This window comes from Amborella trichopoda, chromosome 7 (genome assembly GCF_054954075.1).
Source record: "Amborella trichopoda isolate Santa Cruz 75 chromosome 7, AtrichopodaSantaCruz75HAP2 v2.0, whole genome shotgun sequence".
In the NCBI taxonomy this organism is placed as follows: domain Eukaryota; kingdom Viridiplantae; phylum Streptophyta; class Magnoliopsida; order Amborellales; family Amborellaceae; genus Amborella; species Amborella trichopoda.
Window position 1 is genome coordinate 42,968,494 of NC_142342.1, and position 288,358 is coordinate 43,256,851.

At 34.4% G+C, this 288,358-nt stretch overlaps 15 protein-coding genes, 4 long non-coding RNA genes and 2 pseudogenes across 66 annotated transcripts; 8 read left to right on the forward strand and 13 right to left on the reverse strand.

The window, feature by feature from the left end:
- The first annotated feature begins 14,697 nt into the window (after positions 1–14,697).
- LOC18423081 (uncharacterized) lies at positions 14,698–26,926 on the forward strand. Of its 19 annotated transcripts, none has more exons than XM_088871517.1 (14): positions 14,698–14,933; positions 16,013–16,154; positions 16,429–16,457; positions 17,142–17,649; positions 17,903–17,986; positions 18,118–18,171; positions 22,845–22,922; positions 23,115–23,168; positions 23,344–23,403; positions 23,524–23,619; positions 25,222–25,323; positions 25,464–25,544; positions 26,069–26,185; positions 26,267–26,926. In XM_088871517.1, the coding sequence occupies exons 4-14, from the start codon at positions 17,611–17,613 to the stop codon at positions 26,420–26,422; spliced, it is 921 nt and encodes a 306-aa protein (XP_088727643.1). In that variant the 5' UTR covers positions 14,698–14,933; positions 16,013–16,154; positions 16,429–16,457; positions 17,142–17,610; the 3' UTR covers positions 26,423–26,926. The 19 variants fall into 19 exon arrangements, with proteins under 19 accessions (XP_088727643.1, XP_088727642.1, XP_088727637.1 ...); XM_088871516.1 differs by having other exon boundaries at positions 16,047–16,154; XM_088871511.1 differs by having other exon boundaries at positions 26,069–26,926.
- Positions 26,927–28,237: 1,311 nt separating this feature from the next.
- On the reverse strand, positions 28,238–30,416 carry LOC110007565 (uncharacterized). Its single transcript, XR_002281514.2, has 2 exons — positions 29,503–30,416; positions 28,238–28,707 (listed from the first exon to the last, which is right to left on the reverse strand). It is a non-coding gene; the product is annotated as an uncharacterized LOC110007565 (long non-coding RNA).
- A 7,179-nt stretch (positions 30,417–37,595) lies between these two features.
- Positions 37,596–45,706, forward strand: LOC18423082 (uncharacterized). 4 transcript variants are annotated; one of them, XM_020671962.2, is made up of 8 exons: positions 37,790–38,113; positions 39,036–39,195; positions 41,136–41,452; positions 41,641–41,734; positions 41,894–42,015; positions 43,002–43,154; positions 43,530–43,622; positions 45,462–45,706. In XM_020671962.2, the coding sequence occupies exons 3-8, from the start codon at positions 41,138–41,140 to the stop codon at positions 45,516–45,518; spliced, it is 834 nt and encodes a 277-aa protein (XP_020527621.1). In that variant the 5' UTR covers positions 37,790–38,113; positions 39,036–39,195; positions 41,136–41,137; the 3' UTR covers positions 45,519–45,706. The 4 variants fall into 4 exon arrangements, with proteins under 4 accessions (XP_006827735.1, XP_020527621.1, XP_020527635.1 ...); XM_020671976.2 differs by having other exon boundaries at positions 37,813–38,113; positions 39,133–39,195; XM_020671969.2 differs by lacking the exon at positions 39,036–39,195 and adding an exon at positions 40,999–41,045 and having other exon boundaries at positions 37,828–38,113.
- Positions 45,707–46,911: 1,205 nt separating this feature from the next.
- LOC18423083 (membrane steroid-binding protein 1) lies at positions 46,912–52,845 on the reverse strand. The gene is made up of 2 exons (XM_006827673.4): positions 52,450–52,845; positions 46,912–47,616 (listed from the first exon to the last, which is right to left on the reverse strand). Exons 1-2 carry the CDS (start codon positions 52,755–52,757, stop codon positions 47,277–47,279), a joined length of 648 nt encoding a protein of 215 aa, XP_006827736.1. The 5' UTR covers positions 52,758–52,845; the 3' UTR covers positions 46,912–47,276.
- Positions 51,883–51,983, reverse strand: LOC148781447 (U2 spliceosomal RNA; annotated as a pseudogene).
- A 4,725-nt stretch (positions 52,846–57,570) lies between the features above and the next one.
- On the reverse strand, positions 57,571–60,587 carry LOC18422921 (putative receptor-like serine/threonine-protein kinase At5g57670; annotated as a pseudogene). Its single transcript, XR_016058752.1, has 7 exons — positions 60,426–60,587; positions 60,012–60,291; positions 59,582–59,742; positions 59,394–59,469; positions 59,155–59,290; positions 58,758–58,903; positions 57,571–57,588 (listed from the first exon to the last, which is right to left on the reverse strand). The product of XR_016058752.1 is annotated as a putative receptor-like serine/threonine-protein kinase At5g57670 (transcript).
- A 1,402-nt stretch (positions 60,588–61,989) lies between these two features.
- LOC18422922 (pentatricopeptide repeat-containing protein At3g62470, mitochondrial) lies at positions 61,990–66,721 on the reverse strand. 4 transcript variants are annotated; one of them, XM_011627068.3, is made up of 3 exons: positions 66,254–66,696; positions 64,673–64,737; positions 61,990–63,977 (listed from the first exon to the last, which is right to left on the reverse strand). In XM_011627068.3, the coding sequence occupies exons 2-3, from the start codon at positions 64,686–64,688 to the stop codon at positions 62,077–62,079; spliced, it is 1,917 nt and encodes a 638-aa protein (XP_011625370.1). In that variant the 5' UTR covers positions 64,689–64,737; positions 66,254–66,696; the 3' UTR covers positions 61,990–62,076. The 4 variants fall into 4 exon arrangements, with proteins under 4 accessions (XP_011625370.1, XP_011625366.1, XP_088727654.1 ...); XM_011627064.3 differs by having other exon boundaries at positions 64,673–64,758; positions 66,254–66,666; XM_088871528.1 differs by having other exon boundaries at positions 64,673–64,927; positions 66,254–66,421.
- A 1,226-nt stretch (positions 66,722–67,947) lies between these two features.
- LOC18422923 (DEA(D/H)-box RNA helicase family protein) lies at positions 67,948–81,262 on the reverse strand. 6 transcript variants are annotated; one of them, XM_006827676.4, is made up of 10 exons: positions 79,684–81,262; positions 78,736–78,842; positions 77,404–77,459; positions 76,967–77,191; positions 75,858–76,064; positions 75,510–75,596; positions 73,443–73,538; positions 73,094–73,309; positions 72,161–72,343; positions 67,948–69,785 (listed from the first exon to the last, which is right to left on the reverse strand). In XM_006827676.4, exons 1-10 carry the CDS (start codon positions 80,850–80,852, stop codon positions 69,555–69,557), a joined length of 2,577 nt encoding a protein of 858 aa, XP_006827739.1. In that variant the 5' UTR covers positions 80,853–81,262; the 3' UTR covers positions 67,948–69,554. The 6 variants fall into 6 exon arrangements, with proteins under 6 accessions (XP_006827739.1, XP_088727648.1, XP_088727650.1 ...); XM_088871522.1 differs by having other exon boundaries at positions 77,404–77,462; XM_088871526.1 differs by having other exon boundaries at positions 68,197–69,797; positions 72,173–72,343.
- A 2,669-nt stretch (positions 81,263–83,931) lies between these two features.
- Positions 83,932–94,462, forward strand: LOC18423084 (NAD(P)-binding Rossmann-fold superfamily protein). 4 transcript variants are annotated; one of them, XM_088871531.1, is made up of 6 exons: positions 83,932–84,238; positions 88,307–88,466; positions 89,093–89,280; positions 91,162–91,291; positions 92,590–92,711; positions 94,220–94,462. In XM_088871531.1, exons 1-6 carry the CDS (start codon positions 84,017–84,019, stop codon positions 94,340–94,342), a joined length of 945 nt encoding a protein of 314 aa, XP_088727657.1. In that variant the 5' UTR covers positions 83,932–84,016; the 3' UTR covers positions 94,343–94,462. The 4 variants fall into 4 exon arrangements, with proteins under 4 accessions (XP_088727657.1, XP_088727656.1, XP_006827740.1 ...); XM_088871530.1 differs by having other exon boundaries at positions 91,162–91,285; positions 92,581–92,720; XM_006827677.4 differs by having other exon boundaries at positions 91,162–91,285; positions 92,581–92,711.
- Positions 92,279–94,719, reverse strand: LOC148781448 (uncharacterized). The gene is made up of 2 exons (XR_016059004.1): positions 93,842–94,719; positions 92,279–93,390 (listed from the first exon to the last, which is right to left on the reverse strand). It is a non-coding gene; the product is annotated as an uncharacterized LOC148781448 (long non-coding RNA).
- Positions 94,720–101,827: 7,108 nt separating this feature from the next.
- Positions 101,828–115,137, forward strand: NAD-ME2 (NAD-dependent malic enzyme 2). 3 transcript variants are annotated; one of them, XM_011627079.3, is made up of 20 exons: positions 101,828–102,014; positions 102,283–102,418; positions 102,992–103,088; positions 104,132–104,250; positions 104,373–104,540; positions 105,173–105,301; positions 105,588–105,648; positions 107,910–108,013; positions 108,199–108,282; positions 108,441–108,547; positions 108,703–108,814; positions 109,575–109,688; positions 109,983–110,048; positions 111,138–111,210; positions 111,331–111,417; positions 111,536–111,590; positions 112,767–112,838; positions 114,042–114,104; positions 114,475–114,589; positions 114,876–115,137. In XM_011627079.3, the coding sequence occupies exons 2-20, from the start codon at positions 102,290–102,292 to the stop codon at positions 114,945–114,947; spliced, it is 1,827 nt and encodes a 608-aa protein (XP_011625381.1). In that variant the 5' UTR covers positions 101,828–102,014; positions 102,283–102,289; the 3' UTR covers positions 114,948–115,137. The 3 variants fall into 3 exon arrangements, with proteins under 3 accessions (XP_011625381.1, XP_088727658.1, XP_006827741.1); XM_088871532.1 differs by having other exon boundaries at positions 101,828–101,910; positions 108,703–108,834; positions 109,541–109,688; XM_006827678.4 differs by having other exon boundaries at positions 101,828–101,910.
- Positions 115,138–117,927: 2,790 nt separating this feature from the next.
- On the reverse strand, positions 117,928–127,430 carry LOC18422924 (uncharacterized). The gene is made up of 11 exons (XM_006827679.4): positions 127,363–127,430; positions 125,658–125,732; positions 125,115–125,176; positions 124,898–124,972; positions 123,299–123,385; positions 123,030–123,086; positions 120,388–120,480; positions 119,712–119,784; positions 119,068–119,143; positions 118,841–118,931; positions 117,928–118,368 (listed from the first exon to the last, which is right to left on the reverse strand). The coding sequence occupies exons 3-11, from the start codon at positions 125,163–125,165 to the stop codon at positions 118,249–118,251; spliced, it is 723 nt and encodes a 240-aa protein (XP_006827742.1). The 5' UTR covers positions 125,166–125,176; positions 125,658–125,732; positions 127,363–127,430; the 3' UTR covers positions 117,928–118,248.
- A 6,374-nt stretch (positions 127,431–133,804) lies between these two features.
- LOC18423086 (single-stranded DNA endonuclease family protein) lies at positions 133,805–167,570 on the forward strand. 4 transcript variants are annotated; one of them, XR_016059005.1, is made up of 14 exons: positions 133,805–133,929; positions 134,034–134,191; positions 134,523–134,584; positions 134,784–134,911; positions 135,766–135,817; positions 135,905–135,977; positions 136,147–136,220; positions 136,887–136,946; positions 137,915–138,086; positions 140,406–140,505; positions 140,616–140,698; positions 140,832–140,932; positions 141,033–141,243; positions 167,497–167,570. XR_016059005.1 is itself a non-coding variant. In XM_088871535.1 (14 exons), exons 1-14 carry the CDS (start codon positions 133,862–133,864, stop codon positions 141,918–141,920), a joined length of 1,677 nt encoding a protein of 558 aa, XP_088727661.1. In that variant the 5' UTR covers positions 133,805–133,861; the 3' UTR covers positions 141,921–142,095. The 4 variants fall into 4 exon arrangements, 3 of the variants coding, with proteins under 3 accessions (XP_088727661.1, XP_088727663.1, XP_088727662.1); XM_088871535.1 differs by lacking the exon at positions 167,497–167,570 and adding an exon at positions 141,506–142,095 and having other exon boundaries at positions 141,033–141,163; XM_088871537.1 differs by lacking the exon at positions 167,497–167,570 and adding an exon at positions 141,517–142,095 and having other exon boundaries at positions 141,033–141,163.
- On the forward strand, positions 144,571–160,228 carry LOC18422926 (polygalacturonase). 2 transcript variants are annotated; one of them, XM_088871538.1, is made up of 6 exons: positions 144,571–144,688; positions 146,197–146,296; positions 153,882–154,255; positions 157,127–157,416; positions 158,604–158,829; positions 159,844–160,228. In XM_088871538.1, exons 2-6 carry the CDS (start codon positions 146,293–146,295, stop codon positions 160,051–160,053), a joined length of 1,104 nt encoding a protein of 367 aa, XP_088727664.1. In that variant the 5' UTR covers positions 144,571–144,688; positions 146,197–146,292; the 3' UTR covers positions 160,054–160,228. The 2 variants fall into 2 exon arrangements, with proteins under 2 accessions (XP_088727664.1, XP_006827744.2); XM_006827681.4 differs by lacking the exons at positions 144,571–144,688; positions 146,197–146,296 and having other exon boundaries at positions 153,617–154,255.
- A 7,895-nt stretch (positions 167,571–175,465) lies between the features above and the next one.
- PMM (phosphomannomutase) lies at positions 175,466–184,043 on the reverse strand. 7 transcript variants are annotated; one of them, XM_088871540.1, is made up of 15 exons: positions 183,612–183,702; positions 183,186–183,344; positions 182,894–183,018; positions 181,502–181,583; positions 180,530–180,574; positions 180,354–180,420; positions 179,987–180,027; positions 179,753–179,829; positions 179,035–179,070; positions 178,880–178,935; positions 178,641–178,740; positions 177,613–177,708; positions 176,859–176,948; positions 176,180–176,231; positions 175,466–175,685 (listed from the first exon to the last, which is right to left on the reverse strand). In XM_088871540.1, exons 7-15 carry the CDS (start codon positions 180,021–180,023, stop codon positions 175,603–175,605), a joined length of 627 nt encoding a protein of 208 aa, XP_088727666.1. In that variant the 5' UTR covers positions 180,024–180,027; positions 180,354–180,420; positions 180,530–180,574; positions 181,502–181,583; positions 182,894–183,018; positions 183,186–183,344; positions 183,612–183,702; the 3' UTR covers positions 175,466–175,602. The 7 variants fall into 7 exon arrangements, with proteins under 7 accessions (XP_088727666.1, XP_088727665.1, XP_020526273.1 ...); XM_088871539.1 differs by lacking the exons at positions 179,987–180,027; positions 183,186–183,344 and adding an exon at positions 183,943–184,043 and having other exon boundaries at positions 183,612–183,701; XM_020670614.2 differs by lacking the exons at positions 179,987–180,027; positions 183,186–183,344 and adding an exon at positions 183,791–183,858 and having other exon boundaries at positions 183,612–183,701.
- A 1,973-nt stretch (positions 184,044–186,016) lies between these two features.
- On the reverse strand, positions 186,017–190,943 carry LOC18422927 (splicing factor-like protein 1). The gene is made up of 2 exons (XM_088871534.1): positions 190,668–190,943; positions 186,017–189,221 (listed from the first exon to the last, which is right to left on the reverse strand). The coding sequence occupies exon 2, from the start codon at positions 189,139–189,141 to the stop codon at positions 187,243–187,245; it is 1,899 nt and encodes a 632-aa protein (XP_088727660.1). The 5' UTR covers positions 189,142–189,221; positions 190,668–190,943; the 3' UTR covers positions 186,017–187,242.
- Positions 190,944–217,589: 26,646 nt separating this feature from the next.
- Positions 217,590–218,237, reverse strand: LOC148781449 (uncharacterized). Its single transcript, XR_016059006.1, has 2 exons — positions 217,887–218,237; positions 217,590–217,751 (listed from the first exon to the last, which is right to left on the reverse strand). It is a non-coding gene; the product is annotated as an uncharacterized LOC148781449 (long non-coding RNA).
- A 533-nt stretch (positions 218,238–218,770) lies between these two features.
- On the reverse strand, positions 218,771–227,954 carry EMB2731 (ER membrane protein complex subunit 8/9 homolog). Its single transcript, XM_006827684.4, has 5 exons — positions 227,546–227,954; positions 226,384–226,530; positions 225,173–225,232; positions 219,151–219,317; positions 218,771–219,049 (listed from the first exon to the last, which is right to left on the reverse strand). Exons 1-5 carry the CDS (start codon positions 227,756–227,758, stop codon positions 219,019–219,021), a joined length of 618 nt encoding a protein of 205 aa, XP_006827747.1. The 5' UTR covers positions 227,759–227,954; the 3' UTR covers positions 218,771–219,018.
- A 2,082-nt stretch (positions 227,955–230,036) lies between these two features.
- Positions 230,037–245,303, forward strand: LOC18423087 (N-terminal nucleophile aminohydrolases (Ntn hydrolases) superfamily protein). Of its 3 annotated transcripts, XM_006827685.4 has the most exons (11): positions 230,037–230,739; positions 232,581–232,631; positions 233,721–233,841; positions 234,165–234,249; positions 236,916–236,997; positions 237,160–237,298; positions 238,476–238,639; positions 239,369–239,532; positions 242,475–242,598; positions 242,996–243,100; positions 245,046–245,303. In XM_006827685.4, the coding sequence occupies exons 1-11, from the start codon at positions 230,611–230,613 to the stop codon at positions 245,130–245,132; spliced, it is 1,251 nt and encodes a 416-aa protein (XP_006827748.4). In that variant the 5' UTR covers positions 230,037–230,610; the 3' UTR covers positions 245,133–245,303. The 3 variants fall into 3 exon arrangements, 2 of the variants coding, with proteins under 2 accessions (XP_006827748.4, XP_020526606.2); XR_002281963.2 differs by lacking the exon at positions 242,475–242,598; XM_020670947.2 differs by lacking the exons at positions 239,369–239,532; positions 242,475–242,598.
- Positions 245,304–256,752: 11,449 nt separating this feature from the next.
- Positions 256,753–260,303, forward strand: LOC105421240 (uncharacterized). Its single transcript, XM_088871079.1, has 3 exons — positions 256,753–257,103; positions 257,932–258,137; positions 260,261–260,303. Exons 1-3 carry the CDS (start codon positions 256,954–256,956, stop codon positions 260,301–260,303), a joined length of 399 nt encoding a protein of 132 aa, XP_088727205.1. The 5' UTR covers positions 256,753–256,953.
- A 9,461-nt stretch (positions 260,304–269,764) lies between these two features.
- Positions 269,765–270,523, reverse strand: LOC105421078 (uncharacterized). The gene is made up of 3 exons (XR_966858.3): positions 270,304–270,523; positions 270,038–270,088; positions 269,765–269,961 (listed from the first exon to the last, which is right to left on the reverse strand). It is a non-coding gene; the product is annotated as an uncharacterized LOC105421078 (long non-coding RNA).
- Between the last annotated feature and the right edge of the window lie 17,835 nt (positions 270,524–288,358).

Genomic DNA, 288,358 nt, shown 5'->3' on the forward strand with positions numbered 1-288,358 from the left:
TCCCACGATACATTATTCTTTTGTGTAGAAGGGCTTTATTTGGGTGAGACTATGGTGTATTCCACTTCATGTGTGGAATGTGGCAGTGTTTAAAAAAATTGTCAACTCCTTCAGGGCATTTTGCGATATTGATAATAAGCTACTAGGAGGTCCCAATGCTTCTTTTTTAAGGGTGAGAATCAAAAGATTTTTGAGAGTTCCATGCCGAACACAAATCAGATTACAGGTCGGCCACGACCTGGTTTTGGTTGATGTGCACTTGGAATCGGAGGTTGCTTCGGTGAATCCTCGACATCAGGTGGTGACAATTTTTGATGGGATTGTTGATGAAGGGTGGACTATAGTGAGAAGAAGAAGAGCGAAGCAGACTCCGGCTGGGATTCAACAAGTCGGTGTAAAGGAGAGGCTAAATTAAAATTGTTCTGGTGTGCGACATCTCGTAATCAGCGCCTAAGGAGAAAAATGTCATAGACGAAATGCAAAGAATTTGAAAATCTGAAAAGTGTGGATTCCGGTTGGCCGTTTCCTGGAGGATAAGGAGGTATCTATAGGTGATGAAATGGATAAAGGGACAGTGATGAAAGATGGTAACTTTTCTTCTAGGGTGGATCACACGGGACCATCATCGTCTACTCTTAACATGATGATACCCAAAAGGCGGCTGGAGTGGACATTGTAGCTGGGAGATATCTTGAAGAGATATGGAAGGTGGACCGACTTGAATGCTACCTTTTTGAGAAGGAGGTTGACTCTGTGGATTGGGCCCCGAAGTCAGTGGAGTGCCTTCATCCTATACAAGTTGAAGTTTATCTTGGCAACCTCAAAGCATATCTCTAGATTGTTACTATGTCTGTTCTTGTTGGTTGATAATATGGAGTTCGTGCCGTATAGGAGAGTTGCGAATAAGAGGACGATCCCTAGTGAGAGGCTATTGTTTGATCCGTTCTTGGTTGACTCGATGGATATTATTCCAGTGTCGAAATCAGAAGAAGATGATGGGGAGTTGGTTGTGGAGGTTGGGGCCTTTGTTTCAGAGGTGGGGAGTGAAGGAGGTCAGAAGCTTGACCCTGATTTCTTCGTACCCATGTTGGCTATGGTGGTGGTTGAGATCGTACCTCCTATCCTTGTTGTTCCTCACCTAAAAGGCTTGTCGCTTATGGTGGTGGGTGCTGTAATTCCACCAGACAATGTTAAAGTGGGTGAGAAGGAGGATCGTCAGAACCGTGTGATGCTTGACAATATGGGACTAGACTATAGTGTTCCGATAGCTATGGTGTTACAGGATATCAGGAGCACGAAGACATCAGAGAGAATGACAAAAAAGGAGGATGAGAAGGCTGTAGAGAAGGTAACTAAGATGGAGCATGCTGGGTTAGCTCTTAAAGCCAAATCCTCTTGCCCCATGGGCTCTCCTAGCTAGGAGAAGAGTGTGGTTCAGCAGTCATCCAGAGCCAAAGAAAAGAAGTCGGCTGCACCTTCAAGGTTTTCAGCCAGATTGATAGTTAGAGGCCCTCAGTTGTTGATTAGAGAGCATCGTTCGAATGAAGATGATTCGATAGCAGTTAGTTCAGATGAAAGCTCAAACTCTTTACAAGTGGCACACGTGCTGGGGCGTCAATTCGTTGAGCTTGATGTTGAAGGTCCAGGTTCTTCATCTAACCATTGTTTATGTTAATTTTAAATTGGAACGTAAGGGGTTTAAGGGATGTGGGTAGGAAAAGGGATGTTTGCTTTCTAGTTTAGAAGTATAAGCCAGATGTGTTATATTTGCAAGAAACCAAGCTTCCCAGTCCTACTCTATTTGAGGTTCGAGAAGTTTGGAGTTTTGGATTAGTTTGTTTTGAAAGTATCGACTCGATAGGGGTTTCGGGTAATTTGTGGGTTCTGTGGAATCCCCAGATTCTACAAAGTTTTGAGGTTCTAAAGGTGATAGATGGTTAGCTGTGCTCTTTAATGGTCTTGCGCCCAACTTTTCATGGGGCCTTTTGAATGTATATGGACCAAATAGTATGGCTCTCAAAGAATAGTTTCTTAATGAATTGTCGGGGAATTTATATGCATTTAATTTGTCGTTTTGTGTTGGGGGAGACTTCAATTTGATAAGATGGCCTGGGGAGTCTTCCTTAGGAGGCCGTATTAATTCCTCTATGAGACTGTTCAATTATTTTATTGAAAATCATAGACTATTTGATATGCCTTTGTTGGGTGCATCATATACGTGGACGAATAATAGTCTTATAAATTTTATCATGACCAAGTTTGATAGGTTCTTAGTCTCTAATGAGTTTTTGAAATTTTTTCATTTGGCTACTTGAAAGCTTTGCCTCGATTGTCTTCTTACTATATGCCATTATTACTGAGTTCAAGTAACTCTTTGGGTGGTCCAAAGCCGTTTAGATTGGAGATAGGATAGTTGGATGAAGTAGGGGTTGGGGATTTCATTAGAGCAACCTGGGAAAATACTATCACCTATGGTTCCTTAGACTTTCTGTTGTACAAAAAATTGCTTAATGTTAAGCACAAGCTGATTTGTTGGAAGAAGGAAAATAGGCACCACTTAGGAGCCAAAATAGATAGTGTGTTGGAAGATGTTCTATCTAGGATTGAAAATGTTAATTCCTTGAATGAACTCCGTAGGCTTGAGGAAGTTTACTGGAGACAGAGGTCGCGAGTAAAAGGCTCAAGAAATGTGACTTGAACACTAAGTATTTTCATGCTATTGTTAGTGCTCGTAGGAGGCATAATGACATCTCTGGTTTATCGATCCAGGGGGTTGAGCAAGATGATCATGATGGCCGTGATTGGGCTGTGATTGAACATTTATGTAACACCTTCACCTTGGAAGTGCGCTTTACCCCGATAATGGATCGTATTCCATTTAAAGTCCTCTATGTGGACTTGGCACCTCAGCTAGAGGTGGATGTGTCAATGGAGGAGTTGAATGTGGAAGTTTTTTCTTTAGCAGAGGATAAGGCATCAGGGCCAGATGGCTTCCCTATGTGCTTTTTTCATAGGTTTTGGTCAATGCTTTGTGGGGATCTTTTGGGGATGGTGCACAATTTTTGTTAAGGGGGGAGTTGTTTAAGGGGGTAAACTCGCCTTTTATTGCTCTAATCCCAAAAAAATATGTCAGTGTGGAATTATCAAATATTAGGCCTATTAGTTTGTTGACTAGCTTGTACAAAATTATTGTTAAGATTTTGATGATAAGGCTTAAGAAGGTGTTGAATTTTGTGATTTCAGAACCTCAAACAACATTTATCCAAAACAGGTTGATAACTGATAGTATGCTTGTGGCTCAAGAATGTATCCATTCAAGAGTTGAAAGTAAAGAACTAGGTATGGTGATCAAATTGGATATGACAAAAGTCTATGACATAGTTAAGTGGAGCATTCTTTTAGAAGTTTTGAATAGGATGGGTTTCGGGGTGAAATGATTTATGGTTGCTTATCCGCTGCGCACTTCTCGGTGCTTATTAATGGTTAGCGAAAAGGATTTTTCAAAACCTCTAGAGGCCTCCGTCAGGGAGACCCTTTATCACCCTTTCTTTTCATCAATCTATGCATAGTGTTTTAGTATTATGATTAATAATGTGGTGAATAGGGGTAACTTTTCTAGCTTTCGTATTGGTCAGGATGGACCTATTATTTCTCATCTACAGTATGCAGATAACATATTGATATTTACTGAGGCAAAGAAGGAGCATATTGAGAATATTGACAGCCTTTTAAAGTGTTGTGAATTGGCTGTGGGGCTAAAAGTTAATTTTACAAAAATATATTTGGTTGGGATCAATTGTAGTGCAGATATAGTTGAGGAGTTGGCTCTGACTCTTGGATGTAAGGTCGATACATTCCCCATTACTTACTTGGGGATGCCAATTTATGATGCAACATTTCCTTTGTCAGTTTGGGATAAAGTGATTCAGTGTGCTCAAGTGAAACTGGATTTATGGAAACCAAAGTACCTGTCTCTTGGGAGAAGAGTAACCTTGTTGATGTCTTGCATGACAAGCACACTAATTTATCAAATGTCCCTTTTGAAAATACCATCGAGTGTGATCAAGAAAATCGAAAGGATGATGCGTAACTTTTTATCGGGTTCTTTTGGGGAGGACAAAAAATACCACTTGTTGAAATGAGTATAGGGTATGTATCCCTAAATGTGAAGGGGGACCTAGGCATTAGAAGAATTTCTCTGATGAATGAGGCTTTATTAACTAAATAGTGGTAGCACAGTTCATTCTTCAAAAATTAGCTTTGGTGTAAGGTTCTTATAGCAAAATATGATATAGATGGCTTTGGAGTTTGGATTGGAGGGAGTAGAAGAAGTTCATCTCGGTCGATTTATTCGAGAGATATCTTTGTATATAAAGCTTATCTTCATAGAGATATCTGGTGGTGTGGGGGGAATGGATCTCAAGTTTCTTTTTAGCATCAAAAGTAGATAGGTAACTGCCCATTGAAGATATCTTTTCCTGATTTATTTGCTAAAGTTTCTAATCTTAATGCCTTGATAATTGACACTTACAAATTAGTAAGGGAGCAGGTGATACGGAATATTCAATTTCCATATAACAGAGTGCCAGAGAATATGCTGATGCAATTTACATCACTGTTATCGTAGCTGCAGGAAGTAATTATTTCTTGCACTATTGCTGATGAGATGATATGGGAGCATATACATGATGCACTGTTCTCGGTGAAACCGATGTATTCCCTACTATTCCATGATCACCACATATAGTCTTTGCTATAGAGCGTTGAAGTATGGAAGTGGCCGATACCCTATAAAGCACAATGCTTTATTTGGTTGACTGAGCAAAATAAGATATTGACCTTAGACAATCTTATCAAGAGAGGTAAGGTTTTGTCCAACGTTTGCTTGTTCTGCAAAGAACGGGGAATCTGTTTCACAACTTTTTGTACATTGTCGTTTTGCTTCAAAAATTTGGGAATTCTTTCTAAATTTGTTAGGTTTTAGGGTGGCTTTACCTCATGATATGCTGGGTATTATTTCACAACTGGTCTTTCAAGCTATCTTGTGGCAAATAATTAAAAAGGCAATGTGTTGGGAGATATGGAAAGAGCGTAATCGATACACCTTTGAAGGGGCTGTCAATTCCTTTGATCGTATCCTTTAGTGTATGTTCCATACCACTGAGAACTGGCTATCTATCACTAAAGAAGATAGGGGTATCACTGAGACTGATGTAAGGTTAAACTTAGTGAACCTTACTTTCTCTAATATAGTAAGGACAATGCCTGTAGGTAGGTGGTTACCTCCTATTCAAGGGTACTTAAAGTTAAACTTTGATAGTAGTTCCCTTGATAATCCGGGTGAAACAGGTATTGGAGGATTAGTACGAGATTGGACTGAAACAATTATCCTCGCTTATGCAGGACCTATCGGTTATACAACTGCCAAGTTTGCGGAATTCACAGCTTTGCTAAGAGGACTATTGTTCATTAAATCTATGAATTTGGGGAATTTTATGAAAGAAAGACCTATGTGATCTTTTACCGAGGAATACTTTTTTTTTTTTTTTTCTTCACCCATTTCTTTTGGCAAAAGATAACTTATAAGTGATCTTTATTACAATAAGATAAATTTCAAAATAAAATCAACATAACAATAAAACTAATACTTTAACAACTTGATGTCATTGAAACAACTATGCATTATGCTGGAGAATAAAAGATAAGATTTGCAAAAAACAAAAGGAAGAGTGTTGGAGATTACCTCAACCAGGCTTATTACACCCCACACCGGGTCACCACCATCCGATGGCGAGGGATCAATGATCAACTTTCAATCTCAATCGGGAAAGCAAGTTTAAGCCAAGCCACACCAATAGAACATGAATCCCTTTGATCACAAAATCAAACCCTAGGTGAATTCTCTTAGCAACCTAGTTTGAGACAGATGGATTATCTTTTTGCTAAACTTAAAACCCTAAGCCATAAATCCATAGTTGAGAGATAAGAGAGAGAATAACTCCATAACGTAAACCCTTATGTTCTTTCACAATGTGGGAGAGAGAGATCAAAGATAAGAGAGTGGTGCATGCCCCCTTTGGCTTTCATGAGAGAGAGAATTTTTTTTTTAAGAGAGAGAGAGAGAAATTCTAAGTGGGGTATGCCTCTTTGTGGGATATGAGAGAAAAAGATAACAATTTGATACAAAAGATAAGGTGCAGAGATTTTTGGGTAGAGACAATATCTTTTTATAGGTTTTAAATAAGATTAGGGTTTTTTAAGGTTTTCCTTGGCTTGCCTCTTTTTGTGAGATTGAATATGAACCATTGATCTTGGATGACTTGTGGGGTGAAAGATTTGAGCCATAAATTCCTTAGATGGGTCATCAATATTATGGAAAGTGCATGAATCATTATCCCCCTTTCCTAAACCATTTTCCCATCAATTGAAATTAAATAAATTAAATCTAATCAAAATATTGTGCATACCATAAAATAGCACAAGTCTACTCAATCTTTCCATAAAATATTTCAAATATATATCAAGTCAATATTTAGTCAATATCTTCCAACCATATGGCCACATGCCATATCACAAAAAAATAGGAAAGAGAATAAGGGTGGGGTATGCCACCCAAGGGAGGCACTCATGGCCACCTTCTAAAAATATGGTGGGCCCATGTACTCAACAGGCCCCCATGATATTTTTATATATTTAAAATTAATAAAAATATTTTAGAATATTATTCGAATATTTAAACCATTGTAAAATCAATATCTTTAATTTTATAAATCTAAAAATTATAAATATAAATTCAAATAAAAATTCTAAAATAATTTTCATTATAAAACAAACCAAATTAAATTAATTTGATGGGAAAATGATCCATATGATTTATGAATCAACAATCATGGGCCACTCCACCTTCAATTGTGGGCTACAAACCACACTTGCTTTATCAGACCGACCCAGTGTTTTCCATGACCCATAGTCCAAGCAGGGGCTCATTAACGGGTCACCAAAGTTTGGCCGATGAGCCAAGGGGTCGTAATCCTAGTCTGTGGATTTTAGATCATCCCCTAGAGACGAGTCAAGGTCACAAAGACCTGATGCGACCACAACTCCTATGGTGCATAGGGGTATCTCTCGCGCATGCATACGCTTCACCATAAAAGGTGAATTTTTGGCTTTCCTGAAAGATTTATCGATATACATGAAGCGTGATGGCACATGGATGAAGCTTTGGCCCCCGTCTCTGTAAGCCGCCCTCACATACAAGGGTCACACAGTCCCTCGGCTTACTCATCCAGGCATATTCTCTAACCTCATCAAGGGCTAGCCCATTAGAACCCTTCTTAGTTTGTCCTTTATGCCTAGGTAACATGGTTTTTCCCAACTGACTGGCCTAGATCGTCAAGCACAGTTTGGTATCAGCAAACATTGTTTGCTTAGTATGGTCCACGAGAGACCATACTCCCACTGAGTTCATGTTCCACTATATCATTTCATTTTTACAAGCACTCATAAGACCTTTAAAAGCCACATAAACCCAACATTTTATTATGGTGGAAGGGAATTCTTTAAACGTGATAAGGTGGTGGAACGAGGAGCAAAGAGTTCCATGGACGCTTCGGTCAATTTGGGGACAAGTGTTAGATTTGGCGGAGATGTTGTCGATATCTTTCCATTATGTGTATAGGGAAGCCAATGGTATTGCCAATGGTGTAGCCATAAGAGGTGTTTCGCTCGAGTCTATTTCTATCTTGAATGATGTAATTCTGGTCTAATTTTTAGCAATAAAATTTGATAACTTTGGTAAAAACAATTAAAGTTATATAAATGTATGGTTTGTATAAGTTGTCAACCTTAAACAACCAAATTAAGGTGAACCTTTAAATCTTGTTAAAAGATATAGTTCCAGTGCTACGAAAATGCTGATCTATTTTTAAGTAATGTTTATACTTGAAATTGTGGGCATGGGACTTCACCCCCACGCCGGTTTCGGGTGCAAACAAATCGATGAGTTGATAGAGTATGAGTTTTGTCAAATTACGCTCCGAGGGAGAATTGGTCCTAAGACCTTATCCTTCTCAAATCGTAAACAAAGACGGCTTCACTCCTATCTTAACTTTAGAACTCAACTAGAAAGCTTTTCAAAAAGAGGTTTGGGGTAAAAAAGGATTTTAAGAAAATAAGTTTAGAAAGAGAAATATACAAATAAACATGAGTAAATAATCTAACTACAAGATGCAAGAAGAATAAGAAATTAAAAAACATGAAGATAAGAGAATAAATCTAATCTAAACATGTATAACATAATAATAAAAGAGAGGGAGAGAATGATTTAGATACGAACATGATTAAGAAGAAGAAAAGAGATGAAGTCCTCATCAATGAGGCAAAGAGATAAGTATAAGATGCGAATAGAGATAATAGTACAACATGGAGGAAAAAAAAATGAGAGAAGGAAATAAGAAAACTAATGCTAATAAATAAGATGTAATGAGAGCAATAAAACTAGGTACAAGAGAGAGATAGAGGGAAGATTGTTAAGAAGAGTACTAAGATAAGTGAGATAGGGAGAAATAGAGAGTGACACATGGAAAGAGGAAGAGAGAAATAGAGAGTGATACATTGAAAGAGGAAGAGGGAAATAGAGAGTGACTCATTGAAAGAGGAAGAGAGAAATAGATGAACACAAGTTGTTAATAAAAAATAATAAAAAGAAAGAAAAATAGACACAACAAGAAGGGAATAAGGATGACTAATTTACTTAACAAAATGTAACGGAAAAAGATAGAATAAATGTAAGAGAGAGTATCGAATGAGAGGGATGGAAGAGATGAAATTTAAACTATACAATGAAGAGAAAAAAAATGGATTAAAGCAAACATCCCTAACTAAACTAAAAAAGTATAATAAAGGAAAACAAACAAGTACTAAATAAAGTAGGTAAGAGATCGGGGAGAGCTATATTATTAAATGAGTAAGAGGAGAAAAAGAGAAACACACAACCAAATTGAAATAAATAAATGCAACTAGAAAAGAGAAAACAACAAAACAATAAAAGAGATAAAAGATTGGAGTGAGAAGAAAGAAAATCCATACTATCAAATGGGAGAAACAAAGAAGGGACATATATATAATAATAAACCAAGAAAAATATTCGCTACAAAGGGAAAAACTACTATTTAATAAAGAGAAGAGAGAGAGAGAGAGAGAGAAAGAGAGAGAGAGAGAGAGAGAGAGAGAGAGAAAGAGAGAGAGAGAGAGAGAGAAAGAGAGAGAGAGAGAGAGAGAGAGAGATCTACATCATGAAAGAACAAGATAAAAAAAATGGATGGACACAATGAATATAGCAATAAATAAATACTACTAAGAGAAGAATGATTACTTAATGAAGAATACAAGAGATATAGGGAGCGAAGAAGATCTACATTACTAATTGAAAAAAGTAACGAAGAGAAATAAACACCACCAACAAAAAGAAATAAATGCAAAACAACAAAAAAATAGAATGATCATGCAATAAAAGAAGATTTTTTTTTTTTAAATATAACTAACTATGCATATTAAAGTCTAGATTAAATGAGAAGGCAATAAGACATAAATCCATCGCAAATAGGGAAAAATAGATGTAGTTAAGAGGAAGTAAATGCAAGAGATAATAAAAGGAAAGAGAGATTTATATCAAGAAATGAGGAAGATCATAAATATAATTAAAAAATAAAAATAAATGCTAGAACATTAAAGGAAGAAAGAAAGAAAACAATATTTAGGCTGGGCCCCCAAGCCTGACACCCAGAGTCGGCGCAGATTCAAATCATATGACTGCACAGTCAATCTCGAACTTTTTCGGTTTTTAACGGGGCAAGTAGAAATGAGAAGATGAGGGCCTAAAATGTTTGATTATCCGGACCGCCTTTGGTTTGAAAGTGTGGCTTAAAGGAATTTGTAGTTTTGGTGTTGGATTGAAAAATTTGGTAGAATAGAGGTTGCTCAAGTGGGCTCACCTTGGGGCTTTTCTCTCAAGCTTATACTTGGGATCAATACTAGGGAATATGAGCATAATCTAGGCACAAGAATAAGCAAATTCGGACCGTAAGCCTGAGGTAAAATGAGCTATTTATAGGCAAAATGGACACAGGACAACCTGAAGATTGGTTTTGTGCAATTTTCGGACTATCAAAAACTTGGCGACACTTGAAATGGCGCCATGTCATTAATGTCGTAATAATGATTGTCAGCAAACATTAATTGCTCATTAATGCAACCTAATACGGACCTGTCAGTGTTTGATGCCATTGGTAATGGTACTGGACATTCTTACTGCTTTCAAACACTGTTCTAGACACGTGTCGTGTTCTGGTAACTCTAGTCTGGTTTGGATAGACCAACCACAACTTGAAGCTATTCTGACTGGCACCGTCGCATTTGGAATGGCGCTAGATACCACTTGGCACGTCGCCTTGGTTGTACCTTCGTCTGATCATCAACCAATAGAAACTCGACAGCCTTGAGCCATATTGGTGTATGACATATCAGTACAGGCCTGCCATGTCGACAGGTATGAACTGACATGTTAGCTCGCCACTTTAGTCACATGGGTCGGGATGTTTCCCACCTGGTGGAGGTCTCGGGACCTGACGCTAGTTGGAATGGAGCTGGTGCCATCAGTACTGCCGTCGGTCTTTTGGGCATTCTGGAGCTCACCAGGGGCCTGGGTCTAGGCGCTGTTGGGAATGGCACCGAGTGTCTGCCTGCCTTGGTCGCGCGTTTTGCGACTGATGTGCCTTTGGTATCTTGCCATCGAAATTTTGGTAGGGCTTCGATGCCAGTTGAGGTAACATCAGAGCATTTTCTTCTGAAATGCTTCATGGTCAACGTGTTCTAATTATGTCTTGCTTTGTCTCGCTTCTTAGTACCTTCAGTCACACTGGGGCAATATGGATTTGGTGGATGCTAGGTTTACTAAAAAAGGGTTTCAATGGGGTGAATGGTTTAAAATATCTTGATAGTCTGCCTGGGATATTTCAACCTATCCATAACTTCTCCAGTCGAGATCGAGGTGTCTACAGGTATATCAAGCATATCTAAACTTTTTTTAAAATTGAAAATAGATAGTTTAGATAATTTAAGGTTGACACTTTATATAAACTTTTTTTATCATATAATTCACATCCTATTTAGTTATGTGGCAATTTAATGCTCCCGTGTGATGAATTTTCCCATATTCCAAGTAGTTGATTTCAAGATAGTGTACTTGATGAATTAATGTGCATAAATGTAGTTCCATGATCTCATATTAGATTTCCATTTGCCAAATCTATGTCATGTAGACATGATAAGTATGTCCGTATCAGTGTGAAGATATGGGGGTAAAAAATACCAACATATTGCACCATTTAAAAGAAGGAGATGCAATTTTAAGTGATATTTAATTATTTTATAATAATATTTAAAAAATAAATGTTAAAATTGAGCACACAGGTTTCTTAAGTGTCAGAGTGTCGTATCTTCGGTGTACAAACACACATAAAAACTACAACGAATACGGGTGTCGTATATTTTGTGCATAAATATTTACAGAAAATTACAAATATGCAATGCCCACGTTACATAGAATCAAATTGATCTATGATTATATACTAATAGTTTCTTAATTTATGAACTTTTCTCTAACACAAGATTATCTTTGAAACCTCATTTCTTTAGACCTATCGGGAGGAAAAGGCAACTTCTAAAATTTAAATATTTTAGTGATATTGAATTCATAATATATACGAAAATTGGTTGTAATTCGGGGATAGCAACAGGTCGGATAAGGTCCGGTTGGATTGGGACCTAGACCCGGACCTAATTGCACTCAGACTTGGACCTGGACCCTATCCAAAAATAAAATATATATATTTAAATATATTTAAATGTTATGTTAAATAAATATATGTGTTATTTAAATATTATAATTAAATTATATAGTTATATTCATTTAAATATTATTAAAATATTAAATATGATTTATAGAATAACACTATTTGGTTTGGGTCCACATGGACTCGGATCAGACCCACCGGGTCCAATTCTTGGACCTATGTCGGGTCCAGGCATCGGTCCGGGTCCATTCCCCTAGCTTGAAATGTTTTATAGAAAAAGCATAGATTATTTCCTTCAAATATAATATAAGGAAAAAGTTTATATGAGGATGCAACCTTATAATGTAGAACTACAGATGCACCTCAAAAATCCGTAGGAAGAGGTAGTTTTAATGTTGAAAAACCCTTTGATTGATCATCTTGACATCGATATGTATGACCATGAAAAATAAAAGGATTTTAAGTCTCAGAAATAGAGCATTTTACAAGATATTATCTACACCGTCTATTTTCAAGACTTTCATATGTTTATAAATGTACTTGATTTTAATCATTTTTAAATTTTAAAATTTTATAATTAGATATAAAAATAAATTTTAAAATAATCCTAAAAATATTTTACATCAAATTTATATACCATGATAAAATTTAAAGGTGCACCTTACCTCTGCAGCTATGGATGCATGCAAACTTCATCTATAATATATGCACGTGGCCTCTGCAGCTATGGATGCATGCAAACTTCACCTATAATATATGCACGTGGAGAGAGAGAAAGAAAAGAAAATTATTTTTTATAAAAGCTTCCTTGTTGTCTTTTGCCTATTTCGAATCGAAACGAAGGACATTACATTATGCTGTTGTAAATAAGAATAAAAATGGCATTTTTCATAGCATACTCCGTGGGAGCAAACTATGCATTTACCCTATCAGGCAAAAGGCTTATTGAAGAGTGTTTTTTCAAGTCCGTATTAAAATTACAAAAAGAATTTATTAGAACATGTAACTAGCTTATCAATTGTTTAATATTTTACCCAGTTTCAAGATCATGTGTATTTTAGTTACCAAATAAAAAAATGAGTAAAATGTTAAATAGTTACTATCTTAGATCCATTTTGATAAATTTCCTTGAAACATAGATTTTAAATTTCTAATTACTGAGATTTGGCTATCCAAATATCGGATTGACATTCTCTGCTCAATCCTAACATGTTATCGTTCGCAAGCAAAAGTAGAGTGCTTATTAGTTTTTTCATATTTTTTACTTTTTAAAATTTTTGTTGGTCTGCATAACAAAATCTGGGTCCTAAAATTACATAGTTCTTTTACTAGAGGGAGTAAATACGAGACATGCTCCCGTGGGAGCATATAATCTTTTAGTTTCATCACATCTAATCACTCTAATGTGCATCAGTCCATGCACTTGTATATATGTCCCCTTTCAAAACTCATTTTAGATTTGGACTTTGGACTCAAAATTTTACGGGTTCCTGATCTATCCTAAAGATAGATATTGGATCCAAAATTTCATGGGTCAATATCTAGACCAAGATCATGAATTTGGAAAAATAAGGAAATTTTTAAATTTAAAAATGGTAGTGATTTTTCAAATTTCAAATTTCCAAAATTTATGGGTCAATATCTAAACCAAGATCTCACTAAAATATATTTATAGTGAGTGGAGATGTTTTTACATCCTAAATCTATGAAATACTACGGTGAACTCGCAAGTTCTTGGACACACAATATGCTATTCCATCTGATAAATATACCATGGAGTCATCCTTTACACATCTAATAATAGTAAAGGATTTTACATTATGAGACAATTTATTTTTGGTACACAATTATTTTTAGCCATTGAACATGAAATACAATAGATGAAAGTGTCGAGGACTTTGTGCAAATCCTCAACCACCCATTTACAAATCCTATGGCCAATGATAATTGTGACCTCGTATCAATAAATAAATAATCTCATTGCATACATTTCCTTATAACAACAACTGCAACTAAAAGGGCACTGAGGTTCAAAAGTGCATTGCACAATTGGGGTGGCAATCGGGCCAAGTTGACTCAACAAGAGTTCGGGTCCAGACCCAAAAATTGAACCCAACAGGTAGGATCTGGATGGTTTGGCAGGGGCTCGACTTAGGCTAGGTTTGAATCCAAGGACCTTATCGAGTTAGTTCAGGTCCATTAGACCCAAACCAACTCAATACGACTTGACCGGTCAAATTTGGGTCCAAGGACCTAAACCCCCAAATCTAGGTGCAACTAAGTTCCAATCAGGTTGGGTCAAACCTATATTGGGGCCACATGTTTGCACCTCATGCACTAGATGTGTTAGGAGTGACAATGGACCAGACCTGATGGTTAGACCCGACTTGAATATGGGTCCAAAAGTTGGACTCGTCGGATCGGGGCTGGGTCCAAATCTTAGACCCGAACACTATTCAGGTCTGGGTCTCACATTTCCCAATATGTGAAAATATATTAAAATATATAGATATTTTAATTTTTCGGTTGGGTCCAATTGGGTTTGGTTGGGTCTGGGTGTGAATCCAGGTCTCACATTATATTTTCGGGTTTAGGTCTAGGTCGGGTCTGGTTTCTATAAAACCTGGACCCTCCCCGCCCCGTCCCGCCCCGCCCCGCCCCGTTGCCAGCCCTTTATTGTCGTGTATTAGTGCGCCCTCTCTTTCCGAGATCCGAAATTTCGCCGGCCGGAGTTTCGGCTCCGTCTCGCAACAAACGAAATTGGTCCAAAATTTCGAACCTCATAATTAAAAAAAAAATTTATTTCGTCAAAAGTATAAATAGTTGCATTTAAACGCAGCCTACCAGTGAGTGTACCCTTTAATCTTCTCTTTTTTCTCTTTATTTCTTCAATTTTTTCCTCGTAAAATCGCCCAAAAATTTGTCAATCTCTGACCTGAAAGCCCTAATTTTTGGCTGATTTCGAGTTTCCGTGCATAATGTGGCGCTCTGGGTTGTCTATATTTTGATTTATTTGAGAAAAAATATGTTTTTTCTCATGTGAAAATGGCGCTCTGGTTCGGACGAAATCCTTCTGTTGAGGTGAGATTTAGTCCCATTTTTCTGAACTCTCTCATTTTACTCTGAATTTGATGAAATATGATTGGACATGTGGCATCTCTCTCTCTCTCCCTCTCTCTCTACCGGTTTTTTACTGGAATCGACTAATATTTGATCCATATGAACAATTTTTTATTTTTTAATGGGTTTTTGTCCTAAATTTAAATAGTACATTAGATTTGATTTTTTGCTTTGTTTATTTATCCCCCCCCCCCAATTTTGCATCAATTTGGTGGCATTCTTTGCGTGTTATATACTCTAACACCATATTTAATGTTTAAATATTTGGAATTATGAAGCTCTAGTTATCTTTAGATGTCAACAAGTCAATCGTTTTTTTTCTTCTAAATTCGTTGTGACTCTAAACTGTAGCACCAAAAATTTAGCATATTACTACGTCATATATTTGGAAATTAATTTACTTTCTTCTTTCCTTATTTGCTTTATTCCAATAAGCTTTGGATCCCATTAATGGTCCATGGACAGAAATAAATAGAAAATGGACTGGATCTTTCCTCTAAAATCTAATCGAGTGATACAATGTGCAGGATCAAAACTGGAATATGCATTCTAATCCGTCGGAATTATCTTGATTAGTTGTGTCATTTGGTATTAGCTGCTTAGCTGACGAGTGTGCTATAATTTCAGAGCTTGATAACTAAATTGCTTAATAGATGCTTCAAATTTGTGCAATTTTGAGAAGAAGTGAACTTTGAGGCTCCACCCCACTTCCTTTGTCGATGTCCTATGTGCATTTGATGGCCACTTTTTATATATTTATTCATCTACTTATTTGTTTATTTATGTCACAAGCAGTGGATTTGCACTTACTCGATGGCTGTATCCCAGTTATATACTGTGAAGTAAATGTTCATGAATTATATGAGAAGATTTTACATTTGTGCTATAAATGCCTTAGATTATAAATTGCATGCCCTTGTTTGTTTATTTATTTTGATGAATTGTTACGTGATTCATTGCAATTTACGTGCTCCTGTTCATTTATTTATTTTAATGAATTATTACATGATTCACTGCGTTTTATGATCATTTGTTTATAGAAACTTCATATGTTCGTATCTTTTTGAGATATAGAAGTAAAGGAGGAATTAAAGGAGCGGGTATTATACCAAGGAACTGGTTCTAAGATGGATTATTGTGACCCAGAGTCCATTGATCAAATGATCTCCTTTACAGAAAAGCGTATGCTTTCTTCTCTTGCTTTATCACGCTAAGGTTCAAATATATAAGTTCTTCAAACAATTGCATACATTTCCATTGAATGTTGTTTTAGTGTGTTTGTACACATTTCCCCTTTGCTAATTTGATTGGATGAGGCAATCAAACATCCTTTTTGTAATAGTATTCTCTAGTATGATCATGATAGACTTAGGATTGTTGGTTATATTTGTTTTCTTTAACTTCTTTAGTTTGGAGCTTATTTGACACAAGTGTTTTGTTTCGGTAACTGATGCAGTTGATGAGCGTTTGAAGAAGTGTTTTGAGGTAATTGTGCTTATTATAGGCTAACTCTTTTCCTTCTTCCTTTTTTCTTTTGCTTGACTCTTTTTTGTCCACCTTTGATATGAAATAAGTTGTTGAGTATCTATGTTAGCTTTTGACCCCACCACACCACTGTGGAAAGATGAATCATTGAAGAATTGGTGTATCAATGCCATGCATTAAGTACATTGTTCATCTAACTTTGTAGGGTTTGTTTGTGAAGTTTTATTGATGTTTTAATCCTTATGTTTGATGACAATAATTTTTATCTTGGGATATTTAGTTTCAGCAAAAAAGCATTGTGTCATAGGCTGAATATTAGTTTCCCAATGGCGAACATGCAAGCAAGCCCAGTCTTTTGCCAAATAAACAGGAAAATATCATTCAACTATTTGAATTGTGACCTTTTGTTTTGAGTAATGTTCCAACCTTGAGATGGTTATTCAAATCATAATTACCGGAATCTGAAATGTTCCAACCTTATGATGGTAATGCAAAATTGCAAATCCATCTAATGTGTTTTTTCTTTTTGTGGGAACCGTCCGTCTAATATGTTATGGGCATAAAAACAGTCATGTACTGGATCCTGGAAACAAGTGCAAGAGATGCCATTGCTACACTTTGGTTTCTAACCGAATCTCTTCTACAATTCTACTCATGGGGGTTCCTTGCCAATATGTTTTGTAGGGTGATTTGTTGTTGCTAGATGAGACTCGACACATGGGTTCAAATTCTTAGATACAAGCATCCACAATTATTTGGCATGCTCAAATTTTGGACACACACAGGATTTTCCCAGATGTGCACAAACATTGGAAACTCATGTCAATGTCACACAATGTTGCTTGTGTCCAGCACAATAAGTCCAAAAATGGATGGCGGTAATTCCAAGAAGTGTCAACAAATGCGTCTAATATCTAATGCGTCACTCAACATTGGAAGTAGTGAGAAGAGATATGATGGCTTATGGTTTGACTGAGGGTATGGTCCTTGATAGAGCAGAATGATGGAACATGATTCGCATAGCCAACCTCAAATAGTTGGGATAAGGTTCGGATGATGATGATGATGATCTATATGTCGCAAGTGTCTTTGTCACATTGTGTTGTTCCCGATTTGACCTTTAGGTATGTGGTGACATGAGGAGCAAAGTGATATGCTTAGGATGGAAAGTAACATTTTGACGACTTCCCAGGTATCTTGGGTTGATTGGTTGCACAGTTTCCCTGTTATACTTAAGGTTGCTATTCTCCGTAGGTATTCTAAGCTGTTTTTGTTGGACAATCAAGCATTGTTAGGCATGACTCACCAATTTTATTGTTATCTTAAAACAATATTCAGTGGGATAGTTTTGAAGTAAATTTGTTTTTTGTCCCTTAATGGAAATGATACTGCACTGTGGCATAAAACATGTGCTTCGTTGAATATATAACCCTTGTAATTTGCAGATATTGCATCAAGGATATCCCAAGGAAACTTTGGAGCGCTTCCTCAAAGCACGAGATGGGAATGTTTGCAAAGCAAACAAAATGGTAACTAGTTTCCAACCCCTCAATGTCTTGAAATGATTCTGTATTGCTAGCTTCAAAGTAATTAAACCCTGTGTTTTCTCGATGTTTGAAATTTCAAAGATGTAAATGGATTTTTGTGTTTTTTTTTTCAGTTGCTTGACACACTCAATTGGAGGGTTGAAAATGACATTGATAACATCTTGGCGGTGAGTTATGCAGTTACACTATAAAAATGTTTGACTTTTTACTCACTAAAAATTCTTCAATATATTTTTGTGGTAGATCTCTAACTCTAGCATTTCCTTATGAGATGTATCAATTGATCCCACTCCATAGCAACTATATAATCTCTTACTTGTTATCTTAATTATTGGTGTAATCTCATGTTTGGTATCTTGATATATTGGATTTGGTCATTGGCATGATTCGTTGTGATATTGACAAATTGCAACACCACTTCTCAGGTTCAAAGCCCGCTACTGATGTACCCCAATAAATAATTTATGACTCATAGAGTTTCTATTTTTTTAGAAAAGTATATGGCCTATAGACATTGCATTTATAATATAGAATGTTTTGAATATATAGATGCCTTGCTCAGCCGACCCAAAATAATTAGGATAAGGCTTAGATGATAATGATGAGATGCCTTGCTCACACGTATGATTCATTTTCAGTAACAAACAGGGATGGCATATTCAAGAAACAAATTTCAAGTGGTTTTCATCATAGAATGAGCATCTTCATTTGCTTCTTTGTAGGAAAATATTGGCGAAATCAACTTTTTGGGAAGACAGTAAGAAACTGTAAAGTTGACTTGGTATTCAGCTATGGTGCATTGTGCTTACCTATTTTCAGATTTGCCTTACTTTGTATTGAGTTGTAACAAGGTTCTGATGATACTACCCCATTGGGTACAATCAAGATGGTCGATCATGTTTCTTCAACTTAGGTTTGCACCCCTTATGGAAAATCATGATAAATGATTTTGTGTTGATTGGCCCATGAGCTAAAGCAATTAAAGACGCAGACCAAGCTTAAAGAGAGTAACTGACTAGGCTAAGCTTGAAGAGATAAAAGCTAAGCTGAACTAATAGGAAAAAATGGAGAGTAAACCTCTGAATTAGAGTGAGGAGAGAGAGGAGGTGCTAGAAGAGAGGGTGTTAGTTGGGGGTATTTTACGAATGGGCCAAGAGCCACTTTATAAAGCTCAGAAGTGAAGATCAAAGAGGCATATGGTCATGAGTTTTAAGAAAGAAGATAGGTGGTGTCTAGTACATTTAAGAGAACTTACGTAACTTATGCCACATCTGTAATGGTATCCAATGGATGTGTATGGTAGCATGGAAAATGCCATAACTGATTGGTTATGGTGGCTCTTGCTCATGTACATGCGTAACAATGCGATGGCGTATGGTGAATGGTGTATGGCAATGGTAGCAAAAAGAAATGCTTAAAGTCTAGCTTTTACATGAGCACTGGGCTCCTGTTCACACCCGTTGCCTTCTCTCTTACCTTTGTCCACGCCAAGCATGCACACTTGCAGATGTCTGGCAAAGAAATTGAAAGCACCCCAATTTAGTGCACCCTTGGTGAAAGCCACATCATGTCTAGTGCAACTCCTGGCATACATCAAGCAACATAACTTTGTCATTGAATTGCTTTTATTAGGTCTGAATTTAATATTAGAATCCAGTAGTGCAGATTTGGGCACATGTAGAAGTTGTACCCTGGGCAATTTTTTTGTTGCCATAACACTGTTTGGCATACTACACTGTTATGCATGCGCACGAGTCGACTTACTCATCCGGTTGTGGCATGTGCATGGCTGCGGTCCTCACCTACTTGCAATTGTTATGCATGCGATATAGGTTACATAAGCCATCACCTTACTTTCTTGAAAACCTAAGCCATTAGCCACCTTGATTATTAAAACTCATGACTATTGACCACTTTTCAATCTCCACTTTGAAGGAATTATTATAAGGGGCTCCTCACTACCTTCTCTCTCTCTCTCTCTCTCTCTCTCTCGCTCTCTCTCTCGCTCTCCCCAACAAATGGCATACTTTGTTCTTGATTATATGAAGGTTTTTCTACCGCTAAGTGCAACCCAGTTGTTCATTCTTAGTTCAGCCTAGTTTTTCTCTCTCAAACGTTTAGCCTAGTTAGTTTCTCATTGCTAAAGATTTTGTCTAGGTCGTTTATGTTTATCTTGTTGGCTAATCAATAAATTGATCGTGTTGAGTAATTATTTGACTGTGCAAACCAGTGTAAGAAAAACTGGCTTGGCCATGGGACTCGACACCTTGGTGGCCCGAGTAACTCGGGCGAGTTTGGGTTGACTAGCCTAAGTCTGAACCCCACCACCTGAAAGCCCCAAAAGCCTGAATAATTGGGAAAAATGCCGCAAAAATCGCTAAAATATATGAATAAGTAAAAATAAAAAAACTATAAAATAAAAAATATATACATGGAATATGAAAAAAAATTGATGTTATTGGCTTAAAAAGGTAGAAAAAATAAAAAAAATGAAAATCAGAAAAAATAGAAAAGCTTGTAGAAAAACATAAAAGACATAGAGAAGTATATACATAATTAGCTATAAATCAATTATATTTAGCTAAAATAAGTAAGTTTTATGAATTTAAATTGAAAAGACTGAAACTAAAAAATTTAGAGGCAATCCTGAAATCTTGACGCTTGATGCAAATCGATGCCTCCAATCCTTGTCAAAGCTTTCTTCAGACAATCCCAATCAAAACTTCCAAAACAGATTTGGGTTTGAGTTCGTATCTAAGAGATCCGAACTCTTGGCAAAGTCGAATCAATAGTTCACCCAAATTCGAAATCTCATTAATCTGATTTTGTTTTGTCTTTTTGTAAGAGACGGGTCTATGGTTGGATGACGAACCCAAAAATAGGCTCACGTCACAAATTTTCATCAAAGATTGACCAACTGTTGCAAAGAAATCATCATTATCATCCAAGCCTTATCCCAAGTATTTGGGGTCGGCTAATAAAAAGTCACAATGTTTTTGCTCATATCACTAATTCCTAAAATCGTGGAAACCTAGATTGCTAACTTTGATATCTCAAATGTCTCAAATCTGATCTATATAGGGGCTAGATCATGCCAAAAAGTAGTTTGTCATTGAAATTTTAGCTCAAATAGGTGCCTCTAAGGTTGTCTAGAGTCAGAAATGAGAAAAGGGACACAGATTCATGTAGGTACTCAGGCAAGTGCCGTAGCTTCCTGCTAGTTTCTTAATTGGGGAGAGTCATCCGGAGTTTTTAAAGTACTTGGGTGGGTCTCTACAGTACTTGCTCGAGTACTCTATATATATTACATACCCCCCTTGTTGGGGCGTGTTATGGGCCTAGCAGCTTGCCAAGCTTGAGTGACTTGCATGTGTCTGAGATGACTCTGGCGAGCTTTCTTATAGTGGTTGAAACCAAAGGGAAAGAAAGCAGTTCACTGGCTTGATTGTATCCTAGCGGTGGTACCATTAGAACCTTCTTGCAATTTGATTTAAACGATTGGGGTTGTAATGTATCTTCAAGAGCAGTCAGACACCAAGTATATTTTATATTTTTCAGTTTTTCTTCTTAAAACATTTAATTTTTGCCTCTATTTCCCTCTATTCCTTTCTGTCAGGCAAACGTGGTAGGTGATTGACACTAAAGCACTAGTGTCTACAAATAAGCCCACTCTAATAGGGCCTACTTGATGGTGCTCAAGAAGTCTAATAAAAGATCTCAAGTAGGGAAAGAGAGAACAGCAGGATTTTTATTGGTAAGCCTCTTGCTTCAACATTGATAGACTTGCAAGGATCCATTGGCCTAGAAAAGGTCTTAGTTACCAACCCTTCTCTCTCTTTGAGTCCAGACGAACGAATCCAGATATCTAACGGGGCTAACCTTCAACAGAAAGCTTCATGAAACGTTGTTGGTGGCTTGGTCCTTGGACTTCAGACCTAGATCTAGGAAGTCTCACGATCATCCTTTCTTGAGCTGAGTCATCTAATTTGAACCCATGTCACTTTTTGATAAATAGGTACCCATGAAATCGTCGCCCTTGAGTTCTTGAAAATCTTGTTTTTCATATATCTTATCATAAAGGTTACAGACTTGTGTTCTCTCTGGCCGAACATCCGTGGACAAAAAATTGAGTTGGAATCTGACTGTAGAAGATAATTTAGTTGGTTGATTATTGATTGATTTCTTAAATTGGACAAATTTTACTTTGTGGTTTCAAGAAGGCAATCATTTAGGTTATATTTTAAATATGCAGGAAGGAATCCTTCTAGTTAGAATCGATTTTACACATTTTAGTTGTCCAAAAAAGAGAAAAGAAAAGATAGATACTACAATGTGTATTCTCTCTTCTTGTTCCTTTTTCTTTCACCTTTTTGCATTGGCAAGTTTATCCTACTGTGAGTGTTGGAGAAATTTCTTTGCTAATAAAACCTGAATGCTATGTTGCCCCAATATGAAATGGGACATGGGGAAGGCATCAATATTGGATCATTCTCTGTGTGCTTTTGAAGTATCAAACCCGTATTGGACAACCATTTGCAAGTTTTTGTTGCATCATAGCCTAAATGGGATATGTTGGGGCATGATGCTTGCATGTCTGTGATCCATCTTTGGATTCTATGCCATGCCTTGAAGCTTTTAAAGGATCTTTGGGTTCTACGCCCTGAAACTTTGAAAGGATCTTTGGATGCCATGCCTTGAAAGTTTAAAATATTTTTCACTATTTTCTTTTCTAACGCAAGGTGGCTGATTATGTTGAGCATACTAATGATCTTTATATGTGCATGTAAATCATTTATCAGCCCTTTTGAATAATTAATAATATGCTTATTTCTTCACGCAGAGACCAATTGAACCCATTGAAGTTTACACCTCAGTTCGAGACTCACAACTTATTGGATTATCAGGCTACTGTAAACAGGTGAAATCACACTATGTGCTGTCTCTCTCTCTCTCTCTCTCTCTCTCTATATATATATATATATATATATATATATATATATATCTATCTCTTTTGTGTGTGTGTGTGTCTATCATTTTGAAAATTTTATGATCTAATTTCTTTTTAAATCTTTATGACAAATTGCATTTTTTTTGTTTTTAACTGGGGCAGGGACGTCCTGTTTTTGCCCTTGGAGTGGGCTTAAGTGCATATGATAAAGCTTCTGTAAGTATATATGACCTGATCCCCTTAAACCATATATTTTGTTTTGAACTTAATGACTTGTTTTTTAAAATAAAAACTCTACAAATTGCAAACTTTTGATGATCCTGAAGGCAAGGATATTAATAACTCTCAGAAGAAAGAGACCATCCCATAAAGGTTAATTGTTCTTCTGCAGGCTGATGAATATGTACAATCACACATACAGATGAACGAGTACCGAGATCGAGTTCTACTGGTTAGTCATTTGAGTAGTTTTTTTTTTGAACCTAAGTAGTTCTGGTTTCATACTTCTTTGTTTTGAAATCATTATGATTTTAGGATTTTTTTGGTTTCCATTCCCTGCTGCTTCTTTCAGCCAATGATGAGTCAGAAGTTTGGGACATATATTGGACCTTGTTTGAAAGTTTTGGACATGACTGGATTGAAACTTTCAGCATTGAGCAGGATAAAGGTATGGAAAACTATCATGTGCATGATTTGACTGTCTATACACGTTAGTGAAAATTCCTTAAGACTGAATAAATTCCTTTCTATAATGAACTGCATATTTGCTTTGAACTGTATCGATTTACAAAGTTACATATGCCTGTCCTAAATGACTATGAACAGTTAAATGCTTATTTCTTCATGGTATTATTTTCTTGTGTGTGATGACTGAAATCAGTTATTACCAAAAATGGAAATTTATCAGAAATTATCGAAGAGATAAACTATTCAACATCTCATCCATTTCTTGTGATTTAATTTCAAAAGCCCATCAAAGGACACATAAGTTAGAATAGTTGGTATTTTAGGTGTGTTTTGAATGACGATTGTAATGTTTAACTGGTTGATATTTTAGGCGTGGTTTAATAAATTTCCCTGGAAAAATTGATATATGTCTGGATGATAGTAAATTTTGCTTTATTTTATTTTAGAGCTTGAGATAGGTGTCACACTAATTGTCTGATTCAATTTTTTACATAATAAATTTGTTCTCATAAACCCAAAAAAAAAGAAAGCCTGCTCACGACTATTGATCTGATTTGACAGTAAACATCCATAGAAACACACTCCTTTTCTTATCTGGAATTTCGCTTAAAATGTTATGGGAATTATGAGTAGTCAATGTCATGTTTTCCCTGATAAGTTACTGTTCTCATATTAAAAGTAATTTATTATGGTAAAATGGTGCACGACAGGGCATCCATTGTTTGATACCACTGACGGACAGTGGAGATTAGCCATAACTGGGTAAATTTCCATCATCAAGAACTATGGCTATTCTTTCTGCCCCTGTTCAGGAACAGATGCCTCCATGGGTTAATGTGTACCACACACCAGAGGTGTTCAAGTAAGAGACACAAAGATGAAATCATAAAATAATAGCAATGCCAAAACTTTCTTTTCAAGATTGTAGCATTTCTACCCACAAAGTGTCATAGATTCATTATATGTCATTGGAACATGTCAAAATAGATTCAGCTACAGTGTGATAAAATTGAAATTTGTGACATATTTAAGGTCATATACCCTTACCACATTTGTCATGGTTGTCCCATATCACCACTTTCTCATAGCTGTGTAAATGGCTCTGGCCAACAAGGGACTTGCCAAGTTATCCCAGATCAGGAGCAAGATGATTCCATTCCAAAAAAAAATCTGGTGTTGCCTGAGTCTACCCAATTTTAGTATTTTTTAAATTTATTTATCCAAACTTCTATGGTTGGACTTAGACTTGACCTAGTTGGACGGCTGACTTGCTAGCAAGTCCCTACCTGAGTTGCCTTTTTAATCACTTTCTCACACTATATAAATGACTTAGGCCAGGTTGTACATCTAGTTTCATTTCTTTGTGCTTTACTTGATGCATGTAGCTTTCTCTTTCTTGATGTTGTGATATTCTTCTATGTTTCACTTAACTGAATTATTTGCGAGATTCTTCTATGTTTCACTTACTGAATTGTTAAATCTAATGGTCTAGAATGTACATTATTTTCTCTTTATTTTGCAAAAAGGTTTGCCTCTCTCTCTCTCTCTCTCTTGCTAAGCCTTCTATCGTGGTTGACTGCAGATACTGACTATGATATCTACAGTCGATGACCTCAATTATCCTGAGAAGACCGAGATTTATTACATTGTCAATGCTCCACATATTTTTTCAGCTTGCTGGAAGGTTATTTTGTCGCACCCAGTTCTTGCGTTGCTCGTCTTTGGATTCTTTGCTTTCTTTCAAAACACAGAGCAGTTATCTGTATTTTCTCAGTAGTAAATGGTTTTCCGTTCTTGGTTTGGATAAATTTATTTGGCCTTCAGGTGGTTAAGCCATTGCTCCAAGAAAGAACCAGGAGAAAGATACAAGTCTTGCAAGGCTCTGGAAGAGATGAACTGCTGAAGGTGACCATGATTTTGGTCTCTTGCCCTCTCACATACACAAACACGCACACATGCACGCCTCTCTCTCTCTCCTATGTTGATTTGTTAGCGTAGTTTTCTTCAGGTGAACTTTATTATAGACCTACACTGAATGTTTGGTCACATAACATAGGGCAAAGAATCGGGTTGTTTTAATCATCTACCAGGGGCAGGTACCAGAAGATTCCTTTGGATGGGGGAGTTCTCGGTTGTTTGACCCCCCATTTTGTGCTCCATCAGACCTGGAGAGAGAGAGAGAGAGAGAGAGAGAGAGAGAGAGAGAGCAAAAACATCCTAGGTCAGCTTGTTTGGGCCTTTTGAGGCTTCAAGTTCAACCCTTCACTAGATCTACCACAGAGCCAAAGCTTAAGGACAATATTTGAAACCTCCATTTCTTTTCTTTCAAAAACCAAAAATCACGCTCAAAATAAAATCCATTAACTACTATAGTCAATCTCTCATTTCTCTCACTGAATAAAATTTTAGGATTTCTGGTGTCATTACAGGTGATGAGCTATGATTCTCTTCCCCACTTTGTAAAGCAACAAGGATCCAGTTCCTCTAGGCGCAATGAGGGCAAGATCTCAAGCTGTTTCTCCTTTGACCACTCATTTCACCAAGAGGTCTATGCTTACATGAAAAACCAGGCAGATACGGGAAAACCAAATGGTTTTATTTCCAAATTAAACTCATTTCATGTACAGGTTCCTGATGAAACCCATGAAGAAAATCTGGAGGGGAGCAATGTTATTGTTCGGACCATCAAGAACACTTTGAAAGGGATGGGGGATGAGGAGACGGCCTTAGAAAATGGGGTGGCCGAATTGCACGTTAGCAATGACCAGTTGAATCAATCCTAACGCAGTTGAGGGTAACAGCACAAACCCCCACCCCCTCCCTCTCTCTCTCTGTAGCTAGGTGGGTAAGCTGAGTTTTGAGCTCAAGCTTGCGTTTGCTGCCCCCCACACCATAACCACTATGCCAAGAGGTCAATCCCCATGAACTATTTATCAATTCTCTCTCTCACATGCATGCACACAATGTGTGTGCACGTTTAGAGATGGATATTTAAGTCTTAATATGTTTCTTACATTTTCTGTTTTTCTTTTCTCTTTGTATGGATAGAAATTTTGGGCTTAACAAAAAAAAAATGAAGAACGAAAGAAAGATAGTAAGAGGGCTTTAAGCTCAGGAGGAAGGGATTGACACCTCTATAGGGTGGGTAACCTGTATAATCACTATATGCAAGGCATTGTTGGTTTTGTTCAGCCCTACTGCATGATATTTATAGGAGGGCGAACTGTTGTATTTGTAACTTCACCCATTCTGAATTGAGGAAACAGTAATATCAATGATTCTCTCTCTCTCTCTCTCTCTCTCTCTCTCTCTCTCTCTCTCTCTCTCTGATATAGCAAGATTCTTGTATGGCAGGAACTGTCCATATTGGCAAGAATATTTCTTTGATAAATTTCAAGGAAACGTATAGCATCCACATCATGTGGTTGCTTGGTGCACTAGCATGGAGCACCTTTCTAACAGTTTAGATTGAATCCGGATCGATCTGATTGATTTTGTTTTTCATACCGCCTATTCTAGTTACTCTTTGCTAATGAGTTCAGGAAATGGAGCATGCATAACCTTTCCTCCCCAAAATCATTGGTTTGGAAAATGTTCAAAGTTGAAAATTTGTTTTGAGATTTCTAGCTCCTTGAACAAATAGGCTTCCATTCCTATTTTTAAAATTTTTATTTTTGCACTTTTTTCTTAGGTGGGTACAATGGGAAGGGAGACTTCAGTGTTTCTTCATTCTTATGCCCATTCATTTTGCCCAATCTACATAGCACTATATGTTTTAATATCATCAAAGCTTAAAATTCAAGAGTCCTTCAGTTGAGCATAGGAGTCACCTCATGGTGAGTCTTGATGGTTAGAATTTACTTTGGTGGGGTTTGGGTTTGTTTGGACTTTCAATGCACGAACCACCATAAAAATCGTCGATTTTTATTTTTAGTGTACAAATAATAACAGTTTCCTCTTATTAGGGTTGGACTTGTGATGGTTTGTTAGTTCAAGAAGGATAGAAACAATTAATCCTCAAACTAATGAGTATGGGTTTAGTTAGTGGTCTGATTCTTAGTTTACATTGTATACATTAGGGGCTTTGGCTTTAGGATGAAGCACAAAACCCTAATAAGCATCTCTATCATTAAGTCCAAAACAGGGTATTGGGCTTTGGAAACACGGTTGTCATCAGGATCTGTTGGACATAGATAAATCTCAACCATTCCCCAAAGAAATGCTTCTTCATTCAATAAACTTTACAACGAGGTAATAAAGGAGTTTAACCAGTATATAGATGCTGTTCTTCACTCAGAAAAATTCAACTCCCTACCCAATTAGTCCACAGAGAGAAAATCATGGTTAGAACTAAGAAACTGTGAAATTTTTTGAAATAAGATCTCATATGACTATGTGAAGGTATTCGAACCTTGGTGTAATTTGAAGTTTCTTTAACCCGAATCTTAAGAATGTAACGAGAGTATCTGAAAATCAGGTTGGTAAGCATCGGAGTGAATAATGAGCTCCTTCAATTCATCTGGATTTCATTGCCTATGAAGCAATGATCAACACTTAAGCAAGAGACGACAGAGAAAGACTTTAAAATTTCTCGAGAGTGCATCAAAAGTGAGCCACAATTATTTTTACAATAAATACGTGTTTGACAGCCACAATTATTTTCACAATAAGTACATGTTTGACAGAGAGGGTCGACTGTAAGTCCCCTTAAAACAGAAATATGAGAGTCAGGAACAGAGAAGGTTCTCACCATCTTCTCTCGTCAAATCCCTTCCCCGTTGCCATGTCAATAGATTACTCAGTCTATTGGAAGGTCTTCAATGACATTATCACCCTCGACGACAAGCCCTCGTGAATTGCAGACACCAGGAGGCTCCCTGTTTAACTGAGGGCATGGCATTCTATTATGAACACATGCTGGGCAATACAAGAGGCATTTGCTGCATATACTGCTCAGCTGCCGGAGAAATTGTAGTGACAATCTTTTTAGCCTCTGTAAAGATAACGACAATGAGGATCCATCCTTGTTGTCAATCCCTTCCAACTCATCATCTTGTTCAATCACCTCCTGCACTATGTCACATCTCAAAACTCGTCACCTCTAAGTGGAGTTGTTGAGCAGTTGCGCCATGCACTACCTTCAATCGACTGCACCCACGATAAGCATATCCTCCTTAAGTTACCAAATTTATGTGGCGGCAGGAGACTGATGCGTATCGTGCGTAGCAGAGTTCAAGGACATGAGCACCAAAGATCTCAAACTTTGAAAGGAGTCAGCAGTCGATGGATAATGAGGATAGCTTCACTACTCATCTAGAGCGGTCAAGGCATCAGCATTTCTAACTGTGCAATTGGAACTTTTGCACCCCATGAGAATTCAGGGAGAGCCTCTAATTCATTTAAGATATGTGAAATTCTCTCTGCTTCTTCCCACTCAGCTGGCAGCTCCCTCAATTAAACATGGGCTTGCACAGAGAACTTAGGGTTCTCTTTTGACTCAAGATAAGTGACCATTGGGCTAGCTCGCGCATCCTTACCTCGCCTTTTTTTTCCCTCTTTCTAGCATGCACGCAGTTTTGAGCCTTCAAATTACCTAACCTATTGATTAATCTTTCTCCGATGCAATGAATTGCTAATCGTTATTGGTTTATTGAATGATCTTCAAGGTAGGTATAAAGGAAGGACAAAATATGAAAAAAAAAACACTCATGCATACTATCATAACTAAATTTTAGAGAGTCAATTAATTTTTGCTTTAAACCAGGTTTGTAGCTGATTGATTCAGATTCAGATTTCTTATGTCCTACCATTTGCCATAGCATTTGAAACATTGACAAGAGAAGGAAAAGGGGCAAGTCCTCACACTTAATCGGATACCCCATGCCGTCCACTCCGGTTGCCCCATAGGATTGGTCTTGTATGCGATCGGAGGCCTTTCTGGGCATGTCTCGCCTCAGCAACGGAACTCGCCAATAGAAAGGGTTGGGCGCAAATTGTTGGTCACGTTACAGACTCTTGAGCTGTGGGTGGAGAGCCTTTCATCAGCCCATAGCTTAGCTCAATCTGTAGCGCGACCGACAATTTGTACACAAGACTTTCATGCCTGTCATTCTTTTGTCTATGCTCCTCTTCTATCGCATCATATCATCAACAGCCTTTAGCCAACAACTGACTCTGCTAATGGGGATCTTCCCTCCCTCTCTGCTCTATCTAATGTACTCTTTTCATCATCTCTCCGCCCCTTTAGCCTACCAGTTGAGATTGTCTATGTATTGAGTAGGTAATCTGGGGGATTAGGGGATCAATCACATAATTGGTAACAGAGGCAAATAGTAAGCTTATGAAATCCAGAAGAGAGAGAGCGAGATATGAAATCTCAGAAGGAGAAACGAAGTAAAAGGATAGGGGCTTATGAAATCCAGAAGAGGAAGAGAGGGAGAGAGAGAGATCAAAGTTCAGAAGGAGAGACAAAGTAAAATGATGTTTTGGGAAATTAAAGGTGGTGGTCTGAGAGATGAGAAGGCAAGTGGGATCGGAAGACTAGAAAATGAGAATGCAGGAAATTGAAGGCCGTAGTGCCGAGGGTAAAGAGTTAAAGAGATGCAAAGGCAAGCGTCTGTTTGGAAGGTTAGAGACTGAAAAGCTCAGTGAGAGGGTTGCGATGGTGGAGAGAGAGAGATGAAAAGATGGTGGTGCTAAAGATTGAACAGGAGATAGATGCAGAGAGAGATGGCCTGCTCTGTCTTTCCTTTCTCTTCTCCTTTTCCGATTTAAACAAAGCAAAATTGTTCCATGCCTGAGGCATAAAGTTAAATGGTAGTTTCGCAGAAAGATAAAAAAAAAAAATTTTAGTTGAAATATTTTTTATAAAATTATTAATTATAATTTTAAAATTCATTTATATTCATCTTACATATAGATACAAATTAGTGGTTCTCTTAAAGCAAATCTTATGAGTGAGGAAGTAATGCGCAATATGCTCCTGCAAGACCATGGTATACGCACTTCAATTTTATTGAGGTATGACATGTGCTATGACTTTTGGAGCTGCATTTGTCAATAAAAGTTGGCACGATGAGATGTTTGGATTCGGTGGCTCATGTTGCATATGAAAAGTTGCTACAGTGAGAGAGAGATGAGATATTTAATGGGCTAAGTAAGCGAGGGGTAAGGTCGTTTAATTTTTTAAATAATAATTTTTTATTAGGGATAAAAGCAAGAAAAAAATATTTCATATTAAAAATATTGAGAGTAGAATGTGTACAAAATTTATTTTGAGGTATTCATAATTTACCCTAAAAGAAAACACGGTTTTTTTTTTTTTTAGTATTTTAAAAGGTTAGTAGTGAGAAAAGATGTTAAGAAATTTGAATCTAGAGGGATTTTAGAAAAGGGTGTAGTTGGATACGGATGGATCCGTAGCTGTAGAGGTAAGGTGCAGTTTCAAATTTTATCAAGATATATATTTTTGATGTAAAATGTTCTTACAATTACATCAAAACTTATTTTTATATCTTATAAAATTAAAAATTAAAAAATAGTTCAAATCAAGTAGATCTATAAACATATGAAAATCTTGAAAATGGACAGTATAGATAATATGTTGTAAAATACACTATTTTTTATGCTTAAAATCTTTTTATTTTTCATGGTCATACATCTCGATGTCGAGATGATCAATCAAAAGGTTTTTCAACATTAAAACTACCTTTTCTGATGGATTTTGAGGTACATCCGTAGTTCTACATTATAAGGATGCATCTTTATATAAATTTTTTTCTTTAAAAAATTTCTCTAAAAAAAAAAAAAACTTATTTGTTTTTGTATAGTCCTCTTCAGTCTCTCCCTAAGAATTCTCTCTCTAAATTGAGCCATTCTCTAAACCTTTCAAAATAGTTTTTTATTCTCTTTCACGGAGACTTTCTATAGAAGAAGTATAATACAAACCCACCCAAAACTCCATGAGAAAAGGACACCTCTGATTTGGAGGTAGTGCCTTTCTAAAAAATAAAAGGATACTTATTCTTTTTCTTCAAGCCCCTCCTTTCCCTCTTCCTTTAGACACCAGCTATAATTATTCTATAATCATTCTCATAACTATTACAGATTTCTTTCTTGCTAGTGAATAAAAATTTTGTCTTCTGTATTATTCATGTTCTCCAATAAATTCCCTTTGTCGCCAGTAGATCATAATCGCCTAAAGCCATTGATTTAACTATCACCAAATCTAAATATCACTACGAGAGAAGGGAAGATAACACTTGAGCTCTTGGAATCAAGAGAGAGAACATGAATTTTTATGGGGACAAAGTTAATCTTTCTCCAAAAGAGACATGAATCAGCCCCTGCAACTCCAAAGACAACTAAAATTTCATAAAAAAATTTGAAATTTCATAAAAAAATTTGAAATTTCATAAAAAAATTTGCACATAAAGGTTTGTGCGCAAATTGCTGGTCGTGCTATAGACTCTTGCGCAAGGTGCTTCGCGACCCTCTTGATCAATTTATAGCGCGACCAACAGTTTATACACAAGACTTTCAGGCATGTCATTCGCAGAGCCTAGAACTGAGCTCATGAAATCCAGAAGAGAGAGAGAGAGCTCATGAAATCCAGAAGAGAGAGAGAGAGAGCTGAGATGGTCTCTCCACAGGTGTTCAAATAAGTTTGTAATTTCATGCGAGGCAGCCGTCTTTCTTTTTCTTTTCTTTTTTCAATTCAATTCAATGGGGAATCATGCTTTAAATAAAGAAAATTTGGTGTATGCCCGAGCTTAAAAAAAAAAGCATCCGATTCGAACAGTGGTCCCTCTCAACAAAAGTTAAAATCAGTAGTTGAAATATTTTTTTATAAAATTATTATTTATATTTTAAAATTTATTTATATTATCTTGGGTACGGATAACGGTTGTATCATAATATAATGCAATTATACTTCTAAAAAAACCATGTTTCTAATTTTTATGTTACTCAAAATTTTGCACACATGCTCTCTTCATTTCAATAATCAATCTAAAATAATAATAATTTGCTCATTATATACGGTTAAAATGAGTCACCTCCAACAATAAATCTAGACCGTCCACTGATGAAAGGGTGTAGTTCGTATAGAGCTTAAACTCTAAACAATCAAATTAGAGCCTACCTTCAAATAGTATCGAGAAATGCGATTTCAATATTGGAAATTTGTGATTAGCCTTAAAAATATATTTTCATCTTTATTTATAAAATTTAAAGCTTAAAAAATAGTGTAGATCAGCAGAACTGTAACAGCATGAAAACCTTGAAAATTGACAGTTCAAAAATGCGTTACAAAATACACTATTTCCAAATTTTAAATCCATTTTTTTCCCATGTCCATGCATGTTAATCTTGAGATGATCAATTCGAACATATTTGAGCATCAAAACAACCTCTTCCAGTGAAATTTTTGAGGTAGGTTCCAATTTGATTGTTTAGAGCTTAGGCTCTACATAAACTTTTTCCTTGATGAAATAAAAAAGATCATTCTAATGATAAATCTAATCATCTCACCAAAATGAATGCCCTATGTTAATGGGGTTAAAAAAATACTTCCTAAATTGCGTTTTAAACTTTTTCTTTTTTGTGATTGTTCATTAGAATGAAAAGACTATATATTTTAAAATTTGGATCAAACAAATGGTCTTAATATGATTTTTGAAGTTTGTTGCATTATATTACTATACAACCGTTGCATGAAATCATTACCCTAGAGATAAATACAAATGGTGCTTCCTCTAAAAAAAAGTTACAATTAATCATCCAAATGTTTTCTTTATAAGAGCATTATATATAATATTTAAAATTTATTTATTTATACGTATTTACGATCTTCAGCACAGACACTATATGTTATTTAAAAATTAGACCTGATCTAGATACCATATGTTATTTAAAAATTAGATCCAAAAGTTATTTTCAAAAAAAAATATGAGGGAACTCATTTCTGCATAGTGTCCATGTGCATTAGAAGTGGTATCCTATGAGGTGACTTTATATACGAATGGTGTGGACTTTATATTATAAAATGGAATAAGTAACATGCCACTTGGTATGGACACCTACAATGTTGTCTTGATTCCTTCTTCTTTTTTTTCTTGTTTTTTTGTTCTTTTTTACTATTACTCAAAGATATTACAAATTAACAAAATTATCAAATAGAAAAATCAAAGAAAAAGTTCTTCAGCAACAAATAAATCATATCCAACTGAGCCTTTTTTTTTTTGCTAAATCATTCGCTATTGCATTAACTTCTCGATACACATGTTGAAAAGAAACTACCAGTTGGCCAGTAATATCAATGATTTCGATCCATTAACTTCTTAAGCTTTATGGCAATCGATTTTTTTTCGTGTACCAATTGATGACATTCATAGAATCCCCTTCAACAATACAATACCAGATCCTAAATCTCATCCCCTTCAACAATACAAGACCAGTTCCTAAATGGTTCATGAATGTCTTGATTCCTCTTCATGTGTATAAAAAGACTTAGCATAATAAACCTAAAATGATAATAATAATAATAAAAATAATAATAATAATAATAATAATATTATTATTATTATTATTATTATTATTATTGAAAATGTTTTGGAAGGCTGGTTTATGGATATGAAATGGTCACAATTTATATGCCAAAGATTCTATATTTCCACGCGAGTATATTGTTAATTTACTCCCTCACATAAAACTGAAAATAAAAGTAATTTTCGATGTAACCTCTTCAACCTATAGACTAACTTCATAAAAAGAGAAATCCGAATTTAAATATATGTGTAATTGAAAAATAATAATATCTCGAGATTAAATAAAGACCATCCAAGTTTTTGAAGGGCAAGATCTAAGTGTTAAAAAACTTAAATTTGATTATTTTTCAAAAATAATCATACTCATGCGTGGTTCCCAAAAATTTTGGGTTGAAAAAGTTCTCTCGAATACGTCTTATGAGTGAGGGAGTAATTCACAATAGGCTCCTGCGGAAGCATACTATACGTGCTTCAATTTTATAGACAGCGTATAACACGTGTTATGCGTATAGCGGCTACATATGTGAATAAAACTTAGCAGGATGAGTATTTGGACTCGTGGCATGTTCGGCTTGCTCATGTCGCTGCATGAAATGGTTGCCCTTATTTGTTTTCTCTTTCTCACTTCTTCATCATTATCCCAAAAAAAAAAATCCAATTTGGATAGGGGTGGCAATGGAACGGGCCCGACACGGGACCCGACCCAGGTCCAAGAATGAGTCTAAATATTAAATCCAGCGGGTCGGTCAAGGTTCATGTCCTACACATATTTGTGGGTCTTAATTTACGAAAAATAGTTAAATATATTTAAATACACATATATTTTAAATTTCATGTCAATTTCGATAGGGTCATGTCGGGTCGAAGTCTCGTATTATATTTTTAGTCCATGTCCGGGTCTAGGTCCAGGTCTTGTGACTTCGAGTCCGGATCCAGGTCCGGAACCGTTGCCACCCCTAGTTTTGGAGATAGTGCTTCTCTCAAAAAAAACGAGATACTTCTCTCTCTTTGAGGCCCCACCTTTCCCTCTTGCTTTAGATGCCAACTATGATCATTCTCATAACTATTACATTTATAATCCCTTTATATAGAGATCATTCGGATTTCTTTGTTGTTATCCAATAAATTCTGTCTTTTGTATTGCGGTACCTTGATTTATGGAAAAATTACAAAAACAGTAAGGCGTTTCAGGGTGGCGATCCGGCAATTATTTTTGCTGAAATAAGCAGTCCGGCAATTATTTTTTTTTGCTGGAATAGGCAGTTCGGTGTTTTGAAGTTGCGGTTTTGAAGGGGCAATCCAGGGTTTTGATATGGTGGTTCGGCATTTTGAAGCAGCGATTTGCATTTTAAAATGAGCACTCCGATATTGTACAAGTGCGGTCCAGTGTTTACTTTTATTGGGATCCAAACATGATTTGTTATATGATGGAATTTTTATCAAAATAAAATTAACGTTTTGTACTGGGATATTCGCTAGTAAACATGATTTCTTTTTTTGAAAAGTTGAGTGGGTAAAAGTACATAAAAAAATCCATTTAAGAGGTTTTTGCAATTTTCCCTTGATTTATTTTTTTTCTCCAATAAGTTGGCCACCAAAAAACCGATAAGCCATTGATTTCAACTATCACCATCAGTACATGTATTATTTCAATATCATAACTACAACACTTCTTTTATAAATATAACACTATTTGTGGACCCAGACCCGACCCACTAAGTCCAAATTTTTAACACATATTCAGGTCTGGTCCAAGTCCATTGCCACCCCTATTACCAAATGTAAGTATCAGTACGAGAGGGGAAGTTTTTGGCTCTTGAAACTCAAGAGAGAACGATTTTTTTTTTATGGGGACAAAGTTGATCTTGCTCCAAAAGAGACATCAATCAGCCCATGCAACTCCAAAAGACTTAACAAAAATTTCATGGATCATATAAAAAAGGGGAGTGATTTTATGTATTGTACATACACCATAATAGAATGTATCTAAATTTTCGATCGTTCATTCTAATGATCAACAAATCTTAAAATTGGTTACTTAGTAGAGCGTGTGAATGATTTTTAAGTTTATTTTTTTGACCTTTATGGCCCGTCTCTCTTCCCCGGTTGAAACCTGCTCACATGTCTCTCTCTATCTTGCTCTCCTCTAATTTGCGTGTTGCTCACAATCCTCGGCACTCCAAAGCAATATAGGAAACATTGAACTAGAATGGTTAACCGGATATGGCCCTGAAGCGTTTCAATCGGTCTAATCGGTAAACTGACCTGTTCAACCGTTCGAATCGAGCAAGTCTTAGGTAGTAAAAAAATGTTAAAAAAATATAAAAAATATATTTAAAGAGTGACTAAATAAATCTCGAACTAAAAAGTTTTTTTTTTTTTTTCTTGAAAATAATCATTTGATTATACACACATTGATTCCAAAATTTCGAATCATACAAGTCCTCGTAAGTTTCTACGTGATTTACGGTTTACTCCTGCGGGCTTGCTCTATATTTTTAATAAAGGAAATCTAACCTTTTACTATCGAGGTAAGGTGCACCTCATAAATCCAATAGAAAAGAGTGATCTAAAGTTGGAAAATATTATAATTGATCACCTTCAACCTCGATGTGTATGGATATAATGTAACATAATAATTCAAAGTTTTTAAAATAGTACATCTTATAACAAGTTATTTAGATATTAAATGAAGTGAAAAGTTTCTATACTTTCCCTACAGCATAGAAGATCTATGCTTCATCTACCATCCAGCCGTCCAATTTTGATCAAGAGAGCTACTCACCGTTTGATCTTAGATCTGACGTCTCAGAGTATTTTAATTTTTTTAATATAAATTAGATGAATATGAAATTCAGTATGTGCTTTCTTCTCATTGGGGCGCACCTATAAAAAAATATTTAAAATAATTTTTCGATAAAATATAATGATCAAAATACCTTTTAAACTTTTAAAGGTATTTTGGTCATTTTATTTTATTGGAAATATTTTTTTTATATTTTGAGCTAGTGTGAGTTTAATAGAGGATTGGACATACAAAATTTGGTGTCACAATAGTTTATAAAAATAAAAATAAAAATAAAATAGTATAGAGACGACATTGTGATTTGGGCAATCTTAGCCCTCCATTCAGATCGGAAGTTTCAATAAGGAGAAGTATATAAGTTTTATGTACTAGGGGAAACATAGAAAGCTTGTTTTTAATGCAGTTTTTATAAAACCTAAGCTTTATGAAAATAAATAAAGCCTCACATGGAATCCTAATATGGAAAGTACTTTGGGCATTCGAAATCTCCATGATGGTTAAAAAAACAGTTTTTGTCACTAATAATGAATTTTAAAGTTCAAAAAGTTAGTACAAACCTTGCCTATTCATGATATAGCAAGATCAATAGTTGAGATAATGTGTTGTAATATATATTATTTTTAGAGCTTGAAATCTTAATTTTTGTTTTACAAATATAATGATTGAGGCTGAGATTTATTTATTTTGATCGGGCTGCAGCCGCATCCAAATAATTTTTTTTATTGAGAAGGAAGGTCCTGAAGGATATTTCTATCAGTATCAAGGGTATATCCGTCACTTTGTTTTCCTTTCCGTCTGACCAGTGACTTGTAAGCGACTTGCAGTTGGACACTTCGATTGTCACCTTCCACCATCACAGATTTCACGAACTCTTAAACCCTAATTCCTGTCCATTTTAACCTCAAAATCCCAAAGTCTATTTCTCTATTGTCATTTTACCTTTTTGATACAATTCAGGAGCCATAATTTATGCATCCTTAATTTCAATCCAGAAACCCTCTTCCAAACCCCAATGCTCTTAACATTTTTTTCTTCAAAAACCCTAATTCCATGATCATCATTTGGTAAGAGCTGTGGATGTTGTTTCTCACTAGCCCTTGGTAGCTCCACACGATTCCCAGGTACCCAAGTTTTCTTTTAGTTGTTTTCTTCATTTTCTTTTTTTATGAATTCCTTGCCAAAATTTCAAAGTTCAAACCTTTTTATATTTTGAGATTCGTTAATGTTAATTTCCAAGATTTAATTCCTGTGTACTTGATTATCTTGTTGTCTTTTAATCTGATAACGATTTTGTTGAGAATTTGGTTTATTGGCCGATGATTAAAAAACAAAATGGTTTATTGGTAAGTGCAGAAAGATGATTTTCTTTCTTTTGGGGTTAAAATCCAGCAATGTCAGTGTCTGTGATGAAATTATGGTGCTTCTGTTTGTTGTTATTAATTTCTGAATTTTACTAATAATTCATTCTTGTCGCTTGGATGCTGATTAAGTCCATGAAGTTAGTGGATGAGAACCAATTTACTAGAATAAATGCATGTTTGATTGCTTTATTTTGTGGGTTACTACAGTTTTTTTATCTTATTCTGGTTACTCTTTTCTGAAGTGTTCAGTAAAGGAAGCATGTACATAACCTTGAGAGTGCTCTTCAAAATCATTTGGTTTGGGAAATTTTCAAATTTTAAAAATTTTGATCAGAGATTCTATATCCTTGAACAAATGGACACTTTCTTTTTAAAATTATTTTTTGATTTGTTTGGTATATCGCGAAAGGAACCCAAGACTTTAGTGTTTCCGCATTCATGTGCCATTCATTAAGCCCGACCAATATAGCATTATGTTTGACTATCATCGAAGTTTTAAATTTAAGGATCTGTCAGTTGAGCATAGGAGTTACCTCATGATGACTATCAATTTTCGTAATCTACTTTGGTGGGGTTTGGGTTGCTTATTGACAGTTTGGACTTGGGGGCATAAAAGCATCGTAAAAATCATTTTCTTTAATTTCTAGTGTCTAATAATAATAATGGGGTTTATACTTCATAGTGATGGTTTGTTAGTTCAAGAAGGATGGACACATAAATTCTCAAAACAATGAGAAGTTTTTAGTTTGCCGTGGCCATGTGAGTTTCTTGGTGCTCAGGGATTTTCAATGTTCAAAAACTCGGCCTAGTTGACTCAAACTCAGCCTCAACACCCTTTCAAGGCAAGTATAATGTACAGATTTGGGATATATAAAAAATATGGTGCCAACCTTACTAATAGAGGTAAGGTTGCAATGTTCTCCACTATCCATTTTAGTTGGACGATGCAGATATGACAGGTCTTTTAAGACATGGTCAAAAAGTGGCATGTCTTTTAAGATAGTAACAAATCAACACATCCAAATAAAATAGAAGTTGTAGATTACTATAACCTTACTTCGGTTGCAACTTTATACAATTTATATAAACTTTTTCAATAAAAGAATATAAATAATTATATTTTGTTATAAAAATTAACTGATGCATAATTATGCAATGTTTCAAAAAAATTCTAGGTGGCCCCTAGACAGTCAGCCTGGCACCCAGAACCTCAAGTGCCCTAACATGAAATTTTTTGAAATTTGCATATATATGTGTGTGTGTGTGGTTATGTGTATATATATGCAGATATTTGTGCTAATTTTGTATTTTTTTGCATATATATATATATATATATATATATATATATATATATATATATATATATATATATATATATATATATATATTTATGCAAAAAGTTTATATAAGGATGCAACCTTATAATGTAGAATGCAAAAAGTTTATATAAGGATGCAACCTTATAATGTAGAACTACGGATGCACTTGAAAATCCATCGGAAAAGGTAGTTTTAATGTTGAAAAACCCTTTGATTGATCATCTCGGCATCGAGATGTATGACCATGAAAAATAAAAAGATTTTAAGTATAAAAAATAGTGCATTTTACAACATATTATCTACACTGTCATTTTCAAGATTTTCATATGTTTATAGATCTACTTGATTTGAACCGTTTTTTAAATTTTAAATTTTATAATTAGATATAAAAATAGATTTGAGGTAATCCTAAGAGCATTTTACATCAAAATTATATAACATGATAAAATTTGAAGGTGCACCTTGCCTCTACAGCTACGGATGCATCCGTATGCCAACTGCACCCTATACATATATATGGTAAGTAACTTTTTCCATGCAAATTGATACACATAAATGTTGAAACACATTCAAAACCTTAAATCATTGAAATTTTATTGAAAAAACATAAACAGGTCCATGGTGTATTAGTCTCCACTCACCAAATCCATAGTCCATAGTGACACACGATCATGATACACAAAAAAAGTGAAGATGAAAGACAAAAGAAAAATATAAAATCAATTACCCAAATGTCCAATACATTTTAAAAGCAATTGATTTGGGCTGTTTGTAGAGTTTTTTTTTTCCCCCCCCTCTTTTCACTTTAGGGGTTTAGAATACTCCCTATACTCTTTTAAGACAACTTCGTGGTTCAAAATGACCCAAAATGCCTTAAGGGCCATTTTTATTACACAAAAAATGTGCCCAGGCACTGGGTGGTATGCACCTACATAGGCACCTGCATGGGACGCCTGGGCAGGCACCCAAGTACTGGAGTCCAAGGAGGGCTGCCCAGGCCTAGGCGTGTGCCCTAGGGTCCCTTGGGCACCTAGGTGGTGGGCGGCCTGTCTTTTTTAACTATGTACTTATGTTTCCATATAGTTGTTAATTTTTTATGATGATTTGTGAATTTTTCTTTTTTTCTGTTTTTCAAGTTATAAATCAATTTCATATTCCATCTTGTATATAAGTTTTTCAAGTTATAAATCAATTTCATATTCCATCTTGTATATAAGTTTTTCCATCCTTTCTAGACTTTTAATTCTATTTATAAATTATTTTGCTTTTTACTGTTTTTTAGCAAATATTATTTATTTTATTTTGCGATTTTTTAACCCTTTTTAGGTCGTAATGACTCAGCGAGTCTCAACTTGCCCGAGTTACCCTGCTCAGTTAAGTGTCGAGTTCAGTGCCCGAGCCTAGTTCTTTAATATTGGTTTATTTTCCTTTTGAGATGTTAGTTTTTATTTTTGAGCTTGCAGAGATGTTGACAACTGCAATTGGACTGAGGGAATGTGATGAATCAAACCAAGTATTATTAGAAGATCTGGCCTCTGAATTGGAAGATGAGGAAGCTGATATTTCTGGGAAGATACTCTATATGGCCTCTTTTGAGGAACTTGAGGGAAGCCATGTGATATATGACACAGTTGTCTGGGTCCTTATCTCTCTACTTCTTGTTCTAGCTTGGGGTGTGGGAATATTGATGCTCTTATATCTACCCTTCAAAAGATACATTTTAAGGAAGGATATCCATTCCCGTAAACTCTATGTTACATGCAACGAAATAGTTTACAAGGTCCTCTCTCTCTCTCTCTCTCTCTCTCTCTCTCTCTCTCTCTCTCTCTCATGTTTGTATCTGTGTTTTCCTCCTTCCTTTTGTTTTTTATTAGTTCATAGTTAGACATTCACAATTTTTTGTCCCTGGGGAATGTGTCATACAAAGGTGATTTTTGCTAATTATGTGAATGGTATGATTTTCTAAAGGCGAAGCGACCTTCGTTCTTACCCTTTTGGGGCTTCACAACAATTGAGAAACACATACCTCTTCCTCTCGTTATTGATGTCATCATAGAACAAGGTATGCAATCCAAATTCAAGTACTTTAGTTTACTCGGCATTCAATGAGTACCACATGCCTAATCTTCTTACTCAAATTCTTCAGCTACTCTCTCTCTCTCCCCCCACCCCCCCCCCTCCCCCTCAATGCGCATCAATGTGAATGTGCCTCATGTTACAGGTTGCTTGCAGACTTTATACGGAATACACACATTCAGAGTGGAAAGTGTAGCACATGGGAAAGCTGCACATGTGGATGAACTACAGATTCAAGGGGTCTGGGATCCAGGCCTCCTTAGGAAGGTAACCTAGAATCTTATGTGTTTTTATAAATAGGGTAGCATCGGTTGCATATCAATTTTTAGCCCAAGTTTAGCAACTTCCTTCCATTAATTTTTAGCTTTTTGCACCTTAGGCTGACAAAAATCTATTGAGAATTGCATATATTTACACTTCTTATTAAATGTGCATTGTAAAACTCTGATACTAAAATTGTACCTATCTTATTTTTTCATAATTAGTAATAGTAAATTTTCATAAAAACATGGTCAACTTCTAGTGCCCTAAATAGACTAGAGCTAACCATAAAATTAAAAATTTTACACTTATTTTGCATCTAATTTTGTGAATACCATTGGAACATAGAAGAGATAAATATATAGTTTAAATTTGCTTGAACTTGAAAAAGAAGAAGAAGTATTGCATTTTTGGGAAGGCTATAACCATTCCCTGAGATAAAATTTCATGTCTGTCCGTTTTTTTGCCCACACGAGCTTGCATGCACACTCATGTGAGTAACAGGTATATCCGTTAGAAATGCTTACTACATTATGATTGTGTAGTTGCAATGTAGTATTATTGTTGAAAATATCACCATTCTATCTTGTTGCATAATTTGCAAACTGATCCATTTTCTCCTAGCTTGTTATGATAGATGAAAATATCACTGTGATTCTAAGAACCATTCCACAGCAGATCTTACAAGGACTCAGATTCTGTCAATTATGCATTATCTAAAGATATAGGAGGTGCTGGTACTAAGAAAAAGTGGTCTAGTGGTTAGTTTTTTATGGTTATTATGCACATTAGTGCCCAGAATCTGATTAAACACACACAGAGAGAGAGAGAGAGAGAGAGGAGTTAGTTTGGACTTTGTTTCAGGTTTAAGAAATTTAGTTTTATTTCCTATGATATGCAGAAATTATGTATTTTCAAAATCAGATAAAGTGGTTCACTCCTTGAGAAAAGAGTGACAAATTCCATGATTGTTCTTTGTTACATTTGTGCAGGTGATTGTTACTGAAGCTGCTAATTGTATGCAAGAAATTGGGGCGAGCAAGAAGCCTATGATGAGTACCAGCGATGGAGAACCTCTATTAACTCCCACTGGATCAATCATTGAAACCCAAGCAATTGGCAAACCACAACCACCTAATTGGAAGGTAAATCAAAATAATAACTTTTCTGCAATTGCACCAATGGCCGGTTCACTGTTTTAATGCCATACTGCTTATTGATAACTTTCTGGACATTTTTCCATCTCTCACCTTATAGATTGAATAGCTTGCAAGATATTCTGAGCTAGTTTCTGGCACTTAATAGCCATAAGACTTCACACTTACTGAAGCATCCCCATGGTTGCCTTTAGCTTTAAGGCATTCATTCTAGCCAATTTTTTTCAAGTTTATCCTAAATGATAGAAATGTCACGGTTGTGTTTATATATTATTTAATCGACTTTTATCAACTAAAAAAAGGAAAGAACAGCTTTCCATGTTTCAATTGTTTAAAAAGAAGCTACCAACCTCATTTGTGTAGGCCACACCATCTCCAAGGCGTGGTTTTCGCGAAGGATTTGTTCATACTGATGTGCTGCTACATAAGCTTGAAGAAGTTGAACAGTCGGTGAAGGTATGCAATGTGATTTTTATCTAATTTTTATTTTTTCTGTTTTGATGTTTCTGGCCACCTGATTGCAGTTCGAACCAATTCTATTAGAACCGGCCCAGATCACTAAATTGATCAGGGGTCCAATCCAGTCAAAGCTGGACTAAACGCTAGCAAGAGCAATAGCAAGCGCTAGCTTGAGGTAGTAGTGGCCAAGACTTAGCCAGTCTCGCACTAGACCGTACGGAGTCACTTACCAGCACTAGTTCGTACCTTAGCTAGCTAGCAAGGCACCGTTGATCAAACCGATTGAACTAGATTTTAAGAAAACAAAAAAATAGGAAGAAGAGCTTAACATTTGAAATCATCATCATCATCATCATCATCATCATCATCAGGATTCATGAAAAAATATTGCAAAAGTTTTATGTTGGAACCCTCCTCTGTCTGGGATTGGAACCGACATTGACCGACATGGGACCGGCCATGGTAAAGTTATCGTAACTTATGAAATATATTACAAAAACGAAAGAAAAATGGAAACGAGGCTCTAGACAAGGTGATCAGGGCATGCAGACCTACGACATGACATCAATTATTCCAATCCTACCTACCCAAGTTAATACAAAAATAATAATAAAAATAAGAGCAATGAGTTCATGCAACCGTTGTATAGTAATATGATGCAACAACCTTAAAAAACCATCTTATGGTCAGTTGTTTGATCCAAATTTTGAAATATACACTCTTTTCATTCTAATGAACAGTTACAAAAAAAAAATTGAAAATAAATCTAGAAAGTATTTTTTTAGCCCAATTAACATAGGCCGTTCATTTTGGTGAGATGTTTAGATCTAGGCTTTAGAATGATTTTTTCATTTCCAATTTTTTTGGATGGCTTTATTATCATTAGGTGTACAAAGTTAAAAAATTAAAAAATGATTTTTAGTTTATAAAGGCTAAGATCTTGAAATTCATAAAATGAATGCTCTATATTCGTTTTTGGAGGGGACTCATTTTGACCATAGGGGTTCAAATTGAACTTTTGGTTTTTTTGGTGGATTGATTATTGAGATGAAGAGTGTGTACAAAATTTGAGATCATACAAATGCCACAAACATGGTTTTCTAGAAGTAGCGTTGCATTATACTATGATACAACCGTTATATTGGATCATTATTTTAAAAATAATGGTGCTCCCGCTTGTTTTGTTGGTCCAATTGGTCAAAATTGACGAGTTTGATCTATCCAACCTTGTACCAAAATCGGTTTTTTCTTCGACCTACGAAGGCTCGGTGCGGTCTAATCAGTTGGTGCCATCCACTCTTAATGATACTGATTTGGACTTTGAATTTTTTTTGTAGAGAGAGAGAGAGAGGGAGGTTCATTTGGTGATTCAATATGAGAGAGTTCTCTACAGCTGTGATCACACAGGTTTTTGACAATAAAATCAGGTGACAAGTAGGATGGTGACCGATTGAATGAACCTTACCTATTATAGCACGTGACTGTCTCAAATTGTGCTGAAAACTGAGTAGAGAGAGAGAGAGAGTGCGATATTGATGATTTAATCTCTGAGAGCCTTCCTAGAAGAGTGACGAACATATCCGATCTGCTACCTATTACAGCATGTTGGTCAAACAGAAGAAAAATGTGGCTGAAAACTGTGTTAAAACTGGATGTGCTCATTTCTCTCATAGTAAATGCTCTCTGCTGATCTTTATATATTGAATTTACGACTTGGAGCTTGCTAATGCAATCCACAAATATGTTATTAGTTCTTTGCTTAATTTATCGGTTCCTTTTCACACATATGTTATTCGTTCTTTGCTTAATTTATTGGTTCCTTTTGTTTCTCAACAGAAAATTGAATCGATCGTGGAGAGATCGCAATCAAAGAAACCACAGGATGGCAGTTGATTCTATCTATGCATGACACGAAAAGGACTATAGTCGCTGTATTTTTTTTATATTGATTTTTTTCTTTTTTTTTTGTGAAATTGAATGTCTTGTATATGAAATATTGTTTTCGTGCAGTGGCAATATGTTTCTGTGGATTAGATCTCTTCTAAATGAAAAGTCAGAAGTGATGATGGATGAGATAGAAAGAGAGCATTTCAGTCCTAAATGGGAAATGAGAGAGCATGTCAGTCCTAAATGCAAAATTGAGAAGGCATGTCCTTTACCAAATTTTATGTTTTGAGAGAGAGATATTGCATTTTCCTTGAGATAAAAAAGAAAATTATGCACTCCTCGCTTTTTTTTTTCTATTACGCTTGTGGTACTCATTTGATTTTACTTTGACATAAAACATTGCAAACAGTTGGTCTTCATTATTGCTTTTATTATTGCATTGCCGTACTATGTTCAATTCACAAACTTATATTTATGAATGTAATTTCTTAATGTTGGCCTTTATGGCCTTCTTTTTCTTTTTTTTACAATGTTTTCAAGTGAGAAAATTAATCTTATTATGGGTAAACGCATGTTTGTGGAAGTGCTTGAATTGGGATGGGATATCAATGCGACTGGATTCCATCCATTTTGATTTTAAATTTTGTTTTAATGTTTCATGGACCTATTTTTTCAAATAATTTAGGAATTAGTTTTTTTTTTTTTTGAATGTATCAGTAGGGTGGTGTTTTTTTTTAAGGTATTAGTAGGGTGTTGTCAAATGTGATGACTGACTATGGTATGGGAATAGCTACCACTACGACCCAGCCCCATTCCCAATGTAGAGAGAGAGAGATGCAAAACATGCAACAGTACCCCCATAACAACAGCCAAACAAGAAGAGAATTTCCAAGAAATCCGATAACAAACTGGCAAAAAGTAACCATGCATGATGCATCAACTATTCCAAGTTACACGTTTGCTCTGTGACTACATACAACGCATCAAGGTTCTCGGTAGCAAAATTTAGAAGACATGACAAACAAAGATTATCAAGATTCTAGAGTAAGAAACTCAAAAGTTTCCTAGAAACTACTAACAAACTCGAAGCGAAGATGATCAAAATTCTAGAGTGAGAAACTCAAAAGTTCCAGAGAAACCAATAACAAACTCGATGCGAGTAGCTTTCATGCATCAACTATTCCAAGTTATATGTTTGGTATATGACTTGCATTCAACTCATCAAGGTTCTCAGTAGCAGAACTAAGCATTCATGACAAATGAAGATAATCAAGATTCTGGAATAAGAAACTCAAAAAGATTCTGGAAAAAGAAACCCACTCAAAGCCAACAATATATATTCACCGACTATTTCAAGTCAAGTTTGCTCTATGATTTCTTTCAATGCATCAAGCCAGTATTTTATAACATAAACTAAAGCCTCTTTATACCATAACAAGAGTTTATTGACTACATGAACAAAGATAACTTTTCTTCAAAGTCTATGATTGAGTAAAATACATAACTCGAAAAAACCGTTCCCTTCATGAAAATTCTAGAGTGAGACACTTGAATAACTTATTCACCAAACCATCTCTGGTTACACAGTTCTGACACTGTTCAACCACAAGAAGTGCGTATATCGTAAAATCCAGTGAGGTCTACATCCACTACTGAAGATTTCATATTCTATAGCAAGTTTCTTTGAACTAAACAAACATAACATTACATAAATAAAATGAGAAACCCACTATAATTATGACACAGGAAAACAATGCAAAGAGCTCACTCTTTAGCCCCTTCCTTCACTTCCTCGGAGTGAGAATTCTCGACTGGCGCTTCTTTTGGAGCATCTTCTACAACTTTTTCAGTGTTGTCAGTTGTTTCGGGGGCTTCACCGGTAGACCCATCAGTCACGGGTACTGTTTCCTTCTTAATCTGCCCCACTTTGACATATTTGCTCATGAATTTATACTCCCAATCTTGGAGAGCATCGAGCTCGAAAGGCCCTAGGCCTTCGATGTCACCTGTCAAATCCTCCTTCTCAAAAGACATCTTGGCAAGGGCTCTACTTGCATCTTTGCCAGCAAAGAGTGCATATGGTCCCCCAGGCCCATAAAACATTCTGTCCAAATATATAAAGCAAAAGAATAAACCAAGCTTCAGACATTAAGAATTTTGTTTTTGTAAGAGTCAACAATTTCCTTTTCACAAGTGGTGACCTTTTTATTTGATAAGGAGGATTTTGTTGACAGCAACTTATCTCATAACATAATGATAGCGGCGACATATTACTAACAGCATGAAAATAACATAAGATCTAGAAAAACAATCAGCAGGTGCCTATAACAATATAAAAACCTCAAACCGCAACAAAAAATGAGAGAATATTAATTATTGGAATTAGAAATTAAAACTGTAATTAGAAACTTAAAGTTTTGTATCAATAATCCAACTTCATGAAATTAGCCCCAAGAATCACCAAAAGAAGTTAGCCTAAAGGAACCCCGATGCACATGCCAAACCACTTGGAAAAACCTAAAAATAAACTACTTTTTCATTTTTCAAACCCCAACCCTCTACACAACAAGAACAAAAGCAGCACCAGCAGCAGCACTAACAATATTTGCTATCAATTTTAATACCACTGTACAATTTGGCAATGGAAAGCACAACTCAAAACATGGAATGAAAGATATGTCACCCTCTACCATCATATTAGCACAATTAGTAAGAAACTCTGTCCATGGTTCAGAATAGAAACTAAGAGACAGATAGACAACTCTTGGAGTAGAAAAAACCATTACGAACTGTCATATTAGCAGAATCAATGACAAACACTGTCCATAGCCAAGAATGGAAAATAACATACAGAAAGACAAACATTTTAATGTCATCGTAACAAATCTAATACATCTTCTTTTGAAATTTTTACAATGACATTAAGAATAAAGATAAACATCAACAGTGAGGTCAATAAATACTTATAGCTATGATAATATTTCATTAGCAAAAGCTATTTATATGGAAAAGGAAAACAGAAATAAAAAATAATACACAATCAACCAGTTAACTAAATCGCTTTCTCATAACTAAAGCAGCTTGGGCACATAAGATCTTAGCCAGAGTTCGAGACTGAAGAAAGTCTTAGGAAATGTGGTATGAACATCAATATCAAGATCAATAATTACTTGTGCTATTTCATTGACAAAAGCTATATATTTGGAAAAGAAAACAGCAATAGAGTGATGCATCAACCAGTTAACTAACATCACATTATGATTATTAGAATCAGATTGGCCACTTAACATCTTGGCCAAAGTCCTCTCCATGAGACTGAAGAAGGTCCTAGGAAATGTTGTATTGATGTGCAATGGTTGCACAAAGAAGCAGGACTTGTACAGGAAGAAGCATGGGTGGAGAAAATAATTGAAGGAACTAGGAATTCCTAAATAACCTCATTGAAATTATGGATTTCACAAATAGGTGGGGTATTTGTACCAATGGATGTTTTCCTTGGCCTATTTATCAGTCTCAGTTTACAGGAGTTTGATATGATTTTTTGCTGGCCTATTTATCAATCTCGGTCTACAGGAGTCTGATATGATTTTTCATCATATTTCTATCGATCCTCATCACCAAAGAGCTTTCCCACAACATCATTAAGGAGACTCATGTGTTATTAAGATCTTTACAAACAAAAAAAAGAACTGTCGTGGTTCATGTTTGACATTGAGGGTTTTAAAATTGAGGGTTACCATTTTCCTTAAAAATAAAAAATAAATAAATAGGGGACCTATGGTTATCCATCTCAGAATGTTAACAACACACTCATCGCCACTTGGATCTCTACCTTTGTGCCAAAAATCTTAAGAAAGCTTGTGGTATCCAGTTTAGAATGCAATGAAGGTAGACCGATTAGCAGAAGAACCTATACATGTCATTGTGAGGATGGATTATGCTTATTGAACCCACTCAGACAAATGACTTGTAACACCTGTGGTCCTTATATTAGATGTTACAAGACATTTGTGGAAGTGGGTTCAATAAACATGATCCATCCACACAATGACATATACCACAAGGACATACCTTCAAGGAAAAACAAAAATTTGATACAAGGATATGAACTTAATGGTAGGTCATGTCCCTGTATCAGATGTTGAGACATGTGGCTAAGAAGTTGGAGAGAACCTTTCCCCCTTTTCTTGTATTGGACAGAATTTAGTGAGCGTTGCTTTGGAAAGGTGGCAGCAAGGCTTTCAAATTTCATTGTATGCAACAATAAGAAGTATTATTAGGAGAGAAAATGGAGAGAACTTTTCCTCCTTTTCTTATAACAAAGTGAAGAGAATTTAGTGAGAGTGACTACGCAAAAGTGGTAGCAAGGGTTTCAAATTCATTGTGTGCAACAATAACAAACATATAGAGGAAAAAGATAAGGTAGAGGGGAGTTAGAAGATTCAAATAAGCAGTAAGGTGGGTGATGATAGTAGAATTAAATTTTGAGATAACCTTTCACAGGGGAAGAAGCCACTTCTCCTTTCTGCTACACTTGAGTTTGCCTGGTGGGCATGTGCTATTCCACAGTGTCAAAGACTAAAAACCTTTTGCGTATAGGACTAATGGTATCATCCTACTTTCCTTTTTCCCTATGTTACATGGATTCTTCGACAAGCGTCCTGTACCCATCTTCGATACTTACGAACACGTGTAAGGGTATGGATTCTTCAAGTTCAATAATACTGGAAAGAACTTGTTGCTTTTACTATTAATCACATAAATAGAATTAGAATTTATTTAATTCTAACCATGCATTCATTAACAAGCACTAAACTCTTTCTTTTTTCTGTGAATTAAGAAAAGATCTTGCTATTTCTTCTTCATACTTTGCATTCAATGTCAAATATATATATACATATGACATTGAATCCTACGTTACTTATTAGGGCTCGAAGAATCGGACACCCTATGTCCGTGTCCTACACTGACACTTATCCATATCCATGCAACATAGCTTTTTTCTGCCTATGTTCTATTATTTTTCAGAAAAGTTACTAGAGGGAAATTCACTGAATATCATTAGGTGGGTGCAATGTGATGACCCAATACCTAGAGTATTATAGTTAATTTGGAAAATCTATAACAATGAAGGCATTGTGTTTTTTATTGTTATTATGTCTATCACCCATATCTTAAGGAAGTTAACTTAATTTGGAAAATCTATAACATTGTAGGCGTAATTAAACATCTGATGAACTTTTAGGCAGTGTTCCAGGATTCGAGCAAGTAACTCAGATTCGTCCTATGGGCGAGGCTGAACCCACCCTCATAAAAGTCGGAAACAATATAAATGAAAAAAAAAAAACAGTAGAAAACTTGGGAAACACCATTATATTTGTTAGAAATGAAATTTTAGATGATTTTGGTAGTTTTTATGATGATTTGAGAACTTATATATGTTTTCCCTTTTATTTACTTTTATGGAAATATTTAATACCTAAATAAATAATTTCAATAACCAATGGGTTTATGGAAATTTTTCATCTTCTTAGTCTTCTAATTCTCTCTATTACCTCTTTTATTTTTTATTTTCTTAACTATTTTATTTTATTTACGATTTCTTTTGACCTCTTTTTGGTTGTAAATGACTCGGCCAAGTGCGAGTCACTCACCTTGGCCACGACAAGTTTCCGAACCCAGCTTTTAGGAAATCCCTGCATCGCCTAAATAATGCCACAGTCCATAATTATTCTTTCATATTATGTTAGATGTGAAAGAAGAAATAACAAAAAGAAAATGGTTTTGTGATAGAATAAAAGTAAAATAAAAATGCGGCTTATTTCATGAAAAGTTGCTCTTTGATACTCATTGACTGGGGAGGATATGATGTAATAAAATAGCTTTGTGATACCCATTATATGATGATAGAATGATGGTGATAATAGTGTTAGGGACCAGTGATCCAAAACTTGCCCATCCAAAATCCAAATCAGGAACCCCACCCCACGTCAGATCACATTGGGAGGGTGAAGTTTTCCAATTTCCGATTTCCTTGTACAAATTCCCAGTCCGACTTAGGAATCATCCGAGCCGCACCAGGGGGCCTCAGCCTAAGACCCCTGATACTTTGGAGTTCGAGTCTGACTTTTTAAGCAACACCATTAGGGATACAACTACCACCACCACAATAATACTACTTCAAAAATACCACTTAAAGGCATTAGTCCTCCAACCACAATATATGAACCAGTAAAACTGGATAAAATAAAATAAAAAGTAAAGGAATTTTTCTGAGTGATAAAAAGAAAAAAAAAAACAGTATTTGACAATTTATGGTCGAATCTAATTAGAGAATAATCACAAACCCCTAAATCACAGCAAAATCCAAGAATCATACGAACCGCAAATACAATAACTAAAGTTAAGAAACATTAAACTGACAAGAACAGATACTACGATTGCTCTTAGCTAAAAGGCCAAGAAAGGTATGATAAAACTAAGAAATATTGCAATAATTTATTTTGACACAATAGAAAATATAGCTTAAATATGAAATCTAGAAATCCGTGGGAAAAAGAATAAAAGATTTTCACACAAATCAAAATAAATTATGTGGAGAACCCAAATATCAAACACACGAATTAATGGAAAAAAATCCACATAAATTAAAGGCATAAGTTAGCAGGGAATCCAACTACGAAACTCAGAAATTCATGGCAAAATAACCAAGAATTTTCACAAAAAAATCACGGAGAAAAATATTAAGAGAGCCTGGATTCAGAGAGAGAATATTCATAATAGAAAACAGGATTCAGAGAGAGAGAAAGCGATTCACAGAGAGACCTAGATGTGTGTGAGAGAACGCTTATAGAGAAACACCCGGATTGAGAGAGAAAGTATCCATAGAGAGACGGATTGAGAGAGAGAGAGTATCCATAGAGAAATAGAGAGAGACCTGGATTGAGAGATATCATAGATCTGTCCTTTGATGGCCATTAATAGGGGTTTCTTAGGATCTGATCCATCGTAAGCGCTGAGCTCTTCCTCGGTGATCTCGCCGAGCTGAACAGGAGGAGGCAATGGCTCCACCTCTTCCAAAGCCTCTCTCGGAGAGGCTCGAACGCTTGGGGTCGAAAAAAAACCGGAGACCAAATGGTAAAGGGTCAAAGCTATGGCCACGACAGTGAAGAAAGTTGCAGGCGACAGACCTGTGTACGCAGTAATGGCCTCTTTAAAGGTCTCCCAGAGTTGCAGAGGAGCCATTTTAGAGAGAGAAAGGAGCTACTTTTGAGAGTATCGAAACGATTTTACTGTCTTAGAGAGAGAAAATTGGGAGGAGAAATATCGCCTTGACTAGACGAGAAAGAGGAGCTGCTTTTGAGGGGCATCGAAAGTTCGAAATGATTTTAATATTGTAGAGAGAGAAAATTGAGAAAAGAATCGACATTTTAGAGAGAGAAAATTGGGAGAGGATGGCAAGAAAAAGGGTAGAAAGAGAGTGCAAAAAGAGGCTAGAAAACAGATCAACTCCTTACGGTGTCGGGAAGGAATTAGAGCTAAATTTAGAGAGAGAAAGAGACTTTGTGGTTTAATTTTAGAGAGAGAAATGGAGGAGAGAGAAGATGCCAAGTACCTAAGGGCCTGTTTGGCTTACTGAAAATAGGACCCTTGGAGTCTCATTTCCATAGAAACAACCCGAGCTGCTGTTTGGTTACTTATAAATATGGAATTGATAGTTCCGCCGGAAGTCTTGTATCTTCATTTTAAGCTACGTTTGAGGAAATGCCAATTCCACTTATTTGGGTGGAATTGACATTTCTTGAAATTTAAAGTTAAACACAGAGGCCCTAATGCCTATTAATATTAGGATGAGGTTTCTATTAGGTTGAGGCTTTACGAAAACAAAATAAAGCCTTATCTCAAATCCTTGTCTGAAAAATACATTTGGTCACGGAAATCTCTACGATGGCTCTAAAATTAATTTCTAACACCAATAATAAAATTTGAAACTCAAAAAATGATAAAGATCTTATGGATATATGAATACTTATTTTTAGGGCGCAATAAATGGTCTAAATAATTTGTTACAATAATCATATTTTTAAAGCTTGAAATCTTTATTTTTTATTACAACCATAATGGTCAAGCCAAGATCATCGATATAAAGAAAAATAGTTTGATAGAGCTGCAACTTTATCAAAGTAAGTAAAACCTCACTTTATAACTCATAAAAAATTGTAATTCAAGCATTAGAAAACTTTTACATCAATCATCTTGAGTTGAGCATTATGGTTGTGAAAAAAAAAAAAATTGATTTCATACAATTAGGGTGCAGTTTGTATAGGACCGAGGCTCTAAACAATCAAAATAAAACGCACCTTTAAATAATGTAAAAAAATGTGGTTTCAAATACTAGAAATATTTGTGATTGTCTTAAAGTATATTTTCATCTGTAATTATAAAATTTAAAGCTTAAAAATAGTGTATAGTATTATATAATTATTATAATTAACAAACCCTAATAAATTGGGATATGATTTAGATAATGATGACAATAATTATTATAAATATGATATTATACTATTAAATTATAATATTATTATAATATAATAATATTGTTATAATATTATTATAATATAATAGTAATATCATATTAATCCCAATAAAGTAATATTTTATATTATAAAAATTCTAATAATATTATTATATTTATTATAATAATAACACAATGATAATATAATATTATTATTATATTATACTCATTATCATAATAATATTATAACATCATATTAATATTAATAAAATAATATTATAATATTATTTAATTATTATAGTTATGATGTTAATGTTTGAATGCACGTCTCGTAAAATAAAGTGGGATGTCGTGATTATTGTACTTAAAAAAATAACAATACAATGAAATTTTTTGAATATCTTAAAAATATATCTTTCAGGCAATCCAAATAATAAAGATCACGCCTTGCGAGTCATTGTCAAATGCTATCCAACAGTATATATCTATTTTTCAGGAAATACCAATCCCAAGAGATAGACATTTCCGTTGTCCCATTTACAGGGAACCAAACGGGGAGAGGAAGGACTTAAATTTAGCTACATCGTCTATGGAAACGCATTTCCAATCCGAACGGTGAATTAATGAGAGAGGAACAACTTTGGACTGTTTTTAGAAAGAGAAGATAGGGATAGAAGACCAATTTTGGACTACTGGAGGAGAGAAAAAAAATTTATAAGGAGAGAAACGGACAAGATTCTCTCTCTTGCGGAGGGATTACAATGACTAAAATATCTTTTATTTTGAAAAATTATCACAAATATATTTTTAAAAAAACACCTCTACTTTTCATAAACCTCATCCGTACTTATTTTCTTCCATTGTCATTTTTTTAAAACGGCAAAAACTAAAACGCTATACGGCATTTTAAATACCGTAAAACCTAAACCTAACCATGTTATACCGAATTCAAAATCCCGTAAACTATTTTCTACTGTTTATATTTATCTCTTTTATATCTTTAATTTTTTTTATGTTTCTCTTCTTTCTCTTTTTAATTTTTTTTAATATTTATCTCTTTTATATGATTTTAATTATTTTTAATATTTATCTTTTTTTTCTCTCTCTAATTCTTTTGCCTTTGCCGATCTATTCCTTCATTCGAAACTAATTAAATACATGAGCATGTATACCATGCTCCCATGGGAACATATAATGTGCATCTACTCCTTTATTGGAAACACCCACTTGGGCGATTTTTTTGTTTTGCAGTTTGAAATTTTAGGAACCACATAAAAATTAATAGATTATTTTTAAAAGCAAAAAAAATTAATTTTGAGTTTTCTAACACGAAGATTTTGTCTTTAAAAAGATTGGACTGTTTTCAATCTTGAGAGATTATTATATAGATAGTTCATGAAGGTACTCTATGGGTTGTAGAGGGTACACCGCCAAAAAGGTCCTAAAAGCAGTTCTAAATTGGACTTTACCCCGAGGAAGTATATGGTCAGTATAATCCCCAAAGGGGTCCTAAAAGCACTTCTGAATTGGGCTTTACCTGAGGAAGTATATGGCCAGTATAATCCCCAAAAAGGGTCCTAAAAGCACTTCTGAATTGGGCTTTACCCGAGGAAGCGTATGGCCAGTATAGTCCTACAGGAGTATAAAATCTTACCGCAATATTATAAAGGATGGGGTTTCTCTGGATCAGCCAACTCATACGTGCTCTTGCCTCCCCCCGCTAAAATCCATCTTCAAGATGGATTTTGATCCAATTTATTAGGAAATCATGATATAATACAAGGTGATCATGAATACGAGAAAAAATAATATTTAATTGGAAATATGTTTTTTTTTAGGGAGTTTTTTTTGCACCGTCTCATGTTATTTTGGTCTGGTGCACTTTTCATAACAGATGGAAGCTTGCGGATTAGTGAGCTATTGCGTTCACTGACTCACAAAAAAACACTTTTCCTATCATAAATACTCGTGTGTAACGGTTTAAAAAACAGTTTTTCATTTGCAAACAGTTTTCTGTGCAATAGGTTTCCAATCCTGTATTTTTCATGTTTGCTTCACATTGGATAACCAGTTTCTGGAATTACTGTGTAACTAATATCTTATGTTTGATAATCCATAGGTAAACTATTACCTAGATTTTTGGATTAATACCTATTTTTAACTGTTCAATTGCAAATATAATCGATTTGATACCGACATACATCCCATTAAGATGATTTTTTTAAAACATTCAATTTGTATTATGTTTAAAAAAAATAGATGATTTAGATCCTAAGTTTAGTTCACTTTATTAAAAATAATATGTAATTTTAAGAACCACATTAAAAGTCCGTGGTTTTTTTCTTTGTCTTTTTTTAATCTATATGTTGTAAGATTAATGAAAAAATATTTGCAGTACAAATTTTAAGGATACTTTTTCCATTCCAATGTATGCAGACATCTTTAATGCATGATGTCCATATCCAATCTCGAAATACATAACAGAAGTACAAATACAATAAAAAAAGAAAAGAATGTAATATCATCACAACTATTGCATCCTAAACCCTATATCGATATTGCTCCCATATTGCATTAGCAATTTCTTCACAATTATGTAGCAACGTCATCCTTGTCCTCATTAGGAGCTATGGCTGGTCACACCATTTGATCAGCATGTTCCAATACCGCATTTTCAAACCTTGACTCCTCATCAGTGAGGACAACTCTTGTCATCCTGATACAGTTGTGTAATATGCATGTTGCAATGACGATACTGACTTAGAGTTTCAAATGGTTCACATATTGAGGTGGGAGGTCAAGGGTTGTATCCTTAAAGTTTGACCCCAAAAAGCAAACCAACCCACATTTTTTTTTAAACATCAAAGGAAAGGGCTGAAATGTAGCACATCCATGCAAGAAATAGATAATAACCCTTTAGAAGGATTTCATGCGCACTATCTTCTAATAAACATCATGGAAAAGAGAATGACACAGGGAGAAATGTAAAAGATACCCTAGCACACGCACTGGCAAACCCAAAAGCAATCAATAAATAAGATATGTTGCACAACAATCAATCTCAAACTACAACCATAGATCACAATCACCATATATCATAACCAACCTTGTTCATAGAAAGATAACAAGATGCACAAGCTGATTGAGGTGATGGAATCACATTCATACATACATGTTGAAAGTAGTCTTAGTGCCAAAAAAAAAAAAAGAAGCACAAGTTGATTGAGGTGATGGAATCACATTATTCTATGTACAGATACACGGTATAATAATCTTTTGGGACTAAAATTTTAGAAAATCTTCGGTTTAACGTTTTAAGGTGTACCAATGTAGGGGAGATCCAAACAGTCCCATGGCAAATGACAAAAAACAATGGGAAAGCAAGGGGAATCGAAAGAGACGGGACTATTTTATACACAGGTGAGATCTTGATAATAAGGTAAAATTTCTCTCAGCTACTGGTAAGAGTGCGAGGTGGAGTCAAGAAGGGACTGTCACATTCGAGATCATCAAATCCCCAAAAAGTGGTCCTCTTGCTCTGGCTCAGTCATAGTCCAATACCTGTAATGAGAGATGATTTAAGTGATCTATTAATTCCTTAGAAGCCATCCAAACTCTCTCTCTCTCTCTCTCTCTCTCTCTCTCTCACGCACACACAAAAGCAGGAGAACATATATATATGCATGCAAACTTATTCCCCCATTAATACAAAGATACATGTGTGTGTGTGTGTATATACAGGTAAGTTATATAAATTTATATTTAATCTATGCTTTATAGATTCTACATTTTTGTAGAAATTATATTTAAATAAGAGAAAACTGTTGCATCATTTCCTCTGTTTTTTATTTCTCTTTTCCTTGCTGATGGTGGTTCAACTACAGCACATACAAGTCAACTACCATGCCTTGTATCCATTTGGAATTCATTTGTGCTATATCAGTCAGCAGAAGGTTCTTGATTTTCCCAAAATTTGCTGTGAAACTACGCCACTATGGTGCTCTGAATATAATGATGCCCCAAATTCTATGAGACAGAAATCATACAAACCAAAATGACCAAGATAAAATAAAGGAGTTGTCCCAAAATGGACAGTCATATTGACTTTGAGACAACAAAATTAGGAGAGTTCCTCAGTCAACATATTAAAAAAAAAAAAAAATTGGAGAGTTCCCTCAAAAAAAACGGTCATCAAAGGAACAATATGATTTGAACATTAATAATGAGAAGAACAATCGGCAAAACTTTTGTGAACCATACATCTAGGGTCACCCTTATGAAGAAAATGCCACCTCTCAAGTCAAAAACTTGGGAAGTCATGAGAAACCTTTCGAATCATTCTTTTATTATTTTGATTTTCTTTCTTTTGTTTGGTAGTGTAGTTGCGATTCGAGTTATATGGGCCAACTTAATCACCAACCCAAGAGCCAGAAACCCTTTTTCATTTGTCAAATTTTCTTTTTTCCTCATTAGCCTTATAAAATATCAGACTAGATCAGTTGTGTTCTACAATCAAATGTATAACACTCATGCTGCATAAAATAATTGCATTAGAAAAACTATAGTCAGACTTGATACAAAACAAAGTAATACCTGCTTAGTGAATATGAAAATGATTTATACTTTGATTAGCCAAAGTTTGTATTTTTTTAATTTTAACAATATAATGAGAAACCCCAATTTCATATCTATAGCATGACCAAAGGAGAGGAAGAAAAGGAGATCATTACCTCACTCATGGATGGCCTCCACATGGCAGAAGGCCTAATGCACAAGGATGCATGGTTTTAATATCCAATTGCTGAACATCATATTGACCTTGAAGCCTTGGATCTGCCAAACTATGAATATCCCCAGCTTCCAAATAAAGCTGGGCCTGTAAGAAAATATTTCAAAAGCTCAGAAAAAACCCAAAAAATGGAAAATGACCTTCCACAGAGAAGTGCAAAAAGTATAAAATGTATCCAGTTTCAGAACAAGGTTGTACCTGTAATGTAAATACTCAAAGCTCAAGAATTGGAGTACCCAAAAAATGCATCCTTTTTTTCTGTCTTTTTTTTTTGGCTGAGGACCCCAAAATTGTATAGAGAGAAATCCAGCAAACGAGAAAAAGTTACAGAAATTTACCCAGTTAAATAAATTAAGCTGAGACCCGTTGACAGGTTTTCGACCAGAGATGGCTTCTAGTAGAAACACACCGAATGCAAAGGCATCGGTCTTTTCATCCACAATCCCTTGCATGAAATACTCGGGTGCTAAGTATCTGCACATTGTTCATGAGGGCCTCGGCCTTCAACCCCATAATGTTTTTAGCTTTAAAAACCAAAAATTGCAGAGAGTCAGAGGAATTGAGACTACAAACTCACCCAAAAGTGTCTTCTATGGGAGTTACAGAATGATGGGTCCACTGAGAAGCCATTTCACTAATCCGAAGTCTGAAATCTAATATAAACAAAACAATTCATAGGAAATATGAGAAAGCTGGAGTTACGCTGGACTTAATCAATGCTTTCATTAATGAAAAAGGAAAGAAAAAAAGAACATGAACAATTGCTTGTGGCTCAAAATCGGCAGTGAGAAGAACATTCGAAGCATTCAAAGCCTTGATATCCCTGTGTATTATTCTTCTCTGACAACCTTTGTGCAGGTAATGGAGGCCTCTCATTGTTCCTATAACCAACTTATACCTTATCCTCCATTCATCACAAGTAAATTCTCATCTAAAATCCAAAATATACCCATTTTAACTCTCTATCAACTAGACAGTCTACTTAACCAGAGAAAGGACAAAAAAAAAAAATTCTAGTAATTAGGACATTTCCATACAAAGGAAAAAAACTCAACTAGAACATTTAAATGCCAAGAATTTGATATTCAAAAGAGAAAGAAAAGAACCCAAAAATATTTATTAATCAGGAGTTTAGGACATTTAAATGAAAAGAAAATGGGAATGAGAAGAAAAATTTTGGGTTTAATTTATTTACCATGGAGAAGAGTAGAGACACAACCATGAGCTGAGAATTCAAAGATCAAATGGAGGCCATTGTCGATGCAGCAACCGATAAGAGAGGAAACGTTGGGGTGGCAAATGTGGCCGATTGTTCCAAGCTCTGTTAAGAACTCTTTTTCTTTTTGTTCATCACTCGAAGCTTGGGTCAATCTTTTCAAAGAAATCTCTTGGCCATCTTTTAGAACTCCTTTGTAGACCTCTGCATACCCCACCTTCCCCACCAAGTTATCTGATAGTCCATAACCCACATTGAGCTGGAATCAACAATTAGAGAGAGACCATTCAATCTCCATTAAAGCATGAATCAAAACTCCATTGCCATAGGAAAGAAAAAAACCAGCAAAAAATAAAAGAACACCAGCAAAAATAAATAAAAACAAAACGTTACCTTATTGAAGAAGATGAAAGCTTGCAAGTTGTGGGAGAAGCAAGACGCAGAGAGTTGTGAGAGAGGGGCAAGGGTTTGTCGCAGGGGCTGTGACAAAGGGGCGAGGGTTCCGTGAGAAGAGGGCTTTGAGAGGGGCGAGTGCGAGGGTTTGACGCAGGTTTTTTGCGTCCGTCATTTTTTTTGGCCCAAATTTTTTTTGCGTCCGCCTGAGAAACGGGTCCCCAGTGACTTACTCCCCACCTTGTGGGTTGGGGATTACATTTCACGTGAACCAAACATTTGTAACTGGACGATCCCTAATTGTATACACTTTCTTAACTAAAAACCTTCTATTTCTCGTAAATATGGAAAGCATTGTACATTTCAATGCAGTATCTACTCGTAACTGTATTGGTGTTCAGGAGTTGTCCAAGTTCTAATGATGTAATTTCCTTCATGTAAATCTTCCATTAACATTTTTTCAAAAAAAAAGAGTTGCCCAAGTTGGATCGGCACATGAGCAATCCGAATCAGACCATATTGGATCTACAGTTATGGAGGCTCACAAATAGGTTGTTGCAACCAGTCAGGTCGGTTCGAGATTTTCAATCTAGTAAACCAGGAAATTTTTCAAATCGTGGCTGGCGAGGTTCAAAAACTCAGCCCAGGCTCGAGACCGGTCCTGCTTGAGCCAAGTAGAATGGAGGTCCTGCTTGAGCCAAGTAGAATGGACTTGTCCAAGTAGTTTACAACCGAAAAAAGGTTTAAAGATAAAACTTTCAAGAATTTTGTTCAGAACAAAGGAAAATGGTAAAAAATCAACTAAAATATCAATAATATTAAAAGTTCAAAAAAGAGAGAAACATACGAAAGGGGGAATTTAGAAAAAATTGTCCATAACGGCAAACAATTCAAAAAACTTAAAAATCCATTTTTGTCCCTGGTATTGGAACTTAAAGCTGAAATAACAGTCAAGATTAAGTATATCTATAAACACTGAAAGATTTTTTAAAATGGATGGTTCAAATGCTTTGTTATATAGTTTGCTTATTTTAAAATTTAAATTTTTTTTTTTTCATATCCATATATCTTGAGATTGGCAAGGATTTTAAACATTATAGCAGAGCATGCTGTTAGGTTTTTGAGGTGATTACTTTTGTATTAAAAAGTTGGTCGTGAACTTTTTCCTTACATGTATTAAGTATTCACATATATTAAGTTACAATTAAAGGTAGGTGTTTCTGTCTGTGGGATTGTATATTATAAGATCATTATCAGGGAACAAGAAAGTTGCAGTCACCCTTATCTGTTAAAAATAAAATTGGGTGGCAAGGGTGTGTCATTTCTCTAGACAGTTCGAGACAAATATTCTCAGACTTTAACAGGATCAATGGCAAAATATCAATCATCCAGCTTCACACTAACTAAGGGTGATCATGATCTTATTGAACCACAAGTAAATAGTTTTTATTGTATACTTGTATACTTACTCTTCCTCTATGTTTAAAGCACCACATCATGTTAAAAACTAGCCAGAAAAGTCCCAAAATACAGGGAGTACTAAAGTAATGGACAACAATATATCTTTCTTTTTTTTTGAGTGTTGGACAATAGTATATCAACACAAGGCTATGAATAATATTAGCCATACTTCCAAACAAGAGGAGGAAACTCAGAACATCCTATGCTGTCTAGTTTGATCAGAATCTCTCCTTTTGACCCTTCTCTTCATTCTATCCGCAAAACGCAAAAAGATATTTGAAACATCAAACTTCCCCGAAAATTTCATCTTTTGTGCAAGTTCTTCTAGTATATTAGGCTTCCCAGCTCTAGAGAAATCAGCTGCAAACTTATTGTAATCAAATTGAGGTAGTTTCATCCCTTTGTTTATCATATCCTCAATGTACTTACAAGCCTCGTCAGATTTCCCTTCTCTTATGAGCCCTCCAATATAAACAGTGTAGGAATTATCATCAGGGCAGATTCCTTTCTTAGCCATTTCTTTCCATACAGCTCTCCCACTCTCATAATCTTTCACTAAAAAATACGACTTCATGAGCATGTTATACGTATGAAAGGTGGGTTCAAGGCCATCCGCAATCATCTTCTTATAAACCCTAGCTGCATCACCAGGCATATTACGATTAGTCATCAACTTAATCAGTGCATTGTAAGTTCGACCATCTGGTGGGCACCCTTTCTCTCTCATCTCTCTTAACAAACCATAAACACAGTCCATCTTCCTTGCATTACCAAACCCAACAATTAGACAAGTGTAAACTGCAGGATCGGGCAGACAACCCTTAGCTAGCATTTCATTGAAGAAATCCATGGCTTCCTCCATCTTTTTACCTTTGCAAAGGTGTCTTATCACAATTGTGTAGCTCCTCACATTAGGAGAAGGGCCCTTAGCTTTCATGAGCTTAAAGAGCTTGATCGCCTCAGAACGCCTATTACCCAAGAAAAGCCCCTCAAGCATTGTGTTATAAGCTACAATATCAGGCCTGAAACCCTTATCAATCATGTCGTTCCATATCTTTCCTGCCTCGGATAAATTCTTCACTTTGCTCCAACCAAAGAGAAGGATTGAATATGTTCTAAGATCTGGGTTAAACTGATCCTTCATCTTCTCAAACAAAATTTGTGCCTCCTTTCCAAGCTTAGCTCTAGCAAGAGAATCGATCAACTTGTTGAATGTCATGATCCCCGCTTCAAACCCATGCCTACCCATCAATTCAAACATGGCTACTGCCTTCTTCATCTCTCTAGCACGAGCAAAAGCTCTGATCGCAATCTCAAATGTCTCGATGGAGAGGCAATGCACCTTCCCCATCTCTTCAAGCATCTCCACCATGCTTTCGAACCGTCGAGTCCTCCCCAAAACTCCCATCATCGCATTGTAAGTCTCTGAATTGTGAGAGAAACCCGACTTACCAGATGCCCACCTAAAGAATCGAAATGAGGGTTTCCAAGCATGGCGCAACCTGTTCAATACGCTCACCACCACAGGAGTGGACACACTGATACTGCTCCGATCCAAAACTGCTTCCATGTTTCCATCTGAACCTAATAGATCCTCGATTACTTTGCAAATTCTCTCCACTTCATTTGAATCAATGCCATTAAATGATTCGACCCTATCATTTCCATCACCTTTTTCTTCATCATTATCTTCCTCTTCTTCTTCACTGGTTGTCTCCATATCAGTATCCGAAAGAGCCCTAGAAGAGTGAATCCAGTTGGTTTTGAGTTTCATGATCAGTGGCCACCACATTGTTTTTTCAGGAAGGCTTTGGAGAGAGAGTGGAGAGGGGTGTGACAAAAAATGTGGAACTTGACCACGAGGATGATGGAGGTGACAATGAGGAGGACGATAAGGATGGTTAGGCAGGGGCACAGGGCTACCATTAAGAAGGCCCGCCCGCCATCTGCAAACTCCTCCTTTTCGTTGTCGTTGTTGCTGTGGGCCATCTCCAGAGAGTGTGATGTCCGGCGTGGGTCCCTGGCAGCCATTGGCAGTGCAGATCTTTAAGAGAGTAAGATGAGAACTCAGCAGTTCCTTTCTTCGTCCAACTGTAGACATCAATCATCAGCCATGTATATTAGAGAGAAAAACGAGTGAAATCGGTGTGGGGATAGACTAACAACATGGAATGGAAAGAGAAAGAACTCAGTGAACTAGTGTTTAATGAGGTTGGGAGGTGGAGGGAGATACTGGGGTATGGAAATCGATGAATGTAATAGAAATTGCAATACAAGGAGATAGATTAACTCAGTAAACAAAAAAGGGATTGAGAAAGATTGCTTGGCGTGTCTCGGATGACCCAGAAGTTAGGTTTGCTGCAGTAAAGAGCAAGAGAGTAGATGGACAAAGATATATTTCCTAAGAACCACGATTACTGAAAATAGGGACAGGGAACCTAATTTACTAGAGAATATTAGGCATTGTGATTCTTAGGAAATATATTTTGGTTTGTCTCCTCTCATGCTACTTACATGCGCAAATCTATTTCCGAGTCATCGGACATGCCACCAAGCAGTGTCCCTTGATTCATTTTTCTTTACTGAGTTAATCCATCGCCTGAATCACAATTCGAGTACACTCATCAATTTCTATACCCCGATATATCTCTATGTCTCCCTCCCTCCCTCTCCGCCCCACTCCTTTTACAAAACCCAGTAAAGACACTAGTTGAGTAATGTCTCTTTCCATTTCCCAGTTGTTAATATTATATAGTTTAGATCTGGGGATAATATTAGAATAGTACATTGGAACATCTGCATAGATCTTGGAGGTGGTCCAGAATCTTGAAACACCAAACAGTACTTGGGCCTGGAAAATTACATATTCTTGCTGACAAGAGTCACGAGAGATCAAAAAATTTAAAAGAATGACTCCCTCACATAGTAAGACTTATCCAAGCAAAACAGACATTCACCTGATTGATTTTATTGAATATTGATGCTTCATGTGTTTCTGTATGTTTACACACAACAATCCTCGGGATTGGATTACTTCGACTCTATTTTGAAAGAAGAAAAACTCAAGTTTTACATGTTCCAGGTATGCATGTATAATGTTTTATGTAAGCAAAGGAAACCAGCGCATTTCCCTTTTTACATTGGTAGTGAGTCAATCCTACGTATGAATTGCATAAATTCCACATCATCCAACTGAGTATAACTTGATAAAGTATGACACCCAAAAAACACATAGCTAGACCTCTTTGTCCAAGTCCATATACTAATAATGAGAAAACATGACCCCCATACCATAACATTATAAATTTTCTGATAAATTTTTCATAATAGAAGAAAAATGAAAGTCAAAAGAATATGATCTTTAGAACAGCTGTACAGCACTCCATATCAGTGCACTAACAGGTATATAACCATGCAAGAAACCCCATTCAAAACTACAAACCCTTTGTGATCTAACTTTTTAAACCAACAAGTTCTCCCCATATAATAATAATAGCCATGTCAATATATCATAGTCTAGGGCCCAGAAGCATACATCATGGCTAATCTAATGACTGAAGAAACAGTAATCGAATGCACTAACATTCTATTAATGATGCAGCAATAAGAATCAAGCAATTCAACCAAAACTAACAATAAAGAGTTGCAGAGGCAGCATAATAAACCATTAAAAATTTCTCACTCAAAATTGAAGCAATTCCACAAAAGACTTTCAAATAAGAACTTGTGGAGACAGCATTTGAACCAGTGGTTGCCTTAAATGCCTAAAACTATACTAGTTCTCTTACAGCACTTATTACTCATATACCCTGAACCCTCATCCATCGCTTTCGAAATATTTTTTTTTTTCAGAAACAACCGTTAACAACTCACTACAAACTTTAAATTCCAAACAAAAACAAACAAGAAATTTAATATCTACTAAATCAAAATTTGAATTAAAAGGCCAACAAAAGAATGAGGAATCTTGCCCATGGCAGAGCACAAGAAGCAAGAGATTCTACAAAATTATGAACCATGAATCAAAAATAAAAATAAAAAATAAATCAATCTTTTCCAAGGAAATCTATAAACATGAATTCATGGTAGGGAGACCAGAGCCAGACCTTAACTACTGAAATTCTAAGTAAAAAAAGAAAAAAATGAACTAATTAAACGAAAACAAATGCCCTAGTTAAAAAAAGCACCAGATCCAGCTGCTAACTAAACAAATTATGCAGTAATAAAAACAACTAATATGCATTTTGTACATACAGAACTTGTAAAAAATTCATATCCAAAAAATGCATTAATTAAAGATAAAAGGAAAAAGAAAAAATGCATCATTGCCACAAAAACAAGTATCAAGAGATCTAGGAGAACCTCACCTTGAGATCGAGCTACCAGGTTGCTTCCTTAACCAGATGAAGATGAGTTAGAGAGGGTTCAGGAGTTGACGAGTTTGACGGAACAGTAATGGCGGAGTTGCGAGTGAGAGAATCAGAGACAGAGAGAGGTCCAAAAGAGCTTTCGCGCATACGGGGTCAAATTTGGGAAATAAAATTTCCCTCCACAAGGCTCCTTCTTCACTTAGCCGAAACGGACGGCGGCAACGGTTCAGGTCTGGTCCTGCCAAACCTGACCCTGACCTGAAAACGTATTATGGGACCCAGACACAGACCCGAAAGTTACTATGTCACCGGAACCCAGTCCCGGAGAGAGGGAGAGGCGCCCGTTACAAGTGCTTGGGCAAGTGGTCTTTGGGGAGGGGAAATGAGTATTAATTTTTTTTTTTTTTATTGGGTGAATAGAAGCTTTGGATTCCTTTAAATAATTGTGTCTAGTTTATGTGAGACAGACTATAAGTTTTTTTTTTTTTGGTTTAAACAATTAACTCCACCTTTAAGGAGAGAGAGGGAAGGAAAGGACAGAGAAAAAGTTGCAGCCGAAAAGGGTGCGTGGTGAAATATTTATTGCTTTTGAATATTAAGAGAAAATTATTTTGGGTGAAACTTCAAATAATATTATTAAAATATTATTTAAATCTTTATATTATTCAGGTCGGATCTTGATCCTAATCTAAACCCAAATAGTATTTAGGTCCAAATTTTTGACATAAACTTGACCTATCTAAAATTTGAACCCATACCCGAACCTGAGGTCGTATCTACCTGTCAGGTCCCTGGTCTGGTCAGGTCCAACCACCCCTATTCGAGATAAAGGCAGGGTTTGAGACAAGGCACAACGGGGTGGGTGAGCCCCACACCTTAGCCCAACCCTGACTTCCTCGAGGGTATAATTATAAGTCTGCATTTAAAATATTATTTTTCAAACAATCTTTAATTTTTTAAATCCATCAAAAACTCTAAGTTTTTCAAAAGATCTTCAAAATATCAAGTTTTTTTAATGAAACCAATATAAATATATATTTTATCTTTTCTCAAAAAATATTTAAAAAAAACTTAATGATTATTATTCAATAACTTTAATGTGTCTCTATAATAATTGCAAGTCATAATCATATAATGAGTCATCTTTACACATCTAATTTTTTCACTCCTTTTTTAGCCAAAATCCAAAATATTCACGATTCTATATCTCACCTTTTTTTTTTTTTTCGATCCATAGTTTGACCCAATTTTTTCCTCTTGACTTTTAAAATGAAACCAATTTATTACTAACATTTTTCTTTATGATTTCCATCTCCTCCTTTTTCTCTAATTCTCAACCATTTCCGTCCATTATTTTAGAAAAAAACTTTAACTATGCGAACGAAAGCCACTCTAATCGTTGAAAAACTTCGCACTCACTCTCAAAGCCTAAAATCATGTCGTCGAAGAATATTTTTTTGAACGATTTTCTAAAACCAATTATGAAACTTAGCTAACAAAATATATAAATCTATACATCCACGAACACTTTGGAGAAATGACAATCTAGATAATATGTTACAATATACCTCTACTTTAGAGCTTGAAATACCAATTTCTTTCACAACCACAATGATCAAGGTCAACTTGAAGATTTTCCGACACCGAAAAATGTGAGTTTTGTGGTGAGGCTTTCCATAAAGCTTTGGCCATATTTGAACCTTTTCCTTCTTTATATCAAAGACGCACAACAATTAATGGAGAAAACAAGGTGGAGAAATTCGGCTTTAAGAACTCTCCGAAATCAAAATACACTAAAGAAAAAAACAAAAGGCATATCAGGCCTTAGGAGCCCTCTGAAATCAATATCCTGATAAAAAACACTAAAACAAAATATGTAAGAAAAAAAGGATGAAAGCCAAAGCAAGCGATTAAGCTTGAGGAGCTTTCTGAAATTGTAATGCAGGTAAATATTGCCACAAGATTAAGAGATAATCAGTCTAATATGAAGCTCCGAATAAGGCCCGAAAGCTTCCAGCCCGCCCCGGCCAGAAAACCGCCCAAATTAGCAAAAGCCCACCCAAACACCCCAAAAACCAGCAGAAACCAGTAGCAACACCCCAAAACAGCAGCGAGGGAGTAGAAGAAGAATGGTAGAGAGAAGCTCCTTATAACAAATCTCTTAAAACCCTTGGAAAGAGAGTAAAGTGGGAACCTAGTGAAACCAGATAGAGTAAATCTAGTAAGACAAACCAAAGAAAAACTAGAGAGCGAAACGAGGGAAAGATAACTAACCCTAAAACCAAACCCTCTTCTAAGAGAGAGAGAGAGAAAGATTGGGACGGCAGAGAGAGAGAGAGAAAGGGAGAGGGAGATTGGTATAGCAAATATAAGGGAAGAGAGTGGGGAACATTAGATTTAAGAAGCCTGTGTTCGGGCTTTCGGCCCGCCCTGGCCCAAAATCAAACTGGCCTGTAATTGCTGGCCTAGAAGCATGAAAACGACCCGGCCTAGACCGTTGGCACCCCTTGCTCCAATGCTATGTATCTTATGTAAAAAGAAACAAACAAATACAGAGGAAATCAGAGAAAATTGGAGTAAGATGTCATATTCTCAGCTTCTCATCCATCGGTTTCACCAAACTTTTCGAGAGAGGAAATTAAGGTTTGGGTCCAAGTCACCCAGAGCGGAATTCGGGTTCTATTCTTCTTCGTCGTTGCTGGCTTTCATTGGGGTCTCCTTTTTGTTTCTTCGACTTCTCTGATTTCTTCTGTTACTTTCATTTCTTGGTCATGGAGGGTAACTGAGAGATAGAGCCCTTCTTGGCCATGGAGGATGAGAGAGAGAGAGAGAGAGAGAGAGAGAGAGAGAGAGAGAAAGACCAGTTCTCAGACAACTCTGTACACGCATTCTTTCACAAGTTAAGGAAAGCTCTCCGTTTCTCCACAATTTAGGGAAAGCTCCTGTTGATGATAGTAAAAATACAATAATCTTACAAGTGAAAATGAAAACTAGTCATCTCTCTCATTTAAGACTCAACGAAACCCCCATCTCCTAACCAAGAAACTTCTGCAAACCCAAAATCGAAAAGGCCAGCGCTATTTCCATTGCCATGTAGGGCTCCTCCTCCTTTCCTATTTATTCTCTCACTAGGATTTCGTGAGAAAACAACCAAAACCATGCATGATAAAATGTTGGGTTTCTACACCATCATTGAAACAAAATTCTCTCTCTACAGCCACCCTTTTGAGCGTCAACAGCAGCATCATCTTCAGCTTTCTCTCACTATTTTTTTTTTTTTTAATATAGCTTTCTCTCACTACTTTCTTATTCGAATCCCAGGAATGTCTCTTAAACCCATTTTAAGGGCTGTTTTCCTGAACATTGAAGGTGGATTCTGCAAACCTATAGATAGAGAGAAGCGATGTGCAAGCACAACGAGCTCTGTTTTGTTGCGACCAATCTGTCGAATCGAATTGTAATAACCAAGCCAGGCATGATAAGCAGCTTCTTTCAAGCTCGAGTCGATCCTCGCCAGAGAATTTTCCACCTATTTATACAGCTAAAAATTTCATAAAAACAAAAAGAGAGAAAGAAAAACAACATGGAAATTTTCATCATTCCATCAGACAAGGATAATTTTGAAACTCTTCAAAATTGGGAATCTTTGTTGTCATGGGTACTTTCAGAATTTCTGAAGATTAAATTCACATGGTTATACCATAGATAGCAGTTCTGTCCTTTTTGATTACCTGCCTTTATATGTAAAATCTGCCATACTTATAAATAGTGTTTTAAAACCCAGATTGGCCAGGTGAACCGCCCCCATCCAGAAATCCAGTCCAGAATGCCGAATTGCCAAGGATCAGTGAATCGAACCAATTCTCCAGTCAAAAATTTGTAAGAATTTAAAAATATAAAAATAAAAAAAAAATGAATTGTATGGGAACTAGGAATCAAGCTGGTCTGGATCACCTGGTTTCCTAACATAATCACTCAGGTGCACGATGAAACAGGTCGATTCCAAGGGAACCAGACCGATTGCCAGTTATGACAAGGAACTCAGTCTATCTATACTAGTTTCCGATTTGAACCAGCAATCCCAATCCAGATCGCCAGTTTTTTAAACATTACTACAATGCTATATGGTATTGGTACACCAAGGACATCCACCATCTGATCCCCATAATGGACAGTGAAGATTTATAGTGACCAGTTATGGTACACTAAGGACATCCACCATTCGGTCCCAATAATCAGCAAAGATTTGTAGTAATAGGTGAGTGTTCTTGTGGACCCCAGTGTTTTGAAATGCAACCGCATCGCTGCATATGCTGCCCAGCGCATCGAACTTGCCCACATGCGTTTTGAAAAGATGCGCCGCATCTCTCTGCATCAGAGCCGCATCCCACATCTTACAGCATCAGGACACATAATCAATCACGGGTAATAAGGTCATTTTGACCTTTGAAAATGGAAGGAAGGGGTTTGGGGGGGTATTAAACTACCCCAAACAACAATTTTCAGCCAAATCCATGGCTTTTATTAGATTGATTGAATCCAAAAAAAAATTTTGGGCGGAAATTTTATTTGTTGAAGACTCTCAAGATGACTTCTCTAATTAGTATGAAATTTAGAAACTCACTCTCAAGACTTAAGAAATGATGATGATCGTATTGTCTCTTTTTGAGCTTGACTTTAAAACTCCTTAATCTTCATGGACTTTTAGTTTGTAGTATTTTGCAACTTTAAAGTTTGTAGTTGCAAATTTGCGTTTATGATTGTTGATTGTTGAATGTTTTATGAAGCTAGTTTCAAATTTCTAGTTTTTATCAAGGAATAGTGGATACAGAATCACCGATAGTTAATACTTTTGGAGTTCAGGAATAAACTAAATACCTACTATCACATATATCACATCCATATTTTTTTCAATGCATTAACCTATTCTTTTAGAATGTTTTTATATTTATTGACCGCATCGCCGCGATGTACCCACATTGGGACCGCATGGAGCAGCATCGGCCCCCCCAATGCTTTCAGACACATCCCGCATTTTAAAACACTGGTGGAACCCCTACAATTAATCTCCTGCATCTGTGAGCAGAAGCGATGGTGGATATGATAGCACGAAGGGATGGTGGATATGACGGGAAATGAAGGTGAAAATCTCTCTAGTGTACCATATAACATATATTACCGATTCTCTGATTTTTTTTTTTGGTGGGGGAGGGACATGTTAACAGGATAGGAATGGAACCTTTGACATCACACTGTTACTCTGCCCCTCTGATCACCCAAGCCAAGGGCCCATTCTTATCAGTGTATTAAGTGAGATTTAAAATTCGGTATTGGGTCCTCCTAAATCACAAGAGATCAGGCCAAAGATTCACATGGTCCAACTTTCCCAAGGCAAATCAGGTAACAAAGTTACCAAATAAAATAAAAAGCAAGAGACTAGGGACAATTCTAGGGTGCCTCGAATCGGAATCGCCAACCTCCCAATCCCAATCCCATTCAGGCGATTCTAAGTCAGAACAGAGATTGTATAAATCACCAGTGTACCACAAAATATTGTATTATATAATGAAGATCGAGGGTTGGATGGACAGTCCATACACCCAGAAAAGCACAGCCTTCAAATATAGGTCATCAATCCAGGTCAAAAGAAAGTAGACCATGATCTATATGATCTTAAAAAATTTCCGGTCAAAAGTGTCATGATTGTCCAATCAATAGATGAATGGTGCTTGAGAGTCAGACCCACCAGAATATAATATGGTAGGTCCCACTCTCTCAGCATCCCTATCCACCAATTTAATGGACAGTGTTGACACCTATGACCATAATTCTCTATGTTCATGGATCATAGTATACTTTTCCCATAGCAAAACATGCATGCGAACAAATGTATAGAGTGACAACCTTAGCTTTTACTTCTGAATCCAATTGTGGTGAGGTAGACCTATGAATGGGAAGATCTCTAATCTCATCTAAAAAGTAATCTTCCCAAGGGGCAAGCAACAACACACCCTTCCCTTCTTTGCCTTGGCGCCCTGTCCTCCCAAGTCGATGTATATACTGCTCCCGATCAGAAGGAATTCCCACCTATAAATGTACATTTCGTTTCCCAATAAAATCACATAAAATATTCATATTTCATGCACATGAATAAATACATGCATGCATTGATACATCAATGATGCCATAGACTTCAAAAAGGCCGTCATATCTGTGTGCCTACGTAAAACAACCAGAAACTTGATGTTCTAGCCATGTCCAGTCATATTTATTCATCACAGACACACGTGTGCACATGCATGTGTGCATCCAAACATACATATATCTGGTAATATACATAGAAACAGTCATATATCTAGTTATTGTGATTTTCTTCCCCCATCCTACCAACTCAATCCTCGGACATGATGGAAAGCATGAAGATTATGCTACCACGACATCAACAAGGATCGGTGGTATTATATATCTAGTTATCTAAACTTACATATATCCAAACAGTCATATCTGTGAATCACACACACGCGTGCGAGCATCCAAACTTACACAAATCTAGTTACATACCTAGAAACACACACATGTACAATTGCATCCTTGCGTATATATGTGTTCACGTGTTTTATGCCTACTCCATTAACTTCTCAAAATGAACAAAGAGTGATTAGAATCACATAAAATCCATTTCAATAAGTTTAAAATTTGAAATGAATTACTTTTAGAGACCACCACAAAATGGTCTAAAAAAGTAAAAATAAAAGGAAACAATGGAACAAATCAAAAAAGAACAAATAAGTATAGACATATGTTGACAATAAAATCATTGAAGTTGACCACGCTTACCTGAACCACCAGGGTAACATCAGGATAATCCATTCCTCGGGCTGAAACATCGGATGTGATGAGAATTAACCGCTTTGACTCCCTGAATTCATCAGACATGCGAGTCCGATAAATTTGAGGCTTTCTTGAATGCAATTCCCTCACATTCATTTTCAACTCCCGAAGAATCGAATACAAAAGCGATGTGACCATCCCAGTCGTGCAGAAAACAATGACCTGGAAAAATGTATGAAATTGCGTATGTCAAAACCATACCATTTCCAAAATAAAGTTATTAAACACGGTTCACATTCATTCATGCATGTACACGTCTGTGCATGCAAGCATCCATGCGTCTCAGTATGCTCACCTTATAGTCTGGCTCTTGCATAATATGCTCCTTGAGAATTAGATAGGTGATGTGGAAATGTGAGTCATGAGAGGCAATAAGATAGGATTGTAATACCTGCAATAGACAAGAGAAGCCATGTATAATTTAATAATCCTGCACCCCTCAAGCAGAGTCAAAAATCAACAATCTTTTGGTTTTGTCTCTGTTTAGCCATGAGCATTTGAGTAAACCGAAGACTAGTACCACTCCAAATCATAGTTGTAAGGCATCGATAAAGGTACTGGTGTTGGTATGGTTCTTCCCCCTTTCTTTTAGCAGCTGCAATCGTCTTATAAGTTTTTGGTATGGTTTCCTAGATACAGTTTCTGAAAAGGTATAGTACAAGTTCTTATGCAGTGGTAAATATTTTTTAGAATGATATCAGAAATGATCATCATTATCATCATAGCCTTTTCCCAATTATTGGGATCGGCTACACAAATCCTGATCTGTCATTATACTTTAATAAAAAGCGATATCCTCAATGAGGCCATAAGTCCCCATATCTTTCCAAACTACTTCCAACCACGTCCTTTGGGCCTACCCCTTGCTCTTTTAAGTCTTTCCACTTGAACTAACTTGCACCTACTAACAGGTGTTGTACTTAGTAGGCGCCACACATAGCCAGCCCACCTAAATCTACTCTCTCTCATCTTATCACCTATTGGTGCAACACCTAAATTCTCTCGAATGGTTCATTTTGAATTATATCCCTTTTTGTCTTGCCACTCATCCATCTCAACATCCTCATCTCCATTACACTCATTCTATAGGTATAGTGTTTTTTGTCCGCCTAACATTCAGCCCCATAGAGCAAAATTAGTCGCATAGTTGTCCTATAGAACTTGCCCTTCAGCTTCATTGGTATGGGGCGATCACATAAAAATCTAGTTGCACATCTCCACTTCGCCCACCCAGCTTTAATTTTGTGTGCAACATTTTCCTCAATCTCTCTATTTCCCTAGATTATCGACCTAAAATATCGAAAGTGCGGTATTTTTTGTACTTCCTGACCATCAAGCTTAACTACTTCGTCATCTCTACTCCTATTATTACTAAACTTGCATTCCATATACTTCGTGATTAATTGTTGCCTATTTCTCAGTATATTGGCCAGACTTTTCTCGCAATTTAACTACCAAATAATTGTAAAGTCAAATTTCATCATAAGCTCTTTTCTAAGTTCATACAGAAGTAGAAACAAGGGTTCCTTGCTTACAAGTTCATAAAACAGTATGCGACAATAGAAGCCAAATTTCATCATACTGAGATAGTGTAACTGTATAAGTCGGCCCACTTAGTATATTCGAATCACATTTCTCATTTCATTGGACCATGGTTATGTAATATAGATAGGGTAGACTTCTAGTATCTTTGGGGCTTACTTTTATGAGTTACTCCTAGCCATAAGGAGCTCTATGGCTCAACCAATTGCCATGAGTTCAATTCAAACTATAGTTGTTGGAAGTAGGAGCAGATAGGGGAACGAGGGATCGTAACATGCTAGAAGCTCCCTAGGTCAGGAGCGTATTCTGTACAATTATTCAATTAAGCTGCTTTATTTACAATTTACAACCTCTAAACAATTAGAGAATAAGATCCAAATAAATCATCTTCTTGGCCTCTTGCTGCCCATTTGAGCAGCTAGGAGCAATCCCTAAAAAGTGGGGATAGAGATCCCAAAATTTAATAATCACAATCACACGGAGATCCCCATTTTGGAGCGCCAGAGCGGGATCGACACCTAAGTGGGACTCTCTCTCTCTCTTACAGAAACACACACACACACCCCTTAAACCTGGACCACATGTCATGGGAATGATAAAGCTAATTACAAAGCATGCATTGAAGATTTATATCCATGATGAAGAAAAGAGAGTTTTTGATGTTCAAGGGTAAATGAGAGTGTTAAGCCTATTATAAACCTGAACAAACTAAGACTTTAACATATTATGGAGCCAATAGGGCCTAAATCTATGAATCGAAAAAATATATATAATTTTTTTGACAAAATTTTTGGGGGAAAAAAGAACCAAATTCCCATACCTTGGCATGTGTATCCTGACCCCCCAGCCCAACTGTATCAATGTAAACATGATCTTTTTTCAATACAAGCTGAGATATTCTGCGCACCTACCAAGTCAGAGTCCAGATATATGTCATATGCATGTCAAATAGTTCCATCCCAGTAATAATAGCTATTCATGACTAGAGCATGAATTACACAGAAAGAAAAGTAACAGTTATTGAATGGGCTTTTGATTATCTGTTCTTTTTCTGGTAACTGATAAGGAAAAGAAAGAGAAAAAAGAAAATATGGTAACATATACAAGTTAAATATACCTCTTTAAGAGAGTGAGAGAGAAAAAGTCCCTAAAATACAAAATGGTATACCTCTTTAGGGATTGTAGCAGAGAACAACAGTGATTGCCTCTGACGAGGTAAACAATCGACAATTCTTTCCATATCTTTGCGAAACCCCAAATCCAATAACAAATCGGCTTCGTCAACGATAAGAACTTTCAAACCCATCAATCGGACAGAAAATCCCGACTTATTCTCAATATGATCCAATAATCTACCTGGGGTTGCCACTATAATCTGAAAAAGAAGCAGCAATAACATATTAAGCACACACAAACAAACAAAGAGAACTCAGTTGGACTTACAGAAAACATGAAATACAAGCCCTTGAACTTAAAATACCATTTTATAGAACTTCTAATGCAGTATATCATGTAATTCACAATAAAACATGAGATTTTATTAAGAACATGAAGTAGATGTATAAAAATCCTTAGATACAGGTAGTAGGTTTTAAGTTCCATTACTACACTGAACAACCTTTGAAGAACCAATAAAACGTTCAAACCTAAGCAGAAGCCTGATGAGGAAGAATTACACCTAGAAAGTGAGGCATAGATGAATGTGCCAGCTTCAATTGAGTAATGATCATAGACGGCTATATTTAAATAGCTGGAAGAAGATAAAAGGGGAAAAAGATGCATGTGTTCCTCACAAACACCTCAAGCCCACACCTTATGAACACTAAAGCTTCCACAATTCATCCATTTCATTATGGATAGATAATTTTCCTTAGGAACTTTTTATTTTTGTTCTTGGATCTACTGATTTCTTATGCAGTTTATATCCAAGATAACAAATTCTTTAAGGCCAGGCACATGTGATAGAGGACAGACTGCTGGGTGCAGGGTGAATGAAGAAGGAATGAGTTCTGGGAATTTCTTCTGCTACAAGTATGTCTGAATAGCCATAATCCTTTCTGTAATGAATGAAGACAGATTAAGATTGATACATAATACTACCAGTTTTTTAGGAGATCACCAAAAACCTAGTTATATCATATTTACGACAACAAAAACAGAAAGAATTTTCATCTTCAGAGTTAGGCAAACAACAAATTACAAAGTAACAATCCTCCAACCAAATAATAGGATTCAAAAACTCTAAAGAGCTACGTGTTTTGTGTCTAGAAGACTGGCCTGGCAAGGACCACCATCAAGGAGTTTCTGATCCTCTTTGAATCTTGTTCCTCCGACAAGTGTTTGGGTGCCAAGGCCATCATGGTACTTAAGCAACACATTTGCCTCTGCAGCAATCTGGCTGGCTAGCTCTCGGGTGGGACAAAGAACAAGGGCAAGAAAAGGTATGAACCGTTGATTTGTGTTGCTTGTACAAGCCTTCAAAACTGCTTCAATTGCAGGAATCTATTGCCACAAATGTAATACAATTAAACAAAGACAAAATGCTTCAAAATTTAAAAAATCCAAAAGATCCAGACCCAAAAGAGCATAGCAATCAGCATGATCACAATCTCAGGAATTTATTTCCACAACTATAGCAATTGAGAGAAAGCAATACTATAAAATTTTAGAAACCCCAAAAGAAAGAGCAAAAGAGGGAAAAGCAACGACGATACCATAAAAGCCGCAGTCTTTCCGGTTCCAGTTTTCGCCTTGACTAGAGCATCCTTACCTGCTCCGGTGTGGATAGATTATCATCATCCAAAGATATCCAAAGAAATCTTTGACATGTACTACCATATTCTAACGAAATCCAGGAAATATATTTTACAAAAAAAAAAAAAAAAAAGGTAACGTAATCCAAATAAAAAAGAAAGAATAAACATTGTGAATAATTATGTATGTGCCCACTTATCGATCCCCAAAAAAATGCACATGCCCACCTACACATGAGGCAATACACAATAATATCCTTAACTGAATAAAATCTAGAATTTAGAAGAATGCATGATTTGAGGCAGTAAACAAAATCATCAATTTCAAGGAATTGCCTTGCAAATATAAAAGCTTTGCCAATGGAGTATCAAATTATATATTTCTTTCCTTTTTTAAGGAAAGGGAATCTTAACAAAAAAAATCAGTACGTAATCAAAGCTACCAAATTTTGCAATGGTGTTCCATAGATAAAAGTTCAAAAATAAAACTATCATTTAGTTATTGATCAAAATTCCATTCTTCTTATCAATTATCAAACAATATCAGCAATGTTTCATAGCCCATAATCAAATGTTGGATTGCCCCTCCAAAGTACTAAACCAGATCAATGATTCTGATCCGGAACAGTTGATTCTCGGGGTCAACAAGAACATTAAAATATTGAAAATAATATCAAATATAAAAATTTAAGGAAATCACCCATATACCCGTTCCAAGTCGACGATTCCTGATTCGAATCGCAATGTTTTGTGACAGAACCGGGCAGTTCTATTCAAATTGCGCCAACGACTTCTAATTCTGTAGGGGAATAGACCCAAGGACCTGGCAATTTTGATTCGGATCGGAAATTTTTTAAATCATGTTGTAAACAAATAAATTTATGCATTTCAGTGGTTGTATGCCTAGATTTCACCTTGAATAGCATAACTTGATGGATAGTAAGATAAGTGCGAACTTAATCATGTGACCCTTTAGATAGATGGGTATAAATATAAATGTATATGAGGAATACTTGCATACACCCGAACTTCTACACCCACAGTTCGCCACCCCTTAGAAATCTTCTTAGGGAGAAGCATGACCTTATGGGATTTGAGGAGTGAACATATTATACACATATAGAGAGAAAGAGAGAGGGGGGGGTGTCATTATACAGGGAGATAGTGTAGTCATTTCTATAGGAAGAGAATTGGAGTCTCTTCTAAGAAAATATAGTTATGGGTGCCAAACCACCAAAGAGAAGCTAATATTTGGCAAAATTAGGAGTAAATTCAAGTATCAACAATCCAAACCTTCAAGACAAGTAGAAATGGCAGCCTCCTGCACCACTGTCATTTGCAGATAACCGGCAGACGAAAGTGCTTTGATTGTTAATGGTGAAATATTGCACTCATCAAACCTGTGGAGAGGCGAAAGGTAGAAAGGAAAGGTGAGGCCATCTATTCCATAGAGAGATGAAATGAAGTTCATAACGCCTGTCGATTAATAAAAATAAGCATACTGACATGTCTGTATATGAGCATGCATGCATGCATGGTATGATAAGTGTGTATGCACTAAGTGATTATGCATGAATTACTAATTTACTATTACCATCACTTTGACTGAAGCACTTGATGCATTTTAAAGGAAACCAAATGTCAGCATTACCCTAAGTCCACTTCTGGCGTATTAGCAAGACCACAAAGAAACTCACACCATCAAGGCTGGCAAAAATGTGATTATCATAAAAGAATGCCTTTTTCCATTGGCCTTAAAATAAGTACAAAATGATACCCATCACGCGTATAGCTGCAAAAAACAATGAACTGGAAAATAAAATTGTAAATGCAACTGAATTTGGCCCATGTGAACATCCAAATGTTTAATACTAATATACAAATAAATAGATTTTGCAATGAGAGCTAGGAATGAGATGTCATGAAATAATGAATAGATAAACATTGAGAGATCTAGGGGACCAAATCTCGAGTATAGAGATTCATTTAAAAAAAAAACAAAAAGACAGAAGGCCTTCAACAATAGATGACCAAGTCCTTGATAAGAATACAATGAGAACAAAATTTATTTCATATGCGTGCCTATACATGGAGGAATGCAAATTCCAAACAATCAAATTCCAAGACCAATACGATAATGAAATACACGAAACAAAAAGTAAAACAATATGTGTGACCCATGAGTTATGAGAGAGCACTTATAAAAAAAAATTATGCAAGTGGCAACATTTGATAGTGCACCTCTTTTGACTAAGAAGTGACTCTTCTTTCTCAAGATAACGTCTCTCTAAGCTTGTGAAAGTATCTCGCTCTCTTATCGCATATATCTCTTGACGAAGATCCATAACACGCCTCTCTTGACTCAGCCCTTCCTCTCCTTCCTCTAGTGTAGGAGGCCTCCTTGGAGGTTTAGTATCATAATTTCTCAAAGCTGCTCCACTAAAAACATTCTTTGCATCTCTTTTTCCCCTAGCACCCCTCATTTCTGATTCTTCTCTCTCCTTGTCGTCAGTGTCAATCCTTGAAAATCTTGAGTTTCTCCCACCCCTAAAACCCATTGACTTCTCATCTCCAGATCGGACCTTACGATCTTCAAAGGCAAAACTTTTGTTGTCTTCACTCGACGAAGTTTTATGAGCACCAAATCTAAATCTAGAGTAACTTCTACTTGCTACAGAATAATTCCGACAAAATGGGACATTACCATAGTTTTGAATCAAACCATTAGTAAACACAATATTAGTCATATCCCAAAAATAAATTTTTGAATCAGCACTATAATGCGATAAGAATTTATTACTCTTGCTCAAATTCTTCCTGAACACATTGTCACCAGTGGTATCCACCAATTTACTCACACCCCCCAAAAGTTTTCTTGAATCCACACTACAATTCGATAAGAATTTGTTGCTATTGCACATATGTACAGTTGAATAGCTCCTACAAAATGCAATACTCCCATATTTCCTAATAAAATTCTTGGGCATTCCGTTGAAACTGATGTTGTTGGCTAAATTATGTGAACCCGATGATAACTTCCTTGAATCAATAGGCTCTCGGTTGATTAATCTTGGGTTTTTGGATCTTAAAGGAGGATCTCCAATTGGCCCATCATCTTCATTCCATAAATCCTCAGCCCCTTTTACCATGAAACGATCAGCTAAAGCTTTTATATGGTCTTTAGCACTCATGGGTCCATAATTATGGGAATTTTGAACATTTTTAGAAGAGGAATCAGTAATGGCATTACCAGAGAGCTGGTTCCTGATGGTGTTCCGTATCCGAGCTTCGTATAGTTGTTTCTCTTGTTGCAAAAGCTTTTTCTCTTTCTCTCTCGCCATCTTTTCATGGAGTCTTTTGTATTGCCATTTGTTTAGGCCTCCTGGAAATGTTCGAGGACCACCACCCATGAAGTTAATGAATAGAAGGGATTCCTGAAAAAATGGGTTTTCGGTTTATGGGGTGTTTGCGAACGGTAGAGATGAGGACATTAGGGGAGAGAGAGAGGTGGGAAGCGGAGCTGGAAGGAGTTACAGAGGAGAGAGAGGAGTGGTAGAGAGAGAAAGCTAGGGTGAGCAGGAGGATTTTACATTTAGGAACAGAATCGATGATTTGGAAGAGGAATTGGAAACCGATGCAGATAGAGGAGGGAGGCGGGAGAAGGGGTTAACAAGGGTTTTGAGAAGGGTTCTATAAGGTTGCAACCTTAAAGCAACCAATTAAGGCGCATCTCCAAAATTTATCATAATATGTAATTTTGATGTAAAAAATTATTAACATTATTTGAAGGGTGTGGTTTCTATAGGGTTGCAACTTCAAACAATCCAATTAAGCATAACATGTAATTTAGGTATAAAACTTTGTGATGCTTATCTTAAATGAAAGCCTTCTCTGTTCTCCCTGCATAGGAGTTCTGTCCTCCCCTTACCCTTCATTTTTTAGTGGAGGGTTAAGAAATGCGATCCCCGCCACATGAAACAATTTTCTTTAAATTTGATGCTCACAAAATATAGAGATCTTGCATATAGGTGGACACTTATTTTTAGGGCAAAATATTCAGGTTTGAAATCTTGATTTTTTTTCACAACCATAACAGTCAATGCTCAGATGATTAATTTCAAAGGCTTTCGACTCGAGAACTACAGTTTTTTAAAAGAACTGAAGATTTCTAAAAGTTAGTGAGGTGAGGCTTTACTTATTTTGATAGAATTGAAACCCTATCAAAATATATTTCCTATTGTTATCCCTATTATAATCTCAAAGAGAGAATATTAGCGGCACCGCAACACCAAACGATGTATTTGCTCCATTAGGTAAAAATTTAAACTTCAAATATTTTATGTACCCTAAAGTTTTGGGGATGTTTCCTATAATCTAACAACTAAGCTCAATGGAAAAAAAAATCAAATCTTGAGATTGAATAGGAGGGTAAGATTGAGGCGTTCACTAACTCAAAATCTTATTTGTTTTCCAAAATAAGTATCTGGTGATATTAAGACAATCGCAACGTTTTATATTAAAAAAAAGGTTATGTTATTATACTCATATTATGAAGTAATTTATCATTGTACTCGACAAATTTTAGACACTTTTACACTGTTGTTTTATATATAGAGTATTTTTTTAATAAAGGTATTTTTGGTCATTACGTTACAAAAATGCCCTTACTAAAAAAAACTTAATTTACAAAACAAAGATATACAAGTGTCTAAATTTTGTTGACTATTGTGTAAGAACCCTAGCATAATAAGGCTGCCAAATTGCCTGCCTCACACTAGGTGAGGCTTCGCTAGGACCCTACTCGACAGATAAGGATAATCATGTGTCTAGAATCTTAGATCAATTACAAATGGGCCTAGCCCTAGCTCAGCCTTTGGGCTATCATAAAGCTCGAGCAATTCTAGTCCAGTTGGCAACTCTACTTTGTCCTAACAATAGGGGAAAAGTTTACATAACGTTGCAACTTTAAAATGTATAATTAAGGTTTTAAGGTGCATCTCAAAAATTAATTTAAAAAAAACCTTTTTAATATTAAAGAGCCTTTTTTTATCATCTTAACATCGAAACGTATGAATATAAAAAAAACAAAAAAAACAGTTCTTGAATATCGAAAATAATGCATCTTGCAGTAAATAATCCGGATCATCTATTTTTAAGATTTTCATATATTTATAAACTTACTTGATTTGAACTATTTTTATAGTTTAAAATTCTATAATTAGAGATAAAAATAATTAAAACTATCCTAATAATGTTTTGCACTAAAAAATTTGTCTTATGATAAAATTTAGAGATGTGCTTTAAAGGTTCAACGTTATGCAAACCACACTCTAACAACAGACCTACCCAATCCTGGCCTAACCATACATCTACCCAATCTTAGCTTGGCAAACCAAAGCCCTAGCTCAACCTTAGAACCTCAATGGCCAGGCCAGGCATGAACCGCTCAGCACAGGCCAAATAAATACCAAAGTTGAGCACACTTCAGGCCAAGTCTTGGGCTTACCTGAGTTAGATGTTGCTTGACTATTTACTATGCTAGCCTAAACCATATGTGGCTACCCAACTAGTTGTGTTCAAGTGTATGCGTAATCAATGCCATGTTTGTAAAGTCTCTTTCAGTTCAGGTCTTGAATCATTTTGTAAAATTTGGGAGGGAGGAAAAAAAACTACAGGACGTGTTAGTTGCGAAGAAAACATAGTGCGTAGAGATATAGACAAGCAAAAAAACAGATGCATGTTAACGTCGCGCTAAGCTTGATGAGTTACTTTACCTTCAAGCCCTACCTACAGTTAGGGTTGCCAATAAAGCTAAACGAGGGGGTGGATATCTCAACATAATGTCCCAACATTAACACATAAAAAATGAATAAGCAAAATAAATTGAGGCTACCATAGTCGTAAAGTTTGGCTCAAGTTAGTCTAATTAGCCTTTAGGTAGCCTCAAGCTTGATCTGGTTTAAGCCTTTTGGGATCGGGTCCAAAACACAAGTTTAGTTGCACTAGAGCCTGATATGGTCCAAACAAGACCAGACATATTGATAAATCTCTCTGGGCTCGGGCCAAGCCTGGTCCAACTGGGCTTAGGCAGCCCTACTACGGCCATGAGCCCAGCTCAACAATCTTAATGCTTCATCAAAAGGGTCAAATTACTGAAATAGTCACACGTTTTCAAAATTATAGAGTTAATATTGTCAAAATAAAATTAAAAACTAAACGTTCAAAAGCGTGTTCGTGCATATCTTTTACCTATAAATCTGTGTCAGATCTTTGGAGCTAGGACTCATATTATCCCATAACTAATTTGGGCCGACAAATTCAGATTAAAATCATCGATTCGGATCGGACTACTCAACGTATATAAAATTTTAAAATTTGCGCCAAAGTGAATTGGACTCATTGGACACTAAAGACTTTTTAAGGCTTTTAACCTCTAGGGCAAATATTTTATGAGTTTCATAAGTCACAATCTTACTTGTTTTCCCAATTGTTTACAGTGTTGCAGCTTATGCAAGGCTCTCTCTCTTCTTCTGCTCTTTCCCTCTCTCTCTGTCTCTGCATATTCCAAGAATAAATGGGCAGGCCTGTGGTTTTGGTAGTAGGTGGGAGCGGCTATCTTGGCCAACATCTGTTGCAGGAAATGATAGAAATGCAAGGAAATAATCCCTTTAATGTGGGTTTCACGTATAACTCGAACCCCCAATGTTTCGATTCTATGAAACCCATGTTCCAATCCTTTCGCGTTGATTTACAAACTGGACAAGGCCTGGATTCGATCTCCACCACATTGGGTGAGGTAATCTGTAATCTAGTTAGAGAGAGAGAGAGATGGGTTATTGTGTGTTTGGTGGAGTTACAATTTCAGCTGCTTAATGGGATACAGGGATATGGGTTTTCTTAATTATTTAATTCTTAATAAAGTGAATATGGGGAGATATGAAATTTTGGTAAATGTTTTTTTTTTTTTTATAAAAAATAAATATATGAGAATTTTGATTTCATTTTTGGTAGTTAAAATGCTGGCAGAGATAATTGGGTAAATTACTTATTCTTTTTCTTTTTTTTCACTAGCATTCTACTTTTGTTTACTGGCTTATAAAATGGAAATAAGAAACCATAATAATGTAAAATTTGTATCATGTCGTTTGATGGTACAATAATGTACTGTGTAGTTGGTTAGTAATAGGAGAGGTTTTGTTTCTCTCTTCCCATTCTCTGGTGAACTTACTGTTATTATACAATTGGGTTTGTGTGTTTTTAGATTTTAAGAACTACTTGTGCTGATTTATTATGACTATATTTTGCAGTCACTTTTAGCGAAGAAGAATTTCTGAAACATTCTTAGAATGACTGTTAGAACAGGATTTTCCCAATGGAGCCTTTCTGCCATGTTTCATTAGATCTATGATTTATTGCTTATTATTTGAAGTGTTGTGCTTTGACATAAGGAGGACAGATCACATCATGATCATTCGAGCCTTATCCCAACTATTTAACATAGGTTTGTCAGAGCTCTTCGCATGTGGAACTAGGAATCTCAAATACCCTGATCCCATCCATAATAGTGCACATAGTTAGCTAAATGCAAAATAGATAAATACAACCATAAGTAGAGGGTAAGAAATAAAGCAAAGAGAAAATCACACCACGTCGCATGATTTACGTGGTTCACCCCATAGGGTTACATCTATGGCTTCGGTGAATTGAAATCCATTATATTAATGAATATTACAATTTTGGGTTACAAGAGATATACCTCTCTAGATATCAGCAAACACCTCACTAATCTTCCCTTCTATATCTGCACTCACAACCGAGCAACCCTATTGATTGAACTCATCTTTTCTACCGCTACACTGCTACCGAAAATAGCATATTGAGAGCAACAGAGAGACTTAATCTCTTTATCTCTGTAGAAGTGGAAACCGTCTCTCTCTAGGAGGCCATGTCTCTCTCTTGGAGAACCATCTCCTTCTTGGAGATCCCTCCCCATGACCCCTAAAGGGGTGACCCTCAAAAGTCAAAAGGATGGTTATCATGTCTTTTTTTTTTTTTGAATACGAGTTATTATATTTTTCTTGACCCTTTTTTATAGAGATCGCTAGGCTTCTTTTTTGTTCCCTAAAAAGACCTGTTTTTCTTTTTACCATAATACCTTCAATCTTTCGAAGAAAGTATAGATGTGGTGATTTGGACCATCATTAAATTTAACAATTTCTATCTTGATAGAAAAATCACCGTCTTGGCCTTTCCCACCTTCATTAAATAGATTTCTTGATTTCTTCTCTCTTACCTCCATTATGGAATTTTCACAAACACTTTGCCTCCATATTCTCCACCTCAAAGTACGTATCCAGATAGCTTCACCATTCATATATCTCTTCACCAAAAAATACAAGCCTTAATCACATATGTACCTTGTGCTCTAATACCAATTGTAGGGTCCTTGAGAGCCCTTTGCTTGCGGAACTAGGGTTCTCAAATACCGGGATTCCATTAAAGATTGTGCATATAGTTGGCTAAATATGAAATAAATGAATATGACTATAAGTGGACTGTAAGAAATAAAGCAAGAAGGAAATCACACCACAACAACACGTGATTTACTTTCTCCAAAAATGACATACGATTTAATATGGTTCACCTCATAGGGCTACATCCACAACCTTGGTGAATTGAAATCCATTATCTCAATAAAGATTACAAATTTAGGTTATAAGAGATATACCTCTCTAGATATCAACAAACAACTTATTGATCTTCGCTTCTAAATCTACTCTCCCGATCGAGTAATACCGTCAATCAACCTCATCTTTCCTATTACTATACCGTTATCGAAGAGAGCACCTCGAGAGCAATTGAGAGATTTTATCTCTGTAGAAGTGGAAATTAGACAACCTAAAATGCCATGGAAATACCACCCCTCTCTAGGATGCCATATCTCTCACTCTTGAAGACCCATCTACTTCTTGGATATCCCTTCCCATGGCCCCCAAAGGGGCGATCTTTAAAAGATGGTATTATGTCTTTCTTGATCCCTTTTAATAAAGATCATTAGGCTTCTTTCTTGCTTCCAAGAAACCTCTTTTTCTTTTTAGCATAATACCCTAGATCTTTTGAAGAAAGCATAGGTGTGGTAATTTTGACTATCACTAAACCTAACATCTGGGGTCAGCTATGTAAATCTTGTTCCACCATTCCGTTCTATCAAGAGTTATATACCCTCAGTCCGACTATAGGTCACCATATATCTCCTCACTACTTCCATCCACATCTTTTTGGGCCTTTCCCTTGCCTTTTTAGAGCTTTTCACTCAAACTAAATCTCTCCTTCTAATTGGTGCTATTATAGGTCGACACTGCACATGGCCAGACCACCTAAGTCTGTTATCCCTTATTGCATATTGGAGCCACCCTTAAGTTCCTTAAGATATATTCATTCTGAATTCTATCATTTATTGTCTTGTCGCTCATCCATCTCAACATCCTCATCTTTGTTATTCTCATTATGTGAATATGTTATTGCCGCCCAACATTCTGACCCATAAAGCATGGATAGTCTTATAGTCATCCTATAGAACTCTTTTAGTTTCATTAGTATGTGACAATCACATAAGATTCTGGAAGCACATTTCCACTTCGTCCACCTAGCTCTAATTCTTTGTGCGACACCTTCCTCAATCTCTTAATTCTCATGGATTAATGAAGGAATTCCGTAGTTCCTTGAATTATAGTGATAACTTCTCTCTAATTTATTCAAGTTATTGATCTGTATTTTGTGTGCAAATAATGGGACCTTATAAATTTTCCATGCATGTTTCAAAACAGTTATTCTGGGTCGAAAATCTTCGATCTAGATCGAAATCATTTGGAACCAGGTTGGTTCCTGACAAGCATGGGGAATTGGCCATATCCCATTCCAAACCCCTTTTTTTAAAAAAATTCCACCTTATTTCATTGTTAATCAACCCTAAAATTCATTTTTAGGTCTATTGAAGCTTTCTTCCTAGATTTTTCTGTTTTCTTTTTTTTTATGGCCTGGTTGTTGATCCAGATCGGGATAGGTGGGTGGACGATCCAATTCCACATATCCGTGTTTTGAAACACTACTTCCGTATATTTAGTTGTCTGTCCTTTGCCTCCACTGTTTGTGTCATAGCTTGATGCTCCTACAAATTTGTCATAGATGGTGGAAATCATAGTTTTTGTGGGCTCTTTCCCCTTCATTCATCACATCAATGACCCCTTCATATGTGGCTCTCTCTGTCCCTTGTGAGAGGGCTTGAATCCTTAATTGATCTTTAAAAAGACCAAAAAATGATAGAAACACATCATGGATAAGCAATTATTCCAACTGCTGCAGCAATCTACTTTGATCCCCTCCATATTGACTGTTCCTTTGCTTAAAATTTAAGTCCTCACATCAAATCAAGAAGCAACACATTCTTGCCTATAATGAATACCCAATCTCCGAATCTCCTCACTATTAGAGATAGAGACACCTAACCTATGTTGCAAGGAGTTTGGCATTTGTGTCTATATGAGACATGAACACACTATGTCCGAGTGGCTGCTCAAAGTGGTGTATCAGATATGACCATGGTCAGTGAAATGGATATGTCTACCATATTTACACATAAAATTACTTTCTGACTTTGCAATAATAAATTAACTTAAAAAATGAAACTTGCACATGGAAATCATAGACGCAAATGTCATATGTCCAATACTGCGAGTGTGTATACGGTTTTTTCGCAGTTGACAAAGGAATTTTGATCCTAGTTGTGTTATATATTGTAAACACACCGCTATATGGGCAAGGATTATGCACTTACCATTTTTATTTGAAATTTGCTTCCCTTCAGCCTGATGTGGTCATAAATTGTGCTGCAATCTCAGTACCTCGTGCTTGTGAAACCAACCCTACAGCTGCTTTGGCTATTAATGTACCTTCCCGTCTTGTGAAGTGGTTATCAAGCTTCGATAAAGCCAGCCCTCTCCTAATTCATCTATCAACTGACCAAGGTAAGTATGCAACAGCCATTTTCTCTTGTTTTTCAAAGATATCTTTGTGATATTCAAAGTTCTCTATTCATTTAATCCTCTTGCCATGTATGAGAACATACTTTTCCAAGCACTCACAATCATAAAATAAATTTAATATCTGATAATCCGTCCAGGATTTGTTGCCATTGGATTCTCTTTATAACATTATAAATGGTTTTAAACTGTTAAATACATGGAAATCAAGGTTTAGGTGTCTTAGTAGGGCAAGCATAATGAATGTAACCTCTGTTGGACTTTAGGTAGGATAAGTAGGAAGATGCATGCGTATGTTGAGGTGGTAGATTGAGTCAGGCCCTTGCCCTGCTTTTGTTTTCACCCACTGTGAACATACTGTTAGTTACTACTCTATTCCTTTATGGGGCTCAGGGGTGTCCTTGTAAGGTGCTGCGGTGGATTTTATTGCTGGCTTTGCCATGATTTCTTGTCAGTATGCATGACGCATTGATTATGCTTACTCTGTTTTTGCTTTTATTTTGGAAGTGGAATCATACTTTTCTAGATCGAAAAGGAAATATGATACCTCTGCTGATCTGTAGTGTGGGAATCTGACTACGGATTTTTGTGGTGCTCCAATAAATGTCCAGTCTATGAAGGGGTGAAATCATTCTACAAAGAAGAGGATGAAACGGTTCCAGTAAACATGTATGGAAAATTAAAGGTGAAAGCAGAGCAATTTATTTCTTCAAATTGCTCAAACTTTGCAATTTTGAGGAGTAGTATCATCTATGGGCCGGAGACAATGTCCCCTATACCCAAATCTCTTCCAATCCAGGTGTGCATATGATGAGCTTTGCAATTATTATTATTATTTTCCCTTTTTCATCTTCTTGGACTTGAGATTTAGTTATTTCAGTTGAGAATTTATTTTCTTGTAGCGACCCAATTGTTCCAACCAAACCTCTCGCTTTCCCCTTGCAAACCAATTTTTACTACAAACAAAGTAGTTTTATTTTTACTCCAAAATGGTGATTTTCAAAACTAGAAAAGTGTGGGGTTTCGAGAAGCAAATTTTCCCTAACCTTTCGGGCATCATGAAATAAATATAGTATATTGATGAAGTAAGTCAGAAACATCACTGCTCTGTGTGTGTGTGTGTTTTTCTTGTAAATGAGATGCACTAGGAGAGTAGTTTTAGACTCCATTCCTTTTCGCTGCTGTTCACCTCTCTTCTCCTTAGTCTCAATGGACTGAAACAATTTACCAAGTGGATCACACCCCATCAAAGGAGACCCACCACTTTTTAGCAAAGTTTTTCATTTTCTCAGCTGACTAGGCTTCTGCTTGAATCAACGTAGCTACACATATCTTGAATCTCTAGTAATCCAAATTGCATGCATAAAAAATTTCTAATTCGCTGAATTCTTCACTGAATTCTTAATTCACAGTAAGGCACACACTTCAGAAAACTGTTTTGTGGTGTATTTTGCACAACTGGGAAATGACAGTCAATCCATTGGGAGCTGTGGTTGGTATCCACCATCTGCCATTGAAAATGGACAGTGAATGCCCTAATTATGTACACACATACCGCAGATAAGTCTGTCTATAGTATCCTTTTCCTTCATGGTAATTTGAATGATACTCCTCTTGCGACAATGGGATGTGGCAAAACCTGAGGCTTAGTTCAAGGACTGCATAAATTCCAATATTCAAATAATCTTATTGGAAGTATTTTTTTTCCGTTTATGTATGTGTGTGCATGCACCTTGTGCGTGCTCACGTGTTTGCGTGTGTGTGACAGAATGTGGGGCCTTATTGTTCATGATATAAAGGCACTGCATTTTGTTTAGAGGGCCTTTCATCAAAACAAGGCAGCAAAATTTGCATTAAATGGACTTGGTTGATCTCAAATCCTCATTGTTGGGTGTGGATTAGCAAAATTTATCAACTTTCATCTCTTCTTGTCAATGACATTTCTATGGGAAGATTAATGAGAGGCTTAGCCTCAACTCCTAACCATAAAGATATACTTTTCCTTCATATTGTTAAATTCTATATGTAGCAACGATTAAAAGTTTGTCTTCCATAACGGAGTCCTTCAAGATGTTGCCTTCTTTTTTGCATTCCACAGCTTTACACTATTTTTATTAGAGTACAAAATTTTGAAGTTATTATAAAAACACCATTGCTTTCTAAACCACTTCATAGATTGTATAAATTGCACTGTAGTTACAACTGTTTTTCTATCTCATTCAAGATCTTCTTCTTTCTCCTAAATCATTCAGGACCAAACTATCTTTCTCCCTTCAAGGCGAACACCAGGCTAGCCTTGTTGTCGTCCAACCCTAGGAATTCTGGCTATGCAGTTCATCTACTACTTGTTTCCATGGCCTATTTTTTAGTGGCTAGATGCCTGAGTTCTGTGTATTTCTGTACATACATACAACACTTGTAAGACCATAATGTATTTTCTTATTTAATACAAATTAAAGCCAACTTAATCCAAAAAAAAGAAAAAAAAACTCTCCTTCGATGCTGTCATCCACTCTGAGCAAGAAAGAGGGAGAGGATGGTTAGCACTTGTTGGCCACCAAAAGATTCTTTTGGAGAGAGAGAGAGAGACCAAAATCTGCTGCCCACATAGAATTTATGCTTGTTTAGCTTGACATTTCGAAAAGATTTTTCTGTAAAAATCTAATGCCCTTTTTTGTAGTGGATTGACAGTGTTCTTTCTCAAGGCCGAGAAGTTGAATTCTTTCATGATGAATATCGATGTCCGGTGTACATCAAGGATGTTGTGAGGACTATACTTGCTTTAACTAATATGTGGCTTACTGGTATGAGTTTGATCTTTATTAGAAGGAAAATTGTTTCATGCGGGCTGGACTGCATTTCTACACATGCGGTCCAGAAAGTGTAAAGCATCCATCTTTACATTCATCTTAAAGATGGATGCAAGTAGGTGTTCCATGTAAAACAATGGAAACTAATGGTCCAAATGTTTTCTTACTAAAATTATTATTTCTAATTTTTCTAATTTATTTATTTCTTCATATTCATGATCTCCATGTTAGAGATTACATGTCCTTAAAAATTAAGTCTTAAAATCCATCTCAAAATAAATTTATTAAGAGGCCCGTATTTCTACATATGCGGGCTTGGCCGCATAGAAACCGGGTCCTTATTAGAAATATTCATGTATTCTCATTTGTTTAAGTGGGAGTATACCATGCATATATAATGGTATTCCAAGGCTACATTCACCCTCTGTTCCCTCATATGAATGGTTGGATATTAACTGGAGTTGAACCTATAATGATATTCACCTGGTCACAGTTAATCCGGACCATCCATCATTGGGATTGGACGGTGGATGCGGCTTGGGAATTCAATACAATGTGTATTACAAGCTCTTAGATGATGCAAGAGTATCTTTTCAAGGGCAAGCTTTCTATGCTTTCCTTACTGCATAAAACTTATATACTTTCTCCTATCGAACCCTTTATTCTGAATGGACGGTTGAGATGACCCCAATTACAACGTCACATCTCTACACTATTTTATTTTTATTTTATATTTTACAAAATATTTTGACACCAAATTTTGGGCATCCACTCCTCTCTTAAACTCGCACCTGTAAAAAATATAAAATTTTTTCTCAATAAATAAAATGACTAAAATATCCCTGAAATTTTCAAGGGGTATTTTGGCCATTATATTTTATCAAAAAATTCTTTTTTATAATTTTTTTTAGGTACGCTCCTTTGAGATGATGGTATGTACCGAATTTTATATTCATATAATTTATAGAAAAAACTAAAACTAAAATAGTTTAAAGCATCGGATCTAGATCAAAAGGTTTGTGGCTCACTTGATCTAAATTGGACGGCTGGATGGGAAGGAAGCATATATCTTCTATGCAGTAGGGAAAGTACAGAAACCTTTCCTTTTTTTCAATGAGATTTTTTAGGTTTTTGGACAATTATTTGATACTTACATCACTCCACAGTTATTACAAGACGCAACGAGAAATTGTCCTTGAAATTTATTGAAGTCGTGATGTACTGCCCTTTGATAATTGTACATAATTAGTGGCTTCTCTTTTGATGTCTATATTATATGCTTCTCTTAGATGAGAGAGAAATGCAGTTGGTTTTAAATGTTGGGGGCCCGGATAGGCTTTCACGCTTGGAAATGGCAGAGGTGGTGGCAAAAATACGTTGTTACGATTCCTCAAAAATTAAGTCTATCTCTGCATCATTGGTATGCCTGGTCCCATTATCATTATTTGCTGTGCTTTATTTGTTTAAGTACTATTACTCGTTACTATTAATATTATTGCCCTTGCTACTATAGTTGTTATTCTGTTCAATCCTTTTTTAGTGAAGGGCCCATCTAATATGATCCATATGATCATCATAACGCCATGACCATGAGGTTATCACTGGCCTATCAATGGGGTTGGATGGTGATGGAAGGGTGGGTTCCGCCACGATTCAATTAATAAATTGCACATTCCTACTTTCTCTCCATCGCTGTCCAACCGATCGATGGGACGGAGATAAACCGCATGGTTATGGTTGAAAGACCATATGGATTATAGTTTTTACGTTTCCATTTAATGAGATGTATGTTATGTGTTTAGTGTGTGGGAAAGGCGCAAATTGGAATCTGTCTATACTCTTTTAACTCTAAAATGGTTTCTTCTATTGAAGGATTAATTGTGGACTCTAAGTCTCTCTCTCTACTCTTGAACTGCTTTTTGTACCCAAAGATCTTTTCTGCCTAAAGAAGATTTTACTTTCTATATCCAAGGCCATCTCTCTCCTCATTGATTTCACTCTGGAAGACTCTCTTTCTTCTCTCTTTGACCACTGCTTTTGTATATGAAAAGATGTATCATTGAAATACTTCAAAAGAGATTTGTAAAAAGGAAAGGCTTCTATGCTTCTCCTACAGCGTAGAAGTTTTGTCCTCCCCTTACCACCCAGCCGTCCAATTTTGATCAAGAGAGCCATTCACCGTTTGATCTTAGATCCGACGTCTCAAAGTATTTTATTTTTAATTTTTTTTATACAAATTGTATAAATATGAAATTTGGTACGTGCCATCTTCTCATTGGGGTGCACTTATAAAAATATTAAAAATAATTTTTCGATAAAATATAATGATCCCCCTTGAAAATTTTAAGGGTATTTTGATCATTTTATTTATTGAATTTTTTTATTTATATATATTTTTCGCTAGTGAGAGTTTAATAGAGGATTGGATGTCCAAAATTTGGTGTCAAAACAGTTTATAAAAATAAAATAGTGTAGAGATGTGACATTGTGATTGGGGCAATCTTAGCCTTCCATTCAGAATGGACGGTTGGATAAGGAGGATGATAGAACTTCTATGCTGTAGGAGAAGCTTAGAAAGCTTGCCCTTGTAAAAAAAATTAAGAAAAGAACAAGCGCAGTCTGGCCCCAAAAAGCTAAGGTCTGGGCTACTAAATGTGGCCGAGGACCAGGCTAGGGATGGGCAACTACAACTGGAGGGTAGGGCCGGGCCTGGGTGAGGGCCTTTTGGCCCAATCAAGGTGGGGCCAGGACTGGCCCAATGGCTACTAGGACTGGGCTAGGGCCAGGAGTGGCTAGCCCCAGGCCCCCTGTATCCCCCTTAGAGAAGAACATCATTTAAAGAAAGTAAGCAGTTGCAGGGAGAGAGAGAGAGTGAAGATGATTTACACACAATTGTATTCATTTTTCTTTTCTATGAATAATATACAGATGAATCGTGGTGTGATCTCCCCTGCTGATATATCTATGGACATTAGCAAGTTAAATCGAGTTCTCGGCATTTCGCCAACACCATTTGAAGATGGCGTAACATTGACTCTTGGTGCCAACTAAATTTTTTATCTTAATAATTTCATTCCTTTTTTCTTTTATTTATTTCCATTTTCTTTGATGTGTTCCTTGGATATATGTATTATTTTCCAAAAAAATTATACTGACTCCTAATTTTGCTTCTTCTTGTTGTGGATTTCTCTTTTATAGACAGGTTATCTCGTGCTCTTTAGGGCCCCACAGTTTCTTATACTAGGATGGTTTCTAGGAGGGAAAAGTTTATAAAGGGTGAGGCCCTAAAATCAAATTAAGGCGTACTCAAAAACTCATTAGAAGAGGTTGTTTCGGTGTTGAAAAGTCTTTAATTCGATCGTTTTGACTTCAAGTCTTTAATTCGATCATGTCAACCTCAATATATATGGTCATAAGAAAAAATAAAATTTAAGTACTGAAAAGAGTGCAGCATCTTGTAATGTATCATTTACAACTTCAATTTTCAAGATTTTCAAACTGTTTATAGATATAGAGATGAATCACAAAGATTTCTGATATTGAAACATCTTTCGACACTATTTAAAATTACATTTTACCTGGGTTGGTAAAGGCCGCGGCCTTTTGCAGACTACACTCTTTTAGGGGTGGGAAAAGATAGGAATCATGTTCTTCGTGTTAAATATAGTAGATATATCTCAGTCTACTGGGCACAATTTTAAAGAGAGAGAGAGCTTAATTTGCTAGTCACAATTTCTCAGAATATGCGTCTATGCTTTTAATTAGTGGAAATCAGTATGATATTCTCTTGGTACGAAAGATGAGTAAGAGAATAGTTAGATTACTTTTCAGAGCTAGAGAGAGAGAGAGAGCATATATCGAGCTAGAGAGAGAGAGAGATGTAGTGACATTCATCAGAGGAACTGGACTTGAGAGAGAGAGAGAGAGAGAGAGGGGGAGAGGTAGGTGAGTGATGCTCAAATTCACTAATAATTTCTAAAGGAAAAATATTTGGTGAGTGGGTTGACTCACCTATTCTTATGCCGTCTCCCTCTAAAATATATCTCAAATATGTATTTTTTTATCTAAAAGTTTAGGTCTTGATAATCTCAACCACAACAATGATCTAAGTTTGAATTTTTTACGTTTTTTAAGAAGTACAAATATTGTTTTTTAATTCATTTTTCCATTGTACATTTTAACTTTCAGTAGATGTAACATTTTTTGACATCCATCTTAGAGATGGACGTTTGATAGACCAAAGACCATATGATAATTAGTGTGTCTCTTTCTATCTAAAATGAGTGTTCCCCACTTGTAGGGGTCGATAATGGGTCTTGTCAAACTCTGGGACCCACCCTAGGAATTGTGGATTGGTTCGGGTTCATTTGACCTAGATCTCACTTGGTCTAAGTTTGGGTCTAACTGGAACCTAACTGGTTCGGGTCGATGTAGAGCGAATGGGTGTGCTAGTATTCATTAAAAAACTGTACTCTTGATTATTTAAGGGGCTGTTTGTATAAGGTTTCAACCTTATACTATTGAAATAAAGTCCACCTCGAAACTATGTTCAAAGTAAAGCCTTGCATTGATATGAAAATCTATTGTTACCCCCAATTATGAAATTTGAAGTTTATGGAATAATGACGATCAAACAGATCTATAAATATTTGAAAATCTTGAAAATGGACGGTCTTGATAATGAGCCAGAAGAAAACTATTTTTAGGATTAGAGATCTCTTTTTTTTTTTTTTTCATATCTATGAATGTCGAGCTCGATGATCGATTTGAGGGTTTTCCGACCTAAAACAACCTTTACTAGTAGGTTTTTTGAGGTGCACCTTACCCATACATTATAAGGTTAAGACCTTATATAAACCTTTTCTTTATTTAAATGGCTGCCCCTTTGGGTTTCAACTGATTGGACCCAAGTTGCGAATATTAGGTGGACTCAGGGTCCGCTTGACTTGGCCTCACCAATTTTTTGTTCAACTTGGACCGAACTTGGTTAGGTTGGGTTTGGATCCACCCAACTTGGTATTTCATGTTACTTTGTCATTATATTATAATGAAACCCTATTTTTTTGAAATTTATATTTGTGGCAATTATATAATCTTAAATTTTGCATAGGCACTCTCTTCATTCCAACAATCAAAATAAGTCCCACTCTAACAATGAATCTAGATTATGCATTTTATGAATTTCAAGATCCACGCATTTAAGAACTCAAAATCATTTTTCTCTTCTTTTAACATTGTTCATCTAATGATAACAAAATAATCTAAAAATTTTGGAAAAGAAAAAAAATATCATTCTAAGGTTTAGATTGAAGTATCTCACATAACAGACAACCTACATTAAATGGGTAAAAAAACTACTTTTTTAGGTTAGCTTTTACAAATTTTACTTGTTTTGTGATTATTCATCAAAATGAAAATAATGTATGTTTACAAATTGGGGTCAAACAAATAGCACTAGCTTGATTTTTGAAGATTGTTTCGTTATGTTACTATATATCAAGCTAAAAAAAAATTGCACTATATATATGCTTGAAAAAAAATTATAAGTTCCAATTGAAATTTAAGTTTTGAAAACTCCGAATTAAAATTTGTACTTTTAAGTAATCGCCTAGTGTTTCATAGATGGACACCAAAATATCATACAAATAAGAGAAAATTACGTACATATCCATTATAATTTCTATTATTACATAATTACAAAAAAGTTTTTCTTAATACATCAATACCTGTTTTTCCCCTTCATAACAATATTTTTAAACAATAATAGAACTGCCTTTTTCGGTTCTTCAATAACCGAATTATTCAAATTTTAAGAAATCCAAGAACCGAAAGCTTAATTTTTCAAATTTTGAAAAATCAAAATTCAACAGTTATCGGTATTTGAAGATCCAAAATTATGTTATCTATTATTCAAAGACTGAAAATCATTTTGTGATTTTCAGATAGCTACTGGAAAATGTACCCTTTATTTCAGAGAGCTCTTTTACTCGGCGGAATAAATCTACAATATGCACTAAGATGAAAAAAAAATTAAAGACGAAAGGGCACAGATCGAAGACAACGATTTTTATTTATTTTTTAAATAATTTAGTGCGGAAGACCCGCTCTTAGCCGTTTTTTCAATTGATTTAGGATGAATTTGTTTTTTAAAAGTATTATTTATTGAGAATAAAAACGACAACTAAAGCGTTGGGTCACAAAGTAGAAATGGATAAAATGGTGGATTATTTCCAAATGTATAAAAGCCCATATATATATATATATATATAAACCAACCAAAATGCCTTTTTTGTTTTTGAATTGCAGAGCCACTCTCTTTCTTTCAACGTGTTGACTCTCTCTGTGAACTCTCACAGTTCTTTATTTGCTTCACCAATGGGCAAACTCGATTCGCCACAAAAATCCGAAATTTCGGTGAAAATTTCGGTCATCCAAACGCAAAGAGAATTTTACCAAAAATTCTCCTTCAGTTTGATTCTTCTCTCCCTAATTTAGTGGATTTATGTGATCTCTAGATAAAAAAAGGATCGGGTTTCTATACGGCCTGGGTTTTATGAAAACAAAATAAAGCCTCACCTCAAATTCTTGTTTGGAAACTAATTTTGGTGACGGAAATCTCTATAATGACTCTAAAATCAATTTTCAACACCGACAATATAATTTAAAACTCAAAAAATGATACAAATTTGCAGATTTGTGAACACTTATTCTTAAGCTAAGATGGACAATTTAGATAATTTGTTATAATATATATTATTTTTAAAACTTAATATATATATATATATATATATATTTGCAACCATAATGCTCAAGCCAAGATGATTGATATCAAGGTTTCCAATGCTCGACTTGCAATCAAGGTTTCCAATGCTCGACTTGCAGATTTACTTATTTTGATAGGGCTGCAAAATCTCTTATATTTTGTCCCAATTACCATTAAAAAAAAAACTCTTATACTTTCATTCGTTTTAGCGCAATTTGAAACTACAACCTCGTTTTCATTGGATTTCGGTCATTTGAAAAGAAAAAAAAAATCTGCGATCAAATTATATTTATCAGGATAATATCGCCATTGGATTTATCGGATAATTGATGCCTCTTTGAGGTATTCAGTTAATATTTGGTATAATTTTTTCTTATAAATACGAATTTAATTATACATAATTAGGTAGTAATTAGCTACATATATACATTATGTATATTCTAAAAATCAAGATCAAGCTTTGACTCATAAAGCTACAATTATCCACAAAAAACCAAAAAAACCTGAAAACATGGAGATTCATATAGTTATGAGGTTTTGAAAGTTGATTATGAGGTTTATGAAAGTATAATTGCAGATCAGTACGGGGTTTCTAAAGGGCGTTTGGATACCTGTAAATCGATTACACAATAGATTATAAGGAAATATGGCATTTCCAATATTTACTATACTTAATAGTAAGGAAATGGAAATAGATTAGGCGATATTTTTAAAAGAAATCAAGAAATCCATTACGCATGATGATAGATGAAAAACTCTATTAAGGGATGACAGGTAATTTTGGAAAATCATTTAAAAAATCTATTAAGGGATGACAGGTAATTTTGGAAAATCATTTATGTATCCCTCATTAAAAAATCTTCTCTGTTAATAGCATAACTAATCATCCCTTTTTAAGCTCGTCCCATCCTCTAAAGAAATCGGCTACTATATAAAAATAAAAATAATAAAAATAAAAATTATTAATCAAAGATAAATTACACAACACAATCATAATAAAAAATTTCACATAACATAATCCTCATAAGATATTACTAAAATCTCAATTGAAATAACGTACATCTTTAATCTCCTCCAATACCTCAAAATTATATAGAGAGACATTTGAAAGACTTCTATAAAAAATAAACAAAAATAAGACTTATTATAATAAAATTATGTTATTCCAATTATATTGTTCCAATGACTTATCATGTTGAAACCAATGTCATGTTAGAAAACATGTGATCCGATGTAAGTGCAAAAGACATATAAAATAAGTAGGAAATGGTATTATGATGATGGTAAAATGATACAAGTTATTATTATAAAATAATTTTGGAATGGTGATGATGTTATTATTAGAAATCTTTTTGAAATAGTATGATGATGATTTTAATTCCGTATTTTAGTGGAATTTTGTGACAAAAAAGAAAGAAATGATAATTCTGCATTTTAGTAGAATTTTGTGACAAAAAAAAAAGAAATGATAGTTTATAGGCAAGTGCTGGTAAAATGTTGGTAAAGCATTTCCTATATTTCTTTTAGATATAGCTAAACAATAAAAATGTATTTCCCAGGTTGCATCTAAACACTACCCAAATAGTAACAATCCGTTTAGAGGTAATGTATTACGCATGTAATATACTTCCCTGACATTATACTTCCAAGTATGCAAATGGCCCTTAAAAGTATAATTGGTGGCCTCCTCGTTCTGATCCAACTGGGATGATTATGAGTTGGATCAGTGATTTTTTAATTAATTTGCATATGTAGGTTGTGGAAGATAAAGTTAGCCATAATTTCTAATATATGTTAAAAGATAAATGCTACTATATGACTATCCCTCACCCATGTGGGTAGGGCCCTAAAGGATCACCATTTAATTTGGCACGGATCTATAAAAAAGTCAAGTCCCACACTCATGTGATAACTTTTCTAAAAAATCCGTGCCAAATTTAATAATGATCCTTTGGGGTCCTACACACATAGGTGGGGAGGGTCCTATAGGATCATTACTCATGTTAAAATTAGAATATAAGAATTCATTGTTTCTCTTAATAAAAAAGTTAATATGAGATTACAACTTTATTGGGATAAATAAGGTTGCAGTAATCTACACTATCAATTTGATTTGGTCGATATAGATTGAACATTGTCTTAAAATACATGCTATGTATTGACACTGTCTTAAAAGATGTGTCGAAACTACACCATCAAAATAAAATAGAATCTGTTGAATATGCAACATTGGCTGTACTTTGTACAAATAAGGTTGCACCCTTATACAAACCGCACCCCTTCACTTAATTGCTTTAACTCAATTGTCTACATAGTTAGCAAGTTGGAGAATAATAATATGTTAGCGAATCAAAACATTGGTAATAAATCGATTTTATTTCAAATAGTCGGAGGAAAAAATTAGGTAAAAAATATAGATTGCTAAAAAAAGGAAAGTTATAGAATCGCGAATAATTCAGATATGGCTCAAAAATGGAGTGAAAAATGGGATATCTAATGATGACATACTATAGGATTATGATTTGTAGTTATTGTATAGATCCATTAAAGCCATTGAACAATAATTTTATGGCCTTACCTAGTGTTATTAGAGTAATACTTAACCATTTATTATCTAAACTCCTAATAGATCCAACAACAATGTTTATTATGTTGTATTTATTGGTAGCGTAAAATGAAAGAATAATAATCATATTAAATGCAAGAACTACATTAGTAAATAATAATAACGGTTAAGTAAGGTATAGGATTATTGTTTAAAAAGAAAGCAAAAAAGACCCCCAGTATAGGATTGTAGCTAACCAAAATAAAACACAAAGATGCAATGATCCATCTAAAATGCTATGTTGTATATGCCGATGAAATAAAAAATTAAAAATTAAAATATAAAAATAATTAAATTTCTATAAAAAAAGCTAAAAATGCTTAAACAAATTCAAATCTCACATTGAATTTCCAACTACCTAAATTAGTAACATTAAATATCTATATTGCTTTTAAATAAAGAAAAAGTTTATATCGAACCAAGGCTCTAAACAATCAAATTCAAGCCTACCTCAAAACTTTAACTAGAAAAGGTTGTTTTAATGCCCAAATATCCTCAAATCGACCATCTTGTCATCAAGATACATGGACATGAGAAAAAAATGGATTTCAAGTTTTAAAAATAGCATATTTTGTAATGCATTTTTTGACCATCAATTTAAAAGATTTTCAAGTTTTTATAGATATCTCGATCTAAACTATTTTTTGAAGCTTTATATTTTATAAATAAATATGAAAATATATTTTAAGGCTATCAAAAAGATTTTCAGGAATGAAACCACATTTCTCGACACTATTTGAAGGTAGGATCTAATTGGATTGTTTAGAGCTTAGGCTCTATACAAACCGCACCGTCACTGAAGGTTTAAAAGAAAAAAAAAGATATTTACTTACATTCCTCACATTCTAACCCTACCTATTATTTTGAGAAATACAATTGCTTTGATATCTTATTTTTTCATTCAAATTTTTTTTAAAGGAACTTATTGTTGAAATTACGACTATTAGCTTATAAGGATTAAAGCTTGCTGCGGTAAAGCAAAAGGTAAAATGAATTTATCGTAGTCAATAGAAAACCATTAGAAAATGAATTTATCATATATAACAGAAACGAATAGCTATAGTGAAAGTTTGTACGGTTTCGGTGAATTTCGGCGAAATTTTAAATTTTCAGTTTACAGTAAGTCGCATTCGCTATTTAAACTGCAATCGCTCGCTGCATAAATTCGCGGCTTGACCAAATTAACAGTGTTCATTTCCATTTTTTTCGCCATTTTTCTCTATCTAAGAAGGGAGATTCTGAGCTCTAACAGTGAGTTCAAACTGATTCAGCTCAGTTGTTGTCGTTGTTGTTTTTTTTTTTTTTTTTTGGGGACTTTTTGGCCTTTCTTGGCCAGTTTTCCTCTCTCTAGAAAGGTAGATTTTTAGTTTTAAGAGAGTCCAATTATTTATTCTATTTTTACCGAATTTTGGCGATTTTTTAGTCTTTTTCGTGGCGTATGAGGTGCTAATTTCTCTACCTTTTCACAGAAATATGTCCAGTTTTTAGTGCTATAGTTTGATTTTGGTACACAATTATTCTGCTAAATCGTGTTTATTTTCCTGTGAAATTTTTAGGATTAAATTTTTCTTCATTTTCTGTGAATTTTGGGGCTAAATTCTTCATTTTTTCTGTGATATATAGGAGCTAAATGTGGAGGCTTGCTAGAGCTTTGGCTCCTGATCTAAGGCAGAAGAGGCTTCTATCATGTGCTATTCCAGGTCCCTGCATTGTACACAAGCGCGGAACTGATATACTTCATGATCCATGGTTCAATAAGGTCCCTCTTACTTCCAATTCAATTTATCAATTTATTTTACTTCTATTTTTTACATTTCAGTGAGTTCATATTCTCATCTTGATCTCATGTTCTTTCTCTTTTTTCCCTAATTGTTTAGCATTTCTTCTTCTTCCTCATTTTTCTTTTAATTTTTATATTTTTGGCCCATAATTCTGGAAGATACAATATGGAGCATTATGTTGTCATGATGTTTGATTCAGCTCTAAAACAAAATTATATTATGCAGAGAAATTAGAGATTTTCCATGAGTGTTAAGAGGAGTGTAATTGTTTTTTATACCAATATTTTGCAGAAATTTAGGCAATACATCATGAAAAACTCATTTCTATATAATTTCTCCCACAGAAATTTAAGCAATATCCCATGAGAATGTATGGCTTTATACAGGTTTCTAGTTTCCAGAAGCTACCTTTGATGTGTAATTTTCTGTGATTGTTTTGAATGGTAGTTTTTTGTGATTTTGAGAAATTCTATGGTGGTTATGGAGATATGGATCACTGAAATTGCTCTTGAAAATGGCTCTATTGGTTTTCTGCAACTTGTGAAGAACAGGACACAGCCTTTCCCCTTACAGAGCGAGACAGGCTTGGATTGCGGGGTCTTCTTCCCCCTCGTGTAATATCATTTGAGCAGCAGCACGATCGATTCAGTGAGTTTGTTTTGTATATTTTGATATTATATTTCTCTAATGTTGTTGCAGAAACAAAATCACTGATATGTTATTGTTCTTTGTGTTCTACCCATTTAGTGATATGATTAATGCAGTGGTTTAAAGCAAGGAATCAAGTTGGGACTTGGGTCCTGAACCTGAGTCAGGAAAGTCAGAACCCGCCGAGTCTAAAATGATAAATGACAAAATATTGGGAATCAACAAGACTCGTTTGGTTCCCATGGACTTGTTCTGGATTGGCAGTGCCAAGTCCGAATAATTGGAGCAAGTCCTAATACATCTTGCCAAGATTTGATTTACTTATTTACTGGATTAATATGTTTGATATCAAATATGACACAGTTATGTTCCCTGTGATTAGCTTTTTTGTAGCTTTCTTAATATTTTGTGGTATTTTCTTGTTCTTGTATAGGTTATTTCGTTTGCCTTAACTTAGAAAGATATATTTCATTTGTTGTTTAAGCATGGATTTTCAAAGGTGTGACACATGGAACTGTGGTTCTGATGTATAATGAGTTCGTATGATTTCTACCATGGTTCGTAAAATATAAGTCCCCAAAATCTAGACTCTTTAGGGACTCGTGGAAAACACGAGTCCCCCAAAATATAATTAATTTCCTGAGCATCAGTCGCACTATTTACTGAAAGCCTGCACACTCCATGCCTAAATCAAAACTGTTTCTCTTCCCCATTCCAAAAGAAAGGAGGCCATATTAAAACTTTGGTTTTTCCCCCCCCCCTCCCAAATCCTGTTTAGCAGTTCACTATAACTAAATTAAGACTCCTTTCATAATTGTACATTAAGCACATGCTTTGCAACACGGGGAGCTACTCTTTTTTCCTTGCCTATGGAAAGCGAGATGCAGTTATCTTGCTATATTTGGCTTGTTTATGATTCTTCTAGTGATTTATTTTTAATTAACTTATGTGATTACTTATTTTGCCTCCAAATAACATATACTTCTTTTGCCTCCAAATAAGGTATGCTTTTATGATATTCTTTATTTTCTTTGGCATTCTAGTGGTTTCATTTCGATCCCTTGAGAATAATACTCGAGGTGAACGCGCTGATATAACTGCTTTGGCAAAGTGGAGAATACTTAACAGATTACATGACAGGAATGAGACCTTGTACTATAGGGTAAGCTTGACACTCTGATCTCCATGGGACACTGCATTTATTTCAAGGCTTTCAAAAAATATGTCGACAATTATACAATAAACTGTAAACTTATGAGATTAAGTTTTGTCATTGGTTTCCAGGTTCTTATTGATAACATAGAAGACTTTGCTCCAATAATATACACACCAACAGTAGGGTTGGTATGCCAAAATTATGCTGGTTTGTTTAGACGCCCACGTGGAATGTATTTCAGTGCCAAGGATAAAGGGGAGATGATGTCCATGATCTATAACTGGCCTGCTAACGAGGTAATTTTTCCTTACTGTGTACATTAAAACCAGCTATATTTATTGGATTCACGTAAAGTTGGATAGATGGCATATATTTGTTAGCTGCTTTTGAAATGAAAGAAGGTATGCTGTAAGATGTAACTCCTTCTATTAGATCATGGAGTTTACACTTGGTATAGATTCTTGAATGAAACTCCGCCATGCCGGTCCCATGCCCAAAGAAAGGGGATGGTTGTGTTAGGTTGGTAGCCAGCATAAAACTTCTGCCACATCTTTTTCATGAATCCTCGATCCAATGATAGATTCGTGAATGTGAAACTTTCATTCCATGTGTCTGTGTTGGTTTATTGGCAAGGAGATCAAGTTATTTTAGAATCTATTTTGGTCTAGCTCATGTCAGGCTATATAGTGTCCATAGAAGTTTAAGGTGGAAATATATGGAAAAACAACATATATAGCTTTATTTTTAAGATGTGCCATAAATCATAATTGTGTCGATTATGCATCTAAGAGAAGAAAGATAAAGGAATAGCATATGACCAGTACAAGATCTAAGGAGACATATCAGTGTATCCCTGCAGTTTAGTGAAGACAATTTAGTGTAAATACTATGCATTTTAATTTATGATATTTTCCCTTGAAAATCACAGGTGGACATGATTGTGCTGACTGATGGGAGCCGTATTTTGGGCCTTGGTGACCTTGGAGTCCAGGGAATTGGTATACCTATTGGGAAACTTGACATGTATGTTGCTGCAGCAGGATTCAATCCTCAGAGAGTATGAAGTCGATTTCTCTTTGACCCATAAACCACTCACACATGCACATAGTCTCCCAAGTATTCATAGAGATCAGCATATACATACTTTAAGAAATAATTCATTGTCCTAATTTCGATCTACAATTCTTAGATACTAAAATTTATAAATAATATATCATATGTATGTTATTGAATTAATATAGTATTCCTACTGGAACATAGTATTCTCTAGTATTCCTACTGGAGCATTTTTTTCATATTCACATATTCCTTCATTTGATCAATGTCAAAATCACATTGGGCAGGTTCTTCCAGTTATGCTTGATGTGGGCACAAACAATCAAAAGCTTCTCGAAAACAATCTTTGTAAGTGTGCTTGATAGTATTTGATGTCATAATTCCCAACATCAACATTTAAAAATAAAAAAAAAAAGAAAGAAAAAAAAGAGAGGATTTCATAATGCTTTTTATGTCATAGTTCTTTTAATATTTTGCATGACTCTTTGGGTCACGTCTCTTCTGCTCTTGCTTGATGGAATCATCTCTTTATGTGAACTTCTAGCACATTCTTAAAGATGTTTGAATTTTGAATCTAGATAATTCCTGCAATGCATTTCCTTCTCCTTTTTATGATAATTCCTGGTGAGGCATCTTCTTATCACATTTATTGGGGTTTTAGGCTTTTCCTATGCCAAGAGGTCGTGTAAGTTTTCCAGGTGGTTGGGGGCTGGTGGTGTGTGTCTGTGTTATTATTACTTCTACTACTTGTGTAGTGATAGTTGAAAGGGACTTTTTAATTTTTTTCTTTATATTTTGTTATTCATAATTGTGTTTGCAGATCATGTACTATTGTGCTTAACTTAAGCAGTTCAAATGATATTTTTTGGTATAGTTTCCTTCTTTTAAGAAATGAAGGTGGGAGTACACGTGCTCAACGTTATTCGATATGCCAGTTTTTAGCCTTGTACCACGCTGACCGGTGGATGTACTGTTAGAGTTTTTTATATCAGCAGTATCTTGCGATATTTTTCCAACAATGGCATGGAGAAGCCCATGAGGATTTGGATGTGTTGGCTCTGAATCATATCTCCTGTCTGGCTTCGAGTGTTTGGGATGCATTCCCATTATTATAATACCAATTGTGCATCTCAAACAATGCCATGAAAAATATTAGTACTTATCCAAAAAATATTAGTACTGCAACTGGATTTTTATGTGATCGCCGCATACCAAATAGGTTGAAAGGCAAGTTCTATAGGATAGCTATGAGATCAGATTTGCTCTATGGGGTTGAATGTGGGGCGGACAAAAAACAATATACCCATAGAATGAGTGTAGTAAAGATGAGGATGTTGAGATGGATGATTGGCAAGACAAAAAGGGATAGAATTCGAAATGAATCCATTTGGGAGAATTTAGGTGTGGCACCAATAGGCGATAAGATGAGGAGAGTCGACTTAAGTGGGCTGGGCACGTGTGGCGTCGACCAAGTACAACACCTATTAGGAAGTGCAAGGTAGTTTAAGTGGAAGGACTTAAAAGGGCAAGGGGTAGGCCCAAAAGGATGCGGTAGGAAGTAGTTCGAAAAGATATGAGACTTATGACCTCACCGAGGATATGGCCTTTAATAGAGCAGAATGACGGACCAGGATTCATAAAGCTGACCCCAATTAATTGAAAAAAGGCTATGATGATGATGATGATGATGATCCAATAACATAATTCTCACAAACCTTATCCTGTTTTTTGGTAATAAAAATAAACCAGCTGTCTATTCTTCTATGTGCATGCATATGTGTGTACAAGTGCATGCATGTATATCAATATATGTATATCTACTCTCACATGAGGTCATTTTACTTGTATTCATTCTTATTACAGATGTTTGGTTATTTATCATCACATATTTGTTTGTGATCTTTGCCATGCGATGATCATCATTATTCACAATCTCGCAATTTTCTTGGAACGGCTAAGCAAACTTGTGAGTTTCAATTTTCAAATTTTGTATGGATTGCATCAAAAAGGTAGATATCACAAAATAAAATTGCACAACTTATAAGGATCACTCGTTAGAAGGTTTAGGTCTGTGGAGATTAAGAGGTAACAATATGAGCATCAATAATGAGGCAGAAGAAGCATGGAAACCTACAATAGAGTAAGGTATGTAATATCACTTTTTGATCCTGCTATGTATACCTGAATGACTTACCATTTCATCTCTCTCTTGCTCTTACAAGGCTCTAATCTGAAGAGGGATCTACTGACATAACAGTGTGAAAATCTATTTTCTGATTTCCTAGCATAACCTCTTGTCGTGGGTTGCTCATAGAAGTTTAGAGATAAATTCATATTGGATCAGATTTAAGGCTGCCTGCATCCAGACATTAGTCAAGATTAAGATGTATACCTGTTTACCTTTTTTAATCTTGGGCTTTGAGCTTTCAACATTAATTGGTATGATTTTCTTTATTGGTAAAGTTGTCATTAATTTTGCTTAATATATAATCCATTTACATGTTTATTTGGCATAAGAGTGACGATTTTATTGTTTGTCTGCATGTTGTCATTGTATGTATTATTATTAACATGCTATGCCTCTAAGTTTCATTGCACGATCATAACAGATCTGGGATTACGGCAACCTCGATTGGAGGGTGATGAATATCTGGACATTGTTGGTGAGTTTATGGAAGCGGTATTCAAGAGATGGCCAAAGACTATTGTCCAGGTTACTATTTTTAAAAAGATTGTCTTCAAAATTGATAGGTTTTCCATTTTTACTTGTTAAGCACAAGATTGAACACACAAGCTATGGTATGAGGGTAAGAGCTCCCAACCACCAGGCTATGCAGGTTCACCGCATGATTCACAACATTAAATGGTAAATCTGAATGTTTATGGTAAACCTGACAGTTTGAAGATTTCCAAATGAAGTGGGCCTTTGAAACTTTGCAACGATACCGCAGAAAATTTTGCATGTTCAATGATGATATACAGGTGATTAGGTTGTCATCCTAGTTTTGTTGTTCCTTATTTTTATCAATGTTTGATATGGTGGTTAATTTTTTGATTCATGGTCAGAAAGGTTGGCTTTGTCAAATCAAATCTTCTGAGATTTCTTTTTTTTTTTTTGGGTAAATATTTTTTTGTCATAGGGAACTGCAGGTGTTGCACTTGCTGGACTATTGGGGGCTGTGAGAGCCCAGGGTCGACCTTTGTCTGATTTTGTAAAGCAAAAGATTGTTGTAGTAGGAGCTGGGAGGTACTTCAAATTTTCTATCTGATTCATATATTTGTAAAGAAATTTTCTCATAGATGTTCTAAGCTTTTGGTAGTTTCTGAATGCTTTCACTTCCATTGGTTGATTGACTGCAAATCTAGTCATGTCCATTGTAAATCATTGAAGTAAACATTCAGTGCAGGGATTGGGGTGCTTAACATGGCCAAACAGGCAGTTTCGAGAATGATGGGCAACCCAGACATGGAAGAATTTGCAGCAAAAAACCCATTTTGGCTACTTGATAAATTTGTGCGTTTATCTCTTTCCCTGTTTCTATCAAATAGGTCATCCCTTTCTTAGATCATGCAATCTCATGTTTCTACTCTAACATCTATTTCCATTTTGTAATGCCCTTATGGTATGGACTAAATAAAGTACGGTCATTCTCAATGACCAAGATGTGTGACACTTTGTTTCCATAAATATTGTGGAATTCCTTCATTTTACATTGATGATGGATATTAGTACCTACTAGGTCTTGTGAACTATGTTTTGTATAACTGATTAGATGATTATAAACATGCTATACTTTTGCAATGTCCCACTGTAAGAATTCTGTTGGCCTTGATATTATTAAGAATCCCTGTTTTTTCTTTCTTTTTGTTGTTCTTTAGGAGGCGCACTTTGAAATATTTAGTTTGTGCTATTATTTACAATTGAGACACTAGTAATGCAGTTGCTTGAGTGGTATAACTATTTATTACCAACACGCTTAAGTGCTACTAATTCCCCTGTCCAGCAATAAAATCCTGTTGGCTTGAACTTTTTTCATTCATCCCAGTCACAAAGGATATCCGTTGTTTTTCTTTGCTGTGCACATACCATTTCTATCCTTCACATGCCTCTATCAGATTCACAATTTCACTATAGGAAAATGCATCACACAATCCCTCCTTTTAAACCTCCCATACCTAAGTTGTCATTGAACTACATGTTTAAAATGGCTCATTGATTATACTGTAAATTAGAGTGAAGATTTTTTTCCTTACACCAACTTTGGTGGATGCAGGGCCTTGTCACGAAGGCCAGAAAGGATCTTGATCCAGCAGCTACTCCTTTCGCAAGGGGCTTTGGTCCCTGTGAGATAGAAGGATTAGGGGAAGGTGCTAGTCTCATTGAAGTGGTAAATTCTTCAAGTACAGGATCCAGCTGTCCTTCTTTGTTTTCTTTTTCCTTTTGTTCCTTTTGATAATTTTCCACTATGCAGATTTTACCGTTATTTTGTGATTCTTATGTGACTGAATATGGATGTGCAGGACACATACATAAAAACTTAATGATGTGTTTATGCATAACATAAGCACAGACATAACCATAAAGGCAACTGTGTGTGTGTGAGGAGAGAGAGAGAGAGAGAGAGAGAGAGAGAGGAGTTTCAAAATAACTGAGTTCTCATTTACTTTCAATCGACTACCAGGTAAAAAAGGTGAAACCTCATGTGCTTTTAGGGTTATCCGGAGTTGGTGGAATCTTCAATGAGGAGGTTAGTGCCTGTTGCATATCTTTCTGAGCGGCAAATAATAGTGACCATGTGTTCAAGCTTATCAATTATGAAAAACATATTAATGACAAAACACCATATTTCCATATCAATGGAGCTGGAATATTGAATTGAGTGTATAAATCGTTACATTTGTTGCATATCATTACGTAGAAGCTGATTCTTTTCTACATTTTTGAAAGTGCTTGTTTATTCACTTCTTGAGATGGAGCATTCAGTAGCAAATACATCACCTTAAGGTAGCTAGGAATCTTATGTCCTGGCGGCTCTATGGCTGCACGTTTGTACAATAACATAGAAATTTAAAATAAGTGCAATACGTGTAATAGAATTAAAATTGTTTAATATAGACATGTAAGCAGTGTTGTCAAATGCGTTTTGCTTCAGCCAAAGAGGCCAAAGCCTTTGGATTTTAGACCTAGACCGAAGTGAGGCCTAGTGTGCCACTTCGATCAAATTCGGGCCGCTTCGATCAGATTCGGGCCGCTTCGGTTAGATTCAGGTTTGCTTTGGGTAGATTCGGCTGAAGCTTCGGCCTCTTCGGCCCAAGCAAAGAAATATCTATATAAAAGTTTTTTTTTTTTTTTTTTTTTCATTATTTTTATATATTGGTGCTACCACTTTGGTCAGATTTGGGTATGCTTCGAGTAGATTCGACCGAAGCTTCATCCTCTTCGGCCCAAGCAAAGAAATATCTTATATAGTATTCTTTATTTTTTTAAAATTTTTATTTTTAATTTTTCATTATATTTATATATTTTTATATATAAATGTCTTGTTTATTTATATTAAATTAAAAATTAAAAATCCGAAGTCTTCTCCCGAATCGGCCAAAGCACCGATTTGTTTCATTTTTCTCACCAAATCGAAGAAGACTCCCAAGCGAATTTGACAACAATGCATGTAAGTGCAATACGCAACAGAAATATAATTAATTTTGACACTATAAAATAGAATACTTTTTTGGCTAAGTATGAAGCTTGTACTTTACCAGGTAATCCATATGTATAAAAATTAAAAAGATTCTTATGGATTGGCATGTTTTTCGACACTCTTTTTCTTGTTTCACAGGTCCTGAGGGCTATGAGAGAGTCAGATTCACCAAGACCTGCCATCTTCGCTATGTCAAATCCAACCATGAATGGTTCTCTCCTCCTACCCCGTCCATACATTTTCTGTAGTAGCTCATCTTCGTGAAGGAGATGATCATGGAAGTGCTCTTTTATCCATCATTCTTGTGTTGCTTGTTTACTATGTAGAACAGCCGAATGCACAGCCATCGATGCGTTCAAGTATGCTGGAGAAAACATAATTTTTGCTAGTGGAAGCCCTTTCGAAAATGTTGAACTTGGTTTGTGTTCTTATCATCCATTTATGAAGTGATTGTGAAGTGATTTAGCTTCTCTAATTCGCTGTTTCTGCCTTTTGCTTGTAAAAGTTGGTCTTAGCAACTGGCTGTTGGAATGCAGGAAATGGGAAAGTAGGCCATGTGAATCAAGCAAATAATATGTATTTGTTTCCCGGGTATGTATGAACTTGTGTATGATGTGTTCTATATGCTCTATATTTCCTGGCGACTGATTTTGGCATCCTTGCAAAAGTGTGTTGTAATCAATGTTCAAAAGGGTCTGGGCCGCCTAGGCACCAAGGCGGGCGCTCGGACAGCGCTCGGACACAAAGGCAGCTCTAAGGGAAGGGGTTGGGGCTGGGGCCATATATTTTTTTGTGTGTATGTGTTTTGTGAGTATGTGTGTGTGTTTAGTTTGTGTGTTTGCATGCGCACGTATGTTTGTGCATGAGGCCTCGAATGAAATACTTAAATCTTTTTTGTTTTTTTTTATTCTTTTGGATCTGTATTTGTGAGAGAGAGGTCTCAAACACTTGGAGGATATGATATGTCGAGAGAGAGAGAGATGGAGATAGAAAGAGAGTCTGTGAGAAAGGGGTACCTCTCATTGAATACGTGGAGGCCATCTTCTTTTTCTTCTTCTTACATGGAAAGAGGGAGCATATGGGTCCATATGTATCTTTGTGCGTGCGTGTATGTGTGTGTGTGTGTGTATGAGAGAGAGAGAGAGAGAGAGAGAGAGAGAGAGAGCGAGAGAGGCCATGCATCAAACACTTGGAGTCCATCTTTTTCTTCTTGTTTTTCTCATATGTAGAGAGAGCACATGGACTTGAAAGAGAGAGATAGAGAGAGAGAGAAGGGCAATACCAGGCCTTATTTTTGTTTGGGTGGATTTGAATTATCTTTTTTTTTTTTTGAATTTATTTAGGGGATGGCTCTAGGTGGGTGCTCAGACTGCCTAGGCACCTGCCTTGAGCATGCCGGCCCAGACCCCACCGCCTAGGCATTTGTTGGCCAGGCCGCGTAGGTGGCTAGGGGACTGGATTTTTCTTCACTGGTTGTAATTAAATGGAATATGAAAAAAAATCAATGTATATTGGTCTAGGACCATCCATTGAAACATTGAATGGTGATGGAGAGAGAGTTGGACCCGCCAAGAGGATACAATCCCAATAGTGGATCAACCCTCTCTCCATTACTATATATCATTTGAGTGGAGAGTAATGAGGCGGTGGACTACAATTTTTCAAAATTTTAACTACAAAGGAAAGTATGGGTTTCCATTTTTTCGCGTCTTCTTTTCTATCACCAAAAAATATGCTTAATGTGACAATATTTTATATATGATGTAGGATTGGTCTGGGGACTCTTCTGTCCGGTGCACACTTTATTACAGATGGCATGCTACAAGCTGCAGCTGAGCGGTAATGTTCCTGTCATCTTTTACTTTTTCATCATTATTCAAGCCTTATCCCAACTATTTGGGGTGGCTACAAGAATGTTGTTTTGCCATTCTTCTCTATTAAAGGCGTTACCTTCAGTCAGGCCATAAGTCACCATATCTTTTCTCAGTACTTTTGGCTTTTTTCCTTTGTCTTTTTAGACTTTTCCACTTGAACCAAATTGCCCCTCCTAACTGGTGCTATATTAGGTCGATATTGCACATGGACCTACTTAAGTCTGCTTTCTCTCATCCTATCGTCTATTGAAGCCACTATTAAGTTCTCTTGGATATATTCATTCTGAATTCTATCATTTTTGTCTTGCCACTCATCAATCTCAACATTCTCATCTTAGCTACACTCATCTTATGGATATATTGTTTCTTGACCACCTAATATTCCATCCAATAAAGCATGACTGTCTTACAGCCACCCTATAGAACTTCTTCAATTACATTGGTATGCGGCAATCATATAAAATTCCGGATGTACATCTCTACTTCGCCCACCCAACTCTACTTTTATGGGTGAGATCTTCTTCAATCTCTCCATTCTCCTGGATTATTGATCCAAGATATTTGAAATAATCCCTTTTAGGTATTTCTTGGCTACTATTTCAAAAGTAGATTAAGTGTTTTCCTTTTTACAAATAATTATTTTTTAATGATTATATTTTGTGCGTATATATTAGAATCTTTTTGGTGACTACTCTCCAATGGCAGGAGCAATCTAACCTATAATCAATTGGAACATAGGTTTTTGACATGTGTCTAAATTTGCTCCTTCGAGGAAGAGTATTTAGCTTTTAAAGTTAAACACCTGTAATGGGATTTATTAGTTTCTCAAATGTGTTAGTTTTATGAGCTATGAAATGAAAACATAATTACTTGGCCGTGAATAAACCAGCCCTTTTTAATTTAGAGCAATAATGATGTCAAGCTTATCTTTTGAATTCCCCCGTCCCTCTCTTCTCTCCTTTTCCCTCTCTTCTCATTTTATTAATTTACTTTCCTCAATTCCCAAAGAAATTAGTTGATTTCCCATATTGCTTTTTGTTCCCAGATTGGAAGTGCAAGTGCAAAATTGTTTGCTTCAATGGATACTTGTTTATTTCTGAAATTTGTGAAACCTTACAATGATCGGTAAACTGAAATTCTGATGCTAATGTGTATTACATTTGAACAGTCTTGCATCATATATAACAGATGAGGAAATCCAAAAGGGGATTCTGTTCCCTTCCATTTCGAGGTATTACTCTTCCCTGCACCACATATTGAAGTATCTTCACCTCATTTAGCCAAGAAGATATAAAATGCAGCTTTGTGAATTAGCCTACACATGCGCACTTTTGTGTGTGCGTGTGTGTGTGTGTGTGAGAGAGAGAGAGAGAGAGAGAGAGAGAGAGAGAGAGAGAGAGTTATTTGTAATATAAATCTTCTGTGTGTTTATGTACGTGTGAGTGAGAGAGACAGAGCATTGTTAGTTTGTGACAGCTATCTTTTGTGTGCTTGTACTTATGGGAGAGAGAGAGAGAGCCAGCCATGTAAGTTTTCCGCAGCAAGCTTTTGTGTGTACATAATAGAAGTCTTACAATAGCAAATGTGGTTTTTTTTCTCAGTATACGACATATCACAACAGAAGTTGGAGCAGCTGTAATTCAGGCAGCTGTGGCTGAGGGTCTGGCCGAAGGGTACCATGATGTCAGAGCTCGAGAGCTTGAACTTATGTCAAAGGTACAAAAAAATATTAAATATTATTCTTTTTTTCACAGTGCTTTCATAAAATCATATATGCATAATTCAGTTTCTAGGGAACATTGCCAAGATGCCACTTATGTTAGCATCATTGTCATGCATCAAAAGTCCGAGCCAAAAATTTAACAGTCACCTCTGCCTATGGTGATTGTTGATTTTGTTATTTCCTTTAAAAGTTTCATTTTGTTATTTTCTTTGTATTTTTTTATTAATTTTAGCTTATCTTGATTACTCTATTTGACTGATATGTTAGTGTTTGGTTCAGGAGGAGATTGTGAATTATGTTGCAAGAAACATGTGGTACCCTGTTTACAGTCCCCTTGTTCATGAGAAATAATTCTCATGGTTTTCCCCTTAATAGCTAATTAAGAGTTATCTCTACGCCATTATACTTGTTTAATGTTTAGAGCTGAATTAATGCTATTTTAACTATTTCTTTTTGACCTTTTGCTTTGATTAATATGTTCCATATAATTTTAACTGGTACAGATTTACATGTTAAGGAATTGGTGCTTGTAAGATCTCAACATGTTCGGGTTCAGCCTCTTCCTACGGCATTTTCTTTTTTTGACATTTTAACCATGGGAATGGAGGGTGGGGTGTATGTTGACGGATCAACGCCCTAACCACTGATGCCCCAACCCCTTCCCCCAAGTAGGGCCTGTATGGTTGAGCCTGGCTGGGCCTGATTTTAGAGCCCTGTGGCTTAACTAGCAGACCATTGGGTCCCCCTACCCCTTACCTAAACCCCTTTAAGTTTGGGTGTGGTTTGTATAAAGCCAAGGCACTAAATAATCAAAGCAAAACACACCTTCAAATAATATCGAGAAATGTGGTTTCAATGCTGGAAATCTTTGCTATAGCCTTAATATATATTTTCATCTAATAAAATTTGAAGCTTTAAAAATAGTGTAGATTGGACATGTATCATTACAAGATGAGCTATTTGTAAAACTTGAAATCCATTTTTTCTCTCCTGTCCATGCATTTTAGGTCGAGATGATCAATTTGAGGATGTTGTGGCATCAAAAATAATCACTTCTAGTGAAATTTTTGAGCTGTGCCCTAATTTGATTGTTTAGAACCTCGCACTTATATAAACTTCTTCCTTTTCAAGTTTTAGAAGGCAGGGGCAAGGTATGAACTTGGGAAGAGACATTTCTTGGAGATGGTCATAAAAAAGGAAAAAGAAAGAAAGAATGGCGACTCTAATAAACAGAAGTGAATTAGATTTCATGCTCTTATTTGAGCATATTGTCCATTTGCTCCCTCGGGAAAAACCCAATGGACGTTTTTTAGATCCGAAATTTGCCTCTAGAATGCAGTGACCAATCTCAAAGACAAATTTTTTCGCTTCCTCCAGAGGCCTGAAAAATAGCATTCCACTATTGAATGAGATCCATCCAATTTTTGAGGGAAAGATCCATGTGTTAAAGAATTTAAAATCCAAATTAGTTCTTTGAAATAATAATTTAGTAATACTTGGATCTGAATTTTTGAGATAAAAAATCCTCCTGGGTATCTATTTCGCCCAAGAGTTTATGGTACACTATAGTATGCTCCAACGGGAGCATGCTATACACACCCTATATAATTGTGGAAGGTTACCCTTTTATTGCCGTCTCCATACTCCTGAGGTCAAGCACCAGTGTTGATGGGCAGCGGTTCACTTACTCTTGGACTTCGATTGTAATCTGTTTAAATGACTATTTGAGGTTCTCCCGTTGTATATCACTTAGAATGGAAAGCAAGTTAACATTTAGAAGAAAAAGAAATTTATGAAAAAGGAAGGTATACAATGAGATCATTTACTTTTGATACAAGGATGTTTCGATGTAAAATTTGATAGTTTGGATGTATCATAAAGTTCGAAAAAATTTCTTTTGAACTTTGAACTTGGTCAATAAAATAAATGCAGCTATTCAATTTCACATCCAATGGTCAAGATTACTTATGACTACGTTGTACAAAAGGTAAATGGTTTCGTTATATTCTTTCGAAAAAACTTATTTAATTATTGGAATTTCAATAAAGGTGTGGCTTCTATAAGGTTGCAACATTAAACAATCCAATTAAGGCGCACTTCCAAATTTTATCATAACATGTAAGTTTGGTAAAAAAAATTATTTGAATTATCTCAAAATCCATTTCATATCTAATTATAAAATTTTAAACTTCAAAAATAGTTAAAATCAAGTAGATATATAAACATATGAAAATCTTAAAAATGAACGGTCTAGATAATGTATTGCAAGATGCACTATTTTTTAGACTCAAAATCTGTTTTTTTTTTTTTTCCATATTTAAGTTGAGATGATCAATTAGAGGTTTTTTCAATATTAAAACAACCTTTTCCGATGGATTTTTTAGGTGCATTTGTAATTCTATATTTTAAGATTGCAACCTTATATAACCTTTTTCCTTTAATAATCCTAGGTAACTCTGTCATGGCAAGTCCCAAGCCTGGATATAGGTCAAGATGGCAATGAACCTAGACCCAAGGACCAAACCTAACCTGGGTACAAGTATGGGTCCAAAATTGGACCTGGTGGGTCGGGTAATCAATCCAAGTCCATGCAAACCCAATCCGGACTTGAATCGATTAGTGTTAATGTTTAAACAAATGACCATTTTTAATTATAATATTTAAATAATACACATACACACATAATATATATATATATATATATATATATATATATTTATTTATTTATTTATTTACTGGTTTATTTTTGGATCAAGCCCGATTGATTGGATTTGACCCGACCTGTCGCCACCCCTAAATATATGAAGAGAGTTGCATTATGTAGGCAACCAATACAAAACTTTGTTGAATCTTAAACTTATGATTACATAAAAGAATTTGTGTAACAACTTTAAATAGTTAAGATAAATATACAATGACAATGATGAAATAATTCCATTATACAACTTTTACATTTTACACGGGTACATTTTTAATTTTTTGTTCAATAGATTCAACTGGATTAAGCTCAAATTTTGGAAATACATATTTCTCACTATTAGACACCTATAAAGAATACAAAAAATATATATTTGGAAAAAACAAAAAATGATAAAAAATTGAGCTCAATCAAATGTATATAAAAACATATAAAATTAAAATACAAACCACGCTTTTGAAAGTGAGATGGTATAAGACGCAACTTTTCAATAAGCGTCAACATTAGGTTCGACTAAAAACTTCTCCATATCATATCCCTGTATGTAATATGTAACATGAACAATACTCAAATGGGATTGAGGACGGATCAATGTGATAACAAAGCACAGAAAATTGACTATGTAAGTAGAGATTTGGGCCCAAAAAATGAGAACTTTTAGATACATGTAAGCAGAAATTTGACAAGAATTCGATTCAAATTCATCTCAGATCAGATGAAGCTTGGCTCAGTTTTATAGGACTGAGTACTGTGTACTGAAGGGAAATTCCTTGAAATCAAACCCTTTCTATGAAGTAGAAAGAAACCCTTCTGAGCTTCTCTTTTTCCATATAGAAACTGAAAACCTAGCATCTCTTAGCTAAAATATCAGCACAAAATTCATTGTTATAAGCCACAACTCCTAGGGTGTTGATCAAACCCTAAAAAGCACCATCTCGGAGTCTCAGGCATGGCTCACTGAACTCTCTGTAGAAGCTTCTCTACAAGGATCCTTTGCTGGGCTCCACTCAAAAACTCTGCACTCATTATTGCATTTGCTACCAAAATTACTGTGGATGGTGAAGATGCATTCACCTACAAAATGATGTGACACGTTCTTACTTCTATGAGGAAGACAGAAAAACGAGGCTTTATTTTGATAAAACATTTCTATTGTCCACTTCAAAAATGCATGACAAGATAAAACGTTCAACAGAACAGTGGGTGTCTTAATTTCAAGAGCTATAATGTTATACACAAAATACTGCATGACCCAAAAGACAAATCACCCTCACAGACGTGTCTAGATGCATACACAGACACAGAATCAAAAGAAGGCAATAGGATACCTCGATGCTTGTTTGTCTGTCCACCTACTCACTCAAAAAGTACACACACTTACAAACTCTCTCTCTCTCTCTCTCTCTCTCTCTCTCTCTCTCTCTCCACAAACGCGTGAGCAGCACTCACGTGTGAGTGCACGCACACACAAACACACATAAATGCTGAATGTATAATAAGAATGGGTGACTTTGTTCTTAATTGAGGAAAAGGACCAGGATCGTACCCAAACACGGCCATTTAACCCAACAGCTATCTCAAATGATAGCTTCTTCCCAAGAGCATCAAGAACTGGGCATGTTGGCCGGCTCAGTAGCCTGTAGAGTAAGAAAAGTCAATAACACGATGTATCTTTCATACTTTTTGAAGTCTAATTATCTTTTTCTATTTTGCCTTGTCTTCATCGCTTTCTGTTTAGCTTTTCCAAATGGAATGACCAAAAGGGATACTCACAAGCGTGCTAGACCAGTAGAAGATTCAAACATGTAACCATCTTTTATGGGTCCAAATTCTGAGGCTTTTCCAGTGGCTGGCAATAAAATGACAAGAAAGCAATGGTAAGCTCTAGATATCGGTAACAAGAAGTGGAGAGGAATTTAATAACCAAAGAAATTATACATGTTGTATTTTCTGCCATAAAAAAGGCCAGGTCCAACAGTTTTCACAAATATATTGAAAGAAAAAGATATTTTTCTTTCTTTTCACTTTATTCTTTTATCAGTTGAATAACAAACTCTATTGTCAGCTCTGGTAGCACTTCCTATGACTAAAGCGAAAGAAAAAAACAAAAAACTTCAGACAAATCAATGGCATAGACCATTCAGGGTCCAGGCCCGTTAACAACCTTGTGTCACATATAATATATCAGGAAGAGGCCATATGTTTTATAACTTTATAAAGTGCAAATTTTGTAAAAAGGTTTCCATCAAAGATATATATCAAACCATCCAACTATTTTTAGTCACCAAAATAACAAGACTAAACTGAGAATGTGAAGCATGAAACTAGATGTAAGCAATCCAGGTTTAGATATGAAGTAAATTATCTGAAAATAACACAGAGAGCATGTGAAGACAAACTACAATGTTGTGGAGTACCATCAGTGCAGGAGAGCTCAGGGTTCATGCCGGTATTTGCTTTAACCACCCGGAGATAAAGTACGGTACCAATCTGTGGCATTGAAAGTTAAAAGTTAGTATGTAAAAGCCCAAAACATGGTCCCCAAGCACTTAACCTTATTAAGTATAACCTTCTCAAAAAGCTTGCAAGCATAATTATATCTGTAGATAACTTTCTGTAATTTACTAGTATGCTAATAAATATAATTGAAACATGCAAGCTCACAATGAATTTATACCCAACATGGGACCTTCCATTGCATTGCAGAATGAGCTTGCATCTAACTACAGACAGAATTAAAGACATATCATAGCCTTATTGGCACTAGCACTTGAAAATCTCACTAACCATTTCCCCTTTCAATACATTATCATATTTTTTAAGTTGTTAACTTTTGTAGTAAGAGAGTTTCAATAACTTTTTTATCCAATAAATTACCATATTAAAAAAAAGAAGAAAAGTCATTAAAGACATACGGCAAAGTGTCGTTTTTATTATTTCATTACCTTATGGCACCCTCCAATGTTTTAGATTTTAAAGCCAATAATCACGCAACAATGGCGATGCAATGTTCATCCACCTCAAAACTTTCCATTCTTCATAGGAAGGCAACTTTGAAAGTTTGACTGTAGATTGTTATAGAACATGCTTTACCTCAAATTTTGGTACATTTCTCCTAGTTCCACCTTCAAATGCCAGTACAGGTAGAAATCCCAAGGTTGGTCCTTTTATGTCTACCAAGAAGTTCTGGAAAAATAATAGAATATTAATACTAACGTATCTAAAGGTTGCATGTCAAGGCATGAAACATGAAATGAAACAACGGAAATGATACACACAGAAAAAACACAGAAACATCAGGCACTTTGGACGCTAAATTCCATTAGATGTCACCCATAAAAAAAGTAAGAAGGGCAACTAAGAAGAATCTTGGGAGAAAGCATAAGAGAACTTAAGCAGTGTTATCACTTAGAAGCTATAAGTCAGGAATCTTGGAAAGTAATAGAAAATGCCCTAAAATAAACATTAAGACATTAATTTATTCAGATGGGACATAAGCATCAAACAACAGCAGTACAGATTGGAAGATCCAAAAACCCCAGTACAATGGCTCAGAAAATATATCATGATGATTACCACGATGATGACGACAAAGAGTACACAGTAAAATTACAAGAATATGTAACATTCTAGGACACACATACAAGGAATGTGAAGCATAATCCAAATTAAAACATTCATGACTCATGAGATCATGCCAGTCTACCCAAAACCCTTTATATTTCATAAAGATCGTCACATCAAAAAAGTTTCAAAAGATGATAAATATCAGTGAACGAGAAGCTCCAAATAAGAAAAACTTGTTTTTCAAAATTTCATTTGAATGACAAGAAAAAAGTGTATAGTTCAGAACCAGGTGTGGATAGCATCTCGCAAATAAGAATATCAAACAAGACATGGATCTAAATCAATTGCACCCATATTAACCAATAAATCTGCAGTCTGATTAGCTTCCACATGTCCTTAGTGACCAGCCACTGATTACAAGTTTTATTGATTGATAACTAATATAGGGTAGGGAGGACAACCTAAACTTAGGAGTTGGAGCCACTAGAACTTCCTACAGGGTGGGAGCAGCTATGCCTTGTAGTGAAGGCTGCCAACAGGCTGGGCCAAGGCCGCAGGCTTTGGCTCAGGCCTGGTGCTCGGGTTGCATTCAGGCACGAATTTGACATCCACAGGGCAGCCCCGAGCAAGGCAGTAGGCGCATTTATTTTTCCAGCCCAAGCCCAGCGCAAAATATTGTAGTCTCTATATAAACTATATAACATATAGTATATAAAATTTAAATTTCCTATACCATAAACTTATAATTTTTATAAAAGTATATTATAATTATATATTCCATAGTCTATAGACCTTCAAATCTTATAGTTTATGGTTGATGGATTATATTTATATATTCTATAGGATCCCAAAAAAAAAAAAAATTTAGAGTTAAAACCCCAAAACCCAATTGGATTATTGGACTTTTGAATTTTGAAGTGAGAAAGAAACCCTAGCCACCTGAGCCTATCTCTCGACGAAAATGAAAAACCCTGCGGAGAAACCTAGCCGAGCCTCTCTCTCTCTCTAAAACCTTCCCTCCCTCCCTCAAACTGTGAACATGTGGATCATCCTCTTTCTCAAGTCTCAGCCGGAGCTCTCACCCAGGCCTCAAGCCCCCAACCTCAATCTCTCATCTAGGTAATTTTTTATTTTTTTAGTTTTTTTGGAAGCTTTTTTCGGTGTTTCATGGTGTTGAGCTGTGTCTCAGGTCTCAAAACATTTTCCCCCTCTGGAACATCAACTATCTTGAAGAAAACCCAAGATTCCTTCAAGCTGTCATAGAAAGTTTCTTTCTAAAGCCCTGGTTATCTCTATAATTTCCCCTTTCAATTTATTATTTATTTATTTAGTGCGCGAACCCCAAATAGTTGGGATAAGGCTCTAATGATGATGATGATGGTGATCTATTTATTTAGTGCAGTTTCTTTAATGGAAATTTACCTAAAAACATAAAAACAGTGTCAATTTTTCTTATGCTGACCCGTTAAGCTATTTTTAGTTTTCAATGATGTCAAAAAATGGCAAAGAGGGCCAGAAAAAGGCAAAAAAGGGCAAGAACATAAAAATAGTACAAAAGACAATATCGGGCTGGCCACACCAGGCAAGCGAGGCTTTTGGGCTAGGCCGGGCCTGGGCTGCGCAAGGGTTGGCCCTCAACATATAGACCTGGCCAGGACTCAGGGGACCCTGGCCTGATCTAGCCATAAGAACAAATATGTGGCCTGGCCCGGCCCTAGCCGGGCCCTGCTCTACTTGTACACCGCAAGTGAGTGTAAGTCTTTTTCTATCATTTTATTTTATCTCAATATCTTCGAAAATGACTTATTAGTACTGTTTGGGATCAAATTCAGTCAAACCAAAATGTTTGTGAAGTAACTTCATTTTAGCCAGCCTAATAAGCAATGAAGTCATATAGATATGGTCAACTAGTAATTTTGCAATTCAAAATGTTGCATAATGTGAATTCTCTTAGATCCAATATCTTCTGCTTATGTTCTACAAGAGTTAAATGTTAAATGCACAGAATAAAACATATAATAAATTTGTTCAATTGATAATAGAACTTGTCAATAAGTGAGTCATTTCAAATCAGATGCTTCCTTGAAACCAAATACTTTTGACATTGGTTCAATAAATCGAATGCCTAAGAGGCTCAATACCAACACAAGCTAAACTTTAAAGCTTACATCTGCCTTAGAGTCAACCACAATACCAAGAACTGTGTCTTCAACACATGGTACATACTGCAATAAAAAACGAACATGTTAAGGTAACCCAGTTAGAATATTATTACCAAAAAAATAAAGGAACAACTAAAAGACTATGTTAATCATCAAACAAAACATGCAACCCAACAATTGCAAGAGCAAGAATGCATCAAGCAAATGATGCAATAATGCATAAAGAAACCCAATGATCATGCAAGCTCATAAGCTGGTGAACAAATCATACTCACCCTCTTTTGGGAACTTTCAACCCAATATTTATTGGGTTTTGAGAACTTGAACCTCCCAGCTTTTGTGACAATAATAGCATCACATTCCTGGACATTTAATAAATATAAATCAGAAAATGAAGTAATTTTTTTCTCGATATTAAAACATAGCTCCTTTTTCTGACTCTTGCCAAAAGAAAAAAAAAATGCCATTAAACATTACGAAAAGACAATATATAAATTCAAAATCCTAACCAAACTCCGCACATATAAATAAATCAATAAAAATAGGGTACGGAAAATTGAAAACAGGCATTACAATAGAATCCAAACCAGAAAATGTCGACTTTTGTTGCTAAAAGAACACCAAAACAATACATGGAAATCAGAATCCTTTTTTTTTTTCTTTTTTTCTTTTTTGAGAAAGAGTAATGATAACCAGAATCCTTGAAGTTTGGAAATGTGAACAATTTCTTTTGATTGGAGGATTACATGGTTTTAAGTTAAAATCCACCATACAAAACCTAATTCTACTTTTTTGAGGTATAAAACCCTAAGGGTCCATTTGGTTCCCTAGAAATTGGTCTCTAGGACCCATTTCCATGGATAAGACCCGTTCATGCAGTTTGGATGCACCCTGGATGTGGGATTTCAGTTTCCACATGGAGACCGGTATCCATGTTTTGAGTCCAAAACTGGAAAAGTGTATTCCACCAAAATAGGTGGAATACAGATTTCGACATTTTGAGGCCAAAAAGTGAGATGTGTATTCCACCAAAATAATAATATAATAATTAATCTAATATGTAACAATTATAGTAAATACATAGTTATATATAATTAATTATTTAAGTATAATATATAATAAATATATACTAATATATAATTAATATATTGTATAATATTATACAATATTATAGAAGACAGACAAAAAACAATATACCCTATACCCATAGAATGAGTGTAGCGGGGATGTGGATGTTGAGATGGATGAGTGGCAAAACAAAAAAGGATAAAATTCGAAATGAATCTATTCGAGAGAATTTAGGCGTGACACCAATAAACGATGAAAGAGAGTAGACTTCGGTGGGCTAGCCATGTATGGCGCCGACCAAGTACAACACCTGTTAGGAGGTGCGAGTTAGTTCAAGTGGAAGGATTGAAAAGGACAAGGGGTAGGCCCAAAAGGATGTGGTTGGAAGTAGTCCGAAAAGATACGGGGACTTATGGCTTCACTGAGGCTATGGCCTTTAATAGAGCAAAATGGAGACCGGGATTCATGTAGCCGACCCTAATTAATTGGGAAAAAGCTAAAATGATGATGATCATAAAATTAATATATAAATATATATCATATAAATATTATGTTCTAATTATAACATAATATTATAGGACCAATATTATTACAATACAATCCAAACAGTGAATAGGCATCTTTCAGGCCTGTTATCAGATGCTATCCAAACAGCAGACACCCATATTCCAAGAGTTGCCAATTTCAGGAGATACCAATTCGAGGAGAGGCATCTTCCCAGGATACCCATTTCCAAGGAACTAAACAGGGCCTAATCTCTTTAAACCCTTATTCACACAAGAGAAAAAAATGACAATAAGTTTTACCTGACGAAGTCCACCACCAAGTTTAAGGGTTTGGTTCGCCATGTTGGTTAGGTCAAGAACTACATCACCCGGAGCCTGTAACCCCATTAAACCAACAAAATGAATTAGTAACAAAGAAGGTGAATGACAAGATAGCAAACAGTTGCATGAATTTTTTAAATGTTCAGCAATGCAGATGGATTGAGAGAAAAAAGAGCAAAAATAAATAGATGCTCACCACCCAATGGTCAACTAGGGTGTTTGGATGAGAGGAGGATTCATCTGTCATGTTGTGACTAGCTGCAAATTAACTATTACCAGTGAGCATCAACCAATCAAGCCTTCAAATGATACTCTCTCTCTCTCCTTGTCCGCCCAAAATATCCTTTCCCTTAAATTAAAGCCCTAGCTGTAGACTGTGATTTCGATTTAAGGAAGAATAAGGACCCGCTTCTTGATCATCTTCTATTACCAACTTGAACAAATTTTTTGTATTTTTTATTTTGTCCACTTAATTTCCTTAGAACATATGAATTAAGACATTAGATCTAAGAGAATTCACAATACTCAGCATTTTCACTTGCAGATGTAAGTTGACCATGTCTTATATGACACATTAAAATTTAAAACCATGCCTTATATGACTTCTAACTGCTTATTAGGCTGGCCAAAATAAAGTTACTTTACAAAGATTCTGGTTTGATTGAATTTGACCCCCGACAATACAAATAAATCGAGTTCTAGGATATTGCAATAAAGAAAATGATAGTTGAAGGCTCACACTCAGTTGAGGTGCGTTTGATAACTTTCTCTGCAGTTTCCCTGAGATTCTCCCAGCTGTTGACTTTCCTGAAATCTGGGGAGAAAGTGAAAATTGGTAGCCTGATAGCTGGGAACATTATTTGATAAACTGCTATTTTCACATGTTTGGTAATGGGAAAGCAGGAAACTAACCATTTTCTTGCTACAGCCCATCTAATGCATTTCTTACAATGTATTGTTAAGATTGAAATTTAATCTCATATCTATGTAACTTAAGAGAGAAACCCTCAATAAAAAATCAAATTTCAACCACACGAGTGCACCAGAAAAGATAAGTACATAACCATATCAAAGTTCACCATGAAGGTCTTACGAAACTCGAGCGTTGCAACTCGAGGCAAAAAATATGAACATATATAGAGAACAATACAACTCAGTACAATTCCATATAATCAACTACGGATCCTTAGGAAAAGTGCCTAGGCCTCATTGGTTAGACTTGACGATTTGCAACGCTATGTCCAAGGATCAATTCCTACCAAGGGTAAGGGCCCTCTCCCCACTGACTTTCCCAGAAAAAAAACTATGGATCCTTGCATGAAAACATCCATTCAAATCAATTATGGATCCTTCTAATACTTTTAGGTCAAAACTTTCAGAAATTCATATCTTATAAAATGTAATGGTTGGGATCGAAGTTTGTTCCTATATCGTGCAATGCTCATTGACCATGTAGATCCCAAAAAACAGGGAGAGAATATCGATAACTAGAAGTGAAACACTGGCTCTAATCTAAAGAATGAAATTAACACAATAATTTCTCCCAGAAAGCCAAACGAAAGGAGAACAAACTTCCATCCAACAACTCATTTGAACCACAGAGTCCACCCGTAGCATTTCTACATAAGCAATAATTCGCAACGAAAATAATGGAACAAAATAATTGACTGATCAACTTATTCATGGCAGAAGTTTCAAAAAAAGGGCATAAGAAAAAATGAGCACGATGAATAAATCATGGATAAACTGAATAAAATATTCATGGAAAAATCCTAAGATGTGAGAAATTACAGAAATAGCAAAGCAATCAAACAATAAACAGATGAATACCAGATCAAGGAGGTCGCCAGCTATTAGAAAATCATAAGAAGCCAGAGTCAGATCACACCAAAGCACGGTCGAATTCCACGTAAAAAACACATTAAAAAAAAGAATGGCACCTCAAAATAGGCAAAGGAACAGCACCTCAAAAGAGGCAAAAAAGAATCGCACCTCACAAAGCAGTCCAAAGAAAAAACCACCATTCATGGTAAAAAGACAAAAAATGCAAAAAATTTGAAGAAAAAAAGAAAAGAAACTAGATAACAAACTGTGAATGGTTCTTCAGTTCAATGAATAGAACAAACCAACTTGACCCTGTTAAAGTTGGGTATTTATGTTCTCTTAAAAACCGTATATTATATTTGGGTATTCTCTCATGCAAAACCAACATTAACAACAAAACCCTATTAAACTTCTCGAGAGAGATCACTGAAACCTCCAACAACAATGTCGAGTGATAGACCAAAATCATCTCAAAGTTCTAGAGAGAGACTCAAACTCATCTGAAGGTTCAATAATATCTAGAGACAACACAAATGAGACTGAGAAAAGCCAGTCTCGGAAATTGTAGAGAGAGAAACAAAGAGACCAAGATCAAGAGAGAGAGAGGGTGATGAGCGTACCTGATATCCTCCGTCCAGAGCGAGATATTAGGTTTCCTGGAGCGACAAGGAGAGAGTGAACTTTGGGTGAGGAGGAGAGAAGTTGCAGGGCCGTGTTTATGTGGGCCGAGCGGCAATGGTGGGTGGAGAAAGTGGCAACGCATGTCCCCGTTGTCCGCTACTTTACTCAAGGGAACAGTGAAATGGGGTAAAATAAGTTCCCGCTTTCGTCAGTTTTACTTTTATCAAACAGGTGGAAACTGTACGAATCGGAGACTTTCCCGGGTTTTCTCTATTATCAAACACGCACTTGTGATGCACATGTAAGGCTGAACCGTCTAAATAATATGCTAAGATATTCACCATTTACATGGCCTCATTTTTTTTTTTTTTTCAACCATAATGGTGAAGGCTGAGATGAAAAATTTAAAGGGAAGATAAATTTGAAGGTTTTCCATGCTAGAACGATAATGGATTGTCTACAAAGTTACTAATTTTTTCTATATAGAGATCAAAATAAGTTTCACTTAGTTAGATGTCAAATTGGATAGTTTGGGGTGAATTGATTTTCTTTTGAAAAAAACTCGTATAGAACCCCAATTCCTCATATTATTTGATAGTAGATTTTCCTTCCGTTTTTCTTTCAAGCCGCATAAAAAAACCTTTAAAGATTTCTCTGTACCCCTTATCTCTTATCTTCATCTTGTATTGACTTTTGACCAACAAAAATTAGTCCCAATAAATCTTTTTATATCATTTTAACCTAAAAATTTTTTTAGTAATTTTTATAGTAAAAAAAGTCAATAAAAGAAAGAGATGAGAGATGAGGGGTACAGTCAAATTTTTGGGATTTCCATATACGGGTTGAAAGAAAAACAGAATAAAAGTCTACCATGAAATCATATGAGAAATTAGGGTTCTATACGAATTTTTTTTTTTTTTTTTTGAAATTTTATGTCTATTCAATGATATTCTTACAACTATCCATTTTGAAATTTAAGAAACAAGAATGATTGTAAGATAAATTGTTTTGAAATTTAAGAGACGAGAATGATTGTGACCTTATATATAAAAAATAAATTTTCTCTTTGTAGACAATCCCAACAATAATTTGGGGCGAGTTTTGAGATTAGGCTTTACTTATTGGAAAAAGTTCACACAAGGTTGATACATTGAAATGTAGAATTAGGGTGCACCTAAAATGTCCCTCAACAAAAGTTGTTTTGATGTTGAAAAAACATCTAATTGATCATTTCGACATCAAGATGTATGGATATAATATTTCAAGTCCCAAGAAAATAGTGCATTTTGCAACATATTATCCGAATGGTCTATTTTCAATATTTTCATGTGTTTATATATTTGATTTGAACTATTTATACTATATTGTTAAACATGAATTAAGGTGTAGACAAATGTAGCGAAAATAAAAAAGAACCCTCATTTTATAAAAATTATAGGATACATTCCTTACTCTAAAAGAAGAGAAAGAAAAAACAGACATATGAAAAAGAAAGAGAAAAAAGATATCAAAAAAGAAACTCCTACGTGTTAAGGGAAGAGAGAAGATAGACGTATATTTTAGAGAGAAAAAAATCTCTTAAAAACACAATCTTAACTCTAAAGGAAGAGAGAGAAAGAAATAAAGATAGATAAACAGAGAGATAGAGTAAGCCTCAATCTCACGTACTCCACTTTGCTCATTCTCTCTTTCCTTTCTTATCGCCATAATATGTAAATTTATCTATATGATCCTCTCTCGCCCTTTTCAATATTCTCATTGCTCCCATATTTATGGGATGTTATATTTTTTCCATCTATATTTTCCATATAGAAACTTACCTTTTTTATTATCTCTATCAATATCCTGGCCACGTATATTTTCTCTCTCCTTTCTTTTCTCTCTCATTAATATGGAAACTTATCTATGGTGGAAGTTATTTACCAATGTTTACCCTTTTAAAATCGTCAACTTTCTATTCTTAATGTGTATTAAGAATTAGAGAGAAATTCCATGCTTATCATGTAGGTGAAGAGAAATATAGATTAGAGAGACGCCAGAGTTATGTTCCCTCTTTAATTGAACTATATACCTTTCTCAATCTTATACCAAATTTAAATGGGTGCAGTTAGCATATAGATGCATCCGTAGAGGTAAGGTGCGCTTTCAAATTTTATCATGGTATATAATTTTGATGTAAAATGTCCTTATGATTATCTCAAAATCTATTTTTATATCTAACTAGATCTATAAACATATGAAAATCTTGAAAATGGAAGGTGTAGATAATATGTTGTAAAACGTACTATTTTTGAGACTTAAAATCTTTTTATTTTTCATGGTCATACATCTTGATGTGGTGATGATCAATCACAGGGTTTTTCAACATTAAATCGACTTTTTTCGATAGATTTTTGAGGTGCATCTATAGCTCTACCCTACACTATAAGGTTGCAACCTTATATAAACTTTTTCCAATTTAAATAGATGTGTACTTTCCCATCATCTCCCTTAAAAAACTGCGTGACTTTTATCGGTGACGATTAGCATCTACCAATATTTAGATACATATTTGTAGTTATAGAACTCAAAACTTTACCTTCATGTAATTTTTTTTATGTTAGTAATCTATATTTTCCATTCAGACGTACTCACTCTCTTATATTTGGTTGATATTGTTATTTCTTGATGTAGGTAAGTTTTCTTTGGTCTCTTATATTTGGTTTATGTTGTTATTTCTTAATGTAGGTAAGTTTTCTTGGGTTTGTATTGGTCTAGAGTTTGTTATTTGAGGTAATGGTTCCCCGTAATACTTTATGGTTTTGTTATATTGGTGCACTTTTGTTAAATTTTATGCTTTTATTTTATTTTGGACTTTTTTGAGGTAATGATTCATCGTTATGTTTTATGGTTTTAGTATATTGGTTCAGTTTCGTTAACATTTGTGTTTTCATTAAATAGTTTTGTCATGTTTTTACTTGATTTTGGATTTCTAATATAAAATGACATTAGATAGATAGAGAGATCGATCGGCAAACCATTAAAGAGAAGTCAATAATATGTTAGGCACTCATGTGGCAATGGGTAGTTATGATTTTGTTAATTATTTGATATATACTATACAAAAATAAAAATAGAGAGTACGTAGGGAACCGTCACACTTATAGAGAGAGAAGTTAAAAAAACATCATGTTTAGAGAGAGAAAGGATTCTCGAGAATACACAGTAATAAAAAAAAGAGAGACTATTTAGAGAAACATCACATTTAGAGAGAGAGGATTCTTGGGCATACAGGGAGGGTGATGATTTTAGGGAGAAGATGAGAGAGAGATGATTATTGGGGATACATGGAGGGTGATGATTTTAGAGAGAAGATGGACACCATCTATAGATAGGTGATCACTGCACTAACTAATGAAAACATTGGATGGTACCGTCAGGGATGAAATGAGGAGTTAGTTCTCACCCGGCATGTTGCGTAGAAAAGATATATGTATAACTATCTTGATGTTTTGAAGAAGTATTTTATAAAAAATAATAAAAAAAGAAAAAAGGGCTTTTGGATTTTGATTCTACGATCCCATCGTCCAATTGGAAAACATGCAAATGAATGTATTCAACGAATAATTTACTCAAAAGAAATACAATAAGCAACCAAACATAATAGGTTCCCTTATTTTTGACATGTGGTTAGTTGAAATTCTTTTTAACTTCAGAATTTGCTGGGAGAACTCATAAGGATTTTATAAAATATTTGTTTGTTTTCTTTCTATGCTTTTAATGGATAATTGTGGGATTCGAACTCAGAATCTCATGGGGCTTGGAGATACTAAGGCCTTTTCTTTCCTCATGATGGTTGCAAGTTTCAAATAATGGCATTGACTTCTTTAACTTTTCTTTTGGGCACCAATGTTGTCCCTATCATAATGTTTGATGTAAACAACTAAAATCTTAAATCTAGGTAAGTCACTATGAAGGGATTCTATCTTTTAAATTATATAATTTTACCTTCTCAATTGCTGGAAATCAAGAAGCCTAACATATTCTCTCCACAACCCTCGCTCCCTAACTTCTTGATCGCATGAATAAAGGTAAAGGTATGAGGAAATAATAGTACTAATAAAATAATAAAATAAAATACTTATATTTTCTCATTGTTTGCCGTAATATTCAATAAAACGGTTGATAGAGCACTAACCATGTACTTTATGTAGTGCAATATTTATTGAAATCAATGCATACATACATACGTGCGTACTATGTTTTTATTTTTTCCCCCATTTTTTGTCATCATGCATGCTGTACTTCCATGAAATCAAATAACATATATTCATTGTTATATGGTGCAATATTTATCTGCGATAATAATTGTTGTAGTTGTCACGTACATTCAACATATGTTCAAATTTTATAGTGATATTACATAATAGGAAATTAATATTCAAATCCATATTCAAAATTTGTAGTAACTACGTAATACTAGGAAAAGGGTCGTAACCCTAGACACCACTCAATAAGTAAGAGTTCTTTGAACAATGATCCATGTAATGCACTTCTTGTGCTCATCTGAGAGTGATGCAAAAGGTAGATCAACATATGCAATTCGAACAGTCTCAAGTTTTAGAAACAAATATTTCACAAAGTGATTCTACACCAAAAATATTGATCAATCAAGAGCAACAAAATATACTTCCAAAATTTGCTAGTAAAATAAAAATAAAAATAAAAATCATAGTGGCATTTACAAACCTCCAAATTATTATCAGTATACACAAAAATTTCTCACATAATTTTTGGAGAGAAAAAACTTCTAGACTTCATTATCTTTATTTCATTTTAGATATGCTATTGATAAATATTATTCTTTCATCATCAAACCAATTCTTCAATGACAATATCCCCTACCACTAAGAGAGAAGATACCATTTGCATAGGGATATAGTTAATGAAATATATTCATCGGCTTTTGAGGATACCTCATGTAATATTGACAATGACAATGGTACGAACTCTAAATTATTGTCGTTCTACACAAATCTTTCTCACATATTTTTAAGAGAAATAAAACCTCTAAAGCTTTCATAATAAATGGTCTCCATCTCTCCCCTATCTCGGGTGCTATATTGTGTAATAGAATTTATACGTTGGGTCCAATTTTTTGACGCATACCCAGACTTGGGTCAGGTTGAATCGTCGAGTTCTTGGTCAGGTTTGGGTTTATTGCCACCCCTACTCACTAACAGTATGGGTCCTTCATAGAGCAGAATGGTGAAATATGACTTATATCCTCGACCCTAAATTGTTGCGAAAATGCCCTGATGATGATAATTATTCTCATTTTTCTTACGAATACTAAAAATGAACAAGGTGGAATTTTAGTGTGAGCAATGGTTATTTGGCCGAGTACTAATGGCATGTTTAGTGATATGGCTATTAATCATGCTGTTGATACAGGCAAGTTATCTTTTTTTTTTCGAATAATTTTCTATTGGAGCTATGGGATTGTCTATAAAGAGAACATTCTTACTATCGCTCTAGAGATTGAGAGTGAGTCCCATGTTCGAATTTTCAATACTCATAGTTGTACATTTTTAATTATTTTCTTAAAAAAATCTGAAGTCACTATCTTGAAAATCCCCACATGGGACTTTTGTAATATTTATATACAATATGGGTGTGTTTGTATAAGGTTGATGCTCTAAACAATCAAAATAAGGTGCACCTTCATATATTGCCAAAACATGTTGTTTCAGTACCAGAGATCTTTATGATGACCTTAAAATTTATTTTCATCTTGAATTATAAAATTTAAATATTAAAAAATAATGTAGATCGAACATATCTATGAACATTTAAAAAACTTGAAAATTGGCGGCTAGATATTTACATTACACGATATTCTATTTTCAAAACTTGTCGATCGAGCGTATCTATTTTAAAAAATAATATAGATCTAGCCTATTTATTTTTTTTATGCTTATCCATCTAAAAGTCAAGACGATCGGATTTAGAGCCTTTCAGTATTGAAATAACTTCTAGTGAATTATTAAGGTGCACCTTAATTTGATTGTTTAAGGCCTCGCTCTTATATACACTTGACTTAAGGGCATGTTTGTAATAACAGAGAACGACTCAGCAAGAATCAAGATAAGCTAAATTCAAAAAAGCAGCTCATGTAGAGAGAGAGAGTAGAAGTTAAAAAAAGCAGCTCATGTAGAGAGAGAGAGAGTAGAAGTTCAAAAAAACAGCTCATGTAGAGAGAGAGAGTAGGACAGAGGAAGAGAGAGAAAACCATTTGTTTAGAGAGAGAGTAAAAGTTCAAAAAAACAGCTCATGTAGAGAGAGAGAGTAGGACAGAGGAAGAGAGAGAAAACCATTTGTTTAGAGAGAGAGAGAGCATACGATTTCTCACATTGTCACGGTGAAAACCTACAAAGCCCCCTTTTGAGAGAGAGTGGAAGTGAATGAAAGAAAGCAGGTAATCCTAGAGAGAGAGAGAGAGAGAGAGAGAGTGGATGGATGGGTGTAAAGAAGCTCTGGGATATCTTGGAGTCTTGCAAACAAACTCTCCCTCTGCATCACCTCCAGTGAGTCTTTTCTCACTCTACCAGTTTACTCTCTCTCTCTCTCTCATGTTTTCCCAATCATTGCATTATTTATCAGCTCATTCTCTCTCTATTTTGTTTTCTAGGAACAAAAGGGTATGCATAGATCTGTCATGTTGGTTGGTTCAAATTCACAATGCAAGCAAACCCCATAATGGAAGTAGAGAGAAACTCTATCTCAGAGGCCTTTTTCACAGGCTCAGGACTCTCATAGCTTTGAATTGTAGCCTCATTTTGGTTGCAGGTATTTTTTATTATTAATTGTTTTCATATTTAATATGCTTAGACATGCTATTTGGTTTGAATTACTAGTTGGGATTATGTGTTTAAAATCTAGTTATCATGGATTCTCTCTCTGTATCTCTTTCTCTTTCTAGTTTCATAGGATATAGTTAGAAATTTTTTTTTATATTTATTGTGCTCTGATATACTGTTTGAGTTACTGGTTATGTTAAATGATTATGGGTTTAATTGGGTTATTTAAATATGGTTTTGTATCGTCAGGGATTCTCTCTCTCTCTTGTATAAGTTACAGTTGGTGAAACTTTTAATATGGGTTCTTTTTATTGTGCTAGATGGATCTATCCCTGCAATCAAATTGTCCACTTATAGAAAACGTTTGGGTACGGAATGTGAGGTGAGCAATCTCTGCATCAACCCAATTTTCTTTCTTCTCCGTTTCGAATTTCAATAACATGTGAAACCAACCAATGGTTTTGTTGGGCTGCGGTGCTTTAGTCCACTGGGGTTGTCAATTTCCCATTAGAATGAAGGAAATTAACTGAAATTCAATTCTCAGAATGAAGGAAATTAACTGAAATTCAATTTTGATTCAGGTTCTTCAAGATGGGAGGAACTCACAAAAGACAACTTCACTCCAGAGAAACATGGGGTCGGAGTTCTCATGTATGATAAAGGAGGCAAAAGCTCTTGGTGTTGCTCTCGGAATTCCATGCTTGGATGGGTAAGTTTGAGACATTGGGTTTTCTCATTTTCTTTATCTCCAGATGGGAAAAAAAGAAAAAAGTGTCCCAACAAAGGAAAGATCAGTATCATATAATTAGATAATCAACAAAATCAACTGTCAATATCCAATTATTTCAGATGATAACTCCGATACTTCCTTCTTTTGGTTGGTACGGAGATTTCTTTTTCTCCTTGCTTTTTGATGAAAACATTTTTTTTTCTTTTCAGTTTTCACCAACCAGCCTCTCATGTTTTCGTATACCTGTTATTGTAAATTTTCCTTTTAGTGCAGTGATTCTATTCTACACTGGCCTTGTTTATAGATGTTTGTAAATGCTTCTTTTGATGGATTTTGCTCTCTTTTCGTTTCATCTTGAAATCTGGATTTAAGCTTTATTCATCACTTTTTTTTTTTGATATGTTAACGTTGGGAATTGAGGGTAGGGCTTTATATCGAGGCATCCACCTCTGTCATAAACATCCATGAGCTTCAAGGAAGTTTTTTTTGCTTTGAACTTTTTCATCTCCAAAGAGCTGCACTTGGCTCTTCTTTTATTTTATGAACATTTGAAATAAGTTCCTATAAAAATTTACCTTTTATGTGGTTATCAGGGCATATAATTAGAAATAATTTGTCTCCTTAAATATATATGTCATAAACAAGTGTCCTCGCTCTTTAGTTATCTATAATGATTGCCTGTCTAGCTTGGCTTTCTCTCTTCAACTATGATGACGGTCTTTCTTCTTCTTCTTCCCCTTTGAAAGTAATTAGGTTCTAATTTTCTAGTATTCTATAGAAGAGATTTCTTTTTCTCGAGGGTTCACTAATAAAAGACCTTTCCTCTTTGTCAGGTTAGAAGAAGCTGAAGCACAGTGTGCATTGTTAAACTCAGCATCCTTATGTGTCAGTATAACATATTTCTGTTGGCCATTTTGTCGATACTGCATCATTCTATGGTATTGTTAATGATAGGGTAATCAACTTTTCCAGGATGGGTGTTTCACTGCGGATTCGGATGCGTTGTTGTTTGGTGCTAGGACAGTGTACAGAGATATTCATTTAGGTGAATGCATGCTTTACTCTTCTATGTACTAGATACTATATGATTGAAAAGGATGTTCAGAAACTCACTGAAAGTTCGGAATTTTAATGCCCTATATTTTCCTAACTTGGAATTTAGCATTTATATTGACCTTTTGGGTTCTTATTATATTTCTATTGATGCAAAGCAGGGGAGGGTGGCTTTGTTGTTTGTTACGAAATGGCAGATATAGAGAGGAAACTTGGGTTTGGAAGGAACTCATTGGTACTGCCCTTTTCTTTTATTATTATTATGGCCTCAGTGGAATGTTATGGTGTTTGGGGAATCTAAAATAATTGTTGCACTTTCATTTGTTAAGTACTTTAGTTTTCCAAAATGTTGTTTCTAAAAATTGCTGTCAATCTCCCTTTGATAATCCAAGTGGTGTCGCCTCTGTAATGAGCACCTAAAAGTTTTCATAACATAAATCTTTTTCATCAAGAAATAATGAGGTGTTGCGTTAATTTAACCAGAAAAAAGCTGTGGTCTTTTTTCAATACAATGATAAGCAGGCACAAGTGCGACTACTTTCATAAAATTAATATAGAAATATTTTGAAAACTGTACCAGGTTTTGGAAAACTAGACAAAACTGGCGACTCCCTTCCCAACTCCCCTCTCTCACAGAATAAAGAGAGGGAAGCTGTTCCATCCTTTTGCACAGCCATTTATCTTTTACAAAGATATATATTGTTTCTAAAATAATATCAGCACAATGTCATCATTTTCAGAAAACTTATAGTAATTACTATTTTAGGAAACTAGTGAGTTCTGTTACCTTCTCAAAGCTTTAGCATTTTAGTAGTTTCTGTTTTTATTAAACTCTCCATGCTTGTTGTTTGTGCAATATTTCTCACTTTTACGAATCTCATTTTAAATCTTTGACTTTCAGATCACTTTAGCCCTTCTTCTTGGTGGGGACTACTCTCAAAAAATTCATGGTGTTGGCCCTGTAAGTGAGACACTGAATCTCTCTCTCTCTCTCTCTCTCTCTCTCTCTCTCTCTCTATCTATCTATCTATCTATCTATATATATATATATATATATATATATGTATATCGGTGAATGATATCATGTCACCATGCCATTATAATATAATGAAACCACACTTCTAGAAAATCATATTTATGGCATTTATTTGACCCCAAATTTTGCACACACACTCTCTTGAAAATCTAGGCCTTTACAAACTCAAAATCATCTTTTCCTTTTTTAACATTGTTCATCTAATGATAATAAAGCTATCTAAAGAAATTGGAAAGGAAAAAATCCTTCTAAGGCTTAGATCTTAGTATCTTACCATAATGGACGGCCTATATTAATTGGGCCAAAAAAATGCTTCTGAGTTGTGTTTTCAAATTTTACTTTTTGTGATTGTTCATTAGAATGAAAATAATGTATGTTTAAAAATTGGGGTAAAAGAATTGGCCCTAACATACTTTTTGAAGATCGTTTCATTATATTACTGTACAACCATTGCATGCAATGACTCCCATATATATATATATATATATATATATATAGTGGAATGGTTTCCATGAATCTTTCTAGAGGACGCCAGGTGACTCCCATTTTATCTTAAGTTGCATTGTATAGTTCCTGGAGTGTTCTTTGTATAAATGAATCGCAAATGGGTGTGTGCACAGAAGTTACTTGGAGAATCAAATGGTAACTTGTTTCCACTGCTATAAAAAATCAACCGTCTGTAGTATCTTTGCTATTTGATAAAGTGCTAAACAAAAGAAAAGAGTATTTAAATTGGGTTACTTGACTTCACCTTTGTTTTGGGTAAGTACTTGACTTCACCTTACTATGCAGTGCAGTAAAAGGGTATTACTTGTTGTTCTAGTATTCTTCAAAATTGAATTTTGTGATTATTTGAGATCTCATATTTCTTATTGCAATTCTCTTCACTGCAGGAGGTTGCTTGTAAGCTTGTTAGATCTATAGATGAAAAGAACATCCTGCAACGTATTGCTTTAGAAGGTTTGGCATTTGCAAGGAAGACAAAAGGAACAAAGAAAAAGGAGGGCTTACTATCTTGTGATGCTGACAAAGAGAACGAATGGAACTCCTTACAGACTATGTGCTGTAAGCTTATTGAAATCCTCCATTCCAGTTGTTCACTTTCAAAACATATCAGTATTTCTGCTATCTTGTTTTTGTTCTTACTTTATAATAGTCTGTTTGTTTATTATTTTATTGAATAACTCTTGACGTTCCCAAATAGTTGGGATAAGGCTTAGATGATGATGATGATGATGATGAATGACTCTTGACCTTATTTGGATTTACACCTATTAAAATGACTAGAAAATCAATAATAATTAAAGCAACATTAGTTTTCTTACGTTAGTTTGCTCATGATGCGTTGGTTTGGAATTCATTGGTTTTGATGGGAGTATCTCCCCCCCTTGAGGATGTATTTTGGTTCATTTGAGTTCTGAGGCTGCTAAATCTGGAGTTTGAGGATGGGAGCATGATTGAATCTTTCGGGAAGATAAAATAGGTGGTTATTATTTTATGCTTTACTTTTTCTGAGCTCTTTTGCCATATGGTTGTTAAGGAGCTCAATATTGTTTATTTTTTCACGACGAAAGTTTTGTGTGTATGTGTTTGTTGGGTGGGGGTGGGGGGCAGTTTGGTGCCCTAGGTTTAAGAGGAACAGCGGGGAGGAGACGGTTTCTTCAATGGGATCAGGACCACAATAACCTTTACAGAGCTTGAAACCCCACCCCCCCTCACTTCCTCCAACTCCTGTCCTCTTCCCCAGCCCCTCCACCCCAACCTGAATTGACTACTTAACAAGATAAGGCAAATCAGAGAACTTAGCCTTTGTTGGTTTGACCAGAGAATGCAAACCAATTAAATTGTTCAACTAAACATATACATCAAGGAAGCAAGAACATTGACCAAACCAAACAATTGCATAAATGAGATAAGACGAACCAGAGGACTTGCTCTTTGCTCAAATTAAACGTGAGAAACATTTAAATCCTCCAAATAAATCAATAAAACACAAAAATATGAAAATTACATAGGACCCAACATCACTGACAACCCTAATTCAACCAAATCAACCCAAACACGACATTGATCAAACAAGAGAAGACAATCCAGGGAACTTCCTCTTGCAAGGTTTCCAAAGAAGAGAATGGAAGTGTGAGCACCATAATAGCTCTCACTCCCCAATTTAGATATAATTAGTACAGCATATTCCTCTGGGATTGCACTATACTACTCCCTAGGGCAAGCTACTTAGGAGGAATTTTTGACCTGAAATGTTATCATCCACTTTAGAATCACCCCGATGAGTACTATATATATATATATATATATATATTCGATTGAGGTTGATTGCTTGTTTGAGGAGGTTGCACCTCTAATATTTGGAGATAAGGTTTTACCTGATGGAGTGAATGGCTCCCGTTGAGATCTTTTCACTTAGAAGTATAACAGAGCGAAGAGCATTCAGCTACTAAACACTAGAAGATTTCAGCTATTCTAAATCTATATCTCGGAAATTGCAGAGTTTGGGGTTTCTTTTTTCTGTTTGAATCCGTGAAATAAGCAGGAAAAAATGACCTTCTTTGGGGTTTCTTTAATCTCCCCCACCTTTTCAATGTGTTGTATCTCTTAAACTACAGAATTTGTTGTTTATTTTCCCTATTCTATCTGTAAGTTTTGGGCAACCTCAAAAATCAGACAATGAGAAGGAGAAAAGGCCCAGCACATTTCTTCTCTGAAATGGTGTTAGCCCATAATGTCCTTTTTCAGAGAGAGAATATGTATGAGTCCTTTGATGAATATAGGGAGATCATCGAGACAATCGAAGAGCAGGTGGATTGACATTTTAGGTTTGGAATTGGTAAGTTTTTGCATATATTTTTTAAAAGATTGTAGTGATATTTGGATTTGGTTACTTCTCTGGCTGATCTTTAACAAAATCCAGCCAAAAGTCATTGGAACTTCAGATCTTGAACTTCATAGATAGCACACCATGGACTTCTCTTAGATCTTCAAAAGTCTTCAGAAAATGAGCCAGAGAAATACTCGGAGGCTTTACAAGAAGAAGATGACATCTAAAACCAGCTTTTCTAGGAAGTTTGTCTTTTTAGAGAGTAGAGTAATGTTTTTAGAGAGAGAGTCTCAATGTTTTTAGAGAGAAAATATAAAAGATTTCAAGAAAATAGAAAGTGTATTTTAGTCCAAATGCCATTGGGAAAAAAAACCATGTGGTGGGTTTATTGATATTTCACTTAAATTTGCTTACTAGAACCGATAATCTTGGAGGTTCTTTGTGGGACGGCAATAGGTTAGGGTTTCAATCTGAATTTCCCTTTCATAATTATGTTAATCATGGATAAAGCTGATGCTTGGCCCCTTTAATGGTTGCTTTTTTTTTTTTAGCAAGCAAGAAAGAACATGAAAGTGATGAATACTATCGACAAGTGATAGAAGCGTACTTGAAACCAAAATGTCACTTACCCAATTCTCCAGCCGTTGAGAGGTAATAGAGGCACTGATCAATCATGGGTTTCCATTTATTTGGATGTAAGTGTTTCAATATGCATGATTAGGTCCTCCCATTTAGCTGGTTTTGTATTTATCATTGTATAGGGTGCTACTTCAATACCCATTTCAGCAAAGGGAGCTTCAAAAGATATGCGCTCATGCTTTTGGTTGGACCCCTGATAAAACAGGTTTATCTCTCTCTTTCATATGAGTTTTCATTGTTCTCTCTCTTATATTGGTTCCATCACTTCTCTATCATTTTAGTTCTCATTCCTTGTGTTGCATTCTCTCTCTCTCAAGTTGGTTTCTTTTATCTTGCAGATGAATACATCATGCCTAAGATTGCTGAAAGGGATGTCAGACGGTTGGCAAACCTGCGTTCTCTCTCACTTGCACTAGGAGTACAAGCTCCATACCAGCATGTTCTCTCTCTCTCTCTCTCTCACTCACACACACACACACGGAAAGGCATAATTGAGTACACATGCATGTGGGTGTTCGTTAATTTATTTTTGTTGACAGATAAGGGTGGGCTATCGAATTGCTGCCATTGTAAAGCCGAGAAAGGTGCAGGGGAAAGAATGTTTTGAAGTAGCTTGGGAAGGAGATCCTTGCCTTAAAACCTCTGTAATCCCAGCTGATTTGGTGAAGAGGTAAATCCTACTCTATAACTTGAATGTTTAATCAAATAACTGAATTTGGAAGAAATGATCAAACCTTCGATTCGGTTTATGTACAAGATATCTTGGTTTATTGACTCGAATTAGTGACATTAGACAGTGGTCATTTGTAAGTTACCAAATTACACTTTTGAAGCCATGCCAGATTATCAAGCTATGAAAATGACCTCTCTCTCTCTCTCTCTCACACACACACACACACAACCGACGCCACGCATGGGCACATGCACACACTGGGGGAAATATGTATATCCATGCGTGTTTTTTTTTGTCTTTGAGATTATTAACCAAAAACAACTGATATTTTTTGTCCAGTGCTTTCCCAGAAAAGGTAGAAGAGTTCATGTCAAGGAAAGCTGAAACCAAAAAGAAAAACAAAAAACCCAAGAAAATGCAAAAAGAGTCGAAGCCCACGAATTCAGAGAGCTGCAAAATAATCAGTGGCATCGATACCCAATTGGGAGAATTATCTATAACACCGAAGCGGCCGAGTAAAAAGACATGTATGCCTATATCCATTGAAACCATTGATTTATCAACCCCATCGCCATCACCACCATTGGTAAAGCATGATGCTGTCAGTTGTCTTGCTTCCACTGCCCGAGATATAGATGTGATCAATGTAATTGAAACTGACACGGAAACAGAAAATGAGGTGTCACCTGAGCATGAGAGAAAGGCTAAGGAACTGAGGTTGTTTTTGGACAGTATAAGGACAGAGCTCTCCTAGAGAGAGAGAGAGAGAGAGAGAGAGAGAGAGAGAGGTGTTCAGATAAGTTAAACTCGAATGGCAGCCGCAATATTCATCAATGTATTGGCATTGCTTGGCCATGGGTGCATCTTGCAGGTTTGTAATATATCATTGGCTCAATGAGTGATTTTTAAGTAGTTCTTTTACTTCAAAAGCATAGCTTTGATCCTTGCCTTTAAAGAATTTCACGAGTCCTAAATAATGAGGGGCCTTTGTGCTACTGTTGTGAATTGGTACAGTGGTACAATTACTTCTGTTTTTTTTTCAAATTCCAACAACTTTTTTGTTTTTTTAAAATTTCAATTACTTATACCTTTAAAATACTAGCGGGTTTGAGACATTTTATGTCAGAGGATATTTTGAATAAAATACTTTTAGATGTAATTCAAATGGTCTCTATTAGGGGTACAACAAGAAGCCATTGTTCTTCAAACAATTAAAGAAAAAAAGATTACATGTTCACCCCCTAAAGCAATGGTCAGGGGGTTCTTAACATGTGAAAATTCAAATAGTTCTTTACTCACTCGTTAAGAAATTTCATTTAAGAACTACTCTTGACCTCTTGAAACTCTGATATATCGTCTCGCAAATTGTATGACATTTTTTTTGATACACTCGTCAAAGAGCTATCTCCTAATTTATTTGAAAAAATGGGTAGGGACTTTTCTTTCCCATTGAATTACCCAAAAAAAAAAAAAAAAAGATAAAAAAATGAAGATGATATGGAGCTTTTCTGATAAATGAAACCCACCCTAACCATGATGTCTTTTGAGAGGCTCAGCTGCGAGCTTGGCCCATGGCCAAAATGCAAAAATTTTAAAAACTCATCCACATTAATTATATTTGTTTTTTCCATTTAAAAATGGTTGTTTTCCAATATTTTGCTTTTATAACTAATCCAAAAGAAAACTATACTTTGCAATGGAATTACTGTCATAAAATATGCTACTAGTATCACTAAAATGGGGTTACAATGGACTCCAGGATTTCTCGAGAGGTTTTCTAGTGCTGTTATTTGTACATTCAACCCTAGTGTTGCTCATGAGTTAACCCCCAAAAGCATGAGTAGTTTTTTCTTTTTCTTTTTTTCATTTCTTTTCTCTTGGTGTCGGGTTAGCTTGTTTGAACCAATGTTTGAAAAGTCAGACTGGGGCTCCGGCTCGCTAAGGTCTTGTGCTTTGGTACCTTTAGTATAACTCGGGTGGGTTTGAGTGCAGCTAGGGAAATTTTATAAAAATTGGAAAATTATGAAAATACAAGAAACTCGGGTGATAATGGCGTTTTACAAATTGTGAAAATACAAGAGACTTGGGTGATTGTCGGGTTTTACAACTTGCATTTGCCTAGCTCTCGATCCGGTCCGACACAAGCATCTGAAGGGGAATTTTTCCAAAATCAGCTCTAAGAAATTTTCGACACCAGTGTCCTTCATGTGCTTGGGTATTGGATCTCTTACCAAATCCCTTCTGTAACATTGTATTAGTAAAATATTTATGGGAAAAGAAGTCAGATAGGAAAATAATTCTCTCTAGGTTCTACAAAAGCTGAAGCAAAACTATACATACTGTCAAACAACATTAGTCACTTGCATCAAAGCTAATTTGTTCTCCAATTGATAATGTGGGGTTAAGGTATGCAAATTTTTCATAAAGAATGGTTAGGACTTAGGCTTTGACTTGCCAGGGACCCGAGCCCAAGTCCCTTTGGTCTTATTCAGGTGAGTTTGACTCGTTTGAGTCTGACATGGGAATTTTTATAAGAAAGATAAAAAGTTTATAAAAAAATAAGAGACTCAGGCAATCCCAGGGTTTTTCGGCTTTCGGCTTAGAATCACCTGAGTAGGATATCAATCCGATCCTACTCATGTGTCCAAGTGAGACTGATGACTTTTTATATACACGTTTGATTTAGTAACTGCTTTTTAATTTTTCAACACCAATGTCATGCTTTTTTTTTGTGGAGGTCTGATTGGTTGTGGTCTCAATGTCTGCAACACGTCCTGATTGCTTGAAATCTCTACTCATGAATGAGCAACAAGTCTCCCTACCCCTCTCTTGTATTAACAGAACTGAGGCCCTCAAAAAGAAAAGAACATATGTATGCATGAAGGATACTCATGTCCATGGTGTTTTGCAGTTGTTCGAGACACGAAGGATTCACATCCTGCACTTTAGGAACATAAACACTTCTTAAACTTTATTCGTGAAATGTCACAATTAAAGTACTAAGTGTTACTTAAACTCCTATCTCCCTTTCTTCATAATGGTTTTCAAATGTGTTATGTCCGAAAGACTAGTTTTGAGATTTTTATTTTGGCAGTCGTATCAAATGCTAACATGCACATCCGTGTCTATGCAACCCAAGGACACAATTATATAGTTGAGGCAAAACACACTGAGTGAAATGATCATATAACCAGATAAAGTTCACAGTTCTACCTGATTTTGTGAGTACCTCCCAAGTGTGAGATTCTCAATTCTATGAGTGTCATTAGGCCTACCACAAAATGTGTATGCTTTGACATGCTTTCAGTGTGATTGGCTCTCCCATGTGGGAAACTTTTACGTGACATGGATTGAGTGTGTCACTGTGGGAAACTTATACATAAATGGTTTGCTTAAACTTACTCTTTATTTGAACCTGCACATTTCAAACTTAGAGTTCAAGATGCATTTCAACTTGCATTATTGGAAGGGTTATTCCAAACAGTTCCTCATTATAGTTTAGAACATTGGAGGGGATTGAAGGTACCAATTGTAGCTATTTGAATTGTTTTCTATAACATAAATTCTATCATTATAAGTACATGTTTTGTAGTTTAGTTTCTCCTAGCAAAAAATAAAAATATTTTTATTCTATAGAAGGGTTTTAATTAGTACCTTAGATCCATCAAAACAAATTGGTTAAGCAAAATCATGGGTTTTAATTAGTAACTTAGATCCATCAAAACAAATTGGTTTAGCAAAATCATTGGTTAAGCAAAATCGTAGTGTTGAATGGGTAATTTGAGGGGCAATTAAGTTCCATTATGCTATTACAAAATTTTTAGATGGAATACTTCTTTACTTTATCAATACATACATCACAAATTGACTCTTTATTCTTTATAACTTTTGTTTCTTGTTCAGTTCATCTAAACTATTTAAAATTTTATTGGTCCATCAATATTGACTCTTTATAATTTTTATTTCTTGTTCAGTCCATCCAAACTATTGTAAATTTTATTCTTTTATTGGTCCAACAATTCATTATTGAGGCCAATGTTATTCTTGACTAATTGTGGAGGAATTATTCAATCACTATTAAGGCCTTACTTTTTATTGTTAAGCGATGTATTTCCCAGATGTGGCTTATAATTTTTATTTTTATTTTTGTTTATTTTTCAAATAGAAAATAAATATGCCCCATTTTTAGATGTTACGTTGATTTTGCTAATAGAAAATAAAATATTGCTTTATTGGGTATTTTATTTTGTTGATTATTGAGATAGATGATGATTTATGTAATCATTTATAGGTTTTGAGAAATAGGTGATAGTGGGTGAGTGATTGAAATTTTGACAGTAAATATTTTCCTTGTTATTATATGTTCTTTATTGAAATGGGCTAAGTATATTTCATAGTGTATATTTATCTAAAAAATAGATTGGTTAAAGACAAAAAGGTAAAAAAACGAGGAGTGTTTACAGAATTTCACCCTAATTGGAATTAAATTTTGGCCATTTAGGGTACTCCAAAAACTTGACCTTGACGCAGTTCTTATTGACATATTTTGTCTCACAGCTAATTTCAATAGCAACTCTCGTGTTTAAAAAATTTCATTGATCCCAACTCTCCAATTGCATTCTTTCACTTTCTCCGTGTTTTCTAGTTTATTTTTTTTCGTTTTTTTATATTTTATTCTCTCCCTTTCCCATTTTTGCAACTATTGCTGATATTTTATATTATAGGAAATGAATTTCTAAAAATTCAGGCTCTATTAGACTGAAATTCACATCTCAAAGGGCTCCGGTTTTTTACTGGCAGGCATTAAAGCCAAATATTTTTTTGGAACGTTGAATTTTTTTGAGAATATTCACTTGCAACAATTTATACCAACAGCACTACCATAAAAATGTTAGGGCATATGTTATTTGAAAATTGTCCGGTAAGAGGTACCACTGCAACTATAAAATACAGTACGAGGATACACAAAGCAGAAAAGTCCCATATCATCTTGAATTTATCACTTATATCATACTGTTCCTGATTTGCAGTTTTATCACTTATCTAGATAGGATTGAACACCAATTGAGAGGGAGGAGGGGTGGCAATGGACCAAGACCCGGCCCGTAACCCAACAGGTTGAACCAATGGGTAAAAAAATTGGATCCGATGGATTGGGTCCGTTCTAAATCTTGGATCCCGAAGTCCAGGTCGTGTACTTCAACCTGAATATTGATATTTAAATAATATTTAGTAATTTATGAAAGGCTGGGTCGGCACGAAATCGCCCTGATGTTTAGAAGGAACTGGCGGTTCCGCACAATAAAACAATGATTCTCAATAGTAAAACGGCGATCCAAAACACTAATTCACTAATCCGAATAGGTTTTTGGCTTGTTCATTGTTTTTTCGCAGAGTGAAATGGTGATTCGAACCGTCGATTCACCGATCCGGACTAGTTTTTAGGATACCCGATCTAGGTCACCGATCTATTTTTTAAATCACTAATATTTAATATATGAATTTAAATAATATTTAAATAAATCTAACTATATATTTTTAATTATAATATTTAAATAATGCATGTGTATATTTAATGAATTTATGAAATATATTTAAATATATAAATATTTTGATTTTTTGATAAGATCCAAGTCTAGGTCCCCTATTATATTTTCAGGCCCAAGTCTGCATCTAGGTTCCAATATATTTTGGAACTAGACCCGACCCATATTTTGAGTCTGGGTCCTTGATATTCTGGAACCGGACCCGACCAAGTTAGAGAGAGATGGTGACATGGTAAAGGATATTCTAAGGAATGGTGGAAAAAATCCAATAGAATAGAAGTAGAAGGATATTCGGAGGAATGGTGGAAGAAACCCAATAGAATAGAAGCAAAAGGATAAGGAAATAGAGTATGAAAAAACGGCTTTCAGGTATGAGATAAAGAAAAAACATCACAACCATCCCTTACACCTTAAAGGGCAGAGAAAAAAAAAAAAAAAAAAAAACAGTTAATAGCTCCAACGGCTAAGCACTAACTTCTTAGGCCCCCTTAATTTTGGGATGGCCCCCTCAATTTTCGGATTCTATTTCAATTTTAAAAACTTCATTAATTAATTTTATTTACTTTTAAAAATGTTTGTTGCTTAAATAAATTGTTTAAATATGTTTTTGAGAAAACGTTTATAAACAATTCGGATTCCAACTACATTTTAAATAACGTATTAAAAAATTTCATTTTTTTTGAAGGAAAAGTGACTCAAGGCTTTATTTTTTTAAAGGAAAATAATCTAAATAAGTAAAGCCTCACCTTAAAACTCATCGAAAATTATAGTTTGGAATTAGAAAACTTCAAATTGATCATCTCGGCCTAGACCATTGTGGTTGTAAAAAAAAAAAAAGGAGTTCAAGCCCTAAAAATAGTGTATATAGTAAAATATTATTTAGATTTTTTTAACTTCAAATTTCAAAAAAAAATGGATTTTAGAGCCATCATGGAGATTTTCTTTGTCCAAAATATTTTTTGGACTATGATTCGAAGTGAGGCTTTACTGTGTGCTCATGAAGCCTAGGCCCTCTAGAAACTGCATCCTTTTCTAAATCCCTTGTATACTATTTCAATAAAATTTAATTTACTAATAAATAGTTTATTAATTAGCTTATGAATTATACATCCACATCTTATAAATATCATACATCACTTATACATTTTCTACACAGCCACTACTTTTCTATTCCTCTTCTAAAACCTTTCATGGCCGAAAACTATCTACTCTATCGGACCATCTTTAGTGAACCATACATCGATCGGACCACCTTTGGTGGACCATACAAAAGTAGAAGAAATTTCATTGCTTTTGATGATATTAACAAAGTAGAGGATGAGTCCTGGCTTAGGTTTGAGAAGGTTGAGGGGTTAGAGATCATATGGGTATTAGATGGGAAGGGTTAGAGATCAATGGTGGAGCCCATTATGTGATGGAGATTGCCTCATGAGCTCAAAATAAGATGATGGAGATGGCCTTTTCAGCACAAAAGTAATTATAATCTTTCATCTAGTTTTCTCTCTCTCATAAGGCATATGGTAAAGGTTTTTGGTATTTTTTGCTCGGATTATTTTGTTAGAGGTAGTTTTAGTTATTTTTTATTAATGTCAGGGATTTTTTAAAATTAATGAGAATACATTTTCGCCAATTAGTGCAGTGGTATTTATCTTTAGATTTGATTTTTCAATATAGGGTTAAATATATGTTAAGGGTAATTTGGTCATTTGAATAGAGGTATTCTGAATTATCCTTTAGGGTTTATTTGGCTAGAGTGGTCTTAAATGGAACCTAAATTACTTGTATAAGTATATCCAAAGTCTAAATTGAGGATTACACAAGCAAAAGATAGTTGAATAAAGTTACATACAAGGCTGAGGTTTCATGATAAAAAAATACAAGGTAGAATAAAATATTCAAATTGATGATATCGACTTCGGCGAATTATGTAGTTTAAAAATTGAGGATTTTAAACTTAAAAATTGATATTGTATGGACCATCTTTTTCTAAAGTATGTATAAATCCATGAAATCTATGATGTTTTTGGTATTTTAAATTAGGTTTATAAATAGATTCGAAGGCCCATCGTAGAGATCTTTGATGCCAAAACTATATTGTTTTTAGGTCTTTTTGAGGTAAATGATGTGTAAATTTATTTTTTAAATTAGATTTTATACTAAGAAAATAGTCTGAGCTTAATTGGTTAACGCTTGACGATTTGCAACACTACGTCCTAGGCTCAATTCCTACTAAGGGTAAAAAAACAAAAAAAAAAACTGGACAGAACATTATGTTAAATATATGGAAAAAAACGAAAAAAAACAAAAAAAAAGGACAGAACATTATGTTAAATATATGGAAAGGGTTAGGCTCAATTCCTAAAAATAAAAACTGGGCCGACCATTATGTTAAATATATGGAAAGGGTTAGGCTCAATTCCTACCAAGATAAAAAAAAAATTAAAACCTGGACACACCATTATATTAAATATATGGAGGAATGGTGACATGATCAATACATTTATGAAATTTGTCCTCAAAAAAATTCAATCTCACATAAAACTATCGTATTTGTCATATTCATATAATATCATATTCATTCAATGATTAATTATATTTGTCATATTCATATACTATCATATTCATTCAATGATTATAGGGGATTAAATTGTCTCGTCTCGTTCCAGTTTTGAATGCAGTCTTTTTTCTGCCATGGTTTTGAATGCAGTCTTTTTTCTGTCACACTTACAAAGTCAGTTCTTGTCTTTTCATTAATTTTTTCTTTTTTTAATGTGTTACAGGGTAGAAACGTAATTGGGTTTCATTCAATGATTATAGGGGCATATTTTGTTGGATTAAATTGTCTCGTTTCAATTTTGAATGCAGTCTTTTTTCTGTCACACTTTTTCATAAGTCACACGTTTTTGTTGAGAGAAGAATTAAAACTATGGATTTGAAATTTGTCCTCATACTTAATACAAAAAAATTCAATCTCACATAACTTTCCTTTCATTAATTTTCAATGATTATAGGGCATATTCCGTTGGGATTAAATTGTCTCGTTCCAGTTTTGAATGCAGTTTTTTTTCTGTCACACTTATTCATAAGTCACACTTACAAAGGCAGTTCTTGTTGGGAGAGGAATGGTGATATGATCTATACATTTATTTAAAACTATGGATTTGAAATTTGTCCTCATATTTAATACAAAAAAATAATTCAATCTCACATAACTGTCTTTTCATTATTATTTTTTTTGTGTTACAGGGGTAGAAGCGTAATTGGGTTTAATTCAATGATTATAGGGCGTATTCTGTTGGGACTAAATTGTCTCATTCCAGTTTTGAATGCAGTCTTTTTTCTGTCACACTTATTCATAAGTCACACTTACAAGGTCAATTCTTGTTTTGAATGCAGTAGTTAGTCTTTTGAATGCAGTCATTTTTCTGTCACACTTTTCCTAAGTCACACTTAGAAAGTCGGTTGTTATTTTCAATGCAGTAGTTAGTCTTCAACAAATGCAAGAAGGTAAGAATAAACAACCCCATATCAATGATTTTTTTTGATGAGTCTGATACGGTTAGAGTTCATGGTGTAAAGGTTAGAGTGTTGTTGATAGGTAAAGGTTAGAGTGTTGTTGATATCACTGATGGTATTTGTGGAAGGATCAAGTTCATTGGGTAAAGGTTGGAGCCACGTTGATAGTTTGTGGAAGGATCAAGATCAAATGAGGTTAGAGCATTCATGTGGAAGGATCAAGTGATGTTATTCTTGTGAAAGGATCCAGATCAAGTGATCTAATGCTGATGGTATTCATGTGGAAAGATCAAGTGATGTTATTCATGGGTCACGTGTCTTTGAATAATGAACAAAAATTAAAGATTTCAGCTCGCAACAAATCTAGGCCTAAAACCAAAAAGATATACAAACATTTATACTTGAGGAAAAATATTTCTCTAATAGATATAAATAATTGAATTTTGAGACCCATGATTTTTAGCCTTCTTACTCGGCTTAACATTTGGGAATCCATAGGCATTGGTCCAAATTTTATGGTAGAGAGTAGTGGCTTTTTGGAGAACAATGAGAACCCAAGAATTTGATTCAAAGGGAAAATTTTGGGAAAATTGTGATAATTAAAAAATATTTTTAGCATTGGTAAAAAAAAAATTTAAAGAAAAGGGAAAAAAAAGAGGGACCTATCATGAACTCGGTGGTGGTGGATGATGGATGCCATTGATGCCATTCTTTAAATGCATGGCTCCCATGCACACATGCAAGCGAAAGAGAAGCTTATAACATATATTGTCAAAAAAAAAAAAGAAAAAAAAAAGAAAAAGAAAAAGAAAAGAGATGCTTAGAGAGAGAAGTGAAGTTTATCACTTTTATCTTATTTTCTGATATGTATCACTTTATCCAGATATTAGATAGGAAGGACTAGATACTGATGGGAGACCATATGGGGGACTATGTGCAACGAGAGATACTAATGAATCTGAGCAGGGGTGGTAATGGACCTAGACCCGACCCAGAACCCGATGGGTAGACCTACCCCGGATTGGGTATGGGTCCAAATATTGCACCCGACGGGTTGGGTTTGGGTCCAAATCTTGAACCCCAAATGCTATTAGGTCTTGGTCTGGTTCACGTAGACCCGACCCGGACCTAATCCGAATAATATTTAACAGTAATTTAAAAAACATCAGGTTGACATGGAATTGCCAGATCCGACCCAGACATGTTCCAGTTTTGTGCATATATAGGAAAGTAGCTTCCGTATAGTAAAATGACGATTCTCTACAGTAAAACAACAATCTAGATCACTTTTTGGGGTGCTCGATCCAGTTCACCGATCAATTTTTTCAAATCATTGATATTTAATTAAATATAACTATATAATTTAATTATAACATTTAATTAAGGGTGCGGTGTATAGACCCACCACTCTAAACAATCAAAGTGAAGCACACCTTCAAATAGTATTGAGGAATATGGTTTCAGTACTGGAAATCATTGCGATAGCCTTAAAATATATTTTCATCTTTAGTTATAAAATTTAAAGCTTAAAAAAAAAATGTAGATCAAGCATATCTATGAAATCTTGAAAATTGATGATAAAAAAAATGAGTAACAAGATGTAATATTTTAAAAACTTAAAATTCATTTTTTTCTCATATCCATGCATCTTGATGTCGATAGGCACCGGTGGACGAGATGGTCACGTGATAACCGATATTCTAGTCACGGGTAGAAGGAACTCAATGAGAATAGCAGCAAAAGATAAAGAATTAGAAAGTAAGAAATAACGGCTTCCAGATAGGGAAAAAAAGCATTTCCGGTACACGTTAAAGGGCAGGCCAAAAAGGCGTTAATTACACCAACGGCCCCGCACTAACTTCCTAAGCCTCCTTAATTTTCGGTTTCTATTTTCATTTTAAAAACCTCATTAATTAATTTTATTTACTTGTAAAAAAGTTTGTAGCTTAAATACATTGTTTAAATGTGTTTTTTTTATGAAAACTCTTGCAAAGAATTCGGATTCTAATTACATTCTAAGAACCGTATTAAATAATTTTTTTTAAGGAATAGTTATGGGTTAATGACTTAAGGCTTTATTTTTCTAAAGGAAAATATTTTGATCGGGATGCAGCCCTGTCAAAATAAGTAAATTTTCATATTAAAGCTCATGAAAATGGTAGTCCTAGAGTTGAAAAACCTTTAGATCTATCATCTAAGCGTTGATCATTGTGGTTGTGAAAAAAATAGGATTTCAAGCCCAAAAAATAAAATCGTGTATATAGTAACATATTATTTAGACCGTTAATTGTCCTAAAAATAAGTATTCATGGATATGACAGATTTTGCAACATTTTTTTGAGCTTTAAAGTTCCTAATGGGTGATGGAAATGGATTTTAGAGCCATCATGGAGATTTTCAATATCCAAACACTTTCTCGATAGAGAGACTTTACCTTGTTTACGTAAAGCCTAGGCCCTCTAGAAACTACATCATTTTTTAAATCCCTTGTATGCTATTTCAATAGTTTTTAATGTACTAACAAATAGTTTATCATTAGCATATGAATTGATTTTTTAAGTTGCAAAATTGTTTCTCTACTCATTTCAATATAAATGGTTTTTGGGGTGATGTATGTTTGAGAAAAATCATAAAAGGAATCGAGAAAAGAAAATTTATGATTTTTCTTTTTTACTAAAAAAAACAAGTCAATTCTATAAGGATAAACATCTAAAATAAGAAAATAATGAATTTCTATGAAATAAAAATTTCTAAATTTTGGAAATCGGCTCATAAATTCTCTCCAAAAGAAATGCTATTTTAATGAAGATAAACATCTCTAACATATCGATTCTTCTATTATATCTATCTCTTCTCTCTCTTTATATTATATATACCCACCTCTGTCAAATTTATATATATATATATTTTTATTATTAAAAAACAAGACAAGTTTGTAAGGATAAAGATCTAAAAACAGAAAATAATGAATTTCTATGAAATTAAAATTTCTAAATTTTGGAAATCGGGTGATAATTCTTCTCCTCCCCCCCCCAAAAAAAAATGCTAATTCAATGAAGATAAACATCTCTAAATATCCGTTCTTCTATTATATCTATCTCTTCTCTCTCTTGATATTATATATTATATATATCTTCCCTCCTAAATCTACGCATCTTTTAAATATCACATCTCTCTTTATATTATATATATATATCCATCTCTCGACTCTCTAAATATATATCCATCTATTCCCTCCAGCATTCATATCTTTTTAATATCTAGCCCTATTTGATAAATATCTATGCCTCTTTAAATTTATATACATATCTTCCATCATGAATCCACATCTTTTCTAAATATCAAACTCTATATGATATATATACCCATCTCTTCTCTCTCAAAATCTACACATACGTAGTTTTCTATTCCTCTTCTAAAACTCTTCATCTCCTTCATCCCATTAAAAGCTAGTTCCACTGTTTTCTATCGTTCCAACAGCGATCCACTGTTTTCTATTTCTATCGTTCCACTGTTTTCTATCGCATTAAAGCTCGTTCTACTATTTTCTATCGTTCCACCATTTTCTATAGCGTTCCACTATTTTCTATAGTTCCACTATTTTCTAATGGCGATGAAGTTGCTGATCATTCTCTCCCTCCTTTTTACACTAGGCAGTGCCGATATCATCATCGATGTAACGGACTTCGGAACGAAAGCCGACGGAAAATCTGATGACAGCCATGCATTTGTAAAAGCATGGAATTCTGCTTGCAACTCCGAGGACTCAACTACCTTTCAAGTACCGGCCGGAAAATATCTACTCTATCCGACCACTTTTGGTGGACCATGCAAAAGTTCGAAAATAACTATAAATTTGAAAGGAGAGTTGATTGCTTCTCCTGATATTAACAAAGTAAAAGATGGGGCATGGATTAGGTTTGAGAAGGTTGAAGGGTTAGAGATCAATGGTGGGGTATTGGATGGGAAGGGAGCTCTCTATTGGGTCTGCAAGGAAGATGATGGAGATTGCCCTATAGGTGCAAAAGTAAGTATCGTCTTTTATCTATCATCTAGCTTAGATTGCTTGCTCTCTCTCCTTTCATCTCTATCATCTAGCTTAGATTGCTTGCTCTCTCTCCTTTCATCTATTCTATTATCTAGCTTAGCTTGCCTGCTCTCTTTGGTAAGGGTATTTTTGGTTATTTGTAAGGCATGGTAAAGGTATTTTGGTAAATTTTTATTCGGGCAGGGTCAATGGTAAGGCGTGATAGGGGTATTTTGGTTATTTTTTACTCGAGCTGTTTAGCTATGGGTAGTATTAGTATTTTGGCGTAGTAACTCGACCTGTTTTGCTATGGGTAGTATTAGTATTTTTGCATGGTTGGGTATTTTGGTCATTTTTTACTCGGGCTGTTTTGCTATGGGTAGTATATTAGTATTTTGGCATTTACTCGGGCTGTTTTGCTATGGGTAGTATAAGTATTTTGCCATCTACTCGGCTGTTTTGCTAGGGGTAGGATTAGTATTTTGGCGTGCTGGGGGTATTTTGGTAGTATTAGTATTTTGGCATGGTATGGGCATTTTGGTTATTTTTTACTCGGGCTGCTTTGCTACAGGTAGTATTAGTATTTTGGCGTGGTAGGGGTATTTTGGTCATTTTTTACTCAGGCTGTTTTGCTATGGGTAATATTAGTATTTTGGCGTGGTAGGGGTATTTTGATTATTTTTTATTCGAGCTGTTTTGGTATGGGTAGTTTTAGTATTTTTTATGGAAAATTGTTTAATGCGGGTTGGATCGATTGTTTTGCTATGGGTAGTTTTAGTATTTTTTTATGGAAACTTGTTTCATGTGGGTTGGATCGATCGAATGACTTCATATGCGGTCCAAAAAGTTAAAGATGGGATGCAAGTAGGTGTTCCATCTAAATAAAGCATCCATCAAGTAGGTATTCCATCTAAAAACAACAGAAACTAACTGTCCAAATGTTTTCTTACTAGAATTACTATTTCTAAATTTTAAAATTTACTTCTTTTTTCATATTCATGATCTCTATGTTAGACTACATGTCCTCAAAATTAATTCCAAAAATCCATCTCAAAAATGGATTTATTAATAGGCCCGCATTTCTACATATGCGAACTTAGCAGCATAGAAACCAGGCTATGTGTTTATTGAGGTCAGGTATTTAAAAAAAATTAATCAGAATATAAGTGCAGTTTGGTCAATTTGTGTAGTGATATTGAATTTTTGAAAAATCAACTTTTGATTTGATTTGTATAGCCTTATATACAAGGTTGAGGCTTCATGATAAAAAATAAAATTATAGGAGCAAGAAAATATTCAAATTGATGATCTCGACTTCGAGAATTCTTTACTTTAAAAATTGAGGATTTAAAACCTAAAAAATGATATATCTTCTAATACATTATGTGGACCATCTTTTTTCAAAGTATGTATAAATCCATGAAATCTATTATGTTTTTAGAGTTTAAAATTAGGGTTGACAATAGATTCAAAGGTCATCATAGGGATTTTCGATGCCAAAACTACTTTTTTTTTTTTGAAGTAAATGATGGGTAGATTTACTTTCTAAACTAGACCTTACGTACGAGGAAAGGGGCTGAGGCTTCATGATAAAAAGTAATTATAGGAGCAAGAAAATATTTGAATTGATGATCTCAACTTCGAGAATTATGTACTTTAAAACTTGACGATTTAAAACCTAAAAGATGATATATCTTGTTATATGAACCATCTTTTTTCAAAGTATGTATAAATCCATGAAATCTATGATGTTTTTAGAGTTTAAAATTAAGATTGGAAATAGATCCCAAAGGTTATAATAGGGATTTTCGATGCCAAAGCTACCTTTTTCTTTTTTGAGGTAAATGATGTGCAAATTTACTTTCTAAACTAGACCTTATGTACGAGGAAAGGTGCTGGGTCGTGGTGGTAGGAGCCGCATACCTCAAAAAAGCTAACTCCCTAATCAATCTAAAAAATGGGTGGAGGTAGCACCCGCATACCTCATAAAAGCTAACGCCCTAACCAATTTGAAAAAATAGAAAGCTAACTCCCTAATCAATCTGTCATCCCCACCGAATTACCCAAAAAGAAAAAAAAGAAAAAAACATTAGACCTTATGTTAATCACATCCATTGTGTATACATACATGGATAGGTAAATAACAGAGGGAGAGGAATAGTGATATGAACTATACATTTATTTAAAATTATAGATTTGAAATTTGTCCGCATACTTAATACATCAAAATTCAATCTTAAATAATTTCCTTGTCATTATTTTATTTGTGTTCAAGGGTTTTTTTCACTGACAACAGGGGAAATTCTCTTGAGATTCAACTGGGTCTCATTCCATTTTCTATGTATATTAGGATTTAGGGATAGAATTTGGAGCATGCTTCTTGGAACAAAATGAATTTGATGGATTCCAAATTCAAACTTTGTTCAGTAATTTCAAAATATATGTTTTTATGAAAATTTTTTTTTATTAATATTAGATCACTTATGTCACATCATTTCTCCTCCAATTATCCTTTGGGATTGATGGGCTGATTTTTTTGAGCTAATTTTCTTGAAAATTTTTGAGAGGAGTCGAAAATTATTGAGGGGACTCACCTGATTTCCCTCTGGAGTACTTAGGGTCCTAATCTGGGTGGATTAGGGTAATTCTAGAGTCAACTGCCACATTTCTCATAATTGATCCACAAAATGATAAACCGAAACGGCAAACTTCTAAGTACATCACCTAAAACTCAAAGTTGGCTAAGTACATCACCTAAAACTCAAAGTTGGCTAAGTACATCACCTAAAACTCAAAGTTGGCTATTTTTTCCCTTGTGCTTGCTACTTTGAAAAGTCACACTTACAAAGTCTGTTCTTGTTTTCAATGCAGTCTCTACTCTTCAACAAATGCAAGAATGTAACAATAAACAACCTCACATCAATGAACAGCAAAAAGTTTCACATCGTTTTCAATGACTCTAAGGGGATCAAAGTTCATGGCATAAAGATTAGAGCCCCTGGTGACAGCCCTAATACCGATGGTATTCATGTTGAAGGATCAAGTGATGTTCTCATAACAGATCCAAGCATACAAACTGGAGATGATTGTATTTCAATTGGACCTGGAACACATAATCTGCATGTTGAGCGAGTGACTTGTGGGCCTGGACATGGCATTAGGTAAGAATCTATCATAGTTTGAGTTTTGATTAGGGTTTGGCTTTTTGTTGATTGGTTAGGCTCATTACACAAAAAATCTTATAATAGGGTTTGGGTTCTTTGTTGAGTGGTTAGGCTCATTACATAAAAAATCGCAGGTTTGACTGATCACTAGTATAATCGGATTGGGAGTGAGGCGATTCTAGGCCTAAGAAACGAGAATCGCCCAATTTTCCTAATATTTTCATAGTTTTTAGACTTTTCATATTGAAATTGCCTAGCTTGAGTGTCAGACCAGTCGTGCTACGGTTTGGACCCATAGAGTTTGGACCCATAGAGAGATCAAGCCTAAACCCGAGTTTTTAAACATTGTTTTTGAGTGGTAGACCAGTCTTGACCCATAGAGAGATCAAGCCCAAACCCGAGCTTTTAAACATTGAATGTGCTTGAGGGCTTCATATATGGTCATGAGCTTGTGTACTAGACATCTAAAGTTTTATTAACTTCCAAGCTCCTAGTATATACCGTTTTATGATGTTCATTAGAACATGTGGTTTCTAATCAGCCATCACACACACTTATCTTGAATATTTATGAAATCTAATCCTCTCCTTTTGACGAATAATAACATAGAAACGAAAGGCTACCAAATCTAACAAGAGCTAGATTTTCATTGCTTTGAACATAGTTCAACGTATATCATGTGCCAAAGCTTCAGTGCATTTCATAATAAGTAAATAAATAAATAAAGTTTTTATAATATGTAAATAAAGATATTATAATACATTAAGGTGTTTTTTTTTTGTGCAAAAATGTTACAATCATCCTTAGCTGTCAGATATACAATTGAGTGGCTGGGGTGAGTCGTAGAAGTTTTTCCTTTTGACTTAAGTGCAATTAATGATATAAATGAAATACTTACAGTTCCCAAAATTCAATTCACTGCTAGGGTGGCTATAGCCTTTTTGTACCAAAGGCAAACACTCATATTGAGTACTCTCTCATAAATAAGTATGCATACATATTTGCATCTTTTTGAGCAAATTTTTGGGTTTTTGCATGATGTATACATAAATGTTGTTATTATGTCCATGTATTGTTTTCAAAATATTATGCATATATACATGTATTTTAATGTGTTTTTGCACTATAAAACACAAATATATGTTTTTGTTCATCTTAAAATGTAAATATTTGGAAAATTGCAGCATTGGGAGCCTTGGACATCACTTGGATGAGGCTGGTGTACAGGATGTGACAGTGAAAAATGTAGTGTTTGATGGGACAACAAATGGGTTGAGGATAAAGACGTTTGCGCGAAAGAGTAATGGCTTTGTGAAAAATATAGTATATGATGGGGTGGTCATGAATAATGTGGAGAACCCCATCATCATCGACCAGAAATACTGTCCACACGAACATTGTCCACATCAGGTATGACATTGTCCCCATCAGGTATGATATATATTTTAAAAGTATAGTTTGCAATAGGACCGAACTCAAGGTCTAGGATTGACCTAGAGTTGGATTAGATGTGTGTGTGCATGCGTGTTTGTGTATGTATACAGGTTCTAGAGTATGTATGCAGGTTCTAGACTTGGATTAGGGTTAGGTTGACTGACCTGACAAATTGATTCGAATTGGTACAACCTTTTTAGAAAACCTATTTTTATCTCACCAAAAAAAACCCCAAATCCCAATTCTCAATTTAAAAAAAAACCTTTGAGCCCATAAGCCCAGTGTTTGCAAACTCAACCGGATCTAGTTTTGGCCGGTTTTGGTGATCTGATATGATATTTTTAAAAAATTATATAAAATCTCAAAAAAAATAAGAGATTTGATTGTAATGTGTTATTGAATGTTTTATTTATTTATTTATCATTTTGGCAAAGACCGGAAAACGTTTTGACCATAAGTACTTATTTTTACATTTTCCCTCTTTTTTAAAAATTTCAAAAATACCCTAGACACAAATCGATTTTTTTTAAATTTTTTTTTTCAATAATTTTCAACTTCATTTGGATTGTGTTTTGTTTAATCATGCTTTATATATATTTTTTATATCTTTTTTAGATTTTTTTGCATTTCTTTATTTTTAATATTTTTTGCCCACCGGCTGGTTCACCACTTACTTGAAACCAGCCTTTCCGAGGCCGGTTCAATTTTTGAACACTGCCTAAACCCGACAAAACACCCTAAATGGAAATCCTAATCGCTACTATAAATCTGAGTTTGAGACAATAGCTCAACCTAAATGTGCTTCGCTCAACCTAAATGTGCTTAGCTCAACGTAAATGTGCTTATTGCTGTACTTTTAGGTCATAATAGTATTTTATAGTATTTTATTTTTATTTTTATTTTAAAAGAAAAACTCTAAAATCTAGTTTACTAAATAAAACCCTAAATCTTAAACCCAAACACTAAACGAAATTTGTTACCATTGTGCAGAAATCCAGCATAAAGATAAGTGATGTGACGTACAAAAACGTTATGGGAACTTCTGCAACTGAGGTGGCCATCAACTTTGCTTGCAGTGCATGCAAGAACATTGAATTGCAAGATGTATATCTTACTTACAAACAAGGCGAGGCTCAGGCCTCTTGCACACATGCTAATGGGAAAACAACTGGTTATGTCATACCACCTAGTTGTTTATAGATTTTTATTTTTTAGAGGCTTAGTTTAAAAATATTATTAGATTGTTTTTTTTTTTTATGGATAATTAAGTGTAGATTTTTATTTCTTGGAGGCCTAGTTTAAAAATATTATTAGATTGTTTTTTTTTATGGATAATTAAGTGGTGAAGACAGGCCCTACTTATGTTTTTCAAACCTTTTGAAGGTGTTAGTAGGGTAGCGTATGCGGGAATGACGTGGCTACTTGGGAAATATTATTAGATTGTTTTTTTTATGGATAATTAAGTGGCGAAGACAGGCCCTACCCATGTTTTTCAAATAGTTTAATAATTAACCTTTTGAATGTGTTAGTAGGGTAGCATACGTGGGAATGACATGGCTGCTTGGGTGTGGGGGTGCTACCACCATAACCCGAGCCGATTATTTTTTTTATGGACATGGCGAAAATATTAAATGAGAAATAGCTCATACCTTTTCTATTATTTTATATTAATGGTTCATTTGTATGTGTGTATGTGTGTGTGTTTTTTTGACAAAGAGGTTCATTAATGTTATTGTTTTACAATAACAAAGAGGTTCATTTATGTTAATGGATGACATGTGAAACACCTCTAAATCTTGAAAAGGGCTGTTCTTAATGATAGGATTTGATTAAATTTATAAGTTGTGTGTGTGGTTTTGTTTTGACAAAAAGTTCCACTTATGGTTTTTGTTTTTTTCTCTTTTTTTTTTTTTTTTACAATAACAAAGAGGTTCATTTATATTAATAGATGACATGTGTAACACCACTAAAATCTTGGAAAGGGTTGTTCTTAATGATAGGATTTAACTCTTTACCTTTTGTAGAAGAAGGTGATGGAATCTTGAATTTAGACCAAGTATTCAAATCCTCTCATATACTTTAAATATCACTCTTATCTAAGGGCATGATTATAAAAATAGGAAGATTAAATTTTACTCAATTATAAAGTGAATAAGCCAAAAGTGTATTTATTTTGATATAAATTGAAACACAATAAATAAGACTATTTGAAAATTATAGTAAACCTTAAAATTTTGGGAGTATGCTCCCTTTTAATTTTCATCCTCTCTCATCTCAACTCTCTTATCCCATATTTAATACCTTATTTTTTCTCATTTCTATCCCTTTATGTCATGTGGTTATCTTATCCATGTCTAACATATCTTTTTCTAAACCTCAATACTTATTGTGTCTCATCTTTAACACCCCAAATCATATATCTAAATCCAATTTATTTTCTCAGCAATCCTAAAACCCTAATCTGTATATCTTTGACATCCCAAATCATATATCTAAATCCAATCTATTTCCTCAGCAATCTCCTAAAATAAATTCAAATGTACTCTATTAAACTCGCACTAGCGAAAAATATAAAAAACTATTTTCAATAAAATAAAATGACCAAAATACCTCTGAAAGATTCAAGCGGTATTTTGGTCATTATATTTTATCAAAAAATTATTTTTGATATTTTTTATAGGTGCGTCCCTCCCTATGGGAATATTTTGAGACTAAAAAAAAAACCAAAAATAAAATATTTTGAAACGTCGGATCTAAGATCAAACGGTGAGTAGCTCTCTTGATCAAAATTGGACGGCTGGATGGTTGGGGGAGGATAGAACTTCTATGCTGTAGGGGAAGCATAGAAACCTTTTTCGGAAAAGATTTTTTCCCCTACAACATAAATGATACATACTTCCCTTTATCCAACCGTCTAATTTAGATCTAGTGAGCCACTAACCATTTAATCTAGATCAAGAGCATTTTATTTTAAATTTTTTTTGCTAACTATATGAACATGAACATTTGTATGCCCCATCATCTCAATGGGGTATACCTAAATGAAATATTAGGGTCCACCTAAATAAATTATTAAAAAAATATTTTTGATAAAATACAACGATCAAATACGTTTGAAAATTTCAGGGGCATTTTAAACATTTTATTTTATTGAGAGTAAATTTTTTTTTTCATGTTTTTATAGGTGAGTTCTATAGCGGATAGGACACCCAAATTTTGGTGTCAAAATTTATTGTATAAAAAATATTAAAAATAAAAAAGTATAGAGGGTGATATTATGATTGCGACTATCCAAGCTGTCCATTCTAAATGGACTGTTGGATAGGGGGAAGTATAGAAGTTTTATACTGGTGGGGAAGCATAAAGAGCTTGCCCTATTCTCGATGACAATATAGTTCTAGTCTAATTAAAATCTCTCACCCAATAAGATTCTACTCTAATGGCAATAAACACAATGAGATTGTCTACAAAGAGACCATTTACTTTTTGTATAAGGAGCTCACAACTATTCCCACTCATTAGATGTCAAATTGGATGACTTGGGATGAGTAACGAAGTCCGATAGTTATTTTTGTGAAACTTTGTGTTTAATCAATGATACTCTTACAACCACCCATTTTGAATCTATATTCTGCCTAACAATATGGTTATACTCTAATTGAAATCTCTTACCCAATAAAATTCTACTCTAGTTAATGGCTACAAACGCAATAGACCCCCCCAAAACTTCACAATAAACACTGCAATTTTATGAAGCCCTTTTTACTTAAAAGTAATGTCGAAATATTTAATTTTTGGTTCAATTTAGATGACTCGATCTAAGCATTTAGGAACTCATATCCCACTTTATTTTTTGAAAATAGTAAAGAGCACAAGTTTGAGTCTGCATAAAAAGCAAAGTTAGGATTGTCTCCAGCTCACCCCTCCCGAGACCTTGCATAGGCAGGACCAAGACCACATTACGGCTTTTTTTAATCATCAGAGTAGTTCAAAAGTGTTTTACTCTTACCTCACGTTTGTACACATGCACTTGCTTTGTATTTTCTCTCCCTACATTAACAATAGAGTGCAACACAAGTCTCTCTCTCCGCCCTTTGTATTTTCTCTCTCTACATTAACAATAGGTTGCAACACAAGTCTCTCTCTCTCCCCTTCTCACTAGAATGCAACATACCTCATGTGTTTAAACATGCACTTGCTTTGTTTCTTCTCTTTCTCTACATTAGGAATAGAGTGAAACACAAGGCTCTCTCTCTCTTAATGGAGTGCAACATACCTCGTGTGTATACATGCATTACTCTCTATCTTTTCTCTCTCTACATTAGCAATGCATTACTTTCTATTTTCTCTCTCTCTACATTAGTAATAGAGTGCAATATAAATCTCTCTCTCTCGTAATAGAGTGCAACACAAGGTTTTATGCACATAAACCCCTGTCTTGACATGCAAGTGCCTTGATCCTTTTTATGGCAAGTTTTTGGGGGAAAGCCGTAAAAGATAGTTGTGAGCTTACTTTGGACAATGGAGCAGGACAAATTTAAAAGTAGAGCCCAGTATTCTTGCGGATCACATTCTTAACTTGCTTCCTCAAACAAAAGAGCTACGCAAGACAATTTTTTCCATATGAGATAATAGGTTTGCTTTCGATTCATGGGATGGGCATTTTTAAAAAGGGAAAAAGTTTATATAGAGCCAAGGATCTAAACAATCAAATTTGAACCTACCTCAAAAAGTTCACTAAAAGATGTTGTTTTGATGCCCAAATATCTTCAAATTGATCATCTTGACATCGAGATGCATGGACATGAGAAAATAATGGATTTCAAATTTTGAAAATAGTGTATTTTATAACGCATTTTTAGACCGTCAATTTTCAAGATTTTCAAATTTTCATAGATATATCGATCTACACTACCTTGAAGCTTTGAAATTTATAAATAAATATGACAATATATTTTAAGGCTATCACAAAGATTTCCAATAGTGAAACCACATATCTCGACACTATTTGAAGGTAGGCTCTAATTTGATTCTTTAGAGCCTAGGCTCTATACAAACCGCACCCTTTTAAAAATACTTAGATCTAATTGTTCAGTTTAAAACTAACATTTTAATTTCATAATGCTATTTTCTATTTAATTTCATAATACTTCTTTTCAAGGCAAATATAGAGTACATGTGAATGATTTTTTTTTTATTTACAAGGTTAAGGCAGGTTAGATTCTCAAAAATTTGATGTCCCTAAGGGTACTCTCACATTGGGTTTACCTAAGGGCGTGACTGGACAGCTTGCTCCCGAGGGAGCAAACAAACTTTTGGCAAAAAGTGAGATATAATATCATTAACCATGGAATGAGGAATGCAATTATCTATATAATATATGGGAAAAGTTTGTACAAGGGCGAAGCACTAAACAATCAAATTAAGGTGTAAGATGTTGTTTTAATGCTAAAAAATCCTCAAATCGATCATCTCGACCTCAATATGTATGGACATGAGAAAAAATAGATTTCAAATCTTGGAAATAATACATCTTGTAATACATTTTTGTACCATCAATTTTCAAGATTTTTCAAATGTTCATGGATATGCTCAATATATACTATCTTTTTAAGCTTTAAATTAGGTAATTAAAAATGAAACTTAATTTTCAAGTCATCACAAAGATTTCCTGTTTTTTTTTAAAATATATACTTTTCTTTAATGATTTAGTAATTTATAGGAATGATAATTATCTTATCTATTAATGTACTTGTATTGAATATCAAAATGAAATAATAATAATTAAAGGTTGGGAAGGAATATGAAGCGTCTTAAAGTATTGTGCTTGCCGTACAGATCCGGCCGGCTTGACTTCCTTGGTAAAATGGTTTGTGGCTTGGCTGGTTTTGTATTTTTTTTAGTTTTCGAGTGCTTATTAAGGGTGTGGTTTGTATAGAGCCTAGATTCTAAACAATCAAATTAGAGCCTACTTTCAAATAGTGCAGAGAAATATGGTTTCGATAATTGAAAATCTTTGTGATAGACGTAAAAGATATTATCATTTTTATTTTTAAAGTTTAAAGCTTCAAAAGTAGCATCTATAAAAACTTGAAAATTTTGAAAATTAACTATCTAAAAATGCATTATAAAATACACTATTTCCAAAACTTAAAATCTATTTTTTTCTCATGTCCATACATCTTGACATCGAGATGATCAATTTGAAGATATTTGAGCATCAAAACAACCTCTTCTAGTGAAAGTTTTTAGTACGCTCTAATTTGATTGTTTAGAACCTCGGCTCTATATAAACTTTTCCATGTTAATTAAATATTTTCCCTGTTGATATAAGGGTGATGCTCTAAAGTCTAAACAATTAAATTAAGGCAAACATAAAAAATTCACAAAAAGTTATTAAAGTCTAAACAATTAAATTAAGGCAAACATAAAAAATTCACAAAAAGTTATTTTTCCCATGCTGAAAAACCTTCAATTCGATCATCTTGAGATCAAGATTTATGGACATGAGAAAAATAGATTTCAAATCTTATAAATAGTGCACTTGCAATATATTATCTAGATAGTCAATTTTCAAGTTTTTAAGCATTAATAGATCTCCTCTATCTATACTATTTTTCAATATCTAAAGTTTAAAATTAGAGATAAAAATAAATTTTCAGGTCATCATAAAGGCTATTGATACTGAACCAACTTATTTCGTCACCATTTGAAGGCACGTCTTACTTTGATTGTTTAAGGTCTCTGCCTTATCCAAGGGCATGGGATGCATAAGGTTGTAAGTCAAAATAAGGCACACTATTTTTTACCACATTGAGGCCATAAAGAACAGTCCAGAAGACCACATTGAGAGAGAAAAAGAGAGATTAGAGAGAATAAATTTTTTATAAATATATTTTACATGCATATATAATGAATAATAGTTGAGAGAGCTAACAACATAAGAGAGTGATCATCAAAGGAGAGAGACTACGTTGAGAGAGAGAGAGTGAAATAGAATAAATGAGAGGAGAGAGAGTTTGTGAAGAGAGAATAAAATCCCCATAGAGATGACCCGCTTCTTGATCATCTTCTATTACCAACTTGAACAAATTTTTTGTATTTTCTATTTTGTCCACTTAATTTTCTAAGAACAAATTTTCTATTTTGTCCACTTATTTTGTCCACTTAATTTTCTATTTTGTCCACTTAATTTTCTATTTTGTCCACTTAAAACCATGTCTTATCTGGCTTCTCACTTAATTTTCTAAGAACAAATGAAGTAAGACGTTAGATCTACTAGAATTCATAATACTCAGCATTTTCACGTGCAGATGTAAGTTGACCATGTCTTATTTGACGCATTAAAATTTAAAACCATGCCTTATCTGGCTTCTCACTTATTAGGCTGGTGAAAATAAAGTTATTTTTCAAAGATTCTGGTTTGATTGAATTTGACCCCCGATAATTCAAATAAATCGAGTTCTGGAAACTTGAGGCATGACAATATTATGTTACAACTCGAGGCAAAAAATATGAACATGTATAGGGAGAATAATATAACTTGGTACAATTCCATATAATCAACTATGGATCTTTATGAAAAGTGCCTAAGCCTAATTGGTTAGCACTTGATGATTTGTAACTTGATGATTTGTAATCCTATATCCTAGGATCAATTCCTACCCAGGATAGGGCCCTCTCCCCACTGTTTTTCTCAAAAACAAAGTCTTTTTCAAAAAAAAAAAAAAAATATAGATCCTTGCATGAAAGAATTCATTCAAATTCAAATCAAAAAAAAAATATAGATCCTTGCATGAAAGAATTCATTCAAATTCAAATCAATTATGGATCTTGCTAACCCTTTAAGGTCAAAACTTTATGGATCTTGCTAATACTTTTAGGTCAAAACTTCATATCGCTACATAATAATAGCAATAATTCGTAACAAAAATAATGGAACAAAATAATTGACTGATCAACATAATAATAGCAATAATTCGCAACAAAAATAATGGAAACTTTATGGATCTTGCTAATACTTTTAGGTCAAAACTTCATATCGCTACATAATAATAGCAATAATTCGCAACAAAAATAATGGAACAAAATAATAGACTGATCAACATAATAATAGCAATAATTCGCAACAAAAATAATGGAACAAAATAATTGACTGATCAACATAATCATAGCAATAATTCGCAACAATAATAGAACAAAATAATTGACTGATTAACTTATCCATGGCAGAAATTCATGGCAGAAATTTTAAAAAAGTGCATAAGAAAATATGAGCACGATGAATAAATCATGGGAAAACTGAATAAAATATTCATGGAAAATCATGGGAAAACTGAATAAAATATTCATGGAAAAATCTTAAGATGTGAAGAATTTCGCAACAAAAATAGTGGAACAAAATAATTGACTGATCAACTTATCCATGGCAGAAATTTAAAAAAAAACAGAAATTTAAAAAAAACAGAAATTTTTAAAAAAGTGCATAAGAAAAAATTTAGCTCGATGAATAAATCATGGGAAAACCGAATAAAATATTCATGGAAAACTCTTAAGATGTGAAAAAGTACAGAAATAGCCAAGCAATCAAACAATAAACAGGTAATAACACTTAACTGAATTTGGAAGAAATGATCAATTCAGTTTATGTACAAGATACCCTGGTTTATTGACTGGAATTAGTGACATTAGACAGTGGTGTTTTGGAAGTTGCCAAATTACACTGTTGACCTCTCTCACTAATTCATGTCAAGGAGAGCTGAAACCAAACAAAAAACCCAGGAAAATGCAAAAATTGTCGAAGCCCACGAATTCAGAGAGCTGAAAAATAATCAGTGGCGTCAATACCCAATTGGGAAAATTATCTATAACACCGAAGTCGGCCGAGTGACATGTACACCTATATCCGTTGAAACCATTGATTTATCAACCTCATCGGCATCGGCATCGGCATCGGCATCGGCATCGCCATCGCCATCGCCATCGTCACCATTGGTTAAGCATGATGCTGTCACTCTTCATCCACCCGCTTCCCGAGATATAGATTTGATCGATGTAATTGAAAATCGACACGGAGACGGAAAATGAGGTGTCACCTGAGAATGAGAGAAAGGCTAAGGAACCAAGGTTGTTTTTCGACAGGATAAGGACAGAGCTCTCCTAGAGGGAGAGAGAGGTGCTCAGATCAGTTAAACTTAAATGGCAGCCGCAATATTCATCAATGTATTGGTATAGCTTAGCTCAGGGTGCATCATGCAGGTTTGTAATATATCATTCGCTTAATGAGTGACTTTTAAGTAGTTATTTTGCTTCAAACGAATAGCTTTGATTCTTGTGTTTAAAGAATTCATAGGTCCTAAATAATGATGGGCCCTTGTGCTACTGTTGTGAATTGGTACAGTGGTACAAGTTTTTTTTCCAAATTCCAACAACTTTTTTGTTTTTTTTTTAATTTCAATTACTTATGCTTTTGAAATACTAGTGGGTGTGAGAGTTGAGACATTTTATGTCAGAGGAGATTTTGAATAAAATACTTTTAAATGTAATTCAAATGGTCTCTATTAAGGGTACACCAAGAAGCCATTGTTCTTCAAACAATTAAAGAAAAAAAGATTATATGTTCACCCCCTGAAGCAATGGTTAGGGGGTTCTTAACATGTGAAAATTCAAATATTTATTTACTCACTTGTTAAGAAATTCCATTGAAAAAGTAATCTTTCACCTCTTGAAACTCTGATATATCCTCTCCCAAATTGTACATTTTTTTAGTACGCCTGTCAAAAAGCTAACTCCTAATTTATTTGAAAAAAAATGGGTAGGGACCTTTCTTTCTCACTGAATTACCCAAAAAAAAAATGAAAATGATATGGAAATTTTCTGATAAAAAAAACCCACCCTAACCATGATGTCTTTTGAGAGGGCCCAACCCCATAATCTATGGCCAAAATGCAAAATTTTTAAAATCTTATGCACCTTAATTTTGTTTGGTTTTTTCATTTAAAAATGGTTTTTTTCCAATATTTTACTTTTATAACTAATCCAATAGAAAACAATACTTTGCAATGGAGTTATTGTCATAAAATATGCTACTAGTATCACTAAATTGGGGCTACAATGGACTCCATGATTTCTCGAGAGGTTTTCTAGTACTGTTATTTGTACATTCAATTCTAGTGTTGCTCATGAATTAAACAAATAAAACATGAGTTAGTTTATTTTTTTCATTTTTTTCTCTTGGTGTCGGTTTAGCTTGGTTTGAACCAGTGTTTGAAAAGCCAGACTGGGGCTCCAGCTCCCTAAGGTCTTGTACTTTTCTACCTTTAGTATAGCTCGGGTGGCTCTGAGTCCAGCTAGGGAAATTTTATAAAAATTGGAAAATTATGAAAATACAAGAAACTCGGGTGATTATGAGGTTTTACAAATTGTGAAAATACAAGAGGCTCGGGTGATTATCGGGTTTTACAACTTGCAATCGCCTGGCTCTCGATCTGGTTTGACACAAGTATCTGAAGGGTGATTTTTCCAAAACTAGCTCTAAGAAATTTTCGACACCAATGTCATTCATGAACTTGGGTATTGGTTTGATCGGTTATGGTGCTGACCACTACAACACACTACGTCTGAAGTTCAAATCTCTCTCTCTAAGTAACTCCACAATGAAGGATCTCTTACCAAATTCCTTTGTAACATTGTATTAGTAGAATATTTATGGGAAAAGAAGGCAAATAGTAAAATAATTCTCTCTAGTTTCTACAACACAATACGTCTGAGGTTCAAATCTCTCTCTCTAAGTAACTCCACAATGAAGGATCTCTTACCAAATTCCTTTTGTAACATTGTATTAGTAGAATATTTATGGGAAAAGAAGGCAAATAGTAAAATAATTCTCTCTAGTTTCTACAAAAGCTGAACCAAAACTATACATACTGTCAACACATTAATCACTTGCATCAAAGCTAATTTGTTCTCCAATTGATAATGTGGGGTTAAGGTAGGCAAACGTTTCACAAAGAATGGTTAGGACTTAGGCTTTGACTGGCCAGGGTCCCGAGCCTAAGTCTCTTTGGTCTTATTCGGGTGAGTTTGACTCGTCTGAGTCTGACCCGGGAATTTTTATAAGAAAGATAAAAATATTACAAAAGAATAAGAGACTCAGGCAATCCCATGGTTTTTCAGCTTTCGGCTTAGAATCACCCGAGTAGGATATCAATTCGATCCTACTCATGTGTCCAAGTGAGACTGATGATTTTTTATATACATATTTGATTTAATGACTGCTTTTTAAATTTTCAACGCCAATGTCATGGCTTGTTTTGTGTAGAGGTGTGATTGATTGTGGTGTCAATGGCTGCAACAAGTTCTGATTGTTTTAAATCTCTATTCATTAATGAGCAACAAGTCTCCCTACCCCATACCTTTTAGATATATCTTGTATTAACATAACTCAGGCTCTCAAAAAGAAAAGAACACATGTATGCATGAAGGATACTTATGTGCATGGTGTTTTGCGGTTGTTCGAGACACGAAGGACATGATGCATCCTGCAGTTTAGAAACATAAACACTTCTTAAACTTTATTCATGAAATGTCACAATTAAAGTACTCGCATAAGGTTTTTCAAATGTGTCATGTCTGAAAGACTAGTTTTGAGATTTTTATTTTGGCAATCGCAGTCATATCAAATGCTAACATGCGCATCCATGTGTATGTAACCTAGGGACACAATTACAATTGTTGAGGCAAAACACTATGAGTGAAATGATCATATAACGAGATAAAGTTCACAGTTCTATCTGATTTTGAGAGTATCTCCCAAGTGTGAGATTCTCATTTTGCATGGAATTTTGTGAGTGTGATTAGGCCTACCACAAAATGTGTACGCTTTGACATTCTTTCAGTGTGATTGGCTCTCCCACTGGATTGAGTGTATATATGATACTGGTACTTGACATGGATTGAGTGTGTATATGATTTGACAACGAGTGTTTTCATATACATAAATGGTTTGCTTATACTTACTCTTTATTTGAACCTGCACATTTCAAATTTAGAGTTCAAGATGCATTTTAACTTGCATTATTGGAAGGGTTATTCCAAAGAGGTACTCATTAGAGCTTAGAACATTGGAGGGGATTGAAGGTTCTAACTAGCTATTTGAATTGTTTTTTATAGCATAAATTCTATCATTATATGTTTTCTAGTTTAGTTTTCTCTTAGCCAAAAATAAAAATATTTTTATTTTATAGATGGCTTTTAATTAGTATCTTATTTTCATCAATCAAAACAAATTCCTTAAGCAAAATCATAGTGTTGAATGGGTAGGGCAATTAAGTTCCATTAGTTTGAGGGGCAAATTCTTTACTTTATCAATACATACATCACCAATTCACTCTTTATAATTTTTATTTCCCGTGTTCAGTTTATCTAAACTATTTTGAATTTTATCATTTTATTTGTCCAATAATTCAATATTGATGTGGCTTATAAAATCTTTTTTGGTTGAGTTTTCAAATAGAAAATAAAATATGTCCTGGTTTATAATTTCTTTTTGGTTCATTTTTCAAATAGAAAATAAAATACGGTTTTATTGGGTATTCTTTACGTAAAGAGAGTTTTATTTTGTTGATTATTGAGATAGATGATGATCCGTTATAGTTTTTGAGAAATAGGTTATAATGGGTGAGTGATTGGTAGATACTTTTCTTTTTTTTATTATATGTTGATAGGTACTTTTCTTTTTTATTATATGTTCTTTGTCGAAATTGTCTAAATATATTTCATATTGTGTATGTATTAAAAAAGTAGATTGGTTAAAGACAGAAAGGCAAGAGTGTCTTACCCAATTGAAGTAACTTCAATTTAATTGGAGTTAAATTTTGGTTTGAGCACGATTCGAAAACAACCTTCTTCGCTAGACTTGTCCTCATTGACGGTTGTTGTATTCTATTAGACATGAATGTATAGCATTCTCAGCTTGGTTGTTTGTATTTTGTATTTTGTATTTTTTTGGCTCAGTTAGTTGTTTGTATTTTTTTTTTCTAAGTTAGTAATATTAATATAAAACTTTTTTTAGATATGATTCTATTTTTTTTTTTTTTTTTCCTTTTCACATTGGATATAAAAATTTTTTTTTTGTTGAGATATGGTTCTATTTTTTTTTTTTTTTTTCACATTAATGTAAAGCTGTTTTGAGATATGGCTCAACCATTTGTTGATTGGTTACATGATTTTTTTCTTTTTTACTTTTTATACATAAATTACCATGTATGGGTTTTGGATAGATGATAACAATACTACATGATATCTCTTTTAACAAACTTTAAATAGTATTAACCTTAAAAAAAGGTCATGTGACATGTGACCATCAGTTTTTTAAGTACTTTAAACAGTATTAACCTTTAAAAAAGCATCCTATCCGATTGTGACAAGTGACCATCAATTTTTAGAGTAAGAAATCGATGATGTCAACATTTTTGTCAGGTAAACGGTCTTGAAGTGTAAGGTAAATCGTCTTTCTATGCGTTCCCTTGGTTATCAAAGTGAAAGATGAATATTACTGCTCTACATATCAATGTAGATAAATGGTCTATGCATTCCCTTGGTTATCAAAGTGAAAGATGAATATTAATGGTCTTTCTATGCATTCCCTTGGTTATCAAAGTGAAAGATGAATATTACTGCTCTACATATCAATGTATTAGTTGTTAAAATAAGTAATATTTCTGTGGGTACAAGTGACCTAGAGTGAGAAATAAATGAGTGAAACACGAGTGATATTGCTATAAAAATCAATTTATAAGTATTAAGATGGAAGTGATATTTCTATGGGGATAAGCTAGATTTCAGCGAATTTTTAGAGTGAGAAATGGGAGTGGTAGTCATGAGGACCGGTAGAGAGGAGGGACTTAATAGTAGGGGTGGCAATGGACCTGGACCAGATGATCTGATCCGACCTGACCTTAGTCTGGGTATGGGTCCAAAATTGGACCCATCGGGTCGGGTCCGGATCCATACTCGTTAGACAAAACTCAATAGTTTTGAAAGCGTAGGTGATGTAATCTAGACATACTATTTCCTTACTCCCCTAGGCAATAGATGGTCGAATTGGTTGAAAATAGCCGGTCGGCCCAGTCAAAACTAGTCAAATATATATATATATTTTATCAAATCTAATTTTTATTCTGGACCAGATCTGTCAATGCACCAATTCTAATAATAAAATAATACTTGTCAGTAGCTACCAAACACAAAAATATGATATTAATGTAACATAGCAAATGTAAAGATATAAACATAGAGATACACTTATATAGTTGAAAGAGAATACTAACCATGATTCTGACGAGTTGATTACATTGGAACACCATGCTTTTGAAGCAGTTTCTTAATAAAAGCCCACAATATTTGTAAAAAAATACAATACTAACCATCGCAAAATGGTAATAGAATTTCGGGAATTTCGACCGGTTAAAGTTGATGGTTACTGCAAAGTATCATCTGAATCTCATTTTTCCTCCAAATTGTGTGAATAACTTTTCATGGAATGATTTGAGTGTGATTAGACCTCCACAGTTTACATGCTTATTTCATATTTGACGTGCTTTTGAGTTAGGTGTGGCAATGGACCCGGACCCAGACCCACCTAGGTCCGGAAATGGAGCCAAAAATTGGACCTAGGAGTCGGGTCCTACTATTGACGGGACTCGGATCTGAATAGTATTATTATTTAAATAATATTTAATATATAATATTTAAATAAATATAAAATTATATTTTTAGTTATAATATTTAAATAATATATATATAGTTAACATAATATTTTATATATTGAAATATATATATTTTTCTATTTTTAGGTCAGGTCCAATCAGGTCTGAGTCCAGGTCCCATAAGTTTTTTTGGGACCCAGACCTCGACCGGACCCGTTGCCACCCCTACTTTGACTTTGAGTGTGACGGGAAACTCATATTTTCCATGACATGCTTTAAGTGTTTGCATAACTCTGCATGTATTCTAATGTCCATGTGGAATTTTATGCTTTGAGAGTATTCACTGGTTCTTCATTTGAACTTGCAGTGTCAAAATTAGGGTTCAAGATAAATAATTTAATTTAATTGATCCTTTGTTTGAACTTTGAAGTTGCATGTTTCAAACTCAGAGTTCTATATGCATTTTAATTTCATAACTGAGATACAAAAACTTCCTCATTTTTAGATAAGAACACTGAAGGGGATTGAAGATACATTGTTTGAAACTCTTATAATTTCACATAATTATTCATTTGATTGAAGGCTAAAATTTTTTAATTCCGAATAATTCTTCAGATTGTTAGAAACTGTTATAACTTATTAGGTTAGTTTCTTTTAGAATCAACTTCATCAATATTAAGTATATTTATTAACAATAAAAATCAAATATTTGTTATTTGAAATGATATTAATTAATAGTTTAGGTTTGTATAACATGATTATTTAGATTTAGTGGTTTAGTCATTAAATTTTTAGGTCAACATCATTCTTATCTTATTCAAAAGCTCTTTTGGATTTGATTTTTCTATCTTAGTTCTCATTAAGTATATTTATTAACAATAAAAATCAAATATTTGTAATTTGAAATTATATTAATTAACATTTTGGGTTTGTATATCATGATTATTTAGATTTAGTGGTTTAGTCATTAAATTTTTAGGTCAACATTATTCTTATCTTATTCAAAAGCTCTTTTGGATTTGATTCTTCTATCTTAGTTTTCATTTTTTATTCAGGTACTTTTAGAGATGGGTGATAAATAGGGATACGGATTTCTTTAAATGGGCTTGATGATATCAATGTTTTAATGGGTTTTATGTGGGTAGAGATGATGATTTGGTACACTTTTACTTGGTTGATGTAGGTTTTGATTTGTGGTGATATGAAGTTATTTCACTAATTAAGAGGTGACAAATATGACAATTTAGATAGTTATTACAGTTTGGTTTGATTAAAAGAATAAATTTTATTTGGCTAACAGAGAAAGATAAGAGAAGTTTGATATGAAATAATGGTAATTTTGTTAGGTATCACTAAAATTAGATTGTAATTTCTTTGTTTGCAAATGCTTTCATTTTTTTTGGTGTAGTGATGGTTAAAGCCTCAATTTAATTTCATCAAAGTTCTATACAATTGATAAAGTTTCTATTAGCCTAACCACAACCACGGTTGAATAAACGCAATAATAATCAATAAAGATTTTTTAACCCAGCCTGAAAGGATAATTTCATAGGAGCTCCCACATTTATCCCATTTTGTGTATTACCAATTTCTTTTAATTTTCATGTGTTTAATTTCTTTTATTTTTATTAGTATTTTTGTTTAGAGTATGATGTGTTACATCTCTCTCCATTATCAAGGATTGGTGAGATCCCTGTAAATATATACCACAAACTTATTGGGTGATGTCTGGTTATCCGTTTTGAGGATTGAGAGATCCATGTAGTATATACCATAAACTTATTGCGTGATGTCTGGTTTTCTTTTATGCAATTTTTTTTTATAGTTCAGCAGTAGGAATTGAACTCGAAATGTAAGGTTCCTAATGTCAACCGCTAACCACTCGAGCCACTACCCAATTCCTATGTCTAATTATGCTTACCTGTTCTTTTTGCATTCATGAGGAAGTAAATTTAATACATTGTTCACTTTTGAATCATCTCTATCAAGAAGCATATATAATAATGAAAAAAATTCAGTCTATGATGTGTCAAGAATAAAATCATGGATTATAAATTGAGGCTTCCTCCAAATTGCGAAGGAATAGTTCTGTGCACAGCTTCAGAGTATCATCAGGGCATGTCACTGCAGTATAAACAGATAGAAAATAAGTAAATTAATTATGGACTTCCTATGTTATGGGCTATAACCTCTCCTCTCTACCTTTAGATTAAAAGAGCCAAAGTACATGTTTGCAAGTGGTTTTATGGACTTCCTATGTTCTGGGCTATAACCTGTCCTCTCTCTAGCTTTAGGTTGCAAGAGCCAAAGTACATGTTTTCAAGTGATTTTATGAAATTTTGGATTCTTGATTCCATTAAATTGAAATTGATCTGATCCTTGCCAAACCTCAATCAAAATCTGATGCAGAAAAAGAAAAACAATCTTTGAATCCAAAAATTTAAACCAATTGCAGAAAAACATGGGTTTTTGAAGAGGGACGCATAACCCAACGTTGCAAGTTCCAAGGCTGTATTAACATAAATGTAAAGCACAAACTCGAACATTTCTTTCGGTTTCAATAATTTGATCGCCAGATCAGATTAAAATGTACAATATTAGTATGAACAAGAGCAAACCTGTGTGGCCAATCGTCCTTTCCGATTCGAAAATCTCATAGTCATTTCCTCCCTGCTTAGAGTAAAACACATTTAGTTCCAAGTACATTGTGTGTGTGTGTGTGTGTGTGTGTGAGAGAGAGAGAGAGAGAGAGAGAGAGAGAGAGAGAGAGAGTGGAAGGGAAGCTCCAGATTTCCTAATGCCCTGTTTAGGAGCTTTCACACCCAAGATGGTCATTTACTCACTAATTCCCCCATGGTCTCTTCAAGTCATCCTAACAAAACCACCAAAGATCCTCTCTTTTACAATCCCATCACCCTTTCAATCTAAAAAGGAGACCATTGCACACCATCCAAAGCCCCCAGAAAAAAGAAGAGCATGAACATAATCCAAGGGGAAGATAAGATCAGGGGACAGCAGTTTTGACAAGCTATAATCCATTCCTTAAGTTCCTCTTTACTCTTATCTCTCTCTCTCTCTCTCCCCTAAACCCTAGGCACCATAAAACTCTAAACCGTATCCACAATTAGCTTTCCCGACATCTCCATCAACAATTCTACATAATACACTCATACATTACGCCCAAGTTGTTGCAGATGCTAATGGTTGGTTCAGATTATAAGAGACACATTGCTACCAAAGATTCTTAAGCATCACACACACACACACACAGTGGTATGCTTTTGGATTTGCTATTACCTTGTAAGTTTTGTCTCCAAAGAAGTGGATCTCTTGGAAGTCATCTAGGTACCTTAAGCAGTATGTTTTGTCCCAGCCATTGGGGAAGACCTGTGTGCATTATACAATGGGAAGTAAGTTCTTCCATTTTATTTATTTTTAAATATAAATACAATTAAGTTCTTTCCATCTTTTTTCTGTTTTCCTTTTTTGTTCTTTTTGTGTAGGTGATTGGCTTGATGTTATGCAGTGGTTTCACTGCCCTACCCACCAAGCCAAGAGGTTCAGCCCCAAGGGATTTGCTACAGCATGTCAAAGTAGTGAAATATGTAATCCTACTCCAAATTACCATTGTCCTTTAAGTACAGACCATTTACAGGAGGCATCTGTTTTTGACTTTTTTCTTTATGGCTCAATGACAATTACAAAAATGTTCCTCTGGGTTGGGTTGCTTAGTTGAGCACACACAATAGTATGATGATAAGGGTCCCCATCTGGAGAGCTAACCTCATATCATCCCAAAGAACCATTAGCTCTTTGTGAATGATGAAGGCTATGACTACCTAAAAGTAATTTGCACCAAAGCAGCAAGGGCGCGCAAAGTCATCATGGATTTCGTTTTTTTAGTATAATGACTAACCCACAATAAAAATCCCTTGTTTAACATTTTAACAGTAACATGTTTATTTGAAAAATTGAAATAGCAAAAATAATAGTTTCTACTCTCTAATCACCATCAAAGGTATGCTATAATCAATGAACATTAATCACTTACATCAAAGCTAATTTGTCCTCCAATTGAAAAGGTAAGGTTAAGGTGTGCAAACTTTTCTCGGAGAATGGCTACCATCTTTTGACGTACATTGTGAACCTGCATAAATTAAGTCTTCATTATTTGACGTCCTCAGATACTTCTTTATTGCAAGTTTGCAACAGAGTTATCCAGATAATTTCATAATACGAAAAACTAATGTAAAGGTATGAAATATCTGCCATGACAAATTGGCTTGATAGTGACGAAAAATTCTTCTAATTTCGCAAACGTTAGGGTGTTTATATAACATGTCAGGATACAGGTCCTGTGCATGTCAGTGCAGACAAAGAACTTGCAAAACAATTCTGGTTCCCTTCCCAAACATGAGAACTTCTCAGAAAGGTGAGCTGTGAGAAACCCCACAGCGACGTTTTGACTATGATTAGAAATGTGAGGAAACTACTAGAAGTCAAGAATAATGCAAAGCTTTTTTGTTAAAATGAAAACATAAAGCCTAAGAATGCAATGCTTGAGAAGACATAGGAGTGCCAAGGGAAGATATTGAGATAAGAAACCTGTTGGAAGACATGGGTTTGCCATCATTTATTGGAATTTTGGAAGGTCATTCATATTCATAAAAATAAAGTCAAAAATTTCTTCAGAGAAGCTTATTAAAATAGGCAACTGCATTTATTTCCGAGCATTGAGTACTATTCTGATACTTAGTTGGAGGAAGGCTTCTTGCCACATACATGACCACCCAAAGGATGCAAAAGTCAAAGGGAAAATGAAAAAGAAATGTACATCTAGAATTCATACATAGGATAATTGATGCATGGGGAAAATGCATGACAGTCTCCACACATTTGCGGAGGGAACATCATATTTGGAAACAAAAGAATACCCAAAGATCTAGAAACTAAAAGAAACACAGAGAGATATCAATAGAGAACTGAAAAGAGAAACACCTAGGTCTTCTCAAGCTTTGCATATGCATATTACGCAATCAAAAAAGAAAAAAAATATATAAAACAAAAGATAATGCATACCTTATCATACTGCTCAAACTCATTTCTTTCTTCATGACTGCAGTTTCGCCCTATTGGTGACACGTTAAGCATTCCACTTCGGAACTCTATGAAGGTTCCTCTGCAAATGCAGACCTTTGTGAAATGGCAACTTCTATTACCGTTTTTTATAGACAAGTTACTTGGTTTCTTTATTTATATGTTGATAAGTTGTTTAATTCCCTACATTTTCTTTCTTTGTTTTAACTGTATTCACCAACCTTTTTATCGGGATGTCCAAGTCGGCAATATAATGAAGTGTAAAATTAATCAATTCCTGCACATTTTCAATAAAAATTGAGAATTATTTTCTGCACAAACTGGTTACCTGCTTAAAGCGAAATGCTTTGAAAAGGGTCGAGATAAGGGGATTTACCTTGAGTTTATCTTCCCCAAGGAATGATTTCAAGCTCTGTAGTACATCAAAGAATCAATGGTCAATGATAACATCTCTCTAGTAACTCCATAACAATTAACTTGAGAAATAAAATTGACAAAATCAAGATGTGTGCATATTAATACCAGAAACAAAATATGGACATGCCAAGTTCAAAATTGAATATTTCAAAGGGATTGTATACTATGAGAGCATTTATCTTTTCTACAAGGAGGACAAAAGTCCTCCTAACCATTAGATGTCAGTTTCGATGGCTTAAGGTGTGTCACAAAGTTTGAGAAATTTTTTTTTTAACTTTGAGTCTAATCAATGACACTCTTTAAAACCACCCGATTTAAAATATGACAGTCAATAGTGATTGTAAGCTCCTTGTACCAAAAGTAAATGATCTCTTTTTACACCTTTCCTATTTCAAATTAGTTTCATGTTTAATTCAGTCTCAATGCAATTAAATAAACAAAGTAAACAACTTTTGAACGGATAAAGATCAGGAATGCGCATGAAACCATAACCCAGGCAGCTAAATGAAATTCATTTGGCAGGTACTCGTTCATAAACAAATAAATTGAAAAGTTCACTTCATAGAGGAAATCTAATTAAGATGTTCATCAGAGGATATAAAATAATGCATGACAATCAATACTTAGTCATGTCACAAGAAAAAAAAAATCAACCACTAAATAATTCAGGAAGATACCTGGGTACCAATATGCTTTCCATCCTTGTGAGCAATCAGCCCATTTTCAGAAAAGACATAATCGTAGTCACTTATCACTGTGAATATCCAAAAAAAGATTATGAGTACTTTCGCATTTTATAATAGACGATGGACCATTAGTTGTTCCTTGTAAATCTAAAATCAGAAGAACCAAACAAGTTCTCAATGAACTCTAAGTTGTCATTCAAAGAAATCTAAATATAGGATCATTACCAGCTAACTGCCAAAAAGATTTTGCTATTCTTCGCATGAGACTGCAAGCAAGCATACCGTAAACAAAAGTATGTTGGGGTTCAAGCAACTAATATTTGAAATAATTTACAGGTATAATTGATTGATTGCTACTATCATCAGATATACAGAAATATGAGTCTCACAAACAAGCTCACAAAAGGAGTTTCTTTGAACTACTCCATACAGTACAAGGATTACTAATCAACTATTAGAGTTTTGAATCTGATTATTGAACTCCTCATGAATGGGGAGCAATTCTACAGAGATACACCAAATTACAGATTCTTGTGTTCGTTTTCACTGACTTCATTATTATTTGGAGTTGAAAGACTGAATGAGCGCACACCTGTCTTGCCAAGTTGCTCAGATATTTTTACCAAGTCAGATCCTCCGACAACACCCACTGTTACAACCTAATGTCCGATTTAGATTTTAGCATTCAAATCAAAACTAACTTGACACATGGCATATTCCAGATCCAAAAATAAGCAGCTTTAACTTTTGAGATATAAAGTCGAGTACCTCTCTGAGCCTCTGCATGAATTCTAACATCTTTGGAGTCACTTCCTGGTATTCAGGAAAGAAAATAGATATAGAACAAAGTTCCTTCTTGACCAGAAAATAAACATGGTAATCTAAATGATATACAGTAAGAGACATAAGTGAGAAATACACCACACAATGTAGAAAGCAACTGCTAATAGAATCAATATAGGGTATTTAATATAAAGATAGCAGCCATTAAATAGAAGAAATTTAGGATAAAATAATAAAATTTTATATTATGACAGAAAGTAGTGGACTCATATCAGTCATATAAAACCTGTAAAATATATGCATCAGCCACAAATCTAAGTGACAATTCTAGCTAGGCATCATTAGCAGCACGCATCACTAAAACTCCTGCTACACTCTGCGCAACTCCTTCATAGAATCAGATTAGAACTAATCTCTAAACCTATACAGTCATTCTAATAGCATGTCAAATTATGAATCAATAATGATCTCCATGCTCACACTTATTATGCATATTCACAGTGTTGATTCAGGGAAGGCAAATCGATTTTGTAGGCACTCAATAGGTAGCCATAAACTGGATTGATTGATAAGTGATGCAAAAGCTGTAAGTTGTCTCCTTGAGTAGAAGTGATCTCAACACGTTCATCCAACTGTTTAGGGTTCATCACCAGAAGTTCTTTTTGCTTTATGTGAATAAATGTTTTCAAATATTGCAAGCTACTACGTTTCAATTCATATGTACTCAACATTCACCTCACAAAATAAATATTCTTCCCCCGATAAAAGTAGTTAGTATGAGAATGCATTGGTTTGTTTGGAAAGCTAACTCATGAGAAGGCACATTACATATATATTGCAACCCTTTGGCAGAAACTTCTTGGTTGTTTGTGTTGTACAGGGAAAATGGTGCCAAACCATTCTTATTTCACATGGGAACATCTAGACTAATATCGAGATTAAAAAATGTTGTCATACCTTTCTTGGAAGTGTAAGTGTCCCATCAACATCAAATAAAGTGAGGACACCTGCCTTCTTTCCCAACATATTACAATACTTCCTACATGAAAAAACCAATAAAGAAATATCCACAAACAAAATGGGCTCTTAACTCAGAATTATATACAGATATATGTAATTTTGTATCCACAGTTAATATTTAATGCATGCCGTAAAAAATTGGGTGGATGTGGACAAAGAAAAAGCCCATTAACTCAGGACTAATTGCAAGTGATTGTATCAAATTCATAAGCAAGCAATTATTAGGTACATTTTCAAGGTACAGAAATTTTGAGAAGAACACCGGTTTCTGAAAACAGACAAATGGGGGAAACATTCAGAAACTTCCATGTAATATTCCTCTTCTCTATTTACAGATTTCAACCTTCAGTGCTAAGATCTATTCTAAAATATGGCAAAATTGAAGCAAGGAAGCCCCTAACAATCGCATTCTAAGTTTCTAGTTGAAGCATTGCACATAAACAATTAAAGCTACCTCCAAGAAAGAGCTGAAAAAATACTCTTGTTCTACTCTGTTTGAACCTATTGGCTAGTGTTGTTTCTAGGGAAAATTTAGTAATTTACAGTTTAAGCAAACCCAGACTTGCGAAGATAGCCATAAAGAACCAAAAATATTATTAATTCAGCCACGTAAAAGTAAATTGACTACATGTATCGTGATCTTTGATCTAACAGAAAGAAAATTTATCCCCATATCTATCCAAGTTGGCCTGTTGAGATTTTGAATATCAACATAGCTGTCTGCTATAAATAATCAGAAACTCAAAGTGTAAAATAACCATAAATTTCAGAGATTGGATGCATGATACAGTTTCAATTTGTATCCCAACATAGCTATTAAATGCTAAAGGAACTTGATAAAAAATGTAAGAATATGGCCACATAAAAGCAATGTACAGTAACATATCAGATAGATTTGAGCAATAAACAAATGGATTTTTACTACTATTCTCCAACGGTTAATTTTACATCAATTACTCTAATTTCTAGCTCAAGTATTCATTGGACATACTTGAATTATATTAACCCATTTTCTTTTCTTTTTTTGGATCTTAAAGTAGGATTTTCAGTCAAATAGCATTAAGGACTGTTTTTTTGAAATGAATAATAAGCATTGACTAATAAACATACAGATTTTCAGCTAATAGCAACAGTCTTAAAATTTCAGCTAAATTCAAGCAGTGCACCTCCAATCAAGATCTTTAGCTAATAAACATACAGATTTCCCCCATTATTCTCTGTTTTTAATTGCATGAAGTTCTCAAATTACGACTCAAGCTTCCAGTTGAACCTTAAGAGAAAAAACCAGAAAAAGAAAATTAGGGCAATCTATGAGGAAAATGTAATTACCTGCAAATACAGACGTCTTAAGCAGCAGGAAGGAAGAAATTTATTTCTTCCTGCTTTTGCAATGCTATATTTTGCAGATCCTCTTCTGAACTTTATCGAACTCTCAGCTATATAAGCTTTCAAATCTGCAAGAAAAGGAAATGCAAGAGGAAAAGCCTAGTATTAAGGCGAGACTGAAGCTCAAGAATTCATGTGCATGTGTAAAAATACAATTTTCTCGCGATCCTAAAGGTGAAGCTTTTGGCTTGTGTCTGCAAAAGCAGAGGCTAAAAGGAAGCGACCTTACTCTTACTTTCTCAACAATGGTCGAGGAGTTTGTGCAATATATAATTTCTCTCTCTCTGTCTCTGATCTTGAGAGTTGTAAAATATTCTCTGTCTCTTTCAGTACAAGCTTTCCAATTGTAAATGTACTCTCCCACTCTTTAAGATCTGGAATTGTACATCTCGCTCTTTCCGAGTAATGCATGCAATTAATAATTGTGTAGGAATCTAGAAATGTAAACTACTTTCGAACTAACACAATAAATCTCTCTCTCTCTCTCTCTGTGGGGAATTTATGCAATTAATAATTGTGTAGGAATCTAGAAATGTAAAATATTATCGAATGAACACAATAAATCTTTCTCTCTCTCTCTCTCTCTCTCTCTGAGATTGAGATTTCTATAATACATGGATATAATGGAACTCTTTCTCTCTGTCTGAGATTTCTATAATACCTTGGTTGTATGAAAAAATGGAATTCTCTGTCTCTTTGACGTGCTTCTCTCTCACATATGTGGTTACAATGTTCTTTCTCCCAATGTGTCCTACAATTGTCAAAGGAAAGATGCTTTTAAGAGCTGGGTGAGATGCGTACGAACAAATCTTTGTGTGCTCAAATGGAACAAATTCTTACGCCTTCCCCCCTCTCTCTAGAAATTCATTTTAGGTAGGGAAAGGTAAAATTTCTGTCTAGGTTTCTTTGATTTAGATATTTGATCCACAAATATTTCATATAGATACTACATAAGGGAAAATTTTATATAACATGTGAATCTTATACTTTACGTGTAAGGTGCACCTAAAAACCCATCAAATCATCAAATCGTTCTTCTCGATCTTGATATTCATGTGAAAAATAAAATAAAATTTAGTCTTAAAAATAGTTCATCTCTTAATACATTATTTGGACCATTTATTTTCAAGATTTTCAAATATTTATAATCTATATGATTGATACTATTTTTAGAACTCTAAATTTCAGAATTGAGACAACAATAGCTTTTCATGTCATTACAAGGCTTTGCCGCGCTGAAAATGCATTTAAACATAATTATGAGGTGCATCCTTATTTCAATAGTATAAGGTTGACACCTTATACAAATCTCACCCATTAGAGAAGATTCAAAAATGAAGGAAACCGCTCAAAATGATCCAAAATAGTTAGAAAAATGAGATGGCACCTCATATAAATAAAAAAATTGAAATGGCACATACAAGCGCTTATCGGTGAGCTTTTATACGCGCCATACAAACAGCCCATTTGATTAAGATAATTATTTATGGGCAAACTTTGTGTAGGAGAAGACCCATTTGATTAAGATAATTATTTATGGGCAAACTTTATGCAGCTTCTCCTATTGTACAAAATCTATATACTTCTCTCCGCCCAAGTGTCCATTTTGAATGGATAGCTGACGTGACTTTGATCGCAATGTCATGTCGCTCTGTACCATTTTATTTTTATTTTTTTATAAAATATTTTGATACCAAAATATGGACGTTTACTTCTCTTTTAAACTCATACCTGTAAAATATGTATAAAAAACTCTCGATAAAATAAATAATCAAAATACTTCTTAAAGTTTTAGGAGTATTTTGGTTATTGTATTTTAGTAAAAATATTTTTTAATAATTTTTTAAATGTATCCCATTGACATGATGGTACGTATCAAATTTCATATTTATATAATTTGTAAAAAAAATTAAAAATAAAACACTCTGAGACATGAGATCTAGATCAAACAATCTGTGGGTCACTTGATCGAAATTAGACGGCTGGATAGATAGGAAGTGTATATTTTTTTTTTATGGTAAGGGAACTATAGAAACTTTTATTATTATTTATATTATCATTCTACAAGATGTTATTTATTGAAAAATAATTTTATTAAAGTTTTTCCATTAAACTTTTTCCCGTACTTCTTACAAGCCCCCTTTAACTTTCAAGCAGGGCTGTTTTGTTTTAGTAAACAGCGCAACACGGAACGAAGAGGAGAATGACATGCGTGGGGCTTAGTATGTATTTGGTGTATATTAACTGTTAATATAAAGTTAATAAAAATATAAAAAAAATGATTCGTGTAAAAGTTGCCTAATAAGAACTTAATTAATTTTTTACGCAAATTATTGTTATCTAATAAGAACTCATTTATGGGCAAACTTTATGTAGGAGAAGACCCAACTTTACACGAATTATTTTTATCTAATAAGAACTTAATTAATCAAAACCTTGATTAGAGTAATACAATATCTAATACAAAAATTTAATTAATCCAAAGTCTAACCAATTCCAGATATGACGAATAGGGGTGAATGTGACATTTTACCAAGATAGGGGTGCAATGGACCCCACCCGAACCGATCCGAAACCCAAGGGGTAGATCCGATCCGGGTCCAGGTATGGGTCCAAAAATTGGACCTGGCGGGTTGGGTTTGGGTCCAGATCCGGTAATATTTTTCAAGTCCCAATATATGAAATATATTCAAATATAGTTGGATACATAGATATTTTAATTTTCAGGTTGGGTCTGATTAGGTCTGGTCAGGTCCAGGTCCCACGCTATATTTTCAGGTCCGGGTCTGGCCGTTGCCACCCCTTAGCCAAGACAACCCGTATTATTGTATACTGTTCATACACAAATCAGGCCATAGGGTGATCTTCACCAAACGAAAGCATGTGTGACACCCAAAGTCAGAAACATTTTTGTTTGTTGATAAGCAGAACATTCACAATGTGTAATGTGTATATATAACTAACATTCACAATGTGGAATGTGGATATATAACTAGTTTCAGAGAGAGAGAGAGAGTAGGAATTCTTTGATGAGATCATATCTTCATTGAGAAAAGCAGGCACATCTGCAAGGTAAGGAGACAGTTTCATTCATTCAAAGAGTCAAAAGGCCAAATTAGCCAAAAAAAAAAAGTCAAAAGGGGAAGCAATATACATCCATGGCATAGCTCTTTCGCCATGCAATGCACTTCTCTTGAAGAAAGCAAAGGCCGTTTGGACAATCTCATGCCTTCTGATACCAACACCACAAATTTGACAACTCAATACTCTCATTTGAGTGAGAGCGTGCGAGCTCGAAATTTCAAGTTATTCAAGGCCTTGCAGAATTTCCAGAGGAAAGATCGCGGGCCGTGGAATTTCAGATTAGTGAACATCATTAAACTTGAAGATTAAATGAACATCGAAAACAAAACCAAGTAAAATTCACTATCATTTTTTATCAGACAAAACTCTTCAGTTCAGATTCCTTGCTACAAAAACCCACTAAGATGATTATACTTATTGGCCCATAGAGGAGGTCTATGGCTTCTATGGCCCCATGATGGGGGCAAGTTAACCCCAGAAGTTGGAGACGAAGTGTGATACAATCAAAACTGGCTCAAGCTACCCAAATTACCAGAAAACTGAGACCCGACTGAAGCGGTACTCTGTCAATATAGTATGAAACCGGAACATGGTATGCATCATGCAGCGACCCATAAGATGAAAGTAAATGTTAGCTGAACTTGCCATTATATGAAGATAACATCTGAGTCCACTATCATTCTTATTTCTCCTATTTGAAGAAAAATCTCCACACAAGCATCAATACCACCTCTGCTAAGATGAAGAAAATTAAGCACACTGTCAACGCCACATGTGCAAAGCAGAGTCAAGACTATCACTATGAATTTTGATAAATCAAGAAGCAAAGCCGAGCCCGTGATCACTGTCACCTTTGCTAAGGGAAGAAGAATAGCTCATTGTCATTACTGCCTTTGCTGTCAAAACCATCTTTGCCTAATGAAGAAGAAAATTCAAGCCCAATGTCCATAGCACCTTTGCCAAATGGAAAAGGAAACCCAAGCCCTCTACCACTACCAACTTTGTCAAATGAGGAAGAAAACCCAAGCTTATCATCATTGCCACCTTTGGCGAAATGATGAAGAAAACCTGAGTGCTGTATCATTAGCACCTGTGCCAAATGATGAGAAATCAAGCTCTCTATCAACTTTTCCACGTGAAGTAGCGAATCCAAGACCCATGTCTTCCAGAGGTGGTAGAGTAGAACCGGGTAGGCCCATCCAAGCCAACTACATGGGCCCCACCACTGATGTATGGGGTGGCCAACCGGCTACTCTAACTGCCAAAGTTTTCCCCCCAATTCTAAACCCGTTCATACAAGTAATAGCCTGAAATGCACTAACAGCATATACAAACTTCACAAACCCATACCCTTTGCTTGCCCCAGTGACCCTATCCTTGATCACTATTGCATCTTCAATCTGGCCAAAGGGAGCGAAAAGCTCAATCAAGTGCTCACTGTTCATAAAAGGGTGCAGATAACTCACATACAATTTTGAAATATCGATCTCTTTCTTGGGCTTGTGATCGAAGGTCAGGGTCGAGCCTAGTGCAAACCTGGGTGCTTTATGTGCCCGGGTTACATTGATGGGCCATCCTAACCCACCCCCATTCTCTAATAGACAGCTATGGTATTCCTTATCTATTTGAGTGCCAAGATTTGAACATTTTAGAGGGCAACCTACTGTGAGGTGGCCACTATCTCTGCATAAAAGGCAAAAAACATTAGCTTTAAAGGTTGAATTTCTATTAGGGCAAGCATACTCTTTATGTCCTTTCTCCTTATAAAGCCTAACAAAATCCTTGCCCCTCGTTGCTCCATTTATCAAAGAAAGCTCCTTTAGTTGCTCATGTTTGTGCTTATTTCGCCCCCCATTCATAGGATTTAATAGCTTCTCAAGAATAGACACAGCTGCATCTAAGGACTGCTGGTTATCCGCTTCCACCAAAATATGCAAGTCCTCGTCATGCAAGGATTCTAGCTTCACATGATGCTTTTGAAGAGCTCTACCTTCCTTCACTGAGCCTTTCCCTCTTATAACTATCCTTGCTCCGGTTTCTCTCTCCATTCTCTTCAAAGTGTTTCCTCGTGGCCCAAGTAAGAAACCAATGAAATTAAAATCCGGGTATTCTTTGACAGGTATATAGAGCTTATTATAGAGCTTGGAAGGCTTGTAATCAACAGGAGGGTTGAAAGATGGGTTCTTCTGAACCAGCCTGGAGATCACCTCCTGCCTCTCTTTGGTTAGTTTTTCACGTGCTCGACAGTCCCTAGTGTTTATTCTGATCCCAAGGTTGTCATATATTGGTTCAGGAGAAGGCGATTTAGGCTCATAAGGCTTATTCTCATAAAGGACAACTCCACTTCGAAGCTTCCTATTGATCTCCAAGAGCTGGGCATTTAGAGCTTGGACCTCAGGGTCATTCTCTAATCCAACAGCTAGTTCTTCAACAAAATCAGGAAGCTTAATTGGTCCCATCATCTTTATCTTGGTATCATCCTCAGCCCACCCTGATTTCCTCCTCTTGCCAGCCCCTTCTCCTTCAACCAAATCTTTCTCACCTTCTTTACTCTCTAGTTCCCATGTGCTACGTCTCCTTTTTCCTGAACTCCCTGTATTTTCCTGAGTTTCCCCATCCTTTTCCAAAGTTTTGGAGTTCTCAGAACTATCAAGCTTGTGGGTCCTGTCATTTTCACCATCCCTTCCCATTTCCTGATTAATAACCACACTAGACCTTTCCAATGAACGCCATTTACATTCTGCGGAGGGAACATTTAGACTTGGGCTGGTCACTGGAGAAACCTGAAGATTATCAGTGGAGATTTTGGATTTCTTCCTGTCCTGCAGATTTTCTTCATCCCTTCTCGTTTCATGTTCGATAACCACCCTAGACCTTCCTAAGGAAACCCCATCCTTAAATTCATCTTCTGAGGAAGGGCAATTTCGACCAAGAATGATTAATGGACAAACCTGAAAATTATCAGTTAAATCATTGGATTTCTCACTGACTTGTAAATTTTCCCTTTCCAAATGCTTTCCTCCATTAAAGGGTTTCCCACTTCGATTTTTATTTTCCTTATGACTATTCTCCTCGTCATCCCTAACTGCAAATTGTTTATTTTCCATCCAATACAACTAAAGGTTGTACAACTGGAATTGGAGACACACCATTCCCAATTATTAAGATTTTAGAGCCAATAATGTCACTGTAAAAGTACAAGACCAAATTACTATCAGTAAGGCCTCCGAAAAACATAGATAACTTCCACAATGTTAATCCTCAAAATCATAAAAGAAAGCGGAATTTAGAATGGACCAAATGCAGCAGAGAGTCAGAGACTGTCCCACTTCCAATAAAAGAAAACCCATAATTATTCTTTAAAGAAAACACAATGTAAAATCAAAATTAAAGAAAAACAATGTAAAATCAAAATTAAAGAAAAACAATGTAAAATCAAATTTAACCTTTCATTTGTCTTTTACCATATTCTGAATTCAGATATACAACAGACATACAACACCGGCTAAAAACTTAGAACCCAATAATGTCACTGTAAATGTAAAAGACCAAATTACTATCAGTAAGACCTCCGAAAAACATAGATTTAACTTCCAGAATGTTGATCTTCAAAATCATCCAATAATATGGAATTTAAAATGGATCAAATGCAGCGGTGTCCTGATTCCAATAAAAAGAAAACCCATAATTGTTCTTTAAAGAAAACATAATGTAAAATCGAACTAAGGAAAATCAATTAAAATCAAATTGAAGAAAAACAATGTAAAACCAAATTCAGCCTTCCATGTGTCTCTACCATATTCTAAATTCAGATATATAATACTTTCTAAAGACATTAAACCCAATATGTCATTGTAAAGTACAAGACCAAATTACTATCAGTAAGAGCTCTGAAAAACACAGATTTAACTTCCACAATGTTAATCTTCAAAATCATCAAAGAATGTGGAACTTAGAATGGACCAAATGCAGCAGAGACTGTCCCAATTCCAGTAAAAGAAACCCCATAATTATACCTTAAAGAAAACACTATGTATAATCAAATTAAAGAAAAGCAATTTAAAATCAAATTAAACCTTCCATCTGTCTCGTACTGTACTCTGAGTTTAGATATTTAACACAGTCTAAAGAAAAACAAATACAAATTCAAAATTGAACCTACATTTGTCCCAAACCACAGTTATATCACATTCTGCAAAGAAAACCATATTTAAAGAAACCCGCAAATACTCCATTAATATTTTAATAAATACAAAATCCAATATCCACAAAAGTGATTAATATGATACTATCTTTCTAAGCACAACAGAGCATCTTGTTAAAATTCAAAACACCAGTTCACGAGCAGCATTTCATTGTTTCTCACATAAATTAACAAAAATCTACATAAATTTTACACTCAGAAGTCAGAATATGTTTTTGAATTTCATAGAAAGTAGTGGCATATAATTCTTCACAAAATCATAATCAAAACTTAGAAAACTATAATCATTGAGAAATGAGAATATCACTGTTGGTCCCAGTAATTCACCAGAAACACCAAGATTTCATCAAAACCCTAGAGAAAGAAAGCTTTTCTTTGCATTTTTCACTGTATATTTTACAAAAGAAACTACTTAAATTGAAGAGAAACCTGGTTTTGGGCATTGATGAGTAACAATGGTGGCTCCAACGAGGTGAAATTAAAGGTGAAAATGCGAAAAATGTGAAAGATTCAGAGAATGAAACTCAAGTTTAGCTTTGGTTTAGTTTCGTGTAGATCGGGCTTTAAGGAAAATGAACAAGGAAACCTGAGGGTCTTTGTAATTAAAATTTTAAACTGAATCACAATCAGCTTAAAGGAAAAAGTTTATATAGAGCCTAAGCTCTAAACAATCAAATTAGAGCCTACTCAAAAATTCACTAGATTAGGTTTTTTTTTAGGGTCAAATATCATCTAATTGATCATCTCGACATCAAGATGCATGGACATGAGAAGAAAATGGATTTAAAGTGTCTGAAATAGTGCATCTTGTACCGCACATTTTGACCGTTAATTTTCAAGAGTTTCATATTTTCATAGATATGCTTGATCTACACGATATTTGAAGTTTTAAATTTTATAATTATAGATAAAAGTATATTTTAAGGCTATTATAAAAATTTTCAGTATTGAAACCATATTTCTCGGTACTATTTCATGATGGGCTCTAATTTGATTGTTTAGAGCCTCGGCTCTACACAAACCGCACCCATTAATTAAATGCATCACAGGAAAATTCAGCTTATTTTTTAAATTAAAAAATAATCTCGTATAATTTACATTGAGCGTGTATGTTATGCTCCTGTGGGAGCATAGTGTACATTTACTCCATCAATACAATACCTATTTCGGAGGATTTTTTTAAATTTGAAATTTGGGAACCACTAGGCATAAGAAGATAATAACTCTCAATTTTTATTTTTTTGAATTATAAGCCTTTTAATATTTAGATCTCACCCTCTAAAAATTAGACTATCTAATTTCGAGATATTAGCTTTTTACCTGAGGGAGTAAATGGACAATATACTCCTACAAGAGCATGAAATCTTTTGGCTTTTAATTTTACACCCAAGTCCCATATTTTTAATAGAGTATTATAATTTCATCTTTTCTTTATCTGATTAAGTTCAAAATTGATATGTTTATACTTCTCCAATCCTATTAAAAATATTTTAAAAAATTAAAGTAAAAAATTATCAAAATAACCTTGAATGATGTATGGGGTATTTTGGTTGATTATTATCTTAATTATTTTTTAAATATTTTTTCTATGTTTAAGATAGTGAGAAGTATTTAATACCAAATTTAAGTTAAAGCCAACGTAACGAAGAATAAGATCTTTTGAAAATTTTCCCAATAATGTATTATTGGGCCCGTGTTTAGATATATATTAAATTTAAAGTATTTTATATTATAAAACTATTTATCTTTTTTACCAGGTGGTTATTCTTAACCATTAGATATTAAATTGGATGGCTTGTGATATCTTATAAAAAATCTGAATTTTTTTTTTTGAGCAGTATAATTACTTATGCATTCACATCGACCCGATTTGAAAACGACAAAATATCTCTAATACTTTACCAGATAAGGTCAACTATAATCTTTTCACTTGCGCTCGCAGAGAACTCCCGCTGGATCATACCATATATTTGCTCCACAGACAAAAGCCCTTCAGACCGGGGATTTTCCCCTATGTTTTGGAATCTACCGTCGGATTGTAATTTCAAAGAACCCAAAGTTGACCAGCTCCCGTGGGTCCACATTGTCCAATTGCTTCCTTAATTAAAACTCCACCAATTTTAAAGGACACGGTTTCTATGCGGCCAACCAGCATATTGTAGAAAAGCAAGCTTTCTATGCTTTTCCTACAGTATATAAGTTCTATTCTATCCCTTATCCAACCGTCTATTTTGAATGGAGGGCTAAGATTGTCCCAATCACAATATCATGTCTCTACATTATTTTATTTTTAATTTTTTTTTATAAATTATTTTGATACCAAATTTTGGACGTATATTCCTCTATTAAATTCGCACTACCAAAAAATATAAAAAAATATTTTCACTAAAATAAAATGACCAAAATACTCTTGAAAGATTCAAAGGGTATTTTGGTTATTATATTTTATAAAAAAAAAAATTTAATATGTTTTATACGTGCGTCCTAATAAGAAGATGGAACGTACCAAATTTCATATTCACACAATTTGTATAAAAAAAAACTAAAAATAAAATACTTTGAAATGTCGGATCTAAGATCAAATGGTGAGTGACTCTCTTCATCAAAATTGGACGGCTGGATGGTAGGGAGAGGATAGAACTTCTATATTGTAGGGAGAGTATAGAAACCTTTCCCTTGTAGGAGGAGAAGGAGAAGAAGAAGAAGAAGCAAAAGGAGAAAGAGAAGGAGAAGGAGAAGAAGAAGGAGAAGAAGATGATGATGATTTTCAATCTTTTTTGCATTGTGCCTGGGTCAATTTCAATCTTTTTTGCATTGTGCATGGGTCAACCCACGGGGAAATAATGCCGGTCTAGGGGCTATGCTTGGTTGACCCATTGCCAACCCTAATCTCCTGCTTTCAATCTTTTTTGCATTGTGCCTGGGTCAACCACTGGGAAAATAAAGCCAGTCTAGGGCTTCAATCTTTTTTGCATTGTGCCTGGGTCAACCCCCGGGGAAATAAAGCCGGTCTAGGGCTCCAATCTTTTTTGCATTGTGCCGGGGTCAACCCCCAGGGAAATAAAGCCGGTATAGGGCCTATGCTTGCTTGACCCATTGCCAACCCTAATCTCCTGCTTTCGTGGGTTCATTTTGTCCAGGTGCCTCCTCAAGTAATAACCAAGCTGAGAGTACTTTTAGAACCACCAACTTTGAAATGTAATATATTGAACTCAAAAATCAACCACAAATAGGGTAGGGACTAGGGTCCACACATTCTAGTCACCAAATTGTGGTTTCTATTCCCACCATTAATACCACCCCCCTAATACCTTCAAAAAGCTAATTCCTAAATTACTTGAAAAAATGGGTAGGGGCATGTCTCCAGCACTGAATTACCAAAAAAAAATGATCAACCACAAATACAACAAAATTCAAACGGAATGCATGGGTTAGAAAAAACAATGTTATGAGCTTGAACAAAGACTATCTAATTTTTTTGACAATTTAAACTAAGTGTATAAGAATTTAAACTTGGGATTGTATACAACTAGATCATTTACTTTTGATATAAGATGGTCACAATTCCTTGCAACCATTTGATGTGAAATTTGATAGCTTGGTTGTGTTACAAAATTTAAACAAATTTCTTTTGAAGTTTGAGCTTGTTCAATGGAATAATTGCAGCCACCTAGTTTCACATCCAATAGTCAAGATTAATATGAATACGAAAGCTAGTTTGTCCCTTGATGCATTAAACACCCATTTTGTAGATGGATGTCATCAAATAGTGGTCCTAATAAATTTTGTAATAGAAGGTGTCAAAATTATATTAAAAAAAAAAACTCATTTTTATTTTTAAAAGTTTGTTCTTTTTTTTTTTTTTTTTTTTATCCATACCCATCATGGTGGAGATTTTGATTCTCTAAAGTTTTGAATTCAAAATCCATCTCTAAAATAGATTTTAGAAAGAGGACTCATTTGAATCGGTAAGTCAACCGAATCATATAAGCCTTTTCTGCCCATCTTATATTAAACAAGGCATACCTCTAAATTTTGCCAAAAGATGCAGATCCCATATCATAAATCTTACGATGGCATGAAATCCATGTTTAACCCTAATTATGAAAATTTAAATTTTCGAAAAGGCACAGATCTATGAACACTTCGAAATCTTGAGAACATATAATTCAAATAATTTGTTACACGATGAACTACTGTTAAGATTTTAAATTATTATTATTTATTATACCGTACATCTTAAGGTCAAGATACTGGTGATCTAGAAAGTTTTCCAACTTTAAAATACTCTTTTCTACTAAATTTTTTAGTAGCACTTTACTTTCTTAGTTTTCAACCAAATTTGATTTTCATTCTAAACTAGTTTGGTCAAGGCACCGGTCGCTAGTCCAACAAGTAACACCGACTGGTCCAATTCATTCTTGATAACTATGGTTTTGATAGTTGCAACACTTGCATCTTATATTCAAATCTTTATTCATGAATAAGCAAAAATTCCCTCCCCAACGCATTTTGGATAATATCTTTTATTGACAAAATTCGACCCTCAAAAGGAAGTGACATTTTTGTATATGGACATGGGTCTCTACAATTTTTTTGCATATGCCATACATTAAGAACACGACGTCGATTTCTAACTTTAAGAACCTTAAACCCTTCTTATTAGTCTTTCTTCTTGAATCTCACTTTGAAAGTACTTGATATCACCCAAAATCTCACATCTTCATTTTTTTTTTTTTTTTAAGGGGGAAGCTTTTTATATGACCGCACCCACATATATAGTACATTCTTCTTGAATCTCACTTTGAAAGTACTTGATATCACCCAAAATCTCACATCTTCATTTTTTTTTTTTGAAGGGGGAAGCTTTTTGTATGACCCCACCCACATATATAGTACATGTGATCCCCAGTCTCATTCATCAAATCTAAGTAGATGGCTGAGATGGCTTGAGTCACAATATCACAAGCTAGTTCTTAATCATCAGATCTTGATCAGAACACTCATAATTTTAATTTTAATTTTTTATTTTTATTCTACAAATAATTTTGAAGCAAATTTTGGGACATGCATAGATCTGACAAGGTCACACATGATAAAAATAATTTTTTTTTTGTTGATGAAAATTTATCAGAATACTCCTGAAAATTATAGGGTCATTTTGGTCATTTATTTTTACAAAAAAAAATTGCTTTTTATTTTTTTCATGTTCACCCTAATTTATGATGGGAAGCCCAACATTTTATCAAAAATTGATTTGTACTATTTGGCATGACACTATGACATGAACAATATTAGTCGCTCAATCCAGATGGAACGCCTAAGAAGTGGGGTCACATATAACTTATATGTTTTGTAATCTTTTTTAAAATGCGTACGAATGTTTTGTATTTGAAAAGCTAATTTTGGGGTGGCTATTTGTGAGTCATATCCGCAACCGATGTTAACACCATGTATATGTGCCTATATAATTGAGAAAAAAAAAAAAAAACCACTAACTATGGTCAAGATTGCCCTAGTAGGTTTGACCTGATAAAGTTGATAAAGTGAAATACATATTTTGATTTCCATTGAGTGTGATTATGCTCACATAACTCTCATTTTCCATGACATTTTCTGAGTGTGATTAGGTCTCCCACAAAATGTGTACGCTTCTTTCATATATGACATGCTTTGAGAGTGATTAGGTCTCCCATATGAAAACTCCCATGTTTATCACATGAATTAAGTGTAATATAGGTTTATGACATGCATTAAGTGTAATACAGGCATTTACGAGTTCTTCGTATGTATAAATGTGTTGCTTAATTGATTATTCCTTTGAACTTCAAAATTTAGAGTTCAAGATGCATTTTAGTTTTTAGAGGATTTCATCCAAATATTTTCTTTGCATAGAACATTGGAGAAGGCCGAAGGTACGTTTATTTGAAGCACCTTTTAAATATTTTTTTTATTTTTTGGAATAATTTCTTTTATATAAAAATATTCATTCATAAACTTAAAAGTTACTAATTTTAATTTCTACTTACCTAGTAAAAAAAATTGAAATTTTGACATGGATTAATTGATATTGAGGGATTGTATCTTTGTGATTCATGAATCAAAGTTTTCGGAATTTTACGACCGATTTTATTTTGATGAAAATACTCTCTGGTGATTGAAAAGTAGTCCCAACATTTTATATTGCAAAATTCTGTATCTTTTGTGTGAGGGAGAGTACTTGTAATCCTACAAAGGCTATTGTTTTGATCATCGAACCTTGATGGGATGATCTTTATTTCAACAAATTGTTTAATAGAATAATATTATTTTAATATATCCATCGGCTCCTTCATACTATCATCTTTTTTTCGTTTTTTTGTATATGACAATATCATTTTGCATTGTAATTGGTGGTTTACAATCTACATTAGCTCCTTCATATTTTTGTCCTTTTTTTATATATAAAAATTGCCTCATATTTTTTGTCATTTTTTTATATATTGAGATCATTTTGCAATTTAATCGTCACTCCTTTAGAACTTTTTTCTTTTCTGTTTTTGATGAGTTAAAATCTTGCATGTAATTATTGTTTTATGTTTTCTCATATGTTAAGATCATTTTGAATTGTAATTACTGTTTTACCGTATGTACCTTCACATTTTATTTTATTTTTTTTGTGATATGTTAATAGATTGATATTTGTATCTTTTACATATGGGTGTGATTTCTATAAGGTTGCAACTTTAAACAATCCAATTAAAACACACCGCCAAATACTATCATAACATGTAATTTTGGTGTAGAAAATTCTTAGAATTATCTGAAAATCTATTTTTATCTCTAATTATAAAATTATAAACTCAAAAAAATGGTTAATATCAAGTAGATCTTTAAACATATAAAAATCTTGAAAATGAATGGCCTAGATAATTTGTTGAAAGATGGATTATTTATGGGATTCATTTTTTTTTTTTTTTTTTTTTCATACTCTTACATATTGCTGTCAAGATAGTCAATTAGAGGTTTTTTCAACATTAAAACAGCACTTTTCTATGGATTTTTTAGGTGCATCTTTAATTCTACATTTTAAGCTTGCAACTTTATATAAAATTTTTCCTTTATTATATATATTAATAACCTTTTTCATTTTAATTATTGCTTTTCTTATATTTTGTCTTTTTATTTATACATATTTTAACGTGGAAGTGGAGTGTAGGACATTATGTTGATCAAGCAACCGCCCTAACTAAGTCATGCTGCAATCTTTATCAACTTTTTCCTTTATTATATAAATTAAGAACATTTTGCAGTGTAATTATTGTTTTTTTATATTTTGTATACATATTTTAAGGAGAGTAAGAGATTTGATCTAGCAACCGACCTAACCAAGCCATGCTATAATCACAGGGCTTAGATTTTTTTTTTTGTAATTTATCTCAATTATTGTTTTAAGATCTGCACTCACTTCTTAATATTTTTCGTTTTTATTCAACTCAATTATTTTAGATTTGGAACTAAAAATAGAATGAGACAGTTAAAGAGGAAAACGATTAACGAACTCAATAATGATCTGGATGGTAAATGATATCAATGATGGATGTTTAGAATCTTATATAATACATTAGTACTGCTTCCACTACGATATAGAATATATTTTTCAGTTTGATAGATAACTTATTTTTATATGAAAAATAGATATAAAATATTTAAATTTTATTCCTTTTTTTTGGTGGTTATGAAATTACCCTTAGTTCAATTGTTTAATATATGAAATCAATAAAAAAATTTAGAGGATCTTTTTTTTCTCTAAAGAAAATTAGATTTTTAATATGGGTGTCGTTTCTATAAGGTTGCAACCCTAAACAATCCAAATAAAGCACACCACCAAATTTTATCATAACATGTAATTTTGGTGTAAAAAGTTTTTAGGATTATCTGAAAATCTATTTTCATATCTAATTATAAAATTTTAAACTCCAAAAATAGTTAAAATCAAATAGATCTATAAACATATAGAAATCTTGAAAATGGACGGTCTAGATAATGTGTTGCAAGATATACTATTTATAGGATTCAAAATATTTTTTCCTTCATATTCATACATCTTGACGTCAAGATGATCAACTAGAGAGTTTTTCAACATTAAAACAACTTTTTCCAATGCATTTTTTAGGTGCATATATAATTCTACATTTTAAGGTTGCAACCTAATATAAGCTTTTTCCTTTAAATATATAAATTTAAGAAAAAGAACATGATCCAGCTGAAAAATATAAGTTTGGGATGTTGAAAATCTGAAAATTTAACTTCAAAGTAAATTTCATGTTTTAGTGATGCTGATATACCATTTTCAGATTTTGAAAATCCAAAAATTTAATTTTAAAATAAATTTAAGATTTAGAGAGAGACCCTTCTCTTTCTTCATAATGCAGTTCTTGATGATATTCTCTGTCCGCCTTTTCATCAATCCTCTTCTAACAAAATTTCGATCAACCTCTTTTTTTACCAACATTCTCTAGGTTCTTTAAACTGATCCTACAACAACATTCTACATTCTCCAGGTTCTTTAAACTCTTCTAATGAGATCCTACAATAGTATTCGCTATAGACTTTCAATCCATGATTGTTGAGTTACCTATGTGGACTGCCACCGGAAGATGCATAACAATTTTTTTTATCAGAAACCTGACGACATTCACAATATGATATGTCCATTTTCTAGATTTAGTTGATTTCTTTGACTCTGTGATGGCAACCTCCATCGTCCTAGAACTGCAAACTCAACAAAGCCGCATACCTCTGTGGGTTGGGCGCTTATGTTGGGCGCTTATGTTGGGAAATCGACTGTCATGGCTGTGTCGAGGCCAGCTCCCACAACTATATCAAACACAAAATAGAAATGATAGAGGATGAGCACGCTGAATCCTAAAGCGAATTTAAGGGACCAAAAGGAAATTATGGAACTTTCGCCGATTGATGGAATTCTCTCAGGACATTTTCAGAGGTGAGTTCCAACAAATGGAAACTGACAATCTCGAGCTAGAGCCATCGAGGCATCACGGGTGGATTTGCCTCCAAGACCGGCTATAAATCAGTACTATAGTCCTTGGGCGGATATGGGATACACGAACGGCGATAACATCAGCACTACAGTCCTTGGGCGGATATGGGATATACGAAGAGGTTCCTTGCACTGTGTGCATGTGCAACATCAGTGCTCCAAATGGAGACAGGACGGTACTCCCGTGCTCCCACATGAATAATGGGAGTTGTATCTTCAGGTGGTTGAAGTTGAGAAATTTATACCTAGTGGTTGGAGTAGAGAAATTCATGACCAGTATGTCAATTCCAACTACCTGCATATCTCTAAAACCCTGTATTTACTAAAAAATATTAATTAAAAAAAAAAAAAAAAAATTTTGCACCAATGATGTTTTGGGTTTGGAGTACAGTTAGTTTCAGTCAATCATATTATTGCATTAAGCTTACTCATATGCATTGTATTCTCAGACTATGTCTTTGCCCTTTCTATCACATATCTTCTTCTTTTGTTCTTCTCAGACTATGTCTTTGCCCTTTCTATCACATATCTTCTTCTTTTGTTCTTCTCAGACTATGTCTTTGCCCTTTCTATCCCATATCTTCTTATTTGGTTCAAAGGATGAAGGTTCTATAAGGTCTACGCTGAATGCATGGTATTCTCACTTATGACACTGTCTTTGCCTTTTCTATCACATATCTTCTTCTTTTATTTAAAGCATGACGTTTCTATAAGGTCTACGCTTAATCAAAACAAAAATAAAGTCTCTTCTTAAACCCTCCCTAGAAAGTACCTTTGGCAATATAAATCTCCAAAGACAGATCTAATTCAATTTTCAACTATCACGTATCTTCTTCTTTTACTCGAAGGATGAAGTTTCTACATGGTCTGCGCTTTATGAAAACCAAAATAAAGTCTCTTCTCAAACCCTCCCTAGAAAGTACTTTTGGCAGTATAAATCTCTAAGGATAGATCTAAATCAATTGCCAACCACAACAATAAAATTTGAAACTAAAAACGTATTGCAAACCTTGTAGAGATATTCTAATTGACCAAGCTCTTTAACAAGACAGTGAGAACAAAAACATGTTAGATAAATAGAGAAAAAATATTGTGGTACTTATTTATAGAAATATAGGAGACATACAAAATTGTACGAACTATCAAGGGATCAAACTTTTAAGTCACATTATGAAGTTGTGGGAGAGAACGATTGAGCCACAATTAAGACGTGAAACAAGTGTATCAGAAAATCAGTTTGGTTTCATACCAACAATTGAGACTATTTTCCTATTTAAGCAAATTGATTGAGAAGTAGAGAAACAAAAAGACATCCACATGGTCTTTACTGATTTAGAGAAAACATACGATAGAGCACCTAGAGAGTTAATTTGGTAGGTATTGGAAAAGAAAGGAGTTTGTAGAGGATATATAGACAAAGTGAGAGGTATGTACAAGGGAGCACTAACTAGTATTAGGACAACTATTGGAGATAAGCAAGTTTTTAATGATAGTATGCCTATATCAAGGGTCAACATGAGGCCATATCTCTTTGTTTTGGTTATATACGAGTTAACTAGGCATCTATAGGATGAAGCACCGTGGTGTATGTTGTTTACAGAAACATAGTTTTGATTGATGAGACTACAGACGGTGTCAGCTCAAACTTTCAAGGGATGCTCTAGAATATAAAAGTTTTAAATTAGCGGAACTAAAAGAAAATATGTGGAATGCAAGTTTAGCAATAATAAGAGTAGAAACACGTTAGAAAAAGAGCCCAGGCTTAATTGGTCAGTGCTTGATCATTTGCAACGCTACATCCTAAGCTCAATTCCTATTAAGGGTTGGGGCCCTCTCCCCACTAACTCACCCAAAAAAAAAAACAAATGGTAGTAGTTAATATTGGTGGCCAAGAAATACCTAAAATAGATTACTATAGATATTAAGGGTCAATAATTCATGAGAATGGAGATTGTGGAAGATGTTACACATAGAATTAGAGTTGGATGGGTGCCATACATATATTCTTTTGAAGCTTTATGCGATCACCGCAATACCAATGGAACTGAAAGGGAAGTTTTATAGGAAGGTTACAGACCGGTGATGTTTTATGGGATAGAATGTTGGGCGGCCAAGAACCAACATATCCGTAGAATGAGTCTAACTGAAATGAAGATGTTGAGATAGATGAGTAGCAAGACAAAAAAAGATAGAATTCATAATGAATGTATCCGAGGAAACTTAAAGGTGGCTCAAATAGACAATAAGATGAGGGAAAATACACTTACGTGGACTAACTATGTGTAATGTCAACTTAGAAAAACACCGGTTAGGAGAAGCGATTTGGTTCAAGTTAAAAACTCTAAAAAGCAAGGGGAAGGTCCTTTAAGACATAGATAAAAGTAGTGAAAATAATGTATGGTGTTATGCACTAACTGACGTTAAGGCTCTTGATAAAGTAGAATCGTAGAACAGGATTCGTATAACCGACTCCAAATAATTGGAATAAGATTTGGATGATGATGATTCACAGCAATAACAAAAACAATCTTCCATTTTTTTTCTCGATAATTAAAAATATAATCTTTTATTCTAAGTGGAAAATGGATGATGAAGCAAGGACATATAATGATGACGACAAGCGACACTCACGTGCAACAAATCCTTTCATTAAATTATCTCCAACACCATTGACACAGCAACCGACTGGAAAAGGTCCACCAAAGCGACCTTTTGAGTCAGCCCAGCATCCACAACCAAACATTGCTGCTAGTCCAACACGCCCTTTGACCAGTCATAAGGAACAAAAGAGATAGTTCTCAACATTAACGCAGTTATATAATGATTTTAATAAGGGCATAGGAGCACCAATTACTGGTGCCTAAGAGAAGTTATATTATTATATACAATAATAGTAGAGCTCCTTTCCTCTTTTACTTTCAAGGAAGAAGTGGGGCCATCTATTGATTGTTTATAACTTTTTTTTATTTATTTATTAAAGTTAACTTTTGTATGGCTTTGGAGTGTTGGATCCAAGGAGGAATTCTCAAGAGGTTCAATTCCTTTATTTCTTCATGACCGAAAGATTTTTTATAAGAAAAAATGAGAGTTAGAATCAATTGCTATCTAGAAATGTGTACAGTTTTCCTCAAAAACAATTATGTGCACGGTCAATAGCTCTTTGCTGGTCATTTAAATGAATCCATAAAGAGTAAGATCTACTCAAATGAAAAACCTTGGCCTATCAGTGGGGCATTTGTTGATTTCCTCTGGTTTTGTTCTTTTTTACCTCCGTGTATCTTGCCTTGTGGGTCTCCAGATTATTAACTTCATTAAAATGAGTATACAAATTTTTTAAATGGAAAGCTCCTCGAATTAAAAAACATTGCATAGTTTGCGTAAACCGGGAAAAATTGGCAGGAAGTAACAAAATTTTCATGTGGTTAACTATCCGTATATATTGTTTGTATATTGTTTCCAATATATATATTGGGATTAGTATTATTTTTGGAAACAATATACAAACAAAAGGATTGGTCCATATGTATATGTTCCAATGGAAACAATATACAAACAAAAGGATTGGTCCATATGTATATGTTCCAACTCCTACAGAATTATGTGTTAAATATCTATTTTTAACTTTTGAAAGGAAAAACGATTGCGCTAAGCCTCATATCATTATTGGAAACTTCAGATATTGTCCTATGATCATGACTAAATTGTAGCTGAACTAAATTGTAGGTGAATATGGAAATTGCATAAAGATCCACAAATCTCCACTAAATTAGAATACAGCAGATTGTATAGACCTTATAAAGCAATTAGACAGGAATATCCAGTTACAAAAGCTTGGGAAACCTAAGAATAAAGATACAGTCCTAGGTGGGAAGCAGTCGATCATTCAGACCAAGGCCTAGATCATCATTCAAAACCATCATAGAAACATAAAATTGATGGCACATTCATTTATATTTCCAAATAATCACCGGCAAGATATTCAAGTTGATATGGCCAACAAATCCAAACTACAGCATACTTTGACACATAAATAACAGACTATCACGGATCTATGTTATATGTTGCTAGAGAGGATGGCAAGTAGCTGACTTTAAGCTAACTTTCGAATGCTCAACCACAAAAATAAAAGAACCACAGTTTCCTGAACTTGCCAATGACTGATGAATTTGTTTCGGGGCATGAAGGAAGTTCATCTGTGGAAGACCCACCCCCTCTTTTAGCATCATCATGCATTGCTCTGTATATAAACCACTGTTCTTTTGCCCTGTCAGTCACTAGTCACTATTCATACAGGTATTTAAAGGAAGGCTCAGTGAACCAAAGCCAAAGGACATCCTTATTGAATAAACTAAACAAATCTCAATAGGATCTTAATAATTCTATGTAGAGCAAAGAATAACAGAGATTTGTGAAGCCAACAGTGACAAGAAATAACAACTATACTTTATCAACCTCTGCTGAACTTTCTTGAGAAATGATGCCCTTAGACAGAGCCCACTCACGTGCACCTTATTTCTCAACTAAATTTATTTCTTATAAAAAAATACAAAAGATCACACATTTTCCTTTATTTACTTCTTTTTGTGCCTTAATCTTACATTTTCTTAGTTCTAAGGTGAAGTTCATTATATATATGGATCATATCTCCCTAGGAACTTGGATCGTACAATCTCCATTTATTTTTTATAAATTAAATTTTATAATTGGCCAATGTCATAATTAATAAAATAAAATAAAATTAGATAAATTTGAATTCACAATTAAAATTATTTTTTAAAAAAGGAATGTATAAAAGATCTTACATTTTCTTTTATATACTTCTTTTTGTGTCTTAATCTCTTTTAAAAAATTTATTCTCAAATAAATTTATTTTTTATAAAAAATACAAAAGATCACATATTTTCCTTTATTTACTTCTTTTTGTGCCCTATTCTTACATTTTCTTCATTCTAATGTAAAGTTCATTATATATATGGATCATATCTCCCTTGGAACTTGAATCGTACAATCACCATTTATTTTTGTAAAATTAAATTTTATAATTGGCCAATGTCATAATTAATAAACAAAATTTAAATTAAATAAATTTGTATTCACAAATAAATTTATTTTTAAAAAAAATTGTATAAAAAATCTTAAATTTTCTTTTATTTACTTCTTTTTGTGTCTTAATCTCGGTGAAATTCGTTATATACATAGATGTCATATCACCCTAGGATCTAGGATCGTACCGTCACCAGAAAAGAAGATCAGATTTATCCAGAAAACTAAAAGACATTTATTAATGTCCGTTGATGGACCATTAATGTAAGGAGAATATATTAAATTTTCATCCAATTTTTCTTACGCATTTACTATAAAGGCAAGGAAACTAGTACGTAGAATAAAAAGACAAAAACTACGAATTGGGCCAATTTTGGATGAAAATTATAGGGAAGGTTCGTCAACCCATATTTTTTTTTTTTTCCAAAATTACCATTTGGTGCGAGGATTCCATCCTCATATTACTTTTTAATTTTTTAAATACATAATAAAATATTTTTTTAAATACATAATAAAATATTTTCTAAAATTATATGGGTCAATTTAGAACACGTGGGATTGGGTGGGACCATGTGTCCACGAAAGGGTGGCACGCCCTAACTTATTCTTCAAGATTGGGTGATAGTTTTGTTGTCTTATGTTTTGGGTATAACCAACTTAGTTGAATATTTGAAATATTTAGTAAATCTTTGAATCAAGATTTTTTAATCAAATAAATAAAAATTGGATATACTACAATAGAAAATAAAAAAGATTATTTAAAGATTTGATATGAATAGATTTAGGCAATAGATGATAAGGCTCTAGCTCATCTTTTTGAATCTTGGTGGTATATCAAAGAGATGGATGACTCAAATCTCTCACCCCTTAAGTCTCACCCCACAAGTCTTTGATATTAAGATTTCACCCTACGAATTGAGAGATACCCCAAAGCTTAGAAAATCTATAAAAAAAAGGCTATCCCACTTCATAAAATCTCTACACCTATTTTCTCTTCTCTCTCTAATGGTTTATCTATCTGTCTCAAATCTATAAAAAAAAAGTTATCCCACCTCATAAAGTCTCTACACCTATTTTCTCTTCTCTCTTAAATGGTTTATCTATCTATCTCGAATATCTCTCACTCCCCACCTAGGGCTTCGATATCTCTTTCAAGTTTTTCTAAGGGCATACCCCAACCTAAATTTCTAAGTGGCACACCTAACCAAAATCTTGCTCTTGTTTCTAGGTGGCATGTCAAGCTAAAGTTAGATCTCTCCCTCTCTTTCATCTATCTGTTATCTTTCCAAAGATCAAGCCAGACTAAGGCATTGAAGTTGATAGACTAAGGCATTGAGGTTTTAAGTAGTTGGTTTTAGATCGATATTCAAATGTCATTGAGAGGGTTTTTCTATATGTAGGAGAATCAAGATACCGATCATAAATCCCGAGCACCCTCGGAAAGAGATACTCGGTGCAGGGTATACTAAGCTCGTTGAGGTAATCTCCGTCACTCTCTTTTTGTTTCTTCCCATATTTAATTATATTATTTTATATTCCCAAGTATAAGAATTATGGATATTTTATTCGTTTAAATAAAATTGATTTAATGGCATCAAGGTTTTTAATATTTTGGATTTGAAGAGAAAAACGGTTGTGCAATGTACACTCAAACACCATCGTTTATATGCACATATTTTGACATAAAATCGGGTCATTTACTTTCTAGAAATAGAAAATAACATTTTCAAATAAAATTAGAAAAGAAAAACTAATTAGAATTCATAAAAAAAAAATGGGACACATCTATAGGACTTAAAACTGAACTAAAAATAATAACAATGTATTAATTTTTCGTCTAATACATACCCAAATATAATAATATGCATGATATGCAACTTCCACATACAACATCAGGAATCTTGCATGACCCATTTTTCTATACTGTCGACCTGGATAAAGTGTTAGTCAGCTGGTTTCTCACAATTCCCATGCTCTAATGCACGTTCAATGCGAGAATCAGAGTTGTATATCATGGGGACAGACAGAGAGAGAGAGAGAGGTTAAGAAAAGAAAGAAAGGAAGAGACGCGCACCTTTTTACTTTCACTTATTTACCTCTACTTCAGAGAGAGAGAGATTCATGTAATAACTTCAGAGAGAGGGAGAAAATAGTGGAAAAAACTTTGAATGAAAGATAGATTCATTACAGAGAGAGAAATAAAATAAAGAAATACGTTATAGGGGGAGAGAAAGTGAAGAGTTACTCGTTGTAGAGTGAGACGGAAAGAGAGTGCATATAGACGCATTAAAGAGAGAGAGTGGGTATTTATCTTGACTGATGCGTTATGGAGAGAGAGAAGAGTTCATGAGTATATAGAGAGAGGGAGAAGGGCGTTATCTTGAGAGAGAAGGATAAGCGTTATTTGAATGGAGAGATAGAAGAGAGAAATTAATTAATCTCGTGGGGACACTTGGCAAAAGCATAAATAATTTTTTCACTTAATATGTAATTATACATAATAGATAGATTTAAAAAAAGGTCACCAGCTTGTTGGATGCGAAATCGAGAGGGTGAGGATGTGACATTGAGAGGCCGTAAAGTTAAAAATAAAATTTTTCGAAAGATGCGGCATAATTCAGTTTATTAGATTCCACATTTAATGGTTAAAAATGGTTTTGGCCTACTTATATAAAAATAAATAGTGTAATAATATACAATCGTGATAGATAAACCCAATTAAAAAAATATACCTGGGGACAAATCAATATTCCAAAAGCCATTTTTTCCACAAATTTTCAACTTCATTTGGATGCACTTTATTTTTAATAATACTTTAAATATATTTTTTTGGATTTTTTTTATTTTTTGTAGTGCTTTTTTGACCATCCAAGAGTTGCCTGGTTGAACTAGTTGGTTTACTGGTTACTCGGAACCGGCCCCTAACCGGTTTTCGAGGCCGGTTGGATTTTTTGAACACTGAGATAACTAATTCTCCTCAATTCATATCATGGTCAAGATGCTCGTCATCTCTCCATCACCATCCAGTACATTATTAAAAAAAAAGGGTTATGCCCAATGAACATGAGGAGTGAGGATGTTTAAATAGCATTCTATTAATTTTACAACAAAAAAAAACTGCCCAATTTTTTGTACGTAACTAACTTTGTGTTAAAGCTTCTTGACGAGTGCCTAGTTGCATAAAGGTGATATATCAAACAAAAGGAGAAAATAACATGCACAAATTTTTTTTCAAAAAAGATTTTAATGCATTAGTAAGAACTCTTTTTCTTTGTCTAAATAATTTAAAATTATGCTAATATCTATTTTATTTAATGTTATTTAAAATTACTTGTAATTTACTTTTAAAATAAAAATATGATAATTTGTAATAATTAAAAAAATGCTAGCACTGTACTTACTCTAAATTTTCCCTTTAGGACATAAATTATTAACAAATAGTAAAGATAGCCAAAAATAATAATGGGAATATGTATTTAGAAAGATTATTATTATTAAGAGATAAACTAAATATAGAAAAGAACCATGGGAATGTCTATTTAAAACGGTTAGTACCAATGCCTTAAAAAAAAAAAAAAAAAAACCTCTAAGCACTTATGGAGGTTAGTACTAGAGCAATGCCTTAAAAAAAAAAAAAAAAAAAACCTCTAAGCACTTATGGAGGTTAGTACTAGAGCAATGCCTTAAAAAAAATATAAATAAAAATAAAAAATAAAAAAAGGTAAAACCGCACCTCAAAGCACTTATGGAGTCAGACAACCCCAAATTAATCATCGGGGATCTCGACAATTATGGACCTTTAATGAAGAAGAATTTCTAATCCTAAAAATAGTCTCCCTTTTTTTTTCTTTTTCTTTTTTTTTTTTGTAAAATATTTATCGATTTGTCAAATTTGTACCATTTTTTTGGAGCTTTAAATTTAATAATGAGGCAAGAAACATATTTCTAAGCGACCAAATGGGTTTCTCGCTAGATTTGCATTTTTCGCCGAACTTTTGAGTTGCGATTTTACTTTTCTTTTTCAGCTCAAAGAAACCGTATCCTTAATTTTAAATAGGTTAACATAAGGTTCAAGAGTTATAAACTTCAAATCTCACCAGAAATTGCAATTCGAGTGTCGGAAAATTTTACAAATTAACCATCTCAAGCTTCTAGTCATCAAATTTTGAAAACAATGATAGCTTTAAAAATAGTATATCTTGTAGCATATTATCGGGATTGTTTATCTCAAGTGTTCATATATTTACCAGATTTGCACTATTTTGGAGCTTTAAATTTCATAACCACAATGAAAATAAATTTTCAAACCATCAAGAGTTTAAGACGCAACAATTGCATCTTTAAAAGGTTTTGAGATGGAGCTTTACTTCTTCTTTTTTATGGCCTAGGCCTTGTATAAACTGCACCATTAACTATTAAAAAGGTTAGCATAAGGCCCGAGCCTTACTAAAAAATGAAAAGTACACCTCAAATATCTTTAGAAATTGTAATTTCAATATAAAATACTATCGATTGATCATCTCAACCTCGGCAATTATTATCTAATAAAAGAAGTATTTCAAACCCTAAATTATTATCTAATAAAAGAAGTATTTTGAGCCCTAAAAACAATAGGACATACTATTTGGATTATCCATTTTTAAATGTTCATATATATAATATTTTGAGCCCTAAAAACAATAGGACATATTATTTGGATTATCTATTTTTAAATGTTCATATATATATATATATATATATATATATATATATATATATATGTAAAATTTGTACTATTTTTGGAGCTTTAAAGTAGATTTAAAAATATTGTAGGGGTTTCAAACACCCAAACTTAATTATTGGCAAGGTTTTGAATTGCATGATTATTATTTTTCAAAAGGCCTAGGCCTTATATAAAGGACGTAGTTTATATAGAGCCTAGGCTCGAAACAATCAAATTAGGGCCTACCTCAAAAATTTCACTAGAAGAGGTTATTTTGATGCCCAAATATCCTCAAATTGATCATCTTGACATCAAGATGCATGGACATGAGAAAAAAATGGATTTCAAGTTTTGGAAATAGTATTTTTGGACCGTCAAATTTTAAATTTTCATAGATCTGCTCGATCGACAATGTTTTGGAAGCTTTAAATTTTATAATTAGATATAAAAATATATTTTAAGGCTATCACAAAGATTTCTAGTATTGAAACTACATTTCTCGACACCATTTGAATGTGTGTTTTACTTTTAATTGTTTAGAGCCTCTAAACAATCAAAGTAAAGCGTATCTTCTCTAAACAATCAAACTAAAACGAACCTCCAAATAGTATCGAGAAATGTGGTTTCAATACTGGAAATCTTTGTGATAGCCTTAAAATATATTTTTATTTCTAATTATAAAATTTAAAGTTGCAAAAATAATGTAGATTGAGCAGATCTATGAAATCTTGAAAATTATGGAAATTGGCGGTTCAAAAATGTATTACAAGGTGCACTGTTTCCAAAACTTGAAATCTATTTTTTTCTCATGTCTATGTATCTTGATATCGAGATGATCAATTTGAGGATATTTGGGCATCAAAACAGTCTCTTCTAGTAAAATTTTTGAGGTGAGCTCTAATTGATTGTTTAGAGCCTCAGCTCTATACAAAAATTTTCCTTACATAAAGCCATTATATATTTTCATAATATTCTTTATATGGTGCAGTTTGTTTAGAGTTCAGGCTCTAAACAATCAAAGTAAAGCACACATTCAAATAGTATCCAGAAATGTGGTTTCAATATTGAAAATCTTTGTGATAGTGTTAAATATATTTCCATTTTTAATTATAAAATTTAAAGCTTCAAAACTAGTGTAGATCGAGCAGAACTATAAAAACTTGAAAATCTTGAAAATTGACAGTCAAAATTTGCTTTACAAGATGCACTATTTCAAAATTTTGAAATCCATTTTTTTCTTATGTCCATACGTCTTGATATCAAGATTATCAATTTACGAATATTTGGATATCAAAACAACCTCTTTTAATGAAAGTTTTGAGGTGGACTCTAATTTGATTCTTCTAATGAATGTTTTGAGGTGGACTCTAATTTGATTGTTTAGAATCTCAGTTCTAGATCAACTTTTTCCTTACATAAATGCCCTGATATATTTCCATACTATTCTTTGTAACTCCTTTTTTTTCTTTTTTTTATTTGTTGTTGTTTTCCCCTTTTCACTATTGTTTTGCTAAACGTCAATTTCCTCATATTTTTAGTATTGTTATGCTAATCGTGGGGGAGAAGGCCCTTTTTTTACTATTGTTTTGCTAATTGTGGGTGGTCTAACGCTCACATTTTTTGTGAGGCATCGTGTGGCTGGTATTCTTGTCACATTTTTTGTGAGACATCGTGTGGCTGGTATTCTTGTAAAGATGACTACATCTTTACAAGCCACTGTTTGGTGTTTTCGTCCACCAGATTTCATTTATCTTGCTTTACTCGCTGATTTGTCACAAGTGCCTGTTTCTAGGGTTATTAAGACATGAACTGCAACCTTTGTTTTTTTAATTTAAAGTATTAATAAAAAAATAGGTAGGGGAAAACAACAATTATGTTATAAAACTAAACAAGCTAAACCACTCATTTTGCAAACTTTGATCAATCAAGAGAAGAAAGGGTTTGCTCGCATCAAGTTGGGTCTGGATGGACCCGGACCTGAAGTTATTGGACATGGATCCAGACCCCGACCCGATTGAAAGTACCCAAAAAAAAAAAATTATTAAAATAAATAAATATAAATAAATAAATATAAATATATATATATATATATATATATATATATATATATATATATATATATATATATATATACACACACGTACATATCCGTTATAGTTTGTGTTATTATAAAACTTTCGAATAGTTTCTGTTATTACCTATTTGTCCATTTTTTTATGTCAAAACAAAAACAATTTAAAAATACAATTTTACCTTTTTTCGATTGTTGAACAACTGAAATAGTTGAATTTTTGGTTGTTCAAAAACCAAAATGGCTGGATTTTTTGTTGTTCAACATCCTAAAATGAAGCATTTTCAGTTGTTCAACGTCAGATAATGTTCTATTTTCACCGAAAATAGGAAGTGCAACATTGTTTTGAATAGAATGAAGAGGTCAAGCGTTGATCACGACAACAAAAAAATAAGGAGGGTGAGCAGATAAACATAGCAATCGAGTGATTACTACCATCTCCTTTCATCTTTATCCTTACTTAGAGAGATAACCCTTTTTTTTTTTTTGGTCCTTTGCTATTGCGTGTTGAGGAGGATAGGGACTGTGAAATCGCATCATCACACAGATGAGAGCAATAAGATGGGGGCTGTGAAATCACATTATCGCACGGATGATAGCAATAAGGAACGAAAAGTGGTTCTCTCTCTAGGTCAAAGATAAAGATGAAAAGAGATGGTAGTAGCTATTCAGTCGCTATGTTTATCTGCTCACCCTCCCTATTTTTCCGTTTTCGTTACTCAATACGAGACCTCCACATTCTATTCAAAACAATGTCGCAGGTCCTATTTTCAGTTGTCCAACAACTAAAAATAAAACATTATCAGATGTTGAACAACATAAAATCCAGCCATTTCGATTGTTCAATAATGAAAAAAGGGTAAAGTTATTTCGGATATTGAACAACAAAAAATAAAACTGCGTATTCGATTGTTCACAACAGAAAACAAGGCATTTTCGGAGTTGAACAATCGAAAATCCAGTCATTTCGGTGGTTCAACAATGGATAGGTAATAACGAAAACCAATGGTTTAAAAAACGGATCGGTGACCCGGATCGGGCTTCCAAAAAACAGATCCGGATCGGCGAATCAGCGATCCGGATCGGGAATCGGGTGAATCGGTCAGAATAAAACTTAAAAAAAATCCAAAAAAATTATTAAAATTCATTATAAATATTGTTTTTTAGGAATTCAATAAGAAATGAGGGTACTCCATTAAGAATTTTCATGTTTTTGAATGAATATGCGAATATTGATATGTTCTTTCCCTGCATGAACCGCCATTCAGCATTTAATTTACATCACACAAAAGGATAAACATATAATTATCATGGAATAAGTATATCAACATACATGAACTACAATAAAGAATAAAATTAGTAACATATGATCTAAAAATAAAATGATAGACGACGTTATTGTTCTTCTTGGTCACGCTGGTGCCATTGATTGAATTCGTTTAACAATTCATTGATTCGATCTAAAAACGAATCATCGATATTAGCAGGCGTCTGACTATTCCCAAATCCCTGAGTGTTAGTGTTTTGTTGTGTTCCCAATCTAAAATCCCCGAAGATTGTCCATCCTTCATGCTCACCTGCACTGTCGTGCTCATCCCTACACTGTTACTGTTGGGACTCGATATGTGAATAATATGGCTGGGATAGGGTGGCCTCTGAATCATCATCTCTCTCATTTTCTCTTTGAATAATATGGATTAAAAAAAAAAAATAACAAATTTTCAAAAAAAATCGATCATGAATTAAAAAAAAAAATCACAAATTTTCAAAAAATTCTATCATGGATTACAAGAAAAAATTTGATCATGGATTAAAAAAAAAAATCATAAATTTTCAAAAAATTCTATCATGGATTACAAAAAAAAATTCGATCATGGATTAAAAAAAAAAAATCACAAATTTTCAAAAAATTCAATCATGGATTACCAAAAATTCGATCATGGATTACATAAAATTCGATCATGGATTACATAAAATTCAATCATGGATTACATAAAATTCAATCATGGATTACAAAAAAAAACAAACAAAAAAAAACAAAAAATTCAATCGTGGATTACAAAAAAAGAAAAAAACAATTCGATCACGGATTACTAAAAATTCAATCATGGATTACAAAAAACTCTATCATGGGTTACAAAAAAAGCAAAAAACAAAAAATTCGATCATGGATTACAAAAAAAAAAACAAACATTTCGATCATGGATTACAAAAAAAAAACAAACATTTCGATCATGTATTACAAAACATTCGACCATGGATTACAAAAAATTCTATTATGGGTTACAAAAAAAAAAAAAATACAAAAAAATCGATCATGGATTACAAGAAAAAAAAAACAAATATTTCGATCATGGATTACAAAAAATTCGATCATGGATTACAAAAAATTCGATCATGGATTACAAAAAATTCTATCATGGGTTACAAAAAAAAAAAAAAACAAAAAATTCGATCATGGATTACAAAAAAAAAAAAATAATTCGATCATGGATTACAAAAAAATCTATTATGGATTACAAAAAAAAAAAAATCCGTACGGGACTCGCCGATTCCGTACAGTAAATCGGTGAGTCACTGTACAGAATCGTCCGGTTCTCTCTAGAACCGGACATTTTCCATTTTTTTCGCCGATTCGATCCGTCCATGGCGATTCCCGAGTCGAACCGGGCGAGTCCGGTTCGACTCGACGTTTTTTTAAACACTGATGAAAACTATTCGGTAGCTTCATAATAACGCAAACTATAACGGATATGTATATAATGCTTCCTTAAATATATTTAAATATTTGGTTAAATATATATATTTATTATTTTAAATATTATAACTAAATTTATATAGTTATATTTATTTATATATTCATTAAATATTATTAAAAGGTTTTGTTATGCTACACCATCAAGTAGTGTATACTCTTAAAGTCCTCAACATTTTTAGACACTTAAATACTTTTAAATTGTAATACAAAAGTTTTATAAGTAGGGGCATTTTTGGTCATTTAGAAGAGTCGAATGGATATTTCTATAAGAAAATAATAGCATTCTATTAATAGTTAAAGGACAATTAATGCATCTTGTGAGTGATGTCACGCACAATATCGTGATGTCATTATTCATTATTGTTAATAAATAATTTTGTCTCTATTAAAATTTTCTATTTTACCCTTAACTAATTACTTAAAATACCCCTAGATAAAAAGTTACCACACTATAGAATAATGATATCTACGTGTCAAAAAAATGTCGAGGACTTTAAGGGTATATACCACCAAATAATATAGCCTAAAAAAACTCATTATTAAAATATTATATATTAAATATTATTTATATAATAACAATATGTGGGCCAAGCCCAAGTTCCCCTAATGCCAGGGGCCAAGCCCAAGTTCCCCTTGTCGGATTTGGGCAAGTCTGACTCGCCTAAGTTGGATCAGGGAATTTTTTATAACAAAATAAAAAGACTAAAAAAAATAGGAGACTCAAGCAATTCTGGAATTTTTTTGGTTTGAAATCGGTATACCATTCAGGCTTCTCAAGTTAGGGAGATGGCTTTTAAATATTGCTTCTCAAGTTAGGGAGAAGGTTTTTAAATATTGTGTAATGTTTGAAATAGTAATTGCTATTCAAAGGAAAAAGTTTATATAAGGTTGTAACATTAAAACGTAGAATTAATATGTACCTTAGAAATTCATCATAAAATGTTATTTTGACCTCTAAATGATCATCTTGACATCGAGATGTATAAATATGAAAAGAAAAAAAGATTTTGAGTCCTAAAACTAGTGAATCTTACAACACATTATTTAGGTAATTCATTTTTAAGATTTTCAAGTATTTATAGATCTACTTAATTTGAACTATTTTTGAAATTAAAGATTTCATAATTAGAGATGAAAAAAGATTCTCAAGCCATCCTAATAAGTTTTTACACCAAAACTATATTTATGATAAAATTTAGAAGTGTCTTAATATGACTGTTTAAACTTGCGGCCTTATACAAGCCACACACTTTAAATTTTCAAAATGAATGCCATTTACTGGTTTGGGTATCAATTTGACTGGACGTAGTACCTATGACGTATACTTAAGAAACCTAAACACTTCTTTTAGAAACCTAAATCAGTGTTGTCAAATTCGCTTTGCTTAAGCCAAAGAGGCCGAAGCCTTCGGATTTTAGGCCTAGACCAAAGCGAACCAAAGCTTGGTGCTACCGCCGCGGTCAGCTTCGGGTTGCTTCGGCCAGCTTTGGCCAACTTTGGGTTGATTTTGCCGAAGCTTCAGCCTCTTCGGTTGAAGCAAAGAAATATCTATATAAAAATATTTTTTTCTTTATTTTTTTGAAATTTTTATTTTTATGTTTTTTATATATAAATGTCTAATTATTTCTATTTTAAAAAAAAAAAAAATCTGAAGTATTTTACGAATCGGCCGAAACACCGAATTGCTTCGTTTTTCTCACCAAACCGAAGAAACCCCAAATCTTTGTCTTAACCTCATGACATCACACTATGAAAGTACTTAAATGTTATTTAAATCCCTATATCTCCCTTTTTCAAAATGATGTATAACATGTCAGAAAACTTAATTTTGGCAGTTTTGACAAACTTATCTCTATTAAATGCTATTACATTATACAACATAAGGACATAGTTAAATAGTTGAAAGACAAAACATTAACCATGGATAAAATGGTCATACCACAATATTGAGTTTGAGACCGGCATTTTGCATGGATTGCTTTGTGTGATTTGGCCTGTACTCCACGACCTGCTTTGGGTGTGATTCACTCCAAATGTGGGAAACGCTTATTTTGCATTGTGTTGTGTATGTTTATAAGTGTTTTTATTTTGCATGATGTGTTGTGTATGTTTATTAAGTGTTTTTATTTTGCATGATGTGTTGTGTATGTTTATAAGTGTTTTTATTTTGCATGATGTGTTGTGTATGTTTACAAGTGTTTTTATTTTGCATGATGTGTTGTGTATGTTTATAAGTGTTTTTATAACACTAAAGTATTTGAACTTGTACATTTTAAACTTCAGAATTTAACAACTTCAGAATTCAAGATACATGTTAATAGAGTTCATCCAAATATTTTTTCATTTTAGTCTAAAATATCGTAGGGGATTGAAAATGTATAATTAATTAGAATTTTTTGAACTTTTAGTTATTTTAATATTTTTAAATTAAACAACTTGAATATAAACATATTTATTTATAATTTAATATTTATTCAACAAAAAAAATCAAATATTTATTTTCTATTTTATCGTATTTTTGTAATCTTATGATTAGTAGATTCATGTCTCGCATTATAATAAAAAATGTTATCCTTTAATTATAGGGTGAAGATTTCTATTTAGAATGTTATTATATGCCTTTTTTTTCTTTTTTTTCTAATAGTATGATTAGTAGTTTCGAAACTCAAATATTAAGAAAAAAGTTATTAAAAAAAGATGTTATCCTTTAATTATAGAAGGAAGACTTCTATTAAGTAGAATGTGCTTATATGACAATTAAGATACGAGATAGAGCAGGATAGAAGAAACCTTTTATGTGTGAGAGCTATGTGAGGAGCTTAAAACATCATAAAAAAGTATGGTTTTTGCATATTGTAATATGGTAACATTCTTTTTTAATGTGTGAATGTAATGTATCCATTATTTTTACATAAAATAGAATTGCCCGTATGATTGTGAATGTGATGTATTCATTATTTCTACGTAAAATAGAATGTGCTCATATGATTGTCAGAGCCAGAAATATTGAAGGCATAGAGAAGTCTTTCCATGTGTGAGTAGTTCGTGTAGTAAATCATCATCAAACGTATGATTTTTTTGACTGTGATGTATTCATTATAAAATATGAAAGTGATGTATTCATTATTTATACATAAAATAGAATGTGGTCATATACATAAAATAGAATATGGTCATATAATTGTAAATGAGAGAAATATTAAGACAGAAATCTTTCCATGTGTGAATAGCCCATGTGGTAAATCATTACGGCCTTTATGTTGTAATACGGTAATAGTGTCCGTATCCGTAGTAAATCATCATGGTTTTATATTATGTTGTAATATGTTTTTATATATTTCTATACAAAAAAGGTATATAGCTGTATATTCATTCTTATCTCTTCTATTATGGAGACCCATCATGGTGGCATAAGATTTTGGGCCGGCAACGACCCGAGGTTGCCTGGGTCATTATAGGGCCAGTCCTGTCAGCCACACCTGTTAGATTCAAAGGGGAAAAAAAAGACAGAAAAAACAATGAAAAATCTAGCCCAGGATGCGGCCTTAGCACCGGCCCGGCCCTGTCAGCCAGGCCTAATAGATTCGAAGGAAAAAAAAAACAAATGGAAAATACAATATCAGGCTAGGCTGCATTGGCTGCATTGGCTGCCTTGGCCCAGGACGCCCCCGCTTGGACCATCGCCTAATTTTCAATAAGGAAAAGAACAGCTTGAAATCCATTCGTCTCCCTAATTTCATCAACAAAACTAATTAATTATAATACAATTGTCCATTCTCCCTAAGGGTGTGCATACAATGACCGCATAGGAAATTCCACATCTCCCCAGCCGTCAGATGTCAGCAATGGATGGTGGAAGTGCCATTCCCCTCCCTCAGGCATTCAAATTGATCCCTCTGTCATTCAAATTGAGGTTCCATTGGAAATTTAAAATGGCCCCAGTTGCCGGACATCAACAAGAGATGTCCTGGCTCCCTTGGCACTTCGCTTGAAACAATTTCATGGAAATTGAACAGAGGAAGGACACATACCAGCCTTCGGCTGTTGATATCCAATGGTCTGACTAGCCGTAGCTGACTTAGCCTATCTTTCATATTCACTAGTACCGAACTGACCTGCTGAGCATACGAAAACGGGAATCTTTCTCTGAATTGCCTACTCTCTTCCCGAAACTACCGCAAGTGACTGTTCTCTATGCAGCGCCAACAGACCTTGCTTAGTCACTTGAATCACTGACCTTTAGAGCTAACCTAATAAACAAAAGGAAGGGCACCTAACAAATAGCAAACAGCTTGTCTCAACTACTTGACTTGAGTCCCGATACCCGATACTCGATATTGAAAGGCATAACTTCAGGAGTCGACTTTGGAAGGAAATTCTCTCTAAGCAAAACCACAAAAAAAAAAACAATCACTAATAAGATTCATTTTTCAAAGGAAAATACACCAAGAAGCGCAGATGATACTCGTATCCTCAACCTGCCATCGACAGGAAGAGGTGAGGTGAGATACCCCTTCCTCGAAACAGAGAACTAATTCAATCTCAACTGAGAAAATTTTAATCATGTCGGGGAAGGATATCAACTTACCCGGACCTAGATCCAAAAAATATTATGGGACCCAGACCCAGACCCAAACCCAATCAAAAAATCAAAATATATAAATATATTTCATAAATTTGTTAAATAATATTTAAATACTATAACTATATGCTTGCTTTCCAAGCCAAGCCAAATTTATTTAAATATTATTTAAATATCAACACTGTCCACAAGGACCCAGACCCAAAGTTTTTGATCCCATACCTATACCCGGTTCGGGTCTCTACCTGTCGGGTCCAAGTCCATTGCCATCCCTATATTTAGGGGACCCTTTCCCCACTAAACCACCCATAAAAAAGGAATATCAACATATCATGGCAAAAATCTTCAGCAGATATCCAACTTAGGGTAAAGTTCCAATCCACAGTCAGAAAATATTCTAGTTCAACATTTTGAAGCTAGGTTTACACTATCCAGAGCACTCTGTACCATTAAATAAGAGTTTGCCTTTCAAAAATGCATTCTTGAACCATTTGTCCAGATACAATACCTCAAAGAGAAAAAGACAAAAGAACCAAAACTGATGCAGATGGTTCAATAAAGGTCGGAGAATTGCAGGCAATTTAAATGAAAAGATTAGGGTTCAACCAGTCCCTGCAAAGGATCACAGAAACAAAGAGAAAAAATACTTAAATGAGACAGACAATACACATGCACAAAAACTTACCAAAGTAAGATCTATGATCTTCACTTACTTGCTGATGTTATCAAGATGGTCATCGAAATCTACAATTTCATGGTGCTTCCCAGATGTAATATGGTCCCACAACACCAAATTGGCAGACGGTTCTTTCAAAACCAGCAGCCCATTTGAATCCGTTCCAGCTTTCTGCCAGCCTTTCGCCGAATCCTTTGTGTACAGCTGCAGTAAAAGCATAGCCACAGGACTTTGAGAGGAAGAACCATTAAGAGTCACCTATTTAGACTTGAATTGAAGGAAAGAACAATTGAAGACAACGAAAAATGGATTTCGAAGCTGCTTGATTAGATTTAAGGAAATAATTACCAAAGACCTACTAGTGCTATCAGATTTCTTTTGATGTGCTTGGATTATTTAGAAAGATAAAAACTTAGCCCGCTCTACAAGTAGGGTTGGCAAATAACCGGCCCAGGGTTCACCCACGCCTGCTACGAAACCATAGAGGTCCTAACTCGTAAATGCACAAGCAACTCAAAAAAAGCAGTGGGTGAACATTGTGAGTCTTAGTGTGTAGGATTTTCTAAGGTTCACAACAAAGATCAAGTAACTCGTAACCGAAAGGGATTTGCCAATGAGGTTCTGTACAAGAAGTTAAAGTGCATATGTCTCGATGATCATGCATTCAGAAGAAAGCTGTCTCAATTAGATAAAAGAGAGCCACTAGAAATTGGTATCTACTGCCACACCATGGCTACCGAACAACTTCAAAGGCCACAAGAAGGTCGACCTTAGTACACCACAAATTGAATGTTTGCATTGCTACTAAAACTTCAAAGCCTTTTGGAGGTTGTGGTGCTCTTTCCTTTACGCCTGACGGTATGCACAAGATGGTTAGGGTAAAGCCTTTTGAAGGTTGTGGTGCTCTTTCTTTAACGCCCGACGGTATGCACAAGATGGTTACGATAATGGAAATGTTGGAAACCACCATAATCATGGTACTAATAAGTAAAAGGGCCAAATGAGAGCCCAATGAGAGGGAAAGGCACAAACTTTTAAAATACCGAAATATCACTATGAGTTTGAGACGCCTGTCAAAATGATTAAAATGCCTCATAAGTAATAGCATTATTTGCAGTCACCTAACACAACCAATACCACTATTCTCTAGATGGTAGAACAATGGAACAGCTTCCATGTAATGGTGAAACATGTTCACTGCACCACTAATTCAAGATTTCCAAAATTGTGGCTAGAACAAAAACTTTCATCAACAAAACAGAAAGCATCAAAATATCATGTTGTATCACATTTATGAAGCAATCAAAAACTAAATATCATTCAGATATCAGAGCAGGTCTTTCATCTAGAAACTGATAAATAGTCAAAAAAAAGGAAAAAAAAAAAAAACTAGTTTTGAATATGAAAGTCAGATATAAACAACTGAAAAGGTTAGGACAACTGAATTAAACCCAATCAAACCATTGTATAGTCACCAACTATTGTTTGAAACAGATATAAACTTCGAAGGTAAAGCACACATGTTCTCATAAAAATATCACAGCTCTATAGATACACACTTTTGGGCCAGTTTTTAACTCACTTCAAGAATTTCAACCGTTTTAACTGAACTTCCATCCATCAGTCTAAAGTATATGTCAATGTTTAAAAAAACGGATTGGTGACCCAAATCGCCTATCCGGAAAAACCGGGTCAGATCAATGGATCAGCAATCCAGATCGAAGAATCATCCAAATCAGCCAGTTTTGGGCTCAGAAAAATTTCAACAAATACTAAAAATCTAGTTTCTTATGTTTCCAAAGAAATTGGGGGTCTGGCACGACAGATTTCATTATTTTATCAAAAATATGTAAATATTGATAACTTGTTTCATGCCTAAGTGTCTGTTGACCACTAAATCCATGTCATAGTCAAAATGAATTTTAAAATGCAACTCATTGCAACAACATAGATCTCTCTAACCCAAATTTTTTTTATGTTTATATTTTAATAATCTCCATTACCAGTTATTTCATAGATAGGGGATCTTTCCTACTCATTTCTTTTATTTTTTCTTTTCCTTAAAAATTAATTTATTAAATTACTTATTTATTTCCATTCATATTTTTATAGTAAGAAGTTGCATATGTCTAAGCATCAAATCATTTTTTTTCTGATTTTTGTCTATCTTTTTTTTGTGGAAATCCCTCATTTGCTATATCACTATGTCAATTTTTTTATAAAAAAAATCTGATTTTTGTACTATCTTTTATTTTTTTGTGGAAATCCCCCATTCGCTACATCACTATGTCAAATTTTTTCTAAATTTTCTTTTGCTTCTTCATTTTAACTGATCTATTCTTGTCCTCGAGTAGCAGGTTAAATTTTCTTTTTACTTCACTGTTGTAAAACTTTTCTTTTTTTCCTGTAACCAGTCTAAGCTTCTTGTTGCGCCCAATTTTATTTCGCCATGGTTTGATTCGAATTGCTGGTGAACGTGGTGGCTCTTGATATTATGTACACAATGCAAATCATAAGGGACCATGTAGTGTATAAAGTCTATACACAATATTGTTCTTAATATTACATACACGAGTTGCAAATCATAAGGAACATGGTGGCTCTTATATTATGTACACGAGTTGCAAATCATAAGGAACATGGTGGCTCTCATATTATGTACACAAGTTGCATTGTTTATGCTATAAAGTTGGAATATTCAAAGTAAAATGCATTTTTAAGTTTAATAAGCTGAACTTTTGAAAGAAATTCGGTTTTAAAATTTCAACAACATTTGCGAAATTTTGGCCATCTCAATGGGGAGACAAGTCCAGGGAAGCTAAGACTTGAGTGTCAAATATGGACATGGGCTAAGCCTTGAGAGTCATATATGGACGTGGTGGCTGTATTTACCATAAAAACAAAAACATGGTGGCTCTTGAGTACAAGATTCCTTTTTGAAAAGGAAGGGACCTTTTATCCCACATCAGGGAGAAGAGGAAGAGAATGAGGGGTGGCTATAAAAGGGTTCACAATGACAATGGTTGAGTCGCACATCTGGCATTCTGTTTGGAAATAGAGGGGTGGGCCCTCAACCACCCCTCTTTAAATTAAGAAAAAATAGTGCATAAAAATTAAAAAGGAAAAAAATAATAAAAATATAAAGTAGGGGCTGTTTGGTTGGTTCTTGATAGAACGGCCAGTTCCCTAACAAGACCGGCCAATTCTTTCCAGCCAGTTCTTTCAAGAACCGGCCGGTTCATAAGGGGAACGACCTAGTTCCCGATAGTTTGTGGAACCGGATCGTCCCCAATTGATTCTCAATCTGGGTCAGACAATTCCGATCCGGATCAGCAATTTTTAAAACCTTGGTATATGTCAAGCTTAAACTTAAGGTTGAACCAACAGCTCAAAGCAACAGCTCCATGAAAAAAAGACACAAGTGTGGCCTACGAGTGCACCAAAGATGTCAGACTACAAGAAACTAGATTAGTCGCACAATTTCCTAAAAGAATCTGAGTAAAAAATTTATTCAATGCAAGATTTTGTTAATTAGCATTTAGCACAACCATAGAGAAATTAAGAAATATATATATTCTAAATTTTTAAAATTTATTTGATCTACAAATCGTATATTTTTTGTCCAAAAAAATGACTAGTAGGAATGATATATGTCACAAAAACAATTCACATAAGATACTTTGCAAGTTCCTTCAAAAAGGGAATGCATTTGGAACGTAAGGCCACACGGGGAAGGTAGTGGGTAAGTTTTCAAGTTCACCAAGCAATTTTTCTTGTATAAATGTGCATGTATTGCAGAAGTACATGAAATAAGATGAAGCCTGATAGTGGGGGAAAAAAAAAGATGACGCCTGATGTCCCAAATAAATAGCCATGACTAAGCAACCACATGATGCCGAGGCGGCATGAAAAGGCAAAACTTAGCAAGGGATCAAGTTTTTGTATGGAGGACTCTTAGAGAGGATGTACACTTGAGGCTAGTCTTTTTTTTTGTTTTTTGTACTTTTCATAACCACCATGTGTGTGTGTGTGTGTGTGAGAGAGAGAGAGAGAGAGAAGCCATAGCAGAGCCATATCCCACACCAGAACCATCTCTAAAGGAAGACAACAAAGGAGTAAGGCAGCAAGATTATGGAGAAGAGAAACATGAAAATGTGTGAAAAACTCCATATCACTTTTTTCAGCAAAGCCCGTCCCATTCCTCTGTATCCTCGCTTTTACACTACCACTGCAAAGTGGTCTTTACTGAGCCCAAACCCCAAACCAGTGTTAGAAAGCATGAAATAGCAGGTCTGACAGACTCGGTCAAGTCTGTCAGAAACTTGGCCGTGAATAAAATAATGGGAACTGGACAGACTCAGACAGTTCCATGTGTATGTTTCAGACCCGGCAGGGCGCCGAGCTAAAGTGACTCCATCAAGTCCGAGCAGACTCTCCCCAATTTTCCAACACCGGGCCATCCTACCTCCACATACACATGTAAATGTATAGGCCTTTACAAAGTGAGTGTTATAATTTTCTTTTTCTTTTCTTTCTTTTTTTTTGGAGGGGGGAAAGGGGGAGTGCTGTGAAGTTCTGCCTGAGTGAGTTATCTTCCCAGTAATTCACCTAAAGGCAAAGCACTGCATAACACAGGCATAAAATCACTCTTGAGGCTTATGTACACATATGTAGGCATGTATGGAATGAGTAGACATATGCATAGAACATATACGCACAGGGGCAACTGTGCATGCACAATTGTACACAAGTAAACATTGTATACAATCACACGATCAACATGATGCAAAAGCACAGAAGACCAAGCAATATGTGATCAGCGGACGTCCAAGAAGGGACAGCATCATAGGAGAGCATGCAAACAATCACATTATATGCATGGAAGGCACACGTGCATAACAAGGGATATCTTTCAATTTAGAAAAGGGCCTGATGTTCTGGAAATTTTGGTAAATGGGTGGCAGAAATTGGAGCATTGAAAAGTTCTCTTTATTGAGGTTCCAGACCTGAAGATAATTATGCAGAATCTTAGAGCAATTAGATAAGGAGATTGTAGTTGTGTTTGGAAGAAATTGTAGTTGACATTCATCTAAAGATGTGCCCTAGAGGAAAGTGGGTAGCATTTGAGATAAAGTTGGAAGGAAATTGGATATGAGATTTACTGCTCGACATCCTCCAGCTCATTTCCTTCAAGCAAGCTCGCAGATGGAAATGATCCCTACTGGAAGAGGAGACTTAAATCACCCAAAAAACGGTAATTTTAGTGTGCAACCCACATGACGTCAATATCAATATGAGATGCATGATGAACCAAGGTGTGCATGGCAACGTTATACCCTTGACAAGGCACATTCTTGCCTTTGGAAGAATTCTGGCCTCACAAAGACATGGAGAGGGAGAGACGGTGTTTCAACAAAGGTATATTTTAATTGAGGGCATGTTGTCAACAAGGACTCATGCTCAAGCCATAAGAGAAAGACAGAGAGGGTAATGACAACAAAGGCCATCAGTGTCAGCCTTGGATGCCAAATGTCATCAGTGTCATCCTTGGATGCGACCTTAATGCCACAGATGAGGGTGTAAAAAGAAGATTTCTCCTCTAGCTTGGTGATTGAACTCGGAAATAAACTTCAGTACCCACAGACACAGGAACACAAAAGAGACGCCTGTTTAAAGTTAAAAGTGTCCCACAGTAAGATATACGCAAAGGGATCTTGCTTCTAAGAAAATCGATACCTTTAAGCTTCAATTTTCCTAAGTTTCGGTGACCAGCAGGTGCAATGATGTAATGATCAAGTTTGGATTTAATTAAGAAACCATCTTTGTCCATAGCTTAGTAGTAGAATTCACACAAACTCCATTCCTAGGAGTAGCCTATGTCTCATGATTTAATGTTAAAGCAAACAAGCAGAAAAATAAAGGAGGCGAATGAATCCTGATGATGAACCAATGCCAAGAAATTTGATAGTGGTTCACATTAAAGCCATGTGATGGTGCCATAGCAAAAGTTCTCTATGAATAAGCAACTAACAATAATCATTCAAAAAGAAAGACTATACCTGTACAACGGGCTCCCTGCTCTTTCCTTCGGAGATTGCCTCAAGCTTCTTATTGTCCAGCTAAGAGGTTTTTACACATATACGCCATCATTGACAACAAAGCAGCATCCTTAGCCAGTGTTATCAGGATCGAACTAGCCACTAAGCCGGGCAAGTGTTGGTTCAATTTAAACCAGTTCAACCACTAGTCAAACCAGTTGGACTAGATTTTTGCAAAAAAAAAAAAGAAAAATAGATATAGTTGTTAAAAAATATAAAATATATAAAAGTCTTGCCCAACTTCATTTAGCTTGTCGAACCGGTTAAAATCGACTGGTCCGACCAACCAAAACTGGCCAAACATTGGTTCTGACCGATTTTCAAACAAACTCGATTTTTACCTTGGACCAGATTGGCCAAGGCACCAGTCAATTGTCCAACTGGTGGAACCACCAATTTGGTCAAGTCTTGATAACTATGTCCCCAACATTTCACTAGCGCATTAAATGATAGTTATCAAACTGGACGGACTGCCCTAGTCCGTCTGACTAGTCGAACAGCCAAGCAGTGCGTTGGTCAATCCAGCTCAAAGTGAAAATCAAGTTTGGTCAAAACCCAATCAAAATCAATATTTGACTAGTTTTGGCCAGTTGGATTAGTCGATTTTGACCAAACTTCAATTAACTGGTCGAACCGGTTAAAATCGATTGGTCCGACCGACCAAAACTGGTCAAACATTGGTTTTGACCGATTTTCGAACAAATTCGATTTTTACCTTGGACCAAAGTGGCTAAGGCACCAGCCAGTTGTCCGAATGGTAGAACCACCAAGTCGGTCTGGACTAGATGGACTACCCTGTTCGACCAATCGGATATCCAACCAGTGCATTGGCCAATCTTGCCCAAAGCAAAAATCGAGTTTGGTCAAAACCCAGTCAAAACCAATATTTGACTAGTTTTTGCAGGTTGGATCAGTCGATTTTGACCATCATTACTGGTTAAACAAAGTTGGACAAATTTTTTGTAATATATTTTATGTTTAAACCACTATTCTTATTTTTCTTTTTCTTTTTTTTTTAAAAAAAAATTATGTACAACTTGTTTGATTAGCAGTTGGATCAAGTTTAACTAAAACATACCCTCACCAATTCGGTGGCCAGTCGGATTCTAATAGCAATGAACCAACAACTACTCAACTTGGATGTTAAAAAAGAAGCAATAAACCCCACCTACCAAAAGTACCGCTGCTTGTGGAAAATAGCGCGATATATGCTCACCAATTCTCTTAGCTATGTTTGGTAGCTCAAACTCATTATATCTTTCATTAGCATGATAATATCCAATTATACTCAATCCCTCGCCTGCGAAATACTCCTCCACCTATTTCATTCATACAATTAAAACCAAAGCATACCAATCAAAATAACAGTTAATAGATCAGTAAAATGAGAGAAACCACGCAAATATAACCCATAGAAACACTGAATATGAAAATTGTACTAAATCATCATCCGAGCCTTATCCCAACTATTTGGGATCGGCTACACGAGTCATGCTCTGCCATCATAGGTTCAACATTCATGAAAAGACGTCACAAAGTCACGCTGGCTGTCTTACCTAATACAATCCCCCTCCATTATTTGGGTTTGAGACCAGCATGACCAGCTCGGGACTGGCCATGGCGAAGTTATCAAAACTGTACTAAATACTAGTCAAAATATCATCCAACAAAAATTACCCCCCAAAAAAAAAAAAGTTAAATGAATGGGATTTAGATCACAATTGATCTAACTCACTAACTGTATTATCCTTGTAAGAGTTCATTGTTACCTACCAGTTAAGTGTTTAACTAAAAAAGCTTCACATAAATATGTAACCATTCTTCAGATAAACCAAGTATTAACTAGCAATGAGGCCCTCAGGCACTCTACAATCACAATAATCATATCCATAGACTTCACATATGAAGTCGCTAAGTCAGTTTTTCTTTTTCATTTTTTGATAATTTGCAGATATAAACCGAAAGGTTTCCCATTAAAATAATAAATAAATAAACCACTATTCAATAACCCTGATTGAGAAATCCTTGGAACCCCAACAGTCAAAGAAGAAAAAGAAAAACCAAAATTTCAAGGAAAAGACCCCGAAACTACTAAAGAACAAAAGGAGATCGCTTCAAACACACTATAATTGCGCTCAAATTCAAATGGACAAAACAAAAATAACAAGAGGGGAAGCAAAGTGGTCCAGTAAATCTAGGGTTTATAGCAAGTGAATGATGCCTAAGGTTAAAGAGCAGAAGGAAATGGAGAGAAACGCCTAAAGTTAAAGAGCAGAAGGAAATGGAGAGAAACGCCTAAAGTTAAAGAGCAGAAGGAAATAGAGAGAAACTGACGAGCATAAGTGCGATCTCGAGAGGCGGGAGCAGGCCGATCAGAGAATGAGAGAGGGGAATTGCATCGACGATCTCAACCATTGATGAAGAAGAACTCGAAGGTTCACGGCCAACAAGAATGCCATTAACAGAGGTGGTATTGTACTTTAGGGCATGAAGCACCACCTTCATGTAAGCATTCTGCTTTAACTCGTATCTGCAACCACTCGCCATTTTCTCTTTCTCCTCTTTCAATTCAACTCTCGCCCTTCAATATTCGTCGCTCCCTCTCTCGCTTTTTAATCCGTCTGCAATTTCTCTCTCCCCCTCTCTCTTTTGAGTTTTGTTCTTTCGAGTGTTTTTATTGACTTTATTCAATTCAATCTCCGCTGAAATACGAGTCGAATTACGCATGCTTCCTAAACCCTGCTCGTATAATAAAAACGAAAGATGGAGTCTCTATGGGGGCCCCTATGATTTACGTGAGGGAAATGTTTATATGGAGCCGAGGTTCTCAACAATCAAATTACAGCCTACCTCCAAATTTTGAATGTTGTTTTGATGCCGAGATATATTCAAATTGATCTCTCGATATCAAGATGCAAGGAGAGGAGAAAAATAGTGTGTATATTGTAATGTATTTTTTGATCATCCATTTTCAAGATTATCGATTTTTCATAGATATGCTTGATCTACACTATTTTTTAAGCTTTAAATGTCACAATTAAATATGAAAATATATTTTAATACTATCGTAAAGATTTTCAGTATTGAAATTATATTTCTCGACACTATTTAATGATGTGTTTTACTTTGAGAAAACAAAGTAAAACCTCTCAAAGTAAAACCTCACCTTATATTTTTGTTTGGAAAGTGCTTTGGGCATATGAAATCTCTATGATTGCTCTACATCAATTTCCACCACCGATTATAAATTTTGTAGCTCAAATAATGGTATAGGTCTTTATAGATTCATGAACACTTATTTTTAGAGCAAAATAAATGGTCTGTATAATGTGTTATATTACATATTGTTTTTAGGATTTTAAATCTTTTTTTTATTTTTACATCCATAATGATCGAGTTGAAGCTCTTCCGATGCCAAAAATCTAATTTTCATTAGTTTATATAAGGTTGAGGCCCTGAACAATCAAATGGGCCTCAAAACTAATCATCATGGCCTTGAGATACATGAACGTAAAAAAACAAAAAAAAATTGAACTTCAAGTCTTAAAAATAGGGCATCATGTAATGCACTATCTAGATTGTTAATTTCTACGATTTTCAAGAATTCATAGATTTGCTTGATGTACACTACTTTTTAAGCTATAAATTTTGTAATTAGAGATAAAAATAATTTTTCAAACCATCATCAATATTTTTAATGCTAAAACGTCTTTTCAATACTATTTGAAGGTGTGTCGTATTTTGATTGTTTAGGGCCTCGACCTTATACAAACCGCAACATAATAAAAAAGAAAATGTTTTTGACAAGGTTGCAAGCTCAAAATTTTTCGAAAATTATAATTTTGGTGTTGGAAAACCATTAAATTGATCATCTCATCCTTATGGTATTGGAAAACTTTCATTTTAGCTGACGATGTGGTTTGTGAAAAAAAATTACGATTTGAAGGGCTAAAAATAGTGTATAATGTAATATACTATTTAAACCATCTATTTTACCTTTAAAAAAATTGTTTACAAATCCACAATATCGGTAACTTTCTTTTAGCTTCAAATTTTGTAGTCAGTTTTGAAAATTGATTTTAGAGACATCATGCAGATTTTTTATGTCTAAAGTGCTTTCAAGACGAGCATTTGAGGTGAGGTTTTACTTTATTCCATAAGCCTAAGCTTTATAGAAACCACATCAGTTATAAAACTATAAAGCATTGTCTGGAAAGTATAAGGATGGAACCTTATACAAATCTTACACTGACTTTCTAAAATCATAAAAGTATAAAGCAATGTTTCAAAACCCATTTGGTGAACCGTTTATCTGGGATTTGAGTTGGATCATTGGATTAGCAATGTAGATTGAAATGTATTTTTAAAAAAAATATTTAAAAAAATAAAAAATTTAAAATAGGGATTTATACTGTAGAGATTTAGAGGAATATCTAAAAAATATTATATAAGCTTAAAACAATACAAAAAATGAGTTTTAGGGTGAAACAAAAAAAATACAAAATATTAAATAAGTTTTAGATAACCTTAATTCTAGTTGCAATATTATATAAACTTTTTCCTATTGAAATTTCTAAGCTGAAAAATTAGAAGAAATTCATGTTGGCAAACAAGGAACTTCTACTGCAAACTAGAAATTTCGGGTACCCGGACCCAAAATACGTGTTGCCAAACACCTCCAGGGACCATGGAACATCCACCGTTGGTTCAGGAGAGAGAGGCCTCGGTGAAAGCAAGAGAGAGAGAGGGGCGGGGGGGCTCGCAATTGGTGAATGAGCGAGCGCGCGTGCTCTAGAGAGAGAGACCTCCGAGTGTAAATGAGCGCGTAGTCTCTAGAGAGAGAGATGTATAGGTACGTAATCTAGAGAGAGAGTGAACACCACGTTGGTGAAGCTCACAGAGGAGAGAGCGCCAAATTGGTAAATGAGCGCGTAATACTCTAGAGAGAGACAGACATTGGTAGGTAATCTAGAGAGAGAGCACCGCATTGGTAAAGCTCACATAGGAGAGAGAGAGCTCCAAATTGCTAAAAGAGCGAGTATACTCTAGAGAGAGAAAGTTATTGGCAGGTAATCTAGAGAGAGAGAGCACCACATTGGTGAAGCTCACAGAGAGGGACAGGCATTGGTAGGCTAGAGAGAGAGATCTAGGTAACCCTCAGGGCGGAGAGGGGGAGAGAATCCCGGAGTGAGAGAGCCCGTTGCGATTCAGGGTGTAGTGAGAGAAGAGAGCAGAGAGCTGTGCTATATCCTGGAGAGAGAGAGTGAGGGAGAGCTCTGATCCTAGAGAGAGACAGCTATTGCAAAATCCTAGAGAGAGAAAGGGAGTGAGCTGATCCCGGAGAGAGAGACCTTGTTGAATCTCAGGAGAGAGAGAGAGAGAGAGAGAGAGAAGGCATAATGGAGAAGCCCCGTCGGTTTTTTGTGGCAGTGCATGTGGGGGCTGGTTATCATTCCCCTTCCAACCACAAAGCCTACGGGCGAGCCATGAGGAGAGCCTGCCTCGCTGCTGCTTCCATTCTCTCCAAGGTCCTTTTCTGATCCCTCTCCCTCTCTCTCTCTCTTTCCCTCCATTAAAATTATTTCATTATATCAAAGTTCAAGTTCACTTTATGTCTCTCCATCTCTCTCTCTCTATTGTCCCACCTCTCTCTAATATATTTTTTCTCTCTTTCTCTAACATATATTATCTCCATTCTGGTTTCCATCTCTCTTCTCTTCTTTTGCCCATTTTAACCTAGAATTGAATCTCTATGTCTACAACTCACTTCTCTCTCTCTCTTCCATTTTCAAATGTTTTATCATTCTAGAATTTGTCACACTTAAAAGGCAATGTCTAACTCATCTATATTTCCATCTTAGCTTTCTCTCTAGTTTGCTGCTTGTTTGCTGGATGTGATTAAATATAGGTTTCTCTCTCCCTCTTTTTTTTTAAGCTATTTCAGTTATTTCTCCACAATTTTCCTCGTTAAATCCTTGTATACATGGCGTTTCCCACTCTATTTTTTGGTGAATTGTGATCTTTACATTAAAAATTTTTCTACATTTTCCACAACAATTATGTGTCTAGTTTGCTTTTACCTCAGTTCTCAATTGTTATCTTACTAACTCGAATTAATCAATTCGCGTGACTCTTTTTGTTGGTGATTCATGTGAAATGTTTTATAGTGATCGCACATGTGTTTATTTTGCTTTAATTTTTACTTGCAATTGTTTTTGTAGAATAAAATTGATTATTTTGTGTTTATGTTACAAAGACACTTAGATGTGCGTTAGCATCTCACAAAGGTATAGGTATTAGAAACATAACCCCAAAAGTAGCTTTATAGACACAACCGGTATGTAAGTCATCTAGACAAGGGTAGGTGCGATTATAGGTGACATTAAACAATTTCTATAATGAAATTTCAACTAGTAGGCTTGCCGTCGGCCTAAAGCACAGACTAAACTGGCTGCCTTTTATACCTAGTGCTGTTTTCCTTCTTGTCTTTTGGACTGGCCGCTTGAAGTTTGTTCTTATCTTTTATACCTCATTTCCTTCTTGTCTTTTGGACATGAACCTTGAGGATCCTTGTTTCGAATGAGACGTTTGGTAAGGCCATTTTTCAAGAGTTTTAAGGTTTGTTTTGTTTGTCTTCTTTTCTAAAAGTTCCTCAAGTGCTTGTTGTTCTTGTGTGAACTATGATAAGATCGGCTTGGTGGTACAAGGAATTTGCTTACCATGAAAGATGACTCCACTCGAGCAGTGGTAGCAATGGGCAAAGCCAGTGGCAAGGCAAACAATGAGCAAAGTCAGTGGTAGCAAGGTCAAACTATTGGCTGCGCTTTGTGCTGTTGCGGAGCACAAGTTTAAGAGTGCTTTGCAACTGCAAAAAGTCCTCTTTAACTCCCACTTTTATGTTTAGTGTCGCAAAACTCACTTAATTTTTTTGACATTGGCAAAAAAAGTCCCCTAAACTATTGGAAGTTTCAAAGCCCTCTCAAGCAGCTTGATGTGTAGCCTAGCAGAGCCGGTAGAGGCAACAGGCAAAGCTAGTAGTAGCAACGTCAAATGAAACAAGGGCTTTGACAAGTAGCTAGTAGTTAGAACCTTCTGATTTTAACTATTTTTTTTGGTTGTTAGTTGTGTTCATAGTTCCTACACCAATCCAGATCAGTGAATCGCTGATTTAGATCAGTGGATTGGGAATTGGTGCCTTGTGGATTCAGGTACCGATCTGATTTTAAGAACCCTGATTGAGAGATTAAGCACTCAAAACAAAAACTCTGTTTAATTGCAAGTGGTATATATAATGAGAGAATAACAACTCATGATAAAACCAAATATTTGTTAGCAATTTATTGCATTACTTTACTTTTATGGTATGCAGGAATCTGGCGAATGCATTGATGCTGCATCAGCTGCCATTAAAGTATTGGAAGTAAGGACTCGATTCTTCATTTGCTTCTAGCCTATATTTGTTCTTTCCTTATTCTCATTATACCTTATTTTCATTTTTAAGCTTTGTGTATATCTAACTATCCTGTTCATTTTCCTTGTTCAATAAGTTGGTGATAATTTTTCTTTAATCTTAGTTGTTGGCCATAGGCTTCCAATAAAGAGTAAGCTTTTGAAGATGTCCTTTTTTTTTTGGGGTCGGTATCTTGATAAATTCCTTATTCTTTTGATTGGTCGAATATGGTTTTTAGCAAAGCTTGAAGAAAGCTACGTTTGAAGGGCTTGTGCCATTGACTCCCTTTCCTGTTGGGAAGACAATTGAAGTCTCATTGGAAGCTCAATTCCTACATTTTGAAATTTCATCCCCAATTCTTCAATTCCAAAGATTGTGCAAGCTGTATGAGCCTCTCTTTTTCTTTTCTTAATTGCAAAATTTATGATAATTAGGCTTTCCCATCATTGTTACATAACTCTTGCTTGAAATATGATGATGAAGTAAATTATAAGATATAATTCGGGAAGCTGCTGTGGTTGTTTTCTTCCTAATAATTCCATTTATCATTTAAACAACTAAGTCTGGCCAAACTGTTTCACTAAACTAAATTGTTTGATATCATTCAGTATTCACGGTAGTTTTGCTTTTTTGTCAATTCCTAGGAGAGAGTATTTCTTATATTTGGATTTATCATACTTATTTTTTTAATATTATCAAAATTTAAAGATAAAGTAAACTACAGATAGATTATGTATATATCGTTTTATTGTATAATTATTCATAACTATATTTTATTAAGTAATTCACTCTCATTTCTTTTTCTTCTTATGGAATTATTATTTGGCATAGCTCATGTTATTGACCATTGTTTTTTTTGAGGAAATTGTTGACCATTTATTTTAAGGATTAGAAATCAGACTTGTTGTGAATTGTGTCATACACAAAGGGGATTCATTTTGTTGTATGGGAATTCATTTTGTGCCATAGCCTGATCCATTTACACAATCTTATGTAAGTTTGTTGAGACTATGACTATAAAAATCATCACACTGTTATATTTATTCTTTTTTGTTTTAGGATGATGCAAGCACCAATGCAGGAAGAGGTTCAAATTTAACTGAAGATGGCAGTGTAGAATGTGATGCTAGTATTATGGATGGACATTCTGGTGCATTTGGAGCTGTTGGAGCAGTACCAGGTATCAAGTATTTAATTGGGTCCACTGGATTCTTATGCAGTTTACATGCTAAGGGAGGATTATGTGTCTTGTATAATTCTTTTCTTGGGTAGTACTATACGATTTGAACTTGGGGTATAGTATTGTAGTCATTAAGATCTTAACTAATCAATTCCAAGCCCAATCCCAAAATGGTTTTTTCTTCTTCCTTCTTGTTTGCTCTTGGTTTGGTTGGTTCATGGTCGAGTCTAAGTTTTAGGTGTATTCTCCATATCGATCTGTATCTAATTTCGAATACCCAGCTTTTGATGCCTGAATATCCAATTTATTAATTTGTAGACCAGGCCTACGGAATGCTATCGAGATCGCTGCACATTTGGCGAAGGAACATCTTGAGGGACCTCAACTCCTTGGTCGAATTCCACCCATGTAATTGTTTTTTGCAATCCTTTTGAAATGGATTTTTCTTGCTTAATAGGGTTATATTCTTCTGTGCAGTTTCTGGATTTCAATATATTGTATGACTGGCATCAAGATTTGCTTATTTACAAATGAATATTACACTTTGAATACTGGCAAATAAACAAATACTTCTATGCCAATGATTTCTTTATGAAAGAGATACTTATTTGTTAAAAGGACTAAAATACTGCTCATTAGTTAAAGGATATGGCTTTCAATAGCGCAGAATGGAAAACCAAGATTCATATAGCCAACCCCAATTAATTGAGAAAAGGTTAAAATGATGATGATGATTGTACATGGTCATCTCTTTAACTTTATTCTCTGATGATGATGATCTCTTTGACTTTATTTTGTGACAAATTATGAAGTTCCACATTTATGAATGACAGTTATGTTTCCATGCTACTGACTTATTAATTAACTAAATATTTAATATCTGCTGCTTTATTGGAAGGGACCATAAATACTTCTGCACAGTTTTTATTAAAGATATTATATCATGTATTTAATTTTATTTTTTGACCATTTATGTTATTTGATTTATATATGCATTTTATTCTTTGTGACTGAAAGTTATGCATTGTGTTGTGCATTTTTATGTCTGTTTTTCCTTGAGCCATTTTACTGTTTTCCAACATATTTTTTGTTTAATATAATTGTGTGAAAAGAGCCCTCCATTTTAGATGACACTGTCTTCTTACAGTTGGATCAAATGAAAGAGAAGTCCATTTTAGGTGTGCATTTATGTAGGAGTAAAGTGTACCACAATCCACAAACAACAATGTCACATGGTACCATGAGGCTGCAGTGTGCGTAGTCGAATGCCTTGAGCCTAATCCAGTTAAATTCCACCATTCACCAGTGGGAACGGGTAACGGCTGTCACTTTCGAGTTCTATCTACTGTTGTCCCCTGGATTATAGTATACTTTTCCTTGAGCTATATTCATCTCCCTTAATATCTGTTCTCCTCATTTCTTTGCTTGAGCCTGGCATCCCTTGCTATTATTATGTTGTGTGCGCTTATTATATTTGTGGTCGTATAGCATATATATGCAATTTGTAATTTAGTGCCATACATTTTCAAGCCCTAAAGCTCCTTGTACATACAAGCTTGTTCTGTCCATTTCTTTTCTTTTCTTGTTTTTTTTTTTCCTTTTTCTTCGTTAAAATGATTTATTCCATAGCAATCCATTAGTATTTTATTTATGTAGTGCTCTGATTTAATCAGCTTTAGGTAGTGATCTAGACTTTCTTTCATTTTGTAGAATGGTTTTTCTGGAGTGCAAGGTCCGTTATTTTTGCTATTAATTATCAAATGAAGTACCAGCACTTTTCTATTTCACTTTCAGTAATTATATATACAACTTTTCAAAATGAGTTGTTACTATGGATTTGTCTACTTATGCTTTTTTTGTTTGTCAAGTTGTCTATGATTGACGGATTAATTTGAGATTTATAATAGAGGAGTGGGATGCAAATACCTATACAAATATACAAACACTTATATGCGTGTGCCTGTGTTCGTGTGTGTATATATATATATATATATATATATATATATATGTATATCATCATCATCATTTTAGCCTTTTCCCAATTAATTGAGGTCGGCTACATGAATCCTAGTTCTCCATTTTCCTCTATTAAAGGTCATATCCTCAGTGGGCTCATAAGTCCCCATATCTTTTCGGACTACTTCCAACCACGTCCTTTTGGGCCTACCCCTTGCTCTTTTCAATCTTTCCACTTGAACTAATTCGAACCTCCTAACAGGTTTTGTACTTGATCGGTGCCACACGGTCGGTGCCACACACACACACACACATCTCTCTCTCTCTCTCTCTCTCTCTCTCTCTCTCTCTCTCTATATATATATATATATATATATATATATATATATATATATATATATATATATATATATATATAGAGGGATAGGGTGTGGTTTCTATAAGGTTGCAACCTTAAACAATCCAATTAAGGCATATAAATTTTTTAACTCCAAAAATTGTTAAAATCAAGTAGATCTATAAACGTATGCAACTCTTGAAAATGGACAGTCTAGATAATTTGTTCCAAGATGCATTATTTCTGTAACTCAAAATTTTTTTTTTTTCTATATTTGGACATTTCGATGTCGAGATGATCAATTAGAGGGTATTTCAACATCTTTGGTTGTTGTATCCAATCATCTTGGTTTTGTGCGTTGAGCTAATGCAATGGTCCATAATTCAACCTACTTGGTTATACCTAGGCTGGATCTGGGTTGATAGGAATTTCTTTCACTATGTAGGTATGTTGTAGCCTTAATCATTTGTAAAACTGTTTGGACTAAATCTTGCATCAATTATGTTGCTGGATTATTCTTTAAAATTCTGATATGGAGCTGGTGACATATGGACCTTTGCATTCCTCGTAAGAAGTTCATGAATTGGATAATCTTTCTTTGGAATTGTTAATTGCTTTAGAATTGTGGATTGCATGTCACTTATTGTATTCATTGTATGGAATGCTGGATAATTCAATTCACTTCTAAGCATGATAATTGATTTTTTAACTCAGTAGTTGTCAGGCATGTATAGGAAGAGCTTTTTTTGTTAGGTCTAAAGCATGATTTATATTTTGCTAGATTCTTGGTTGGCGAAGGCGCACGTGAGTGGGCTCTGTCTAAGGGCATCATTTCTCAAGAAAGTTCAGCAGAGGTTGATAAAGTATAGTTCTTATTCCTTGTCATTGTTGGCTTCACAAATCTCTGTTATTGTTTGCTCGACCTAGAATTATTAAGATCCTATTGAGATTTGTTTAGTTTATTCAATAAGGATGTCCTTTGGCTTTGGTTCACTGAGCCTTTCTTTAAATATCTGTATGAATAGTGGCTAGTGACTGAAAGGGCAAAAGAACAATGGTTTATATACAAAGCAATGCTTGATGATGCTAAAAGAGGGGGTGGATCTTCCACAGATGAACTTCCTTCATGCCCCGGAACAATGCATCAATCATTGGCAAGTTCAGGTAACTGTGGTTCTTTTATTTTTGTGGTTGAGCATTTGAAAGTTAGCTTAAAGTCAGCTACTTGCCATCCTCTCTAGCAACGTATAACATAGATCCGTGATAGTGTGTTAATTATGTTTCAAAGTATGCTGTACTTTGGATTTGTTGGCCATATCAACTTGAATATCTTGCCTGTGATTATTTGGAAATGTAAATGAATGTGCCATTAATTTGTGTCTCTATGATGGTTTTGAATGATGATCTAGGCCTTGGTCTGTCCAACCTGGGGCATCATTTTTCCTAGGCCCTCTCAATCAAAAATGAGGAAAGAGAAGGCCCAAGCCCAATCGTAGCACTTTTTATAGGTGATTATGTTGTTAAGTGAAAGAGCAACACAAGTGTGTACTGCGTTAGGAAGTTGACACTCATAGCAGTTAGCATTTTATTCCATGAAAGAGTGTGTAAAAAATGTCTTCCATACTGGTGGACAGAGTCAAGTTAGAGATTCTAACTCGTTGATGTGTTCAGAAAGGCGTCTTTTATTATAACTTCAGGTGATAAGATTGTGTCGAAGTTGCTTAATTTTCTTTTGCCAATAATTTATGAGCGTTCTCAATCTTCCCATTGTTAGAAGTGACATAGCATTAATGCTGAATGATTGGCTGCTCCCCACCTAGGATTGTATCCTTATTATTAGGTTTCCCAAGCTTGTGTAACTGGATATTCCTGTCTAATTGCTTTATAAGGTCTCTACAATATGCTGTATTCTAATTTAGTGGAGATTTGTGGATCCTTTTGCATTTTCATATTCACCTACAAATGAGTTCAGCTACAATTTAGTCATGATCATAGGACCATATCTGAAGTTTCCAGTAATGATATGAGGCTTAGTGCAATCATTTTTCCTTTCAAAAGTGAAAAATAGTTATTTAACACAGAATTTTGTAGGAGTTGGAACAGAAATGTTCTGTCCATAATGGGCCTCCATAAAAGTCACAGACTGAACTCAACTCTCTTGGGAGGATAACAGTTTAAAAAAAAAAAAACTCTCTTAGGAGGATAAGTTCAAAAGGAAAATTTGAGTTCCACTTACATGTTAGCTCACACAGTTATTTTCTTAGAAAATATCATGCTTGGAAGTGGGAACTAGGAAATTATTTAATTATCATGATCACAATTTCCTGTTTTTCAAATCCAGGTGAAGCTCAACTATTTCCTGAAAAAGGAAATGGTAATGGAAGCATGGAGATTTTGGAGGTTGAAGTTAACAAGGATGCCATTATGGACACTGTGGGAGCTATTTGTGTTGACTCTCTGGGACATGTGGCGTCGGGGGCCTCAAGTGGTGGAATTGCACTGAAGGTAATGGACGTGTGAGCAAGTTTTTGCATCCATCACTGCCAATCCTTTTGTTTGTATATTGTTTCCAATATATATATTGGGATTAGTATTATTTATTGTGTCTAGTATGTATTGCTAGGATTCGTTTTGATAGTTAACCACATGAAAATTTTGTTATTTCTTGCCAATTTTTCCCAGCTCACGTAAACATATGCAATGTTTTTTAATTCGAGGAGCTTTACATTTAAACGAGTGTATACTCATTTTAATGAAGTTATTAATTTGGAGACCCACAAGGCAAGATACACGGAGGCAAAAAGGAACATAACCAGAGGAAATCAACAAACGCCCCACTGAGAGGTCAAGGTTTTTCATTTTAGTAGAATCTTACTCTTTATTGATTCATTTAAATGACCAGCAACGAGCTATTGACCGTGCACACAATTGTTTTTGAGGAAAACTGTATACACATTTCTAGATAGCGATTGATTCTAACTCTCATTTTTTCTTATTTAAAATCTTTCGGTCGTGAAGAAATAAAGGAAGTGAACAAGCATACAATAGTTACAAACAATCAATAGATGGCCCCTCTTCTTCCTTGAAAGTAAAAGAGCAAAGGAGCTCTACTATTATCGTATATAATAATATAACTTCTCTTAGGCTCCAGTAATTGGTGCTCCTATGCCCTAATTAAAATTATTATATAATTGCATTAATGTTGAGAACTATCGCTTTTGTGCCCTATGACAGGTCAAAGGGCGTGTTGGACTAGCAGCAATGTATGGTTGTGGATGCTGGGCTGACTCAAAAGGTCCCTTTGGTGCACCTTTCCCAGTTGGTTGCTGTGTTAGTGGTGCTGGAGAAAATTTAATGAGAGGATTTGCTGCACGTGAATGTTGCTTGTCGTCATCATTGTATGTCCTTGCTTCATAATCCATTTTCCACTTGGAATAAAAGATCATATTTTTTATTATCGAGAAAAAAAATGAAAGACTGCTTTTGTTATTGCTATGATTCATCATCATCCGAATCTTATCCCAACTATTTGGGGTCGGCTATATGAATCCAGTTCTACGATTCCACTTTATCAAGGGCCTTAATGTCAGTTTGAGCATAACACCATATCTGTTTTCACTAGTGCTATCCATGTCCTAAAAGACCTTCCCCTTCCCCTTTAGGGATTTTTACTTGAACCAAATTGCTTCCCCTAACCGGTGTTGTTCTAAGTTGACATTGCACATGGTTAGTCCACCTAAGTGTACTTTCCCTCGTCTTATTGTCTATTTGAGCCACCCTTGAGTTTCCTTAGATACATTCATTATGAATTCTATCTTTTCTTGTCTTGCTACTCATCTATCTCAACATCCTCATTTCAGCTAGACTCAGTCTATGGATATGTTGGTTCTTGACTGCCCAACATTCTATCCCATAAAACATCACCAGTCTTATAACCTTCTTGTAAAACTTCCCTTTCAGTTTCATTGTTATTGCGGTGATCGCATAAAACTTCAGAAGAACATCTGTATGGTGCCCATCCAACTCTAATTCTATTTGTAACGTCTTCCTCAATCTCTATTCTCATGAATTATTGACCTTTAATATCGATAATAATCTATTTTAGGTATTTCTTGGCCACCAATATTAACTACTACCATGTTTCTTTTATTTTTTGGATGAGTCAGTGGGGAGAGGGCCCCAACCCTTGGTAGGAATTGAGCCTAGGACGTAAAGTTGCAAATCATCAAGTGCTAACCAATTAAGCCTGGGCTCTTTTCCTAACTACTACCGTGTTTCTACTCTTATTATTGCTAAACTTGCATTCCATATATTTTCTCTTAGTTCAACTAATTTAAAACTTTTAGATTCTCGAGCATCCCCCCAAAATTTTAACTTTAAGTTGACACCTTCTCTAGTCTCATCAATCAAAACTATGTGCCTCATCCTATAGATGTCTAGTTAACTCGTATATAACCAAAGCAAAGAGATATGGCCTCAATGTTGACCCTTGATGTAGGCCTACTGTCATTGAAAACTCGCTTCTCTTCAATAGTTGTCTGGATACTAGTTAGTGCTCCCTTGTACATATTTCTCACTTTGATGATATATCCTCTACAAACTCTTTCTTTTCCAATACCTACCAAATTAACGCTCTAGATATCTTATCGTATGCTTTCTCTAAATCAGTAAAGACTATGTGGACGTCTATTTATTTCTCTACTTCTCAATCAATTCCCTTAAATAGGGAAATAACCTCAATTGTTGACGTCCCTGGCATGAAACCAAAATATTTTTTCTGATATACTTGTTTTATGTCTTAGTTGTGGCTCAATCACTCTCTCCCACAACTTTATAATGTGGCTTAAAAGTTTGATTCCTTGATAGTTCGTACAATTTTGTATGTCTCCTTTATTCTTGTAAATAGGTACCACAATACTTTTTCTCTATTTATCTGACATTTTCTTTGTTCTCACTATGTTGTTAAAGAGCTTGGTCAATTAGAATAATGCCAATCTTTCCCGTACACTTCTAAATTTCTATTGGGATACCATTTGGTCGTAAAGCCTTTACTGTCTTCATCTTTCTCAAAGCTTCTTTCACTTCATATATCCTAATCCTATGAATGTATCTATGACCTCTAACCTCATTTATGTCAAAGGTTCAACCTAACACTGTGTTTCCATACTTTCCATCATTTTTTTCTAGTTTGAAGATATCTTTTTTGCCTTCTTTTACCCCAACTTGTGGTATAGATCATATTCCTTAAACTTAGCCTTAATATTTTCTTAGTATTTTGATAATCTTCTAAGTTTTGATCATTTCGAGTCCATTATTAAGGTTTATAGCATGATCCTTTTTTTACTAATAGCCTTTTGAACTTTATCATTCCACCGCCAAGTTTCCTTATTTGAATGTCTTTGCCCCTAGCTTATGTTAAAACTTCTTTTGCCTCTTTTGTAATACTATTAGTTATCTCATTCCACATAACATTAACTTCGTCTTGGGAATAAATTGATAAAAGAAAGAAAATGAAAGATTCCATTTTTACACCTAGGTCCATCAATTCACTCGGTTGCATCACGCTGTGCCTCAGGTGCACATCCACATGTCAACTCCTGTTAACCATCCCACTGATGGTTTCACTGTGATCCCCACGGCCAAGTTGGCTAGCATGGAAGGTCACATGCTAAGATTCCTGAGTTAAAATGGGTCTAACTCAAATTTTTAGAAAAACAGAAAGAGTAAACCGAAGAATAAGTTAGTGCTCTCTCTCACACATGCACACAAGGGTTAACCATCTTCTCTCTCTATCTTTCTCACGCATGTGCGGGGGTGTGCTCACATACACACACAGGGGCCACCCTTCTTGGCGCTCTGTTTCTCTCTTTCTCTCTCACACACACACAGTTTACCCGTCTTGTTTCTCTCTCACCCTTCTTGGTATACACAATTCACATGCATGGTTAACTTTTGAGTTCTTGTAGGATCTTCTCCACTCTCTCTCACTATCTCTCTCTCTCTCTATCTTTGAGGTTTTGTAGGATCTCATCAATTGGATTTTGTAGGATCTCATTAATTGGCTCTCTCTCGCTGTCTCTCCCCCTTCCAATGACGGACTTCATCTTTATGGGAATTCATTTCCCAGATTCAGGGTTTTTCTGGTCATAGTTGCACAATCTGGCTTTTCACCATTTTCATTAGGTTTCTATAAATCATATGAACACTTGATTTTGTTGGGTACGTGCAACTGTGTGAATGCATCTGCAAAAATATGCAACTGTGGGGGCAGACTCTGTTCTTATCTGCATAAGATACTTTTCTTCATAGGATACTGAATTTTGTCATCTCTGATTGGTAGATCACAGGCTGGTCCTACCTCTGCATGTACAAAGATATTGAAAGCGATACTCAAAGATCGGGCTCAAGAATTTGAAGATAGAGGGTCAGGAGTGTTACTTGTCCAAGCTGACATTCACAAGGAAGTGAGTTAGGCTTCTATAATATTTAGTTCTGGACTCTAGGACCACTGCTCCAGCAGTGTTAACCTGGTTTGGATGAGGGATGACAGGTTGGGTGGTTCAAGGTTTCTATCATACAAACTAGTTGAAAGCGAAAAACAGAAAAATTATGGTCGTACTTCGAAGTTGGCTTCTCTCTCGAGCATACATAGAACACATGTAATCGATTGAAAATTTACAGTGTATAGGTTCCAAACACCAATTCTCTCTCTCTCTCTCTGTCACACCCACACACACGGAATCAAGTTATAATTTTCATCCAGATATCATTTACTTGTTCCTTTCTTAGAGTTTTGGTAAATTGGTCAAGTGATCTTTATTTGAAGCGATAGACATTATGAGTTGCTTTTTGGTGCTGTAGCACTCGAGTAACTCAGAACGACTAAGTGCAGTAGAGCTCGTTGCTGCATACTCGTCCTCATCGTTTGGAATTGGATATTATGGGAGCTCAATGAATCGACCTAAGGTATGGCATTTGAAACTCTTATTTAGTTATGATATTCCGGGTTTGCAGTTCTAAGTTTGAGTTATGTTCATGAGCCTTCTGAATGTCCAATTCATACACAAATGTGCTTGCTGTTGTTTTCTTATACGCTTTATATATGGATTAATGAGAATATTTTTGCATATGTCGAAGCACCTATGCATGCACATCTTTTATGCATTTCTATGGGTATTTATGTATAGATCAACACAATTCAAAAGCTCGAGTGCATTCACAAACATTATTGGCTTTAATTTGCACCCACCAACATCAGCCCACAGGTTTTGTAGGGGTGGCAACGGGCTGGGACGGGTCAGGCCAGACTCAAAAAATGATATGGGACCTGGGCCCGGACCTGAACCCAAACCTGACCAGACCTGGACACAGACTCGAAAATATAGTGTGGGACCCGTACTTAATTGGACCCGACCCAAAAATTAAAATATCAATGTATTTAATTATGTTTTATGTATTGGGATCCGAAAAATATTACCGGACCCGGATCCAAACTTGACCTGATTGGACCCCGGACCCGGACACGAATAGTGTTTACGTCCAAGATTTGAGCCTAGATCCGACCCACAATGTCCAATTTTTGGACCCATACCCGACCCGGATTGGGTCCATTGCCACCTCTAAGATTTTGTTCCATTTTTCAGATTGATTGATCCATATGCAATTACTCGTATGTCATTTCAACAGTATAGTCATGGGATTATGATGCCATCAATGGGATGGACGGTGATGGTGGAGGAATTATCTGAACACTTGATTGATTAATGCCATCAATGGGATGGACGGTGACGGTTTGGCGGATTCACATCATTGTGGCCCAACCCATTCATATTACAGGGATGCATCCCTATGGCATCCGTTGATATGGTGGTATTAGTCATAGTATATGTTCCACCTTTAAATATGGCTGCAAATTAGGTGGTCTAGCCTGACCATATGGTTAGGCGGTCTAGCTTTTCAAATGGGATTGTTTGATCAGAAAATTTCTAGATATCTAGTAACCCAAGATCATCATCATCAGCATTAAGTCTTTATCCTAATTATTTGGGATCTCTAATTCCCCAAGATCAATTACAATGATTTTGCCTATAGGCTCATCACCGTTCGAAAAAATCGAACGGCGTGGATAAACGGTCAAAAATTTACGCGGAAGCATCATGGACATTGTGCCGTCCATTGCGGGTCCATTCAATAAACCGCACGGACATAACATGTTCGTGGCAGGGTGAAACAATATTTATTTTTGCCTATAGATGTTTTTAATATATATATATATATATATATATATATATATATTGGTATTTCTTTTGGGAATCAGTCACATTGTGAATCAAAGAAGATGCGAAAGTTTTCAAGTGAAAAAATCATCCTATGTTTTTTTGGGGGGCTAGACCAAATATTCTATAGTCGGGCTAGACCATATATATTTTTCGTTGTATATTTTTCGTTCGAACATTGCTTATGGGGTGAGTTTGCATAAGGTTGCAACGTTAACCAATTAAAAGAAGGCGCACTTTGCCATAAGATGCATCATTTCTAATTATAAAATTTTAAACTTCAAAAAGTGGTTCAATGAAGTAAATCGATAAATACATGAAAATCTTGAAAATCTTGAAAATGAATTGTCTAGATAATGTGTCCCAAGATTTATCATTTTTGGGACTGGAATTTTTTTCCCATGTCCATACAGCTTAATATGCGAGATTATTGATTAGTTGGTTTCCTAATGTCAAATCTGATTTTTTTTTTTATGGATTTTTCAGGTGTATCATAATTTTACATTTTAAACTTAATATAAACTTTTTCCTGGCTTATTTGAGTATTGAATTTGTGTCTTTATTTTTTATAAGAGAAACAATCTTATTGCTTGCACTTATGGTAATAATCTATTATTGTTGTGATGTCCATGTAGGTATCAATCTTGAGTAGCTCCAGAGCTACAAATAGCAAAGAAGTTGATCATTTTGGGGCACGCTTCGACCTAGCTACTATGGAATAACTAACATTAAAAATAAGGGATATTGGATTATTTCAATTATTAACCGAATGTTTACTGTATGCAGAATTTCTTGGAGATAACAATGTCGTACTCAATCATTTTATATTTTTGAGTTAGGATTGTATAAAAGATAATTTATCTTTGGTACAAGGAGGTTACAGTCACTTTTAACTTGTGGTGTTTTACAAACTTTAAGATTTTCATTTGAACTTTAAGCATAGTGAATAACACAAACCCCATTAGGCTGATCGCAAACCAAACAACCATGGGTACCCAACCTCCTTGTACCACAAATAAATAATTTTATTTGTCTGTTTTTCTTCTTCAACCCTTCTTCCCACCCCTCCCTCCCTTTAATAAGCTCTTTAATGTCAGGCATATCTTAAAATTGCTAAGCTTAACATTAGAAAGAAATGGGTATAGATTTTTTTTTTTTCATATAGGAAATTCTTTCTTCATCATAGGCAAAATTACATTAGATGGTTATTCTATCATTCTGTAAAGGTATAGTTGAAGTTTTTACTAAAAGAAAAAGTTTTTATAAGAGTGAGGCACTGAAAAATCAAATTAAGGTGCACCTCAAAAATTCAAAAGTAAGGGTTGTTTCGATTAAAAAAAACTTTTGAAATTGATCATCTTGACTTCGAAATATATGGACGTGGAAAAAAATGGATTTCAAGTCGGTGAAACAATGCATTTTGTATTGCATTATTTGCGATGTCAATTTTCAATATTTTCAATTGTTTATAGATTTGCTCGATCTATTTTGTTTTTTATGCTTAAATTTTTGTAATCAGAGATGAAAATAAAATATCAGGCCATCATATATATGATTGCAAGTGAAAAATCTTCTTTTGAGACAATTTAGAGGTATGCCTTGCCTTACTTTGTTTAGGGCCTCAACTTCCTACAAACCATACCTTTTTATTGAAAGGCCAAGGATATTTCCTAATTGGCAACCATGACACTCTAATATATGGTTGTTTTCATAAGAAAAAAATTTCAAATTTCAATTATATCTTTGCCAAATGGCAACACTGCACTCATATAGTTGCCTCTAGGGAATTAAGGGTGGTTTTTTGTAGAAATATTAATACCCCTTGGCCCTTGTTAGCTTTGGTGGTTTTGGGGTATAATAGACATTAGATAACCTCTTTTTAATTAGATTGATATTCATCAAAATATACGTGGCAAACATTTTATGCTGGTTGCCAATCTAACAAAACTTTTTTTTCTCTAGGCTTTCTGATGCAGGGAGAAAATAAAACCATAAAATTGACAATAAAAAGAATGAAGAAAAAAATATCATCTCTCAAAGGTCTGCAAGAGAATCCACTCTCAAAACAATCTTTTTCAATAGATCAATTTTTATTCAATTCATAGACTGATTTACAATGAAAGGAGATGTCCTTTTAAATAGATTAAAATAAGATAACTAATAGAAAGCTTCTCTCTACACTTATTCCTATTTTCTCTCTCTTATATCTACAGGCTCCTAGATAGCCAAGTTTTCCCTCTTATGTATTACCAAAAACCCTCTCAAGTTGGTTATTGTTGATAAAGATAAACTCTATTCTAAATTTACCCTTATCCTAATTATATCCATTAAACTAACCCAATCGATACAAGATAAACACAGTATAAACTCTAAAGTCACCCTGCTAATTATCCCTGTGCACTCTTTAAACAAAATAATAATTAAAATAATCCTAATAAATAACTCTAATAATTTTCTATTCTTACGTCATTGCCCTTTCTTTCCCTCTTGGGTTCTGCGACCCTTCTTTGGCCCAGTCACGAAGGGGCATGGCTGCATCATTCTCCCCCAATTGAAAGGAACTCGACTCCGGCGAGTTGGCTTCAGTATATATGTAATATAAGTCTAGATCCACTCTATTGAACTTTGGCTCAAAAATCTACGTGCTATCAAAGTATGGCATGCCTTTCCATTTGACTAGAAATTAGCGATAAGAACCCTTTCGAGTTTGAAAGCTTTCAGTCTTCAAACTTTGTTCAATTTTATCATCTTTCTTCCTTGGTAATTTCTTCATCGCATCAACTACATCTTCTGCGACTTCCAGAAGGTCTCCATGAAACTCAAATAAGTCAGCAACATTAAATGTCGGGGAGATATTCAATGCCTTTGGTAATTTTACCTTATATGTATTGTTCCCATATTGCTTCAAAATGCGGCAAGGACCCACTTTTTTGGACTTGAATTTATTATAGGTTCCCAACGAAAACCTTTCATTTCGCAAATACACCACTATTAAGTCACCCTATTTCAAAATCTTCTCTCTTCTATACTCTTTTGAGGCTTTTTAATACTTTGCATTGCTCTCCTCAATTTTCTTTTTGATTTGGGCTTACAAATCTTGAATATGCTTAACAAAAGCATTGGCATGATCACTTATCTTGCCGGCATGGGTAATGGCACTAAGTCCAACACATGATTAGGCATCCGCCTATTAACAATCTCAAATTATGATTTTCCTGTGAATCGATTTATTGAACTGTTGTAAGCAAACTCAGCCTGAGACAAAGCGAGGTCCCACTGAGATATGTTATCACCAACAATACTCCTCAAGAGGTTACCAAGGCTCCTATTCACTACTTCGGTCTGCCCATCTGTTTGAGGATGATAGGCACTAGAAAATTGAAGTTTGGTTCCCATGCACTTCCATAAAGTACGTCAAAAATGACTTAAAAATTTTGTATCGCGATCAGATGTAATAGACTTAGGAACACCATGTAGCCTTACAATATCTTTGAAAAAGAAATTCGCGATATGTGTAGCATCCATAGTTCTTGCCATTTTGGAAACTCGATCAACAACAACAAAAATATAGTTCATACCTCGTGTGGTACGTAGAAATTCAAGTACAAAATCCATAGAAATATCAACCCATGGGGCATCTGGAACAGGAAGAGGAGTGTAAAGACTTGTATTTTGTGTGTGACTTTTAGATACTTGGCAAGTTCGACATCGGGTCACAAATCGATCAACATCTCGTCGCATAAGTGGCCAAAAATATTTTTCTCCAACCATAGCCATAGTTTTGTCATTTCCAAAGTGTCCACCCAAGCCCCCACCATGAAGCTACATGATTATCTTCTCCCTTAAGGAGCAATCAGGTATACATAATTACACACATTTAAATAAATAACCATCATGCACGAGATACTCACCCATAAGGTCTCGCCCATCAACACATATTTCAAGGACCTTGCTGAAAATTGGATCAACTTTATATTGATCTTTTATCACTTCAAACCCCAACACATCTATAGACAAAGTTCTAAGCAACACTACCCATCTACTTAAAGCATCAGCTACTTTATTTTGGGTTCCAGCCTTGTGCTTTAATAGGAAGGTGTATTATTGAATGAAGGCCATCCACTTAGCATGCCGCACATTCAACTTTTTCTGGGAACTTAAATACGGGAGTACTTCATGATTTGAGTATAGAACAAACTCTCTATGAATCAAATAGTGCCTCCAGTTGCTTAAGGCTTGCACCACTGCATAAAACTTGAAGTCATAAACCAAATACTTCTTACGTGCATCATTCAATTTCTCACTAAAGAAAGCCAATGGTCGTCCCTCTTGAGTTAGAACTACCCCTATGCCAATATTTTATACATCAGTTTCAATCTCAAACACCTTAGAAAAATCTGGTAACGCAAGTTCTAGTGCTTGCAACATCTTTTGTTTAATTAGAGTGAAGCTCTTTTCAACAGCAAATTTCATGAAAACTTTTCAGCCCTCATACAATCAGTCATTAGTGCTATTAGAGTGCTGAAATTTTTGATAAATTGACGATAAAAAGGTCGCTAGGCTATGAAAAGAATACACCTCAATAAGTGACTTTGGCACCGGCCACTTAACTATGCCCTTCACTTTTTCTTGATCCACCTTAATTCCCTCAGATGAAACAACATACCCCCATAAAGACGTCATTGTTTGTTATAAATAAGCATTTTTTTTAAATTCACAATAAGTGATTCCTCCCTTAGCACATCAAAAACTTGTTCCAAGTAGTTAAGATGATCATGTGAGTTAACGATAAAAACCAATATATCATCAAAATAAACCACAACAAATTTACCAATACAAGGACAAAGTACTTCAGTCATTAGGTGCATGAATGTACTTGGTGCATTAGAAAGGCCGAATGGCATCACAAGTCACTCATATAGTCCATCTCGAGTTTTGAATGCGGTTTTCCATTCATCTTCAGGTCGAATCAGAATTTGATGGTACCCACTCCTTAAATCAATCTTTGAGAAAACCTTGGCTCCACGACGCATATCTAACATATTATCGAGCCTAGGTATGAGAAATCGGTACTTGATTGTGATTTTGTTGATTGCCCGACTGTCCATGCACATGCTCCATGAACCAACTTTTTTTGGAATTAATAATGCAGGGACGATACATGGTAAATGCTTTCTCGAAACAATCTCTTCTTAAGCAACGCAACAACTTGTCTATGCAAACTCCTCATGTTCCATAGGGCTCATTCGATAATGGGCCAAATTTGGTAGGCTAGATTCGGGCACCAAGTCAATGTGATGATGAATATTTCTCATTGGAGGAACATCAGGTAATTCTTTAAGGATCAAATCTTTATACTTATCAAGTAGAGGTTCAAGAGACCTAAGAATTACAGTCGGTGCATAATTTTCTTTTGTAACCAATACATAAATCACATCCATATCCTTGCTGTCCCTTTTTAATTTTTTAACATTAAGCAACTTTGAACCCTCTTCTTTAGTGGATTTGGGTGTAGGAAATTGCTTCATAAGGTGGAGTATTTTATTAATACCATCTTTAACAAATGAATAAATGTTTGGCCTAGTTTTATGCGTCATATCATGATCATAAAGCTATAATATACCAAGAAATATATGGCATGCATCCATAGGTGCTAAATCACACTACACTTTATTTTCAATAATAGAAAAAGAGATTAAACAACGAGTAAGAACTAGTACCTCACCTCATTTCTTGAACTACTGGATGTGGTATGGGCGTGGGTGCTTATGTTCCTTCAATTGAAGTTTAGCTACCATTTCTTTAGTCACAATATTTTCACTGCTCCCACCATCGATTAGTACTGTGCATAAATTACCTCATGATGTGCAAATTGTTTGAAAAATATTATGTCACTGCCACTTCTCATCATCGTTAGGTATTGGGGTTGATAACATAGTTCGCTGGACAACTAAGACTTCACCCTCTTCATCTCCATACAAATCCTCAACTTTACCTTTGAAAAGCCCAGTTCCTTCATAAGACTGGCTCGTCCCAATATCACCTTGGCTTTTATAGGTGCATCCTTCATCAACTTCTTCATAATTTTCATCAGCCAAATTAACTTTGACAAGGGGTTGACGTGAAGGGCAATTGAATGCCATATGTCCAAGCTGTTGGCACTTGAAACACACTATTTTGTGTATTTATCACAAAGTGTTTTAGGTGTTTCCAACCCTCTCCCAACACCACCTCTTCCCATATTAGGGTCTGGCCTAGTTGGAAAATTCTGAGAAGTTTTGTTTCCACGCCCTATAGGTGGTCTTCTAAAGGTTAAAGCTTATTGCGCCTGTATTGAAGTAAAGCCTCTTGTCACTGAGCTATTTCTCCCAAGGCCCAGATTGACTATTTTCTCTACTTTGAGGGCCAAAGTATAGGCATTAGACATCTTATAGACATCTTTGAAGGCCAATTCATTCTGAATGCCTTGATTTAGCCCATTCAAGTAACGACTTATTTTTTTATCTTCATACTCTTGTAAATTTGCCCTAGATGATAAAATGTAGAACTCTTTAGTATAGTCACTTACCGAATTTTCACCTTGCTTGAGGTTTTGACACCTTTGGTACAAAGTTCGGGCATAATTTATTGGTAAAAATTTTCGGTGCATCTTCATTTTCATCTTTTCCCTCGAATTAATCTTTTCCTTGCCTTGTCGAAGATGATCCCGTTGCAAATCATCCCACCAAACCAATGCATGCCCAGAAATTTTTGTGGCTACCAATTTTACTTTTATGTGATCTGCAATATCTTTGTACTTAAACACTTTCTCTACTTGACTTAACCAATCAAGAAAATCATCTGCAATGCAATCGACCATGGAACTCAGAAATATCAATTTTTATTCTAAGTTCTCTTTCTCTTTCCAACAACTGAATAATTCGTTCATTGAATTCGTTATTAGCCGGGGTTACCTGAGGTTAGTTAGAAACAAGATGCATACCTCTTTCATCTCTGTTGCCTTGAGTTCCAACGCCGGTCTCCGGATTCCTTCCATCCTGAAGCTGAGCGAACCTTTGCGCAAGCTCATCGACTTTCGCAGCTACAGGCATGAATTGGTCTACTCTCTCTATTAGGGCTTGAACTAATGCAGTCAATACTTTTAATCCATCGAGGGGTGCCTCTTGTGAAGCCATCGGAACCTGGCTCTGATATCAATTGATACAGAGAGAGAATAAAACCAGAAAATTGACAATAAAAAGAAGGAACGTTAAAAGAAAAATACCCTCTCTCAAAGGTCTACAAGGGAATCTACTCCCAAAACGATCTCTTTCAAGAGATAAATTTTTATTCAATTCATTATTTACAATGAAAAGAGATGTCCCTTTAAATAGACTGAAATAAGATAACTAATAAAAAACTTCTCTCTACACCTATCTCTACATCTATTCCCATTTTCTCTCTCTCATATCCACCGACTTCTATATATCCTCTGGCTTCTATATAGCAAGTTTTCCCTATCATATTTTACCCAAAAGACCTCCCAAGTTGGTTATTTTTTATAAAAATAAACTTTCTTCAATCTAATCTTCTTTCCTTATCCATCGTGGCAAGGCAATGTGATAAATCTTATCTTCTTTGATATCTTTTGTTTTGTTGATAAATCTAATCTTCTTTCTTTATCGGTTGTAGTAAGGCAATATGAGATAAGAGAGAGACAAGGTTCAAATTTTAAAATAAATGGTGACGGTACGATCCTAGATCCTAGGGAGATATGATATCTATGTATATAACGAATTTCACAGAGATTAAGACACAAAAATAAATAAATAAAATAAAATGTAAGATCTTTTTATTTGTGAATACAAATTTATTTAATTTTAATTTTATTTATTAATTATGACATTGGCCAACTATAAAATTTAATTTTACAAAAATAAATGGTGATTGTACGATCCAAGTTCCAAGGGAGATATGATCCATATATATGATGAACTTTACATTAGAATGAAGAAAATGTAAGATTCCGGCACAAAAAGAAGTAAATAAAGGAAAATATGTATTATTTTTTATTTTTTATAAAAAATAAATTTATTTGAGAATAAAATTTTTAAAAGAGATTAAGACACAAAAAGAAGTAAATAAAAGAAAATGTAAGATCTTTTATACATTTTTTTTAAAAAAATAATTTTAATTGTGAATTCAAATTTATCTAATTTTAATTTTGTTTATTAATTATGACATTGGCCAATTATAAAATTTAATTTATAAAAAATAAATGGAGATTGTACGATCCAAGTTCCTAGGGAGATATGATCCATATATATAATGAACTTCACATTAGAACTAAGAAAATGTAAGATTAAGGCGCAAAAAGAAGTACATAAAGGAAAATGTGTGATCTTTTGTATTTTTTTATAAAAAATAAATTTATTTGAGAATACAAAATTAATTTAAATTTTATTTTATTTATTAGTTATAAGTTTATAACAATTGGCCAATTACTAAATTTAATTTATATTTGTAATTTTAAATTTATGTATTAAATAAATTTGAAATCATTGTTATAAGAAATTTATAGTTTTCAAAATAAATATTTAAAATTTTTAGTTTTCAAAATAAAGGGTTTGTTTTTCAATATTTATGTATTAAATAAATTTGAAATCATTGTTATAAGAAATTTATAGTTTTCAAAATAAATATTTAAAATTTATAGTTTTCAAAATAAAGGGTTTGTTTTGATATTGAAAAACCTTTAATTCAATCGTCGCAATATCAAGATATATTAACTAGCGAAAAAAATGATTTCAAATCTTGGAAACAATGTATTAGTTTATCAGGACTTTCATTTAGTTTTTTAAATTTTAAAATCTCTCTCGCCCTGGAAAAGGACACACTCTCTCGAACGGGATATGAACCGGATAGAATTACATTGAAATGGCGCTGCTCTATTTCCCTCTAACATGGGTAACAATCACGAAAAGTAGCATTTAAAACTTAAAACAAACTAGAAGTTGAACAAAAAAAAGAAAAAGAGAAATGCTTTTTATTGGATTAATATTTTCAGGTAAATACAATGATTTGGAGATAAGAATTCTAGGGCAGGTTAGCAGGGAGCTCGAATCGGCACATTGGACATGAATTTCTCGACGTGAACCACTTGAAGATGCAATCCTCATGATACATGTGGGAGCATGGGAGTACCTTTCCGTCCCCATTGGAAGCATTGATGTTGCAGAGGCACACAGTGGAAATAACCTCTTCTTCCGCTCTGATATCTACCTTTGCTAAGAACTATACTGTTGATCTTGCCGCTGCTATATGAGGACAATCCACCTGTGAGGATGCCTCGATGGTTATAAGATGGTCGACATTATCGGTTTCCATTTGTTGGAACTCGCCTTAAAAAATGTAGTGCGAAGTGACTTCCATGAATAGGCCAAGCTCAAGCTCTAATTCCATTATTATGCCAAACTCGTCCATCTCAGCTTCGGTAATTTCCTCCTCTTCTTGGGGGGCCTCATATTCGGTTTCAGCGAGAATTGCTTCCTTTTTTTGGGGATCCTCATATTCGGTTTCAGCTTCAAGAATTTCATTCTCTTTTTGGTGGGCTTCATATTCGATTTCGGGTTCCGTGTGATCACCTTCTACAATTTTTCTCTCATGTTTGATGTCTAAAAAAAAACGCAATTGCACCTATACATTAGGCTCATTGAATAAGCGCACAATATCACAGGCTTGACATGCTATTTTCCAACTGAGGCCACGGATGATCCGTAAGGGTATTGGTGTCTGTTCCACCAATGCAAGCAAAAAGTACATGTATGCGCGTTCTTGAGTTTGCAGGTCTTGAGTGATAGGGATTTCGGTCTCAAAGGCAAAGAAATTAATTGAATCCAAGAAATCACCATCTTGGGACACAAGGTTCGTGAATGTTGTCATCTTTTTTATAAAAACTCTGATCGCCACATCTGGACGGGATTGCACAGTCGGAACTGAACACACATCGGTTGAAAGTCTATAAAGATCATTGACATGGCATGGCATGGCAAGAGTTTGGAGAACCTGCAGATTGTAGAGAGAAAAAAAGCAAGGTCGAAATTTTGTCAAAAGAGGATTTAGAAGGAAAGCAAAAGGGGAGAAGGAAGATATTGCAGAATGGAGAGAGGGGTCTCTCTTATAAGCAACTCTCAGAGTGCTTGTCCGTACGGGATTTGGATATGTTTAATGCGGGCCGTAGGTGTAAAAGAATCTTATTAATAACTATATCTCTCTATTTTAAATTCCTTTTTAAGACGGTTATACAAATCTCTCTCTCCATCTAAAATCCAAATCCCTTGGGTACAAATGAGTCGGATGCATGGACATGAGAAAAAATGGATTTTAAAGTTTGAAAATAGTGCATATTGTAATAGATTTTTTGACCGTCAATTTTCAATAGTATTAAAATCATATTTTTCAAAATTATTTGAAGGTGTACTTTACTTTTGATTGTTTAGAGCCTCTGACGCTATACAAATTGCACCCTTTTTTTTATTCCCACGAGCAATGGGACCTTTTCAATTTATGGAGGAGATTAGCCTCCCCCAAATAAGTCTTAATATAGAGACCGAATAGGTTTTATTTATTGGAAGTTTGAAAAACTTTTTTTGAGTTGGTTGTAAGATTTGAAGAACATGCATCACGTGCCTGTGAATGTGCTGGAGAGAGGGAGAGAGGAGTTCAAAACATGTTGTCAAATTTGCTTAGCTTAGGTTGAAGCCTTTGGATTTTAAGCTTACACCGAAGCGATGCTTCGGTGCCTAGTGTTGCCGTTTCGATCATTTTCGGGTATGCTTTGGGCAGATTTGGCCCCTTTGACCCTAGCAAAAAAATATCTATATAAAAGTAATTTTTATTTTTGTATTATTTTTATATATTGGTAACGTCGTTTCAGTTAGATTCTGACCGCTTTAGTCGGATTCGGATATGCTTTAGGTAGATTTGGCCGAAGTTTGTCCTCTTCAGCCCAAGCAAATAAATATTTATATAGAAGTATTTTTTTTTTAATTTTAATTTTTCATTTTTAGTTATTTTTATATATTTACATATATAAATATCTAATTTATTTATTTTTTTTAAAAAAATTTGAATTCTTCTCTCAAATCGATCAAAGCCACGGATTGCTTAATTTTTCTCATCAAACCAAAAAAGAGCTTGAAGTGAATATGACAATATTGGTTGAAAATTATGATTTTTTAAGTATGTTATTTTAATCAAATTCCAAAAATTCAAAATTCTCTAACTTGATTTTTGGTGACTCATATATTTGACCCGATTCTTCAGCTCTGACCTTTTAGAGCAAAACCAATTTATTACCTAATGTTTAGATTCGCCGATATATTTTTTATTTCCCAACTGGTTAATTATAGGTTCCAGTTGAATCCCCTACACACCTAGACCATGCCCATAATTCAAGTTTAAAATGAAATTTGGGAGTCGGGCTCAATGAACTATGCATTCACCGTGTGAATTTTTTTTTTTTTTTTTTTTGACCTCTTGACTTGACAAACTAATATTTGTAGATGAAATCAGTTGTTTAGGATGAGTCCAAGCCGAGTTCATATATTGTGTTTTGGGTTCTCATATGGGGTTGCAATGTGGCATTCCACGTTAAAATTTATGCAAACGTTACTTTTGATGTGAACTTTCAAAAGAAAAAGAAAGAGAAAAAAAAAAAAAGAACAAAAAAAAAAAAATAAAAAAAGGGCAAAAAGACAGGCAATTTAGTGGATAAGACAAACCCCTATCCATTTTTACAAGTAGATTAGGACGAGCTTTTTTAAAAGATTAGTGGGCAACCCATTTTTTAAAGAAGATTAAGAGTGAGTTTTTTGAAGGTATTAGTGGGTGACCCATTTTTTCAAGAAGATTAGGAGTGAGCTGTTTTTTCAAGTAGATTTTTTTTTTGAATAATTTAGTGGGTAAGACAGCCCTTACCCGTTTTAAGTAGATTAAGAGTGAGCTTGTTGAAGGTATTAGTGAAACACCTATTTTTTCAAGTAAATAGGAAGGAGCTTTTTTGGAGGTATTAATGGGGTGGTAAAAATAGAAACCACAACATGACGTCTGAAGTATGAGTGCTACCACCATGACTCAAGCCCGTTTTTTAGAATTATTTTGGAAAATTGTGGGTCACTTTTGGAAGAAGTTTCCACTCCACAATAGTAAGGAAAGTGCTTCCAGATCGACGGCAAGGATTAAGCGATCAGCGATAAATCTCCATCTTCCAAGAACTTGGCGGGAAACCTCATTTAGATTCCCTATCTTTTGGCGGGAAAATAGAATTCAAAATTCCCGGGATTAGAGAGAGGCCCTGGAATCTTCTTTACGCTTCACACTTTAGAGAGAGAAACCAATCTGGTTAGAGAGAGAGGTAGAGCAAACCTCTTATGTTTTGACTAATAGCTTGAGAGAGAGAGAGAGAGAGAGAGAGCAAACCTATTATATTTTGTTTCTAATAGCTTGAGAGAGAGAGAGAGAGAGAGAGAGAGAGAGAGAGAGAGAGAGAGAGAGAGAGAGAGAATGCAGATTCAAGTAAGATGCAGCTGTGGCAATGGAGATTGTGAAGAGTGGGCGATAATTGAGTTGCAGGGCGTGGTCGAAGCTCAACCCGCCTTCCAAAATCATCTGCAAAATCTCGAAATCGGAAGACTTTGCCATTCTCCTTCAGAGGTGAGTTACTTATATTTGTCTAATTTCTCTCTCTCTAACTAGCGATATTTCCAATGGAGGATGCATGGAATTTCCTTTTGTTATTGATTTATGCATTTAGCTGTCATGCACTTTTATTATCTTTGATTAAAAATAATTCCATATTCATTAATATTGATTTTTTCTTTTTTTTGGTGTTCAGAAAGTGCTTGTTAAAATGGTAGAGAGAGTCTGAATTATGAAAATTAATACAAAAATAAGAAAAAACAGAGAAATGTTCAATTACAAAAGCTAGCATTGCTAAACCAATTTCTCATTTTTTTTGTTGGGTTGATTTTTATTTTGGGGATTCATGTTCCAAAAAGAAAAGAACTGATTGGCGCTACTGGAGAGATTCCAGGAAAAATAATTGATTGCTGCTAATGCTCTCTCTCTCTCTCTCTCTCTCTCTCTCTCTCTCTCTCTCCTATCTCTATTGCTTCTTCTCTCTCTGCTAGTGCTTCTAGTCTGTGTGTGTGTTAATGCTCTTAGTCTCTTTCTGCACTAATGCTTCTAGTCTCTCTCTGCTAATGCTTTTAGTATATCTCTCTCACTCTCTCTCTTGAAAGTTACACATTACAGAGAAGGTTTGCTCTTGCCTTCTCTCTCTGCGCTAATGTTTAGTCCCTCTCTCTCGCTGGGTGCTAATGTTTAGTCCCTCTCTCTCTGCACTAACGCTTCTAGTTTCTCTCTTTGCTAATGCTTTTAGTATCTCTCTGCTAATGCTTTTGGTATCTCTGTCTCACTCTCTCTCTCTCTCTTAAAGGTTACAAATTACAAAAAAAAGAAGTGAAACTGTGTTATTTTCAGGGGAACTACACCTTCACAGTTGGGTATCATGAATTATTAGGGAAGAAAGTGATTTTGAAGAAGCCATTGTTGGTATTAAGAAAGGGTTCCATCAATGAAGATGCTTCTCCAAATTCACAGCCTACCTTGGATATAATTGGAATAATCCGCCATCGAATTCTTTTCAAGACTCGTCCCAAAGCTTTAATTTCTAGTAAGCACCTACTGTATTTTCTATATAGAGAGAGATATTGCACCTTGTCTAATGGAAATAAGTGTGAGGCCCTAAATAATCAAATTAAGGGGTACCTAAAAAATTTGCTGGAAGAGGTTGTTTAGATTCTCAAAAGTTCTCAAATCAATCATCTCGACCTTATGATACATGTGCATGATAAAAAAAACGGATTTCAAGTCTTGAAAATATTGCACTTTTAATGCATTTTCTGGACCCTTTGTTTTTAAGATTTGCAAGCGATTATAGGTATGCTCAATCTACACTATTTTGAAAGCTTTAAATTTTATAATTAGAGATGAAAATAAGTTTTCAGGCTATCAAAAATATTTCTAGTACTAAAACAACACCTTTCAGCACTATTTAAACACTATTTAAATGCTTGCCTTACTTAGATTGTTTAGGGCCTCAACCTTATACAGACCACACAATTTTCTAATTAATAACATTTGCCTATAACATTAATGGTTAGTCTTGATTTGTTTTTTTATTCATGCAGAGCCTGTCACAAAGGGAGCAAGTTGATTCTCCAAATTTGCCTCCCAATTGATCAAGAATGGTTAGGCTTCCCAATTTTATTTTCTTTTTAAACTTTTAATTCGTGAATATTACGAAAGAGGCTTGTCTATTTTCTCATATTCAGCATAATATTTTTTGCTTGTATTAAAAAATTGCATTATATCCTATACAAATCATACTTTTCTATTGCTTGTTTTAGATGATATTACTTTTGTAGCTCAAATTAAAAGAAGGGAAATTAATTAAGGGAGGTTTTATCAAAACACATTTAACTTATCAGCTATTTAATATTTTACCTATTTTCAACTATTCTGACTCACGGTATTTTGAATTTAGATGACATGATATGAGTCAACTAATAAATACTTCATCTCTTAGTTGTATTTTGAAATTTTCCTTAAAACAAGTGACATTATAGGTAGCAATGTCAATAAGACTTGACTAGACAGCGTAGTTGAATCGTTTGATATTATGCGCTTGTAAGAGTATACTGTCCATTTACTCACTCGCGCAAAACCCAATCCAATAACTAGGATTAACTTTAGGTAACTAGGATTAACTTTAGGAACTCAAGAAAAGAGTCTGGGCTTAATTGGTTAGCGTTTGACGATTTGCAACGCTACGTCCTAGGCTCAATTCTTATTAAGGGCAGCAGCTCTCTTCCAGTTGACTCACCCCCTCTTTCCACTTACCCCCAAAAAAAAAAAAAAAAAAAAAAAAGAGAAAAAAAAAAAAGGGATCTCAAGTTTTGGGATGTAAGACTAATCTCAATAGAAAAGTCTCCAAATTACACTCTCTTTAGGCTTGAAAACAATAATGTGTTAAGATAGACAGAGGACGCCCAATTATTTGAGGGTGAGATCTAAGTATTGGAAACTTCAAAATTTAAATTTTTTTTTTCTCAAAAATTTCATACTTAAAAATTTATCCAAATGAATTTTTTACCATCGGAGTAGATGTAGACTATGCTCCCTAGGACGCGTAGTATATATGCTTTTTAGGTAAATTAGTTAAGATGTGAACTGGTCAATTTGTTTCAATTGGTGGCCTCAACTAGTTGGATTGGTTGAACCTTTTTTGACTGATTCATACTTGTTCTTGACCATTTTCTTATGTTTTTAATGTATGTTTTTCTTTACGGTTCTTACCAATTTCATTGAATTGATGCCCTGGTTTTATTCCCAATAGGGGTAGCCGTTGGTCGCGTTCGGCCGTGTTTGGACTTGAAAAAAATGATATGGGACGTGAACTTGGATGTGGATATGAAAATATATTGAGGGTCTTGAATCCAGATTGGACTCGACCCAAAATTTATATATATCTATGTATTTAATAATAATAAATATATATTATTTATTGGGACCCAAAACATATTATTGGACCTAGACTTGACTTGCTGAGTCCAATTTTTAAATCCATACCAAGACTTGGATCGGGTCTATCCCTCAGGCTCTTGTTCGGGCTTGGGTCCATTGCTACCCTTAATTACCAATTCGAAACTCCATAGTTTATACTAGAAACAAAGTACTCCAACTGAAGCTTTGATTGAGAAAGCTTCCATGATGGACTTTATTAATGGTGCTTGCCTTTGGTTTGTAGGGCTGCAAATAGGTGGGTTGAGTTGGTTTGGGTTTGGGTCTAGGGGTGGCAACGGTAAGGTTTGGGTTGAGCTATTTAGGTCCAAAATTTGGACCCATACCCGGATCTGTCACATCTCGGGTCTAGTTGGTTCTTTTGCCATTATGATTATGAGTTTTTTTTGGCTCTTTTTTTAACTGTCATATAACCTGAGTATCAGCTTCATTTTTTTTTGCTAAAAATATTGTCAATGTTGCCAATATTGTGACAATCTGAACATCTAAAGTGTGCCTAAAGGTATATGATTGCCATTATATACTCTATGTGGACGAAAGACTAATACGATCATGTTGGGGAATATTTTTTTTTTTTTCATCCTTTTCTTTTCTTTTTGGCAAAGATCACTTATAAGTAGTTTTATTACAATAATTCTTGCTTCAAAAAAAATAAAACTAGCAAATCCAACATCTATATTCTCAACATTCTTATGCATATATCATGAGGTAGCATATCAAGTCTTATGTAATATGTAATTTAATATCCGTTGGTTTCACAATATGCAAAAATCTTCATTAATTACAAAGGTTCAACCACATTATACATCTTGGTAGTAAATTCATACAAACCAAATTATCTAATCAACACAACATGTGTCAAGGAAGCCTAGCATGGTAATATTCTTACAACATTCCCTATGGTTTAAAGTCTTAGGTAATCAAATATTTTAAATAACTAAAACTATAAGTTAATGCATATAGGTATTTAAAAAAAATAGTGCATGATAGTTTTTCTCCCATTTTGATAAATATCTTTAAGACACAATGTTTTTTTTTTCAATTAAAAAAAATTGACTTGGTATATATATATATATATGCATTCACAAGCAATAGTTATATAATAATATGACAGTTTAAAATGATTTTCATAGACTTAATGGACTTTGCAAATGAGGTTTTCTCAAAAGTATATTCATAGATTTTGGTTTTTTTTCAAATCATCCAATTCAATTTTAAAATATATGTTTAACCTTCATAAATTATTTTACTACATTCACCTTTAATTTATTACCAAGTCAAGTTTATAGTCATAAAAACAAATTATATATACCATGTTATAATTTTAACTAAAATAAAGCATGACTAAATAATATTTATTAAAGTTTTAACAAAATACTTCTTTTATGGCAATTATGGAGAATTTATCAAGAGATCATCATCACATGCAACACATCATATTACAGGCATTATTGAGAGGATGGTCACCAAGATTGAGTTCGATCAGAGCACTCTTTTGTGCTTACATATTTGAATGAGCCACACCTATCTCTCGTGTTTCATTCTTAGGGCTCAAAGCTTTTGATCAAATCACATCTCTATGTGTATCACTATTTTGCGAAGTTCATACTCAAGCACAAGGATGTACAAAAACACAAGGTATTTAAAACCAGTTTTTTCATATTTGTTAGCACTTGTTACTTAATGTTTATACATTTCATAGATATTCATAAAACAATTAGCCAAAATATAAGCAAATCATATTAAATAAAGTTATTGAATTTTCTTTTTCTATATGATTTCACCATATAGAGTGGGATAGATTTCATACTTCAAAACCATGTAATGTGGTATTTGGGCTTTCTTGATTCATTGTTTTTACGTGTTTAATAAGCTTTTGTGATTTTGGAAGTGCATTTAATTAGTGGATAATATATTGGTCATCGATTTCACATGTCACGAAGTGTTAATCTCTTCGACACTTGGATTTTCTTGTCTTACACTGTGAAAAAAATCTGATTTTCATCCTATTATTTCAAATATTACAATTTCGATTCTCTCACTGATCTTTAGCATTTTTAAATTACTACCAAATCTCTCTATATATCCCTTTATTTTGAAGAAATCAAGATGCTTCCATAGGTATTGTGTTTTTTCTTCTTTTTGATATTTCTAGATCGAATACTTTTCATATAGAGCGTCATATCTTGCCAATTTTTTATTATCTCTCTTTAAAGTTTTATTATAATAAACTATACTTATAACACACTAAAAAATGTTTTTAAATGAGCTTTAAAAAAGGTATCTATATTTAAGAATCCAAAGATGTGCTTTAACATGCCACGTCTTTTTAATTTACTGCAGAATAGAACTTGAGCATCTCAAGATAAAAATACGATATTTTTCAAATTATAAAATGTTAATCTTCGAGTCTTTTTGAGTATTGAAATAGACTTAAAAAAATATAAAATAGTGTTCAGTTCCATTTCTAAGTCATCTCATTTAGTAAGTATTCATTTTAGTGACATTTATGTCACAATGCAATTTTTTCAGTTGAAAATCAAGTTGAACATTTCTCAATAAAGAATTTATTTTTATCAATACTCAAAAAATTTCTCCTTAGAATATTGTGTTGAAAACTAGACTTAAAACCAAATCTTAACATCATAGTGGGAATCTTAAATAATACTTTTCTTTAGAGAAATAAATAAGTGATATTTACGTCACAAAATAAATGTTGTAGAATTCCAGAATGAACACTTTTAGTAAAATTGTCCTTTATCTCTACCATCATGGAGTTTTCATTTCAAACCAATTTTGTTTGAATGTAGACACATAATAATAACACATATATTTCCACAAACTTTATATCACTCTGTTAAGTAGGCTTGATAAATATTGCTATTCATGTATTCATTAAAAGACAAATACCAAATTGCAGAAAATTCTGGATAACCTCTTTTCAATTCAAAATTTTTATTCCACTCTTCTCATAGAAATTTTTCTTTCAAATAAAATTTATTAGAAATTAGACTCAAAATGGAAGTCTAAAAACTTAGTGTAAGCCATAAAAATCTCTGTTAAGATTAGAAATAAAATCTTGACTTCTAATTCATGGAAATAAATTTTTTTTTAGAAAACAGCACTTGCGTACCTTTTCATAAATCGATCATATCTTTCAAACCACAATGAATTTTTTGATAAAAATTTTTTTGTCTGAAAAGTAGACTCAATTTTATAAGTCACAATAAAATTTCAGCAGAAAATAAAATCATATAATTGGTGGGTAAATTCATGGAGCTCAATAGACATTTTCTAGATTTTGTTGGTTCAGAACTGAGACTTTTCAATGACGAGTTCATAATTTTTAATTCCTTTAGGATCTCCCACTGTAATTTTGTAGGTAGATCCTACTCTTAAAACAATATTATTGAAGTACGTAATAGAAAAATACATCATTATCTTCTTCATATCACTGCTTCAAAATAGTTCAGTATGCCTATTTTGTAGTGTGCTTTTTAATGTTTGAATATTCAATGATTCTTAACCGTGGGTGTATTACTTGATCACAAAGGTCATTAGCTTTTATATATCTCATTCCCAAGCTTGATCTAAACTCTCAATAAAGAGAAAAATATAACTAATGACATCAAGTATCAATAGTTCTGATACCAATGAAAGAAAGACTAATGCGATCTTGTTGGGGAATGTATTTTTTTAATTTTTATTTTTTTATTTTTTATTTTTTATTTTTTGGCAAAGATCACCTACAAGTAGTCTTATTACAATAATTCTTGCTTCAAAGAAAATAAAACTAACAAATTCATGATCTTAAAAACCTTGATGCTATTAAACGAATTTTCTTTAAACAAAGAAAATATCTACAATTTTTATGCTTGGGAATATAACAAGAAATAAAAAAAAGAGAATGTCGGAGATTATTTTAACCAGGTTTATTACATCCCATACCGAGTTAGCAATATCCGATAGCGTGGGGCGTGCCTCTATGGGAGAGAGAGGAGAGATAGAGTTGTGGGAGGGAAAAAAGTGTAGAGTATAGGGAGAGTGTGCGCCTCTATTTATAGAAAAAAACTTAGGTTTAGAGTTTCTTAATGTTTCTCATAATTTGCCTCTTTTTGGAGAGTAATTATGGATTTTTGATCAATGTGATTTGTGGGGTGAGAGATTTGAGTTATCCATTCTACAGATGTGCCATCAACATTATGGAAGGTGCTTTGATCATTATCTCCCTTTTCTTAAACTATTTTCCCATCAACATATTTAAATAAATAGAATGTTATTTAAATATTATTCATTGCATAAAATAACATCTTATTTATCATACTATTTAAAGAAATGTGTCAAGATATGCTTTTAACATTTACGATAAGATGTGGTCAATCTTTTCTATATCTAATATTCGATCACATGCCACAAGATACATTTTCTAAACTTAAATAGCTTGACCACAAAGCAAATAACCAAAAGGTAGGGTGTGCCACCCATGTGTTGTACGTGTGGGCCCCATCCACATGGTACATGGTGGGCCCATGTGCACTATGGAACCTCATGATATTTAACAAATTAATTTATAAAATATTATTTGAATTTTATACTTTTGTAAAATCTATAGCTTTATTTTTATAAGTTCAAAAATTATAATTAAAATATCAATAGACTTATAAAAATTCAAATAATAATTTTAAATCAATTTCTGTCATAAAATAAATATAATTAAATTAATATAACGAGAAATGGATCCCTATGGTTTAAGAATTGAATTAACAATCATGGGACACTCCACCTTCAACTGTGGACTACGGATTACACTTGCTTTATCTGACCGATCTAGTATTTTCAATGATCCTTAGTTCAAGTAGAGGCTCATTAGTGGGTTACTAAAGCCTGATCAATGAGCCAAGGGGTCGCAATTCCAGTATGTGAATTTCAGGTCATCCCCTAGAAACGAATAAAGGTCACTAAGACCTTATGCGACCACAACTCTATAGCGTATAGGAATATATCTCGTACATGTATATGCTTTACCCTAAAAGGTGGATATCTGGTTTTTCCGAACAATCTATTGATATGCATGTCGTGTAATGGATCATAGATGAGGCTTTGGACACCGTCTCTATCGACCCACCATTACGAATAAGGGTCACACAGTCCCTCAGCTCATTCATTTAGGCATAAGCTTCGACTTCATCAAAGGATAATTTAGAATTCTTCTTGATTTGTTCTCTATACTTAGATACAGAGTTTTTCAACCGACTGGCCTAGATCGTTAAGTACAGTCTGGTATTAGCAAACATCGTTTGCATAGTATGGTCTACGATGTGTCACACTCTCATTAAGTTCATGTTCTACTTTATTGTTTTATTTTACAAGCACTCATAAGGTCTTTAAATGTCACATAAACCCAACACTATGACTACATATACGGGTTAGGTATGGCTGGACTTAGTCCCAAATAGTATTAGGGTCCAAAATTTGGACTCGTACTCGGACTAGAGGTTGAGTCAACTCGTTGGGTCTCGCGTCGGGTCTGTCCATTGTCACCCTTATTTGGGTCGACCTAGTTTGGACAATAAAACCAACATTCTATTTATATAAAAAATAAATAGACAATCACCTAGATTTTTCTATTTTTATTTTTAAATTAAAATATTATGAAGCTAGATTTTTTTGCCACCATGTCATGATTTCAAAATTCATATAGTAGATAACTACTTCAAAACATCAATTTATTTTTCATCACATCACAAACAACATCAAATACATGACAATTGGTAACCTAAGAGCAGAGAGCTAAGACCCATGTCAAAAACTAATATTCTTTTCCTACTCAACTCTAGATAGAGAGAGAGGAAACTCTCATTAAATAATGGTTGGAAACTCCACTTGAATGTTGAACAGACATTCAAACACGAAACCACGTCTCCATATTCACTTATTTTTACAGGAAAAGAGAAATTCATAATGCATTACCTCTAAAAAAATGTTATTTATAATGATCTTTAATGATTTGTTTTGAAAATTTGAAGGCCAGATCTAATGGATTCGGTCAATTCTCTAATCCAAATTGCTGATTTGCTAAAATAACCTATTTTTTAGGATGGACGATCTGGGTCATTGATCCGTTTTTTGAATACTTGAAGATAATACATCATTCAATAGGAAATATTTATTCTCCACCGTCTATTGCTTGGGAATAAAAAAATCCCTATATTGTACCATGCATGCCTCATAATATAGAGTGAGGTTTGTATAAGGTTTTTCCACCTTATACTATTGGAGTAAGGTGTGCCTCAAAACTATGTTGAAAATGCAGTTTTGGTGCCGCATAGCCTTGAGATGATTTAAAAATCTATTTTTACCCCCAATTATAAAATTTAAAGTTCTTGAAATAGTGGCGATCAAGCGGATCTATAAACACTTGAAAATCTTGAAAATGAATGGTCCATATAATATGTTAGAAGATAAACTACTTTTAGGACTAGAAATCTTCCCCCCACCCCTTCTTTTTTTTTTTTTTTTTTTCCTTTATGTTTATGAATTTTGTGGTTAAAATAATTGATTTGAGGATTTTCTAGAATAAGAACAACCTTCACTAGTAGATTGTTTAGGTGCACCTTATCGGTACAGTATAAGGTTAAGACCTTATATTAACATTTTCCTGTAATATATCCTTAGTGTTTGGTTTAGCTTTTCAACAGTTTTGTACGCCATTGTTCGTTACATAAACATGAACATCTATGTCAGTGCTTGATATTGTTTAAAATGCTAATCTCAAAAATTGGGCTTTCAGACCCAAAATAATTGTACACCATTTTAACAGGGGTTAGGTAGAATTACAACACGGAATTTAGACATCTCTTGTTTCTTTTTTGTCGAACTTTTTTTCTATACGGTCTTTCTACGAAAAACTTCAGAAATTTGAAAATCCAAGGTTGTTCCTTAATTAGAAGAACTTTGGATTTTGAAAATCCAAGGTTTTTTGTCCTCAATGTTTCCAGGTATTTTTATTTCTCAATGACATTTTAAGAGACTTTGATGTACTGTGGACTCTTGAAAACCGAATTATAGGTTTTTTTATCCTTTTAGGAAAATAGTGAACATATTGGGTATGAGTGTAGTAATGTATATGTTAAAAAGGAGAATTATGAAATAGCAATACTTTAGATAGATTTGCTCGTTAATTACTTTATTAAAAGTGGATGAGGTCTATAAGGTGTAGGCTTTATGAAAATAAAATACAGCATTGCTTCAAATTCTCGTATGGTTACTTTTGGCAACATAAATCTCCATGATGGTTCTAATATCAATTTCCAACACTGATAAGGGAATTCGAAACTCAAAAAATAATACTGATTTTATGGATTTATAAAACTTATTTTTTAGAGTGAAATGGATGGTCTAAATAATTTATTATAGTGCAAACTTTTTTTAGAGTTTGAAATCTTTTTTTTACTACTATGTTCAAGCCAAAATGATCCATATAAAGAATTTCTAATGCTTGAATTCCAATTTTTAATGGGTTATTAAGTGAGGCTGTACTAATTTTAATAGGTCTGCAGCCCTATCAAACCATTTTCCTTTCCCTAAATTAAGATCCTTAGAACTTAGACAGTGCCACGTGGCAAGGAACTATATCATGTCGACTAGGAGTCTTCTCTCTAGGTTCAATGTAGATAAAACTCCCATTTCCACTTCTGGCAAATTTCCTGACCTCTTTTAAGAGGAGTTACTCTTCAAAAGCTGGAGTCCTTATATAAGGCAACACATAACCAGTGTCAACTTCTTAAGTAACTCCCTACTCAAACAATGGAGTTTTCAGTGTCTTTGCTTTGGAATTCAGTTCGAAAGAGAAGGGTCAGGGCTAGGGTTTTGGAAGAGCAAAGGGTGAGGCTCTACATAATCCGACGGTGCTTGATCATGCTCTTGTGTTGGAGGGACAGTCGAGATTAAAGGCACGTATGCTTCTCCCTGTATATGTATGCTTATATGTGTGTGGAAGTTTTCATTGCAACAGATTTCTACATTGTCGATATGTATCTGAAATTTCATTCTAAATGCTCTCACTCTCTCACTCACATATATATATATATATATATATATATAGAAAACTTAAAAAAAAAAGCTTATAGGTGACTTTGAATGTTTTACCCGACTACATACATGTTATGTCTGTGGCGGTATATCGAGCGGAATTGCAACAGACGAAATGTGGTTTGGGGTGGTTTTTTCATGTTTTTTTATTGCTATGGACATGTTATGTTTATGATGGGATATCGCCACGGACATGTTAAGTCGGTGGTGGTCTTCAGTCCTCGCCATAAAAAAAATTGGATGGTGTTGAGACTATAGGTGAAAAGATTGTTCATTTTCGCCCATAGGCATTGTATGGTGGCTTCCTATATATATATACACACACACATAATGTGATCATTTCCCTTTGGTACAAGGGCATCACAATTATTTATGACCATCCGATGTGTATTATATATCTTGGGTCTTCTATATAATTTGTTTTGAAATTTGAGCTTGGTCAACGAAAATCGTATATTAACAATTAAATTAGAGCCCTTCTCAAAAATTTCACTAAAAGATGTTGTTTTGATGCTCAGATATCCTCAAATTGATCATCTCGACATAAGATGCACGGACATGAGAAAAAAATGGATGTCAAGTTTTGAAAATAATACATCTTGTAACGCATTTTTGAACCTTTAATTTTCAAGGTTTTCAACTTTTCATAAATCTACTCGATCTACACCATTTTTGAAAACTTTAAATTTTATTATTAAAGATGAAAAATATTTTAAGGCTATCACAAAGATTTCCAGTATTATAACCACATTTTTCGCTTTACTTTGATTGTTTAGAGCGTCAGTTCTATACAAACTGCACCGTATTTTTTATATATGGGCAGCTGGTTTCCCATTGGGAAAGGCAGCCAATCCAAAATTATAAGGAGGAAAACTAAAAGAAAAGTGAATAGAGAATGCACACAAAAAGATAAAGAGTGAAAAGCTAGGAACCGTTTGCTTTCCTTTTGTGTTTTCAGAAGAAAATTTTTAAAATTTTTTGAGAGACATTATTGAGCATTTTACATATTTGGGACTATTCCAACTCATATCATATAACACGTATTTTGAAATTGAATCAATAACATGTTAAATAATCCATCTGTTATACATTCAATAAAAATAATGCATCTATTGTAGGAGGCATTCATATACAGGATACTGCATCCCAAAGGTCACCCTTTTGTTATTATATGAGGAACCCAGTTTTATTTTTGCAATGGATTTTAAGACTTAATTTTTAAAGATACGTAATCTCTAACATAGAGATTATGAATATGAAAAAATAAACTAATTTTAAAACCTAGAAATAATAATTCTAGGAAAAAAAACATTTGGACCATTAGTTTCCATTGTTTTTAGATGAAACACTTATTTGCAGATGGACTGCATATGCAGAAATACTGTCCAACCCGCATGGAACAATTTTCTTTATTCCAGACCTATATCTACTTGGAGAAGCAATGGCCTGTTGGAGGCAATGGCTTTTAGTCTCTTCCTTTAAAGAAACAAATCTTATTCAAACTTAAGTTTCTATATGTTCAAAATATTTTTGAATTTATTAGCCGATCTCAAATAGTTGGAAAAAATCTGACCTTTTAACCACTTATTGATTCTTTCAAAATGTCCTTTAAACACTCCCTAATTCCGACTAACACAAAGAACCAAAATCGATCCGACTAACACAACCATAATCCATTCTTACAGGTGCTTCTTTCTCCATACACCCTAACCGGAAACCAAAACCGATTTCCGCATCCAAAGAAAGTTGAAATACAAAGAGATAAAAAAGAAAAAAAAGTTAATGATTATTGTTATTATTATTGATATGTAAAAGGCCTTCATCAACCACGAGCACCTACACATACAAAACAAAAATAACAAAATAAACCCTGGTTTTGTAGAGAGAGAGAGAGATCAGTCAAGATACTAACCGGGGCCGCATTTGATTTCACACTTGCGCTCGCAGCGAGCTTGTAGGCGTTCTGCAATTCATAAAGTGAATTCATAAAGTCTAAGCTTCTATTCTCACTTAATATATTAAAAAACCATTAACGATTTTAAAAATGGGTAGGAGCATGTCATCCTCACTGAAAGGTTTATCATTGAAATTCCAACAAAAAAAATAAATGTATAGAAAAATAAATTATTTAAAAAGAGCAAAAAAAACAAAGGAGGTTTATAGAAAATAAGGGCTTACGATTCTTCTGAACACAGGCAGTGGTACAGGCATCATAGCACCAAATAGGCTCATCCGCTCTCCCCATTGTTTGAACAGACAGTATTACCAGAGCCACCAAAAAGAACACCTCCACTTTCTTCATCTCTATACGTCTCTCTCTAAAAACCAACTGATTTAAATCTCTATGCTGAATTGCAGTCTCTATTCTCTCTCCTCCATCAAAGCTTCATACTTTACTCTTCTATAAAGTAAAGTCCAGGTGGGGAGAATCAATCAGATCCATGGGTGGGACTGCCTGTTTGTCTCTCTCTCTTTAAGTTTGATAAAGCTCTGACATAGTCAATGTGGTTTGGACACTTGCGATCATGAACGCCCGATGAAACGGCGGACGGTAGTGTAGATAAAAGCATATGCTCGGAACAAAACAACCTTGCCATTTTTCTCGAACTTATTGACACGTTGTAAGTATTTGTAGCCTCTTTAATTCTTAATGTAAATGGTTTCGTTGTATACAATCTATATACAATCTTAAAAATATATATATATATATATATATATATATATATATGAAACTATTTACCTTTGGTACAAAGTGGTCACAATAAATTTTGATCATTGGATTTAAAATTGAATTGTGGCATTTATTTTTTTGATCAAGCTCAAAGTTCAAAATAAATTTTTTCAAACTTTGTGATACACCCAAACTATTCCAAAAGTAAATGGTCTTATATATCATCCCTTTTGGTATAAAATCGTTACTCAAATGTTACAGTTTAAAGGAAAAAGTTGATATAAGGGTGAAGCCCTAAATAATCAAATTAAGGTGCACTCCAAATTTATACTAGAAAAGGTTATTTTGATATTGAAAGACCATTAGTTCGATCATTTTGATTTCGCGATGTATGGACATAAAAAAACTAGATTTCAAATATGAGAAATAATTCATATTGTAATGTGTCTTCTAGACCGTAAATTTTCAATATTTTCAAGTGTCATAGATATATTTGATTCCGACTATTTTTTAATATTTAAATATAATAATTAGAGTTGAAAATAAATTTTCAGGCCATCATAAGGATTTTTTATGATGAAACAACATATTTCGACATTATTTGAAAGTGTTATTTTGATTGTTTGGGGCCTCAGCCTTATAAAAACCCCAACCCGATTTAAAAGATCCCAATCAAGGTTTAAAAAAACACTCGGATTGGCCACCCAAAAAATCATGTTGGATTAGTAGATCAGAGATTTGGATAGGAAAATCGGTCACATCCGCAAGAGCCGGTAATGTAGAGGATGGGTGGTTTATATAAGATTTTCATAACCCTGCACTTTGAGTTCTCCTTGAAATATAAGTAGGAAGAAGAAGTATGTTGATTTTTTTTAAGGAAAAAAATTATATAAAGGTGAGGCTCTAAACAATCAAATTAAGGCGTACCTCAAAAGTTCGCCAAAAGGATATCTCCTTGAAATATAAGTAAGAAGAAGTATGTTGTTTTTTTTTAGGAAAAAATTTATATAAAGGTCAGGCTCTAAACAATCAAATTAAGGTGTACCTCAAAAGTTCGCCAAAATGATTTGTTTTGATATTGAAAAACCTTTAATTCAATCTTCTCGACATCAAGATGTATGAACAAGGGAAAAAATTGATTTCAAATCTTGGAAACAATGTATCGTGTCATGTATTATCTTGACCGTTACTTTTTAGGAATTTTCTATGTTTATAGATCTGCTTGATCTACATTATTGTTAAAAAATTTATATTATATAATTAGAGATAAAAATAAGTATTCAGACGATCATAAAGATTTTTGATACTGAAACATTATGTTTTGGTACTATTTGAAGATGTTTTTTACTTTAATTGTTTAGAGCCTCGACTTTATACAAACGACTACTTTTCTTTTATGGCTTCAACATATGTAGTCTTCGATTACGTACATCATGTAGTAATTTGATAATGGAAAGGTTCTATACTTTCCCTACAACATAGAAGATACATACTCCCCCCATCCAACTATCCAATTGAGATCAAGTGAGCCACTGATCGTTTGATCTATAGACCCGATACCTTTGACCATTTTATTTTTAGTTTTTTTTATAAATTATATGAAAATGAAATTTGGTAGGTTCCTTATTCTCAATGGGACGAACTTAAAAAGACTATTAAAAATAATTTTCAAAATACCTCTTGAATATTTCAAAAATATTTTGGTCATTTTATTTTATTGGGAATATGAAACTCACCAAATTTTTTCTTGTGATAGTGTGTGCCTTCTTCAACTCTTATGCCTTTAAAGGAGATAAATGTTCTCCCTTTATATATACACACAAACACGCCCACGGTATTTTCCTAGGGGTGGCAACGGATAGACCAAATAAAAATTATAGGACCCTGAGCCAACCACCTGAAGTTGTCGGATCCGGACCCAATTGGACTTTAGACCTTACCGGATCTTAGACCTTACCAAAAAATAAAAGGGAAATTATTATAAATAAACCTAGCCCACACTCTTTTTTTTCAAATTTGGGCTTTTTTTTACCAAAATAACTTTTGTGGTAGTCATATTACTGTAAACATAAATACGGTAAGGAGTTGAAGCATTATTATGGCACTCGAAATTTAGTAATAGTATCGCACCCTATAAACCCTACCCTATCCGAAACCCTTGTTTCTTTACAGTTCTGTTTGTATTTATCTCTCTAATTCTTTTTATATTTATCTTTTCTACCTCTCTATTTTTTTATATTTTTAATATCTATCTCTTATTTCTCTCTCAAAATCTTTTATCTTTCAATCTTTATCTCTTTGGAAGTTTAGAATGGGAAAGAAGAGATAAATATTAAAAAGAATTAGAGAAAGGAAGATGTGGTAAATATAAAAACAATTAAAGAGAAAAAAGAGATAAATACTATCTAAATCTTTCTCTTTGACCGTTTAAAGAGAAAAAAGAATAGATAAATATTAAAAAGAGTTAGAGAGAGTGAGAAGAAATAAATATAAAAAGAATTAGAGATATAAATATAAATAGAACCTTAAAGGAGAAAAGGAACTCCTTACGGTACTTAAAGTACAATAATGGTGCTTCACTGTAATACTACACCAAAAATTGAAAAAAATGGTGTGGGTGAGGTTTATGAAAGTTGAGCGTTTCTTTTTTTTAAAAGACAGAAATTTAAAGTATATTTGTGATAATTTTTCAAAATAAAAATATTTATCTAAATATATTTAAATGTTATTTTAAATATATACATGTATTATTTAAATATTATAATATGAATTATATTTTTATATTTATATTAATAAAAAAGTTTATATAAGGTTGCAACCTATATCAAGATATATATATATATATATATATATATATATATATATATATATATATATATATATATATATATATATATATATATATATATATATATATATATATATATATATATATATATATATATATATATATATGTGATTTTGATTTCCAAAATTAGTGCGTCTTCCAACACGTTATCTAGACGGTCCATTTTCAAGATTTTCATATGTTTATAGATCTTTTTTATTTTAAAAATTTTTGGAGTTTAAATTTATAATTAGATATGAAAATAAATTTTCAAATAGTTCTAAAAAGTTTTACGCCAAAATTGCATGTTATGATAAAATTTGGAGCTGTGTCTTAAATGGATTGTTTAAAGGTGCAACCTTATAGCAACCACACCTTTATTTAAATACCGACTAAGTATTATGTACTAAATATTGTTCACATAATAACAATATTTGGGTTCGGTCCAGGTCGGGTCCACATGGACTTGGACCTGGACCCGAATAGTACTCGTGTCCATTATTTGGAACCAGACCCAACTCACTGTCCAATTCTTGGACCCATTCTCGGACCTATCGGGTCCTGGATAAGGTCCCGGTACATTACCGCCCCTGCTCATGCCTTGAAAAAGGACACACTCTTTCTTTAGCGGCTCTCAAATGCTGCCTGTACTCGTAATATCTTACTCTGAGTAGGACATCTCCTTTTCTATTAATATTCTCATCCCTCACGAGGGGATACGCATATCTCGTTTTCATGCTATATTTTCCTTTCTATTTAAAACAAGTTTAGAGATACCGGATATAATTGCATTGAATCCCTCTAACATTGGCATCAACCATAAAAATAGCATTCAAAACTAAAAAGATATCAGATGTTGAACACAAAAGTTATAATTTTCAAGTAAATATAGGGTTTTACAGATGGTCACTCTTGGACAGGGAGCTGGAATCGGCATATTGGACATGAATTTCTCAATTCCAACCACCGGAAGATGCAATCCGCATGATAGATGTGAGAGCATGGGAGTACCCTCCCATCCCCAGTACTTATGTTGCACATGCACACAGTGCAAACAACCTCTTCTTGCGCTTCGATATCAGGCCTGGCTAAAGACTGTACTGCTGATCTTGCAGCCGGTCTCAGAGGAAAATCCACCTGTGCGAATGCTTCAATGGCTCTAAGTAGCTGGAGATTGTCGGTTTCCATTGTTCGGTATTCACCTTCGAAAATGTATCCCTCTTGCGAAGAGAGTTCGATGAATTGGCGAAACTCGAACTCTGTTGCCGTTTCCTCAATCTCATCTTCCAGAATTTCATCTGCAATAATTTCCTCCTCTTGTTGGAGGGCTTCGGTTTCGGGTTCGGGGTGCTCACCATCTACAATTTCTCTCACGTGTTTGATATCTATAAAGAAACGCAATTGCACTTGCATGTTGGGCTCGTGGCGGGAGATCGCTTCGACACGGGCATGATGGGCAATTTCCCAACTGAGGCCATGGACGATCTGTGAAGGTATGAAGTACTCTAACTCGCGAAAAATGTAGAGGTATGCGCTTTCTTGAGTTCGCAGGTCTAGGTTAATAGAGGATGCCATCTCATTGGCAAAAAATTCAATTGAATCCGAGCAATAGCCATCTCCGGTTGTCGAAACGTTTGTAAATGTCACCGTCTTTCTGACAAAAAATTTGATACCCACATTCCGGTCGCATTGCACACATGGAGCTGAACGCGCAAGGATTGAAAGTCTGCAACCGATGTTGTTGTAGGATTCCATTGCAAAAGTATCTGCAGACAAAACAAGAGCTCGGTCGAAATTTTGTTGAAAGAGGATTTAACAGCATGTAGAGAAACAAAGAGCTTGGTCGAAATTTTGTTGAAAGAGGACTTAAAAGGCATGCATAAGGGGGGTGAGAATATATTAAGAACTTCAGAATGAAGAGAGAGAAAATATTGAAGAACGGTAAAATGAAGAGAGAGAAAGGTCTATTTTTTTTTGAGAGAGAGTTTCTTTTTGGGCTGGTGGAGGTACCGGTTGTGAGAAAGGTCCATCTCTTATACCAAACTCTAGTAGTGCTTGTCCGTACGAGATTTGGATAAAGATGGTTTAATGGGGCCATAGGTGTAAAAAAATCTTATTAAAAACTAATTTTCTCCATTTTAAATTCATTTTTAAGATGGTTATAGCCATCTATCTGTATATATCTTAAATTCAAATCCCATAAGTATAAAATAATTCAAAATATAATTAAAATCCATGTGTAAGATGGTTCACTCGGGACTCATATAAACCCATCCTTATGTAAATCTAAAATTTATTTTAAAATTAAATTTTTAGATTTTTAAAATCTGAAAATGCATGGTAGCATCACTAAATATTTTCGGATTTCAAAAATCTGAAATTTACTTTAAAGTTAAATTTTCAGATTTTCGGCATCCAAAAATTACATTTTCTTGCTGGATCATGTACTTTTTCTTAGATTTGTATATTGAAAATCTTTTTGTTTTAGCGAAAAAAAGAAAAAGAAATATCCTCTCGAATTTTTTATTGATTTCAGTTATTGAAGACCCGAAATAAAGATAATTTCATAACCACCAAAAAATCTGGGAATAGATGCAATACCAGTAAATTACCAATAATTTTAAGTAGCATTCAATAAAATGGATATTAACATGATTTTTTCATTATTTTTATTTTTCCTTTTTAATCTTTATTTTTTGAATTATTTAGACAATGAAAAAAGTTCGTACTAATGCATTATAATACTTTTGACAAAAAAATTGTGCATGCTATTTTCTCATCTTTTTACCTTTTGGTAAGAAGTATTATATTATCTCATGATATATCACCATTTTGCAACTGTGCAATGATCAAGAAGCTTTAACACAAGGCCATTTGGCTCCAATGGGTTTTTACTTATGATTATTTAGAGTAACTGGTCTTCAAATTATTTTATATTTTTCATGTTCCTAGCGTTATAATTACAAAATTTTACCGAATGAGTCTTATTGTCTTGATGCATCGAATTCATTTAGTGTATGGGTGGCAATGGACCTGACTAGACTGGGTATCCAAAGGGTATACTCAACCTCAGGTCCGAGTCCAAATTTTGGACCCCGAATCTTATTGAGGTCCAGCCGCACCCAAACCATACCCGTAATCATAGGGTATAAGTTGGCAAAGAAAAAAGAAGCTTAGGGTATATGATGTTTAAAAAAGTTTATTGTCATAGGATCTGACCAGACCCGAAACACCCGAGACTTGACGGGCCTGTATTCAGGTCCAGGTCCAGCCGAACCCAACCCGCTGCCACCCCTAATTTGGTGTTTTACAAGGTCATATCCATGTTCATCTTGTTAGGCATGTCATGATACAAGAACAAAATTAAAGTCACTCATAAAATAACAAAAAAAGAACAAAACACTTCATGAAGATTTCATACACGGTTAAGCTCGGAGTAAGATGAAGTCGATTTATAATTAAAAATACTTATAAAATAACACGAAATTAAAATTATTATAACAAACTTCTTGACTCATAAAGATTACCGGCCTCTGAAGAGAGAACCTCTCAACTAAGAAGACGTTATAAGGAGAGAGAGAACCTGAGACCTGCTGTTTTTTAAGAGAGAAAAAGAAGTGGGACTATATTGATTCTATTTATATTGAGTTCTCCGTGATGTTTTCTAATAGGATTCTAATTCTTCCTTAATTTTGGAGTAGGACTTTATTGTGATTTCTAAATTTAGTCCGTTTTTTTCTCATGTCAAATCTTAAATTCAATATGATTAAATTTAGGGGAAGTATAAAACGTGAAAGAGTGACTGTCGGTATATTGGTATAGAGAGAGAGTGATTCTTGATAGAGAGTGATTCTTGATATTTATAGAGAGATTCTAGAGAGAGATATTTTTGTAAGAGAGAGTATAAAATATGAAAAAAGAGTAGCCATTGAAATTTAGCTCCAATTATTGCTATCCTGATTTTCTCTCTATCTTCATCAGGGTAGAGAGAGAAAATCCAATATTTAGAGAGAGAAGAGGAGAATCTCCGTTACTCAAATCCTCTTGGTAAGTTACGTTCATCTAGTAACACTTTATTTATTTTAAAAGAATATCTTATTGAAATGTTGCATGTTAAAAAATAAATTTTGCATATTACGCATGCTTTGGATTTTATTTGTTTATTTATTTATTTTTTTGTTCTTTATGATTTTTTTTTTTTATTTGGTGTCTTTTATGGGTTGTTTGGTTTCTTGATTAAAAAGAATTTCTTATCACATAATTCTTCCCAAACAAAAAGAAGGTTCATCTAGTAACACTTTATTTATTTTAAAAGAATATCTTATTGAAATGTTGCATGTTAAAAAATAAATTTTGCATATTACGCATGCTTTGGATTTTATTTGTTTATTTATTTATTTTTTTGTTCTTTATGATTTTTTTTTTTATTTGGTGTCTTTTATGGGTTGTTTGGTTTCTTGATTAAAAAGAATTTCTTATCACATAATTCTTCCCAAACAAAAAGAAGGTTCTTGAGGTATAAATCTTAATTTTATAAATCTCAATTTTAATTTGGCATATTTTCATTTAGGTTTATGTTGGTGAAGTTGCTGTTCTCATTATCTAAATCCTAGTTGCACCATCAATTCTAATTTTATAAATCTTTTTATTATTTATTTCATAGTGTCGAATCTTGGATTCTTTGTGTAATTTTTTTTGTTGGCTTTTGGTTTGCTTTAAAGTGGTTTTTGCACCATCCTGTCAACAAATATATTTGTTCTATGTGTTACTTGGATAGATGAAAGTGAAAATCTGTTGAATTTGGATAGTTAGGTTTTTTATTTATTTTTTTAGGGATTTACTTTTGGACACAAACTAAAATGTGAAATGAGTTAACTTTTAGTTAAAATTATTTGGAAGGTCAGTCAACACGAGATATTTTATTTTTTCTAAAATTCCCCTTGGTCCAAGGATGATCCTTGGATCACATTTTATTTTTTATGTTTTTTTTATTTAAGTTTTTTCTAACAAAAATACTAGGGCACTGCCCTACCAACAAAAAAAATTAAAAAATTAAAAAGTAGTATGAGGGTGGAATCCTCGCACCAAATGTTAATTTTGGAAAAATAAAAAAAATATGTTCCCTATAATTTTCATTCAAAATTGGCCCAATTCGTATTTTTTGTCGTTTTATTCTACGTACTAGTTTCCTTGCGTTGTAGTAAATGCGTAAGAAAATTTTGATGAAAATTTAATATATTCTCCTTCCATTAATGCTACATCAACTGACATTAATAAATGTTTTTAGCTTTATGGATAAATCTGATCTTCTTTGATGCCTTTTCTTTTTTTTGATAAATTTTATTTTCTTTCATTTTTTGTATTCTTATCCTAATTAAATCCCTCAAACTAACCCAATCGATACATGATAAAAACAATTTAAACTCTAAAGTTCTAATTATCCCTGCGTTCTTCTTAAATAAAGAATAATTAAAATAATCTTAATAAATAACTCTATTCATTTCTCCTTATTACATCATTGCTATTTTTTTTCTCTTGAGTTCTCCAACTTTTATTTAACTTGTTGTTTCTTTCTCTCTTGAGTTCCGTGACTCTTTTTTGACCTAGTCACGCGTACTCTTTAAACAAAAAAATAATTAAAATAATTTTAATAAATAATTTTAATAATTTTTTCTTATTACGTCATTGCCATTTCTTTTCCTCTTGAATTCTGAAACCCTGTTTTTACCTAGTCAGGAAAGGACATAGCTAGATCACTTTCATTTCTTTAGGCTTGGGATATGCTCGGCTAACAAAACTTTCCTTTCTCTAGGCTTGGGATTGGCTTCGCAGCGGCCATAGAGGGCAGCAATCGATAACTTGGATCACCCTGATCCGGAAAATTTTGAAACTAAGTGGGACAGGCTCTATTAGATAACCGGCCCAAACCAGTTGATTCCAAGATTAAGAATAAATTTTTTTTGAAAATGTGGAACTTGTCTGTACGCACCGCTCGATTCATGGCTGGACTCGGCCGATTCCTGTATTTTAGGGGATCTGGATCGGCCCAACTGATTTCCAATCTAAATTGGCTAGTTTTAATCTAGATCACCAATTTCTTAAATATCACTTCCTTTGGTAAGACCCAATGATTAACTTGAGGACTCTACATTTTCAGAAGGGAAAATTACACATATATCCGTTATTTTAAGTGTTATAATTATTTTACATAACATTTTCATTTATTACATTCAAAATTTTGGATATTACATGCAAACCCATTCTTAAGAGCCCCGAAATTTTTTTTTCCAAAATTGCCCTATTTTTGGATCTTTAGGTTCTGAAATAAATAAATTTATTTTTGAAATTTACAAGGTCCGAAATTGCCCTATTTTCAAATCTTAGGATAAAAAATCAAATAAAAAAAAATTAGAAGCACAAAATTTTCCGATTTTCGGATCTTAATTTGCCTTATTTTTTGTTTTATAAATTTCGGACTTTAAAAATCCAAAAATTAAAAAATTTTGGTTTTTAAAAATCCAAAAAAACTCAATCATACTTACTTCGTACAAAAATAAATTTCGGATCTTGAATATGCAAAAAGGATAATTTGGTTATTTTATTAAAATGTTGTAATAACAGATATAAAATGGGTAGAGTAGTAATAACAAACAATTTAGGTGAAGTTGTAATAGCATTAAAAATAATGGATATAGATGTAATTTTCCATTTTAGGAATGCAACTGGTTCACCATAGACTAATCTTAATAAAAAAAAAAAAATCCTAATGTCACTCCCTATACACGGAAAAAAAAAAAAAATCTCTAGATCAAGTGGAGCATCTAATTTTTAGAGGGTAAGATCTAACTGGTTAGAAAACTCAAAATTCCAATTTTTTTATTTGAAGTAATGGTCGTAATTCTTAACTAGTTGTCAAAATCAAACATTGACAAAAAAAAAAAAAAAAACCTAAGTAGGTCTTCCAACCGAGGGAATAGATGTGCTCGATACTCCCACGGGAGCATAGTATCCATGAACCATACTTATCCTCATCTTGCATAAAAGGCGCACCTTTATATGGTGCCGAAACAAACATGTGGTTTCAGCACAAAATATTTTTGTGGTGGCTTAAAAATTTATTTTTATTTCCTATTATAAAATTTAAAGATTAAAAATATTGTAGATGGAGCAAACGAATGGACAATTGAAAATCTTGAAATTAACTGTCTAAATAATACATAACAAGATGCACTGTTTCATGACTTGAAATTTATTTTTATCATGTTTATACATCTTGAAGCCAAGATGATCGAATTGAGGGCTTTTCAGCATTTAAACAACCTCTCTTAGTGAATTTTTGAGGTGTGCCTTATTTTGATTGTTTAAAGACTCACCCTTACATAAACTTTTCCTCAGGGTAAATAATCCCTTTCTATCTCTTGTAATTTCATGTCGAAAATTATATGCTAAATGCTTTTTCTCTCTCTCTCTCTGCAGGGTATTTTCTTCAATTAAGGTCTCATGCTTTAAAAGCAGATACAAACTCCCTCTCTCTCCAGGGTTTCATATGCTACATGTACTCTTAATATCTTACTCTCTAGAACTCTTCTCTTGCAAACCCTTCATCACTTTTTTAACTAAACCCAACAGATGGAATATACATACACTAGATTCTTGGAAAAAAAACTCAATCCAATAATACTTTTAGGATATAAATTTTGGGATGTAATTTGAATAAAGGGAACTTAATTAAAAAAAGAAAACTGGTTTAAGAGGCCGTAACTATATCAAAATAAGTAGGGCCTCATGTCATAATTCATTGAAAAACCTTTATATCGATTATTTCGAAGTGACCACGTTAGTTTTGAAAAAAAAAAAGGATTTTAAGCCCTAAAACTTAGGTATCTTGTAACAAATTATCTAGGCGGTCTATTTCACCCTAAAAATAAATATTCATAGATCCGTAAGGTTTGTACCACTTTTTAAATTTCAAATTTTATCGTCGTTGTTGGAAATTGATTTAGATCCATCTTTGAAAAGTTATATTGCTGAAAGTACTTTCTCGAGAGGATTTGAGAAGAGACTTTATTTTTGTTTTCGTAAATAGAAACTTGAACAAAAGAAGAAGATATGTGAAAGTGGGAAATTGATTTAGATCAATCTTTAGAAATTTATATTGCCGAAAGTACCTTTTAGGGAGGGTCTTTATTTTTGTTTTCAATAAAGCGTAAACCTTAAACCTTATAGAAACTTCATCGTTTCAAAAGAAAGAAAAAAAGAAGAAGAATATGGATATGTAATAGAAAGAGCAAAACATAGTCATAATGAGAATAAAATCTTTTTTAAATTAATGTTTTCTAGTAAATACAGGGTTTTAGAGAAAGGTATCCAGCTGTAACCGATATACTGGTAATGAATTTCTCGACTCCAACCACCGGAATTCTCAATTCCAACCATCTGAAGATGCAACGCTCATGATATCTATGGGAGCACGGGAGTACCCTCCCGTCTCCATCCCGTCCCCATCTCAAGCACAAGGCATACAGTACAAAGAACCTCTCTTCGTCAAAGAGCCTCTTCGTCTACAGCAAGCACTGATATTGTATATTGTATAGGCACACAGTGGAAAGAACCTCTTCGTCCACCCCGATGTCACTATATCACTAGGCACACAGTGCAAAGAACCTCTTCGTCCACTGCAAGCACTGATATAGTATAGGCACACAATGTAAAGAACCTCTTTGTCCACCCCGATATTCGCCTTGCTGAGGACTGTGATCTTGCATGCTGATCTTGCAGTTTTCGGTCTGGGAAGACATGCATAACGGGGATTTGGGGATCGTAGCGGGAGCTCGCTTCGACACATACATGAGAGGGGAGACATGTATAACGGGGATTTGGGGATCGTAGTGGGAGCTCGCTTCGATACGTACATGACGGGGATTTTCCAACATGGACGATCTGTGAGGGTATGTAGAACTCCCCGAAAAAAAGAGAGATATGCCATTTTTTGAGTTTGCGAACATGGAGTTATCTTGAGCAAGATTCTCAAAACAATGCATCAAAGAAATTGCCTTGCAAAATATCTGAACATCTCATAAAGCTAATTTCTTTTCCCTCATTAAAGTCGGGCTTCAAACTACTTTAACATTCAAAGGAAAAAAAAGAAAAGAAAAAATTTGTGGTTAACAAAACTAGATACAAGAGTAACATCACAGTTACAAGGTGTAATTTCACATAAAACACTAAAAAATTGATAATTGGGTTTATCTATTACGATTATATACTATTAGCTATTTATTTTTTTATACAATGAGGTTAAAATCATTTTTAGCCATTCGATTTGAAATCTAACATGTGCCACAATATTCGAGAAATTTTATTTTTGACGTAAAGATTTCTTTATATTTATCTATTATCTATTATTATATATTAAACGAGAGGATTGCCCTACTTATTCCTTCGACCCGTGTCGCCACCTTATTAATTAATTTCTCACTTCTATCTCTCCATTAAAATAATGTGTATCCTCTCTCTCTATACTCATGAACTCTCCTCTCTCTCTCTCCCCATAATGCATCTCTCAAGATAAATGCCCACACTCTCTCTAAGGCGTCTATATGCACTCTCTTTCTGTCTCTCACTCTACAACGAGTAACTCTCCACTCTCTCTCCCCCTTATAATGTGTTTTTCTCTCTGCAATGAATCTTTCCTTCAAAGTTTTTTCCACTATTTTTTCCATCTCTCTGAAGTTATTACACGAATCTCTCTCTTTCTAAATAAGTGAAAATGAAAAGGTGCGTCTCTTCCTTTCTTTCTCTTTTCTCAACCTCTCTCTCCACATGATATACAACTCCGATTCTCGCAATGAACGTGCATTAAACCGTACCCACTGATTAATACTTTATCCAGGTCGACACTATAGAAAAATGAGTCATGCAAGATACCTGATATTGCATGTGGAAGTTGCATATCATGCATATATTATTATATTTGGGTATGTATTAAACGAAAAATTAATACATTATTATTACTTTTAGTTCAGTTTTAAGTCCTATAGATGTACCCCATTTTTTTTATAAATTCTAATTAGTTTTTCTTATCTATTTTTATTCGAAAATTTTATTTTCTATTTCTAGAAAGTAAATGATCCGATTCTATGTTAAAATATGTGCATATACACAATGGTGTTTGAGTGTACGTTACACAATCGTTTTTCACTCCAAATCCAAGATCTTAAAAACCTTGATGCCATTAAACCAATTTTCTTTAAATAAAGAAAAAATCCTTAATTCTTATGCTTGTGAATATAAAGACTCCAAATCCAAGATCTTAAAAACCTTGATGCCATTAAACCAATTTTATTTAAACAAATAAAATATCCACAATCGTTAAGCTTGGGAATGTAAAAACAATATAATTCAATTTGACAAGAAACAAAAAGAGAGTGATGGAGATTAACTCTACTGGGCTTAGTACACCCCACCGACTCTCCCCTTATGAGGGTGCTCGCGATCTATGATCAGTATCTTGATTCTCTTACATGTGACAAACCTCTCAATGAATCTCGATCTAAAACCAACTACCTAAAACCTCAATGCTGGGTTGATCTTTTTAAGGATGAGAGATAGATCAAAGAGATGGAGAGATCTAATCTTAGCTTAGTGGGCCACCGTGAAACGAGAGAGATTTTGGTTGGGTTGTGTCACTTAGAATTTTTGGTTGAAGTGTGCCCCTTAGAAAAACTTGGGAGAGATATTGAAGCCGTAGGTGGGGTGTGAGAGATCTTTGAGATAAATAGATAAAACCAAGGAGAGAAAATAGGTATAGAGATTTTATGAAGTGGGATATCTTTTTTTTATAGATTTTCTATCTTTGACATAAATAGATAAACCTTAGAGAGAGAAGAGAACATAGGTGTAGAGATTTTATGAAGTGGGATAGTTCTTTTTTTTTATATAGATTTTCTATGCTTTGGGGTATACCTTAATAGAGTCGAAATCTTAAGGTGAGAGATTTAAGTCATCCATCTTTTTGATATACCATCAAGATTCAAAGAGATGAACTAGATTTTTATCCTCTATTTTCTACATCTATTCACATCAAATCTTTAAATAAAAAAAGTATATATCTTATTTAATATTTTACTATATCCAATCTTTATTTATTTGATTAAGCAATCTTGATTCAAAGATTTACTAAATATTTTAAATATTCAACTAAGTTGGTTATACCCAAAACATAAGCCAACAAAACTATCGCAGAGAATGTTAGGGGGTGCCACCCTTTCGTGGACACACAACCCCACCCAATCCCACATGTTTTAAATTGGTCCCATATAATTTTCGAAAATATTTTTTTAAATCTTATATTTTATTTAAAACATTAGAAACTTAATTTTTTAAAATTTATAAATCCAAATGACAAAAATTAAATATTAAAAAATTCACAAAAATTCAAATAAACATTCTAAAAATCACATATAATAAAATTAATTAAAACAAATTAATTTTGATGGGAATCAGATTCGTTAGATCTAGGAATTTATCAATATACGGGAGCACTGCACCTTCAACTATAGACCACGATCTACCTAGCTTTTTCAAACAGACCCAGCAATTCCCATGACACACAGTTCATTGAATGGGCTCATGATTGGACCACCAAAGTCAGCCAATAAATGACGCAATCACATTTTATAGATTATAGGTTCTCCTCTAGAGACAAAATAATCATGGTCCTCCAGGCCATAATACTACTGTGATGCTATAGTTCATATACATATACAATATCCAAAATTGAAAGATTAATAAAGATGCAAATAACCAATCGAGACTACAACCAAGGAGGACCAGGGGGATAAAAAAGAAATAAATAAAGCAATTGAAAACATAAAGAAGAAGAAGACTTCCACTTCCTATTTTTAGTTTGGTGTGTAATTTTTTTTTGTTTGTCTTTATATTTTTCTTTTGGAACCAGAGAGAGAGGGTTACGAATGAAGAGAGAAAGGAAGGGAATGAAATAAGAGGAGAGAAAATGTGTACACAAAGAGAGAAAGATGGAGATAGTAGAAAGTTTTTTTTTTTTTTGAAAGACAATTGGGGAAAATGAAAGAAAGATATATATATATATATTTCCATTTATTTTCTTTTCGTTTGGAAAATATCACTTACAAGTAGTCTTATTACAATAAGTCTTGCTTCAAAGAAAATAATGTTAGGATATGAATATCTCGATTTAATATTAACAAATCCAAGATCTTAAAAACCTTGATGCCATTGATCCAATTTTTTTTAAACAAAAGAAAATATTAACAATTCTTATGCTTGGGAATATAAAGATAATATAATTAAATATGACAAGAAACAACACGAAAGTGACAGATATTACCTCAATCAGGTTTAATACACCCCACACTGAGATGATAGATAGATCAAAGAGAGAGCGAGAGATCTACTAACAAGGGGATCTTCCTTTGCTATACAAAATTAAACTACCACAAGCAAACCTTAGCTTGAGTGTCCACCTAGAAACGAGAGAGACTTGAGAGAGATTTTGGTTGGGGTATGTGCCTTTAAAAGGAGAGGTCTTGAAGTCCTAGGTGTAGCGTGCCAACTATAGAGATATTTGAGTGAGAAATAATTAAAGAGATATTTGAGAGAGAGATAAATTCTCAGAGAAAGAAGAAAAAATAGGTATAGAGATTTTATCAGGTAGGAAATGTATTTGATCTACCATCAAGATTTAAAGAGATTAGCTAAAGGTTTATATTTTTTTCTAGATTTATTTTCATTAAATATTTAAATAAAAAAGTATATATCTTATTTTCTATTTTATTATATCCAATCTTTATTTCTTTAATCATTCAAATTAAAAGATTTACTAAATATTTCACATATTCAATATTATCATCAAAGTTTGCTATACCAAAAAATAAGCCAAGGGATACCCAATTTTGGAGATAAGCCAAGGGGATACCCAATCTTGGAGAACAAGTTAGTCCCTATGGTGGGGCGTGCCACCCTTTGGTAGCCACACATGGGCCCACCCAATCCTACATATTCTAAATTGAATCTCATTTATAGAGTATCCCATATAATTTTAGAAAATATTTACTTTGTATTTAAAATTTTCAAATATTATATTTTATTTAAAACATTGAAAAATTAATATCACTTAATTAATAAATTCCAAATGACAAAAATAAAATATCATAAGATTCACAAAAATTCAAATAAACATTATAAAAAATTATAAATTATTAAATTAATTAAAACTAATTAAGTTTGATGGGAATCAGATCCGTTAGATCAAATAATTTATCAATATATGGGAGCACTCCACCTTCAACTGCGAACTACGATCTACTTAGCTTTCTCAAACTGACCCAGTAGTTCCCATGACCCACAATTAATTGTAAGGGTTCATGCTTAGACCACCAAAGTTAGCCAATAGATCTGGGGACATAATCTAGTTTATGGATTTCAGGTTTTTCCCTAGAAAAAAAAAATCATGGTCTTCTAGACCATGACTCTATGGTGTATAGGGGTAATCTCTCACACATATACACGCTTCACCCTGACAAATCTTAAAACGGCTATCTATGTGCATACCGTGTGATATATAACAATGATATTTTAGCTCTGTCTCTAAAGGTTATTCATCACACACAAGGTCTCACAATCTCTTGGCTCTCATCTAGGCATACCCCGACTTCATCAATGGCTAACCCATAAAACTCTTATCGGTATATCCCTATGCCCATGTTTGTTGGATTTTTCCAAACTCAGCTGGCCTAACACCTCAAGCCTAGTCCGAGTATCGGCAAATCACATTTGCTTAGTATGGTCCACAAGTGAACCACGCTCCCACTGAGTTTATGTTTTACTATATAAAATGCTCATACAAGCTCTTACAAGGTTTTAAAGGCCACATAAACCCAACAAAAAATGCTCCTACTCATTTTCTATTTAATAAAGATAGAAAAAATACAAATCATATTCTAACAATCCTATTGTAGGGCAATTATGCCAAATCATAAAACAAAGACAGAAATAAAATCCGGCAGCTATTATTGTACTTATGGAGGTTTTCACCTTATATTGATGAAAACTTACGGTTGACATTCCAAAAGAAAAAGAAAAAAAATATTGATAAAACGATATAAATATCGATGTAGAAAGAAGAATGAGAGAAGTGAAGGTCACGAATCAAAGAAACTTCTATCGAGAGAGGGTGTGATGTGGTCTTTTAATCCCTTCTTCTTGTTGATGTTTATTTTTTTGAGAGAGGAATGTAGAGGATGGGTGATTTATATAAGATTTTCATAAGCCTACAGTTTGGGTTCTCCTTGAAATATTATGTTTTCTTTTAGGAAAAAATTTATATAAAGGTGATGCTCTAAATAATCAAATTAAGGTGCACCGCAAAAATTTACTAAAAAGTTTTGTTTTGACATTGAAAAACTTTTAATTCCATCATCTCGATATCACGAAGTATGAACCAGAGAAAAAATTGATTTTAAATCTTGAAAACAATTTATTATCTAGACCATTAGTTTTCAGGATTTTCTAGTGTTTCAATCTATAATATTTTTAATTTTTTAAATTTGAAAATCTCTCTCCTTGAAAAAGGACACACTTTCTCTCTCTAACGGATCCCAAAGGATGCTTGTAGTCATAATATCTTACCCTGCGCAGTGCATTTCTTTTTCTATTAATACGCTCATGGCACCGAAGGGCATACGCATATCTGG

Excerpts from the sequence above, each read along its gene's own strand:
- LOC18423081 (XM_088871505.1), top strand. The coding sequence starts at position 16,100 with ATGGATTATTGTGACCCAGAGTCCATTGATCAAATGATCTCCTTTACA. Across the intron at positions 18,172-22,844 it reads ACATTGATAACATCTTGGCG|AGACCAATTGAACCCATTGA; the intron begins GTGAGTTATGCA and ends TTCTTCACGCAG. Across the intron at positions 25,560-26,068 it reads TGAAGGTGACCATGATTTTG|GTGATGAGCTATGATTCTCT; the intron begins GTCTCTTGCCCT and ends GTGTCATTACAG.
- LOC18423082 (XM_006827672.4), top strand. The coding sequence starts at position 41,138 with ATGTTGACAACTGCAATTGGACTGAGGGAATGTGATGAATCAAACCAA. Across the intron at positions 42,016-43,001 it reads ATCCAGGCCTCCTTAGGAAG|GTGATTGTTACTGAAGCTGC; the intron begins GTAACCTAGAAT and ends ACATTTGTGCAG. Across the intron at positions 43,155-43,529 it reads CACAACCACCTAATTGGAAG|GCCACACCATCTCCAAGGCG; the intron begins GTAAATCAAAAT and ends TCATTTGTGTAG.
- LOC18423083 (XM_006827673.4), bottom strand. The coding sequence starts at position 52,757 with ATGGCTCCTCTGCAACTCTGGGAGACCTTTAAAGAGGCCATTACTGCG. Across the intron at positions 47,617-52,449 it reads TATGATATCTCTCAATCCAG|AATGTTTTATGGGCCTGGGG; the intron begins GTCTCTCTCTAT and ends ATATTTGGACAG.
- LOC18422923 (XM_088871522.1), bottom strand. The coding sequence starts at position 80,852 with ATGGGTGGTGGTCCTCGAACATTTCCAGGAGGCCTAAACAAATGGCAA. Across the intron at positions 76,065-76,966 it reads TTGATGGTGGTCCTTGCCAG|ATTATAGTGGCAACCCCAGG; the intron begins GCCAGTCTTCTA and ends CTTCTTTTTCAG. Across the intron at positions 73,539-75,509 it reads GTCAGGATACACATGCCAAG|GTATTACAATCCTATCTTAT; the intron begins GTATGGGAATTT and ends TGTCTATTGCAG.
- LOC18423084 (XM_088871530.1), top strand. The coding sequence starts at position 84,017 with ATGGGCAGGCCTGTGGTTTTGGTAGTAGGTGGGAGCGGCTATCTTGGC. Across the intron at positions 89,281-91,161 it reads CCAAATCTCTTCCAATCCAG|TGGATTGACAGTGTTCTTTC; the intron begins GTGTGCATATGA and ends CCTTTTTTGTAG. Across the intron at positions 91,286-92,580 it reads AACTAATATGTGGCTTACTG|ATGAGAGAGAAATGCAGTTG; the intron begins GTATGAGTTTGA and ends TGCTTCTCTTAG.
- NAD-ME2 (XM_088871532.1), top strand. The coding sequence starts at position 102,290 with ATGTGGAGGCTTGCTAGAGCTTTGGCTCCTGATCTAAGGCAGAAGAGG. Across the intron at positions 103,089-104,131 it reads GCAGCAGCACGATCGATTCA|TGGTTTCATTTCGATCCCTT; the intron begins GTGAGTTTGTTT and ends TTGGCATTCTAG. Across the intron at positions 105,302-105,587 it reads CAGGATTCAATCCTCAGAGA|GTTCTTCCAGTTATGCTTGA; the intron begins GTATGAAGTCGA and ends CACATTGGGCAG.
- LOC18422924 (XM_006827679.4), bottom strand. The coding sequence starts at position 125,165 with ATGACAGATGAATCCTCCTCTCATCCAAACACCCTAGTTGACCATTGG. Across the intron at positions 119,785-120,387 it reads GAAATGTACCAAAATTTGAG|ATTGGTACCGTACTTTATCT; the intron begins GTAAAGCATGTT and ends TCAATGCCACAG. Across the intron at positions 118,932-119,067 it reads TCTACTGGTCTAGCACGCTT|GCTACTGAGCCGGCCAACAT; the intron begins GTGAGTATCCCT and ends CTTACTCTACAG.
- LOC18423086 (XM_088871535.1), top strand. The coding sequence starts at position 133,862 with ATGGGTGTAAAGAAGCTCTGGGATATCTTGGAGTCTTGCAAACAAACT. Across the intron at positions 136,221-136,886 it reads GGTTTGGAAGGAACTCATTG|ATCACTTTAGCCCTTCTTCT; the intron begins GTACTGCCCTTT and ends TTTGACTTTCAG. Across the intron at positions 141,164-141,505 it reads CCAGCTGATTTGGTGAAGAG|TGCTTTCCCAGAAAAGGTAG; the intron begins GTAAATCCTACT and ends TTTTTTGTCCAG.
- LOC18422926 (XM_006827681.4), top strand. The coding sequence starts at position 153,836 with ATGGCGATGAAGTTGCTGATCATTCTCTCCCTCCTTTTTACACTAGGC. Across the intron at positions 154,256-157,126 it reads ATTGCCCTATAGGTGCAAAA|TCTCTACTCTTCAACAAATG; the intron begins GTAAGTATCGTC and ends TTTTCAATGCAG. Across the intron at positions 158,830-159,843 it reads ACGAACATTGTCCACATCAG|AAATCCAGCATAAAGATAAG; the intron begins GTATGACATTGT and ends ACCATTGTGCAG.
- PMM (XM_088871539.1), bottom strand. The coding sequence starts at position 181,570 with ATGTTGGGAAAGAAGGCAGGTGTCCTCACTTTATTTGATGTTGATGGG. Across the intron at positions 178,741-178,879 it reads TTGGACATCCCGATAAAAAG|AGGAACCTTCATAGAGTTCC; the intron begins GTTGGTGAATAC and ends CTGCATTTGCAG. Across the intron at positions 177,709-178,640 it reads AGTTTGAGCAGTATGATAAG|GTTCACAATGTACGTCAAAA; the intron begins GTATGCATTATC and ends TAATTTATGCAG.
- LOC18422927 (XM_088871534.1), bottom strand. The coding sequence starts at position 189,141 with ATGGAAAATAAACAATTTGCAGTTAGGGATGACGAGGAGAATAGTCAT.
- EMB2731 (XM_006827684.4), bottom strand. The coding sequence starts at position 227,758 with ATGGCGAGTGGTTGCAGATACGAGTTAAAGCAGAATGCTTACATGAAG. Across the intron at positions 225,233-226,383 it reads CACAAGCAGCGGTACTTTTG|CTGGACAATAAGAAGCTTGA; the intron begins GTAGGTGGGGTT and ends AAAACCTCTTAG. Across the intron at positions 219,050-219,150 it reads CATCTTGATAACATCAGCAA|GGACTGGTTGAACCCTAATC; the intron begins GTAAGTGAAGAT and ends GATCCTTTGCAG.
- LOC18423087 (XM_006827685.4), top strand. The coding sequence starts at position 230,611 with ATGGAGAAGCCCCGTCGGTTTTTTGTGGCAGTGCATGTGGGGGCTGGT. Across the intron at positions 232,632-233,720 it reads CTGCCATTAAAGTATTGGAA|GATGATGCAAGCACCAATGC; the intron begins GTAAGGACTCGA and ends TTTTTGTTTTAG. Across the intron at positions 243,101-245,045 it reads GCTCAATGAATCGACCTAAG|GTATCAATCTTGAGTAGCTC; the intron begins GTATGGCATTTG and ends ATGTCCATGTAG.
- LOC105421240 (XM_088871079.1), top strand. The coding sequence starts at position 256,954 with ATGCAGATTCAAGTAAGATGCAGCTGTGGCAATGGAGATTGTGAAGAG. Across the intron at positions 257,104-257,931 it reads TTTGCCATTCTCCTTCAGAG|GGGAACTACACCTTCACAGT; the intron begins GTGAGTTACTTA and ends TGTTATTTTCAG. Across the intron at positions 258,138-260,260 it reads ATTTCTAGTAAGCACCTACT|GGCTGCAAATAGGTGGGTTG; the intron begins GTATTTTCTATA and ends TTTGGTTTGTAG.